The sequence below is a fragment of the Rhinolophus sinicus genome, linkage group LG13 (genome assembly GCF_036562045.2).
Source record: "Rhinolophus sinicus isolate RSC01 linkage group LG13, ASM3656204v1, whole genome shotgun sequence".
NCBI lineage: Eukaryota > Metazoa > Chordata > Mammalia > Chiroptera > Rhinolophidae > Rhinolophus > Rhinolophus sinicus.
In genome coordinates this window covers 49,925,161-50,177,753 of record NC_133762.1, presented here as the reverse complement: position 1 = coordinate 50,177,753, position 252,593 = coordinate 49,925,161, and the positions used below count along the sequence as shown (strand labels likewise).

The following is a 252,593-nucleotide window of genomic DNA, read 5'->3' as shown; positions in this document are numbered from 1 at the left end:
AGAATAAGGATGAAAATGAATATGTAGCTTTGTGGGATGAGGTCGGAATAAATAACTAAAAAAAAGATGAACAGAGAGTGAGGCCAACTCATAAGCATTTAGGTATAAGGTAGAAAAATTGAGTTGCTCTATATCAGGTCATGTACACATAATAATGTGAGTCTAACCAAAACTGAAAAATAATACAATCCAGACATTTCCAAATAACTGAATATTTGTGATATATGGAGAATGATATCAAAATATTAATAAGAAATTTTCTAAGCTTTGGTAAAGACAAGTGGAGAATCCCAGAGAGGTTTTGCTATTTATATATTCATGCTAGGTAAGTCTTTAATGAACTTTTTAAAGTAATTTATGTCTTACAAAAAGGCGTAACTATTAATAGCATGTACATGAAAATCAAACCCTTTTTTATTTTATCTTATGGCAAACAAAGTATTTTGCAGTGGGAAAATCCAAAATCAGGAAACAGGAACAGAAAATCGTTAAAAAATTGTTTAAAACCTTTCTGTAAATCATTGGTCAGGATAGAATTTGAACCATGGGTTCCCTGTACGTGAGTTGAAAACTGCATACCTTCCTGCTCTGAATATAGAAATCTCTATTGCAGGATAATAAGGGGAAAATGCACAATATATCACAGAACTTATAGAGCACTGTTGTTGCCTAACCCCAGACTTGGCTTTCTGTACAAGACAGAGCTGATTCAGTGAGCAAAATGTAAGAAGTTTCTGACTTGATCTGGACAAAGTCTTTGAGTCTTCAGACAGGCAAATCTAAAAATAATAGTAGTAAGTAAAGTGTGAACTTTCCCATTCATCTTAATGGGGTTGTCACCTATGATGTTTAATTATATCACTGGTAGCCATTTGATGGCAGTTACGGGACTCAGAGGCCAGCAATTAGTGGTGACTTCTAGCCCAATGAAGTGCCTCCAGTTTCTTGATTGTTGTAATGATTGTGCACTAAGCAGAAGGTCAGTTAAAGTCTTTTTGATCCCAGTCAATCGCTTTAGTTCCTGAGTCATTAGTTTCCTAATAACCAGCAAATCTGCTGCTCAGCTAGATCTGTCTTAGGTGTTTGGTCACTCTTACCAGATGAACCAAATAGTCTTACATTTCCCATTGTGACTTCATTAGGAAAACCACAAAATACAATTAAGAAATGGCCAGTGAACAAGTTAGGTTTCTTCTGTGTGACTGCCCTTTCTCTCCCTCCCTCCCTGGACTGGGGAACCCAGTCAGTTCATCAACCTGGTAAACACTCCATGAGGTTGAGTCACTATTGACAGGGGAAGCTCTCAGAAACACAGAGCACATGGCCCACTCATTCCTTTTGCTTGTCATCTAATAATTTCACAAAGTAGGTTTTCAACTCTATTATATGCCAGACAATGATGTAGAATAAGCTTGGCCAACAAGATTCTTGGAGCTTATAGTAAACAATTTAGAATTTACTTGTATAATTCCAGTATACAAATAAGTCATTTAGAATTCACTCATATAATTTTGATAAAGTGCTATGATGACAATAAAGCAGGCTGCTCAGGTTGGTGTGGGCATTACATTAGGTCAGCACCAAACAATAGAAATATTATGTAGTCCCAAATATACCGCACATGTCATTTTAAATTTCCTGGTAAGGAAAAATTTCACGTTAATTAAAGTAAAAAGAAACAAGCAAAATTAACTTAGTAACATACATTTAACTCAATATAGCCAAAATAAAATTTCAACATGTAGTCAAAATTATTAAAGAGATGTTTTACATTCTTTTTTTTTCATATAAGTTTTCAAAATCCAGTATATACTTTATATATATGGCACCTCTGAAGTGCTTAACTTGGCTACTATGGGTAGTGGCCACTATATTGGTCAGCACAGTTTTAGATGGTGGATGAAGAGGGACTTTCTATCACACAAATAATGAGAAAGAGCCAGCCATGTAGAGATATGCCTTGTAGATAAAGAGATGAGCAACTGCAAAGGCCCTGAGACAAGGTTAAGTTTTTAACCAAATTTGAATATAATTGGAAAGTAAGAAGACAAATATAGTTAGACATTCAATTTATAATAATTATATACAACCCTGCTACATTGTTTAAAACCAAATTATCCTTTCAAAATGCTCATGTAACACAACAAACCATCATTTCTTATGTGCCTAAATGAAATGATCTGTTCAACTCAGTTTAGCTTGGTTACAATAGAAATGACCTCAGTGCAAAACAAAACTTTTTCTTTTAGTAATGGCTAAGTGAATGCACCTTGAACATATATTTTTTTTTCCTTTTGCCTTCAAACATGCAAATTCATCACAGTCTGGTGTGTATTTTACTGACAAATACACTAATTGTAGATTCTAGGTTCTAATAGCATTATCTATCTTCAGGACAGGACTTTGTGAAAAATACATCTGGGTGCCATTGCTCGTGTTTCATCTTTGTCTGGAGGCAGGCCATGTTTGACCCCTCAGTTAGCCTAGCAACATAATGAATTAATTAGAAACAAAGGTATGCTATACATAGAAAATGAAAACTCACACAGAAAACACTTTAAAAGAATCATTAAATGCATTTTAAAATAAAACATCTGGGATATACTTTTCATGCCAAATAAGCATTCTCATATTCGTATGATACTAGTTTGATATATGTCTTCGTTTGGATTCCTCCAGAAGCCAACGCTGAGAAAAGGATATGAATGCAAGAAGTTTATTTGGGAGGTGATCCCAGAAAGCAGAAATAGGAGGGGGGCATGAGAACGGGAGGGAAGGAAGCCAATACAAGGTGCATTAGCAAGCCAGTCACCATAGTAGGCAACTGGAGCCTACTTTAACTGGAGGTAAGGCACTCTGGGATTTGCATAGATCCTGCTTTAGACTTCTCCACCTAAGGAGCAAGGGATTTATTCCTCTGTCAGTCACAGGTTGGGCTACTCCTGGGCTGGGGAGAAGGATGTTAATATCCTCGCACTTGTGACATGATTCCCACATGGGTGGAGAAGACTCCAGAGAAAAACCTCAGACAAAGGGATATAGGTGTTGGCAGTTGGAAGTTGGATGGTGTGGACAGGAATGGGAAAGGCCAAGTAAATCTATGTAAGTCACTAACAGTAGCTGCATGATGTGTATAATAGAAATTCATCCAGAAGCTTACCTTCAGCACTTATTAAGTTGGTGCAAAAGTAATTGCAGTTTTTGCAATTGTTTTTCACCTTTTAAGCTGCAATTATATTTGCAGCAACCTAATAATAATTTAAGTGTACCTTACATTGATGAGCACATCATTGTTTACAAAGGACATTCATTTATGTTCTCTTACTCAGTTCTTACAAGGACCATGAGGAGTGAGTGGAGTAGTTTTTACTATTCATATGTTACAGAGGAGGGATCTGAGGTTCATGGGCATGCATGCTCATAGATGGTAAAGAAGCAATTCAGGGATCTGGTTCTAGTGGAAATTGTGATGGCCTCTTTCAGTACCCCTATCCATTCTCTATCCCCCACCATACAACTATGCACTTTGCACTTTACGTGGAACTGATCCCAATCCCAGCTATAAGGATGGGCCTTGATTGGCTAAAGCCAATCAAATCTTTGTGTTCTTATTGACACAGTGACTGGTTCAGTCAGAGCAAAGTGAGGATTGCACACTAAATGTCTGGGATAATAGAAAGATATTTCTTTATCTCTGTTTTTTTTTATTTTTTATTTCAAATGTGTGTGAAAACATAGTTGTTGGCAGCCATCATGTGAGCATGAGGCAACCCAGACTTTGGATGAAGCTGATGTCATAGATGTCAGAAAAGACAGATTAAAAAACAAAAACAAAAACAGGGTCCTTAGTGACATTGGTGACTCACTGGATAAAACTCTGCTGAAACCAAGAAACTCCTTTTTTTTTTTAATTAAAGATTTTTTTTAAAAATTTATTTTTTTTTTGGGAATATTGGGTAACAATGTGTTTCTCTAGGGCCCGTCAGCTCCAAGTCATTGTCCTTCAATCTAGTTGTGGAGGGTGCAGCTCAGCTCCAAGTCCACTTGCCGTTTTCAATCTTGGTTGCAGGTTGCAGGGGTGCAGCTCACCATCCCATGAGGGAATTGAACCGGCAACCTTGTTGAGAGCTCACGCTCTAACCAACTGAGCCATCTGGCCATCCCTCCTTTTGTTGTTTAAGAAAGCTGTTCAAAGTTAGATTTCAAACACTTGCAGGTGAGAACATTCTATGTGACTCCTAACTTGCTGCTCTATACCAAATGCCCCAAGTTATCTTAGAATAAAATATCTTAAACCTCTTGTATACAAAACCTAGAGGGATTTTTTTGCATAGTATGTTCACCTAACTTTGAAGTTTTTCACTTTCACTTGAATTGTATTCATAATCCATGGAAGCATAAATACAGTCCAGGTTATAGCTTGGAGACCAGCGCTGTGTTAGAGATTGAAGTGCACAAATGTTTAGTAGATGTAGAAGAAAGTCTTGTTTCAGTCTTAAATGAATTTGTGGCTCATATGGAGAATATTCAATAAAAACTTTTTTTGAGAAATCATAAGTTCAGATAAAGGAAGAAACAGCAAAACTAATGGTAGCTAGAAAATCAGATTTTCTGTTTTTATTTAGATATGCAATAGTAGCCATTATGGGGTGTTGGTGTACCTTCTTTTTTCTCACCTACCTCAATAATATAGATTGGGAAAGTAAAATACTAATTTTCCTAGCCTATCTTGCAGCTACAGGTGGTTATCTGATACAGTTCTGACCAAAGAGATGTAAACTGTTGTCTTTTGAGGGAATTTCAAGGAAAGCTTTTGCTTTCTTGGTAAAGTGAAACATGTGAGGTTGGACAATTAAGTTTGTGAACTCATCCTAGAAAAAGTACTACATACCTCATTGCTGAATATCACTACGATCACCTTCAAAGTACTCCCTTTGGGAAGCTAAGCACTGATGCCAACACCTAGTCTACCCGTCAAAGCAATTTTGGAACTCTTTTTCTGGAATGGCCATCATAGATATCGTTGTATTACCCCTGATGTCCTGAATGTCATCAAATGTCTTCTTTCAATATTTCCTTTATCTTCAGGTAAAGGAAGAAGTCACTGGGGGGCAGATCAGGTGAGTAGGGAGGGTATTCCAATACAGTTATTGGTTTACTGGCTAAAAACTCTCTCACAGACAGTGCCTTGTGAGCTGGTGCATTGTGGTGATGCAAGAGCCATGAATTGTAGGCGAAAAGTTCAGGTCATCTTTTTCTTTCTTTTCTTTTTAAATTTTTAAAAATTATTATTATTGTTGGGGAATATTGGGAAAGAGCATGTTTTTCCAGGACCCATCAGCTCTAAGTCAATTTGTTGTTTTCAATCTAGTTGTGGAGGGTGCAGTTCACTGGCCTATGTGGGAATTGAACCAGGGACCTTGGTGTTATGAGCACTGCGCTCTAACCAACTGAGCCAACTGGCTGCCTGTCATCTAACTTTTTCACACAGCCTTATCAGCACTTCCAAATGGTAAACTTGGTTAACTGTTAGTCCAGTTGGCACAAATTCATAATGAATAATCCCTCTGATATCCAAAAAAGGTTAGCAACATTGTTGCAACAAGTTCGCGAACTTAATCGTCAGATCTCGTATACCACCAGCATTTCTTTTTCCTCCCCTTTATCTACCTTGAATGATGATATGAAGCCCAGAACTATAGTAGCCATTTTGTGATACTGAAGCGACAAATATGAGGACAAAAGTGAAGAAAAGTGGAATGAAAAGGCAGAAAGAGTCTAGCCTCCTGATGGCACTGTTGAGCAGCAGAACCCATGCCAGAAACTGCTCTCTCTGGCATTTCTCTTAGGTGAGAAATCTAAACTTCTGTTGGTTTAAGACAGTGTTTATTGGGTATTATTTTACTTAAAGCCTAATGCATTCCTAAGTGGTACATGCAACCACTTTAACAACTCTTTGAATACCTAGGATTATTTCAGATTTTTATTGTATGTGTTTTATTTTTTTATGTTTTGATGGATGTAATTTAAATCAAGAGGTATTCACCTATCAAATTTGTTAGTGACTGAGTCCTTTAAAAAATAAATATAATAAACACCCAATTGATCTAGTTAAGCAGAAAGAGGCTTTACAGTGAACTCAGATCATGTTGGGAGCATAGCTGGGCTCTTCTGCTTAATTGGTGTATTTAGACAATCCACATTTAAAATGATTATTTCCCAGGCAAGAAAAAGCTGAAGGATTTCATCACCACCAAACAAGTATTACATAAAATGAAGCACAAGGAGAATAAAGAACATAAATATGAATAATAAAATGGCACTAACAACATACCTATGAATAATCACTTTAAATGTAAGTGGCTTAAATGCTCTAGTCAAAAGACACAGGATAGCTGAGTGGATAAGAAACAAGACCCATATGTGCTGTCTACAAGAAATCGAAAGATACACACAGGCTGAAAGTAAAGGGATGGAAAAAGATATTTCATACAAATGGAAATGAAAAAAAAACACACAAAAAAACCTGGGGTAGCAATGCTTATATTAGAAAAAATAGACTTTTAAAAAAAAGCTATACTAAGAAACAAAGAAGGACATTTCATAATGATAAAGGGATCAAGGGATATAAGCCTTGTGAACATTTATGCACCCTACATAGGAGCACCTAATATATAAAATACCACATGTTAGGCCACAAAGCAAGTCTCAATAAATTTAAGAAGACTGAAATCATATCAAGCATCTTCTCTGACCATCGTGGTATGAAACTAGAAACAAGAAAAAAGCAGAAAAACACACAAACACATAAAGACTAAATAGCATGCTACTAAACAATGAATGAGTTAATAATGAGATAATGGAAGAAATCAAAAGATACCATGAGATAAATGAAAATGAAAAGACAACAACCTGAACTCTTTGGGACAGAGCAAAAATAGTACTAATAGAGAAATTCATAGCAATACAGGCCAACCTCAAGAAACCAGAAAAATATCAAATAAGCAATCTAAATTTACACCTAAAGGAACTAAAAAAAGAAAGAACAAACAAAGCTCAAAGTGAGTATAAGTAAGTAAATAATAAAGATCAGAGAGGAAATAAATGAAATAGAGTCTAAAAATACAAAAAATTAATGAAACCAAGTGCTGGTTCTTTGAAAAGATAAACAAAATTGATAAACCCTTAACCAGACTTGTCAAGAAAAAAAGACAGAGGACCCAAATAAATAAAATCAGAAATGAAAGAAGAGAAGTGACAAATGACACCACAAAAATACAAATAATTATAACAAAATACTACAAACAAGTAGATGCCAACAAGTTGGAAAATCTGGAAGAAATAGGTAAGTTTCTAGAAACATACAGTCTTCCAAGACTAAATAAAGAAGAAACAGAAAATCTGAACCAACTGATTACTACTAATGAAATAAAATCAGAAATAAAAAAATCCCCCAAAAATCCTGGACTGGACATCTTCACAGGTGAATTTTACCAAATATTCAAAAAAAATTAACAGTGATACTTTTCGAACTATTCAAAAAAGTTCAAGAGGAGGGAAGTCTCCCAAACTCATTTTATGAGGCCAGTATTCCAAAACCCTAATTCCAAAACCAGATATAGGCATCATAGAAAAAGAAAATTATAGGCTGATATCTCTGATGAATATAGAAAGCAAAAATATTCAACAAAATATAAATAAACCCAATTTATCAATATATTAAAAAATCATACAACATGATTAAGTGCGATTTATTCCTGGAATGCAAGGTTGGTTCAATATCTACAAATCACTTAACAAGATGCATCACATAAACAAAATGAAAAATAAAAATAATGTGATCCTATCAATAGATGCAGAAAAAGCATTGGATACAATGCTTTATAGCCAAAATCATTGGATACAAAATGGATACAAAATCCAGTATCCATTTTGAATAAAAACACTCAGAAGAGGGGGAATAGAGGAAACAAACCTCAACGTAAAGGCCATATATGACAAATCCACAACTAACATCCTACTCAATGGTGAAAAGCTAAAAGCATTCTCCTTAAAACCAGGAACAAGGCACGATTGTCCACTTTCATTATTTTTATTCAACATAGTATTGGAAGTTCTATCCACAGCAATCAGACAAGAAAAAAACACAACAGGCATCCAAATTGGAAAGTAAAACTGTCATTGTTTGCTGATGACATGATGCTATACACAGAGGACACTAAAGATTCCACTAAAAAACTATTAGAACTGATAAGTTAATTCAGTAAAATAGCAGGATACAAAATTAATATTTGGAAATCTGTTGCATTTATACAAAAATAACAAAATATCAGAAAGTGAAATTAAGAAAATAATTCCATTTACAATTGCAGCAAAACAAACAAACAAAAAACAACCTAGGGATAAATTTAACCAAGGAAATGAAAGACATGTACTCAGAAAATTATAAGACATTGAAGAAAGAAACTGAAGAAGATATTAACAAATGGAAGCATATATTGTGCTCATGATAGGAAGAATTAACACCACTAAAACATCCATACTACCCAAAGCAATCTACAGATTTAATGCAAATTTAATGAAAATACCAATGGATTATTTTCAGAGAACTGGAAAAAATAATTCTAAAATTTACATCGAATCACAAAAGACTCCAAAGAGCCACAGCAATCTTTAGAAAGAAGAATAAAATTGGAAGTATCATGCTACCAGATATCAAACTATTCTACAAGTCTATAGCAATCAAAATGGCATAGTACTGGCATAAAATCAGACACAGATAAGTGAAACAGAATTGAGAGCCCAGAAATAAATTGAGAGCCCAGAAATAGCTTGGTCAATCAAGCTATGACAAAGAGGCAATAAGATACAACACGATAAAGACAGTCTATTCAATAAATGGTGCTGGGAAAACTGGACAGATACATGCATAAAAAAATGAAACTGGATCATCTTCTTATACCATATGCAAGAATAAACTAAAAATGGATTGAAGACTTAAAAGTAAGGCCCGAAACCAGAAAACTCCTAGGAGAAAACATAGTCAGTAACCTCTCTGACATTATATATACATGTATATATATACATATACATACATATATATATACTCGTATATATATACACTCACATATATATATACTCATACATACACACACACACACACACAAACACACATATATATATATATATATATATATGCACACTTTTTATTTTGATGTAGTCCCATTTGTTTATTTTTTTCTTTTGTTGCCCTTGCCCAAGGAGTTACAAAAATAAACAAATGGGACTACATCAAAATAAAAAGTGTTCTCATAGCAAAGAAAATCATCAACAAAATGAAAAGACAGCCTACTGATAGGAGAATATATTTGCCAATGATGTGTCTGATAAGAGGTTAGTATCCAAAATTTATAAAGAACTCATAAAGCTTAACACCAAAAACAAAACAAAACAAAATAAAAACAATGCAATTAAAAATGGGCAGAGGACCTGAATAGATATTTCTTCAAAAAGGACATACAGATGATCAACAGTCATATGAAAAAATGCTCAATGTCACTAATCATCAGAGAAATGCAAATTAAAACAACAATGAGTTATCACCTTAAACTTGTCAGAATGGCTATCATCAGTAAGTCAACAAGCAACAAATATTGACAAGGATGTGAAGTAAGTGGAACTTTTGTGTACCGTGGGTGGGATTGCAAATTAGTGCAGCCACTGTGGAAAACAGTTTGGAGGTTCCTTAAAAACTAGAACTACTTTATACCCAGCAATTCTACTTCTGGGTATTTATCCAAATAAATCCAAAACACTAACTCAAAGAGATATATGCACCCCTATGTTCATTGCAGCATTATTTACAATAACCAAAATATGGGAGCAACCTAAGTGCCCATCAATAGATGATTGGATAAAGAAGAGGTGGTAGATACATACAGTAGAATATTACTCAACCATAAAAAGAATAAAATCTTAACATTTGTGACAACATGGATGGACCTAGAGAGTATTATGCTAAGTGAAATAAGTCAGACAGAGAAAGACAAATACCGTATGGTTTCACTTATACCGTGGAATCTAAAGAACAAAATAAAGGAACCAACAAAATAGAAAACAGAAACAGAGTCATAGATACAGAGAACAAACTGATGGTTGCCAGATAGAAGTGGGGTTGGGAGGATGCGTGAAAAAGGTGAAGAGGTTAAGAAGTATAAAATGGTAGTTACAAAATAGTCATGGGATGTAAAGTATAGCACAGGGAATATAGTCAATACTATTGTAATAACTATGTATGTTGGCGGTCACTTTGTAAATTATATAAATGTCTAACCTCTATGGTGTACATTTGAAACTAATATAGAATAATGTTGAATTTCAACTATAATTGAAGAATAAAAATTAATTAAAAATTTAAGTGATTATTGATATGATTGGATTAATATCTGTCATGTTTGAACTGTTTTCTTTTTGTTGTAATGTTCTTTTCCTCTTTTCCTCGCTTTTTTTCCCCCTTTATTCTCTGGTTTTAACTGAACATCTTTATATGATTGATTTCATTTTATCTCCTCAGCATATTGAGTATACTTAAAAATTTTTTAGCGGTTTCCTTAGAGTGTAATATACACCTCTTATTTTTTTTTTTTTTAATTTTTAAAAGCTAATCTAAGTCCACCTTCAAATAACACTATAACACTTCACATGAAGTCCAGGTACCTTTTAGCAGAATGTTGCCAATTCATCTCTCCCTTTCCTGTGATATTGCTGTCATTTATATCATTTATCCATATACTATCCTCCCTGCAATACATTTTACTATTATTACTTTTTAAAAGTTATTTTAACTAATTTAAGAATAATAAGAATGAAACATTTTATTTTACCTCCACTTATTCCTTCTCTGACACTCTTCTGGTGTTCATGTAGATCCAAGTTTCTGACCTATATTATTTTCCTTCTACTTGAAGAACTTCTTTTAATATTTCTTGCAGAGTAGGTCTACCAGCGATGAATTATCTGTTTTTGTTTGTCAGAGAAAGTCTTTATTTCTTTCATTTCTGAAAGATAATTTCACTGAACATAGAATTCTAGGTTGGTTGTGTTTTTTTCTTTCAATGCTTCAAATATTTCACTTCACTCTTCTTTTGCTTGCATGGTTTTTGATGATAAGTCCACTGTAATCCTTATTCTTGTTCTTCTACTGGTAAGGTGTTTTTTTCCCCCTCTGGCTTCTTTAAGATTTTCTCTTTGTCTTTTTCTGTAGTTTTAATATTATATGCCGAGGGTTTTTTTTTTTTTTTTTTAAATCCTTTTAGTGTTCTCTGAGCTTCCTGGATCTGTGTTGTTTTTGTGTCCGTCATTATCTTTGGAAAGTTCTCAGCCATTATTACTTCAAGTATTTCGTTTCCTTCATCATTTCTTTCTTCTCCTTGTAGTCCAATTACTCACATGTTGTACTTTTCAAAATTGTCCTTTGATTTTTGGATGTTCTGCTATATTGACCTATCTTCCAACTCACTGATTCTTTCCTTAGTCATGTCAAGTCTACGGATGGACCCATCGAAGGCATTCTTTGTGTTACAGTGTTTTTTTAAAATTTCTAAATAAAATCATGTTTGTCACATCTGAATCTAGTTATGGTGATTGCTTTGTTTCTTTAGACTGTGTTTTTTATTGTGAATGTTTTATTGGGTAATAGGAACAAAGGTAAATAAGCCTTTAGTGTGAAGTTGCATGTTTGACCAGTTAGGAGTTTGACTTTTTTTAAGGTTTCCTATAGCTATAGGTGCAAGACGTTTAGGATTCCTCTACCGTCCTTGTTTTTGTTTTGACTTTGGGCTTCCCTAAGTGTTCCTTCTCAGGGAGATTCTATTTTGACTTTCAGCTGTAACCCAGTGTGATTATACTGGAGCCTTACTAATGTGGTGATACATTTGGGAGGGAAAGTGTTTTATAGTTTTTCAATTAAATCTCATTGCTTTAGTCAGCCTGTGTCTTTAGGCTGTAACCTTCACAAGTGTTTTACTAGCAATATAGCTATTTATCCCTCTGGTCCCTTCTTCCTTCCCTAGCTGCAGCATTCCCAATCTAGTTCCTTGGCATCTTGTCCATTATTGACTATATCTTCCCTGCATCATTAGATAAAACAAGAAGGCTAGAGGGGTCTGGTGTGGAGGAAATGTCCCTTCCCCAGATGGTGTAGGCACCATCCCCCCTAGAGAGTAGATTTTTGTTAAGAAAAATGTTCTGCGCACATTTTTACAAGTATTATTCTTCCCCTCCCTACCAGAGCCAGGAGGATCTTTTTGGGATCTTCATTGTGAGAACCTGGTGGGGTTCTAGGAGGTAAGCCCCATGAAAGTCTAGACCCTTCCCTCTAAGACTGGGGCTCACACAAGGCTCTCACTTTCATTCTAGTCCACAATCCATCTCCAGCAATTCATTAAAATTAGCATGACTTCCTACTACATTATGGCACCAGCATCTTCTACCCCTGTCTGTCCAGATTTCAGAGTGGCCATTTGCCCTGCCACCTCAGTTCTCTGATGGGTCAGTTTGTTCAGCTATTTCTTTGTAAGGATGGGAGTAACAACTTCTAAGCTATTTATATGTTAGCTGAACTGTAAGTCCCTTTACCTCCCATTTGAATCTCACATTTTTTTGGGTATTTTTTAAAAAATTCATTGGGGTGACAATTGTAAGTAAAATTACATAGATTTCAGGTGTACAATTCTGTATTACATCATATGCAAATCTCATTGTGTGTTCAACACCCAGAGTCAGTTCTCCTTCCATCACCATATATTTGATCTCCCTTACCGTCATCTCTCACCCCCCACTCCCCTTACCCTCTGGTAACCACCAAACTATTGTCTGTGTCTATGAGTTTTTGTTTCTCATTTCTTTGTCTAGTTCTTTTGTTGTTTTTCTTTATATACCACATATCAGTGAAATCACATGGTTCTCTGCTTTTTCTGTCTGACTTATTTCGCTTAGCATCATACTCTCAAGATCCATCCATGTTGTCACAAATGTTCCGATATCATCTTTTCTTACTGCCGAATAGTATTCCATTGTGTATATATACCACAACTTCTTTATCCATTCATCTATTGAAGGACATTTTGGTTGTTTCCATGTCTTGGTCACCGTAAACAAAGCTGCAATGAACATTGGCGCACACGTGTCTTTATGGATAAATGTTTTCAGATTTTTTGGGTAGATACCCAGGAGAGGGATTGCTGGGACATATGGTAATTCTATTCGTAATTTTTTGAGGAAACTCCACACTGCCTTCCATAATGGCTGCACCAGTCTGCATCCCCACCAACAGTGTATGAGGGTTCCTTTTTCTCCACAGCCTCTCCAACACTTGTTACTATTTGTCTTGTTGATGATAGCCATTCTGACTGGGGTGAGGTGATATCTCACTGTGGTTTTTATTTGCATTTCTCTGATGATTCGTGATGTTGAGCATTTTTTCATATGTCTATTTGCCATTTGTATGTCCTCTTTGGAGAAATGTCTCTTCAGGTGCTCTGCCCATTTTTCAATTGGGTTGTTGTTTTCTTGTTGTTGAGTTTCATGAGTTCCTTCTATATTTTGGATATTAGTCCCTTATCGGAGGCACTGTTTGCAAAAATGTTCTCCCATTCAGTTGGTTGCCTCTTTATTTTGTCGATGGTTTCTTTTGCTGTGCAGAAGCTTTAAAGTTTCATATAGTCCCATTCGTTTATTTTCGCTTTTACTTCCATTGCCTTTGAAGTCAAATTCATAAAATGCTCTTGAACCCAAGGTCCATAGGTTTAGTACCTATGTTTTCTTCTATGCAGTTTATTGTGTCGGGTCTTATGCTTAAGTCTTTGATCCATTTTGAATTAATTTTGGTACTTGGTGACAGATAGCAGCCCAGTTTCATACTTTTGCACATGGCTAACCAATTCTCCCAGCACCATTTATTGAAGAGGCTGTCTTTCCTCCATTGTATGTTTTTAGCTTCTTTGTCAAAAATTATCTGTCCATATTTATGTGGTTTTATTCCTGGGTTCTCAATTCTATTCCATTGGTCTATGTGTCTGTTTTTCTGCTGATACCATGCTGTTTTGATGATTGTATCCCTGTAGTACAAGCTAAAGTCAGGGAGTGTGATACCTCCAGTATTATTCTTTTTTCTGAAGATTGCTTTGGCTATTCGTGGTCTTTTGTGGTTCCAAACAAATCTGATGATTTTTTGTTCTATTTCTTTAAAAAATGCCATTGGGATATTGATGGGGATTGCATTAAATCTGTATATTGCTTTGGGTAATATGTCCATTTTAAGTATGTTGATTCTTCCAGTCCATGAGCATGGAATGTCTTTCCATTTCTTTGTGTCTTCTTCAATTTCTTTAAAATGTCTTATAGTTTCCAGCATATAGGTCTTTCACATCCTTGGTTAAGTTTATTCCTAGGTATTTTATTCTTTTTACTGCAATTGCAAAAGGAATTGTTTTTTGTATTTCTTTTTCTGAGATTTCATTGTTAGTATATAGGAATGCAATGGACTTTTGTATGTTGATTTTGTAGCCAACAACTTTACTGTATTCGTTGATTGTTTCTAACAGCTTTCTGGTGGAGTCTTTAGGGTTTTCTATATATAGCATCATGTCGTCTGCAAAGAGTGAAAATTTAACTTCTTCATTCCCAATTTGGATGCCTTTTATTACTTTCTCTTGCCTGATTGCTCTGGCAAGGACTTCCAACACTATGTTGAAAAGCAGAGGTGATAGGGGACAGCCCTGTCGTGTTCCTAAACGTAGAGCAAAGGGCTTCAGTTTTTCACCATTAATTATGAGATTAGCTGAAGGCTTGTCATATATGGCCTTTATTATGTTAAGGTTTTTTCCTTCTATACCTATTTTATTAAGTGTTTTAATCACAAATGGATGTTGTATCTTGTCAAATGTTTTTCCTGCATCAATTGATATAATCATATGATTTTTGTCCTTTATTTTGTTTATGTGATGTATCACATTGATGGATTTGAGGATGTTGAACCATCCTTGTGCCCCGGGGATGAACCCCACTTGGTCGTGATGAATAATCTTTTTAATGCATTGTTGTATTCGATTTGCTAGAATTTTGTTTAGGATTTTTGCATCTGTATTCATCAGAGATATTGGTCTGTAGTTTTCTTTTTTTGTGTTGTCCTTACCAGGTTTTGGTATCAGGGTAATGTTGGCCTCATAAAATGAGTTAGGGAGTACTGTCTCTTCTTCAATTTTTTGGAAGAGTTTGAGCAGGATTGATATTAGATCCTCTTTGAAGGTTTGGTAGAATTCACTAGTGAAGCCATCTGGTCCCGGACTTTTGTTTTTGGGAAGGTTTTGGATGACTGATTCAATTTCCTTACTGGTGATCGGTCTGTTTAGATTTTCCAGTTTCATGGTTCAGCCTTGCAAGGCTATATGTTTCTAAGAACTTGTCCATTTCTCCTAGGTTATTGAATTTGGTGGCATAGAGTCCTTTATAGTATTCTTGGATGATCCTTTGTATTTCTGTGGTGATAACTTCCCCTTTTTCGTTTCTGATTTTGTTAATTAGTGTCTTCTCTCCTTTTATCTTAGTGAGTCTAGACAAGGGTTTGTCAATTTTGTTAATCTTTTCAAAGAACCAGCTCTTTGTCACATTAACTTTTTCTACTGTCTTTTTGTTCTCTATTTCATTTAGTTCTGCTCTGATTTTTGTTATTTCCTTTCTTCTGCTGAACGTGGGTTTCACTTGTTCTTCTTTTTCTAGTTCTTTCAGGTGTAAGATGAGGTTATTTATTTGGGATTTTTCTTGTTTCTTGAGATAGGCCTGTAATGATATAAATTTCCCTCTTAAAACTGCTTTCGCTGCATCCCAAAAATGTTGGAAGGATGTATTTTCATTGTCATTTGTTTCTATGTATCTTTTGATCTCTCCTCTAATTTCTTCTTTGACCCAGTTGTTCTTTAAAAGTATGTTGTTTAATCTCCATGTATTTGTGTTTTTCCTGCTTTCTTTTTGCAGTTGATATCCAATTTCAAAGCCTTGTGATCAGAGAATATGCTTGGTATGATTTCAATCTTCTTAAATTTGCTGAGGCTGATTTTATGTCCCAATATGTGGTCTATCCTTGAGAATGTTCCATGTACACTAGAAAAGAATGTATAGTCTGATGTTTTAGGATGAAGTGCTCTATAAATGTCAATTATGTCCATTTCATCTAATGTGTCATTTAGGGCTGCTATTTCATTATTTATTTTCTGTTTGGATGATCTATCCATAGCTGTCAATGATGTATTTAAGTCCCCTAGTATAATTGTGTTTTGGTCAATTTCTCCCTTTAGTTCTTTTAGTAGTTGCTTGGTATATTTCAGTGCTCCCTGATGGGGGGTATATATATTGATGACTGTTATGTCTTCTTGTTTTATAGTCCCCTTTACCATTATGAAATGTCCTTCTTTGTCTCTTGTTATCTTTTTCACCCTGAAGTCTGTTTCATCTGATATCATTATGGCTACACCTGATTTTCTCTGGGTACCATTTGCTTGGAGTGTCAATTTCCACCCTTTCACTTTGAGTCCATGCTTGTCCTTATAGCTGAGATGTGTCTCTTGGAGACAGCATATGGGTGGGTTTAGTTTTTTGAATCAATCTTCTCCTCTGTGCCTTTTTATTGGTGAGTTCAGTCCATTTACATTTAGGGTGATTATTGATATGTGAGGATTTCCTGTCATTCTATCTTTAGTTTTCTGGTAAGGCTGTGTTTCCATTGTTTCTTTTCCTTTTTGTTGTTGTCTATTATTTCTGTGTGGTGGTATTCTATGATGTTTCCCTCTGTTTCTGCTTTTATTACAGTATATATTTCAGTTCTGGATTTTTTTGAGTGGTTACCCTTAAGTTTATGTAAAAGAAAGTTTGATATTTAGAGTATTCCATTGTTTTCAGCAAGCTTACTTTCTCCATTCCCATATTCTGGTTCAGGCCTTTTCTCTCCCCATTTTTATTGTTTGGTTGCCACAAACTGTCCCTGTTGATGGTGGTCAAATAGACTCCTTTAGTATTTCTTGTAGTGCAGGTCATGTATTAGAAAATTCCTTCAGCTTCTGTATGTCTGGAAAGGTCTTCATTCCTCCTTCATATCTAAAAGATATCTTTGCTGGATATATTATTCTTGGCTCATAATTTCTCTCTTTCAATTGTTTGAATATTTGGTTCCACTCCCTCCTGGCTTGTAGAGTTTCTGCTGAAAAATCTGATGATAATCTAATGGGCTTTCCTTTGTAGGTTACCGTCTTCTTTTCCCTGGCTGCCTTGAGGATTCTTTCTTTGTCATTGATTTTAGACAGCTTCAATACAATGTGCCTTGGAGAAGGCCTGTTGGGATTGAGGTAATTAGGTGTTCTATTTGCTTCTTGGATTCGAGGATCCAGTTCTGTCCACAAGTTTGGGAAGTTCTCATCGACAATTTGTTTGAATATATTCTCTGTTCCCTTCTCTCTTTCTTCTCCTTCTGGTATGCCCATTATTCTTATATTGCTCTTTCTGATGGAGTCAGAAAGTTCTTGTAGAGTTCTTTCATTTCTTTTATGTCTCAAGTCTCTTTCTTCTTCCATCTGTGTCATTTCCAGGTTTCTATCTTCGATGTCACTGATTCTTTCCTCCATCTGGTCAACTCTACTACCTAAGCTGGTTATTTCATTCTTAATTTCTTCTATTGAGTTCTTAATCTCCAGAAGTTCTATTTGGTTCTTTTTTAAAATTTCAATCTCTTTCATAAAATGCTCATGTTGTTCTTTGATTGTGTTTCTTAGTTCATTAAACTGTCTTCCTGTGTTTTCTTGCATTAAGTTGAGTTTTTTCAGAGCTGCAATCTTGAATACTCTGTCATTTAAGTCACATATTTCCATATCTTTAAGATCTTTTTCTGGAGACTTTTCACTTTCTTTCTGGGCTGTCTTGTTGCCTTGGTTATTCATGGCAATTAATGATTTATTATTTCTCTTCCTAGACATCTACAGGAGTGGCTTGTGCAACACGTTGATAGGAAGAAGTCTTTCTTTTGTTTTCCAGTACTTGTTGGTAGAATGTTTTATTTTCTCTCTGACTGCAGCCTTTTTTTCTCTCTCACATGGTAGTGCTATGTTTTCTCTGCACTATTCCAGCTTCTCACATAATGGGGGGTGTCGTGCAGGGAGGCCTGCGGGGTCTCTGCTCCTACTCCCCACACAAGAATGCAGGATATGGTTAGGCCAAAAAGGAACACCCACGGAGCCATAGGTAGGGGAGTCATACCACTATATTCTCTCTGGTGGCACTATACTCTCACTGGAGGCTGGATCCACACTGTCCGCAAACAGCCATCCATGCTTGCCAGCTCAGCCGCCATCTTCTTGCTAGCCCCCATTTTTCTCTCTCTGCTAGCGTAGCCACAGCAGTTATATTAGTGGCCAATGGCTCACTGGTTACAGCTGACAGCCAACTAGCCACAGCTGATGGCCATGCAATCACAGTTGATGGCCATTTACTACCTGAGCCAGGCACCTGTCTATGTGAGGCCGAGAGCCTGGAAACTTCCTTCTGGGGCTCTGCCCCCACACTTCACCCCTACAGGCTCTCACCTCACAATCTACGCGACAAGCATCTTCCGTGAGGGGACCTGTGCGAGGAGCCTGGAGGTGAACGCAACATCCTGGACACAGCCAGGCTCTCTGGACACAGCCAGAGTTTCTCAGGGCACCACCAGTACTTCTAGACACAACCAGACTTCCTGGACTTCTTAGGGTACCACCTGTCTTCCCGGACACAGCCAGGGTTTCTCAGGGCACTGCCACTCTCTCTGGGAACAGCCCGACTTCCTGGGCACAGCCAGGGCATCTTCAGGGCACAGCCAGACTTCCTGGACTCAGCCAGGGTTTCTCAGGGCACTGCCACTTTTCTCTGGAAACAGCCCGACTTCCTGGGCACAGCCAGGGCATCTCAGGGCTCAGCCAGACTTCCTGGACTCAGCCAGGGCTCTCAGGGCACTGCCACTCTCTGTGGGCACAGCCACACTTCCTGGACACAGCCAGGGCACTCAGGGCACTGCCACTCTCTCTGGGCCTCTCAGGGTACCCTGCTGGAACAACAGCGACTCAAAATCAAGGTGCTTACATATTCTCAATGGTAGCCAGTCAAGACACAAAAGCAAATATCCCCCAGTTCCACTACATGGTGCTATGTTCCCAAATAGTCAAGCTGTCCATTAAATTAGGGATGGAAGGCAATTCTCCATAGTCCATAATCATTTACCAGGGCTGTCCTGGGGGTGAGGGATGACTTTGACCTCACCCTCATCTCCCATGGAGCACCCAGCAAGCGTTCCTCCTGGGACTACAAGTCCTGCATCCGGGCTGCCTGAGCAGGAACTTCCCTGGCCCACAGGGCTGCAACGACCTTTGCTTTCTCCGGCCTGTGCTGGTTGGGGAACTGTCCACATCTTTGCACCTCTCCACAGGGCTCCATCTCTCCAGCAGCTGCATAGCTTTTCCTGTGCTGGTGGGAGAACCGTCCACGTCCTCCCACCCCTCCACGGGGATCCAACTCTCCGGCAGCTATTCCTCCTGGTCTTCCAGAGACTGAGTGTTCATACACACAAACTGCTCCACCGCTCTTGGAAGAGCCTTGGCCGGCACCATACCCTGCTCGCTGCGCCATTTGTCATGTTGGAGACCCTGCTCGCTGCGCCATTTGTCGTGCGGGGAGGCCTGCGAGGTCTCTGGTCCCGCTCCCCACATAACGCAGGATATGGTGAGGCCAAAAAGGAACACCCACGGAGCCATAGGTAGGGGAGTCATACCACTTTATTCTCTCTGGTGGCACTATACTCTCACTGGAGGCTGGATCCACACTGTCCGCAAACCGCCATCCATGCTTGCCAGCCCATCCGCCATCTTCTTGCTATCCCCCATTTTTCTCTCTCTGCTAGCGTAGCCACAGCAGTTATATTAGTGGCTAGTGGCTCACTGGTTACAGCTTACGGCCAACTAGCCACAGCTGATGGCCATGCAATCACAGTTGATGGCCATTTACTACCTGAGCCAGGCACCTGTCTATGTGAGGCCGAGAGCCTGGAAACTTCTTTCTGGGGCTCTGCCTCCACAGGGGGGTTCCCTGGGAGATGGGCTTCCCCTCTGTTAATAGTTCACTTGGGTCACAGGGCGCAGTGTCCGTGTGGGTATGTGTAGAGGTTTTGAAGTTCCAAAGCTCTTCCTGCACCAGATTCAGAGCCCGTATGTTTCAGCAGTTCTGTTTACTCCTGCAGGGATCTGCCCAGATAGGTGGGGACAGTGGTGGGGTGAGTTGTGAGAGGTGGCCCAGAGCAATGGTGGTGACCACCACCACAGCTGGTCCTGCTTCCACAGCTCCCTCCCCTTTGCTGGAACTAGTTGGGCTGCAAATCTGTGTCTGTGGTCCACAGTTCTCAGAACAGCAAATATTTTGTTCTTTTGATCTGACACTGCTACTGTTCCCCTTCTAGCACCAGGCAGGTGGGGGCGTTGCAAGCTCTGGGAGGGTAGGGAGGGGGCGGCTAGTCTCAGTGCCTAAGGCTTCCATTCTCTGCTCGGCAGTGAGGGCTTAAACCACAGTTTTCAACCTTCTTCCCTCAGTCTTTTCTCCGAGGTCTCTGCCGTGAGCGTTGAGTTCAGCCATGTTATATGCTGCCCCCTCAGCCCTGTGGGCCATAAGCAGAGCCCTAGCAGTCCTAGTTCTTCCCTCTCCAGCAGCTGCGGTAGTTCCGGGATGCAGCGAGCTCGGAGCACTGAGCTAGGTCTGCGTCCTGCGCTGCGCGGCTCCATCTCCGCACTTCTCCCTTCCCCCCTCCCCTGCTCGTGTGATTTGCCCACCTTTAGGTGAATTCAGTAGTGGGCCTCTTTGTCTTGACTGTCTGCTGTGCAGGGAGTCCTTTGTGGAGTTATTGTTGTTTGATTTGTTGTAAATTCCAGGGGAGCTTTACAGAGGCTCACCTCACACCGCCATTTTGATGATGTTGAATCTCACTTTTTTAATCTATAAAAATGAGTTCATTTATAGGTACCATGATTTTATGAGATAATAATCTATGAGAAAGTAACATAAGACCCTTAGCAAGTGGTCAATAAAATGGCATTTTGTACTTAAATTGTAGAGGGATTTCCATTGTCATAAAGAAACAAAGTGGAGTTGAACCACACATATATTTAAGTTATATGAAATTAACTAGTTATGCTTAAATCAAAAATTAACAAATGGAGAAAAATAATTTAAATAATGTGGACAATTCTGCCTGTTAATACGTAGTACATATACTTGTGTCAACTAAGAGAAAGGAGCAGGGAAGAGATGGGTTTGGGGGCAAAGAAGAGGAGGAAGGAAAAGTTCCAGGCGTGAAGAACAATGTATGGGAGATGCCTGAGGCAGGCAGAAAGTAAGAACGTTTAAGAAATATGGCAGTGGAGCTGGAGAGAGGTGGGACATAATGCTGGAGGGGAGGCTTAGTGAGCCCTGCGGAGTACTTGAACTCTGTTTTAAGAGCAATGGACTAGTTTGTCCAAAACTCAATCTATGTCATTCACATATTTAATAAGTAAAAAATTGGAAATGGTGCCTTATTACACATTTATTTTGTATTTATTTTTATTGCTCCGCAACTTCAGTATTTTCAAATGTATTTGTGTGAAATTATTCTTATGTTTTTGTATTTATTGGTTCTTTGTGATATTACTTTTTACATAAATTCATTGTACATCATATTTTTTTAATCTTTCATATTTGAAGAAAAAATGTTCCCCAGTCTTTTGTATTTCTTTCATTTTAGTTATTACCATTTAATTATTTAAGATGTATAGCTCTTCCCACCTGTTGGTTTGACAATTCAGTGGCTTATGATGATGAACATTTATTTCTCACTCGAATCTGTGGGTTAGCTAATATTCAGCTGATCTAGACTGAACATTTTCTGTATAGTTGGTGGTTTCTTTGGCATGGTGGTCTGATGGAAAGGTTAATGTTTGTTTTTTTGGAGAAGGTTTACAACAATGTCATAGTTGACTGGACAAGTTATTGTGATTCCAATAAGACACTACAGGCCTTAAGATTACATATTTTGGGTGAAAGGGAAAGAGGTGCCTTTATGCATGAGTTCACTCAAAGGCAGACCCAGGGACAAGGATTTGGGTGACAGTAGTATATTTGGGCAATGATTCCAGAAGCATGGCAAAAGAGTGGGGAAGGAAGACAGGGAAGAGAAGACAGCCAATAAAGAGTTTTTTGGTGAGCAGGCTACCTCTGTGGGCAGCTAGAGCTCTATCCTACTGAGAACACTCTGAAAGCCTGTATAGGACATACTTTCAAATTATGCTCCTGTATGACAAATAAGTTGAAAGACTTATCTGCCAACAGTGATACTGTACTCAAATATTGTAAGAAGCAAACAAATTAGCAGATGTTTAGTGGCTTCTCTAGAATTTCTATAATAGGGGAACATAGAGCAAATAGCAGTCTAGGTGGGAGGGAAAGAGGGGCTGGATACTTTGCAGAAGTTTGAGAACACATCTTCTATTGAGGAAATGCTCTTGAGTATAATGGAGGAGCCAAAGAAGCCTTTCCAAACACCCACTTGGCACTGCTACTGTATCTGTTAGGTAACTAGACTAGGGCTTGGCAGGCTACAGCATTAAATCTAATGTAGATGCTATTATCAGGCTTTTATGCATAAGATTTCTGTGCTTGGATATGTTGTTTTGCTGATAGCATATTGATAGTGTTTGTTATCCTATGAAATGTAATGTTTATTTCAATATAATCATGTGACTCCCAAAACAGAAACTTACAGTCCAAGGCAGAATGTATCTTTGAAATCATTAATTTTCCCCAAGATTTCTCTCTTGTGAGTATGTAGGTTCTCGTGAATGACTGTCAACACCTTGAATCAGGATTCAGAACGGGGTGAAGAACACAATGCAAAGCCTGGATGAGTGATGACTACAGAGAAGGTCAGGTTTTCTACCCTGACCATGAAGAATGGCCAGTAGTGTCCCCACAGAGCACAGACTCTGCAGCATAGGGGAACTTGGTGTGTGGTGGTGATGGTGAAATCAACAAGTTCATCCCATAAGACAGAGTGGGGTCCCGGCATGCCAGTATCCTCACCATGCTTGTTGCCAGGCAGTTAGTTGGCTGGGTGTTCTGAAAATCTTGTATCAAGCTCTTCTGAGTGGATGCTTTAAGGAATAAGGGACATGGTGGCCAGAGGTCCCTGAACAATTCAGATGTTGACACTGAGTGATTAAACATTCAATCTGAGATCCAGATTTCACTCTGAATGGATCATAAGACTTCTCAAGAGGGCTCTCCACTCTTGTCTCTCACTGCAAAACCACAGCTTATAAGCAACTTTGATCACTATCTTTAGGACTCAGCACCCAGCCAGTAGGAACTTCAAGTCAAGACAGAACTAAGGAAGAGTTGTTAATCCAAAAGTAATGTTATGTTCTGAATTAGTCAAGTATGCGGTAATTTTTTCCTCTAAATTATGTTTATTTTATTGTTTAACTGTGGAAGGATTTACACACGCGCGCACACACACACACACACACACACACACTTTTCCATAGAAAATTGGGTATTGTCTTCTAGATAGTTTTTATGAATTTGTATAAATGCATGTTTTAAATATTTAATTAGTTTTATAAAAATAGTTGTACTTTCAATACCAATAGATGTATTTTTACAGTATTATTTAACCTGAATTAATTAAACTTAAAAAAATCTTAAAATAAACTAAAGTCTTAAAAAATAAGACATACTAAAATTAAACACATCTTCTATTTATAGACAGTTATATTATTTCCAATATTTAAATTTTATAAACAATACTCTGATCCTTGTTGCTAAACCTTTGTGATATTCTTAATTTATTCTTAAGCTCTTTTTCATATATATATATATATATATATATATATATATATATATATATATATATTTATCTTGTTATCTCTGTGGGCTATACTCTGAATAATTTTCTTTCTTACAGTTTACTAATTTTCTCCTAAGATGTGTCTAAGCTGCTGCTATTTAACCCATCTTTTGACCTTTTATTTTTAATGGTCATATATTAATACTTCTAAAAGTTGTGTTTTCCAAATCTGTCCCCTTTCTCATATTCTCTGTTCCTTTTTATGTCTTTAATCATTTAAACATGATGTGTGTGTGTGTGTGTGTGTGTGTGTGTGTTTATCCAAAGGTGTCTATTGTCATTGTTTCTGATATTAACTTCTAGAATTAGCTATTGCTCATAGAGAATTATTTCCCCATGAGTTTTATAATTTTGGACTGTGAACTCATCTTCTGTGGGACCTCAGAGCATGGTGGTGTAAGAATACGCCCCTTCAGAGAATATTACTGGTTTTTTCTTCCAGGCACACAGTGGATATTATCAGGTTAGAATACATTTTATGCTAATTTCTTGACATGGGAATTCTCATGTAAATGTGAATGCCAAACCCATGAGGCCAGTTCTATGTATATTCTCAGAGTAGACTAATGTTTTTCTCCATCTAGACTCTAGACAGAAAACATTATTGTCATCTCTCTCTGCCTTTAGGTAGATTTTTCTCACTCACCTAAGTTCTTATCCACAGGACCCATAGGACCCATAGGACCACCAAAGTTTTGGCTCAGCTCTTTCACATTAAGATTTCACATTCCTTTGTGTTTGTCATCCCTGGGATTTCCCTAACTGTCTTGCAGGCCAGGCTCTGCATTTAAAAGGATCCTAGATTTTCTCTAGTATTTTCACTTTGCAATGAGAGATTTCTGGTTATTTAGACCATAATGTTGCCAGCAACTAAAGTTCTTAAAAGTGTTTCTTTAGTGAAAATTCTCAGAGGAGGAATTTTAAGTTTAAGAGACGTGTGCATTTTTAATATATCTCATGCATTCAAATTTGATTACTAATAAACAATGTTGAGGGCGGTTTGCCCTCACTGGAATATCTTATGAGTATAATTCAAGGGCACACTAATGAAAACAGGACAATTGTAAAAATTTCTTAGCACTTTAGTTAATTAAATCTGTGTTCAACTTGCCTGTCTCTCATTTTAAGCATCTTTTTATTAAAACTTTTTATTTTTTCCAGAAGCAAAATAAGCAAGTTTCAAAGTGTGAAGCTCACAGTTCGACTTTTGTTTTTGGTACTTTTTCCTTTTAAAAGAACATCTGTCTCATCATGAACTTTGGAAGTATAAGTCCAAAAGACCGGGACATGAATGTTTGTGGAATTCTAATGAACAAGAGTTTTCTAAAACCATGTCCCTAAATTCTTACTTTTGCAAAGTGAGGATCTTCACTTTGCAAAAGTAAGAATACACACACACACACACACACACACACACACACATATACACATATATACATATGATCTATTTTCACATCATTCACATATATTCATGTTTAGTGAATGGTGAATGGTGAAAATGAAGGAAACTACTACATGGGGATGAAGCAGGAATGAATTGCTGTGCATGGTGTTATTTTCAGTGGCTACCTCTCCTAGTTCTTAAACAGTCACTGAAGACTAGCTTTGAACAAGCTTCAAAACCCTGAAAGGTCATAACCCTGGACTCCAGGAACGTGCACCAGGGAAGATGCAGATGGATAAACAAGCCATAAAGTGCACCATATTTTCTCTTTTCCAGCATTTCACTGAAGAGTTGACCCCAGGCTATTACCCTGTGAAAGTGGTTTTTAAAAGAGCCAACCCCAAATAAACCTATACTAATCCCCAGTTGGCTGGCTTTCCCCATCACTAATGAAACACAGGAGGGTCCCAATGTGAGGTGTGATAATTTGAGAGGCAGAGTGAAGATCACAGAGGCGAGAAACCTATCACCTCTCTTTATATCCTGAGGAGCATATGGGCCAGTCTTAGCATGTCCAAAGTTCTTGTTGGCCAAGACAGAGTTCCCACTGCTTCAAGCTGCACGTAGATGGACACCCACCTCTGTGGTGCCTCCTCCTCCAGTCTGGCCCAGCCAAGACTTTTCACAGATGTCTTGGCTAAGAGCATTCAGATCTGACGGCCACCTTGCACATATCTTTTCTGAGGAACTAGGTGAATGCTTCCACATGAGATGAAGTGATGAGAATGAGCTATGGAATAAGTGACTAGTATGACCTGCTGACCAGTCAGCTGTGGAGTTATAACTCTGGACTCTGTAACTGGAGTATGGATAGAGCTTATAGGGTTTCCTCTATCTGATGGGAGTAAATAGGGTTGGTATTGGAGCAGTGTTGGGGGAGGAGCTCTAGAGACTGAGATATCAGGGTATTATCTATAGCAATTCTGCTTATAAGTCTTTGGATACTTACTTTGGATCGTGGAATCAGGGCCTGCCATCCTCCTTAGAATGTGTCCAAAGAGTCAGAGTTGTCAATCATCAGACAGGAAAAAGAGGTGGGCCTCTTCCACACTCACTGTTCCTTTCTTACAGGTTGAAATCTACAGTCACAACATGAAATGGCAAAGTCCTAAGGTTTGTTGGAGGTCCAGGTGGGAAAAGAGCCTGGGTCTTGAAATGCCATGTAGGGGAGGGTGCTTGCCAACCACAGACATTAATTTTGACTTCTATATGAGCAAAAAACAGCCCATCACATTTTGTTATGAAAGTTTAATCTACTTTAATTAATAAATTATCATTCTTGGATTTATTTTCATTGTACTCCTGGAGTAATTGTTCTCCATTCTGGATGCTATGTCTTTCTTTTGTTTAGATGTGTTTACTGGGGTATTGGTCAAGTAATTGTTTTTAAAGAAAGGGTACTGAGGAAATAGACTTTCTGAACCTTTCATGTAATAAAAAAATGTCCCAATTTCACCCTCCTTTGATTAGCTAGATTTTTCTGGGTATAAGATTTTAGATTCAAAACTAGTTTCCCTCTGAATTTGAAGGCATTGCTTAATTGTCTTCTAGCATCCAGTAATGCTAATGAGACATCCATGATAGAAAAAAATGGCAGGGGATACAAACAAAAAATATGCCAAAGACCAATACAACAGCCAATACACACATTAAAAAATATATATCACTAGTAAATGGGAATAAGACAGTAATGAAAACCCATTTTCTTTTCTATCAGACCAACAAAGATTATAAAAATAGTAATACTAAGCATTGGCACAGATTGGGGAAATGAGTATTTTTATACACTGCTGATGGGTTTGAACATTGGAATGAACTTGATGGAGGACATGTTTGTAATATTCAGAAATAAAGTCTGTTACTTTTACCTTTATAGCTGAGATATTCCCCCCACCCCGCCCCCAGGACACATTTTAGCTCTTTTTATCCCTGGTGTAACAAAGTTCCACGAAGACGCCTTTAGGTGAAAATTTTTAAGGTGAAGGGATTAAACAGTACAGCTTGGCAGTTACAAAATAGTCATGGGGATGCATAGTACAGCATAGGGAATATAGTCAATAGTATTGTAATAATTATATGTGGTGCCAGCTTGGTACTAGATTAATCAGGGGGATCACTTCGTAAGTTATATCAATGTCTAACCACTATGCTGTACACCTGAAACTAACATAATATTGAATGTCAACTGCAATTGAAAAATAAAAAATAATTTAAAAAAGAATGTTTTTTTTTTTTTTTTTTTTGATCAGCTCCTCACTGGGCTATTTCCACCTTCTGTTTTGTTTCAGCCTCAGAGAAATAATTCTTCTATTATTTCTTTGATTTTTTTCCTGCATGCAGTTTTCCTGATTCCTTCTTTCTCATCTTTTTATTAGATGAATATTGGTCCTCCTGTATGTATCTCGCCATATTTAAAAAATTTTCTCTCATTTTTTATCTTTCTTGTCATTTGCTTTATATTTTAAGAAATTTTCTTCTTTGCTTTCTATTGTTTTATTTTCATTAAACATTTAAATATTAAATATTTTAAATTTTTTATGAACTTTTGTTCCTTTTCATATCAACTTATTCTGTGGCTGTGATATCTTCATATGATCAAGTTGACCAATAAGGGTACTACTTAGAATATTTAAAAAGTTCTCTTTTCTATGATTGTCTATTTCTGTTGGTGAAAGTTTTTCTCTTTTTAAATTTTGGCCACTTATTTGGGTCTTGCTGGTTTTCCTCAAATATCTGGTAATCACTGATCTTCTATTCTTATTCACGATTGAGGTCCATGTTGATTAATTTGAATAGCTGGCATGTTTCTTCTCGATTTGGATTTATAAATAATAAGTTCACAGTAAAAAAATGTAATTTTCAAAAGAGTGTTCATCTTATTGGCTTTGAACCCACTTTAATAAAATATTTTAATTTTTCTTCATAATGTACCTGTAACATTAACTGTCTGTAGGACTTATAGACATATCTATATAGGAAATCTTTAACATTTGTTTGACCCCACTTAGAGTTGTCTTATTAATAAAATATCTTAAAAATACATACTTTGAAGTTTTATGTAAGAATATTTTGAGTTAAAAACTTTTATAAATACTTAGTTGAAAAACTTTTAGGGGAACTGAATTATATTTTTTAATATTGACACTATTTTATAGATAAAGGAAGACCCATTTTGTCATAGGTGTTTATAATTTGTGACCATGATTTATTGATGCCTTATGTGTGCAGAGACTTTAAAAAAAACTGGAAAAAGTATATGAAGTTGGTATGGACACTATTAAAATAGTTGCATGACTTAACTATAATTATTTATGGAATAGATTCATTATGGGGAAATCATGTATTGTTGGCAAAAGAGATTGTTTTTCCCTTTTAAAAAACTCATAGACTGATTGGCTACATCAGCCTGGTGAAAATTTTTCATTCAAAAGATGCCAAGATCTTTTTCCATGATCTCACATTGCTGCTCATTCATTTTTCACACACAGAGCCTTATTCATCCTGGGGACCACAGTCTGATTGAAGGCTAGATTGATCTCATCACAGCGAAGCCATTACACTTCTTTTGGTCTTCCTTATACATTTGCTCCATGCATGCTTCAAATCTGGAAAAAAAACATACTTATGGGCTGGAGAAACAAAGAAGCAGCAATTTCCTTGCCTTATTCCTTGGACGATGATGAAGTAGAGAGCATAATGTGGTGATTGGAGCCAGACCTAACCCTGGCCATGGGCATTGCAGCCGACCCAAACCTAATTAAGTAAGATCCTGAATAAACTTGGGTGAAAGCCAAAATCATTAGCTCCTTCAATCAATATTTTTGATATAAAAATTAGCATCTGGGCTGAATAAAAGGGAGCACTGTTTCATGCCACAGGGAAAAAAAAAAAAAAAATCCCCTCTTGCTTCTATTCTGACCTCCTGATGTTGTATATTTTGTATATTTTATCGATTTGTGTCTGTGATAACTTTTTAGAGCAGGTGGATTGCAACCATCAGATTTAAGCCTTTCATTTGAACCAATGGATGCAATGAGAATGAGAGTGACAAGTTCTAACTTAAATTCTAACTGTTACAGGTATCAGCCTTTTCTCAACAGGTAAACTGGACTCACTTGTTCTCGAATTCTAGCTGCTTGAATTACCCTTGCTAATATATAAAATGTAGCTGAAATAACTTGAAGAAATTTAATTTGATAAGGAAGAGGGCATTCTCAGAGAAAAGCAGTGGCCTGTCAGAGTCTTGAAAGTCCTCTTTATGCTCTACTAATCCCCTGACAACATCAACACTGATGCCTTCCAAGATGAGTCCATTATCTCTAGAAAATAGAGTATGTCAGAGTTCTTAGTATAGTGTCTGGCACATAATAAGAGTCCAAAATGATTGATTTATTATCTTTCAAGACACCATGTACCTGCTTTAGAAATAATTCCTAATCTTGATCTAGGAAATTCACATGCAGGGTATGAGGTAAAGAAAGAAAAGGTTAACATTTGATTCATTTTGATGCCTTTATTAGACTGGAGATTTATTTTTTAATGATGTTGAAACAAATTAAAGAACGAGCTAAGACATCGTAATCTTTTTGAGAGATTCAGTGAAATATTTACTGAAGAAATCATCTGATTTATGGGGTTTGCTTCAAAGTACTCTGGTGGGAGTGGGAGTGAAGTGGTGAGGGAGATATGAAAAAGACTGGCCATGAATTGATAATATTTGAAGCTGATGATAAATGCATGTGGGTTCATTATACTATTCTCTATTCTCTATTTTATGTATATTTAAAATTTTCCATTGTAAAACTTTCTTTAAGTGTATGGATCACAAATAAATCTTTTTAAGTGGTTGAGCTGCTGTCAGCTCAAAGCTGAGTTCCTCCCCAAGAAATGCCTTCAGCTGAATAGTCTTGCCCAAGGTAATGCCCTTTCTCACACTTGTGCCCTGGTAGCTTGCATCCCATGACTAGTTGATTGTGGAGAGGACATGAAGGCTCCCTTACCTCATTTTGTGCTAAGTCTAAAGGACAATCTCAGTTGCATAGCTCCCCATGGGATTTAATAAGGCCTTTGTTCTGATGACATCACAGTTCAACCTCCTCCTTTTCCAATCTTGTTCCCTCACTTTAACCTAGATATTGTATTATTGTATGTGGTCTCAGTGGTGCGCTGGTAAATGTTTAACAACTGGCTCTCTAGATCCTTAATTTGTAGTGTTTGCCAATTTCCATGGTGTAACTACTTCCAACGAGCCAATTTTAAATTACCAGTGTAATGTCACTGAACGCAGAATTGAGAAGAGATGAGCACAATTGGTTCTTGTGACTCAGTGCAAGCCAGTGGCAGCCATTCTTGCCAATTTTCTTCAATGAAATTCTTAAATGCAAATCTCTACTTTGATCTTTTTTAGGATAACCCAAACTAAATCAACACAAAACCACCCATTATTTTTAATAGCATCAATTTTGGTGATTTGTTTATTAAAGAAATTAACATTTCACAGGCAGAATGAAATGAAATTGGTCACACCTCAAACATTTCAGTGAAACACACACACACACACACACACACACACACACACACACCACAATACCATAAGACAATGCCCCACAATAAGTGCTTAGAAACATTTAAAATACAGACTCCTTTTAATTTCCTAAACATTACACAGCTGCATAAGGCATTCTGAGAAAACAGACTTCAAATATCCTGTTCTAACTGAGACCAGGAAAAATTGCCAAAAAATCACCAGATAAGTTCAAAATACAATTGTTATTATTGCTGTAAATCAAAAAATATATTTGAGAGTTAAGGTTTCATTATCAAAGCTTTTAGGTCAGAGCAATCTACTTACATTTGCTATCGCTAAAGAAAAATACAGAGGAACATTACATGTTTGAAGAGCTGTTAAGATTTTCACCCTATTCAAAAGCTGTTATTGGAATAAATAAATAATCAGAGGTTGAAGATATTTTTAAGGGGTAGAAAGAAAATAAAGAAACAAGATACCACATTCAGTGGAACAAGGTGTTACAAGGAAAAGGAATATCTTGTAGGAAATGATACAGAGGAGAACCAGAGAAGGGATAATTTATCCACATGAATGGTGGTTATTCTTCAATGTTGGATTCATTTCTGTAGAAAGAGAAAGTACTTGAAAAATGGGAACAAAATGTCCTATTGAGTAGAAAAGGTTGAAATAATTCACTTTAATTTAGTAGTATAAGCACCTTTAACTATCAGTAGAAAATTAGAACAAAGTTTCTGTTATGTTATTGAGCCAATGGGTCTTTCAAAACAAAAGCTCCAATAATGGGTCTCAAATTATGACATGGATTAGAATCCCCTGGGAAGCTGGTGAAAATGTAGATTCCGGGCACTACAGCTATTCTGATTCAGAGGAGATCTAGTGTGGGACCCAGAGATCCGCATTTTAAAAAGTTTCCTAGTAAATTTTGAAGCCAATGTTCTTTTCTAGACCAAAACATGCTGAAAGGCAATATAACAAACATCCACAATACTGCAGTTCCATGACAAGATTAGAAATGTGTTTATGCCATTTAAATATGCAAATGCATCCTTCCTACAAATATCAGTCTGGATCCTTTATTTTCTGCTTTCCTGAAGATGATTTTTAGAACACCTTCCATCTGTCTATCAACCAATCAGATTCTCCTCTCTCTACCTTTATACTCTCACTTTCTCTGTAAAGGAAAGTGTGTGTGTGTGTATATGTGTGTGTGTGTGTGTGTGTGTGTGTGTGTCTTTGTGTTTGCAAATAGAAAATTTGGGGTACATAAAGTTATAGTTCTTTTAGAAAACTATCTTTCCCAATAAAACCAACCTAAAAGACATTTTTGGCTCTGTTATAGTTATTGAAATTTAGTAATCCCTATTGAATTGAAATCATGGTCTTAACCTAGCAATAGAAGACTTTTTCTTATAAAAATTAAAAATTATCAGGATTCATAATCACCCTCTTAACCAACCTCATGCTCTATGACATATAATATATACTCATATTACCAGCCCAATGGGACCTGGGTCCCTCCTACTGTGCTCAGGAAGCATTCCACTTAGATTACAGTTGTTCTCATAAGTGTATATTCAACACAGACTCTTGAACAGAGATAAGTGTTTTATCTTGTGCATGAGAAAGTAATAAATTGCCCAGAACTCTTGGATCTCGGTGAAGAGAGAGTAGCCTCCTCCCTGCCTCCCATGCTAGGTGGCTAAGTGATTAGTTTCCTATCACAAGTTAGACTCAAGATACTCCATGAAAGGAACAATGATAGATTCCTGCTCCCAAAGACACCCCTCTTGAGGCTTAAAACTCAAAGGGCAAGTGTGAAGATCACAGATATTAAGAATGGAAGGGGATGGTTATTGCCTGCTGTACTTTAGGGAAGGCCCAGATGTTCTGCTGCCCTCTTTGTCTCCTATTTCTTTTACGGGACTGAAGACATGCATTTTGGACAATTAACGAGGGTAAATTTCAATTAAATGCACATTTTCAAGAGAAAAGACCTACATGTCTTCCTTTTCTTTGGACACTTATACAACATATGTTTTCTTTGCAAAAGTAGTGCTGTACCAGATCATTGAGAAGAATTAGAATTTAGTTAGCAAAATCAGTCATGGCATGGGACAAACGCATTTTCAGAATCCATTTTCTCTCCTGTCTGCTAATAGTACATGAAAACATTCATGAGGAAATTTATGGTATTTAAAAACATTCATAATCCATTTTTAAACTGTTGTACCACTTTTAAACTGTAAACTGGGGGTTATAATTTCCCCATCAAAACTTTCCACGCAGATCACCTTTACCTTTGATAAGCTTTGAGTATCAGGGCATATTGCTCCATCCAACACTAGTGCTTTGGATTGAGTTTCTATCTCAGTGCACAGCATGAAAGCTTGGGTCCATCTGTGTCACACCAAGTCAAACCTCTCTTGAAGTGATTTGTTTATAGTGTCATTTGATGGAGTGGAATGTTCTGTAACTCATTCAAACTATTACAGAAGCTTTGCTAAAAGGTCACCACTACTCTGTAGAGTTTCCAAATCTGTGCACCATCTGGGAGCTTGTTAAAGATAAGGTTTTCCACTGGCTTTTTCCATACCAACTAGATCCAATTAGCAAAGGGGTACTATTCCAGAGAAGTATGTGTTCACATTGAGAGAGAGAGAGAGAGAGAGAGAGAGAGAGAGAGAGAGAGAGAGAGAGATGAAGTAAATTAGTTGCCAATAGTGTGCAAGCCCATTTTGCATCAAATTGAAGCACATATGCCAGATGACAGTACTATTTAATATTCATAGGTCTAAATGGGGGTGTCAGTCTTGAAAAAAGTTGAATAGAATTTGCTTTCAAATGTTGTTTTTGAATCAAAACATTCTTCAAGTGTAGTCTCGGGAGTCAAGTGTAAAGGAAATTGAATCTCACTATTTACTCAAAATTCAGTAGGAAAATGACAACTCATTCCTTAAGTCATAAAGGCTACGCACGCTAAACATTCATTCACTCCCCATGACACCAAAAATGTTCAAGTTGTTATAACTTTACGGTTTTAGTCTGGGCCTAAAATTGGCTTGTGATTGCCGTCTGCCCCCTTCCTTATGAAACAAACGTCTTGAGTTTTCCAAACCTCAAAAGCTCAGCTGTAAAACTGTAGGAGACCAGCAAGAGGAAAAGGAAAGTTTCCTTTAAAGACGTCTCTAGTTGCTGCTGGCCAGTTCTGCTCTCTCCCTTGAAACATTAACTATGGCTTTTGACACTTGTCCTTGGACAAAGTCCAAATGTGGCAAATGGTAGAAGCAACATTTCTTTACATTCCTGCCTGGAACTTCCCATGATACCAATGAGTTCTAGCTGGTGCTTTCATGCATGGAACAAGGAGGTCGGCTACTGCCCACCACCCTTACCCGCGTTTGCAGATGGAATAAGTAAACAGGGAGTGAGATCTACCAAATTAAAAATCAAAACCCTCCCCTTAGGTTGGAACTCTTGATAGAGTATGGACCAAAGAGGCTGCATGGTAGCAGCTAAAACACAGGCTCATTGTCATTAATAATATTCTAAGAAGTGTATCTGTGTGTTTGTAGCAGGATACTTGGGAGAGGAGAAACAAAATCTGAATCCACATTTTTGTCTCTGCAGTCCTGAGTTGGAGGCCTAAAAAACACATCTCCCTCAGTTCAATTAAGCTGGTATGGAATCCAAAATTATCCTTAGAAAGGGAGAGAAATCCATTTATATTCCTTTTGAGGCAAGGAAAGAGGTCTTTCTGGCAAAGTCTTTAGGTTCCATTCAGGATCAGGAAACTTAATCGTCAAGTTCAAAGATTGTCTCGTCATAGAGTTCAGGGCGCACTGACTTCCTGTGCCGGGAATATTTCAGTTGCAGGAGATCACCCATCTCATCCAGGGCTTCCAAAACCTGTAAAGAGTTTGCCTTCCATCAGTTATCTTTAAAACCCTAAGTAGCTCTGCTTTCCAGCATCTCACGGAAAACTATAGTCTTCTTTTGCCAAATTCTTTAATTTTAAAGAAAAGGAGAAAGATCCAAATCATTAAGGTATAGCTTATAAACTAGCCCTTGATGAATGTTAGATGCTAATTGCTTTTACCTCATATTCTTTAGTAGTCTAATTCCACATTATGAATGTTTAACTTATTTTGGGGGTGTGAGAAGAGGAATAAAAACATCTGAGTGATGTTTATCCTTTACCTTTATTTTAAAGTTTAATGACTTATAGATAGCCTCATGGAAGAAAAATATAAAGTTGTGGATTACAGTTGGGTTACATCTTCATGACACAGCAGATCAACCTGGCCAGAACAAAATGGAACATTACAGGAGGTGATTTGCATCCTCCTCTCTCTCCCATGCTTGCCCTGCTCTCCCCACTTGCCATCCCCTCCCAGTTTTGAATACTCTCTATGCTCCATAGAATAATAGATTTTAAAACCAGAGAGGACCAAGAACTCATCTGTTTCAATTCTCCTAAGTCAGGCAGGTAAATGTATCCCCAATTTTACAAATGAAACAACTAAGATCCAGAATACACAAAATGTAATTTTTACATCTGGTATATGACTAATCCTATGATATTGGACATAACTTTTTGACCTCTTTTGAGGTTGTTCTTCTTAACCTGTCAAATGAGGAGGAAGACGATATTAGAATCCAATGCTTTGAAAAGGTGAAGTGAGAGTCATTAACATTAGAATGAATGATCAATGGGGCTCATGGACTTTCCCCTTTGAAAAGTCATTCCGACCTTCATATATAATAACTTATTCATATATAATAAAGGAACTTATATAATTTCATGTATAATAATTCATTCCCATCTTCATGTTCCCACAGTTGCTGTATTTCTTTTTCAAGGTGAATTTATTCTGTCTGGTATTATCATTTTTTGCTTATTTCTTAGTATCTCCTCTTAGTCTTTTTGCCCCAACGTTTTGCATATGGTAGACACTCAATAGTGTTTGCTAAACTTCATTTACATTTTGAGAAACTTGCATCAAGCCCAAACTGATTGAGATGGCTAAATTCTCTGATATTACTCATTCACATAAAGATTTAAATCAAAGGGCAATGAAATGTGGGTTTTAAATCATTTATACCTCATGTAAATGGCTAATAGGATAGATCTGTCTTTGTTATGGGTTTTCCAACATGTTGTCTGGTTGGATCATATTTTATTATGATGGATTTGGTGCCTATGAAAAATGTCGGTATACAGGCAGTTGATGCTGAAATAGCATGTTAGATTACGTTTTGCTCTTAAGAACTAGTAAATAGCACAACATTTGGCTACTCAGTCAGTTTTTCTATGAAACTAAAACACTAACTTGACTCAAGTCTTCACTAAACTGATTTTCTTCTTTATCTACTTACTTGATCACATTGTTGGGCAGTGTTGGCATACTCTTGCTTTTTAGCAGTGAGTTTTATTAGTGTTGTTTTCCTAAACCTCCCAAGAGATATCCAGGAAACCCTAAGCCAGCTCAATAAAAGAATGTGCTCAGAATCCAAGGCACCAGCATTGGAGTTTCCATTGGCCTGTGCTGTACTCACTGTGTCTAACATCTCCCGGGTATGTGCTGCTGAAACACAGAACCGTGCCCGAGCTTCTGCGAGGGGAGTAGCTGGAAATCCAACGACCACCACCCCGATTTTTCTGTTTAATAGATGCCTTGCAAAAGCCCTAAAGGAAAGACAAAAAAAGAGGTAAACTGAGAGATGACAAAATTATACTGCAAAAATAGAAATATGGCTAATTGACTTTCTCTTGTTTTGGTAACAATAAGTAGAAGATGATTTAAATTATTAAACTTCTGTCAAATACAGTTGACAAGGAAAAGGGGCAGTCAGTCACTTGATGGCACCTGTAACTGAGTATATATTATGGGTCCTAGCACACTCATTAAACAATCTTGAGGACTGAGTCTCTGACATTAAGCAGAAAATTATGATGTATGTGACCTTGGCTTAACAAGTCGGCATTGATGTTCAATCCTTTGTCTGTAGGGCTCCTAGGAATAAAAACCAAACGGCTAGCACAATGCAATTACATAAAGAGAGAATATATCACAGGCAAACTTATATGTTTTAAAAACTTAATACTGATAAGATAGTGTGGGATTTTCAAGAAGCCTATATTTAGTGATTATAATTTGAGGACCAGGATCAGAGGGTCAGCAGGAGCCACCCCCAAGCCATATTCATGCTCCAGAGTCAAAGATTTTATTTTCCAATAAACTAGAGATAGGAAATAGCAAGGGTCTCCTTATTTTTTTAAATATGTGAATGAACACATCGAGATATGTTCAGGGATAATAAATCCATTGGTTGGTTAAAAGGGGAATGCGGCAGGAGGGAGACAGGGAAAAAAATGCACACACACAGGGAGGCTGGCAGGTAGATGAAGCCAGTAGGATATGTCATGTAACTATAAAGTTCTTTGATGCAGGGTAAAACTTTTTAAAACTATGATTGCTTCCCTTTAACTGCTTCTAGCCACTTTCTGTTCCAGAGCTAATCTCAGTAACAATTCTAGAATATCAAGCTCTCAAAGTCTGTAAATTTCTTGTGCCAAGAGCCAGTGTCAGATAAAGAGATGTGTCCCCAAGTGAATCTTTCTCCCTTGTGTTCTGTTGCTCTTTGCAGGAAACTTTAATTACTGATTGGCTCTGCCCACAAGTGAGGTAAATGCCTCAGCTCTGTTTTTAGCATTAAGAGGTTGCTGGTGTCTCATTTTAGACTGGAAGCTGACCCCACCACAGACACCTTCTAGTCATAACTCAGGAAAAATTATTGAACAAGATGTGGAGAGCAAGCCTGCTCATTCATTAATTCCTCTCACCCTTTAGCTGTCTGTCTTTTGGTTGCCTCATATAGAATGCAGGTTATCAAATGATGTGATAGAGATTGTAAGAGCTACCGAACACACGCCTCTCTGACCCCCTTCTCTTGAGTAAGGCAAGATTCGCACTTTGATTTGTACTGGGAAAGTTTCAAGGAGATGAAGCTTTCTAACTGAGAAAGCTTGAAAACAGAGGCTGTTCTTTCTCTTTCTTGATCAGCCCACAGAACTACACAGGATGGGAGCTCATAATTGTCTAAGAAACAAGTCAAGTGCTTTTATTGCTAGAGTACAAACCACCTGACCCACCATCTCAGGCCAGTGCTTGGGACTCCCAAAGGGGCATTTTCACTGTCTACACATTTTTCTTTGTACCAGAGGAAGCAAATTTTGCCAAAGAATGTAGAGCAAAATATACGACTGTTGATTCATTAGGCTAATATGAGGCCTCCCTGGAGCACTTTTGAGATTAAAACTTACACTACTACACCTAGCCTCCTTCAGTTAATGCATATAATTGCCCTGAACATTATATAATGAGACTCTGAGTTTGTACTCCCCAAAGGAAATTAGAGCTGGCGTAGGTTGAAAGAAACTAAATTATGTGAATCATCATCATCATCATCGTCATCATCATCATCGTCATCATCACCATTAGCACTGTGCTGCAGCGTCACTGCATTTTGTGTCCCATAATCTTCTAAATATGTGATGAGAACTATGAAAGGAAAATCTAAGCCCTGTACCAAATAATACACACAATACAGTCTGGATTATTTAAGTGCATGTCTTATGTGTGAGATCACATTATACCGAACTCCATAGAAGATCCAGTGATAGTTTCAGCAGGACTTTTCTCAAAAGTTCAACTGCCTAGAAGTTATACTTTCATTTGGTGGTAGGCAGAAATGTGGAGAAATCACAGTTCTTTAATGAAATCAAAGGTTTTTAAACGAGCCAAATGAAAGAAGTGCGTATACACTGGCTAATACAATTAATAGTCTGTCTTAAAAGCTTCTTTGCATATAAACTATTCATTGAAGAAATATCAGAGCAGGAAAGAAGGCCAGGGGGCAGGACAAGCTCTTTTCAGCAACTCCTGCCAATAATAGATGATATGACCTTTTGTAACTAACCTGTTCTAAGTTTCCTGAGACAACCCAAACAATCAGATACTTTTTCCATTGTAGTGACTGATGCCTTTGGATTCACCAAAGATGACATTAATGAGGGTTAAACTTATGCCCGTGTTGCTTTAATGAGGTATGCGTTTCTTTCCCCTCTGGACTAAAACCTGAGAGGCTGTGCTGTTCACTGAAAAGAGCTCTGGTTTAGGAGGCAAATGGAACTGGCTTTGAATTCTGGGCTCTACTACCTACAATCTGAGTGATGCTTAGAAAGCAGTTTGACTTTTGTGGGTTTCGGTTTCCTCATCTGTAAACGAGGGCAAAGTGTCCTACACTCAATGGATGATCACTGGGTCTAAGAGCCTTAAGTAGTGTATAATCAGTATTCAGCAATGTTAGCTCCTCATTAAAAATCATCTTAAATTGGAAGACACTAGATAGTTTGACATATCCTCTAGTGTCCAATATATCATAATTGATGCAGAGTATAGTAGGATATTTACCTACTATTTTCCTGGAAGTTCTATTTTTATTAATGAAAGTAAAGATTGCAACAATTATTTTGGAGAGCTATGCAACCATGGTGACTCAATCTTGGATTCAGTTGACAATAATAAAAGTAATCATAGTACTAGAAGTAGAAGTAGTAGTAAAAATAAAGACTACTACTGATTGAGTGCTTATAATATACCAAACATTATATTAAGTGCTTTATACACGTTATTAATACTATTAGTAATAACAGCTAACACCATATGGCTCCTATATAAGAGGCAACATGCCAAATGCTAATAGACATCATCTTGTTTAATCTTTACAGTGACCTTATGAAATAGATATTATTATAACCCATTTTAAAAATGCAAAAACTGAGGCTTCAGAAGGTTGGGTAACTTGCCCAATGTCCCCCAGCTAGGAAGAGGCAGAGTCAAAATTCTTATTCATTCCAAACATTTCACTCTACCATAGAAAAACTTTCCCATGAAGCTCCCTCTAAGTTCTATTTTCATTTTTCTCATCAGCTATTGTCCAATCAGGGCTCCAGGCATATAAAGGAGCAGGGGAAATCCCTCTCTCATTCTGTTGTTGCATAGTTGAATACTTGAATTTATTTAAAAACATTTTTTTTTTCATTTACAGTTGACATACAATATTATCTTAGTTTTAAGTGTATAACACAGTGATAAGATATTCGTATAACTTATGAAATAATCACTGCGAGAAATTCATTACTCATCTGACTCCATATATAGTTATTATAATACTACGGACTATATTCTCCATGCTATACTCTGTACCCCCATGACTATTTTGTAACTACCAATTTGTACCTCTGAAGTCCCTCCTTCACTTCGCCTGCCTCCAGCAACTATCAAAATGCTCTCTGTATCTATGAGCTTGTTTCTGTTTTGTTTATTTATCCTGTTATCTAGATTCCACCTACAAGTGAGATCATATGACATTTGTCTTTCTGTCTGACTTATTCCATTCAGCACAATACCCTCTAGGTCCACCCATATTATTGCAAATGGCAAGATTCCATTCTTGCCTGAGTAATAGTTCTTTCATGGCTGAGTAATATTCTATTGTATATAGGTACCAATTCTTTATTCATTCATCCATTGATGGACACCCAGGTTGCCTCATGTCTTGGCTATTGTAAATAATGCTGCAATGAATATATGAATGCACATGTCCCTTCAGAGTAGTAGTTTGAGTTCCTTTGGATAAATCCTCAGAAGTGGAATTATTGGGTCCTTCTTTGTCTCTTGTTATAGCCTTGGTCTTAAAATCTATTTTCTCTGGTATAAGTATTGCTACCCCAACTTTTTTTGTTTCCATTTTTATGAAATATCTTTTCCCATCCCTTTAATTTTAGTCACTGTGTGTCTTTCAATCTGAAGTGTATCTCTTTTAGGCAGCACATATAAGGGTATTGTTTTCTTATCCACCCTATGTCTTTTGATTGGAGAATTTAATCCATTCGCATTGAAAGTAATTGTTGATCGATATGTTATTTTCATTTTATTATTTGTATTTTTTTTCTTTTTTTTTTCTTCATCTTCTTAAAGAAGACCCTTTAACATTTTTTGTAACACTGGTTTGGTGGTGATGAACTCCTTTAGCTGTTTCTTGTCTGGGAAACTCTTTGTCTGCCCTTCGATTCTAAATGATAGCTTTGCTGGGTAGAGTAATCTTGGTTGTAGGTCCTTGCTTTTTATCACTATGAACATTTCATGTTGATCCCTTCGGGCCTGCAAAGTTCCTGTTCAGAAATCAGCTGACAGTCTTATAGGAACTCCCTAGTAGGTAACTAACTACTTTTCTCCTCCTGCTTTATAGATTCTCTCTGGGTCTGTAACCTTTGGCATTTTAATTATAATGCATGAGTGGGTCTTTTTGTATTTATCTTGTTCAGGACTCTCTGCACTTCCTGGCCTTATATGTCTGTTTCCTTCACCAGAAACTTAGGGAAGTTTGCCATCATTATTTCTTCAAATGGGTTTTCAATTCCGTGCTCTTGCTCTTTTCCTTCTGGTATCCCTATTATGAGAATGTTAGTACATTTGATGTTGTCCCAGAGGCCCCTTAAACCATCCTCATGTTTTGGGATTTTTTTTTTCTTTTTTCTCTTCTGATTGGGTGTTTTCTGGCTCCTTATCTTCCAAATTGCTGATTAGATTCTCTCCTTCATCTAATCTACTGTTGATTCCCTCTAATGTAGTCTTCATTTCAGTTATCATATACTTCACTTCTGACTGTTTCTTTTTTATAGTTTCTATCTTCATTTTTATGTTTCCTATCTCTCTGTTGAAGTTCTTCCTGAGATCACTGGCATCCTTATAACAAGTGTTTTGAACTCTGCACCTGTTAGATTACTTGTCCCCATTTTTGTTTGTTTTAGTTCTTTTTCTGGAACTTTACTCTCTTATTTTATTTGGGACATGATTTTCCTCCATTTTGGCTGCCTCCCTGTGCTTGTTTTTATGTATTAGGTAGAGTTGCTATGTATCCCAGTCTTAGGAGAGTGACCTTATGTAGCAGGTGTTCAGTGGGGCCCAGTGGTGCAGTCTCCCTTGTTACCTGAGTGGATGCTCCAGGTGTGTCCCTTGTGTGTGTTCTGTGTCCCCTCCTATTTTAGTTGTACCTCGGTTGCTGTTTGTATGCCAATGGGAGGGATTGACGCTCAGGCTGATTGGTTGTAAGGACTGGCCGTGACTACAGTGGAGAAGCTGTATTGCAGTGGCTGACTCTATGAAGCAGGATTTGCTTTAGCAGGGCTTTGGTGCTTGCCAAGTCTGCCAGTTGTGTGTGTCTTCTTATAAAGGTTGCTGGGTGGTGCTCTGGTGTGGTCTGAAGCAGAACATCAGGTGTATTGGTTCTGGGGCCTCTTGGGAGGAGCTGCATTGCAGGCCAAAGTCAGTTGCTGCTTGTGCCCTGTCCAGGGCCACTTGGTATGAACTACAAAGTGATCTTCAGATGGTCTTCACTAGTGCCTGACTTGAGGCTGCTTAGCAGGAGGTACAGGACATAACAAGGCCAGATGTTGCTTGTTTGGGGTTTGTGAACCTTTGCAAAATTTTTGGAAAGTCGGCAACATGAGCCACAATAGGCCATTTGTAGGAAAAAGCCACTGGAAGTGGCTTGCATTGGCCTGCAAGTTGGTCAGATGGGGTCTCAGTGAATCACCAGGGCATGCAAACATGTTAGCCTGTTTGACGGAGACTCAGATATGATGGCCACCTACATCTGCATGCTGGTGAAGCGGTGAGCTCAACAAAGGAACAATGGCTTCTGCCAGCACTTCTGTTTGGGTGAAATCTGCTCCTCCTGCCCTTGCCCTGTAGCCAGACAATTCAGTTCCTCTCTGTATGTCCCTGGAGACTTTTGAACTGCTGTCCCCACTCTGGAGCTCAGAACCAGTGAGACCATCAGTGAGTAAGTCTGTGCATGGGCCCTTTAAGAAGAATGCCTGGGATCCCCGCCATCCTCCATCTGACTCAGCCACAATCCCTGCTCATTTTCACAGCCAGAAGTTATAAAGACATTTTTCCTAGCTCTGGAACCCTGGGTAGGAAGCCTGGCGTGGGGCTGGGACCCCTTGCTTCTCAGAGGAGACCTCCACAGCCGAGATATCCCTCTCAACTTTTAAACACCACATATGGATGTGGGACCAGGCCATTCTGCGTCACTGCCCCTTCTACCAGTTTTGACGTGGCTTCTTCTGTATACCCTTAGTTGTAGGACTTTTGTTCAGCTAGACTTCAGGAAATTCTCAATGATGGTTGTTTTGTAGTTTAGTTGTAATTTTGATGTGGTCATGGGAGGAAGCAAGCACAGTGTTGACCTACTCTGCCATCTTGACTGGAACTCGAAGTCTTTAATTTAAATGGTTTTGTTTTTACTCTTCATAGAATCTTCTTATTGTATTGATCCATTTTTCTGACCTGTTGAGATTCTAATTCTAGCTTGCATTATCAAATTCAAAACTATCCAGTACTCCCCCTACTGCCACCTGCCAGTGTTGTGCACCTCGCACTCTCAAAATTAAAGCAAGTTGATATTTGATGTCTTCATTTGAGCTAATGCTAAAACATTAAATTGACGTTAGCTAATTGTGGAATCTTTCTTTCAAAACACACCATTTCTCCAACTACTCTGAATAAATGTAGGTTCTCTTTTATGCCTTCCAAAATCAAATGGTAAAGGTTTTTGGATTATCTGCCAATTTGAATCACCATTGTCACCTCTCTTAGCACAGAGCAGTATCCCTTGTGATGTTTCTGTAGGACACAGTCTTTTTTGCCACTCTAGGCATTCATATTCTGATGCAGATCTGTGAATGAAGGGCTGAGTGGTGGTGAAGCTTTGGCACACTAAACAACTCACATGTGTGTTTTAACTGTTTGGGGTTTTACTGTGGTAGAAAGACACAAGAATGTACTTTGAAGAACCAATGTTTTGGGAGCTTATAACTCACTCTTACCCATCATGAATTCTAAACTACTAACCTTGGAACATCTTTTCTATACTTTCAATACTCTGGCTAACTACTTAGACTCTTAGAGAGCCAGACAGAAAGTTCCCACAATGGGGTTATGTTAAAAGAGTCAGGACCTCTAGAATCTGATAAAAATACAAGTATGTTGAATATTACTTTCTACCATGCACCTGGTCACACACACAAATAAACATTTTACATTTCTAAAGGATTTTAATTAATTTCCTTTAGAGGTGACTAGTCTCCACCAGGTTGGAGAATGGTTTATATATAAAATTGTCTATGACATACTGAGAAAAAACTTTTTCCCCCTCTTTATGCAGTTGCTACCAATGCTCAATTTCAGAGCTGTGGTCAAAGGAAAACAACCCCAAATAAGCTCACATTAAAATTTGGTGTTAAGAGTATGAGCTCTGGAGCAAGTGTGGGTTTGGTTTGGCCTCTTGGTTTTACTACTGCTTGACAAAAAGGACTTTGCGCAAGTTATTTAACTGCTCTCAGCCTCAGTTTCCTCACACTTAAAGTGATGCTGTCTTCTTCTGAGGATGGCCATGAGAGTTCAATGGGAGAAAGTATACAGCCTGGTAATGTTGCTTTTTAATATGTGGCGAAATGGTCTCCAGACGTTCTCCCTGAGAAAGATCTTAAGGAAGGAGGAAGTGCAAGATCATCCTTTACAGTTGAGGCTTAGGGTGGTAAGTGACTCCTCTAAATTCACAGAGCTTGAAAATGGTGGGCCTCAGTACCTGGTCATCTTCCTATAAGACCTGTGAAAAGCCCTGGCCAGTGGGTTGGCAGGGGTTTGTAGAAGCCGTACAAGTGAATTCTGCACTCAGCACCCCGTCCAAAGTACATGATCAATGCCTATGCTGAAAGGTCCTCATAGTGTAAAAAGCACCATCTTAGTCAGGTAACCTTGGGACTTAGGCTTCATTCTGAGAGTCCATTGGATACTCACGCTACTTTACCAGGCATATAAAGGAGCAGGGGAACAACGGGAGATTCCTCATTGCCATAGATAATGAATCCCATTTCATTCAGTTTCTGTCTGAAGTATCTTGTGTTTTTTGCAAGTTGCCGTACTCTCTGCAACCCTGAAAGGAGACAGGCATGAAATCCATCAATTCCCACCAGAAAGATGGAAGCAAAGGTCAGATTGACTTGGCAAACATTCTTAAGTCTTTCTGCAGACTTGCATCATTAACTGGGACAAGATGGCTGTAGGGCGGGGAAATTTCTCCTGGTGAGCAGGTATGGACAGTGATGCTTGGGGACTTCCCTGAGCCTAGAAGGCAGGACCTAGGGGGGATGGTGTTGCCATGTACTGCTAGCAAATACAGGCAGGCTAGACTGCAGGACCACAGTGGGGTGTGGTGGTGGGGAGGATGTCTAGCAAGAAGGAAGGAGATGAATTATCATTTACTAGGTACCTATTATGTATGGACTCTGCATTAACTGCTTTAAAAACAACTCAGGAGAAGGGAGTGACACAAGAAGTCTCTCTCTCTCTCTCTCTCTCTCTCTCTCTCTCTCTCTCACACACACACACACACACACACACACACACACACACACACCATACCATGCTAGTTGTTGGTAGAGGCTTTTTAACCAAGCTGAGCTTGCCCATCAAATTGCCCCTCATCTAAGTCTCTATAATTAAAGAACATATCATCCAGCCAGAATTTGAAAGGGTAGCATATCCCTGGACAAGTTAGGTCCAGCTGAGACCAAAACTATTTTGTGAAGTATTTGGTGGTGGTAGAATAACAGAAAAGAGAAGAGGGGGTCCTCTGCTTTCCCCAAGCAGAAAAATATGACCCAAAACAGAAGGTCAAGCCAAGGTACATGTGTCCATTTCCAGGTTATTGATGCTTCAGCTCAAAAGCTTATCCTCTGTTCTCAGCATATGTTTCAGGGTGGGGGTGTGGGTTACACATGTGAGATGACAAATGGATTTAAAGAGCAGAAAGAGTTCTGAAGACACCTGTATACTCCAGTCCTGCCTCTAATAAAGGAAGTGAGTAAATCAACCATAACTATAGAGTGTTTGCTAAATAAGGAAGGTTGAATATGATAAGGTGTTTAAGTTGCCTAGAAATCAGTCCATGTTTGCGTTTGATGCAAAGTTGCTATTCAGCAGGATGGTGCTGCTACCACTGACCTCCATTCTGATTGATCAGATGTCCATTCAAACCTATCAGAGACCTTGATCTACCAGTTATTTAATATTTTGAACATCACTTCTGCTTGTCTGTAACTTTGTAAATGAAAAATGAGTAAAAATGTCAGTAAACATGTCCTCTAGTTCCTTTTTGGAGAAATGGCCCGATTTTGGGTTAACTTGTGGGCATCTCCTGATCAACATCCTTCCTCCAGGGGACCATGATGTTCAGGTAGAGTTCACCTCACCTTTCCTCTTTGCTACAAGAGTGGTATGTGACCAAGTCCTGGCCAGTTGGAATACTCCATCCCCCTGACTATTGGTTCAATGATGGAACATAGCCTGGGCCTATCAGAGTCTTTCAGATCTACTGAGGAGAAAGTATAAGAATAAGGTCATTCTCCAGCTACATCTTTGTCACCATAGGGAGGAAAACTGCTTGAGAATAATGTTGACCCAGAAGAAAGCCAAGGCACAAGACAGCAAGAGTCCTGATGACATCATTGGAACCCTCGGGTCTAGCCATGCCTGAGTCCATCCTTTCGACTGGTGTGAACCAATACATTTATTTTTCTTACTGCATTTCTACCACCTATAACTAAATATGTAATACAGGTGGCCACTAATTAAATGAGGTTACCTCTAAAGGACAACAATAATACCAACAACAATAATAATTGTAGCTCACAAATATGTAGTGTCACTAGTATTATAAGCACTTGACATTTAATAATTTATTTAGCCCTTATAACAACTATATTGATGTAGATGTTTAATCTTATGTTACACATGAATAGGAGCCAAGTTCACATATTTGGTAGTTGGCAGAGTCAGAATTTGAAACCAGGTAATTGGATTCTAGATTCTGTGTTGTTACCCCTATGTGATGGTACTCTGCCCAATAACAGCAATGGATGATGTCTGCCCAGATAATGGATGGTGGCTATCTCTTCTGAAGCTCAATAAAATTTATCTCTGCCAACTGTTAGGATCATTGTTATACCAAAATTTTCTTGTAGAGACAGCTGGGAGGTTGAGGGCTTAGCAAACTTTAGGCAGACTCATGTTGTAAGGGATGGGGCAGGACATCAAGGACTAGCGTCTGAAGCTTGCCCCAGGGAAAGACTGATGATAAGCATTACTGAACCCCCTTTACTTTGGGTGGGGAACCTAAAGGGTTATTCCTCAGAAGTAAGGGCACATCAGAAGTCGATCCCCCCCCAAAGGGCGCTTTCTTTATTCAAACATCTGACATTTTAAACTAGACTCTATTACTCTCAACATACTTCATATCATCCTTTGAAATTTTTTTTTTTCTCATCAGACCCAAATCTACTTGACTTCTGTGACATTTTATATATGTTAACAATATATGCCAAGGAATGGCGATTTAGTTGAGTGGAACACTAACCAAGGAGACAGATGTTGAATGCTGCAGTTGTCCCTACTGGTTTTCTGTTATTACCCTTCACCCAATCCCAGTTCTCAAGAATGATCCCTCCCCAGGTCTGCCAGCTTAGCAAGCAGGTTTTGATGGAAAAGCATCTGGCTTATTGTACTTTCTCAGGAAAGCTGAACTCTTACTCCCACATTGCTGGTCACAGCTAATGGGTATAAGACACCCTTGACCCAAGGGTAGTCCATTTTGATGTTGGCCAAGGAGCCATAAATTGGTCTATCACAGGAACTTTGCCAAAGAGATAATAAGTATGAATTAAACCTATAAGATCTTCTTACAGATAAAGTGTGAATGTGAAAAATTAAGAGGGAACACACAATTGGTATTAAGATTAAATATTGAGAGCCATAGAAAGAAAAGCTTATTATCAGAATCTGTAAGACAGAAGAAGCCACTGAATAGTAGAAGCTATAGTAACCCATGAAGAAGAGAAGTGGGCAGGGCAAGGTTTATCAGTAGAAACAGGAAGAGAAGAAATATAAAGGGGGAAGATCTTATAGTGCAGTGGGGGAGATAGACATTAATCAAATAATCACATAAATGGATATAAAATTGAAACTCTGGTAAGTGGTATAAAGAATGCAATATGGTATTATGACAGCCCATATTAGATAGGACTAAGTCTGAGTAAGTCAATAAGTGATACATGAGCTGAGGTCTGAAAGATGAACAAATGTTAATCTGGCAAAAAACCAGAGAGGAGCATTCCAGGCACAGAAAACAAAATATGTGCAATGGTCCTGTGGTTTGTAAAACAGAGTGGTTAAGAACCTGGCAAGATGTGGTTGAGTGTGGAGCATTATGAGGCTGAAACAATGGGTAGATCATTAAAACAAAACAAAACAAAACAAGAAAACGAAAAATACAGGGATTGAAGAACCCAACATTTAATGTTTGGGAAGAGGAGGCTGAACTTAAAAAGGTGACAAACACAATCAGGGAAGGAGAATATAAATCAGAAGATGAAATAGTGTTGACTAGATTTATCAATATGGTCATCATTGATAACCTTTACATTTGGGTCCCTCTTGGGACTTTGGTTTTAAAAAAACAAGTAGTTGCAAGTATGATTTACTTTAATTCATATATGCTTTTATTTTCCCACTCACTTTCTTGTTTTTCAATAAAAAATATAAGCCTTTTTCCCCCAAATTCCAAATTTGCAACATGAATAAAAGTAACAGATTTGGAGAGGTATAGAGTCATTTGTATAAATTCCCTTTCATAGACACTGCTTCCTTGGTGCTTTAGAAAAACCTGTTTTGTAACATGCTGCAATGTCCCTTGAAAACTTGTATGTATACAGAAAGCAACCTATGTGAAGGACAGAACTAGAAATTAGGATGGAAAATATTTGTCTTTACTTTCAAAAATATTTCATCCATACATTGAAACTATGTTTAGGGTGATGAGAACATAAAGAGTAGGGGGAGATTGTGGACAGGAAAGGAAAAGAAAAGAGGGTGAAATAAGACTTGTTTTAAAGAAGGTGATTGAAATGAAGGCACAGATATACATCCCAGCCACCAAAATGTATTCCATATGGCCTGTCCCCTTGTGTGTTCAGCTTTTTTGTTGATTGTTAGTTGCATAATGAATAGATGACTTCATCAGACTGGGTCTGATGATTCCTAAATGATCCCCGTCAAAGACTAGAAGGATTTCCTGGCCTGGAAGTGCATGAATGACTTAAATTGCTTTTCCCAATGGCATTATCTTTGCACTTGCCCATAATGATTCATCTATCATTGGGCTGCCCAGCTACTTAATTAGCCCCGTCTGTCCCCTCTGCCTTGATTAACCCAAGTAACTGAATCATCAGCTAATGTCATCACTTTACTGCTTCTAGATCCTTTGGAGAGTTGACCAAACAGATCAGAATATCAATCCCAAGGGTAGCTAACTCTTAAGAACTGAACGTTTTATGCTTGCCCTGTCTTTCCTACCTTTGAACCACTTAGCACAGCATGGATTACAAGCCATTATGACACACTTTGTGGTCACCATGTTTTCTTATATAGGTCACTATAAATGCCTTTGAGGTCTTTTGAGTTGGCCAAGATACAGCTCCTTTCAATTACTCTATTGCTCACTCTTTAAAATTAGAAACATTCTCCTACTCTTGGAGGGCCTGGGGGCAGAGAGGAATTTGTACATATAAAACGCTACTCATCTAGACAGGATGTGGGTGATTTTATTAATTATGTTGTGCTTTGAGATCCTTGTTTGAAGAGGGTTTTTTAAAAGTAGAAGGAATTTTTAGCACTTGTCCTTTTGCGCAGGAACAGCCATGCCAGGCTGGCGTAGAGACTGGGCATTGCAGCCACATTCTCTTCACAACACTTGGAATCTATTGTCAGTTCTAATCCTCCTTCCACCCATTCCACAGAAGACAGGGAAGTGCAGATAAATAAGTGAATGAGCTGATCTTTTCTGTAGGGTTCTGATGAGTTTAAACAGGTGTTTATTTTGCTATATTCTGCATTCCCTGAGGAGGCTGTTGAGTGGAAAAGGATAGGCTTTGGAGTTCAATAGACTAGGACTCAAACTCTACCTGGGCAATGTAAGGCTATGCAATCTCGATTTACCTGTAAAATAGAGATACACAAGCTTATCTCATAGGAAAATTGGGAGAAATAAAGGGATTAATGAAGGGAAAGTGCTGAGTACTATGCCTGGCATGTGGCAGATTCTTGAAAGAGTATGAGAACTCCCCTAGGGAAACAGTTCTCAGCAGCCTGGGTGACACCTCAGAATTATCTAAAGAGCTTGGCAAAAATCCCATGCCAAGGCTGTACCCCAGACCATTTAAATGAGCATCTCTGGGGTTGGGACAAAGAATGAGTTTTAGTTTTCACAAGGCACACCCAAGAAGACTCAGATGTCTCAGAAACAGCTGCCGTTACCAGTCCAACTCCCAAGGCAATGCATGGTGGTGCTAGGTGCCTGATTGTGTCCTGGCTGAGTCACACTCCCTGGTTGGACATGGAAAGTAAAAAGTGGGCCTATGTCGTAGCCTCTTGTTTGTCATGATGACATCCCAGCAGTTACTGAGTGCTTGAGTTCTCAGTACGTATTGCTCCAAAATGCTCTCACAACTTGAGATCAACCCCAATGTCAACTTTAGCCCTCTCATGAGGGTGGATGGAATCAGGGATGAACTAACCTGGGCAGATGACCTGCATGTGGCCATTCGATCCATTCAGATTTCTAGCTCTGCCTACTTGAGAGATGGGCTAGGTTAATGGAGGCCACAAATACTTTAACCTTCTCTCCAATGCTGTTAAAACAAAAACAGCTGGGGCAGGGGAAGGAAAACAAATAAAACACAAAGCATCCCACTGCAAAGCCTTGCAGTCCCCTAATAAAAACAATCGTCTGTGGTCTTTCCAAAAATATGTTTGGGACAACTCAGTCTCCAGAGGGCCAGAAGGAATTGTGGACAGTGGAGACTCCCAGAATAACCTGTCAAAAGCTAAAGAAGGAAAATTTATTTTCTGTTGAACCATCAGCGTGCAAAAAAAGAGAGGCATTTCCCTCTGTGAGACTAAGTGAAAGAGGTGGATTTGACGAGCTCGTGAGCCAATACCAGTGCCTCTCTCTATTTTCTGCAGATTTTACAAGCTTACTTTCAAACAGAGGAAACATGAATATGCCCAGATGCCACAAGGTGACTGACTGTATTATTTTCAGGGCTTAAAAATGCACATGCAGAAATACATGTTGCTCTCCCCCCCTTAAATTATTTAGCATACCACCACTATCTGAATACAGACTGGACAAACTCAAACACACTTCTAGGCAGCATTGCTTGGAAAATGTGGTCCTTTTCTTTAGAGATGGGAAGAATCTTTCCATAAAACATGTCTCACGATTTAAGAAGTCAGTCTTACAGAAAAATCAAATTGATATTAAAGAATGCCTGCAGTGGTCTAAGAATGCCTAATCTCTCTGATTCTTCCTCCTTCTTTGACTGCCTGGTTAGCCTTCTTTCTCCCCTTGGCATAGGGAGGCAGTGGGGGTGTTGGGGAGAGACCTTGGAGTAAAGTTTCAATGTGGCAGCAGGAACCCAGCATCTGTTATTTTAAGTTCTGGACACTAGACAGAACATTTTGTTTCCAACACACTCAGGGGCAGAGAGATCTCAGTAAATATCTAGAGGCTACAGAGCAGCAAGCATCATGAGAATCACATTAGCAGTGACAAGCTTCCCACTAGGATGGAGAAAACAGTATTTGCAGTGGTTTGCTGAGAGGAACACATATTTTTATCAGGCACTGAAGCTCTCCGTTTGATGTCTGGATTCCAAGGTTACAGCAGGTTTTATAGTCATATACACATGTTCCAGGGACTCTTCCAGGCTGCTCAGTCCTACCCCTGTGGAATGCATGCAGTAGAAGGCCGACTGGACATCAAGGGTGGAAGAATGTCTGCATGGCCTGATTTCAAGGGTCCTGGGAAGATGCCACCGCCTTCACCTCCCCACCCACTGTTCATATACACCATCAGGGATTTGACCCACAAGGAGGGGTGAAAATGGACATCTCTCTGTACCTATTACGAGCCAGAAAGTGTTTTGGGGCTTCTTTCACAGATGAGGAAACTGAGGCTGGAAGATCATTAATGCGGTACGCAGCTGGCCCAGAAATCGGCTGTGCTTCGAGTCTATCAAAGTCTGCTCTTTGGAAAGAAGCTGGGAAACTCATTCCTGATGAGGTGTGAATTCCATGATTCATGGATTCATACATTTCACAAACAAAAAGCACTCACTATGTACAGGAGCTGGGCCAGCTGCCAAAGTGGAGTAGAAGATGAAAAAATCCTGAGACTGTTTGGATAGAAATGATTTACTAGTAGACAGGTTAGATATCAGATAATACACAATTGAGAAGAACCATAAGACAGATACAGACAAAATTAGCAGGCTTTTCACATACTAGTACTTCATGAGTACTTACAGAATGAATGATACAATTTAATGTTAATTTGTGTTTAAATAGAGAGTATTATCTTAGCAAGGCACTAATTATAGAATTTTACACATTAAAAGGGGTAATTTGGAAGATTAGGGGTCTTCTGGGTCCCCTAAATCAGTCATTCTTAAGCAGGAGAACAGAGAAGAGTCTTCTGGAATTTATTTTTTCTAGAATACACAGTAAGACCCACTCTAGAGATTCTGCTCCAGAAGGACTGTTGTGGATCTTTTAGAAAAATTCCCTGGGTAACTGTGGTGTGCACCTCCAGTAAAGAACCACTGCTCCAAGTCATAAATTATATTGTGGTGTTTTGATTGTACAAAGATAATAGGGCTGATACTAACTGGAGACATCCGAGAGCAATTTAGTTTCAAAGTATTTTGCCCTCAGTCAACAGATCTGTGTTTCAGGTTCCACCTGATTTTTTTTCTTTTTTCTATGAAGATGACCAAGTCACTCATCATCTCTGAGCCTCAATTTACCGATCTGTTAAATGGGGATGATAACAATAGCTGCTCCACCTATTTCCCAGGAGTTTGGTGAGGATGCTATTTAGTGGCTGTTGTGACAAGTAGAGGATTAAAAGATGAGTGTATCTACTATTTTCAAAAAGCGTATAGACTGAAAAATTCATGTAACTAGAGAGGAAGGTGGAAAATTGAATGTTCCATGGACAAAAAGCTCTGGGGGTTTGGAGCAAAGATGTAGAGATGATAAATTAGTATCTTGTGCACGTAAGTTCAGAGATTGGGGTCACCAGGGAAGTGGGTAACTCATTTGCCTAGAATACGCGGACTGCAGTCATGAGAAAGATGAGGGAAGTCAGACCATTGAGAGCTGCAAATTTCACCCTCAGAACCGGAAGTTTTGGTGAGTAACAGGGAGCCATGGCAGCCTTAGGAACAGGAAATGCCATGTTCTGAGGGGGTTTAGGAAGAGAAAGCTCATTGTATATAATGCATGGATTAGGATAGGGGAAAAACTGGAGGTGACAAGACAAGGTAGGAAGCCAGAGTGGCAGCAAATATCTGAAGTGGATGAGGAGATATGTGTCAGTAACTGTGCTGATTTGTGGCAAGAAGGAAAAGGAGGCATCAAAGGACAGGTCTTGGGCTGAACAACTGGGTTAACAGGGCCCCTGAAAGGGCTCTGAGAAATAATGCAAATAAGAGTGGCCACCAGGAAGCCCCATCCAAGGCAGCTGCCTACATGACTCAAACTTCTGGTTTTCAAATTGTTTGTTGGGAGCTGTCCTGAGGAAGCCTCAGGGAGGGTTGTGTGAGGGAACACTAAGAGAGAGGCTCAGCAAATGGGAGGTCAGACCAGCCTGCCCCCACTACAACAGCAGCATGAAGGCCAAATGCTCAAGGACTGTGAGCCCACCCAGTGTCTTGGGCTCAAAATCAGCCGGGTCATCTTGGACTAGGTACTCCATCTTTCTGTACCTCAGGTTATTCATCTATAAAATGGGACCAATGACAATGATAATAATAACGCCCATTGCATACTGATAATGAGGATTAAATATTAAGCACTTAGAAGAGTGGCACACAGTTAGCCCCTAGATGAGTGTTGTAAAATTTAAAAACTACATATGTTTTATAAAATGGACCTCCATGTACATTTCATTTGAAAAAAATTCTATGATTCAAAATTATTGAAAGCCACTCATTCGAACGAAAGACTAGACTGACTGACTTGGATTTTCCCTCAAAGGTTGGGCCACTGTGATTAATGGAAGTGACCTGTGGCATCTGCAGTCAATCTGGTGGTTCCTGGGCTCTCCTCAGTGTTTTTGGTGTCTGGGACAGGTCCTCAGATATCTTCTAATCTCCCAGAATTAAGTATTCACCAGAATAATTTTCATTCTAAATATTCAGTTTGAAGCATGCGATCACTGGAAATCGAACTATATAAAATCCTCCTATTTCACAAAGGCAAAAGAAAGAGATTCAAGAAGATAGAGGGGGATCCGATATGAGGGAGATTCTCCACTGCTGATTTTAAGGTGGATGGGGCCACATGGTGAGGGATTCAAGCAGTCGCTAGGAGCTGAGAGGGGTCAGGCTGACCACCAGCAAGGAAACAAGGACCTCTGTCCTGCAAACCCAAACAACTGGATTCTGCCACAACCTTGGAAAAGGAGCCCAAGATCCAGAAAAGAGGGCAGCTGCTGCCACTTTGATTTCAGCCTTGTGAGAACCCGAGCAGAGAACAAAACTGTGCCCGGACTCTGATCCAATGAGACTGACTGTGAGATAATAAATGGGCATTGTTTTAAGCGGCTTAGTTTTTGGTAATTTGTTATGCAGAAATAGAAAACGAATACATTCTCTCTAGCCTGAGCACACGCTGAGCTTCTCCAGGCACAAATCCACCTGCTTAATCCTCCCCAGCTGTGGCTGCTAGGGTAGCTTGGTTTTCTCCACACTTCTCTAGACAAGAGTGGGGCTGGGGCATGGCCCCCACTGCATTTGGGGTTTTTTCATTTTGCTGAAAATGAAGCCGTGATGGGAAAAATAAAGATCAATGCCAAACAGCAGCTCCCCTTCACCCGTAAAGATGCTACAGCTGGAATCCTGTCCTTTCCTTCTCCTGTTGTACTGAACCAACATGAAATTCCATGTGTGCTACATCACAACTCCCCCGTCTCAGAATGTGTCCACACAGAGGAAACAAAAGCGAAGAGGAAGCTTCTGTAGGACGCGTGGTGTAAAAGGATATCTTGTTTTTAGGATGGGTGGAAGGAAGTGGCCATACTATCCTTTTGCCCCAGTGCCATCTAAAAGACAAACAGATACTCTTTACACTCTTGCTAGGGAAATTTTTTAAGGCCTCAAAGCAAGTGCAGAATTTACTGAGTTGCATAAAATTCTACCCTTGGCTAACTCTTAAGGTGAAGTAAATAAAGGGACAGAAGGTTGTGGTACATTTTGCAAGCCATTTCTGCACAAACAGACAAACTTTCCCTCCTGGCTAGAGTTCAGTTTTTCTGGTTAATTCTGTGTTTATTGGATAAGCCCAAGTTTTCCTACAGGCACATAAGCAGCAATAGGGCAGAGAGGCAAGGCCTGTCACTTCACTTGCTAATCTCAACCTGAGGGCTGCACACACAAAAAGACCAGGTAGAACTTTTTTACCCCCCAGCACAGGTGATTAATCATGGACGGAGGCAGCCCCTCAGTTGAAAGCCAGCGGAGCGTAGCACCCACCATCTGTTTTGTATTAGCTATTGCTGAAATGCCAGTGGCCTGAAACCATTTAGACAACGCAGCTCTTCGTGCCCTGTGTCTCTTTCTCTGCCTCTCTCCATCTCCAGCTGGTAACCAAGTGACAAATATATTTAGGAAGCAGCAGCTAGTTCCTATCTCAACAATGCCAAGGGCCTCAGTGCCAGTGCCCTCAGATAGCACGTTCAGGTGGAATTCTCTGTGGACTCCTTTTGCATTCTTTGAAGGACTTCAGAGGGACAAAACTAACAATATTGCTGGGTTTGAGGGGAGAAAAGAAATTGTTGGAAGCCCATTTTGTATTTGTTGAACTCTCCACCAAGGTAGATGATGAGAAACATGAGAAGGCCTTTTAAAACCCCGTGTCTAATTATCATAGTTTTATCACCCCAATCACAGTCCATTTTAGTTTTCCCGGTGAAGATGTAAATTAGCAAGAACAGCCGCAAGGTAAGCATGATGGTACAGCTGGATAAGGGTAGTTTGCAGCCCCCAAGCAGCTTACACTGAAGAAAAGCAGTATCTTATGAAAGAAGTCTGTGAATGTATCTCATGTCAAATATAAACAGTAGGAAAGTGAGAAAATTCCACTCTTGAGAGCCAACTGCTGTCACCCAGTATACTCTTTTCTTCCCCGCTTCAAAGCCCTAAATCTTCCTAGTTAGGAACTCCTGTTTTTTAAACCTATCAAACTCAAGTGTAAAAATATGTGTGCCCTGTTTCAGGGACCACAGCAAAGGTCCAAGGTCACAGCTGGAAGGGGCTGGTGCCACTTTCTCCAAGTCCATGTCGGGTTAGAGGCAGGGTCAATACCTTACCTGCCAATCTCATGATAAAATTTCACAAATGATCAGGATGAATGAAATAATCCAGACGAGAAGATTTAAAAATGAGGCATGTTTATAATTTCCAGTACAAATGCATTCTAAGCCTCACTCCCCCCTCCCCCATTTATCTTATATTTCCTCTTCAGAGGACAAAGAAAAGAAAAATGATGGAGTTAGTTTCATAAATTAATGAAGTTACTTGAAAGACATTACCATTTTACACAACTCCTTTTCCTAATAGCTGAATAAACAACCGAAATTTAAGCCTTTGGGAAAAAAATTAAATCCTAGATATGGTACAGGATAAATGATCTGGAGTGCCCATGTGGACACAACAGAAGCACACAGTGTTAGTGCTTCCCAAAATAGAGGAAATGCTCAAAGTGATTTTGGACAGGATCATATTTTCATACGAATTCAATCTTGATATGGAATCACTAGTTTTATGTCTCTACTGGGGCCCACAATTCAGTCTTCTCTTGTGATCGGTTACCTTGACGAGTCAAGTGCTGGGTGCTGATGTGATGAACATCAGAGGTTCAATCCTTCTTCAAGTCTCTTAGCCTGTTTTTAGTCCATGGTCCCCAAAGAACCAAAGTATGCCTGAATGGGAGAGTTGGGGTGACTCAAAGTTAACCCATCCAATTCAGATAACTAGCTTAAATGTCCATGTTTTTAAATTGCATGTTTTAAAGTGCAATTACAATTTTCTGATAATGATGCAATTTATAATTTTCTGTCTCATCACATCCCCCTTCCAAAGAAAATGTCCTGAACATTGGAGAGTGCATTACTATTTCCAAAATATACATTCTCTCCTATTCTGGCCTGACTTCCAGAGCTCTTCCAATTTCATGTTATCTTAATTTCTTCTGGGGTAGCATTATGTCCAGGGTCCATTGTTTTCCTCCAAAAAGTGCACAGCATTGTGGAATTTAACAATGTAATAATGATAATGTTCTCAATTCCTGCCATGGCCTGGGACTAGATTCTGTGGAAAAGAAGCTGAAGTGGTTATAGTAAAAGCTCGACTAGAAGCCCTGAGAGTCCCTATAAAAGGAAAAAAAAGATTCATCTTCAGTCCTTTAGACTTTGTTTTTCTTTTTTCCTTAGCTACTTTTATTCCATTCCAGGTCAAGAGTTTATTTACTAAGTCAATAAAGAACGATTGGGAAACTGTCTAAAATATACAATGTCTCCCTACAGTATATGTCCATCAGAAAGTCTGGGGAAAGAATGTCCTGGACTGAGGTTAAATACTGTGGCAAAGACTGGATAGCTATTAACTGAACCCGTTTCCTTCTCCAGGCAGACATTTAACTTCATTTCCCAGGCTCCTTAGTAGTTAGGCGAGGTCATGCGACTGAGTTATGGCCAATAGAATTTTGGCAGAAATAAAATGTGCCTTTGTGGTTATGGCCCCTGCAAACATCATACACATGATCTTCTATGCTCCCTACCCCTTTTGTGGAGAATTTGGAAGCTGTTATGTTCAAGCTGAAGAGCCAGAAGAGGGAAGGAGGCTGGGTTCCGGTAAGAGGAATCTGACTGACAGAAACACCCATTTTGGACTTCTCATGAGTAAAAAATAAATTTTGATCATGTTAAGTCACTGACATATTGGGGTTTGTCAGTTACGACAACTAATTTACCTAAACTAATACCGGCCTTATAAAAAGAAGATACCAGACGTCATAGAAATGGCAGCATGAGGTGAGCCTCTTGAAATTTCCCCTGGAATTTACAACAAATTGAACAACTATAATTCCACAGAGGATTTCCTGTGCAACAGACAGGCAAGACTAAGAGATGCAAAACTGAAACCATCTAAAAGTGAGCAGATTGGGCGAGCGGGGAAGGAGGAAAGCAGGAAGGGCTCAGACACAACCCGCATTGGCGCAGGACGCAGATCAAAGCTCCAAGCTCTTTGCATTCTGGTGCTACCGCAGCCATGGGAGAGGGAAGAATTCAGACTGCTAGTGCTCCGCTTATGGCTTACAGTACTGCCGGAGAGATCAGCATATGATACGGCTGAACCCAACGCTCATGGCAGAGACCTCGGAGCAAAGACTGAAGAAAGAAGGGTGAAAACGGAGGTTTAAACCCTCACTGCCAAGCTGAGGATGGAAGGCTTAGGCACGGGGCCTACCTGCCCCCTCACCATCCTCACAGAGCTTGCCCCACCTCTCTCTCCCAGTGCTAGAAGCTGAACTGAAGCAGTGTTAGATAAAAAGAACAGAATATTTGCAGTTCTGAGAACTGTGGCCTGCAGCCACAGACTTGCAGCCCAACTAGTTCCTGCAAAGGGGAGAGAGCCCTGGGTGCAGTATGGGTTGTGGTGCTGGTCACTGCCATTGCTCTGGGCCACCTCTCACAACCCACCCCACCCCGCCCCCACCTATCTGGACAGATCCCTGCAGGGGTAAACAGAGCCGCTGAAACACACAGGCCCAGATGGTGCAGGAAGAGTTTTGGAACTTCAGAAGCTTTTCACATCCCCCAACGAAGGTGGGGCTCTGAGACCCAGGCAACATGCTCACAGAGGAGAAGCCCACCTTCCAGGGAATCTTCCCATTGTGTGAGAAACGGAGCAGTACAGAGAAAATATAACACAACAGCATGAGAGAGAATAAAAGGCTATAGTTGGAAAAAAAATAAAGCATTCTACCAACACCTACTGGGAAGCAAAGGAAAGACCTCCTCCTACCAACCTGTTGCAGAAGCCACTGCTATAGATGCTTAGGAAGAGAAATATTAATTCACTAATTGCCATGAATAACCAAAGTAACAAGGCAGCTCAGAAAGAAAATGAAAAGTCTCCAGAAAATGAACTTAAGGACATGGAAATATGTGACTTAAATGACAGAGAATTCAAGATTGTAGTTCTGAAAAAACTCAACGAGATGCAAGAAAACATAGACAGGCAGTTTAATGAATTTAGAAACACAATCAAAGAACAAAATGAACATTTTACCAAGGAGATTGAAATTTTGAAAAAGAATCAAATAGAATTTCTGGAGATTAAGAACTCAATAAAAGAAATGAAGAATAAAATAGCCAGCTTAGGTAATAGAACTGACCAGATGGAGGAAAGAATCAGTGACATCGAAGATAGAAATCTGGAAATGACACAGATCAAAGAAGGCAGAGACTTGAGAATTAAAAGAAATGAAAGAACTCTACAAGAACTTTCTGACTCTATCAAAAGAGCAGCATAAGAAAAATGGCCATACCAGAGGGAGAAGAAAGGGAGATGGGAATAGAGAGTATACTCAAACAAATAGTCGATGAGAACTTCCCAAACATGTGGAAAGAATTGAATCCTTGATTCCAAGAAGCAAATAGAACACCTAATTACCTCAATCCCAACAGGCCTTCTCCAAGGCACACTGTATTGAAGCTGTCAAAAATTAATGACAAAGAAAGAATCCTCAAGGCAGCCAGGGAAAAGAAGACGGTAACCTACAAAGGAAAGCCCATTAGGTTATCATCATATTTTTCAACAGAAACTCTACAAGCCAGGAGGGAGTTAACTCAAATATTCAAACTATTGAAAGAGAGAAATTATGAGCCAAGAATAATATATCTAGCAAAGATATCCTTTAGATATGAAAGAGGAATAAAGACCTTTCCAGACATACAGAAGCTGAGGGAATTTTCTAACACATGACCCGCACTACAAGAAATACTGAAGGAGGCTATTTGACCTACATAAATAGGGATAATTTGTGACAACAAAAACTTGCAAGGGGGGAGAGCAAAGGTCTGAACCAGCATAAGGGAATGGAGAAAATAAGCATGGTGAAGAAAACGGAACACTCTAAATACGAAACTTTCTTTTACACAAACTTAAGCTCTCAAGAAAAAAAAAAAATCCAGAACTGAAATACATAACATAACAAAAGAAGAAACAGAGGGGAAGATCATAGAATACAACCACACTGAAATAACAGACAGCAACAAAAAGGCAAAGAAAAAATGGAGACTCCATCCTACCAGAAAACCACAGATAAAAGGATAGGAAATACTCATATATCAATAATCACCCTAAATATAAATGGGCTGAACTCACCAATAAAAAGGCACAGAGTAGCAGATTGGATCAAAAAATTAAACCCAATCATATGCTGCCTCCAAGAGACACATCTTAGCTACAAGGACAAATACAGACTGAAAGTGAAAGGGTGGAAATTGACACTCCAAACAAATGGTAGCCAGAGAAAATCAGGTGTAGCCATACTGATATCAGATGGAACAGACTTCAGGATAAGAAAGGTAACAAGGGACAAATATGGACATTTCATAATGATAAAGGAGACTATACAGCAAGAAGACATAACAGTCATCAATATTTATGACCCTAATCAGGGAGCACAAAAATATAAGAAGCAACAATTAACAGAACTAAAGGGAGAAATTGACCAAAACACAATTATAGTAGGGGACCTAAATACATCACTGACAGCTATGGGTAGATCATGGATAGGTCATCCAAACAGAAAATAAAGAAAGAAATACCAGCCTTAAATGACACATTAGATGAAACGGACATAATTGACATTTATAGAGCACTTCATCCTAGAACATCAGACTATACTTTCTTTTCTAGTGCATATGAAACATTCTCAAGGATAGACCATATATTGAGACATAAAACTAGCCTCAGCAAATTTAAGAAGATTAAAATCATCCCAAGCATATTCTCTCATCATAAGGCTTTGAAATTGGATATCAACTGCAAAAAGAAAGCAGGAAAAAACCCACAAATATGTGGAGATTAAACAACATACTTTTAAAGAACAACTGGGTCAAAGAAGAAATAAGAGGAGACATCAAAAGATACATAGAAACAAATAAGAATGAAAATACATCCTGCCAAAATTTTTGGGATGCAGCTAAAGCAGTTTTAAGAGGGAAATTTATATCATTACAGTCCTATCCCAGATAAACAACCTCACGTTACACCTTGAAGAACTAGAAAAAGAAGAACAAATGAAACCCAAAGTCAGCAGAAGGACAGACATAATAAAAATTAGAGCAGAACTAAATGAAATAGAGAACAAAAGACAATAGAAAAATTAATGCGACATAGAGCTGGTTCTTTGAAAAGATTAATAAAATTGACAAACACTTGGCTAGACTCACTAAGATAAAAAGAGAAAAGACACTAATAAATCAGAATAATAAAATCACTAATAAAATCAGAAATGAAAGAGGGGAAGTTGTCACTAATGCCACAGAAATAGAAAGGATCATCCAAGAATACTATGAAGGATTATGCCACCAAATTCAATAACCTAGAAGAGATGGACAAGTTCTTAGAAACATATAGCCTTCCTAGGGTGAATCATGAACAATTGGAAAACCTAAATAGACTGATATAGAAGGAAGGAAACTGAATCAGTCATCCAAAACCTTCCCCAAAGCAAAAGTCTGGGACCAGATGGCTTCACTAGTGAATTCTACCAAACCTTCAACGAGGATCTAATACTTGTCGTAGTCAAACTGTTCCAAAAAATTGAAGAAGAGACAGTACTCCCTAACTCATTTTATGCAGCCAACATTACCCTGATACCAAAACCTGGTAAGGATAACGCAAAAAAAGAAAATTACAGATAAATACCTGTGATGAATACAAATGCAAAAATCCTAAGCAAAATTCTGGGAAATCGAATGCAATAATGCATTAAAGAGATTATACATCACAACCAAGTGGGGTTCATCTCAGGGGCAGAACAATGGTTCAACATATGCAAATCAATCAATATGATACACCACATAAACAAGATAAGGGCCAAAATCATATGATTATATCAATAAATGCTGAAAAAGCATTTGACAAGATATAACATCGATTTATGATTAAAACACTTAATAAAATGGATACAGAAGGAAAACACTTCAACATAATAAAGATCATATATGACGAACCTCAGCTACTATCATAATTATCAGTGAAAAACTGAAGCCCTTTGCTCTACATTCAGGAACATGACAGGGCTGTCCCCTATCACCTCTGCTTTTCAACATAGTATTGGAAGTCTTAGCCAGAGCATTAGGGAAGAGAAAGGAAGAAGAAAAACTGCATCTGAATTGGGAATAAGAAAGTTAAATTGTCACTTTTTGCAGATGACATGATGCTATATATAGAAAACCCTAAAGACTCCACCAAAAAGTTATTAGAAACAATAAAAGAATACAGTAAAGTTGCCGCCACAAAATCAATGTACTAAAGTCCATTGCATTCCTATGTACTAACAATGAAATCTCAGAAAAAGAAATAAAAAACCCCCAAAATTCCTTTTGCAATTGCAACAAAAAGAATAGCATATCTATGAATAAACTTAACCAAGGATGTGAAAGACTTATATTCTGAGAAGTATAAGACATTTTTAAAAGAAATTGAAGATACAAAGAAACGGAAAGGCATTCTGTATTCATGGATTGGAAGAATCAACATAATTAAAATGGCCATATTACCCAAAGCAATATACAGATTTAATTCAATCCCCATCAAAATTTCAATGGCATTTTTTAAAGAAATAGAATAAGAAATCATCAGATTTGTATGGAACCATAAAAGACCCCATAGCCAAAGCAATCCTAAGAAAAAAGAGCAATGCTGGAGGTATCACATTCTCTGATATCAGCTTGTACTCAAGGCAACAATAATCAAACAGCATGGTATTGGCAGAAAAACAGACACACAGACCAATGGAATAGAACTGAGAACCCAGAAATAAACCCACATAAATATGGACAGATAATTTGTGACAAAGAAGCCAAAAACATACAATGGAAAAAAGACAGCCTCCTCAATAAATGGTGCTGGGAGAATTGGAAAGCCATGTGCAAAAGAATGAAACTAGACTGCTGTCTGTCACCATGTAGCAAAATTAATTCAAAATGGATCAAAGACATAAACATAAAACCTGAAACAATAAACTGCATAGAAGAAAACATAGGTACTAAACTTATGGGTCTTGGGTTCAAAGAGTATTGTTTGAATTTGACTCCAAAGGCAAGGGAAGTAAAAGCTAAAATAAATGAATGGGACTATATCAAACTAAAAAGCTTGTGCATAACAAAACCATCGACAAAATAAAGAGGCAACCAACAAAATCGGAGAAGATTTTTGCAAACAATCCCTCCAATAAGAAGCTAATGTCCAAAATATATAAGGAACTCATACAACTCAACAACAACAAAACAAACAATCCAATTAAAAAATGAGCAGAGGACCTGAAGAGACATTTCTCTAAAGAGGACATACAAATGGCCAATAGACATATGAAAAAATGCTCAACATCACTAATCACCAGAGAAATGCAAATAAAAACCACAATAAGATATCACCTCACACCAGCTAGCATGGCTATCATCAACAAGACAAATAGTAACAAGTGTTGGAGAGGCTGTGGAGAAAAAGGAACCCTCATACACTATTGGTGGGAATGCAGATTGGTGCAGCCGCTATGGAAGGCAGTGTGGAGGTTCCTCAAAAAATTACGAATAGAATAACCATATGACCCAGAAATGCCTCTCCTGGCTATCTACCCAAAAAATCTGAAAACATTTATCCATAAAGACATATGTGCTCCAGTGTTCATTGCAGCTTTGTTTACGGTGGCCAAGACATGGAAACAAAGTGTCCTTTGATAGATGAATGGATAAAGAAGTTGTGGTATGTATACACAATGGAATACTATTCTGTCATAGGAAAAGGTGAAGTAATACCATCTGAGACCACATGGATGGATCTTGAGATCATAATGCTAAGCAAAATAAGTCAGTCAGAAAAAGTAGAGAAACATATGATTTCACCGATATGTGGTATATAAAACTGAAAACAAGAAAAGAACAAGACAAACAAATGAAGAAACAAAAACTCACAGACACAGGCAATGGTTTAGTTACCAGAGGTCAAGGGGGGAGGGAGGTGGTAGATGAGGGTAATGGGATCAAATATATGGTGATGGAAAGAGAACTGACTCTGGATGATGAACACACAATGTGATGTATAGTTGATGTATTACAGAATTGTACACCTAAAATTTATGTAACTTTACTAATAATTGTCACTGCAATAAGCTTAAATTAAAAAAATAAAGATACCATGAAAACCTTTTAAGTATTCAAAATCCTATGCCCTTCTAATTTTCATTGGTTGTATGACGTAAAGGAAAACTCAACTTTTTCTGTGGGAATTTTAGTTTGTCAACCTCTCATTACTTGTTGCCAAGTAATGTCATGAAAACATGAAGTTTCTTGATTGAAAAAGAGCCTATGTGCAAATCCTCATAAGGTGGGGAAGAGGAGGGAAGGAAGCTCCTCCAGCATACTCCGTGGAAATGCCATTTTGCTTACTTAAGTACGAACATACTCTCCTCTATTTTAGAAATATACTTCAACTTGGACAGAGGGGAATAGCTGGTGCCCAGTCTTTGCTGATTACTCTGTATAAAAAAGTCAAATGTACTTTTGAGCTTTGGATGGTGTCTCCGTAGGAAACCTTACGTGGGGGATTCAGTTAACTGCTTGGATAATTAAAGGAAAAACTCCATTTTTACTTCTGCTATTTGAGCATCATTGGCTTGAGTTATCCAGCTTACTCATTTCTATATTAGATGGTGTGTAGACAAAGCTTTAGTATATGTAATGGTGTAAAACCATTCATTTATCGAAGGAATAGAAAAATAACTCCAGATTTTGGCCTATGTATATACCCACCAAGGAAGTGATCATATAACTCCAGTATTTGAACCAAAATAATTCTATAGGTAACCTTTAAAGAAATGATATTGTAATTGTTTATAGTTGATGATTAAATTTGAAGCTTTGTCCAGGAAATCAGGACATTCAGTATTCATTCATCCACATAATTGATTCTTCAGGCACAATTAATCAGTACCTATTTGGAGGGCTAGAGTTAAGGGTGTGTAACTAACATAATAGGAGCAAAAGTTGCATGGAACTGAGAAGGAAAGAATTATTTTCTGACTGCAGCCATTGAAACAGGGCTTAGAAGGCTGAACAGGGGCTCAGAAGAGAAAGAGGTGTAGTGAGGAGTGGGGAGAACTAAGGGCCTTCCAGATAGAGGAAATACCAAGAGCATGCAAATACCAAGTACCAATAATGCCTTGTGAGTACTTGATGGGATATGGCCAGAGCTTACATAGAATGAGGTCATTCATTCAGTCAACATATACCGCTTGAGGTTGAGGACAGTCTCTGCCCTCATGGCACTTGTATTCTCCTGTGAGAGACAGACAATAACCAAGGAGACAAGTACATAATTTTAGGTGGTGATAAGTGCTATGAAGAAAAATGATGCAGAATAAGGGAGTAGATAGAGTAAGCCACAAGGGAGGGGGTGACAAGAGCTAAGAGGGTCACTACAGCATGAACTCCCATTCCATGCTGTTCAAGTTTAGATATCATCTGAGCCCCAAGTTTGAGTCTGGGCCTGTTCTGAAGGATGAACTCGAGTGATAGAATGCACAAGGGCATTTGTGTCTGGGGTCAGGAGCAAGGAAGGTCTGTGCAGTGGTCAAGGGGTCAAAAATGAGGGAAGGCAGTAAGCCACTGGAAAATCAGAGAAGGCCCCAACTCTTTGATTTTGTAGAGACATTCTTTCTTCTGTGGGATTAAGTAAAATTTTGTCAATGAAAGTTTTTGACTTATCTGTGTTTTTGAACATAATCTGAACTTCTTCAAGTAACAGAATGCATGCCCACTTTTCCATTGCTTGTTCCTTTTTGTATGGAAACCACAGTCATCTTTAGCCCCTCGGATGTTCTCAGTGAATAGAACCAGGGGTTTTGCCGTAAGGGACAGAATACTCAGTTTTACTTTCAGAACAAGCAATGATGCCATCAAATAGTAACATCATAATATAACCAAATGTGGATTTAAAAGACATCCCCTCCCCAGTTCAGAAATGGAGAATCTTCCTCCCAGAAGCCGATACTCAGAGGCAAAAAGAACAAAACAATTCCATTAGCTGAGAGCCTTCATTACGGAAACCTGCCAAAGGCAGCATGTGATTTGCAAACAGAGTTCTAGGGCTGAGGTAACAGCAACTTCACAGATGGAATGTTTTGAATACTTCTCAAGTCAGCAAGAAATAAAAGCTCAGAAAGATTTAGTGTGAGGAGGGCCTCTGTTGGGAAGTGTGTCTATTTAATACTTCCTCCTTAGATCTTGGGCCAATCACATTTTTAATTTTCTAACGGACAAAGGAAACTTGGCTTGAGGAAGAATTCTTTGTATTGGTACAATGGCTGGGGGTACTTAGTTCTAATTTTCAGACTCAGTTTTCTCATCCTTCTTTTATTGGCCTTCTTTCTAATGTTCACCAAAACCTGGGTTTCCATACTCTGAAAGGCTTATTACGCTTTTTCTTCAGATTGAAAGTTGAGAATTGAGGTAATTATCTGGATAATATCTAAGTTTAATTAATAATATCTAAGATGATTGAGGAATATGAAATTGAAAGTGTAACAAGAGTCTTCATAGCTGACATTCAATAGCAGCATTGAGTTGAGCAGACCATCTTTTCTGAGAAAAGTCCCAATACCATTTCAACACCATGTTATATAATTGTAACCATGACAGCAGCAAAATGAGTAGCCAACAGGAGGGTGATAATTACAGTGTGAAGTCATTCAGATCCCACGTGCTTATAGGAAAAGCCGTTCTTTCCAAGGTATGAATATGAAATACTTTCTCATAATTTGTTTTAACTGAAACTTGATTTGTCATAATTTAAACTCAGTGTGGCCCTTTGGGGATCTCTTTTCTCCCAAAATGGATTCCACCTGTTGAAGGTACACTGAAGAGATAAAGAATTTAATTATTATGGATAGTACCCTGTCCATCCTAAGACATGAGTTATTAGAGAAATGGCAGTATTTCTGCAAGATGCCTCTTATCACATCAAATAATATAATCAACGTTGTGACCATGAATTCTTAATGACTGTGCGTACTTCAAAAGGTTATATGACAGCACAGGTTTAAGGGGGAGCCTGTTGTGAACCACAGTACTTCATGAGGGTGTAAATCTCTTTGTTATTCCTGATATCAAAGTGGTCACAGGCACTGGGGAGGAACAGGCGAGGTGCTTGCAGTAACTGAGTGAACAGGGCTGAGGAATCAGAGGTGTTTAAAGAAGTAGATCAAAATGTGTCTCATGCTTTTCTTTTCTGTTTTTTTTTTTTTTTTTTTTAAATGTTTGTCTGTTCTTCCTCCTGCTTTTCTGCTAGACAGAACCCTCAGAGCTTCTGACTCAGGAATGTTTGTTGCAGTTCTCGTTAGCTCCCAGGTAAGGCTGCTGCTGCCGGTGCAGGGACCACACTTTGAGAACCACTGCAGCACAATGATTTGTGGTCATTTTCTCCCCAAAGTGATGACTGGGGACAGGTGGGCAACTTTTCTAGACATCAATGGCATTATAATTAGCATATAAATGTAATGGACAAACCTAGACATGGACATAGGCAAGAATTCCAAGGAAGAGGCAATCTCAGTGAACAAGTTCAGTTGCTAAGGTAGCTGATATTAAGATTTCACAGATTCTGCTGGGGCCTTCTGATGGAACGATGGCCCTGCACAGATATATTATCAGCATCTGAATCATGGCAAATGCACAATTGGGGCTTAGAATATTTTTAATTCGACTTGAAAATATGTATTGGAGGCCTATGTGACAGGTACTAAGCTGACTGCTGGTGATATAATGATGGTTTCTATCCTTAAAAAAATCCCTAATCCTTTGGTGCTGATGGGAGGGAGAGGCTGGTTATGAGGTCCTTCTACAGCAGTGGTTCTCAAAGTGTGGTTCCTGGACCAGCAGCATCAGCATCATTTGGGAGCTTATAAGAACTGCAACAAGCATTTCTGAATCAGAGGCTCTGGGGTAGGGTCAGAAATCTGTTTTCATCATCCCTCCAGATGACTCTGATGTATACTCTCTTGAGAAACATGTTTCTATATAAAGGACAGGAAATGGGGGGTATATTGTGCAGAGGGAAATAAAAAGAGAACAGAGGAGGAAATTCTGGTAAATGCAGGTAGGGAAGAGAGAAAACAAGAGGAAGACCAGACAGAAAAATACCCAAAAAACAGAAAAGTATCTCTACAACTAAGGGAAGACTTAATTTTCAAAGAGAGAGAATGAGGTTGAGGGGTCAGTCAAATCCAGCTGGAGAAGTGCCAGTAGGGTAGATGGGCAGGGGTGACCTTTGAGGGAGCAGAGTCCATGGAAATGGGCAGATGACAGGCCAAAGGTGCTAAACACTGAGTGGGGAGGTGGAGGGAAAAGAGGGCGGAATAGCCCATTCTTTCATGAGGATTTGCAGCAATGGAAAAGATGAGGCTTCATGGCTATTTGAAGAGGAACAAGGGGTAAAGAAGGCTTTTTACGTTAAATGAAATGAATAAGTTCATGGTTGAGAAAAGGGGCCAGTGCCTTTAGGTGGAAAGGGAGAGAATCAAGCACAGAAATGTGAAGGAGATAAGTCGTTTATTTGCTGAGTTAAGAGTGAAATAGAGAAGGATTGCAGCTTTCAACAAATATTTGTTCAGCATCTATAATTGCCAGGCACTGTTCTCAGCCTAATGGATAAAATAGACAAAATGCTTGTTTTCCTAGAGTTTACATCCTAGTGAGGGAAAAGAGAAAATAATTATATATGTGTATATATTATAATTATACATATTATGCATATAATTATGATTATATATATATATATATATATATATATATATATATATATATAATTATTTTCTCTTCATAGCATGTACAAGTGCCTGACAAATTATGTAATTTGTCAGGCACTTGTACATGCTATGAAGACTAAAGCAAGGTGAGGAGAATTCAAGGGACCAGGGGAGTATAAAATTTAGGATAGGGCTGCTTCCCTAATGAGGCTGATTCTGAGCAAAGAAGCTAGGGAAGTGAGGGAGTGGATCATGCGGATATTTGTCAGAAATGCTATTCTGCAGAGACTAGCAAGTATAAAGGCCCTTCTACAGGATCTGTTCGCTGCATTCTAGGGAAAGCCAAGATGCCATCTGCTTGGAGTGGACCAAGAAGAGAAAGAGTGCTGGAGAAATGGAAGACCATCATGAGAAGCCTTGAAGGCAGCAGTGTGGACTTTACACTGAGCAATATGGGAGGCAATGAAAAGTCCTGAGTATGGAGTGATATTGTCTAAGTTACATTAAAAAAATAATTTTGGCTTATGTATGGAGAATGAGTCATAAAAAAGCAAGAGCAGAAATGGGGAGGTTATTCAGGAGACTACTCCAATAATCCAGGTGAGACCTGATAGAGCGAGGGGTGGAGATGGTGAGAAGTGACCAGATTCTGGATATATGTCAAAGGAACTGCTGCAGGACATGCTGATGGAATAATTCTAAGATCTGAGAGAGAGGAGAATTTCAGGATGGGTCAAAACTATTGGCAAATTTGGAGAAGGAAGGAAAGAAACTAGATGAGTTAAAAATAATAGTAGCAACTTTTATTGTTTATTAATACTATGCATCAAGCATCATGCTATGCCAAGTTCATTATCTATATTACATCACTGAATCCTCCCTATAATCTCAATTTACAATGATGAACTGACTACTAAAGCACCTTACCAGCCATGGAGCAAATGGTGGGCCAGGGACTGGGACCTGTGCAGTCTGGCTGCAGACCACATACCCTTAATCCCCCACACGATACAATCTCTATTGTCTCTGAGAAGGGAAAGGTTACTCAGAGTTGGGGAAAAGGAGGGTAGGGAGGCAGGGCCAAGATTGGGAGTTCAAAAAGAATGTTGACCAATTACTCAAAAAATATGCATCAAAAATTTAAATGAATAATAAGACAACTGTTGAAAATGTTTTATTTAGGGCAGCTGTTGGTGTGATTTGGGGCACACCCTCCTGTGTCTGCTTGTGCCATGTCTATCTAGATGAAGAAAATGACTGAGCTGTAATTTTTCTGGACCTCCTTAAAAGTAATGTCAATCACTGAGGGCTCCCAATCACTGAGGGATCCTCTCAGCCGCCACAACTTGTATGGAGCTGATACCCAGTTCCCAGTCCTATGAGATAAACATCCCCTCGATCTTGTTTAGCATAAACACTGACACTGAAATCGAATAGGCTGGTGAGATGGAAGTTGAGTCATGGCATATTTATTAAGCTGAGCACTGGCTTTGACACTCAGAGGAACACCAAATTAATTCAAGACACATTTCTAGCCCTTAAGGGGCTTACAGCATTGGTTTGGCTGATGGACCACCCAATATCCATTAGGATGGAGAAACCAAATCTCCACTTTGGGTTCATTGTGTTGCACGGAGTGACAGGCCTGGAGATGAAAAGGGCCTTGGTGCACATGGAATGCATGCGTGGCAGGCCTGCAGCCCCTCAGCCTGCGAGCATTAACCCCATGAGCAGCCTGGCTGCAGAGTGAAGGTGGCTGTTTGTGCATAAACACTGTCATTTCACTGGGACTGTTATTGCATCTTTGAACCTTGGCTTCAAAGAACACTGACCATATTCCTGTACTTGCCTTTCTTTGAAGCGTGTGACTTTGCATTGCAGATTAAAGTGAAGACATTCATCAAGGAAGAGATCTGGCCAACTGCTCCCCTAACTCAACCCAAAACAAAGCCTTAAAACGCTCCAATCACAGTAGCAGTGGGGTGGGCTGAGGACAAAAGCTCAGAACCGGGCCCTCATTCTCAGATCCTGTAAGGCAGCTCTAGCATGACATAGTGCATCCCTTTGAGCTTTGGGCAACTTTACCCTGAGAGTTGGTCTATGTCAGCAGAGCAGGGTGAGTTAACACAATATTCCCAACCTGTCCTGTTCATTTTATTTAAAGCAGGTATTGTAGCAAATGAGGCCAGCACGATCACTCTGTGTGTGCCTTTGAATTCTTCAAGAGATGTGTCAGGCAGAACCATCTGAAACTTGGCTGATGATTCTGTCAATTTTCTTGTCTTCTACTTTCCTTTGTTCATTCCTTTGAAAAGAAACTGTCTTCTCTTTCTCCCTGATTCTCCTATACTGACTCTAAGAAACCAGACTGCCCACATAGCCTTCTGTTATTTATTTATTTGTTTACTTCCTCTCTTAAGATAGCAAGAGGAGTGAAGTGAGAAACTGTAACTAGGAGGTGACAAATAAAACCAAATAATTGTTAATTGTAAGGCTCAGAGGAAGAACTAAGGGAAATATCTCCCACCCCATTGGAAGAAAAATTGATGATAGATGTCTATCAAAGGAGAAATGATCACATCTTTAATATAACTTTTCTGCAGATCTTCACTGTGATCAGATACACAGAGTGAGTTCTGTCTGGGATGAAATGGTAAAGCAATCCAGAGGAAGGAAAGAAGGAAATGATTGTCAAGGTGGGTACCTGTAAATCATCTGATTCAGACAACGTATCTACTGCAGGGTTTAAGAAATTAGTAATCCTTATTTAGATATTGGCTAATTTTCAGAAAAACTTTTACCTAGTTATTCTTCTCTAAAGTAAGACAAAATGATAATTCTGGTCATTGTAAGACAATTCATCTAGGGTAAATTTATTTAGCTACATTTTAGCTTAAATCTCAAATTTTTGTTTTCCATGAAGAAATGCATGAAGTTCAAGAAGATGATTTTCATGGTTTCATGAGATACCAGTTGTTCTAGACCAGTTTTTTCCCCCCACACAAACTGACAGCTCATGTGTAAATACAGCTCTATGTCTAGTTTCAGTTTTAAAAGATTGAAAGACATCTGCTTATCCACATCATATTCATACCCCTTAATTTACTACACCCCCACATTTGAGTGCAGCCATGTGACTAGCTTTGGTCAAAGGACTGTAAGCAATGTGATACGTGTCACTTCTAGGCAGATGCTCTTTTTCTCTTTACCATGGTGACTATGGAAGCCATATTCTGAGATGGGCAAGCCTCAAGTTAGCAGCAGCTTAAGTCACTGCCACCATGGAGGGAAAGTGTGCAGAGAGTTGTCTGATTTGTATTAGACATGGTACAAACAAGAAATAAACCTTAGTTCTGTTAAACCACTGAGATTTTCAAGGTTTATTTGTTATGGTGGCATAATTTGACTTATCCTGACTAATCCAGGACCACGGAAGATATTTAGTCTTACCTCACTTCCATCATAAGAATCATTTCTACAGCAGCCCTGAGACATGGTCCAAATACATCTTGAACACCTCAGAAATCACAGCAAATAGCATAGCAAGCAGTTATATGATGCTTACTATATACTTGTTTTCAGACAAAATAAGTATTTTATATGTTTTAATTTGTCTAATTCTTATAAAAACCTTAACTCACCAATATTATTTTCTTCATTTTATAGCCAGAGCAACTGAAGCACACAGAAGTAACTTGCTCCAGGTTAAACAGACAAGTTAAATCACTTACCAAAGGCCACATAGCAAGTAAGTAGTATACCAGGAGTCAAATCCAAGAAGATGCTTTCAGTCTATGCCCTTAAACCACTGTACCACGCAGCTTCACTAGATTTGATTTTCATTTCATTTTCATGCAATCCATTCAATAGGTCACAGAATCATAAAACCCAAAAGACAAGGCTGGAAGGGACCTTAGAGATAAATCGTTGCTTTTTACACAGAGGAACAAAATCACCCTGTAAGCCATTTTCCTGCTATAGTGAAAAAGGTCTGTCTTGGGGGTTTTCAAAGCAGTGACTTGGGGAGCACTAGAGCTCACTACCAGGGTCTCAGGGGCTACCAGTTTGGAGATAGATGGAGATACTACTTCAACCAGACCAGCTCTGTTCTAATCTGGTTTCTATAGTAGGATTCTTGGTAAAATTTGTATGTGAATATTCTGTTGCTTCAATAAAACTGAACAATGATGGACTCTTCAGACTTCTATTGAAGTATTAGGCTTGTAAGTTTGCACTAAACACTGTATGGCTTCACATCCGCTGGGAGGAGAGGTGGGGCACATGGATTGTTTAGCTCAGGGGCAAGGATAATTTGCACTCACTAGACTGTCTGGCAGCAAGAACTGCCTTATTCATCACTGGATGTGCACTGAGATATGTAGTAGAAGCTCTACAAACAATATCTGAAAGTTAGGAGAGTTTCAAGACTCCTTGATAAAGCAATTTTTCAAAAAGAAGATTAAGCTGATTTGGATTGAGCAAAGTAGCATACCATGGCTGTGGTGACACAACATCAAAGAAATGGCTGGTAGTTACCATTGTGTGCGTTTTGTCCATATATCCCCAAATGGTAAGGTCAGTGGTGGATTTCTTCTCCCATTAAGTAAGTATGTAAGTAAGTAAGTAAGTAAGTAAGTAAGTAAGTAAGTAAGTAAACAAACAAACAAAGTAGTGGGTGGATAGATGAAAAACGAATATTAAATTGACTAGTTTGTTCTCAGGGAGACACAAGTGACAGCCCCAAGCAATCACAGGCAAACACACACCACTGTTTACTTCATTTTAACACAACTAATTACACAAAATTATCCAAATTTGCTGATCACCTTAAGAGGTGAATTGGAAAGTTTCCTTTACTTTCAAAAAGCATTCCTTTTTATGTATGCTGACAGCAGTTATATTAGGTACTATTTATGTACACATGATTTGATTTATAAATTGGGTTAAGTCAAAGGTGCATATTTGAGAAGGGGGAAATTGATGGGTTAGAAGGAGACGAAGAGAGATCTGGGAAAAAAGTTCATGGAGCTGTGCTCACTGCAGACACTCTTACCTTGCGTGGTCCCATCCAGTCCCATGATGAATTTCATTGATCTGATGATTTGCTCTGCTATTGGGGGGCTCATGGATGTAGCATAAGCAGCACTATGTGAGTGAACCCTCAAATAATCCACAAGGTCCTTTAATAAAGGAGGGAAATACAAAAAGAAGGAAAATAAATCTCAGTGTTGGTGGTGAGAATCACATCTTATCCCAGTCCCATCCATCATGGCCCAGGACATTTGATTCTTGAATGTGGTCCATTTTTCAATGGGCATCACCAAACTAATTTTTTTCTAACCCTCTTCATAGTGTTTCCCTCAAAAACTTAGAAGCTATATAGTAAAGGCTGCAAGTTTGGAGTTCAGTTCTGTAAGGCCAAACCAGATGTATAAAGGAAAAATGATTTCCCAAACATTTGATGAGTACTTAGTATGAGTACTGGCTTAGTATTAGGAGTATTTGGACTTAGAAGTGTCCAAAGAATACAGGATGTGGTTCTTGCCCTGGAGCATATTACACTAAATTGTGTCCATGGAAAAGTAATGGTAGAAAAAGTAACAAGACATGCAAACTAGTACATGCAACAGGGCTTCACGACTGCAGAGGAGGTATTGTTAGCTAGAGTTGATAGGGAAGGTTCCAGTGAGGAAGTGACGTTGATTAAGTCTTTAAGAATGAAGACAAACATAGAGCAAAAGAAAACGTGGGTGGGGGGATGGAGTGTTAGAGGGAGAGGTAGGAAAGTAAACCAGAGTGTAGACCAGATAAACTCTGGTTATGCCTTGGGCAATTGGGAACTACTGGAATTTTTGTGCCACACTATTTGGAGTGCTGACCCACTACAGAACGCTCGTCTTTAGTGATAGGAATTACTCTCCACCTGCATCCCTGACTCCTGAGGCCAAATGTAAGGTCCCAGGTGAGACTGCTGAGAGCCCAAAGACGCTCCAGTAACCTAATGCCACAGTCAGGAAGGCCTCAGAGCTGGTATCTGGAGGCGTTCAGCCCCAGCTAGGAAGATCATCTATCTGCCCACCTGTACTGGCTCATGGCCTCGGACCTTCAGGGTGTTCTGCAGAAAAGCTAATGAACTGATGATGGCTATCTGTGCTACCAGTGGGGTCTGTACAAAATCATCCACCTTTTCTTCTAGGATAACAAGACAGCTTAGAATTCCACTTAGGCATCTTCTCCGATTATTTCCTCTCGTGGGTGCACTGGGAGGAGCTTTGCTTTGAGCAGGGTCATCTCTTCCTAACCCCGTTTCATTGGTCACATCCATTTCTACCTCTGAGTCTGGGATTGTGCTCTGCCCTTCACTTTTCTATCTCTCTTGGGGTGTAGGTGGCATGGTTGTTCACTAGCATTTTAAACATTCATAGCTCATCTTCCTCAGTAAAGTGAGTGGCCTGCCTCACAACTCTGTTGGTGACATGATGCCTCTACCTGGCCCATGTGTGGAACCAGTGGCTCCATTCTGTCCTTCCTGCGTCCTTCAGTGTGTCCTTCACTTGAAATCCCCTCTCTCATGCATCCTTCTTCCCTGACTTCCTTTCTCCCTGTTCTCCTTCATTTCACTCTCTTCATTCCTTTTCTGTTTGTTTGTTTCTTCCTTTCATTTCCCATTCTTTCTATTGATTCCCTCCCTCCTTTTAATTTCAAAATCTCCACTTAAATTTTTTTCTCTATGTTTCTATTTCTTTCTTTCTTTCTTTCTTTCTTTCCTCCCTCCTTCCTTTTTTTCCTTTCTCTTTTTTCTCCCTGTGCCACCCCCCACTACCACCACCTTTATCCTTGAGCCCATCTTTCCTTCTACCAAGTCTGTACAAAGGCTTGTTCCAGGCTATGTTCTGGATATGGTGTTCCAAGAAAAGGAGAAGGATAGAAATCCTGGTCTTTGGCAGCTATTATCCACTTATATTGAAATTAATATTCAATTTCTGTCTATTCTTTTGTTTAGTGAATCTAAAAAAATGGTTGGATGGGTTTTTGCCATAGTTGAAGAGTATGTGCACGACGATGCCTAATGTAAAGCATTGGCCACACAGTATTAGGGAAGTGCACTTTCGAGGATGGCAGGGAGGGGGGTCAAAGAGAGAGGCAGGCTTTTTCCAGAGTAACTGAAGCTGGGCTGTCCTTCACAGCTTTATGTTCAGCGCTCCTCTTTGAGCAGTGGCAGAGGTTTTCTTTGTTGAGAGCTAGTGCCTCCCAAGAGGATGCTAAGAAAGCCAACTTGGAGATAGTAGGAGGGGTGCAGGAGATGGAATGATGGGGTCTCATGTAGACCTGAGTCAGGAAAGGGCTATTTCAGGGAGGTAACCTGGGCTTGAAGGATGGGTAGATTTGGTTAAATGCAGAGCAGGGGAGAGGCATGGACATGTGCCAAAATTAGGAATGAAGACGGCGTCTTAATCAGCAAAGAATGAAGGTGTTTTCAAGAAAGTTGATGAGCGGTTTTCTCCTTCAGAGTTATGGGACAGGCTCTGGAACCTGATTGCTTGGGTTTAAACCCTGGCTCTGCCATTTACTTATATATGACCATGGGCAAGTTACTAAACCTCTCAGTTCCCTACTTTTCTTCTTTGAAAAATGAGATAATGCCAACACTTACCTCAGAGTCATTATGAGGATTAAATGAGTTAATACATATATGGTGCTTAGAAGAGTGACTGGTACATAGTGAATACATGATACTGTTGGCAATTATTATTAATGAATTGCCAAATCAGAGGTTCTTAGAACTGGGTGGGACAAGGGGCTCAAAATATGAAAACTCCATGGAGTGTTTTTATTCTAACTCTCTCATTTTGTAGAGGCTAATGTTCTAAGGTTATGTAACAACACATGGGTAGACTCAGACATCAAGCCAGAAATTTTCAGCTCAGCACTTCCTCCATCTTTATTGGAATGCTAATGTTAGGAGTGAAAAGAAAAGAGGCATTTAATAAAAAGGAGTACCCAGACTTGATGACATGTTATCTGAAGAGATAACATAGCTGATATAGTCATTGATACATCTATAGCTGAAATTCATTGGCTCCTCGAGGCTCCATTTAAAAAACTTTACATATGTTAACTCATTTTAGCTTCACAATAACCCTATGAGGTAGGTACTATTTTTATCTCCATTTTATAGATGGGATTACTGAGTCACAGAAAGGATCACAAAAATATCCAACCAAAAAGTGGTTGAATAACAGGGATTTGGACCCAAACAGTCTGGCTCTAGGGTCCACACCCTTAGCACCACACTACATTATGTCTCCAGACCAGGAGTGGGGGACCAGGAGGATACAGACCACCTTCACGTCTACTTAACTCTGTGGTATTTTTCCTAATCCAAAGAGATTGCTCCTTTGTTTGAGGGGAAGAGGGGAGAATTCCTTATATACTCAAGTGTTTATAGTACTAAACCACAGATTGAATCGCATCTGTCTCACATGTTTTATGTCTATTAACCTTATTTCTCCAAAGAGACTGCAACCTCCTTGAGAACCAGAAACAGAGTTATATACTTCTCTGAAAATCCATAGTGGTGGGTACTTAGCAGGGGTCTGGTAAATGCTGATGGTCTAATGGAGAACAGGGGTATTTTAGGGATTGGAGAAGGATGGTGACGGTCCCTCAGGTATGTTAGGGGAATACTAAGCTGTATTCTTAGAAACAAATGTAGTAATATTGTCTTAGTCTTGGGGCATTGCTGACAAAGGTCAGACAAAGAAACAAAGCAAAGCTGGCTTTGATCCCTAAAGGGCATTTCTCAATGACTCTACTCCCAGTTTTCTTTCCCAAATGGAGAAATTTCATAAAGCCAAGATCACGTGCATTCTTAGTTTGAATAAATGCCTCATCAGTGCAATATCATTTTTGTTTAACATTAAGCATATCTTGCCCATAATTTTATTTCTTTTAGACTAAGTCCGCTTTCTATCAGAGTCTGAATGTATGGACAGGGGCTAATTTGCTTGTGTGGTTCAGAAAATGGGGTTCTTTGAGTAACTTCTGCAGAGCATCAAGGAGAGCCTTGTTTCTTGGTTTTTTATTCCCTCCTAGCATTCCCCCATTGGGCACCATGAGCCATGAATTAAGAGTTGGCTTTGGTCTTTTGCAAGGGGAGTCTGGGTTGTGTCTTCCTTCAGGATGGGTTAGAGGTCTCCTCAGACCGAGGTTTCCAAGTCCATTTGTAAGTTCAAACTCCTGATTATTTTCTCTACCCATAGGCCTGGAGTTCAAGGACAAGGGTGGCTTTTCTGAGAAAATCAGACAGGAGACACTTAGAATAAACATCTTGGCATTCATTCCATGACCCCCATTTACTTCAAAGGGCTGTTAAATACAGCCAGGGCTGAGCACACAGGGCAGAGCTGGCTTCTGTGAGGGGCCTGCCTTTGTCTGACACACAAACTTCTGGAGCTAATGCTCGCCCCAAACTTGGCTGCCCTGCCCCACTTCCCTTCTACAGAATTCCAGCCCTGCAGACTATCAATCATGAGGGCTACCTGTGCTTCATTCTTTTGCAAAGCTCTGGTCAGCCTGTGGAGGCTGTGAAAGCCAGTGGTTAGCAGCAGGCACGCAAGAGGACTCAGGATCCATGCTTGAGAAAAACCTATTGACCCATCTCCTCAGTAACTGGATCAATAAAAATAAAAAAATAAAAATAAGAAACCTAGTCTCATCAGTTCAGGAATTCTTTAAAGAAGCCATTCATGGCATGGAGCTCTGACAGGTGGAGAGAAGTAATTACCTGACATTTCACCTCAAAAATCTTAAAAGGAGAGAATGTTGCAAGTTGGGTTGTTAACATATCGTCTATAGCATCTCCAAACTAAGGAGAGAAAATAGCATAATCGACTCTTGAGAGACTGTTTTAGCTGTTTCGCTGAGGTGAGGAGAGAAGATGGAGTCCAGGGCAGTGAACTCCAATAAGCAGAGAAGAATTTGTAGGGCATTTTGTGACAGAAAGACTGAGATCAAGACAAAAATCTCTCCTCTCTGTGGGAATATCTTAGCACCAAACCAATTGTGTTCTCCATTTGATTGTTTACAAATATTTTTTTCTTACGTGATTCATCTGGTTGCTAATGTATGTATTTCTGACCCTGACCAACTTGAGAAAGATTTCTAGAGCCTTCTAGAAACTGTTATTGGGAATATAGTCCCTCTATGACTAACCCTAACATTGTATTTAAAAAGAGAGGTAAGAGCCAGTCAGTTTTATCTTTTTCTAGATTTTTGGACCCAAGTAATTATTTTAAAATTTCAAGATGTACTATGAATCCCATGAGCATAGTGAAATTAAAATTATTAGAGTTTCAGACAAACGTAAAATCCCAGTGTGTGCACGTTAACATTTTTTATAGTTAATTTTGTTGCTTTTGTACCCATTGGTTTAGAATCCTGAATATTTTGCAATGCCCCCCCCCCCAAATTGACATATATACTGCAAAATATCCAGGAAAAAATATGATGAAACCCTAAAAACTGTACTCTAATTTTTTAAATAGATAAATGGAATGATTTTTTTCAAACACAAATCTTCAGCACGTATCCAATCCTATGCTCTATCAGTTTAAAACAAACTTAAAGTGAAAATTCTTCCCAAAATTATTCAGTCTGGGAGAACAAAAACTGTGATTTAAATTGAAATTGCACATAATTTAGAATTAGCATTAAAAGTCCAGAGGAGCAGATACAAAAGTTCCATTTACTCATTAGGCAGCAAGGAAACCACAGTTTACCTGGATTTATTACAGGCTCACACAAACCATTTCACAGGTGTGTATCTGACTGATTTTTAAATCATCAGGGAATGAAACATACAGACACTTTCTCAAGTGGCCTCTAATCTACTCACCCTCCATGTCTTGAAAACTGCCCTATGTTTTCTAGGTTTTGCATTTTGCCATTTCAGGGCAGAAGGTCTCTGTATTGGTAAGTGGATCTCTGCCAAACACTCTCTTATTCTTGCTGCCATCTAGTGGTAAGTTCAGAAACTGCAGGGTAACATGAGGGAGAAGAGGGAATGGGAAGGAGGAGGGGGACGGAGCAGGAGGTGGAGGAATGATGCATCCCTCTGGATCCAAATATGCACAGAATGAGTATTTATTTATTTTTTTAATCTATTGGGGTGACAATTGTTAGTAAAATTCCATAGATTTCAGGTGTACAATTCTGTCAGAATGAGTATTTTAAAGAGTAAGAAAATGAACAGATCTGCATACTTTTTCTGTATCCTAATTAATGTAAATAATAATAATTTTCACAATTGCTCAGTATTTACCCCAAATGAACAGAATTTACATAGACAAGAGTGAACACACTTAAAATAGTCTAACTGACTTCAGGATGGAGAATAAGAGAAAACTGTGAACTGATCCTTACTTTGGGTTAGTCACGAACTTTTGTTTAAAGTGAATATCAAATGAAGGAACTCTAAGGAGAAAAATGTGACATCTACCAAATCTGACAATATTTCAAGGATCCGCTTGCTTCAGTTTATTCAGGTGCCTTTGGTTCAGGAAACAGAGTTACGCTTGGTTAAAATTTTTGTAGCGCAGCACTGCTGCTAAAGTAATCACCAAACCACAAGCACACAAAGCACTGTAGCCTGGAGAAGGAAGCCTCTACATCTGAGACTCTGATCCCACTGCTTTGACAGTCAAGGAACATTAAAAATTTTAACCAGATTTAGCTGAATTTTGTAGGATCCTGGGCATTACCTTTGTTTTTAGCATACCCAGCTAATTCCCACAGGATGAAAAACAATGCTTTGAGCTGGGAAGAAAGTAGTGCCTATTGACGGGTAAAGACCACTGAAAACTCTGAACATTTGAAACATTTTTGCATTTCATGGCAGGGCAAGTGGCCACAATGAAGTCTGTTGTTTTAAATCCCAGGCTTTCAATAACCAGACTGTTTTTGGCTGTACTTCCTGATTTGTCTAACTGGTTTACCAGGAGTCTGAACTCTGGTTCCTGCTGGTCACAATGAGTAAGCAATTGGGAATTTTAGGTAAGCTGTTGATGCCACCTGCAGGCACTGCACTGGTTTGGGGCCTGCTGTGCCCTCCTAGGCAGAGGCAACAGCACTGTCATGCAGGCTCTTAGGGACAGGTGTAGGTTTCTATGAGATAGCTAGCGAGATTTGCATAAAACTGTAATATAATGGAGCAGGCCATTGTCGCCTTTATTCCTTAAACCTAGGTTTCCATATTTCATTTTCTTTTTCTACTTCCCTCTTCTTCTAAATCTCTTGTCAACATTTATTGGTTTATATTGGCAACCCCCTTGGTGATATTGGCACTAGACTGACAGAGATAACACTCACTTAACAATCTAATCTCATCAAATCATGATTACTAAGGCATATAGATAAGGTAATAGAGGATGATAAGATTTGACCTATGGCTTATCCAAAATTGTGGAAGAGAATCATTTTGCAGAGAAAATCCCTTAAAAGGACATTTTTGATTTTGCTACTACTATTTTAATTAAAACTCTTAAAACCCACGACTTGTAGCACAGTGTCCACCCCCATCCTATCGGGTTTTGGCCCACTGTTGCTATTACCTGCTTTGTGTTTTCATGTTACAAAACCCAAATTACTTACAGTTCTGTAATATCCCCTTATTGTTTCTGTGATTTGGGATACAGAAATGTAATCCCCCCATCATTTGTCTACAAGGCGGACATTCATTCTAAGACTCCTTCCATACTGCCCTGCAAACTTAATCAATTCTCTCTTTGCACTAAATCTTTGCCTGTGTACATTGCCAGTGTTACCGTCCTATTATTATATATTGTGATTACTCTTCATTGGCTTCTCTGCACTGTCAGAGGGTGAGCTCCTTAATGTTAGGGGTTCTACTTAGCTGTGAACCCACTGAGGCTGCAGTGATCAGTTGAGGTGTGGTAAACTGAACTGAAGCTCTCATGGAGTCCAGGGAAGCCCTGCCGATTACATACCCAGAGCAGTCAGGTTTTAAATAGGCACCAGGAGTCCCCCTCTTACCTTCCTTCCAGCTATGTAACCTCCTGAGGCTCCAAAGCTTTTGGTGAATGTGCCCATCAGCACTTCGACATCTCGAGGGTCCATTCCAAAGAATTCCACTACACCCCGGCCTGTTGGACCCACGGACCCAATACTGTGAGCTTCATCTATGTAGAGGTAAGCCTTGTATTTCTTCTTTAGAGCCACGATCTGGGGCAGATGCACGATGGAACCTTCCATGCTAAGGCATAAGGAGAAATGCTCATCACTAGTGTGTATGCGCCTGGGAAGCTCTCTGTCAGTCTCCCTTTCAATTCTTTTCAGACAGCTTTTCCTGACATCATTCTGGGATGACAGGGACGTGCCAGTCCTTTCTTTTTAAGGCATATTTTATTTGGCTGAGGCAATCCTCTCAATCTTATAAGGCTAATCTGGCACTATTTTACGTGAAAAAAATAATTTACATTCAGTGGATTTAAGTACTTTGTGTTATAGCTAATTCCCAAGTAAACAATTAGCTCATGGCATTGTTGATCAATTTATTTGTAAAGCTGACTAGTGTAACTAGATGGAATATTATTGATTTGAGGTATTTTGCTAGTTTTAATTAAATTGCTCTATGGTGATCTATCTTTATTAGCCTGCCACTGTCTATTTGGCCAGTTCTGTCTGATGTAAACTCAGTGCTTAAATTGCCAAAGATTAAAAGAAGGAAATAAAAACACACAAACTAACTTTATTTAGGACAATAGTATTAATTAAGGTACAATAGAAAGCCCTTAGTATCTCTTGTTTAGTCATACTCTTATCCTCGGGAGATACATTCCGAGACCCCCAGTGGATGCCCAAAACTGAGGATAGTACCGAACCCTATATATGCTATGGTTTTTCCTATATATACATATGTATCTATGATAAATTTAATTTATAAATTAGCACAGTAATAGTTTAACAATAATAACTAATAATAAAATAGAACAATGATAACAATATACTGTAATAAAAGTTAGGTGAATATTCTCTCCCCTCCTCTGATAACTGATCTAATAACTAAGATGGTTACTAAGTGACTAACAGATGGGGAGTGTATTCACATCCTGGATGGGATGGAGAGGGACAGCATGAGATTTCATCATGCTACTCAGAATGGTGCACAATTTAAAACTTATGAATTGTTTATTTCTGGAATTTTCCATTTAATATTTTCAGACTGTATTCGACTGAAGGTAATTGAACTGGCAGAAAGCGAAGAAACCAAGACAAGGTGGGGGACTGCTGTACTCACTGGAAGTCAAGGTTTATTTGAGGCATCTGATGGTGCCCCTCTTTCTGTTCCTTTAAGGTAATAGTTCTCAATATCGAGGGATCATCAGAATTCCCTGAATGGTTTATTAAAGCACAGATTGCTGTACTCCCCTCCCAGATTTTCTAATTTAGTGGGTCTGGGATGGGCTGAGAATGTGCATTTCTACCGAGCTCACAGGAGGTGCCCATACTTTTGGTTGGGGACAATATTTAGAGAAATACTGCTATAGATAAACTGTTTTGTTTTAGCCCTAAGTGCTTAATTTTTCATGGCATTGTAAATTGCAAAAACACTTCAAGTTCTCCAGCAAAGATAAAAATATGAAGTAAATAAATAAGTAAAATTATAATCTATATTTACATGGCACCTCTGGAACTCAATGAATTTAAAAGAACTTTTGACTTTAATCAGTTCTCAGAACACTTTGTAAGTTGTGTCTACACCGCATACAGTTTTGACTGCACTGACAGGCGAGTTCTATGAAAACACACAGACTCACACCCTCACCACACAAAGGAGTCTGTCAAACAATTCAAGCAACCTGTCAATTTAGTTCAAGAACTAATCAACTGACGCAAACAGAGAGTTGAAGTTCTCCCTTCTTCCTAATTAGTTCATTTATTACATTTAATGTATTTTAAAAAATAAACTCAAGTGTTAGGTCAATTCAGTCAAAACAGTCCAGCTGGTTGTACAGTAGACCAACGGGTGTTGGTTTGGAGGGAGTATGAAGATTGAGTTGAAACGTGCACGTGTGTGTGTGTGTGTGCGTGTATGTGTGTGCGTGAGTATGTGTGTGTGTATTTGAAAGGATTATTTTTTAGAGCAGTTTTAAGTTCACATCAAAATTGAGCATAAGGTACAGTGATTTCCTATATATTCCATGCCCCACTCTGCATAGCCTCCCCCATTATCAACATCCCTCACCAGAGTGGTACATTTGTTACAATTAATGAGCCAACATTGACACCTCATCACTCAAAGTCCATAGATTACCTTAGGGTTCACTCTTAATTTTGTGCATTCTATGGGTTTGGACCAATGTATAATGATATGTATCCATCACTATAATATCATACAGACTATATTCATTGTCCTAAAAATCCACTGTGCTCTGCCTATTCATCCCTCTTGATACCCAACTCCTGGCAACCACTGATGTTTTTATTGTCTCCACAGTTTTGCCTTTTCCAGAATGTCATATAGTTGGTATCATACACTATGTAATCTTTCTAGATTAGCTTCTTTCACTTACTAATGTGCATTTATTTTTCCTCCATGTCATTTTATGGCCAGATAGCCTATTTCTTTTTGGTACTGAATAATATTCCATTGTCTGAATGTACCACAGTTTGTTTATCCATTCATAGACTGAAGGGCATTTTGGTTGCTTCCAAGTTTGGGCAAGTATAATAAGGATGCTAGAAAGATTTGTTTGCAGTGTTTTGTGTGGATGCATGTTTTTAATTCCTTTGGGTAAACACCAAGGAACATGATTACTGGATTGTATGTTTAATTTTGTAAGAAATATCAAACTGTCTTCCTAGGTGGCTGTATCATCTTGCATTCCCACCAGCAATGAATCAGAGTTCCTATCGAGGCACATCCTTGCCAGCATTTACTTTTGTCAGTGTTCCAGATTTTAGCTATTCTAATAGGTGTGTTTTGGTATTTTATTGCTTTAATTTGTGTTTCCCTGATTACATATGACATGGAGCATCTTTTCATATGTGCATTTCCATCTGTAGAAGAAGATTCTTTGGTGAAGTATCTGTTAAGGTCTTTGGCTCATTTTTTAATTTGGTTTTTGTTTTCTTACTGTTAAATTTTAAGAGTTCTTTTATATTTTAGATAACAATCCTTTATTAGATGTCCCATTGGCAAACATCTTCTCCCAGTCTGTGGCTTGTCTTCTAATTCTCTTGACACTGTCTTTTGCAATATAGTAAGTTCCCCTTATTACACTTTTCACAAGGTTATTCTGAATGACTGTGTTCAGATTTTAACGAAATGAAGACCAGATAGAGTCGTCTTCTCTTACATAAGTTTTGTGAGTGAATTCCAATATTTTCTTAGATTGTTTATTAAAGTTGTTTCCATTGAGGTTCAGGAGGTACAGCCATCTGATTGTTTAAACTTAGATGTAGCCATACTGCTTACTAATTGAGGATGTGGGCAACTTATATGATGTTCTGGACCTCCGTTTCTTCATATGTAAAATAAGCATGATGATGGGACCCTCCCTATATGGTCTTTATAAGGATAACTAGAAATAATGTCGGTAAAGCGTCTGACACATAACGAGCTCTCATTGGGTTGTTCTTATTCTTAGGAGAAGCCTAGGAGGAAATGATTGCAATGAGATCTAACTTGAGAAATAAGGACCTCTTGACAATGATCTGTGTTGCATCTTCTAGGGAAGAGGCATATGGGTGTCATACATAATAAATGGCTCTCTGCCCTCAAAATTCTAGAATTTTCTTCTCATCTTTAAAGTGTTTTAAGTTGGTAACACAAATATACTAAAAACCTGACATGTCACAAATAACCATTCTTTGTTCTGGAAGTGAATTTGGCAGGAGCTAGAGTTAATGTTGAACAGTTTGCAGACACTCAGGGCAGCTAATTAGCCATCCTTTGCTGGGGCTGGGCTAACTGATGTTAGGAGTCTACCCACCTGGTTTATATTTCTCCCTCTAAGATTAATGACTCTACGATACTGCTGATTTCTGGAGTTAATGCAGGGCACACATGAGTCTTAGGGAGAACTCAGCTTTTATAAAGAGTTATATTCGCTCACACTAAGTTTTCATTTTCTCATTGTGACCCAATTTGAATTGAACTTTTTGCTATAGTGAGATATTGAGTTTGGTGCATACATAAAAAGGGCTATCTATGCTATTCCTCGGAATTGCTGTTAAAACAATGTGTCAAAAACGATGTAGAAAATATAAACAGTGTTTTATTCTTTCTTCTTGAATGGAAGGTTGTGTTTTCTTTTGATTTCAACAGAAGAAAACAACTAAAATACAACTGTAAGTTAAGATAATTCTACCAGTTAATTTGAAGCTCTGTGCAGGGACTTGAATTATTCTTAAACCAGCAAGCCAGTGAATAATTTCTTTATATCTTTTCTATTACATAATGTATTAGCTAAGTGACAAGACTCCTTTTAGAAATCTCCCTCTCACCACCTTCTCCTCCACATATAAACCATATTATCCACTGGCAGGATTGGGAATTAAAGCACTGGTTTGCCAACTTACATGGTGGAAAAATCTCCTTGGTGGGCCCAAAGTATAACCCAAGAGAAGAAAAGAAGGTGGAAAGAGAACAAAAGGAGCTAAGACTAATTAAAAATAGAGCTAAGACTTATTCTTTTTATTTTTTTAAACCATAGAGATATAGGTTAAAGATTACCTCTGAAGTTCTCTGTCCTTAAACTTACATTGTTTTGAGAAGAATGGCTTATATTCTTAGAGAAACTGGCATTCTGAGACTTCAGCATTTGTTTATATATGCATTTTTTGAAGGGCTGGATATTATTTATTGGTTAATTTTATTTTAAAAGTTTGGGCCCCAGCCATGCCAGTTGATATCTCAGGCTATATGGGATGCCTCTCTCCATCTCTAGGATATTTTTGAATAATTTTGATATTATTCAACCACAATGAGTCAAAAACTAAACTTCTCTGAGACACAAAATTAGAAGAGTTGACTTTAAAACAATACTTAAAGGAAAATACAAATCAGAACAATAAAATAATAATACTGTAATTTGAAAGCAAAAATCATGGGGTCATGGAACTTTAGACTTCAAGTTTCAACCTCCCTATTTTATAGATAAAGAAACTGAGCCCTTTACCTAAACGTAAAAGTCAAATGGATGACCTTGTAGTTTCCATGTTTATTTTATTAGATGTTGAAACATGAGCTTGACTCTTCTGTTTACATTGGGCCTGTGTCCCAGGAGGGCCACCTGGTTTGAGCCCTAGCTCTGTTTCATCTCAGTTATCTACCAGGCCTTAGAGGCTCAGTGTCTTCCTCCTCACAATAATCTCAAGAGACCTGAAGAGGCTTACTCAAGATGGCACATGCAAAATATTTAGCAGGGGTAGACACGTGATAAATGTGAGTTCCTTCCACTGACACCCCTTCTCCAGGTGGGTGAAGAGCAGACAGCTTTACTATGTAGACAACTTGTTTTCCAGGTTGCAACTTCCTCACCTGAAAATAAATTTAATGAGGAAGGCAGCTATTCTTGATTGTGGTCTTACTATAGGCTGGGCTTCTGGCAAGAACTAGCTTACATGATCTCATTTAATACTACAAAAGAACCCTTTGAAAGGTACTCAGCTGTAAGCAGCAACACCAGGAGTCCCAGGCCTCCCTCCAAATCCTGACTCTTCTATATTTTATATGTAAACAATAATATCTAGATGATCTATGGATGGTGACATTATTATCATTGCTATTATTCTCATCATCACCGTCATCATCATCATCATCATCATCATCACTGCTTTTGTGGAGCTTTCTGACTTCTTGGCCATGGTATCTATCCCTTTTTACCTTGATACCTGCCTGAAATTCTGATTTGGCTGACTGCTCTTTTTTGGAGTCATGAAAAAATTGATTTATGTGAGCTTTCTGTGGTGGGAGGACTTTGCCCATGGTGGCAAACCACAAGCAAGAGATCAGAAAAAATCTGGGAGTGAAAATTCAAAGGAGGCTTCATATAAATAGAAACAAGGTATGTCTCTACAATATACCTCTAAAAAGGAGATGTGCATTTGTGAACTATTGATTTCACATTCTAACCCTGGCCCTTTGCAAAATCTTGTGGGAAATAATTTCCTTTTCTGGTGATAGCATCATATGAGAACAAGCATATGTTGCAGAACTCTAGGCTAGCTTTATTTTACAAATGAGGAAACTGAGGCCCCAGGGGGTACTGAGGCCTGCCAAGAAGGTACCCTGCTTCTTATGTATGAATGAAGCCATTTAGGTCATAGTCTCGTTTAAAGATAAGATTCTTGTGCAAGTGAGATAAAAGGAACCTCTCTATGAAGGCCAGTCCTTGGGAAGTGGACAGTCACTCTGTGTATATGCCAGGTTTACTGAGCCACTGGAATAGATTTCCGCCAAAGATGGCTGCCTGCAAGTCTTCCCAATCCTGTACACACAAGCCAATCCTCCCATCAAGAGATGGGTTCTATTGTCCTTCCTTTTGAATCTGGGCTGGCCTTGTGATGTGCTTTGACCAAGAGAGTGTGGCAGAAATGATGCCGTACCAGTTCTGGGCCTAACCCTTAAAAGGCTGGCAGCTTCTGCTTTGTTTCTCTTGGAAGCTAGCTGCCACGTTGGAAGGAAGCTCCGGCTATACTGCTGAATAAGAAGTGCCAAATACAGAGAAATCACCCCACGGAAGAGAAGAGAACCAGGGACTCAGTCGACAGCCAGTACCAAGACCCCAAATACGTGAGTGAGGTCATTTTGGATGTTCCAGATCCAGCTGAACTCCCAGTGGAATACAGCCCCATGAATGACCCTTAACCAACACCACGTGGAGCAGAAAAACTGCTCTGTTGGTCTAGATAGCTCACAGTAGCATGGGAAATAAAAACACATTGCTGCGTAAGTCATTATATTTGGGGGTGGGGGTTTTTATGCAGCAATAGATAACGAAACAATCACCATTACTAGTGAAGACTAAGTTGTGGCTTGGAGCCAGAAGCTCACACCTGGCTCTCCTGTCCTCCTGAGATCACAATAGGACATAAAGCCAGTGTAGCCATTAACAAGTCCTGCTGCTGGAGTGGTTTCTCTGTGTAAATGATGGGCATATATGAGAGTAAAATGCTGGTAGTCCACTTAATTTCAGCCATGATCAAAGTGCTTACAACATAACTTTCCTTTAGTGGAGCCAAGTTCTGTTTATTTGCAGTTGGGTTCTGTTTACTCTGGTTAAAGAAGATGCCCAGTCTGCTCTCCCTTAGCTGGTATGCCCTCCAGCTACTCCAGGCCTGAGTGACAGGTGTTTAGATAAGGGCTCCCTCCCAGGCTGGCAGCTGGCACAAATCACACAAGAAGAAAGATCCATGCTTGAGGTTATGACAGCCTAGAGACAATAGGACATTATTTCCTAAAAGTAGCAAGTTCAGGGCCAGTGAGTAGTTCAATTATTCTACAGCAAGGATTCCTAACTTCATCAAGGTTGACATTTGAGCCAGATAATTCTTCGTTGTAGGGGACTATTCTGTGCATTGTAAGATGTTTAGTAGCATCTCTGGCCTCTGTCCACTAGATGCCAATAGTGTTCTACTGCAGTTGTGACAAGTGACAATTGCCAAATGTGCCTGAGATGAGGGTGGAGAAATCACCCTAGTTAAGAATGCTGCTCGAAGGTGATCCCAGAGACTTCATAAACAGCACACAGTATCAGGCTGACCTGATGAGGTCCTGATACGTAATGCAGAAGGTGGGCTACTGGAAACTTGAAATGCCAACTTCATAACCCTGAAGTAGCACAGTGAACACCCAGAACACCAACAACTGGGGCAGTAAGTAAGTACCAGAGAAAAGAATAAAATGATACTAGGATGATTAAATTTGGGAGAAAGCACTTGTTTTTTTCCAAAAGGGATAGAGACACATTTCTTCTGCTGCTTGCTATGTATTCATGTAACAGAAACTTGTGCACTGTGGGTCCAATTGGATTAGCTGGATGAAACAAATACTACTTCTGTTCTCAAGTCTTCTTTGCAGCCATACTCCTCCTTGTTGGGAAGTTAAGCCCTCATTTCCTTCCTTTTCATATTTTTCACTTTTCTATAATTATCTCATAGAAAACATCTTCCTCAGTTCCTCTAATATTAGGATCATTTGAGAATTGACTTAGGAGTGAGTAACTCTGAGATAATATTTCCTTGACTAACAGACTAGGGCCTCCAATAGAAGAAAATCTTGGAGGAAATTTCCATTTCAGTAATGATAATCCATTCAGACAGAGAATGAAGCAAACTCAATCACAAGTCACAGTATGAAAGCGCAGCTCTAAATGGCTTAGTGGGCATTTTGTCTGCTCAGCTTAAAAGGGGTGGGAAAACTCAGGCTAGAGTATACCTTCAGATGCTAAGACCATCTCCCACACCCCAACACCCAAGCTCTCTATGGAGAATTGCACCCCAGGTTGAGGAAAATGAGCAGCCCTTTCATATTCTGATGCCAACTACTGGCCAAATTCAGCAAGAAACCACAAGTTGAGTGAAATGTCCAGTTAGGGGCATCTGGGCGCCCGTGAGCAACATCTATTAGAGATGTCAGGACAAGGAGCATTCTGATGTTGAATCACCCAGCCCCTAAAGGCCTTTCAAACTGTGGGGCAGCCAAAGGCACTGGAAAGAATCAATACAAGTTAGCAGTGTCCTGTGAGGATGTTGCTGAAGAAGCTTTCACAAGCCTGCCATCCTCCAAGGTGATCTGCCATATGTATAGACATTAAAAATATAGGTGACCCAAGACTTGACATCTCACATGGATAGCTCTAGCTCAGATTCCTCCATAATACCTACATCTAACTCATTTTCCCCTTTAGCTAGGAGAGGTCAGCCTTTCCCCATTTTTCAGCTTGCAGTGGGTCTCAGTGTGTTTAAATGTCTCTGATTATTTACATACCTGTAGATGCCCTCCACCAGGATGAGAATCTTTTTCCAAGCTCTGCGGGTTCGAGGCTGGCCATAGATTACAGCATCTCTCAGAAGCTTCTCTAGGCTTTGCATGTCTTTAAATAATACAAAAAAAAAAAAAAAAAAATGAGTCATGAAGGTGTTTTTTTTTTCCTCCCCCGGTTTTTTTTAGGGGAGGTGCCAGATCTTTTTAGGCTCAGGCTGAAACCTGAACTTTCAGAGAGCAAAACTGGAATCAGAGAACTTCTGGGGTGTGGGGGAAAAGGGGTCTATTTTTTAGTAAAATTGAATTCTGACAAGGTGACTAGTTAGACTTGTATGGCAGTCAGAATAAACCTCCACTGGAGGCACATGGTTTCGTAAACTCTTAAAAGTCTCTCCTCTCTCGCCTTAGCAGAGATTGAAGTTCTACATTAAATACATCTCTGAGGTATAAGCTTTATTGCTAGGTTAAAGTGAACTATGAGAGGTATAATTAACTAACACTTACTAATTGTTTAGACGTGAGCATGTTAGAATTTAGCTGAGTTTGCCGGGAGTGGCACATTGTTGGTAGTAGTCTCATCACCTATACTTGGGGACTTTACTTTTTTTTTTTTTTTAAATTAAATTTATTGGGGTGACAATTGTTAGTAAAATTACATAGATTTCAGGTGTACAATTCTGTATTACATCATCTATAAATCCCATTGTGTGTTCATCACCCAGAGTCAGTTCTCCTTCCATCACCATATATTCGATCCCCCTTACCCTCATCTCCCACCCCCCACCCCCCACCCTGGGGACTTTACTTTTGACATCCTCCAACTTCGGAGCTTTCAACACTTTAAGTCAGGGGGACAATTAGCATTTCTTCACAAAACATCTGGAGACTTCTGGATACCTTAATAATAACTTACAATTATTGAACCCTATCTGCATTCTTTCTAAGCACATTCTTTGTAATGACTCATTTAATCCTCTCAATGACCCTAAGGAGGAGGTATCTGTGTTTTATGATTCAGGAAACTGAGGCATAGAGAGGTCTGGTAAATCGTCTGAGGTCTATGATTATAAACAGCAGAGCCAGGATTTGAATCCATGTAGTCTCCTACCATGACCCATATATGTAACCGCTACCTGTTACTTTTGTGAATCATTGTCCTTTTTCCTCAATCTTCATAGCGATGTAGAACAGGAGAGGATGAATGCCTGCTATATTTTTCTTGGTAACTTTTGATGTCAGATATAATTAATAGTGACTTTTCATTTATATGCAATCAGATATAGATGACTGAGCTTTGGTTGAGAGACCCTTGGGAAAGATTTGCCTACCAATCCAGCTGTGTGTGTGTGTGTGTGTGTGTGTGTGTGTGTGTGTGTGTGTGTTTAACCTGCAAAGCTTAGAGAGAGAGACAGAGAAAAAGGCAGAGGTTTATGTGCATGTTTTCTCACTCATTATATGTCTAACACATTTCTTTGCACCCCTAAGCTGAAACTGAAGTCCTTTAGATCTAGAATCCAATCTTAATTTACAAACATGGAGATGCTACTGAACTGCTAACTTGACTTGACTTGTATAATGGTCTCTAGGCATTAGAGATCCCATTTAAAATGCTCATAGAGAAACCTAGCAAAAATAATGTTAAAACAGTGCAATCAATATTGTTTTTAGCCACTGTACACAAAAGTCTCAAGAGGCAGGTCTTCATTGGTTTATCACTGGTCTAGGTTCAAGTTAGCTGAGATTCTTGATCTCAATGTAGAGACCCTCAATTTTGTCTTTTAGTCCCCAGTCTGTGGTTGGATCTGTTTTCGGGCTTCTCCTAAAGCTGGATGAATGCATTGGTGGGTGCATTTCACTTTTCCACATCACAACCCTGCCACCCCCAATGAGGCCACAAAGTATTTCTTTGAAATACAATTGTGGAGGTATGGCTGGTGTATTTTAATTGATGAAGTACATTTGAGCAAACCACATACAGAACAGCACACAACTGAAAACTTACGAATTGTTTATTTCTGGAGTTTTCCATTTAATATTTCAGATCACGGTTGATCGAGGGTAACTGAAACTGAGGAAAGTGAAACTGTGGATAAGGGGGACTACTACAGTTACTTACCACAATCTCAAAAGGCCCTTCCTAATCTATCCTCTGCCTATTTTCCTGACATAGTCTCTCAGTGTTCCCCAGCACACAGCTTCCCAACTCTGTTATGCTTTTCCCCTCTTGTCTGTCTGGAGAACTCCCACTCATCCCTGAAGCCTCAACTCAAACTCTTCTGGCCAATGGTACAGAATTTCTTTCTTCTTGGTGTCCCTGATGACTCCTCTATTTTTTCTTAAACACTCATCATGTTTCCCATTATTTGATTTCATGTCTCTCCTCCACAGAAGGCAGGGACCTTATCTTGTCCTAGTGCCAAATCTATGTTTGGTAATTGAATCAGTTTTTTCGTGGAACAGAATCTAGACCAGGAAACAGGAAAGAGAATGAAAATTTTGGATCTAAGTAGGAACTATTAGATAAGCCTCATGTCTGCAATAATATTTCTTTAATTAACTATACTTTTTGCTTTTGCTTTGAAGAGTCTGCCTTCACAGCTGTAGTGTGTTTTATTGACACTATATCATTAACCAAGAGATGGCAGCCAAGGAAACAAAAAGCAGCTTCCTTGAGAATTCCAGGGATAATAACCTCCATTTGCATGGACATCTTGTTTTTGCTTTAGGGTGGGTTCCTAAGATGTTGAAGGAACTCATGTGATTGGGGGAAACCAGCTGCCTTTTCTATAATCTACCACAAGACTGTTAGTGTCTGAATGAAATAAAAAGATGATGAATATAAGTATTCCTGTTTATTGTTTTTTCTTCTGGGACTTGAAATTTATAAGTTTTTGTACAGAAATGAAACATGATGAGTATGTCCCAATGCCATATTAATAAAAACAAACCCAGATGAACTAAATTAGCAATCATTTAAAAATGAATATTCTAAGATTTAGAAAAATCTAGGATGCAGAGATTATTGTATTGTTTATGCAATCAAAAAAGTCAGACATATTATAGGCTTAGTTCAGGATTAAGTTAAAAGTGAATACCACTAAAGAGAAGAGGATTTTCTCTCCATTTTTAAAGTAACAAGCGGGGCCTGAAAACAAGCCTGCGAATGGCCATGATGTGCATTTTTATTTTATGCATTTTGCAGATGGAAGTGAGGAATCCTGTGGCAGGGAGCGCATTGTGTTCCATGTGAATGGAGATTTCTATGGGGAGAGGCTTTTGGTGGAACTTCACAAAACCCCTGGTGTCCACACGGTGGAGTCTCTGAGCAGAGGGAAAATCAATCAGCCATTTTTTCCCCTGAGTGGGGGCAAACTCACTGACCACTTAGAATCACAGAAACTAGACAGAGAAAGGGAAGGCTTCCCTCAGCATGGTATTCTGGACCCATGTTAGCATCTGCTTGTTTGTCTCTCATTCTCAGGGTCTTGCTTTATCATGCTACGCCATGTGGGTCACAGAACCATAGGGTTCAGGGGATTGTGGCTTATGTTCTGCAGGCCTAATGGGATTCTACTCTTTTAGCAAGCCACATGTTAACATCTGCAAGGGATTTTTAAATAATGATGTTTATTAAAGCACTTGTACTTGCATTATGTTAATCCTCATGACACCTCTGAGAAGTAAGGAAGAATGATTAGGTGATTGTTTTTTCAGATGAGCAAACTAATGCCAGAAGATTTGTAAAACCAACAACCGCAACCAAAAAAGGAGAAACATCCCAAATGCAAACAAGCTAGTTTCTTGTCAGTATATAAAGAAAATTCTGAAATATGGAAATTAAAAGGACAAATTTGAGACCATCAAGGCACACATACACCATGCAATTATAAAGTTATAATGACACACTATGGACTTGTAATTCTCACAAATTTGAGTATCAACAACGCCTTAGACATTATTTGCCACTACGTTCGGCTCACCAAGGCAGTTTCCTTTGGTTTGTAAAGGGCTGAGAATAGCAAGTTGGTGTGACAGGTGATGAACATTTAGCTATCAAAAATGCAAGCGTGGAAGCTGGTGGCTGGTACAAAGCAAATCCTGGTCGATCACAGGCATGGGTAACTGGATTACTGAATTACTAAATACCTAGAATAATCCAACGATGTGCCCAAAACTACAATCAGGTTTAGGTGACAAATACACTTTGAGAGCCTGTTCCTGGGCCTGTCCTTAAATTCAAAGCCCTGATAATATCAGCAAGCCTCTGGGATCTGGAGAATCCTCAGATGAGGTTCTGTGAAAAGAGGGTACAAGGAACCACGGAAGCCAGCCAAAATCTCACCAGGAAGATTGGGTGTAATTCAAAGAGTATCTTCCTGAAGACAAGAACTGGATATTTGACTTCATTCTTACTTTGCTGTATAAACTCCTTCCCCTTCTCTTATGCAACTGAGCTTTTGTTGAGACATGAAATTTCTCTTATTGCCCATCCCTTAACACCCTACCTTTGTCTGCATCCAGGGCCCGTGGTTGTGTTTGGGTTGAATGTCAGCTTCCATTTTCCATACGCTGCCCATTGTAATTGGTGGTTCATTCTTTGTCATTACATTTATATACTCATATGCTCTCTGGTTCTTTATTCATGGGCTGCTGGCCAGAAATATATTCATGTCTGCACATGATAAGCACTCAACAGCTATTGCTTAAATGAAAAGATGATTGGATGATGAAGAAATTCTACTTGTTATTCTAATTCCTTGCTCCTCATCTTTTCTCCCATTCCTCATTTCTGCAGAGATATCCAGTTTAATCCTTCAGTATTGAGCTCAAATGTGAAATGTTAAGCAATAAGTATTAAATAACTGTGGACAATGACAAAGAAATCATTTTTACTTTTAAGATGGGGGAGGGGACTGACTCCTTGTTTAGCCTTTAGGGGAAAACATAATCATAATGGCCAACTTCGGCAAGCAAAGCAAATTTTTCCTCAAAGTCACACTTATAGAGTCTCTTTTCCATATGATCAATTACAGCATTTCTGATGCATTGAAAATTTGGTGCTTTAAGCTTTCCAAAGCAATTTGGGCAAATAGTTTTTTTTCAGGTTTCCTTGATGGCTCAGTAAATATGCGGGCAGTTGGTAGATGGCCTTTGGTAGGTCAAAGAAGCAAATTATCTTCTTGGAAGAGTGCAAAAGGCAGCTGGGAGCAGAGGACCTGGGCTGGGTTTAAGAATGTGAGGCAGGTGCTAGGGCAGGGTCTGTGTACCTTAGGGAGGAGGTCATACCTGCAACTGCTGACTTTGGGGACATGGTATGAAGGACAGGCAGAGCCTGAAGCATGGGCGCAGAGTGTCCGATGTACTCAGGCTCTGGGCCCAATGCATCATGTAAGGCTTTGATCCTCAGAGAGGGGCCCGTAGAATTAGACCAAGTACTGAAATGGCATTCCTATGTGAGTGGGATCAATGCAGGAAGATGAGATGTGATTCAGGGAGCAAAATGAGAGCTCAGAGGTCAGTGCTGGGATCCTACACATCAGGTAAGGGTGTCAGCAAAGGCAACCAGAGTGAGTGCTGGCTGAATCCACTGGACCCAACTGCCCCAACTCAAGGAGAGTTGCTTTACTATTCAGGGGGAGGCAGGAGATGGAAAAGGCTGGGAAAGGAGGTAAAGTGCATTGTGCTTAAAAATGGGGGACTCTGGAGTCAGACCTCTTCGGTTTAAATCCCAGCTCTGCTTTTTTCTAGCTCTGTGTCTCTAAGCAAATCACTTTACCACTTTGTGCCTCCGTTTCTTCATCTATAAAAAGGGCATAATCATAGCAGGTGCCTCCTTGTGTAGTTGTGAGGCCAAAATAAGTTTGTGCATATAAAAGGCTCACTATAGCAAAGATTCAATATGTTAGTTATTGTTAAAAGATACAGAGGCAATAGCTGTATTTATTAAAGTAAATAACCTAGTTTGGGACCCCAAGTCATACCATGAGATCTAAAAGATCATGGCTTATAAAGTATTCTAAGTGCTGTTTATAGGTCTGACCTTCCACTCAAACAGCCCTCATGAGCCCTCGTTGCACAGACAAGGTGGGGCTCAGAGTTTTCCTCCAAACACTGCACTCGTTGTTCTTCCTCCTCTTGGCCTTTAAATGCCTCTAGGTAGAGTCTTGATTCATCTTCTCCACTTTTTGTTTCCAAACCAAATTCTTGGCCTGCCCAACCTGCTGACTTCATGGCAACTCCCCTAGCTGAAAAGACTGCTTCTCCTCTCCAAGGCTAACTCAAGAAACCCTTTGTGGCTCACTTGAGGACAGAGATGGCCTACAGCCTCGCTGATCTCTGTGTGGTCCTGTACCAACAGCATGGGCATCACCTGGAAACTTGTCAGAAATGCAGAAGCTCAGGCCCCTCCCCACATCTACAGAGTCTGCATTTTAATACGATCCCCAGTGACTCCTGTGTACATTCAAGTTTGAGAAACATTGTTCATATATATTTACCAGTAAAGCAAACAGATTCAGCAGAAAAATAACTCAGTCTTGATATATTCAAATCTCTAAATGAAGGTGTTAACTTTTCTGGAGAGTTAAAGCTTACCCAACGGTTTGGCATGATCATGGTGGTAATATAATCAGCCCAGGGGATGGGTTTACCAAAGGCAGAGAGGTGTCCCACGGTGCTCTGACCCATTTCCTCAAACACACCAAAATCCTAATGGAGATCAAACCTCTTGTTGTTCCCTGGTTGGTGCTGACGTCGTTCAATGGAGTGGAGAGCCTGTTTTGTGCCACCCAATGAGTCACAAAAACAAACTAAGGATTGGCTATTTCACTGAAGCTGCCCACAGTAGAATATTTCACTGAAGCTGCCCAAAGTAGAAAATACAAGGAAATATTCTTACAGAAGGACCCACAGCTCTCTGGGTCCTACATGTGGCCTGACAATAGGACTTAGTAGGTAAGAGTTAGCAAGTGCTGTACATGGCCTTCCTATATCCCTCAGCCCAGCTCCTTATTGCTAACACAGGCCATTCTTGGTCCAAGAGCCTGCTTTTTTTTTTTGGCTATGGGAGCAAACTCAGCCTCAGTAGGGAAAGCCCTACTGAGTGGGAATTGTTGGATAAGTACCCCATCTCACGTCTCATGTGGGATAACACTGAGGTATGTCTACACGGGCACCTAGTAGGATTGAGCTCCAGTTGCCTGTTGTGGTAACTTGCTTGACACACACCGTTATTGGCTGCCTTCCCTTCTCTGCCTCCATTCCCTGCTCACCTGCTGGTGCTTCTTGGGATCGCTTCCTATATAAGTGACTTGCACTCAAACCCTTGTCTCAGGGTCTGCTCCTGGGAGAAATGTACCAAGAAAAAAGCAACAGACTTGGGTTTCAATTTTGATTTTCATCATTTATCACCTATGTGACCTTGAGTGGATCATTTAATCATTTTGATGATTGGTTTTGTTTTAATAAATGAGGATAATGAAGACAACTATGAATTTGGGTTTTGTTAAAATTAAATGAACTAACTATGTAAAGGGCTTAATGTAGGGCCTGGCACTGGTGAATGATGAATAAATGATAGTTGTAATCTCAGTAATTGACCACACTCACTATCCAGAAAGAAGTAATCCATGGTGATAAAGGATTCTGGTACTCAGTTTCCTTGGAGAGTAGCCTTTGGGTGTTTAGATTTTGTTCTCTTTCAGAACTTTTTCTGTTTAATCTTGTCTGTTCCTTGTTCTGATTTTGTGGGAAACAGAGAAAGAGGAATGATGAATAGCTTGACATTTTGGTTAAGCCTGTTGGCAAAGGATTCAAAGTTTATTATGAGGGTCTGAATGCACCTTAGGTATATTTTCCCCATATAGAATTTTAAAATTCAATGGTTTAGAGTTTTGATTCCCTTATAGTTGCTCAAAATAACAAAGGGTGTCCTCGGGTAGTGATCTACAGAAATTAGAACTTCCTCTTCTCCAAAAGTCAGGGGAGTAAGGTGTAAACGGAGGATGTTAGGTGGATATAAATCCCCGGGAGCATAACATGTGCAGAGTTGTATGAAATACCATAATCCTGACGTTTAAGAACATTCTGGTTTAGGTGGCCATCCTCAAGAACCCAGCTCAAAAGTTATTAACTGCTGTCTGGGCTGGTTGCCTCGTACACACACAGGAAGGCAAATTTACATCTCTGCAGATCCTTACACAATCTCCACATTATCATTCCAATCTGCATGGATGCATATTAAGGATTAAAGCATCATTGTTTACTGAGGTATTTAGTATCCTGGGACTAGCAAAACAGGAAAGACAGCCAGCATGCTACAACTCCATTTAATTCTTTCCCCTCCATATACCTTCTCATTCTCTCACTTCTCAAGTAAGAAGTTTGTAGGTAAGAACCCTGGACGTATCCCTGCTCTCAAAGGTTGATGTTTTCATGACATAAATACTACAATAGAGAGAGTATGCTCATATATAAAAGTCATATTGAACACGTTGTTGAGTGGGAGCAGGCTTTGTGTATCTGAAGATGAAAGTATATTAGTATCCTATTGCTGCTGTTAAGAAATTAGCACAAACTTATTGGCTTAGAAACAACACAATTTTATTATAGTATAATTCTAGAGTCCAGATATCTGAAATGGGTCTTACTGAGCTAAAATCAAGGTGTTGGCAGGCCTGCTTTCTTTTCTGAAAGCTCTAGCAGAGAATCCATTTCCTTGTTTTTTCCAGCTTATAGAAGCTTCAGGCATTCTTTAGTGTGTGGCTTTCTTGTATTTTCAAAGCCAAAAATAGCCTTTAGTCTTTCTCACATCTCTCTGACACTCTTTTAAAATTTTTTTATTAAATTTATTGGGGTGACATTGGTTAATAAAATTATATTGGTTTCAAGTGTACAATTCTGTATAACACATTATATTTATATTGCATTGTGTGTTCACCACCCAGAGTCAAATTTCCTTCTGTCACCGTCACCATATATTTGACCCCCTTTACTCTTTTCTACCTCTCCCCACCCCCCTTTCCCTCTGGTAATCATACAATCACCACAAAGGAAATGGAATAGAGTGACTGTACAGAAGGCAAAGAAGGAACACATGACATATACTGTTGTCTGTATCTATGAGTTTTTGTTTGCTTGTTTGTCTGTTCACTTGTTACTTTCAGTTTTGTATCCCACAAATGAGTGAAATCATATGGTTCTTGACTTTTCCCATCTGACTGGTTTCACTCAGTATGATATTCTCAAGATTCATTTATGTTGCTGTAAATGGCAGTATTTCATCTTTTCTTATGGTTGAGTAATATTCCATTGCATGTACGAGTGTATATATATGTATATAGTATATATAATATATGTATACACTATATAGGAATATTATATACACATTATAGATATATGTTTACATATATAAACATATACACACACATTTTAAGAAAGGAAAAATCTGTATTAATTGTAATACTCAATATATATCGATAATGAAAGATGAATACAAGTCACGTTTGACTTCTGCAGTTACAAGAGATGCTCAGAGTGGTTACCATCAGCATCCAGACCCTTCTGATTACAGTGAACTACTGTTTGAGCATAGATAACATTTCTGAAAATGTGTATACATTTTTTTGGCACACGCAGTACATAGGAAATATATATATATATATATATATATATATATATATATATATCCAAAAATGTATACACATTTTAAGAAAGGAAAAAACTGTATTAAAATTATGCTGATGGTAATTACTTTGAGCACCTCTTGTAATTGCAGAAGTCAAACATGACTTGTATTCATCTTCTGTTATCGGTATATATAGAGTATTACAATTTTAATACAGTTTTTCCTTTCTTAAAATGTGTATACATTTTTATTGGCATCCTCTGCATATCACATCTTTATTCAATCATCTATCAAGGGACACTTAGGTTGTTTACATGTCTTGGCCACCATGATAAAGCTGCAATGAACATAGGGGTACATATATGTTTACAAATAAGTGTGTTCAGATTTTCTGGGTAGATACTCAGAAGAGGGATTGTTGGGTAGTATGGTAATTCTATTCTTCTTCTTCTTTTTTTTTTTGACGAATCTCCATACTGTTTTCCATAGTGGCTGTACCAATTTACATTCCCACCAGCAATGTATCAGGGTTCCTATTTCTCCACAACCTCTCCAATATTTGTTATTACTTGTTTTGTTGGTAATAGCCATTCTAACAGGTATGAGGTGGTGTCGTGGTTTTGACTTGCATTTCCCTAATAGCTAGTGGAGTTGAATATCTTTTCATATATCTGTTGGCTGTTTGTATGTCTTCTTGGGACAAGTGTCTGTTCAGATTTTCTACCCATTTTTTAAATTGGATTGTTTGCTTTTTGTTGTTGAATTTTGTGAGTTCTTTATATATTTTGAAAATTAGCCCCTTGTCAGAGGTGTTGTTTGCAAATATCTTCTCCCATTCGGTGGTTGCATCTTTGTTTTGTTGATGGTTTCTTTTTCTGTGCAGAAGCTTTTTAGTTTGATATAGTCCCAATTCCTTATTTTTGCTTTTATTTCCCTTGACTTTGAAATCAAATTCGTAAAATCCTCTTTAAGACCAAGGTCCATAAATATAATGCCTATGTTTTATTCTTTGTATTTGATTGTTTCAGGTCTTATATGTAGGTCTTTGATCCATTTTGAGTTAATTTTTATGTATGGTGACAAATCACAGTCTAGTTTCATTCTTTTGCATGTTGCATTCAAATTTTCTCAGCACAATTTGTTGAAGAGGACTTCTTTTCTCCATTGTATGTTTTTGGCTTCTTTGCTGAAAATTATTTGCCCATATATATGTGGATTTATGTCTGGACTCTCAGTTCTGTGTGTCTATTTTTCTACCACTACCATGCTGTTTTGATTATTTTTGCTTTGTAGAATATTTTGACCAAGGCCAGAAGTATCACACTCTCTGACACTCTTCCACTTCCCTTTTCCACAGGTAAGGACCCCTTTGATGATCCTGGACCCATGACGATAATCGCTTTATCTTAAAGTTAGCTGAGAACAACGTCAATTCCATCTGCCACCTTAATTTCCCTTTGCCACACAATATAATATATTCACAGGTTCCGGGGATTCATACATGGACATCTTTGTGGGGCCATCATTTTACCTACTAAGCAAAAGAGTAACAGCAGCTTATACATAATAGAAATGAGATGATGGACTTCTGACCCTTGCTGCACATAGTTCTTTATTATTGGGAAGGGCAGCATTTATACAGGTAGTTCCAGGTTTCACCACTGAGCAGTTGTAGAATCTTGGACAAATTGTTTAACACCTTTAAGCCTGAGTATCCTCATTTGTAAACTAGTACCTACCTCATGGGGTTATCCACAGGGCTAAATCAGTACATAAGAGAAGGCCATTAGCTCAGCTATCTGGCACAGAATACATTCTTAATAAGTGCTACTTGCTGGTAGCTATCACGAGTCATTAATCTGTCCATCCATCTTTGTGTATATATGTGTGTGTACACACATACACTCTGAATTTGGACTAAGTTGCATATATCCTGGCCCTTACTCCTAAACATTTTAGTGTTCTTCTCTAAGAATAAGGGCATTCTCTTCTAAGATTACAGCAAACTTTTCTGTACAGGGCCATATATAATATTTTAGACGTCTCTGTCACACATTCTTCTTTGTTTGTTCTACAACCCTTTAAAATGTAACAACTATTCTTCTGTAGTGTTATCTAACTTACTGCCCATATTCCAATTTTATAAATTGGCCCAGTAGTGTCCTTTATAACATTTCTCTGTCTCCTTCTGAAGCCAGTCTAGGATCAGGTACTGTACTTAGTAGTCATGGATTTTCAGTATCCTTTAATCTGGACCATCTCCTCAGCCTTTCTTTGTATTTTATGATATTAATATGTTCAGCAAATACATTCTTCTTTTATTTTTTAAAATAGGACATTCCTAATTTGGATTGTCTAATGATAAATTCAATGTTCTGATCTGAACACTATGTAAGTGATGTTAAGTCCTTCTCAGGGTATCAATATGGAGATACACAATGCTCATCTGCCCCTCACTGATGACGGTTTTTACCTCCAGATATTGTGTGATTTCTCTTGATATAGTTACTGTATTTTCCTTCGGGTGTAATTTTAATGGAATTGTTATCCTGAAATTGGAATCTGAAGGAGTGGATATGGAATAGCTGCATACGGTGGCATGTGCTGTACCAGCAGAAGCAGGTGGAACTGTTCTGTGTCCCTGGAACAATTACTGAGTAGCAGGAAGGAAGGGAAAGACTCATTCTGTGGCTGGACTGCATCACTTTATTTGAACATTTAAAACAAAGTTGTTTTGTAGGGCTCTGCTTAATTTTTTCCCCATTGCATGGATTTGGCTAAATCATTTATATTTTATATTTGTGTTTGAACAAAATTATTGAAATAACCTGCACTGATGTGTTCATGTTGTTGCATCCACTCCATATATCCATGGATAATAGCAGTATTTTTGATAACTGTTTGTGGAACTGAAATGTGAGTGATGATTCTCTCTTCTCTTCATATTTCAGCTGAGCCAATAGAAAAAGAATCACTTCTAACCACCTCTTCTCCACTACCCCAAAAGAAAAAATTGCTAACATGGTGGTTTAGGGCCTGACATTCCTTGGTCATGTTGGCCATGGGAAACAGTGTCTCAAGAAGCATTAGCTAAATAAACTGTTTCACTTCCTGGCCTATGTGCTACAGACGCTCAAGTTTCTTGTCTCCATGTAGACCAAGAATGGTTTGTCTTCCAACTTTTCCTATGTTGGCTTCTTTGCTAGTGACTGGGTGGGTAAAGTAGTTGGGTGAAAGAACTCAGGCTCTGCTGAGCCATTCACTTTAGAATGAGACATTCATCCTAGATTCAAGGGAGGATGTAGGAACTCACACTTGGGTGTCCAGCTTCTGCCCCAACAATGGAGGCCAGAGAAGCTATGGAGGCCAGAGGTATGACAATTAAGTTTGCGATCTCATCCTAGAAAATGTGCTATATACCTAATCACTGAATATCACTACGATCACCTTTGAAGTACTCCCCTTGGGAAGCTATGCACTGATGCCAGTGCCTAGTCCACCCCTCAAAGAAATTTTGGAACTCTTTTTCTGGAATGGCCGTCAGAGCTGTCATCATATTACCCTTAATGTCCTGAATGTGATCAAAATATCTTCCTTTCAATATTTCCTTTATCTTTGGGTAAAGAAAGAAGTCATTGGGGGCCAGATCAGGTAGGTAGGGAGGGTGTTCCAATATTCCAATACAGTTACTTTTTTTTACTGGCTGAAAACTCCCTCACAGTGCCGTGTGAGCTGGTGCATTGTCATGATGCAAGAGCCATGAATTGTTAGTGAAAAGTGCAGGCAGTCTAACTTTTTCACGCAGCCTATGAGCACTTCCGAAGAGTAAACTTGGTTAACTCTTTGTCTAGCTGGTACAAATTTGTAAAGAATAATCCCTCTGACATCAAAAAAAGTTAGCAACATTGTTTTGACTCTTGATTTGGACTGACAGAACTTTTTTGGTCGTGGAGAATTGGCTGACTTCCACTGTGCACTTTGATGCTTTGTTTCAGGGTCATATTGGTAAACCCATGTTTTATCACCAGTGATAATATGGCCCAAAACATCATCTTTGCCTGTTGCAAACTTCAACTCTCCTTTGCTTTTGTTCATTGGTGAGCTCCTTCGGGACCACTTTTGCACACATCTTTCTCATGCCAAGATTTTCAGTTAAGATTTTCCTAACTGTTTCTTTATCGAGGTTCACTTGGTCTGCTATGCTTCTCACAGTCAGCTGACAATTTTCATGCACAATTCGATGAATTTTTACAATGATTTCATTGGTTCTGCCCTGAACTCTCTTCATCAGTGATGCATTCTCTCCCCTCAGAAAAACGTTTAATCCTTTTGTACACTGCCGTTTTCTTCATGGCATTATCCCCATACACTTGGACTAACATGTCCCTGATTTCACTTCTACTCTTGTCAAGTTTAACAAGAAATTTAATGTTTGTTTATTGCTCTAATTCAAGCTCAGACATTCTTGCGACGCCACACAAAAATATGCAACAGCAATGAACTCCACTCAGGAAGACACTGCCACACGTCTACACGAACACAGCTGTGAGACACTGATATACCAAGGTTTTGACAACTTACTGAACTGCTTATACAGTGCTGCCAATGTAAGTGCACGGTGGCAAGTTTGCGGACTTAATTGTCAGACTTCGTATTAGTTATCTATTGGTATGTAACAAATTATCTGAAAATTCAGAGTTTTGAAACAACCAGCACTTATTATGTCACAGATCCTGCAGATCAGGACTATGGGAATCTTAGCTGGGTATTCTAGCTCAGGAAACTTGTGAGACTCAAGATGTTGGCTAGAGCCATAGTCATTTGAAGGCTTGAATGAGGCCGGAGGATCTGTCAAGACATCCTACTCTCATGATTGTTGGCAAGAGGCCTCAGTTCTCCACAGGCTGCATAAATCTTCATAAATTATCCGAAAGAGGAGAGGCAGAAGCCATAATGTCTTTAAAACCTAACCTTAAGAGTGATACATTATCTCTTCTGTATTCTTTTGATCATGCAAACCTGTCCTGAGACAATACAGGAGAGGACAACACAAGGACATAAATATTAGGAAGCAGGGGATCATTGGTAGCCAACTTGGAGGATTGCTACCTAAAAATCTTAAGCTGGAGAGTAGGGAATGCTTGGTTAGTGATTAAAAAAGCTTTTACTTAGTCTCCTTTTGGGTATATATGCATATACAAGGTATACAGTAAAAGATACAGTGAATGTTTAAATAAAAAAAATTGTTACAGTAAAAGACAGATTTCCATTAATCCCCCTCAAATTATTCCCCCTTGCTTCGAACACACTTATCCCATTGTTCTTGCCACTTTCTAAAGCAATTCTCGAACTCCTCTTTCGTGAATGTCTTTATTTCGTCCTGCATCTTGACAAAGTGCCATGTCAGACATCGTTCTGACAAAGCTGTGTCACATATCGCTCTGGTATGGCAACGTCTGTCAAATAAAAACCTTGCAGTGTATCCTCAGCCCTATCTTAGTCACCAGAGCTGGCACAGTGTGACTTCTCGCTTTTCCTCAAAGTTGAATGACCATAAAAGGAACACATGTTTGAATCAATTCAGGACATTGAGGCACCCATGACCGCACAACTAAAGGCACTCACAAAAGAGAACTTCCAAAACTGCTTCAGAAAGTGGCAAGAACGATGGGATAAGTGTGTTTGAAGTGAGGGGGAGTATTTTGAGGGGAATTAATGGCAATGTGTCTTTTACTGTAATATTTTTTTTAATTTAAACATTCACCGTATTTTTAAATCACTATTGTATATCTATCTATCTATCTATCTATCTATCTATCTATCTATCTATCTATCTATCATCTGTAGATATAGATAGATATAGATATCCGTCTCCCTATCTGTTATCTATTTTCTATTTTTCTGTTGATCTTTTTAGCAACATCTATCTATTTATAATTATCAACATCATATTTGTAGAACCTCCAAGGGGAGATCAGTGAATAATAGAATTTGGGCTGAATTTCAAACAATAACAAATGTGGGATAGAGAAGATGTAAGAGAACTGCTATGGTGACAGCTGATCTTCACAATCCGTAAGTAGGTGGTCTTTTCCATCTGTTGCTGTTTAAAGATTTAACTTAACTCAAAGCTTGTATCTCTATTTTTATTTCTGCTGGACATATGAAAAGGCTACCAAATGCTTTGAGCAAAGCCAATTCATCAGGGAACAACATGGCATAGAGCAGACTGCCAGGTACCTTTTGTTGCTTCTTCAAGTACATCTATCTTAGCTTTTTTATACATCTTAGCAGCTCTACATTAACTGGCCAAGGCCTTATTTTTCAGGCTCTTCTCCAGTAGTTCAGTCCCACAGTCAGGCCCACAGGAGGTCTTGCTGCTCTTTGCACACTCCAGATTATTTTTCTGTTTGAAATTTCCTTTCACTCATCCCTTCTTAGAATTCTCTTAATCCTTCAATGGCAAATACTATTATTTCATGCAGTCCTCAAAATGAAATGACCTTTGCATTCTTCTGAGTCACCATAATGTTTTCTACTGTTCCTTAGTGGTACTGGTGATGATGATGATGAGGATAGTAATAATCATAATAACATAACAGGCACAAACATTTCAGTAGTTTCCATTAACAGGCATGGTGCTAAGTGAGCACTTTATATGCCTCCTCCAACATATCACGAATCAGGTATTGTAATTATCCTCTTTTTGTTAATAAGTAAATTGTGATGCAAGAAGATTAAGTAATTTGACAGTGTGCTAATAAGCTATAGAACAAGAACACAAATGATTTTGTCAAAGCCTTATTTTTTTATTAATACCAAATAAATGTTTCATATATGCTGTATTATAACTGTATTTGTAGGAAAATTTATTTACAAGGAAATATACAGATCTTAAGTGTATAATTCAATGGATTTTAATAAAGCAAGCATCATCCCAATGAAAATATCAAATATTTCTATCATCCCAGAAAGTTTCTTTATGCCTCTTCTTACCAATTCCCTCCTCCACAATGAGAGGCAAGCATTTTTATAATTTCTATTGCCATAGCTTAGTTTTGTCTGTTTTTGAATTTGCTATAAACAAACTCATACAGTATGTACTCTTTTGTGTCTGGTTTATTTCATTATAAATAACATTTCTTGAGAGTCATCCATGTTGTATGTATTAGTAGTCCATTCCTTTTTTTATTATAGGGTCATATTATATTATATGAATAAGACACACTTTTCACCACTACCCCCATTCTACTATTTGGGTTGTTTCCACTTTGAGGTTATTATGAATAGAGCTGCTATGAACATTCTTGTACAAGTCTTTTTGTTAACATATGCTTTCATTTCACTTGGAAATTCCAAGGTATGAAATTTCTGGGTCATAGTACAGGGATATGTTTAGCTTTATAAGACTTTGCCAAAGAGTTTTCCATATAAATTGTACCATTTTACCTTCAAGCAATGGGCGAGAGTTCTAATTGCTCCATATTTTTGCCAACATTTGTTTTTTTCATCTTTTTGATTTTAGTTATTCTAATGGGTGCATGGGCCAAAGCCTCTATTCTTAGCCACTGCCTGATAGCACTGTGGCTTTTTTTTTCTTTAAACCATAATATATTTACTTTCATTGACATCTGCCTCTCTAAGTAGATTGTAAACTCTCACATAGCTAAGATATTACCTTATCATTTTTATAGTCCTCCAAAGGCCTAACACAGTGCCTGAATCAGAAGAGGTAGGTAGTCAATAAATGCTCAATAAATTTTGGCTTGAAAAACTTTCTCCACATTTTTGACTCTTTTTGCCAACGTTAGACCAGGAATGTAAAAGAGTGCTAGTTATGGTGAGAGGAAGAGTGACAGTAGTTAATCACCATATCTGGTGATATATCCAAGGGCACAGAGGCAAAATCCAGGGTCAGCCAAAACTAAAGCAGGTTACAAAATAAGATTATAGGGTTTATATTTCTTTTTTTTCTTTTTTTCTTTTTTATTAAATTTATTGGGGTGACAATTGTTAGTAAAATTACATAGATTTCAGGTGTACAATTCTGTATTACATCATCTATAAATCCCATTGTGTGTTCATCACCCAGAGTCAGTTCTCCTTCCATCACCATATATTCGATCTCCCTTACCCTCATCTCCCCCCCCACCCCCCACCCCCCCTTACCCTCTGGCAACCGGGTTTATATTTCTCACTGTGCATCAGTCATTTGGGGAGATCTGAAGAAATTTAGCTTCCTTGACCTCCACCCAGATATTTTGATTCTGTTGGTCTAGAGGTGGGTCCACTCATTGATCTTTCATAAATGTGCCATAGATACCTCTATTGTGCAACTAGGGTCATGAGCCACTGCCCTCAGTAGAACGAAGTAAAGAAATGAGAGGTCAATCTTGACTATGATCTGCTTCGTTTGTTCCATATAGGTAGCAACTTGAATACAGGTCTGCCAATTAAGTTTGAGAATTAATCCTAGAAAAAGTGCTACATACCTCATTGCTGAATATCACTATGGTCACCTTCAAAGTACTCCCCTTGGGAAGCTGTGCATTAATGCCAGTGCTTAGTCCACCCCTCAAAGAAATTTTGTAACTCTTTTTCTGGAATTAGAGCTGTTGTCGTATTACCCTTGATTTCCTGAATGTCATCAAAATGTCTTCCTTTCAATATTTAATTTATCTTCAGATAAAGAAAGAAGTCGTTGGGGGCCAGATCAGGTGAGTAGAGAGGGTGTTCCAATACAGTCATTTGTTTACTGGCTAAAAACTCCCTCACAGACAATGCTGTGAGAGCTTGTGCATTGTCGTGATACAAGAGCCATGAATTGTTGGTGAAAAGTTCAGTTTGTTTTTATCTAACTTTTTCATGCAGCCTTTTCAGCACTTCCAAAGAGTAAACTTGGTTAACTCTTTGTCCAGTTGGTACAAATTGATAATAAATAATCCCTCTGATATCAAAAAAGATTAGCAACACCATTTTGACTCTTGATTTGGACTGACAGAAATATTTGGACGTGGAGAATTGGCTGACTTCCATTGTGCACTTTGGCGCTTTGTTTCAGAGTCATATTGTTATGCACATGTTTCATCACCAGTGATAACATGGATCAAAACATAATCTTGCCTCTCCAAAAGGTCTTGGCAAACTTCGACTCTTCTTTGCTTTTGTTTATCGGTGAGCTCCTTCAGGACCATTTTTGCACACACCTTTCTCATGCCAAGATTTCAGTTACAATTTTCCTAACTGTTTCTCTATCAATATTAACTTGGTCTGCTATGCTTCTCACAGTCAGCTGATGACTTTGATGCACAATTCGATGAATTTGTGCAATGTTTTCGCCCATTCTGCTCATTACGGGCCACCCTGACCTCTCTTTATCAGTGACGCGTTCTTTCCCCTCAGAAAAAAACGTTTAATCCATTTGTACACTGCCATTTTCTTCATGGCATTATCCCCATAAACATGGATTAATATATCCCTGATTTCACTCCCACTTCTGCCAAGTTTAAAAAGAAATTAATGTTTGTTCATTGCTCTAATTCAAGCTCAGACATTCTCAGGACAGCACACAAAGCACGCAACAAGAATAATGAACGCCACTCAGCAAGACACTGCCACACATCGACATGAACACAGCTGTGAGACACTGATGTACCAAGTTTATGATACCTTATTGAGCTGTTTATACAGTTCTGCCAATGTAAGTGCATGGTGGGAAGTTCATGAACTTAATTGTCAGACCTCGTATGTCTCCCCCTGGGAATAAGATTATCTCATTTAATCATATCTATGGATGGAACTACAGTTGAATAATTGTCAGTCATATTCTTTATCCTTCCCCAAGTAGACAAAACTTTTGATCACCAATAACCTGTCAGGCCAAAGAATCAAAAGGGTGTAACATAATTGTGCCAATATCAAAGACATTTCCATGGTTTCTTAACAAACTCTCTTCTTGAAACTCTAAAAGATGTTTAACTCCAAATATGAATTCCCAACACTGTCAAAATAATTTGAGTCTAGATGTGACAATCAATGATAAATGAAACAGAACTGGAGAATATAATGTAACTTATCAGAGATTAGCCAAGATTGAGTGTTGGATGCAAAACTAAGAAATGGAGTCAACATATTTTGAATTAACTTTGAGCTAGATGTCATAGTTAACCTATAGATCTGAGGGACCTCAAGTGTTGCTCTTCCAGAAGCCCTGGTCCTGAACTTGACCCCAGAATATTTATCTTCACAAAGCTACTGAAGGTGGTTCAGTAAAGGCATAGCCAGACCTCATCCCACTTAGTGAGAGCAGGAGATTTTTCATTAGAACAACTCTACAAGTTAGCAATGAGATTCACTTCAGAACTTTCCCATGCATTTGCTTTCCTTCCCATGTGACAACTGTTCTTTGGTGTGAGATTTCTGTGAGGTAAATATTACAGAGGTGGAACAATTCTTCCTCAGTTCTCTGTCAGTTTTCTTCTTCTTACCTCCGTTTTTGTTGCTGTCTTGGAGGACAGAAGGAAGTGCCAATGAAGAGGAACAGGTAAAAGTAGAGAAGAAAGGAAAGCAAGAGAGAAAGGTGGTGAGAAGGAAGAGAGAGAAACTAACTGTATATGTGCATCTGTGTGTTCACATGTGCACACACAGAAAGAAGGTAGCGTTCTGATGACAATAATGAAGAATTAGAATCAGAAACTGAAGGAGGAGGATACTTACACGTCATATAGTTCATTACCATTATTTACAGATGAGAAAACTGAGTACAGAAAGGAACAAAGTGATGCAACAAATCAGGGCAGACCTGGATGATAGAACTCAGCTGTCCACCACTACCTCTTTCTAAGTATTTCCTAATATTTCCCATGCTGCCCTGTCAAGTCTCTAAGAAGAAATAGCCTCTGCCTCCTCTTCACCTAACCCAACCACACAACTCAGAGCCTGAAAGGGCATTTCAATGAAGTCAAATATACTGTTTTTGTATGTGTATGTGCTCACGCATGGGGGTGGGGGATGTCCGAACATGCGGTGGGTGGGGATAGTGAAAGGAAGCATTATGCTAAAGCAGAAGATGATCTTTTACCTGACCGTAACATAACATAAAACTTAAACAAGTCTTTAAACTTTCTGAAGGCAGAGTAATAGAAAAGGCAGAGTTATAACACTTCTGATAATTAAATGGTAGTCCTAAGAGATCCGTCGTGTCTTCAGAAGCTGCATTGGAAGACCACTAATTACAGTGACACTAATGTGTTTGGGTTACACTTAGCAATCTGAGTATTTAACGCACTTTAACCATTTGTTCTGGGTCAACACAGGTTTACAAGCCAGTAGTGAGTATAAACATAACTGTGTTTCGTTAGGCTAAGTTACCAGTTTGAAGAGCAAGAACAAAGCCTGATCAATCATTTTACTTCCTTCTAGAAACAAGCAGTACATGTTGGATAAATACATTGATACTCACTGTTGTGTTTGAAGATCCTTATGGTTGCACCTGAGAGTCGGGCCCCAAGCACAAGAGATGCATGATTTAACTCATCACTTAAAATGAGGCATCCCTGTTCAGAAAACAAGCACACCAAACACAGGTAATTAAATAAAAATAAGGAAAAACAACATGTGTGAACAGGAAAACACCTCAAGACTTAAAACACAGATTCCCAAAACCCACTTCGATTCTAAAAGGCCATGAGTTGAGCTTCACCTGGTGTCTATATGGATAAAACACTATAGAGCAATTAGCTGATAGAGATGGGAATTGTTCTAAGGGATTACATCTTTAATCATTTGCATAGAGTTTTCAGCAGAAAATGTCACTTAGGATCTTATTTAAGCACAAGCTAGCATCAAAAAGGATTGATGTTTAAAAGAAAAACTTTTGGGTGGATTGGGGGCTTTCTGGGGCTCTTCCACCCCATGCTGGATTATTTGGGACAGTTTTGGTGCACTTCTTCTGGAAGACAATGGTTTTTTCTGCATGACGTTTTAAAACTCTTGTTTTCCAAGTCTCATTCTCTACTGTATTGATATCCAAAAGCATTACTGCTTTACAGTGAAAACTTTGCATTTGGGAAAGAAGGAATGGCAATTCTGCCTGAGGCAAGTGGAAAAGGGAAATTTAATTTACTGCTTTTAAATTACGGTTTGTAAAAATATTTTTCTTTTATTAATTAAAAAATATATTTAAATTATGAAATTGCTCAACCATACCAAAAATGCAGAGACAAACTATGGTTGCCATTTGTCTTCTGTGGCCACCCACAATGTGTGAGTTTTTTCTTATAGTTTGGAAACTTCACACATGACATATTTTAAGTTTTTGATGCAGGAGCCAGCAAAATCCCCACTCTCCATACTCTATGAATAATTATTTTGGTGAACATTTGATATTTACTTGTGAACCTCATGATACCTCACCCTGAAGTTTTTCAGCATGTATTTATTAAGAACAAGGACTTTTTTTTTACAAAATCACAATGCAATTATCACATCAAAGAAATAAAACATCTATATAATACCATCATCTAATATACAACTCAAATTTATATTTCCCTAAATGTCCTAAGAATGTCTTTTAAAGATATTTTCTTTCCTTCTATTTTTTTAAAATGCAAAATCCAATCAAAGATCATACATTTAGTTGTCATGAGTCAGATTTTTAAAAAAACGTACGTATGGTTATGGCACTTGCTTTTACTTAAAATGAACCAACCAACTCCCCATTTTTCTCAGGAAGAATTTCAAACTTATAACATGATTTACACTGTGAGGCTCTTTATAATTTGGCACCTGCCTTCATCTCTGGTCTCATCCACACCCTATATTCTGGTTCTTCCAAACCTAGTGCACCATACATGCTGCTCCCTCTTCCTTGTCTTAGGAAAATAACTTCTCCGTCTTAACAGATAAGTAAAAGATTTAGTTCTCATGTCACACACTTTGCATGGGCATCCCAGCCTTTTTCAAGAAGAGTTTGTACATGGCTCTCTACGTATGTACATGCCTTTTCTGTGGTGGTTATCCTATTTTATTTGGTGTGTTTTTTCTTCTATTAGACTGTAAACTACATAAATTTACAAGGCACAGGTCTTGTTCATCTTTGTATGCCCTGTATCTTGCCTCATATGAGGACAGTAGATTCTCAATAAGTGATTTATTGATTGAATAAATGAATGAATGACATAAGCAAAATGTTTTGTTCAAATAAATGCTTAATAAGTATTGGCTACATTACAAGTGGTTACTTGGGACCCTAAAAATTTAATTAACTTTGTTAAACTACCATGGAAGATGAAATTTGACCCACATCTAGGGCTGCAATTCTATAAGTAGAATAATATCATGATGAAGAGATTTGCTGGACTAAGCTGGTACATTTATTCAAACAGCTGATATCCAATCAGCTTTTCCTAAGAAAAGGACCTTTTCTGCCATACTTAACAAACGACCTTCTCAGAGTTATAATTCTTAGGAATAATATAGCATTAGATAATTATGTTAAAAATTCTCACCTTTCCAACGAGTGCAGGGATATTCATTGAGTTAGTTGCAAATCCCATCCCAAAGACCATGGCTGCTTCTACATTCAGGAACTTAGCCACAAGGTCCTCCAACTCTTTATGCTTATCCAAGGTTCCTGTACATAAAATAATAAGATGAGTGAGTCTTCCCTTTTCAACAAGTCCAAAATTGAAAACTCAAACACACTGCCTTCCATAGAGGCTGCCATTCCTCAAAAAATTAAAAATAGAATTACCATATAACCCAGCAATCCCTCTCCTGGGTATCTACCCAAAAAATCTGAAAACATTTATCCATAAAGACATATATGCTCCAATGTTCATTGTAGCTTTATTTACCGTGGCCCAGACATGGAAACAACCAAAGTATCCTTCGATAGACAATTAAATAAAGAAGATATCATATATATACACAATGGAATACTATTCTGCCATAAGAAAAGATTAAATATGCATTTGCGACATAATGGATGGATCTTGAGATTATTATGCTATGCAAAATAAGTCACACAAAAAATGTCAAGAACCATATGATTTCACTGATATATTGGATATAAAAGTGAAAACAACAAAGGAACAAGACAAATAAATAAATAAAGAAAAACTCATAGACACAGACAATAGTTTAGTTTTTACCAGACGGTAAGGGGGCAGAGACGTGATAGATGAGGGTAAATGGGGTCAAGTATATGGTGATGGAAGGAGAACTGGCTCTGGGTGGTGAACACACAATGTGATCTATAGATGATGTACTACAGAATTGTACACTTGAAACCTATGTAACTTTACTAACCATTGTCACCCCAATAAATTTTAATTAAAAATAAAGAAAACTCAAATACAGTACATACCCATCACCAAAAGAAATGCATAACAGGCATATTTGCCATAGTCCCAATCTAGAAATAACCCAAATGTCTATTTACTATAGACTGGATAAATGCATTGTGGGGGTATTTGTATAGTGGAATTCAACACAGCAACGAGAAAGAACAAACTGCTGCCCCACACAACAACATGAAAAAAAACTTACAATTGTGTGATTGAGTGAAAGAAGTCAAATACTTACACACTAATACAGATTGTATGAATTTATTTACATGAAGTTTATAAACATTCAAAACTAACCTATATATAAATGAGATCATATGGTATTTGTCTTTCTCTGTCTGGCTTATTTCACTTAACATAATGTTCTTTAGGTCCATCCATATTGTTGCAAATGGTAAAATGTCATTCTTCTTTATGGCTGCGTAATACTCCATTGTATAAATGTACCACTGTTTCTTAATCCAGTCATCTACCTATGGGCATTTTGGTTGTTTCCATGTCTTGGCTATTGTGTAGATGCCTGATCACTGCACTGTACACCTGAAGCTGAAGCTGAACAATAATGAATGTCAACTACAATTGTATATATATGTATATATGTATATATATGTATATATATATATATATATATATATATATATATATATATATATTTAAAAGAAATGGAGTACAGCATTAGGAATAGAGACAGTGGAAATGTAATGGCTATGTGCAATGTCAGAGGGGTAGTAGATGGGGGAGGGGGGTTATCACTGTGTGAGGGATATAAATGATAAATGTCTAACTATTACATTGTTTTGTACACCTGAAACTAATAAAAAAATCAAAATTATGAATAATAAAATGGCAAAAAACAAACAAACAAAATTTAAGCTATAGTGTTAGAAGTCATGATAGTGGTTTCTTTGTTGGGAGCATGAGGAGAGCTTTGAAATTCTCTAAATGTTTTATTTCTAGATCTGGGCGCTTTTACAGGTATGTTTACTTTGTGAAAATCCATTGAGCTGTACACTTATGATTGGTGCACTTTCTATATAAATACTTTATAAGGCAATAAAATTTACAAAAAAGAAAAATGCCACAATTTCTCTCTTTCTTTACCCCACATCCCACAAGTAATTATTAAATTTTAACCCCTCAGAGGTTCCCCACACAAATGCAAACAGATCCCATGACTTCCATAGATAGTAATAACTCTAGTTATGGTTTATTTAATCTCTGGAATATGCTAGATTTCAAAACCCACTATTTAGGTTATCTCATTTAAATTTAGGAGCCCAATAATGCAGGTATTATTACTTTACAGATAAGAAAACTGAAGTATAAAGAGGTCACAGATAAAAAGCAACAGCGATAATCTAGTTTAACTCCAAAGTTCACATTTTTACCACTCTACTATCTTTTATATGCTTCCTCTCTGATCCCTTTTTATACACAATCCCCTTATGCCTTACTGAGAGCAAACCTTAATGCTCCCATATTTTTCTGTTTTCCAGCCTTGTAACTTCTAGATCTGCACTGTCTCATCTGGTAGTCACTAGGTACATGTGGTTACCGCAACAGAGAAACTGAATTTTAAATTTTATTTAACTTTAGTTAATTTAAATTTTAAAATGGAAACATTGTAATGTATTTCCCACTAAACACTTTATTATTTTGGTAGGGTCCATTCCACTGATTTCACTTTAACCAATGAAAATTTAGTGTTTGAATAGAGATGTGCTGTAGGGGTAAAATATACATCACTTTTAAGGGCTTAGTACAACAAGAAAATAATATAAAATAGCTCATTAATGTTTTTTATATTGATTACATGTTTAAGTAATGATATGTTGGATATAGTATTGGGTCAAAATGTATTATAAAATTGAGTATAACTTTTTTTAAACTTTTTAAAATGTGGCTACTAGAAAATTTTAAATTACACGTATCTTGCATTATATTTTTATTGGACAGTGCTGCTCTAGATGATACAATTAACAGAACAAAAAATGTACATGCAGACAGATGCTGTAATTTGCATCCTTGAAATATAAGAGCAGATTTAACTCAAATTTAAGGTATAGGAATATCATTAGCGTAGTCAGAAATATTATAAATATATTTCTTTCAACCTAATGATCGACATATGTTACTATACAAAGTGAGATATCAAAATTTTATTTAAATTGGTAAATTAGCCTGCTTACTGTGCTAAAATGGTGAGGGGTTAAACTTGAGAAGGCATTGAATGGTTAAAGTTTTATTTTGCATTTTATATGGAAGTGGGCGTTTGCTGGTTGAACTTTGCGTTTTCTGAGAAGACACACTGTCATGTAACAGATGGTTGGTGGCCTTTTTTCTCAAACCAGAATTCATTTATTCCTCAATTGTCAGAAACCATAGTAAAACAAAGTATTCCAGTAAACTCAGTTTTACTCAAGATTTGGGGGCAAAGTTAAAAATATAAATTGTAATTTAAAACATTTTTATTATCAAAGATATATTACAGAATTAAAAGAGAAACTTAAATTTAAAGGCAAAACGTGGTCACATAATCATTTCTCAGATTTATTTTTACCTAACAGCGACTGCATACTGAAGGGAATGGCCCCAGGAATAGGTAGTGAAAAGACCACTGGTCTGGGCATGAGGAATAGAGGGTTCTGGCTCCAGCTTTCCCATTAAACAGCTGTGTGGCCTCATAGTTTCCAGAGAGGTTGGGAGAGGTGCTGTTTTAGGCTTCCCTGATGTTGAGAGTGCTCTTTCCTCTACACAAAATGTTTTTTTTTTTTTTTTTTTTGCAGCTCCCACTCCATTCTCAGCTTCCCCAGGCAAACTTGTTTATTTTCTCTTCTGAGATGGCATGAGCTTCACAGCACGCATTAAGTTGAACTGAGGATGTTTGTGGGGCAATCTTCTCTATTACAGAATAGATATTTTTTTTCTATACATATATACATGTGGTGCAGATATTGTGTGTGAGATGTTCCTCTTACTACTACAGTTGTAGGTGCTTGTAAAAGAACTAATTAATATTTTGATTTTGATTATGCATATAATCAATATAATTGATTATTAGTATATTACATACTATGTAGGTGACACATAATAGGTGATTGTTGAATGGCATGTTATCTTTTGATAGAGAATGAAGACGGAGCTGAATCTAGAGTCAGGGATGGCACAGGGAAGAATGCCAAGAACCATGTGATGCCAGGGCAACAAGGCATTGAGCACCAGTTTGAAAATTCCTATATCTGAAGACCTCCAGCAATGATGGTGGGTGCTCAAACCTTGCCACCTTTGTAACTTTCCGCATGAGCTTTTCCTACCCATAAGGTCAGGGAACAACTGTGTCCTGTGCTCAGTCACCAGAAGTGCAATCGTAGAAGTTCACAATGAATCTATGTGTGATGTCTTCCATAAAAATCAGATTCAGGAAAATGTACCAATATTATGAGATTACACACTTCTGCTGGACCTTTGACATTGACTGGCTCATACGTTTAGTGGGAACATAAAGATTGCTGGCCTTTGCAAAGAGTGTGGGTGTTATGAACAATCCTGTTTCACAACCTCCAATTCGTCCTATGCAGCGTCCTATGGTGCCAAAACATGTGAGGACTGTTTTCCACATGTGACTGTAATCACTTTTTGTCCAGAATACACTGTTTGTAGAGTGTTCCTTAGACTTGACCTAGGAGCAGGCTGTTATTTATCATGGCAACTTGCCAGCTGACTCATCTGGCTGTTCTAGGTGCACAGATATCAGCTCACCTCTGAATCACTTTGCTTAAACTGGTGATTCCTGCATTAAAACCAGCATCAACCCTTCTACCTAAAGGATTCCACCTTTCAGTGCATCACCCAAAAGCTCTTAGAGTACCCTGCTTTCCTCCTTATTCTATTTGTGTCCAGTCTGGAGGGGGTTAGAGAGCTACAGTGCCTGTTGAGTAGCTTTGTTTTTTTGTGAAACATTCAGAAAAATCTGAAAGAAGTTTCACGTGGGGCCTAAAACGGGCCTTGAACACACTGGTATACTGAATATAGGCCACTGCTGCTTAGTCAAGAGAGTTTCCATCCTGATGAAATAAAAGAAACAACTTTTATCTGCCCTTCTACCCAGGCCTTCACTTTTGAAAAACCACTTGCCACCTCTTGGCAGGTTGAAGCATTAGCAGATAATTAGAATTTGATACTAAGTGAGGCATGAATATAATTATGACGAGCCTTCCGGTGACCAATACTCCTGGTAAGAGAATAATTTTTAAGTAGACCAAATGATAACCTCTAACCCATGTTCAATAAATTAAGGTTTTTACCCTTTTTTTAAAAAAATGTTTTATTGTGATGTAATTTCAGACCTTCATAAAAGTTGCAAGAATAGTATCAATAATTTCTAGATAGATTTCACCTAGATTTCTAGGTGTTAGAAATGTTAGAAATGTTACTATATTTCCTACATTTTGATGTACATATCATATACAAACCTACATATATATGTAATGTATATATATATATATATATATATATATATATATATATATATATATATATATAGTGAGCAACTTAGTAAATTGCAATTATGATGTCTTACTTATCCCTAAATATTTTAATACATATTTTCTAAAAACAAGAAATTCTCTTATGTAGTTACAGTAGTTATTGATACAATACTATAATCTACCACACAGAGCTAATTCAAATTCGATTCTCTTACTTTTAAAATCCACCTCTCAAACAAAACAGGTCAAAGAAAGTGGAATAAAGCAACTTATAAGGAGTGTCCACTAATGTACCATGATTAATTTAATCATCACACCTACACAACATCTACAAAATCTATTTCAATGAGGAAATAGATGCAGAAGTGATGTCACTTGCCTAAAGGAGACAGAGCTAATAAATGCAGGTCACCTACTTAATGACATGTTAACCGACCATGCAGAAACAAACATTTCAAGCTTTACTTCATTTAATTGTTATACAACTTTTTGAGGATAGTACTGCTATTATCCCAGTTTTACAGACAAGGACACTAACGCTTGGGAGTTCACTTGTCCAACGTTACACAGTAAGTCTAGAGCCAAGATTCAGATTCAGTAGGTCTGAATCTAGAGAAGGAACTCTTCACTATTCCATGGCACTTTCCAAAGCAGTAAAGTTTGGCAGCTGCTGGCCTAAGGGGTGCTAAGCATCCGTATGTTCTTGAAGATGCAAAGTTTTGTTATGAACATTTTAGGACAATTTGAATAAAAACTTATGCATGCTATCTTTAAATAGTTTTTTTCCCCCCCTTTTATGTTTAGTAGGTAGCCAGGCACTCTTTAGTCTTGTGTTTCTGGAGAGGACCATGATAATAGAGCCCAAAGTAGAAATGGCTTCCTTCTTATCTTTGGAAAAAACTTACACAAATTGAAGGGAGTATACTAGGTGTACTTAAAGGAGAGAAATCACGGTATTTGGGAGGCAGAAAGGATAAGGGGGATTTAATCAAGACTGAGGTCAGTGGATCCATGTACATCTCTTGGTGGTAGCTGCCTGGGGACAGATGCCAGGTGTACGAGAGTAGCTTGAATACTGGACACTGGGTTTTCTATCCACATCAGCCACTTCTGAACCCTCAGCATGAGGCAGAAATACCTTGCCCGTTGCACCACAGGGATTATTTTCACTAAAATAGTGAGCTTCTCAAAAGGGGAGCAAAGACCAGGGAGACATCACCAATATTTGGGAGCTGCATAATACCTTAGAACCCTTGCTCATCTCAATAAATGGAAGCCCCAACATGGACTAAAAATAGAACAGCTAGTTTGGGGTTTGGGAGTCAACATTAACTTATTTTTTTTTTAAAAGGATTTAGTCACTCACTCTTTACACACCTGAGTTTGTGATCCACATGGCCTTTTCTTACATTAGCTATGTGACCTTAGGAAAGTTATTGAGACCTTCTGGACTTCAGTATGTTCTTTTATAAAGGGAAGTTAGACTAAACACTAGGGACCTCTCAACGGTTCTGTGATTCAATTATCTTCTATGCATTTTACTTCCATGAAATGACAGAGAATTAAATCTGGAAATGGTGTATGATGAAATGGACGGTTTCTACCCTGTAGCATGGAGATTAATATATAGGCTCCTGTGTAGTCTTTCAGTTCCAGCCTTTCACTTGTTGAGTTTCTCCTACTCCTATCTTTGAATGTTTGGTAGGATTCATTGGTGAAGCCATCTGGTACTGAACTTTTGCTTTTGGGGAGGTTTTGGATGATTGCTTCAATTTCCTTACTGTTGATCGGTCTATTTAGATTTTGCAGTTCTTCATGATACAGCCTAGGTAGGTTAAATATTTCTAAGAACTTGTCCATTTCTCCTCGGATGTTGAATTTGGTGGTATATCATCCAAAGGATCATAGCATCCTTGTATGATCCTTTGTATTTCTGTGGTGTCCATTGTAACTTCTTTGCTCTCATTTCTGATTATGTTTATTTGTGTCTTTTCTCTTTTTTCCTTAGTGAGTCTAGCCAAGGGTTTGTCAATTTTATTAAGCTTTTGAAAGAACCAGCTCCTTGTTGCATTAATTTTTTTCTATTGTCTTTTTGTTCTCTGCTTCATTTAATTCTGCTCTAATTTTTATTAATTAGTAATTTATTATTAGTAGTAATTTTTATTAATTCCTTCTTTCTGTTGACTTTGGGTTTTATTTGTTCATTTTCTAGGTCTTTAAGACATAATGTGAGGTTAATTTCTCTCAAGCAGCATGTTTGCCATCCCAAGTGCTCTTGTTAATCACCTGAATGTGGGAAGTTAGGGGTAGATATGGATGATGTTTTTGGTCTTCCTCAAGTTGAAATTAGTGGCTTTAAAGGATATACATAGGTGCCTATGGTAATGAAAGTTAATCTGTATCCTTAGTATATTTGGATGGAACGAGTCTAAACGAGGTAAAGGAGACTAAAGTCTGATGCATGCTGATGTGCACTGGATTTAGAAATCTGGACAATTGGTATTAAATTTCCAGAATTTTTCTTCTCAAGTTGCTATGATGACAAATACTTGTTTATATTATCAATCAAACTTTTTATAGACGGACAGACAGAAAATATTTTGGGCTTTGGGGCTATGTGGTCTCTGTTGCACCAATTCAGCTCTACCATTATAAAGTAAAAGCAGTCATAGACAATACACAAAAAATGGGTGTGGCTGTGTCCCAATGAAACTTTATTTATGGATACTGAAATTTAAATTCCAGATAATTTCACATATTGCAAAATATCATTTTTTACTTTTTAAGCTACTTAAACTTGTAAAAAATTATTTGTAATGTGTGGGCAGTATAGAAACGGGACAGCTGAATTAGTTTGGTGACTCCTGATGTAGATGGTCTCTAGGTTTCACCATGAACAAATGGGATAGTGCAAACTGATCTTCCATGGGACTCAGGAGAACAACTAATGTCTAGTTTTTGATTTCTCAACCTACTGGCTATGTGAACATTGATTGGTAAGTCATTAAGAAATCTCTAGACTTTATACCTGATCTTATGATATTTGTATGGGTGGAGGGAAAGTGGTAGATGATCTATGTATTCTAAAATTCCATGAATTTCAACTTTGTTCAATTATCCCAAGTACTACCTTGCTGGCAAGTGTTATACTTGTGAAAACTACTGGCATATCTTCTTGAATTTTTATGTTTGCTTGGTTTTGCCAAACCTACAGAGACAAATTCTACACTTGCAGTAATATCCCTGCTAGTTGAAATTTGGCTGTGCTATAACGTCTATCACTGTCAAGAGAAGAGCAATTACCTTGTCAGAACTATAACAGGTATCAGGAAATTGCCGAAAGGCTTTCAGAAACCAAGATACACTTTTATTTTCGTACTCCCAACAATTCCTCTGAAAGCCCTGTTCCCCTTACAAATACCCTTAAAGGAAAATAAAAAGGCTTGAGAGAAAAGCAGTAAAATCTCAATCAGAATTTGCAATAATTTGGTCTGAAGGAATTGGCACTGTTTATGAAGAAGAGTTTTGCTGTGTATGTTAAAAAGGTGAAATTAATTGAAGTAGAGATGTTTATAGCCTACTTAATGAAGCCACTGCTTTAAAGCATGTTTATAGCATTGATTTGCATACAATTATCTTAATTAAAATTGCCTCTTTTTTAAGAAAGCAAGATCTCTACTTGGTAACAATTTCTCAGAAACTGCTCATTCCCATAAGAACTTGAAGGCCATAAGCTGATATATACTTGAAATATACTTTAATTTCGACATTTTGTAAATTCAGGCTGGCCCCTTATTCAGTAGTTTAGGTTAGCAAAACTGCATATTCCCTAGATGTAGCTACAAATTTTGAGAAAGAAACACAAGAAGAGCCTTGATAATTTGAATCAAATGATAGCAGAGAACTTGTCAGGAACATAAATAGGGAGACAAACCATCTGATGATTAAGGACAATGTTCTCAAACTATGAGAAATGGAAGAAAATTTCAGGAAATTTGCACATTACACCTAACATGAAAATCACAGCTGAAATTTGAGAATGGAAAAGAATTTCCTATTTTATTCAGTTGCATTGATTCCTAACTCAATGTGTCCTTTCTGATGTTTTTAAGATGAAAATATTTGAAAGCTATTTCTTGAAATTGCAATTATAATTTGAAGGAGTGTTTTAACTAAGCAGGTTTTAGGTAGGCATAGTGTTCAGGTTTCCCTGATTAGATGAATCATGCACAAGACTTTCCTTCTCAAAGCAATAAAAGTCTACAGTTAGAGATGAGCTCTCATTGACACAGAAATAGTCTTGAGGACTTCCATGAGTTTGTTTTCCTAGAAGTGAACTTCTGACTAACAGTTGCTGGGTGAAACTATGGCAGCACAAAGGGCATATAGAGTATGTATATTCAAATAATATACTATTCCTACATATGCACCACACACCCGTGTAGAATAAAAGTGAGGAAGGAAAGAAAGGAAACAAAAGCTTTTCTCTAGTTTGCCTGAGCTTAACTTTTCCTAGATTTGGAAACCTGGACCAGCAATGTGTGTTGGGCAGGCTATGTTTGGATATCAAAACCAACTTGCTTCACTGATTTTCTGGGGTATCTATTACCTACCTGTCAGTTTTTGTTGATAAATTCCATCTCCTAGGCATATGTGGTGTTCACTCCACACAGAGTAAAAGGCATTTTGAAAGATTTTAGACTAATTTGTTTGAGAAGGTTAGTCATGATAGCTAGTTTCCAGTGGTTCCCAAAGTGTGGTCCTCAAAGCAGCAGCAGCATTAACATCACCTGGGAACTCATTAGAAATACAAAATCTTGGGTCCTATTCCAGACCAGCTGAATTAGAAACTGTGTCGGGGAGTACAACAAACTGTGTTTTTCCATGTCCTGTAGGTAGGTGATTCTGATGTGAGGTAAAGTTTGAGAACTACTGGTTTAAGCTTGAAGAACAGAGTGAAGAAATAAAATGCAATAAAATTATTAAAATCAAGTAGGTTGAGGCATGAGGATACAATTGTATTTTTGTTTTAACTAGCGTGAGAAATTAAACTCTTGAACTTTCCAGTCCCGAGTCAGTCTGGATATATGTCAAACCTTCAGAAAACCCCCTGATAACCCTGAAGGACTAAGGAAAGAATGTTCATCTATTCAGACCACCTGACATCCACTGGTCATCATTACCATTTTGGATCAATCCAGAGGCTAAGATTCTTCTCAAGAATGTACTTTTTTCTCTAAGAACTCTTAGCTTGTCTTTCTTCTTGGGAACACTCTGAGTTTTGCCTAGTTGCCTTTCAGGCTTGCAAACCCTAAGACTCTTTAATAAATCTTTATCATTTATTTCTAGCCAAAGCCTCCAGACTGTTTTTGAGTTCATTGGACAAGCTACAGAATCCACATAGCCTGGGGCAGAGTCCCTCCAAGAAAGTGGAAACTATGGTCAGTCTGCTTCAGTGGCAACATCTTGGAAGTGCCAGAATTATTTTCATAAGTCTGTGCTTTGATTTTAGGCTCCCATTAGCTTTCAAGAAAATAATTAACCCAAGAAATAGGAGTTAATTGTGGATAAATTAGAAAATACTACAAAATAAAATATAACCAACTTTATCAATGCAGATATTCATGTAAAATGTGTTTTAAAAATTGGACTTATAATATACATACTGCTTTATAATTTGTTTTATTCTCTTAACAATGTATTTTCCATTTTACAAAGAAGAAAATTGAGGGCCAAGAATGTATATAGCTTACCTCAGGCCCTAGCAAGTAAAAAGGAGTAATTAGGATTTGAACTCAAGCAACCTAATCCCAGAGCCTTTGCTCTCAACCATGGTTCTAAGCAACTGCATGCTAATTTTGCATGAGTAAATAATAACGTAATTTCACATGGCTAGGTAATATAACAAACAAATCTGTTTAATCAATTTCCTATTTCTGGAAAAGCACTTATTTTCAATTTTTATTATTTTAAACACATTGCAATAATTATTCTTGATCATATATTTTTGATCACTTATTCAAAATTTTAAGGCAGAATTTCTCAAAATGTAACTGTTGAATTAAATGGTTTGCTGTTGATACATTTTCAGTTTACTAGGTCAACAGCATGGAAGGATACTCTTTTCTTCACTTCTTTGAACCTATGGGATACTATTATTTTTTAACTTCTGCCAATTAGGTGAAAAGTGTACAGTCAGGATAGTATGGGGAGAATATCTTACTTTATTTATGTATAAAGCACAGATATCCATGTGCTACATAAACAGATATACAGTATATCTGTGGTATTAAAATATCATGGGAGGGGGTGATAATGAAAAAAGGTTGAGAAACACCATACTATCCTGACTGTAGTTTTGCTTGTTTTGAACTTTGTCAAACTCTTGGCCCATTTGTTAAAAAGGAATGACCTTTTTCTTTGGATTTGTAAGAGTTTTTACATATTAAGAATTTCAACATTTTGTCATATATATCGGGAATAACTTTTTCTAATTTTGTTATTTGACTTTTAACGTTGTTGGCATTGTTTTTATGTACAGAAGTTTATATGTTTCCTTTTATTCAATCTTTTCCCTCAAGTTTTTCGGGAGTGCTTTCTCTGGTTCCCCAGAGCTTTTGGGCATAGAATCAAGCTTGAGAAATCTGAAGGGCAAACAGTTGTGGCTAGCAGATGGATTGGGAGCAAACTGGCTTTTCTCTAACAGGGAATAGTGCCTGTTTTCCATGGACCAGATTGGCCAGTGTGATATGGAGTCAGCTTGGAGGTCATTTAAAATGGATGCCTTCCACTTAAGAGGGCATTCTGCCAAGTGAGGTAAGTTCTGCTGGAAAAGATTGGAGGTCATCATGGGTTACAGAACTGAGGGGTGATCATAAATGACAAGCTAAAGAAGAGGCAGCTATTGTCTGAATGTTTGTGTCCTCCCCAAATTCATATATTGAAAACCTAATGCCCACAGTGATGGTATTAGGAGGTAGGGCCTTTGGGAGGTGAGTAGATCATGAAGGCCTCATCAATAGGTTAGTATCTTTATTAAAGAGGTCCCAGAGAGCTAATACATCTCCCTTCCACCACATGAGGATAAAATGAGAAGTTTACAACACAGAAGAGGGTCCTCACCCAATCATGCTGACACCTTGACTTGGACTTTCAGCCTTCAGAAGTGTGAGAAATAAACTTCTGTTGTTATAAGACACCCAGTCTGTGGTATTTTGTTATAGCAGCCCAAACAGACTAAGACAGAGGTGTTACTCACATCTAGGAAGCTACAGTCTGACATCTCCGGCAGGACACTTACCAAGGAACACACACAAGTGCATTCTGTATTTGAGTTGTTTGAATAGTTTGATTCTGTTCATTTCTTCATTCGTTCATCAATTTAGCTATTCATTCAATTTCAATTTTATTTATATAGTTATTTCTGGTGGTGGTTGTTTTTGTTTTTTATGTCTCAGTTCCAAATGAATTTGCAATTTACCTAGTGTAATGTATAAGTGTAATTTACCTAGATGTAAAGTGTGAGGCACAAATCTAACATATTAACTTATGTGATCATCCAGTTATCACAATACTAATTGTGGTAGTTTTCCAACTGATCTGAGATATTGTTATTATTATATACAAACAAGTGTGCCGCATTGTGTCTGCCTCTAGACTTTTAGTATAGACTCCCCTCCACCCTGTCCATTCATGTCATTGGGATTGTGTTCAATTTACATATTCATTTGGGGAAGTACTGATAGAATTACAGTATCAGTTCCCTTCTAGGCTATGGCATCTGTCTATTATAGTCTTAAGTCTTTTAAAAAGTTTTACAGTTAAACATTTTAAAAATAATTTTATTCCTTAGGTGTTTGCTATTTTTGTTTATATTTATTAATTAATATTATTTTCCCAAGTATGTCCTCTTACTGATTGTTGATTATTGACTTTACTACATGAATTAAAAAAGTTAGTGTTTATTGAATAGAGGTATTTATTTCTTTATTCAATATTTATTATTTCTAACAAATTTTTGATTGTCTACATATGCAAATGAAAGAAAGTGGACTAAAATGTTTCCTCCTGCTTAGCTCCCCTTCATCTCTATGGTGGCCCCAAGAAAGCCCCTTCAGAGGTCCGTTTGCTCCTCACTGATCACAGCTTGGAAATCAGAAAGGTGAACAGTCAGATCATCTACAAATAATGGTTAGTTTACCTCTTTTCTTATACATATACTTCTTATTTGGTCCCAACGTAGTCATTCAATAAATATTTACTGACTTAAAAAATAAAAAATGAATAATTATGTTGTCTAGTATGCTTCCAAAGGTTATTAAAAATAGTGGTGAAAAGACATCTTTATCTTTTTCCTGACTTTAAAGTGAAAGCCTTCAGTGTTTCATCATGAAGTGTACTATAGCCTTTTTATTTAAAGTAGATGTTTTTATACTATTTGGGAATCTCCTATTTTTATTCTATTAAAAATTTGATAAGGAATCAATATTGGATTTTATAAATGCTTTGGCAATGTCTATAAAGATAATCATATGTTTTCTTCTTGGATCACTCAGTGTTATAAATTCTTATTATTGAACTGACTAGAACTGCTTAATCATGATATCCTGTTATTTTAATATACTGCTGGATTTTCAATGCCAAATTTTTAAATATTTTTTCTAAGTAATATTGCCTATATTTTCCTTTTATTAAATGCCTGGGATCAGGGTTATGCTAGCTCAGTGGCTGTCAACTCTGGTTGCTCATCAAAATCACCTCTAGTGACTTAAAATACAGAAGCCTCAGCCCAATAGAAATTACTCTTCTGTTAGCCTATCACTATTTCACTTTTTTGATTTTTTTTTTTTTGCTTTTGTTTCAAATCAGCCTGTGGAATGTTAAATTGACCACCTGATTTTCAAAGTCTTCCATAGTCACTATTTACTAATTTCTAGCTGTATAGAAAAATAAACAGCCATATACAGAAGGTGCCCCAAAAATGTATATACATTTTAAGAAAGGAAAAAAAAAACTGTATTAAAATTGTAATTCTCAATATATACTGATAACACAAGATGAATACAAATCATGTGTGTACATTTTTTTGGCATCTTCGGTATATGTCTCTGCTGTGTGACTTGCTGCATAGAGGTTATAGGAGTAGTATCTATCTCCATTATGAGCCTTCCATATAATTTTTATAAGCTGAATCTCTTATTACATTTAGTGAATCATAATTTAAGTTTAACTTCTGCTTTCTTTTTTGTTCCCATTTGCACAACACATTTAGGTTGTTTGTTCATTTATTTTTAAAGTTTCAGCTTATTATTTACTTGAAGCTTAATTCATACGAATGAAGAATAAGCAATTATGTATTTACTTTGTCTCAGGGGTTGCTGCACTATGTCTTCCATTTTTAAACCAATATATTCAAACATCTTCAATATAGAGAAAAAAAATTAAATAGTTCTTTCAGATAAAGAAATCCAAAGATCAAATGTAGAAATATCTTGCATAATGGAGATATTACTGATTATTGTTTGACACTCAGACATTATGGACAATTTGTACATAATTCTCAATCCCAGTGCCGAAAATCTAAAGATCCATGTACTTTTAGAATCTGTTTGCAGTTATCCTAGTGACTTGCCAACTAAAAATAAGGAGGTAAGCCACCTTAAAAGGAGGATATTGAGTACCAGTCTCTTCAACTTTTGATAAGCTGTTCACTCTAGAGTTCACAAATCCACAACACAATATGACACACACACAACACAAAAATTTCTAATCTTTTACAGTACATTAACAAAGTTAATAGGAAAAACTACACTATAATTACCATGTCACATATGGCACACAATTTAAAGGAGACAGCCCAGATCAGGGAGTATTCGAAGAAAGAGCAACATGAGTATACAATATATGAATTTAAAAAGTGTTAGACATTATAATGCTTGATTAAGACTCCAAATTTTCATTTCACTCTGCTTCATATTTAGAATATAAGAAATGCTCAACCCCCACCCCCTCAGCCTATGGAATGTTAAACTGACCCGCAAGAGAATCAAAGCCTGTTTTAATTCTGTATTCCACTATTATTTAGTTGTACACAAAAATGAACAGCAGCAGACCATTTCACATCTTAAAAACAGCATTTGCAATTCTGTATATATCTGTCTAGAAATGTATCATTTCCAGCTATATTTTGGGCTTAGTGTGAACATTTACAGGTGCAGATTTGGCAAACGTTACTCTTGGATTCCGTCTTTGCTGCTCCTTGCTGTAAATTGACCTCCCTCTGAGGCACTGAAGTACTTTGGTGGTGGTTGCAGGAGGGAGGCGGTAACCAGGTGCCAGGCTGGGACCTATCTTTCTATTTTTATCCTTTGGAAGGACTTTATTTTTTGTTTTTAATTACAGCACCTAGTTGAGTCTAGGTTTTTGGCCCAAACTTAGTCCTTTTTTTTCAGAAAGCAAACAGAGGGTGTCAAAAAATGTATGTACATTTTGAAAAAGGAAAAAAAACTGTATTAAAATTACACTGATGGTAACCACTTTGAGCACCTCTTGTAATTGCAGAAGTCAAACATGACTTGTATTCATCTTTTATTATCAGTATTTATTGAGTATTATAATTTTAATAGTAATAGTTTTCTCCTTTCTTAAAATGTTTATACTTTTTTTTGGCACCCTCCATATGTTCTAGTTATATATTTTTGGTCAAAATAATATGTGTGGTCTTCAATCCTTTTATTATGTTTTAAACATTTCCTCTTGACTTTCTGTTTTGCTTAATTTTCTTATTTTGTAATATGATTTCTTTTTTCCCCCTAGTTTTTTTCCCCCTAGGACATTGGAAACTATTTTTACAACCTTTGGGAAGTATTTTTAAGTGACTAAGTGTTCTTAAACTTTTACTTTTAGTTTCTCAAGAAGCTATTTGGTTACTAAAAATTGTTAAGCCTCTATATTCTCCAATTTTCATTGTTAATCCACTGACTCTATTAAACATTGTCTTAATACTATGTAGCATATGTTTTCCAAAAGTTACTTGTGTTTCTTGAAACAAATGGCATTCAAAATTATGCTACTAATTCTTGTATATTATGTTCAGGTGATTATTTATGTTGAAGAACAGTTTTAAATGTACCCTGTTTACTTATTTATTTTTGATTGCTTATATCCTTGTTTTCAGTCCTTCTATTTGCCTAAAATTAGTGTGGGTGGCTTCTATTTTGCTTTCTGAATGTTTACTTGAAAACTGTTCAAATCGTCTTCCTAGAATTTGTGCTAGAGAGCTCAATGAAGCAGGTTAAGTATTAAATGCCCAACAATTCAGAAGAGTGAGTAGGTGGAGAAAGAACTTAGGCTGCAGGCAATCGAAACTGAGATCTTCACCTCAGCCTGGTTTTTCGAGATGTGTTGAGCCTGCAGAATTAGAGAATCATATTCCACATCTGGCTACCACTGGAGGCAAACCATTGCCTGTGTCAAGCTGTCTCCCTTCAGCTTCTGAGGGCTGTGATCAGGGAGTATTCTGTCTGAGTGAGTTAGGGGGTCCTCATCTTCGGGAACGTGGTTTCTGTCTGGTTCATTAACTGTCCTGGTGTTGGGTGTCACTAGCACCAGAGGAAACATCCCCAAAGGCTACAGATTCTATATCTTTAATGACTAAGAGCCATCTTTCTGTCTCTGCTCCATTTTCAAATGGGTCATTGTGGCTGACCCAGTTCTTCTAAGTGGAGTAGAATATTCTTTTCACACCCTGCTTATGCCTCTAGACCTCATGCCTCAAAATGAAGTTTAGTAAAATGTCTTCTTTAAAAATTTGGACAAACACTTATAAATTCCAGAGCTTTAGCTAAGTATTTACTGACTACATGGATAAAAATACTACTTTGTACAATCTGAGTTATTTATTGTGGAGTTCTGGATAATTACATGTTTTGAAGCCCTTCTGCTAACTGGTTATGTAAGAGGGACATATGACTCATTTTTCATTAATGATAAATCTTATTTTAGCAAATGTACCTCTGATTTTTAGACAGGCCTGAAACTGACCTGGTGGACCCTGCATATATTATCCTGGGTGGGAAACTGCTGTAGTAGAAATTGCTGAGCTATACTGGGAGTTAGTAGGTTAATAAGCCACCACGGGCACATTACTTAGTCACTGTGATCCTTAGTTTACTCTCACAGAAGATGGGAATAATGCCACCTGTGATGCCTACAACAGCAGAGGATTTTTGTGAGGAATAAGTGAGATATATACGAAAACAATGTACCAGGAATAGCAAAGAACTCTTATAGGAAGTCTGCATCACTGTTTCTCCCTGAAGAGAAGAGGAGTAGTAGTTTTGTGTAAAACAGTTTTGAGTAAAACAGATTTTACTCCCCTGAATAAGAGAGAATATTTCAGTTAAAAAAGAAATAAATAAGCAGTTTGTCCCACCCTGTCCATTCATTCATCATTCATTCATTCATTCATTCATTCATTCATTCAACACAGCAGTAAACAGGCCAATTCCTTCCTTCATGAAGCTTATGTTTTAGCAGCAGAGATGGGCAATACACAAATACAAAAGTGATATCAGTAATGGTCATCATTCAGAAAAGTGTAAGAAAGAGCCAAATCTAAATGAGAAGTTCTTATTCAATGGGTATAAAGTTTCAGTTATGCCAGATAAGTAAGTTTTAGAGATCCGCTGTACAACATAGTGCCTATTATTAATAATACTGTATAGTGCACTTTAAAAAATTGTTAAAAGGATAGATCTCATGTTAAGTGTTATTACCACAAAAATGCAGAGGCACAAAGAAACTTTCTAAGGTGATATATATGTTTATTACCTTGATTGTGGTGATGGTTTCATGGATGTATGCATATGTCCAAACTCATCAAATTATATACATTAAATATGTACAGTTTTTTTGAATATCAGTTATATCTCAATAAAGCTGTTTAAAAAAGAAAAAGGAAAGTGGGAGAAAGGACTCAGAAAAGCACCAGATGAAAGAGGCACAATAATTGTATTTTAGATAATAAAGGAAAGATCCATTTTTATTTATTCTGAAGAATTAAAATCTGCAATTAATAGAAAGCGTAGGTACTAAACATATGGACCTTGAGTTTAGAGAGGATTTTATGAATTTGACCTCAAAGACAAGGGAAATAATAGCAAAAATAAGTGAAAGGTACTATATCAAACTGAAAAGCTTCTGCACAGCAAAAGAAACCATCAACAGAACAAAGAGGCAAGCAACTGGATGCGAGAAGATATACGCAAACAACATCTCCAATAAGGGGCTAATGTCCAAAATATATAAAGAACTTGTACAACTCAATAACCAAAAAACTCGCAAATAATCCAATTAAAAAATGGGCCGAGGACCTGAACAGACAGTTCTCCCAAGAAGACATACAAACAGCCAATAGGCATACGAAAAAATGCTCAACTTCACTAGCTACCAGGGAAATGTGAGTCAAAACCACAATGAGATGCCACCTCACACCTGTTAGAATGGCTGTTATCAACAAGACAAGTAATAAAAAGTGTTGGAGAGGCTGTGGAGAAAAAGAAACCCACATACATTGCTGGTGGGAATGCAAATTGTCATAGCTGCTACAGAAAACAGTATGGAGGTTCCTCAAAAAATTAAGACTAGAATTACCATCTGACCCAACAATCCCTCTTCTGGGTATCTACCAAAAAATCTGAAAACACTTATCCATAAATATACATGTACCCCTATGTTTATTGCAGCATTATTCACAGTGGCCAAGACATGGAAGCAACCAAAGTTTCCTTCGATAGATGATTGGATAAAGAAGATGTGGTACATATATAAAATGGAATATTACCTGGCCATGAAAGATGAAATACTGTGATTTGCAACAACATGAATGGATCTTAAGATTATCATGCAAAGTGAAATAAGTCAGACAGAAAAGTTGAGAACTATATGACTTCATTCATATGAGCGATATAAAACTGAAAACAACAAACTAGTGGTTACCAGAGGGTAAAGGGTGGGGGTAGTAGAAGAGATAAAGGGGATCAAATATGTGGGTGGTGAACACATAATGCAATATATAGATGCATAGATGATGTATTATAGAATTGTACACTTGAAACCTATATAATTTTACTAACTAATGTCATCCCAGCAAATTTAATGATGATTTTAAAAAGTTAAAAGAACATATAACTTTCGAAATTTCTAAAAAAGACTTTCATATACCTTTTCCTTTTTCATTTTATAACAGCTTTTTGAGGTACACAGTCTAGATATGATCTCGATATGAGAAATAACCACGAGGAAGCTGAGACCCAACTGGATAAAATTTCAAAATAGTGAACATACATACCCATTTCATGTCTGGTACTGGCCACACCTACACCATATGCCTCTAAAACATCCTTCACTGTCCTCATAGATTCATCGTACCTGGCTGCCAGGCCAAGAAAGTTATAGGAGCCCAAGTTGATGACATCTTTGATGATTCTTCCAGTAAACCTGCAGAGAGAAGGGCAGGTGAGCATAAAGGGCTTTGTCATTGAATATCATCCTAGTACCCCATCTTGGGTTGGGCCCAAATCATATATTTCCTTTTTGACTTGCATTCTTGTCACCACAAAATGGTTTGCCCTTAGAGGAAAGTATCCCCATAGTGAAGCTGGACAGAGTATTGCAAAAAGGTATACTGAGTGATGGAATATTATTTAGACCTAATTTTCTTGGGTACTTGCTTTCATGACACCTGTGCTTTGGTTTACATTCCAGCAAGAACTTTCTAAATGAGAAAAAGCCACAGTCATCTCTGTCTCCTTCGGCAACAAATAGGAGGGTATAATTTGTCAAAAAAGCTGAAAAGAGCTCTTCCTGACTAGCTCTCTCTATAGTGTACCTTCTGACACAGGTCCCACCTAAATATAAATAGCCATCCTTGGCAACTTAATTATTGTGACTGCCCCCACTGGCATATGATGGCTTGCAAAAAGCTGAATAATGGATTACCAGTTGCTTCAGTGCTTTAGTTTTTCAGTTTGTAATCTGGTGCCCACACTAGGATTTCCTTGAAAGGATTTTCTTTCAACAAAGCCCCTCCAGGTGGCTGTCTTACCTAAATGTCCAGTTGTAGTCATCTGACACCCTCTCCATCACGTCGAACAGAGCCCCTGGAGCACTGCAAATGGGTCGGTTCCAGTTGTCTCTGATTCTCATGTAAAGGTTCCGTGTATAAAAATTCTCAAAGTTTTGATACAGCGGCACAAAATCCTGTGTGACAGAGGCAGGCGTTGGTTCCTTGCTTTTTATGTTTCATTTGCAATTGAAAGATAGGAGAAGACCTGAAAGAACCATGTAAATATTCCATCTACAAATATTTTTTGAGCAAAGATCTGTGGGTAAGGGGCCAGATGGGGTCCATAACTAAGTCTGTGAGGAGTTCATCTCTGAAGAATTTACATTTTAGTGGGGTAAGTAAAAAAATGTGGCAAATAAAAGTAACAAAAATGACAGCGCAATACAAGGCAAGTTCCAAATGAGTGGTGGAGACGAGGAATAGCTGCAGAATGGCATTTGAAGGGTAACAATAGGTGTTTATGTCCAAAGTAGTTTAGTTGGAAAAAATTGGTTGGGTGATAATTTGGTCTTAACTTTTTTGAACATGAATGTCCCTACTCATTGTGTTTTTAGAAATGTGGATTAACTTGAACTTTGGACCTGCTGGAAAAATTGTTGGCAGGTGTCACATAGCCAAGGACCTGGAAACTGAGTTGAGTTGGTGAAAGCGACTGGCTTATCTCATGGTTGAAATAACAGCACTGTTTTTCTGTATAAAATGTAATCCACGCCTGAGGGATTTGCAGTTCAGCTGAGGCTCGGTGTAAGACACATCTAATGTTGTCATCTAACTCCTAATAGTACACGGCAGAAAAATGCAAAACCTTGGCCTAAGCCAAATACTTGGGCATTTATAAGATTAGAGCCAGAGGCAGACATATCATACTGGAGGAATCAAGGTGGCTTTATGTAGGAGGGACACTGAAGGTAGAATGAGATTACTAGGGGCAGGGATGCTTAGAGAAGGCACTCAAGGTTAAGAGGTCTGTATGTTGGAAATGTAAGGTATATTTGAGAAGAATGAATAAGAACAAAACAGTTTCAGGACATTTGGTCATGTACCAAAATGTCCATGGAGACATTTGGTCCACACTAACCCATCTACCTTGCCCTATGTGCCATTACCAGCTAAGCTACTGAAGCAAGAAAAGTTATTATTGGTGATACAACATGATAGTACTTTTTATGTGTTAATTCTGTAAACCAAAAGTAGAAATAAATGTTACGGGCTGTTTGAACCTAGGGACATTTTCTAAGCATAGATGTTTTAGACAGGACCAAATATTAAGGACATTTGGCATGAATGAAATGTCTCCGAGGATCAACTGTCCATTAATTAAATAAAACATAAGGTGGATCTTGCTACTCTTTGCTCAGAACCTACAATGGCTCACACGCACTTGGAGTCAAAGCCAAGGTCTTGACTGGTCTAACTCCTTGTTACCTCTGATCCCATCCCTTACTATTTCCTGTGGTGTGGGTGAGGCTGTAATGTCAGCTGGGCACAGAAAGCAGGAGCCTTGTGTCCAAATGGCAATGAGGAGCCACTGAATAATTGGGAGTGAGCTTCCTTGTTCTCCTACCCATCCTCTTTGAATTCTTTGCTCTCCTTCCCCTGATGAAATGAGATGATTTTCTGAGAGAACAAGGAGAACCACGGGGAACAGTTTTGTGGAAACCTTTTGTGCTACTGGTTTGGCTCAGTCATCTCTTGAGCTGGTCTATTCCAGAGGAAAATATATAAAATCTGCAGATTTTGATAGCTGGTGACTACACCCAAGCCATAGTCTTTTCTGTTACTTTACTCTCTGTTTTTCAGGGATAATGGCATCATTTCTGGGGGGGGGGAATTATGATTCTTTATAAGAAAGAATGTTCATCATCACATACTGAGGCTATCTATTCATGCAAACTTGAAGGATGCTTTGGCTAGTCTACTGGTTACATTTGTAAGCTGAAAATTTCATACCAAGTGAGTTTGCTCTCAAATAGCTAACTATCCTGGTATAAGTTTTCTTATGATTTAAAGCTACCAGGTTATGATAGTAAATTATACCCTTTTATGTTCTAACAGAAAAATGGACATATTTTTGAGAGAAAAGGAGATTGTATAATTCCAGGAAAATAATTTCCAAACTCTTTTCTCTTTCATTTAATAACATTTTCAGACTGTTTACAGTCTACTCTATATCCCCAAACATTGTCTTTCTATTTTTATTTTTTTCTTATTTGAAATCATCATATACACTCATCCTATCAAGAGAAAAGAGACAAGTAGGTCCATAAGCAATATTTATGGACTCTGAGTGGAGTTATAATTTTAGATTTTATGAGAAATTTTACTCAAAATAAAGTTAACAGTTGGTTTAGAAGAGAACTTAATAGTTGATTTAGGAAAACAGTTGGTTTTAGGTAGAAAAGAACCAAACTACTATGTCTACAAAATTAAAACAAAATTATTTTCAGACATGGAACCACAACATGCACACATACCAGAGCAGAGGGGACATCAAAATCAGAGTTCAAATACCCCTTTGACATGTGAGGAAAATCAGACCCAGCAAAGTGAGTGATTTGAGCTCAGTTCAGCATCCTACTTCATCCACTCTCCCAGCAGTCACTTCAGAGTGACCTTAGGTTGGCACATGCCCTAGCTTGTCCAAGCTTCCCTCTAAAACACCAACAATGACAAAAAATATGAACAACAGTATTAAAAAGTAAGGCCAATAGATTGCCAGGCTATGGAGGAGTGTACACTCATCACAAGAAGCTTGGCATTGACTTGAGAAAACAACCTGGGGCTTCCCATCATTGGTGCCTCATAAAGATGTGCCCTCATGGCCCCCTGAAGGAAGGTGGGAAAATACTCCATCCTGTCCACTTTCTGGCTCCTGGCTCAGAGATCCAAAATTTTCACCTATGAGGAAATCAGTAGCTGGCTCTTAATTAAGATAAATGCTGTGAGGGCAAGATACCAGGATTCTAACCTATTCTGCAGGATCAGAGAATACTTTCTGCTAGGGAATGACTTTTGCATTCAAAAGACATTTTTAATTAGGTACTTGAAACTTCTCTGTCAAAGGGATGGGCCAGTATTTTTTTAATCACACAGAGCCTTTTCTTTGTAGATGGTGTGAGTGCTAACCTAGATCTGAAAATCAAGCTTGGTAGGCTACATGTTCCTGAGAGGGAAAATTGAGCTTGGAAACATACTTAGAATTCAAGATATGGTCTGAGGAAGAACTGCTTTGCTTTTGGGGCATTCTCCACCTCTTCCACTGCACCTATGAGGCTTCCTACCTTTGCATGGGTGTATTCTCACCCCACCCCATTCCTTTGAACATCAGTAAGGTTTCTTCAGGGGCAGCCAACACCTTATAAAGGTCAATGTCCTCTAGTGACAGGTAAACCTCCCACAGCATTTTAACTATACCAGAAAAATGAAACTGGACTAGATATTGCAAAAGCAGAAGCATTGCAATAAGACAGCATTGCAACAGCATTGCGCTATCTTTATCCACCTGTAGATTAACTTGTCACTTGACTCACTCACTCTTTTTTTTTTTTTTTTTTTTTTTTGTTCTTGACACAAATGACTAGATGTGGGAGTGACTCCCAGGCTATAAGGATACAATCATTTTAGGGGTAGAGTATAGGAGGGTTGAGCAAAACCTAAATATGTAGCTACAAAAATGGCTTGTTTCTTCTGCAATACGATTATCTTTCTTTTTCTACTTTTAAGCTTCTAGGGTACCTCATAATTTTCAGAGTGTTAGAGATATTTCTATCCAAGGTTTATAGAGAAATCAATGGGAAGGCAGAAAATTTGAGTGGACAAACTGGGAATTGTACTTCATTCTAAAACCAATGCTCTTTTCAATAAATCATACTGCATGGTTAGGTGTTTATGAGAAAGTGAGCATATCCATGGCCCATTGTAAAAAATACTACCAAATTTGGAAGCATGTCCCTTCTTATTTGATTTAACTATATGCCCATTCAGTGGCAAACAGAATCATGGATTTATATACAGAGAAAGAATGATTGTCAAATACCAGTTATTCATTAGTCCTTACATGACACTTCTGTTCACACCTAATATTTAATTTTTATGTCATTATTTCCTTTTGGGAAACAGCTCTTTCTCTTCTTACCAGGATTGATTCTAGAATAATAGTTAAATATGTTTGTGTTTTCTTTTCTGTTGTAAAATGTAATGGTACTATAATTAGTTCAATGAAATATGAGAAACACAAAGTAAAAATGGCTAAATTTAATTTTTCTTATTAAGAAATTAGAGGGAGATTGAATAAAGATGGAAAGATAGAGGACTCAGTGCTTGTATGCATTCTACCACTCACGTAAAAGTCTTGTGAAATGATAAAAAAACAAAAAACAAACAGAAATAGATGTTTAAAAATGAAATAAATTTGGCTTCCGGTCAAGATGACAGAATAGGTAAACACTGCACTGGCCTTGTCCTATGACCAAATAAAAATTACTACTAAACTACAGAACAACTTTCACTGAAAATAACAGGAAGTATAGCTGAACAGAAGTCCTATAAGTAAGGATACACAGAAGAAGCCACCTCGAGACTGGTAGGGGGGCAGAGATGCAGATTGAGCTGGTCCCACACCAGCATGTCATAGTTAAAAATTGGGAAGGAGGGGTCCCAGGTCCACACCAGGCTCTCAAGCCCAGGGTTACAGGACCAAGGAGAGAAGTCCCCATAACTTCTGGCTGTGGAAACCAGTTGATATTATGGTTGAGTAAAACAAAGGGTGGCTGGAATCCCAGGCCTTCTTCTTAAAGGTCCTGTGCACAGACTTACTTGCTGATGGACTCACCTGCTCTGAGCTCCAACTCTGGGGTGGCAGCTTGAAAGACACCAAGGATATACAGGAAAGCACTGAATTGTCTGACTTCAGAGTGAGGGCTGGAGGGGCAGCTTTCTCCCAGGCAGAAGTACTGGCAAAAGCCATTGTTCCTTTATTGAGCTCTCCCCCCTCCTAGCACACGCGTGCTGGCAGTTGCCAAATCTGAGTTACCTTCAATCTGGCTAACACATTTGCGCTGCCCTGGTGATTCCCTGAGACACCGTCCACCCAAAAATTGGCTGACCCAAGCCACTTCTAGTTGTTTTTTGATACAAATGCCAGTCTTGGCTAATGCTGCAGACTTTTGTAAAATATCTGAAAGGTTCGCAAGCCCCAAGCAAAGAGCATTTGGCCTCAATGTGCACCTTACCACTTGCTGAGCAGCCCTTAGCCCAACATTAATAGCAACCAGCCTCACTTCATAGTTTGACCTATCCCAGGCACCCCTAAGCCCAGCAAAAGTGGAAATGATCTGTATATCATTTTGTAGCTCATACTAAGTGGCCTGGGCAGGGCACAGGTAGCGGCTAAATTTGGTCTGCACCAGAGCCCCTCCCAAGAAACCCCAGAACCAACATACCCAGTGGCCAGCTTCAGATCACATTAGAGCACTACCTAACTACCTTCACAAATGACACATTGAAAGGGCAGACTTGGCAGGCACCAGAGTCCCACTAAAATGAGTCCTGCTCTATAGGATCAGCCCTGGCACAGTAGCTCCTCCACTATAGTCACAGACAGTCCTCACAAAAAATTAGCCTGAGGGTCAATAGTTCCCACTAACATGCCAAGAACAATCAAGTCTGAGTTACAACAGGGGAGCATACAAAATCCACACAAGGGACACACTGTACTTTACTCAGGTGACCAGGGAGACTGTGCCACTGGACCCATAGGGCACCTACTACATAAGGCTACTCTATGAAGACTGGGAGACATAACGGCTGCACCTTATGCATAGAAATAAACACAAGGAGGCAGCCAGAATGAAGAGACAAAGGAACATGTCCCAAATTAAAGATCAGAATAAAGCTCTAGAAAAAGAACTAAACAAAATGAAAACAAGCAACTTACCAGATGCAAAGTTCCAAACACTGGTTATAAGGATGTTCAGTGATCTCAGTGAGAACTTCAACAAAGACATAGGAACATAAAAATGGAGACAGAAAACAAACAAACAAAAAGAACAAGTCAGAAATTAGAATATAATAACTGAAATGAAGAATACATTAGAGGGAATCAGTAGCAGATTAGATGAAGCGGAGTACCTAACCAGAGATTTAGGTACCAGAGATAAGGTACCAGAAAACATCCAAGATAAGGTACCAGAAAACATCCAATCAGAACAGCAAAAAGAAAAAAATGAATCAAAAAATTAGGATAGTTTAAGTGGTCACTGGGAAAACATCGATTTTGGCAACATTCACATCATAAGGGTACTAGAAGGAGAAGAGAGAGAGCAAGGGATTGAAAACCTATTTAAAGAAATAATGACAGAAAACTTCCCTAACCCAGAAACAGACTTACAAGCTCAGAAAGTGCAGAGTGTTGCAAACAAGGTAAACCCAAACAGGCACCTACAACAAAACATACCATAATTACAACGTCAGAGCTTAAGAATAAAGAGAGAATATTAAAAGCAGCAGAAAATCAGTTATCTACAAGGGAGCTCCCTTAAGACCGTCAGTTGGCTTCTCAACAGGCCAGAAGGGATTGGCACAAAATATTCAAAGTGATGAAAAGCAAAAACCTACAATCAAGATTACTCTACCCAGCAAAGCCATCATTTATAATCAAAGGGCAGATGAAATTCTTCCCAGACAAGAAAAAATTAAAGGAGTTTGTCACCACCAAACCAGTACTATAAGAAATGTTAAAAGGCCTTCTTTAAAATGAAGAAGAAAAAGAAAAAATATGAATAATAAAATGGCAATAACTACATATCTATCAACAATTACTTAAAATGTAAATAGATTAAATGCTCCAATCAAAAGACATAGGGTGGCTGAATGGATAAGGAAATAATGTTGCCAGAAGAGACTCACTTCAGATCAAAAGACACACACAGACTAAAAGTAAAAGGATGCAACAAATTTCATAAAAATGGAAAAAGAAAAAACAAAACAAAACAAAAAAAACTAGGGTAGCAATATTTCTACCAAACACAACTGACATTAAAATAAAGCCTATAACAAGAGATAAAGAAAGATCCAGTAATTCCACTTCTGTGTATTTATCTGAAAAAACAAAACAAAAACAAACCCAAAACACTATCTCAAAGGGACATATACCTCCATATGTTCATTGCAATATTATTTCCAATAGCCAAAATATGGAGGCAACCTGGTTGTCCATCAATGGATGAATAGATACAGAAGAGGTAGTACGTATACAAAATGGAATATTACTTGGCCATAAAAATGAAATCCTGCCATCTGCAGCAACATGGAAGGACACAGAGGGTATTATGCTGAGTAGAGTAATTCAGAGAAAGATAAATGTGATATGATTTCACTTATATGTGGAATCTAAATACCAAAATAAACAAACCAACAAAACAGACACAAACTCACAGGTACAGAGAATATTTTGATGGTTGCCAGAGGGAAGGGGGGCTGGCAAATAGGTGAAAAAGGGGAAGGGATTAAAAAGTATAAATTGCTAGTTACAAAATAGTCATTGGGATGTAAAGCATAGCATAGAGAAAATAATCAATAATATTGTAATAACTGTGCATGGTGTCAGATTTATCAGAGTGTTCACTTAAATTATATAAATGTCTAATCACTATGTTGCACATCTGAAACTAGCATATTATTGTATGTGAACTGTAGAAAATTGCAATATAAAAATAAATTTATAAATGTCTAGAAAGACAATCAAGAGTATTATAGAGGAGTCAGAAATATTGAAGGATCACAAAAGATAGAACACAAATAAGATCTGACCAGTGGAGAAACAAGACCTCAGGAAATCACAGCTCTAAAACATTTGCAGAAGAATGGTGTGGACATAAACTATCTGTAGGGGAGCTTCAAGCTAAGAGTCAAAACCTGCAAGAGGTTGATACTCAGGGTGATAACTAGAAAGCTGGATCTCACTGTACTCCTTTTATTGGGTTAATAATTAAGAAGCAGCGCATTGTCCACAGGACACAGTGCAATGTCCACAGGACAACGCACTGTGGTGGGCAATAAGAGCTCAACAGAAAAGCAGTGCCTGAATGTAGAGAAGTGGAAAGCCCAAACAGCAAGCAGCTATTGGTCCTGGCAACTCATTCTATTTCCCTTCTACAGTCACTCAAGATCGGTGAATATGTGGGAAAATAAGGCTTCTTAAATACAAAAATGAACATAAAACAAAGTGTCACTACTATTTAAGGAAAACTAGCATAATAAGGCACCAAATTCAACATATAGAAGACGAAACGTTCAGTGAAAATACTTATTAGAGCAAACAGAAAAAAAAATCATATATATACCGGGGTTGCCAAAAAAATGTATATAAGTAGACACTGGTCAAAGTTGCTCAGGCAGTAGTTTGCTGTAATCAGAAGTGTCTGGATGCTGATGGTAACTGAGCACCTCTTGTAATTGCAGAAATCAAACGTGTTCATCTTCTGTTACTGGTAATATATTGAGAATTACAACTGTGGCACCCTCTGTGTGTGTGTGTGTGTGTGTGTATATAAAACCTTTAGAGGGATACAACAAAACAATGTATCATTTAAAAAGATAAAATGTATAAAAGTGCAATGAACACAGTTGAAAAGCAAATTAGTAAGCTAGAATAATAAATTTGACTAATTTTTCCAGGCCATAATGAGACAGGACAGGAAAAACACATTATGAAGAAAAAGAGATTTGAACGACAGATTCATAAGATCCAATCTTTTTCTAGTAGGAGTTGCAAGACTGAAAGAAGGAGGAGAAAGTGGAAGGAGAAAATTCCAGAGAGGAAGAAATGTTTGAATCCTAAAATTTAAATGAGCTATCAGGTACTGAATGGAGCAAATAAGTAAAAACTGATACCAGAGTACATCTTGGTTAAATTTTACATCTCTAAGGATAAGGGAGGAATCTCAAAAGTGTTCAGGAAAGGGGGAAAACAGTTTATATATAAGGGAATAAGGATTAGATTACTTCAGACTTTTCTTAGGTAACAGTAGTGGAAAACATTAGGAGGGAAAGTTATTTTGAACTTAAAATCCTGTACTCAGCCAAGCCAGCAATCAAATGAGGAGCCAAATAGAAACATTTTCATACATGAAAAGAGTGATAAGCTTAACTCCCACGGCTTTTTTTCTGTAATTGAGGGTACACCTCAAAAAAACAAATAGTAAAACAAAGGAGGAAGACAAGAGAGGCTAGAAAAAATAGTGAGTGAAGACTCTGATGGAATACGGTTTAGCCCAAGTAGGTTTATATAAGTAGTATAAAAAAACAGAAACTAAAAATAATAAATAAAGGACAACATGGAGAATGGGTATGTGGGAGAAAGAAAAGAAACTTTATTAAATTCTTCTCCTGGTCAGAGGAAGACTAGTTACTGAATAATGATATCTAAATACTAAGCATATTTGTTAAATATTCAATGAGAACCATTTAAAAATAGTAAGTGGAATACTATATAAAACTTCTTAATGGTGACACGAAGGAAAAATGCAGAACAAAGAAAATTCAGTCAAATGTACCAAAGGTATGAAATGATAGCCAAAATAATAAATAAATAAACAACAGAAAATATGAATGTAAAATATTAAGATTGCAGGAATAAGTTTAAATACATGAGTAATTAAAATATTAGGTTTAATCATGTGGAATTGCCAATGATTGACTATTTTTGACCCATAAAAACAACAATTTCATATAGTTCAAGTAACTGCTCATAAATTATTTCATATTATTAAAATACAGAAGCTTTCACATTTGTTTTAAAAATAAATTTATATGCTGTTTATAAGAAACATGTATTTCCTGAAAATACTAAAGACCGAAAATAAAGAAAAGGCTATTGACAAAAAAAAAAAAAAAAAAAAAAAAAGATATATAAATATTAGTATCAGGCAAAATAGAGTACAAGATAAAAGTATGATAAAATGAAAAATCCACCGAGAACTATAAAAGCCATGGACTTTTAAGTATCTGACAGTTACACTGAAATATATAAGAAAGAAAAAACTAAAAGCAAATCCACAATCACAGTGAAATGCACTAAAACACATTTCTCAGAAATTATGTTTGAGTAGGCAAACATTAAGTAAGCCTAGAGGATTCAAGTAATATAATTAACAAATTTGTTATAATACGTAGACCTTAAGAACAATGTATAGTTTTTCCTGGTACTTATGGAAAACTACAAGAAACTGCAACACAACTATGAGTATCTAAGAAGCTGTGACAACTGAAGAGAGGATTCATTAAGGTAATAACATTTGAAATTAATATGAAAATATCAATAGCTTTCCTACATGCCATCAATAATAATTAGAATATGGGAAAGGGAAAAAAGATAGTATTTAAATAACACTACCAGCAAAAAAATCATGCCCAAATAATAATCATAAGAGGAAATGGTAGAACTTTAGAATAAATAAAACTATAAAATGTTATTAAATAATGTAAGAAATATCTAAATAAATGGAGAGACATATTATGGTTTTGAATGGGAAGACTAAATATTAAGATGGGAAGACTGATACAGATTTTCCAAAGTTGACCTATACCTATAAATTTAATGTAGTGCTAATTAAAGTGGCAGCAGTTTCTTTTCTTAAAATTTGGTAACTGACAAGGTAATTTTAAAGTGTACACAGAGAGAAAATCTTTAAGAATTACTGGACTGGAATATAAAGATCTCCAGACATATAGTTAGGTGGAAAAAAAATAAGTCACACAATATGTATGATATGATCTCATCTAAGTTAAAGAAAGGACAGAGTAAGTACAAATGAACCTATGTGTAATTAAGTGCATGAAAAAGACAGAAAGGATGCACAAAGAGATTGCTTTTATTCGTTATTTACATAATAAAAAGGAAAGGGAAAAAAGATATGAGTTTCAGGAGAGGCTCTTCATAAGAGCTTGTCCTAACCACCTATTACTCACATTGGTACATGTGTTAGCAAAGCTCTAGCTTAACAAAATCAATCAACCCTACCTATTACTGTAGATTCCTTTTTTTGCTACAGAGAGCAGGGAGGTCTATACTATAAAATAATTTGAAAAATTATTTGACTAACATTTTAATGATACATCAGAAAATATGTGTGCATGTATGTATGAATATATATATGAGATGTGATTAAAAATATGGTGAATGTTTAAATTAGAAAAAATTATTACAGTAAAAGACACATTGCCATTAAGCCCCTTAAAATACTCCCCCTCACTTTGAACACACTTATCCCATTGTTCTTGCCACCTTTGGAAGCAGTTCTGGAAAATCCTCTTTCGTGAGTGTGTTTAGTTGTGCTGTCATGTCTACCTAGAGGCCTGCATCATTTTGACTTTGGGGAAGAGCCAGAAGTCACATGGTGCCAGATATGGTGAATACAGTGGGTGAGGACACACCGTAATGTCTTTATTTGACAGAAATTGCCATACCAGAGCGATGTGAGATACGGAACGTTGTTATATGGAGGATGAAGTAAAGACACTCATGAAAGAAGACTTCCAGAACTGCTTCAGAAAGTGGCAAGAATGATGGGATAATTGTTCAAAGCGAGGGGGAGTATTTTAAGGGGGATTAATGGCAATATGTCTTTTACTATTTTATATATATATATATATATATATATATATATATATATATATATATATATATTTTTTTTTTTTTAATTTAAACATTCACCATATTTTTTCAATCACACTATGTATGTGTATATATGCATGTATATATTTGGATATTTGGATTCCAAATAAATGTTCACCTGAGTATTTACTGTAGGGAGGCTGTGATCTGATTTTACTGGCTGTATTTTACAAAATATTCCTAGGACGTTGATTTTGGAGCTGTTTTCCCAACATATGGCACATGCTCCTGTGCTAGATGCAGTTGTGAAAAATATTCATCCCTAGTGAGAATGCATTGGCTTTTTAGAAGCAGTCAGAAGGTATTTGGAACTGAGCCTTGTTTGGGAGAGTGGGTATTTCTCTGGCCAGTTATTGCTGCTGCATTTAAATCTTTTGATTTCTTAATGATATTTAAGTCAAGGAAGTGAGTCATGCTGATACATGAGGGAGGATCATTTCAGGAAGAGGGGAAAGCAAGACAAATCCCTGAAGTAGGTATGTGTGAGGAATTGTTGAGAAAAAGTGAGGAGGTGCCAGTGTTTGAGGCAGAGGGAGAGAGCCGAGGAGCAGAGAAGATGGAGGCAGAGATGGAGGAGGGCACTGCCTACTGCAGGGTCTTGGCTAGCTCTGGCTCTTACTCTGAGTGAGAAGAGAAGGCTTTAAAGGGCTTTGCCCACAGATGCCATGTGACCTGACTTGGAATCATGTTGGTTGTTAGTTGAGAAGAGACTGTAGGGGTCAAGGGTGGAAGCAGGGTACATCTAGGGAAGAGAAATTGGCAGCAGAGGTGGTAAGGAATAGTTTAAAAACAAATATATTTTGAACATAGAACTGAGAGTATTTGTGGAAATAGTTGACTTGGGGTGCAAGAGAGAGAAGAGTCAGGGATGACTTTGAGGTTTTTGGCCAGAATTACCCAGACTGATGGAACTGACATTTACCAATCTGGGAAAGATTGAAACAGAAACAAGTTCAGAGGAGAAGCTCAAGTACACGGTTTTGGACATGTCAAGACTAAGTGATTGCTGATGAATGGGACCCAGTGTACAGGTGGAAGGCTTAGCCTGCATAGGAGCCCGGTCATCTACTTCATGGTCATGAGAGTTGGGGGAAGTCGGGAATGTGAGCACAGGTGCAAGTAAGTGTTGGCTGAGGAAGTATATGGAAGTTCTGACCTTTTTTATATTTCCTCAATGAAATAGGAAGCAAGATTATTAACTGAAAGTCAGGAGGGTGAAGAAGTATTGAAAGGAAAGGAAAAAGTTGAAATAATCATCTAGAGGAGCTGGCGACTAAATGCACTAAGGTGATATAATGTGATTGGCAGGTAACACTGAAGGCCACCTTGAGGTTAGTGATCCTGAATTTAAGTGGAAACCCATCAGCATGGTGGGTGAATCCAGTTGATGGTGTATCAAGGTCCATGAAATTTAAGCTGGATAAGAGGAAGAAAAAGCAGAATGGGGAGTATGAGAGAATGAAAGAGCTTAAAATCAAGGGATTACAGGCTCCAGGGACAGAGTGAAGTAAGAGATATTACCAATGAGATGATTTTGGGAAAGTACCTAAGAAGGAGACCCAACCGTGTGATTAGAGGGTTGGAAATTTCAGTCTTAACACTTAGCCTCCAGGGAGGGTAGAGAGGCTGAAGGTTGAATCAATTGACAATGGCCAAAGATTTAATCAATCATGACTATGTAATTAAGTGTCCATAAAACCCCAAAAGGATGGGGTTCAAAAAACTTCTGGCTTAGTGCACACATGAAGGTGCTGGGAGAGTGTCACACCAGAGAGGTCACGGAAGCTCTGCACCCCTTCCCACATACCTTGCTCTGTGCGTCTCTTCCATCTGTCTGCTCCTGAGTTATATCTTTTTATAATAACCTGGTGGTCTAGTAAATAAAATGTTTCTCTGAGTTCTGGGAGCTACTCTAGCAAATTAATCAAACACAACGAGGGGGTATGGGACGCTCTGATTTATAATCAGTCAGTCAGAAACACAGCTACCAACCTTGACTTGCAACTGGAGTCTGAAACCCAAGGAGAGGGTTGTTGGAACCCTCAATACATAGGCAGTCAGAAGCACAAGTTAAGCTGGTGTCTGGCGTCTTAAGTGTGAATGTGTGTGTATGTGTGTGTGTGTGTGTGTGTGTGTGTGTGTGTTTGTGTGTGTGTGTAGCAGTCTTGATTGCTAACTTACAGGATTTGAGGTTTTTCTCATTACATTGATATTCATGCCTCACCTATCTTCTTTGCTTAAATGTGTTTAAGGCTCTATCATGTCCAATGATCACTGCCCATACTCATAGTATTCCAAAGCAATTTTTAGGAAAAAGAGATTCATGGCATCATAAATCATTTGAACCAGTTTGGAAAATATGTTCACAAAATGCAGGCTCTTTGCATATCTCTGAATATTTTCCAGGTTATTCTGTTAGTTCTCTGTGAAAAGAGGATGATGTAGACTTTCATAGGTTAGCTATTGAACATAGATCAGTGGTTCTAAATTGGAAGTGCTTTTGTCGTCCATGAGACATTTGGCAATGTCTGGAGGCATTTTTGATCATCATAAGTGTGTGGAAAAGTGCTAATGACATCTATTGGGCAGAGGCCAGGGATGCTATTAAAAAGTTCCATGATATACAGGGCAGCCTCCCACACCAAAGACTTACTATCTAGTCGAAAATATCAATAGTACCAAAGTTGTGAGGCCCTGATCTAGGAGGCAAAAATCTCATACTTCATTCAGACATACTTTTCTATTCCAGGATAGAACATAAATAATACTCATCTTATAACTAGAAGACAAGAGTACAGTCCCATCCATGCATCTTGCTCCTATGTTATGATTTTTTAATCATTAAAATGGTATTTTGATATCTATCTCATGGGATTGTTATAAAAATTAAATATGGCAATGTATGAGAAAACCCTCAGTTCAGCATCTGGCAAATAGTAGTTACTCAATAAATATTTGCAGAAAACAAATCCTTGAATACACAGGGGATGGGGTCTAGAGGGTGAAGATGAATAGAATTTACCCCGAGTAGTTCCTAAGCTACTCACTCTTTTAAAAATTTGTACGTACACCACCATTTCTGCGAACATTTTAGAGGAGAATAGCATTGACAACGATTCAGGGAGATGCACATACGTACTTTTTGTTCTTCTCGCTCTACGGCTGCGTTGCATTTTTCTATTCCCCAGTTTCTCAAAAAGTCTCTGAGATAGCCAAATAGGGTTCCAATTCCATATCCCATATAAGTGAAAACCATAACGTGAAGAGGTGCTTCCTCAAAGGATTCAACAATTGGCTTATCATTAAAATGTGGTTTCCCATTTTGCTGAAAATACAAAAGAAAATCAAAGGTTAGTACTCTCCTATTACAATAAAGTATGATACTTAAAATTTTGGACTTTCAATCTTTTAAATTTCAAAGAACATATTTAAGATGTAAAATCTGCTTAGAGAAAATTGGAAATTGATCACTGAAGAGGGTAATCAGAAATGTACATTGGTTTTTCAACCCTCTAATGAAACAATTGATTCAGATAAAAATTCTTAAAAAATGCTAAAGTTTCCATTAAGTGAAAATTTAATGAGGAATGGGTTTTAGCAAGAAGCCAAAGTATCACCCATATATTACCACCTAATCACAAACCTGGTGTTTCTACCTTAACTAGGTGATCAAATTATATCACAGATATTGGAACAACTAGCTACTCTGTGCTATTATCTTGATGTAGTATTCAATGTACCAATGAAACATTTAAGCTGAATTTTGTCACGCTCTTATATCTAACTTTCATTTTATAAGAATTAGGATAGAGAAACATGGTAAATTACTTCATGAAGAAACAAATAATTCACAACGTGGAAATTTCTGCATGACAATTGACTTGGTCTTTAAAATAAAAAAAATAAATAAATCGGACTACATCAAACTAAAAAGCATCTGCACAGCAAAGGAAATAATCAACAACATTTAAAGACAAACTATGAATGGGAAAAATAGTTGCAAACTTTATATCTGATAATGGGTTAATATCCAAAATATATAAGAAACTCATAGAACTAAAAAAAACCCCCAAATAACCCAATCAAAAAATGGGCAAAGAACCTGAACAGGCAGACATTTTCCCAAAGAAGACATGCAAATGGCCAACAGTTATATGAAAAAATGCTCAACATTATTAATTATCAGGGAAATATAAATCAAAATTGCACTGAATAATGCAATTATGAATAAGAGATATCACCTCACACATGTTAGGATGGCTGTCATAAAAAACAAAAAACAAAAAAGAAACAAAAAGAAAAAACAAGCGATAACAAGAGTTGGGAAGGGTATGTAGAAAAGGGGACCCTTGTGTGCTATTGGTAGGAATATAAATTGGTACAACCATTATGGAAAACAGTATGGAGTTTCCTCAAAAAAAATTAAAAAATAGAAATCCCAATTCTGAGCATATATCCACAGGACGTTAAATAAGTATCTTGAAGAGCTATCTGCACTCATATGTTCATTGTAGCATCATTCACAATAGCCAAGATACAGAAACAATCTAAGTGTCCATTGATGGATGAATGAGTAAAGAAAATGTAACACACACACACACACACACACACACACAAATATTATTCAGCCATATAAAAGAAGGAAATTCTGACATTTGCAACAACATGGATGAAACACAAACAGAAAGACAGGTACTACATTATCTCATTTACATGTGGAATCTAGAAAAACTGACCTCACAGAAACAGAGAATAGAAAGGTGGTAGGGAAATGGTGAGAAGTTGGTCAAAATGTACAAAACTTCAGTTATAAGGTGAATAAGTTTTCACTATCTATGTACAGCATGGTGACTATAGTTAATGATACTGTATGAGTATTTGAAATTTGCTGAAAGAATAGATCTGAAGTGTTCTCACCACACACACACACACACACACACACACACACACACACAACAAAAAAATTTGGTAACTAGGTGAGGTAATGTATATGTCAATTAGTTTGATTCTGGTAATAATTTCACAACATAGACTGTATCAAATCCTGCTGTATATCTCAAATACATATAATTTTTATTTGTCAACTATACCTGAGTCAGGATAAAAAAAAAAAAAAAAAAAGACTAGGGGAGAAGACTGAAGAGACACAACCAAATGCAGTGTGCATTCTTTGTTTTTGTAAAAACAAAACAAAACAAAACAAAACAAAACAAAACAAAAAAACTAGTAAAAATACATATTTTGAAAAACTGTGGAAATTTAAATGTGGACTGGAACTATATCTTATTAAGGAATTATAGATTTTGTTAAGAGTGACAGTATTACAGTTATGTGTAAATGTTTTAATTTTTATAGATGCATGCTGAAGTATTAATAAGAGGGGTGGTAAAGTGTTATGAGAGCTGCAATTTTCTTTCAAACGGTCCATCAAAAATAAAATGTATACATGAAGCAATTCTGGGACAATGTTAATAATTGTTGCATCTAGGTGGAGGTTTTAGATGTTTGTTAAATAACTTTTTTACTTTTGTATATGTTTGAAAATTTTCAAATAAAAAGTTAAAATATTTCTCTCTTTTATTTTAGGTGTCAACATTCCAGTAGAAAGTAGACATTTAATATCAAACTATTCTGATTCCTGTTTAATTAATTTGCACATAATAGCTCCATGTTGGCTCAATGGATTAGTGAATAAATTATTCTTAATGCTACTACTAATTAAGTTTTTAGTTTTCAATAAGTATTTATACATTAATTCATTATTTCATTCAATAACACTTTGTATGGATCATTTCATTGGGAAATGGAGAATCTGTTTTTACTGCTTGGAATATATAACTTAGTGATTTACAGGAAATTGAAATCATCAAATGTCTACTGATACTCAATGTGCTAATTTATCTTACGTATATATTTAGAATGACACATTACATAAAATTATGTTAATTAGAAATACTGGTTTTACCACTCACATAGTCTTTGTCATCATTACAAGCACCAGTTAAATCCACCAACACAATTTTCTAGAGCTTAATTTAGTCACTGAGCCACAAAATATATGACAATCGGAAAAAAAAAAAAATGTCTATCTGGTAGATGAATGTTTTCTCTCTCCACATTACCTGTTTTTAAAACAATTTTTAAAAAGCCTTTTCATAATGATATCTAACACTTGAGTTAAATCAGAAACCCACAAAATATTACTAAATCTTATTAAAATTCCTTACCTCCTTATTTATCCATTATATCAAATAACATCTATAGACACCCCAAACTAACATTGATGAATGTTGCCTTTGTGTAATATGTCATCCCGAAATACTACCTGGTGGTTTGAAATAATACAAGTGAGAAAGCATTGCTTGAAATGAGATCTTGAATAAAAGGTGAATGAAAGGTTATAACAAATGCCTTACATTTGGGAAGATAGGGCAGTTATTGAGTGCCTATTATAAGCCAGCAATGAGCTATGTAGGTTCTGGGGTTTCAAAGATGACCAAGACATCACATAAACAAAATAAAGGACAAAAATCATATGATTACATCAATTGATGCAGAAAAAGCATTTGACAGGATATAACATCCACTTATGATTAAAACACTTAATAAAATAGGTGTAGAAGGAAAATACCTTAACATAATAAAGGCCATACATGACAAACCCTCTGCTAATCTCATAATTAATGGTGAAAAACTGAAGCCCTTTGCTCTACGTTTAGGAACACGACAGGGCTGTCCCCTATCACCTCTGCTTTTCAACATAGTGTTGGAAGTCCTTGCCAGAGCAATCAGGCAAGAGAAAGAAATAAAAGGCATCCAAATTGGGAATGAAGAAGTTAAATTATCACTCTTTGCAGATGACATGATGCTATATATAGAAAACCCTGAACACTCCACCAAAAAGCTATTGAAAACAATCAACGAATACAGTAAAGTTGCTGGCTATAAAATCAACGTACAAAAGTCATTTGCTTTCCTATATACTAACAGTGAAATCACAGAAAAAGAAATAGAAAAACAATTCCTTTTGCAATTGCAGCAAAAATAATAAAATACCTAGGAATAAACTTAACCAAGGATGTGAAAGACCTATATGCTGAAAACTATAAGACATTTTTGAAAGAAATTGAAGAAGACACAAAGAAATGGAAAGACATTCCATGCTCATGAATTGGAAGAATCAACATAGTTAAAATGGTCATATTACCCAAAGCAATATACACATTTAAGGAAATCCCCATCAAAATCCCAATGGCATTTTTTAAAGAAATAGAACAAAAAATCATCAGATTTGTTTGGAACCACAAAAGACCCCGAATAGCCAAAGCAATTTTAAGAAAAAAGAACAATAATGGAGGTATCACACTTCCTGACTTTAGCTTGTACTACAGAGCTACAATAATCAAAACAGCATGGTATTGGCAGAAAAACAGACACATAGACCAATGGAATAGAATTGAGAACCCAGAAATCAAACCACATAAATATGGACAGATAATTTTTGACAAAGAAGCTAAAAACATACAATGGAGGAAAGACAGGCTCTTCAATAAATGGTGCTGGGAGAATTGGATAACCACGTGCAAAAGAATGAAACTGGACTGCTATTTGTCACCATGCACCAAAATTAATTCAAAATGGATCAAAGACTTAAGCATAAGACCTGACACAATAAACTGCATAGAAGAAAACATAGGTACTAAACTTATGGACCTTGGGTTCAAAGAGCATTTTATGAATTTGACTCCAAAGGCAATGGAAGTAAAAGCTAAAATAAATGAATAGAACTATATGAAACTTAAAATCTTCTGCACAGCAAAAGGAATCATCGACAAAATAAAGAGGCAACCAACTGAATGGGAGAAGATTTTTTCAAACAGTGCCTCCGATAAGGGGCTAATATCCAAAATATACAAGGAATTCATGAAACTCAACAACAAAAAAACAAACAACCCAATTGAAAAATGGGCAGAGGACCTGAAGAGATATTTCTCCAAAGAGGACATACAAATGGCAAATAAACATACTAAAAAATGCTCAGCATTACTAATGATCAGAGAAATGCAAATAAAAACTACAATGAGATATCACCTCACCCCAGTCAGAATGGCTATCATCAACAAGACAAATAGCAACAAGTGTTGGAGAGGCTGTGGAGAAAAAGGAACCCTCATACACTGTTGGTGGGAATGCAGACTGGTGCAGCCGTTATGGAAGGCAGTGTGGAGGCTCCTCAAAAAATTACGAATAGAATTACCATATGATCCAGCAGTCCCTCTCTTGGGTATCTACCCAAAAAATCTGAAAACATTTATCCATAAAGACATGTGTGCTCCAATGTTCATTGCAGCTTTGTTTTACGGTGGCCAAGACATGGAAACACCCAAAATGTCCTTCGATAGATGAATGGATAAAGAAGTGGTATATATACACAATGGAATACTATTTGGCGGTAAGAAAAGATGATATAGGAACATTTGTGACAACATGGATGGATCTTGAGAGTATAATGGTAAGCGAAATAAGTCAGACAGAAAAAGCAGAGAACCATATGATTTCATTGATATGTGGTATATAAACCAAAAACAACAAAAGAACAGCACAAATGAGAAACAAAAACTTGTAGACACAGACAATAGTTTAGTGGTTACCAGAGGGTAAGGGGAGTGGGGGGTGGGAGATGACGGTAAGGAGGATCAAATATATGGTGATGGAAGGAGAACTGACTCTGGGTGGTGAACACACAATGGGATTTATAGATGATGTAATACAGAATTGTACACCTGAAATCTATGTAATTTTACTAACAATTGTCACCCCAATAAATTAAAACAAACAAATAAACAAACAAAGAAACAAACAATAAAAGATGACCAAGACAGACCTGATTCCTGCTCCTGACTTCTTGACCCCCCTCTTACTATGTACTCACATCAGTCTTGTATGCCTTATGGATGGCTGATCTTAATATGCTAGTGCCTTTGGCTTCCCTCCTTGGCTCTGTTCTATGCTTGACATTTCGACTGCATCGGTTGCCAGCATTCCAGGTGAGATCCACCTCCTGGTTCCTTCTACACCATGGGGACACACAGTTGGCTTCCTTCCTTTCTAGATTTGTCCCAGACTCTAGCAAAAGGGATGGAGATCCTCATGAAGGAAGATTTGATGAAATTTTGTGACTGGTTAGGTATAATGTCAAGGAAGAAGAAAATGAATAGTATCTGCAAGGAGCATTATGGTCTTGTTGATAAGGACGAGGGAATTAGTCGGGCTGCTTATGGGAGTAAGACTGTGAGTATGCATGGGACATGCTAATTTGGAGGTGGTGATTGCTCATAGAAGTGGGACTGTTTGCCAGGCAGTTAGGAACGCAAGAAAAGAGAAAGACCCTCGCTAAACTAGAGGATCTGGGAGTTCACTCTCTGAGGCACAGTTTAAGTCATTGTTGAAGGTGAATGTGATGAAGGACAAATAATAAAAAGAGAAGAGCGGTGGGCTTGACAGGATTTTGAGACCCACTGCTCTTACGGGCACCATAGAGGAAGGCACGTGAGTGAAGGGGACCCAGTGTTGGTGACTTTAGGAACCTATTTAACCTGCTCAAAAATTAACCTCTTAGGGTGACTTAGAGGATGGCTGAATTATGTGGGTGCATGTAAAGAGATAAACTACTAGGACATTCAAGGCCATCCTGTGTAGATCAGCAGGTTTTTCATTTTTTCTTTTCTGGCCCCGTATCCACTTCTGAGCTCCACATGTGGCCATAACAAGCAGAGCATTTCCCCTGAAATCCATGAGAACTTTCTGCTTAAATTGGTTCTGAGGCAAACCTGCACTGTACATAACAGATTGTCTAGTTAGGTGCATATAAAACCCTCAGTTGGGTGCACCAAATAAAACCCTCAGTTTAGTTAGTTATTTATTTGCCCCTGTGACTTTTTCTCTAAGATAGTTATAACACAAAGGAGAAATTTTCAACAATGTCCATCAGCCCAAACCAATATTTACTTTACTCTTTCTCATATAACTGTATTTCTTTTTCATTTATTTTAATGTAATTTTATTTGGCAGAGAGAAAATGAGATACGTTTATGGAGAACAAAGTTATCTGGAAATATACAGGTCTTTCTCAACAGATGGAAAGTGACTCATTTACTACATTCCTTTATTTAAAATTGAAGTTAGTCACACTTCATGGGAAGGATTTCTTAAACGGGGGTTGGATAATTATTTTGAAATATAACAATTTGCCCTATCAAAGTAAATGATGCATAACATTTTGTTCAATAAGTTTGCTAGCTAAGGCCAACCCAGCATAGTAATCAGTAATACACTTTCTTTCTTTCTTCTACCTTTTCTTTCACAGCCTTGAAAATGAATAGATCCTGAGCCACCTTGCCCAGAGTGCCTGGTCATTTGGGCAACTGTGACACCCTGGGGCTGGTTTACTTCCTGCATTTCTGTCACATCTGGAAATAAACAGGGTGTTGGGGCATGCTGGGAGGACCCACCTTTACAGACAATTACTCATCCATTCAAATTAGCTGATGTTTTACTGGCTTCCTTCCTTACTGTCCTAGGGTAATATGAAAAGGAATTTAAAATCAATAAATACAGTACCTTTATCCCAGAATCAATAGGGTAGTGGTTTATTGGGGTATGGCAGAGGAATGAGATTAAGGGTCATAACTTAGAACAAAAAGTAAATGTCATAAGGTGACACAAATGGAGGGACCATGTCACATTACGTGATCAGGACTGGCTTCTTGAAAAAAGTGGGACTTGAGCCCAGTCTTGATGGGAAGTAGAGCATAAACGTAGAGAGAACTTGCACAAGAGTGAGACTGCCTGTTCAAATCCAGACACTTTCACTTGCTGACTGCATGACCTTGCCTTGAAATGCCTCAAGTATAAAAAATAGAGCTAATAAGGGTTGTTTTGAAAATTAGTTGAAATATTATATACAAAGTACCTGCCAAAGAGTAAGCACTCATTAAAAGTTATGATTTTCATTAAATCTGAATAGAGACAATAGATGGTACTCTTAGAATGGATGATGCTGCTTTTAGAGAAATATTTGGGAAAGAATATATATAGAGCCTTGGCCAATGTTTATAAGGAGAAATGGGAAAATGGGCTACACTAGGAGACAGAAAGTTCCCTAAGAGGGGAGGAAGAAGTGGGAGGTTAAAGAGGGAAGAGTGATACTGTAAAGAGGGGTTGAGATACTGAAGTTGAGAAAGACCATTGTATATGGGGACTCTCACAAGAAAACTTCAGCAAGTGATGCTGCACCCTTTCTTCACAGCATACACAAAAATAAATCAAAATAAATCAAAGACATATATGTAAGATCTAAAACTGTAAAACTCTCTGAAGAAAATATAAGTAAATGTTCGTGACCTTGTATTAGGCAAAACATTCTTAGTTATGATACCAGAAGCACAAATGAAAAAAGAAAACAGATAACTTTTACTTCATCCAATTTGAGATTTTGTGCTTCAAAGGATACTATTAAGAAAGTGAAAAGACAACTCACAGAACTGTAGAAGATATTTGTAAGTTATATATCTGATAAGGATTTAATATCCAGAATATATAAAAAACACTTACAGCTCAATGATAAAAAGACAAATAATCCAATTAAAAATGGGCAAAGTATCAGAATAAACATTTGTCCAAATATATGTAAATGCCTAAAGAGCACATGAAAAGATGTGCACTATCATTAGCTATCAGAAAAATGCAAATTAAAATCATAATGATTAATTTTCTTGCTAGCTAATCATGGTGAATACACAATGTGATATATAGATGATGTATTACAAAATTGTATACTTGAAACCTATGTAACTTTACTAACCATTGTCACCCCAGTAAATTTTAATTAAAAAAAAATCATAATGAGATACCACTTTACACCCACTGGGTTGGATATAATAAAAAGGCAGATAATAACAAGTTCTATCAAAGATGTGAAAAAATTGTGATCCTCATACTGCATTTCCTCTAAAAGTTAAAAATAGAGTTGTCATATGACTCAGAAACTCTCTTAGGTATATAACCAAAGGAAATGAAAACACATGTCCACATAAAACCTGTACTCAAACATTCATAATAGTAGTATTCATAATACACGAAAAACGGAGACAACCCAGATAATCATTAACTGACGAATGGATAAATAAAATGTAATACAGCCACACAATGGATTATTGTTTGATAATAAAAATGGAGAATATACTAACAAATGCTCTAAAATGTACCCTGAAAACATTATACTAAGTGAATGATTCCATTTATATGAGATTTCCAGAATAGCACTGTTGTCCTTGAGGACATTGTTGGGTCACTGAATCAACCAATCCAGGAACCACCCAATTCTAGAATTTTCCCAACTCTAGACTTTTATTGTGTGAGAATAACAAAAATCTTATTTTTTAATCTACTTATATTTGAGTCTTCCATTACTTGCAGCTGAAAGGATACCAACAGATCAGTTCTCATCTCCAGTCAAGGGAGAAACAAGAATTGTAGACTAGATGAGAGGCTAGTGGAGGGGGCAGGACTGATGCTTATCTGGTATACATGACATAGTCATCTCAGATGTTCATGCCAGCATCCATTCTTCTGCTCTGCTTGGCAAATATACATTCCTTACTGTTAGCATATATTGTGAGAGCTGGAAGGGTAAGGGCAGTAGGAATGCAAAGAGAGAAAAATCCCCCAGATAGAATCGAGAGCATCAGGGGGAGATGCTCATTAACTTTTTTCCTGGACCACTGCAATCATCTCTTGGATAATCTCTTTATCCCATCCTGACTGCCCAAATCTGTAGTTGCTGGATAACTTTATCTCTAGGTCGAATATCCAAGTGTTACTTATAATAGCATCTCCACAGTACTTCCTAGAGATGGCCATCAACAAAAAGGATTTTGGAAATGCTACATACTCTGCATCTCTTGGATTTTCACAGAGTACAAAATCTAGAATGTGAGAGCCAGGGTAGACATCTTTCTTGTTCATCACTATATCCCATTGTCAACACACAGCTTTACTTGGTAAGTACTGAATAAATATTTGCTGATTGAATTAGCTTATTGAATGGTATTAAAATACTGATGTGAAAAACGACTTAACTTTGGGAAAATACATTTGGCACACGAATCAAATATATTCGTTACCTTTCATATAAATTTGCTTATGCCACAACAAAACTCTCTTACAGAAGTGTTGGCTATCAGCATAAAGTTAAGTTTCTTAGCACAGAAGACAATGACCTGCCTAAGTCCGCTGATGTTCTGCCTTTCATTTGTTACCTAAGCAACATCAAACTATTTTCATTTTGCACCCTGATTTTTGTTCCCTCCAAATCTTTTCTCATGCTGCTACTTTTCTGTAATTTCTTTGGTTTTCACTCCTTTTCCTAACTGTCTTCTCTTGCCACCTGTCCTTCACCTGCACTCCACATAGGTATATCCGTTGCCTGCCTAATATCCACTGTTTAGGACCCAGCTCTGGCTTCGCTTCCTAAAAAGATCAAGACTAGATGTTCTTACTGCATAACGCCATCATTACATGCACAATGTTGTATTAAAATAATATTTTAAAAAGACAATTCATTTAATAAAAGGACAGAAAATAAAGGCTCACTTGCAAAAAATAATAGTTTTCATTATCTCTCACTGAGGCCTTTCAAATATTTCAAATATTTTAACCCTGTTGTCCAGTGTGGCAAATAATGGGTTCACCAAACCCATTTTCCTTTCCTCTTTCTTACAGCTGGGCTACATTTCCCACATTCCTAGCAGACAAGTGTGGCCATGTGACTGAGTTCTGACCAATGTGAAATGAGTAGAAGTGAAATATACCATGTCCTTGCCTGGCCTATAAAAGCCTCTCTCATGATCTATCTCTTTCTCTCTTTCCCCTGTTGCCATTCATCTGAATGCTGATGGCTAACATGACCTTAGAAGCCACACATTAGAGACTGCAGCACTTTTGTCTGGTTTCCTAAATATCTCTGTGGATCAGAGTCCTCATGACTGACTCCTTGAACTTCCTATCATTGATAAGTAGACTTAACATGAGTGAGAAATAAACTTCTATTGGGTTATGCCTTTGAGATTTGGTGGCACATTTTTTTCTGACATCTAGTATTCCTTTAATGAGTACACATTAAAGGAATTTTGAGCTATAAGTTGCAAGAAATTTTGTTAAAATTCTTCTGTTTGTAATCCTCACTTAGAAGCATTTGAAATATAAGGTGTAATAAAAAAACATGGTGAATGTTGAAACAAAAAAAAAATAGATTGCAGTGAAAGACACATTGTCATTAATCCCCCTCAACATACTCCTCCTGGCTTTGAACACACTTATCTCATTGTTCTTGTCACTTTCTGAAGCAATTTTGGAAGTCCTCTTTCATGAGTGTCTTTAATTGTGCTGTCATGGCTGCCTCTATTTCCTAAATTGATTAAAAACGTTTACCTTTCATGGTCATTTTGACTTTGGGGAAGAGCCATAAGTTGCATGGTGCCATTGAATAGGTGGATGAAGACACATTGTAATGTTTTTACATTTGTATTTCCATAACAGAAGTGATGTATGACACGGAGCCTTTCTGTTGTGATCAACAAATATGGTGAATGCTGCTGCCGAGTGCCATCCTACGGAAAGGCAGGGATCTTCAATATGGGAAGTGGCTCATTGAATCTTAGTAACAGTGAGTGAAAAGTTTCAATTTGTTCGGTGCAGTCAGTTGGGTGTGAGCTACGTTTGAGAGAAGTTACGTTTTAAAGTGTGTCATAAATCATCCTCCATCATGACAATGTCCCATGTCACACCTCACTTCTCATATATGGCAATTTCTGTTAAATAAAAACATTATGGTGTGTCCTCATCCACCTTATTCACCAGATCTGGCACCGAGCGACTTCTGGTTCTTCCCTAAAATAACCATTAAAGCTAAATGTTTTGAATCAATTCAGGACATCATGGCAGCCACAACAGTGCAACTAAAGATACGAAAGAGTACTTCTAGAACTACTTTAGAAAGTGGCAAGAACAATAGGATAAGAAGGTATTTTGAGGGGATTAATGGCAACATGTATCTTACTGTAATAATTGTTTTAATATAAACATTCACTGTATTATTTGAAAATGTATGTATCAGGACCCATCTGGACTGACCAAAATTTAAATTTAAATCTGGAGAAGTTTATACCAGAAAATTAACTGAGTCAATTATTCAATTCTTGATTTATTGAGCATCTCTCTGTGTTAGGCAGTGCATGATGGAAAAAAGTACATTAAAGATTAGCTTCAGTCCATAGAAGTCAGAGAGAGAAAGAGAGAGAGGAAGAGAGAGAGAAAGATTATAAATATGGAATTCTCTGAGGGGACGAGTTCTTTATATATTAGCTACTCCAACCCTTTGTTTCTATTGATAAACAAGTTTATTTCTTGAGAGGTTAAGTTGGTTTCCCATTTTCTTGGCTTTCCCCTTTATCACCTGAAAAGTTAGCTAATAAGTCAGGGCAGCCCAGGAAGAGAGCCACAGGCTTCCACAAGTCACAGCCAGATTGGAAAGTAAAGGATTCACAGAAAGGGTAAGATTACTTGGAGGGGTCTAAGCAGAGCCCCTAGCAAAGTGCCCAACCTTCATTAGGATGCCACCTTATCAGAATTGCAGGAGGAGTGCAGGGCAGAAAGATTTGTAGAATCCTAGGATCCTACGTGAAATGACAGCTAGGGTGGAGTCTCTAAAGTCAACGGGACATAAATCAATTTTGGAACAAAGTGGCTGTCCTTCACCACCCTACAATGATTACATTCTTCTGATCTTACTTGCAACCAGCTGACTCACTTGAGAATCTTAGAGCTTGTATTAAGTTAACCTGAAAAACCAGAGAAAACAATATAGCAGTGGTTTCATGTCAGTGAGAATAACTACCACCTACTATCTTCTTGATCAGTTATAATGTGTCATGTGAAAACAGTGCTTACTTCTGAGATGCCCAAAGCTTTTGTGGCCATGATTTTATTTATTTACATAACTTTCCTAAGAGGTAGGTAATGAATAGCTGTAATAGAATTAGAATTATCTTCACTTAATAAAAGAGAGGAGGTGAGGGCCTAATAACAGGGCATTAAGCAACTTCCCCAAGGTTATAAAGCAGGAAAACACAGGACTAAGTTGAATTTCTCAACTCCGCAACACCAGGGTTAAAACAGAAAAACTTGAAGTTAGATCTTTGAGACATGACAGATGAGAACATATTTTAGAAATAAAATAGCCAGGGGACTGAATCTTTCTCCTTTCCAGGTGAGTACTGGTAGCAGCAAACGCTCTGTGGGAAGATTGACTACCATGCGTTTGAGTATGTACCTGTGCTGGGCACTGGAAGGATCATTCAGGTAGTCTCTCTTTAGCTCCCATCTTCATGGAGCTTATGGGCTAATGTGGAGATAAAATGTGCATACAAAAATACAACATTTTAGGACTAGAAGGCACAAAGTATCCAGTGGCAATATCTAATCAAGTGTATAGCAGTGATAAAAATTAAACAAGAAGTCTGATAAGTCATTCCATATTTACATTTGTGCATTTGTTCATTCAACATATTTTTAGTACCTCCTCTGTGCCAACTGCTGTGCTAGGTCCAGGTGACACCCTGACCTCATGACACTTGGTCTGTATGTATGTTTAATACAGAAATCATTAGCCACATATGGTTATTTACATTTAAACTTAAATAATTAAAATGAAATGAATTTAGAGATTTAGATCCTCAATTGCACTTAGGCACATTTCAAGTGCTCAATAACCATATGTGGCTGATGGCGACACGACTGGAAGGGACACATATATGGCATTTCCATTAATCATCACAAGAGGTTCTGTTTCCCTGAGGTCAGCAAATTGTGGCCCGCAGTCCAGATCTGGCCCATCACTTGCTTTTGTAAATAAAATTTTATGGGAACACGGATACATCCATTTTTGTGGATATTATCCGAGGCTGATTTTACACTATAATGGCAGAGTTGAGTAGCTGTGACAGAGACTGTATAGTGTACAGAGCTAGAAATATTTACTATCTTGTTCTTTCCAGAAAAAGTTTGCTAACCCCTGGACTAGATGGAAATATAGATGCAGGACAGATACTTACAGAAAAGGAAGTGATAAATAAGTAAATGTGCTGTGGAGTGGAGAGGATGGGGATCTGACTTTGTTCAGGAAAAGAGAAAGGTCTCCCTAAAGAACATGGTGTCAAAAATGAGATCAGAATAATCTGTAGGAATTTACCACGCACAGTGTTCCCAGCAGAAGGAAGAGCCTCAGGATCTGTGGGAAGTGGGTATGGGGTTTGGCTGGCAGGGATGGTGAGGGGACAGGCATGGCAGAATGTCAATTCCAGGGAGAACTCTCTCCATGCTATCCATTACTTGTACACCAGTGCCTGGAATGGCATCTGATACGTTGTAGGCATGGAATAAATATTTGATGAATGATTGAATAGGCTGGGAGGTTATGCAGAGCTCATACACTGAATTTAGGATTGTAGCCCTGATCCTAATATGGGATGCCGCTGATGAGTTTTCAGCAAATGGTGGCTTAAAAACCTGATCAGATATGTGTTTTCAAAAGGGCCCTTGCAAAGCTATGTGGTGAATGAGTCTTCTGGAAGCATTCACATTCAAAGATTTACAGGGATTCATGATTATGTGGTTGATGATTTAAAGTCAGTACCATATCCACTGTAGAAGATTTGATGAAGAAAACTCATTCAGTTGATCCTGAAATTTTTGAACCTATGATCAAAAATCAAAAGAAAAGAGTCTCCTAAACTGCATGAGAATGAACCAACAACAGGGGCATGCTTTGGCATTACAGTGAGGTGTGCACTGTGGCATTTCTTTCCCATGCCAGGCAGCCAGTGACTCATAGGTGAGTTATAACAAGGGTGGGGAGCTTGGAAGCACACAAAATGAGGTTCTGAGAGTCATTTGGCTGAGCTCAGTGGATTGAACTTGGGTTACAAACGATAATTTTTCTCTTTGAATCAAATTGAAACAATTTCTCCCTGCACCTCAATAATGCTGAATTACCATACTTTATCCCCACTCAAAATTTCCTGTCCCCTGAAGCTAGACCAAACAGTGTCTGCCGTTCAGCAACATGAGGCATAAAGCCTCCCTACTTAGAAAGAGAGAAACTGGTCAAGGATTCAGTTGTTCCTTCTCTGTGTGTGTATTCGGATTTGGCTCGTGGTTGCACATACCTATTCTCCTTGCTTCTCTTCCTCCTTTTTCTCTGCCTGTCACCCTGTAAAACCACAATTTTATGGATGTCAAGAGCAGCCTGGGACCCTATAACCTGGTTTATCTCTTGCTTGCCTTTCAAGATAGAATGGGTCCTTAAAGAGATAATGCTTAGTTGAATGTATATAAATTTAATAGCTAAAATCTTTTACTTTCATGGAGGGCAGCACATACCATTTTAATCATCTATTAAAAGCTTTTACTCCTTTCAAAAACTAAGCATTTTTTTCTCCAAATAACCAGTTCATCAAGAGTATAACATCACAACAATTTATATCTTTGCTTCCAAAAAATCTGAAATATTCATGCTCATAGTTATAATTATATGGTTAATTTTTCTTATCACGTGGTATATAATATAGAAAAAAAAGTAACTTCTCGCAGAGCAAGGCTAATAGATTTTACCTGTACTCCTGAATCAACCAGCTTAGTCAATCTAGGCATTTTTTTTTTTTTAGCCATAATAGTTTCTGACCTATTGTGCAAGACATGAGTCATCTGATTTGCATACAGACTGATACTATACTTAAAAGAAAACTATTTGAGACCTATTTATTTCAGTTTTTGAGTAATTTTCTTAGGTCACCATGTGAAGTACTTCTGTTTCTAAGTCTATAGGTACCTAATTCAGTGGTCCTGCTAAGAACCGATCAATGGGAAGCATGATCCCTTAGAGAAAATGCCAGCCCCTTTTGCATAACCAATTCATGAGGTATATACATGAATTGTGGGATTTTCCTACGTGTCCCAAATTATCTGCATGGGTTGGCAAAACACATCAGTGCCCAGGGCTCCTTTTTGATGTGAAAGGCAGTTGTACAGAGGTACCAGAAACTGGCAGTGGGCAGGTGTGTGTCTTGCCCTGGATTGGCCATTTTGAGATCTTGGCAAATGATGGCATCTATTTGAGTCTCACATGCCTATTGAGAAATGTGTTACGAAGATGTGAAAAATGAGATAACATGCTTCTCTGAGATCTGAGGTCAGTTCTACCATTGTTATTCAAGTGTGTGAGAAGATCTGGAGCCTCATCTCTTTAGGGCTATCATAGTGAGCGACTGACAAACACACCAAGTTGCAAGAACCCAAGAGTTTCTACCGTGTTATCAATGTCATTGCCTCCAGCAAGGTCAGCTAAGGAACCGAGAAGTGAATTGACTCATGTTCCCCTGCGGGGTCTGGAAGCAAGGAGTCATGATGTGATGTGTTTTAAAATGGAGTTGAAACTGATCAAAAGTTCAGAAAGTGATTCTGAGGAATGCTCATGCTATATAATATAAGCAAGACAAAGGTAAATGATTTTTAAAGAAAGATTTATAGAAAGTTATGCTCCCTGGTGTGCCATGTACAATCACTTTGCTATTTGGCTATGGAAATCTAAGAAATTAACCATTTTCAAGGCTTTTAGAACCTCATGGATTTTTACAAAATTCAGTAAGACTGACTACCAAAGCTGCTCTTCTGAGCAAGTGTAATAAACAAAACAGCACCTTTTCCCCCATGCTGTGAATTAAACTCCTGAGGAACAGAAATCCTGATTTTTTTTCACTTCCTACCTGTTCTGGTAAGGAGCAGTTGATGGGGTTGCATGCACTGAATAAGGGCTTGATAAATGTACTGCAGCCAGTCCTTTAAGAACATTCCTGAAGTGAGAGTCAGAATGTTTGGGATTGTTGCCCAGTTCTGTCCCCATCACCCCTGTGTCTTTGGCATCATTATTTTTCTGAATCCTGGTTTTTTGCATCCCTAAAATGGGTAAATAGCAGTTGTTCTGTCTACTTCACATCAATGCTGTGAGGATCCAATGAGATGTTGCATGTAAGGATCACTGTACAGATAAAAGGATCTTTGTAGTTAATGCTGTAAATTAAAGGGGCAAAGAAATGGTTAAATTTGAAAGAAATGATTGTTCTAATTTTTTTGTTCCCCAGAAGCAGATCCTAAATAAAAGATTCAAATGCAAATTGTCTATTTAGAAGGTGATACCAGGAAGCACTAGTAAAGGAAGGGGGATGAGGCAGATAAGGATAGGAAACCAGTGAAAGCTGTGTATTAAGCCATTTACTACTATGGGAAACTGGAGCTCACTTCTAGTGGGGACTCTGGGAAACAGTGTAGCACATGCTTCGGACTTATTCACCCGAGGAGTGAGGTAGTAGGAATGGTTATCCTCCCACTCGCATCATTCAGTGAATGAAGGCTACTCTTGGGGGTGTTGATTCTCTGGGACTTCTTGCTTGGTACACACTAGGGCAAAGCAGGTTTCAGGGGGCCAGAGAAAATCCTCAGGCAGAGGACATGGGAGATGGTTTTTGGAACTAAGGGTTTGTACACAGAAATAGTAAGAGCTGAAAGGGCAAGTGGACATGGCACCAACAGGATCTGTTGCTGTCACCATGATTTTATAACTGTACCACCTTTATACCTAACATTCACCTCTCCATATTATTATTTTCTGATATTCAGTTTCTTTTCAGTTGGAGACTCATTGGTCTTTTCTCAAGTATTTCTGTCACTGTGTGTTAAAGAGGATGAAAATAAGCAGTCCAATAAGCATCCTCTCCTTGTATTCTGGCACTGTTTCACCAAAAAAAAAAAAAAAAAAATAAAAAAATAAAAAAATAAAGCTAGGATTAGAAATAAGGCAATTCCCATGTGTGGTAGCAATCATTAACTCTAATATTTATATTTATTTTTCTAATTATTATTTTTCTAATATTTAGTTTCTAACATGGTGTTTTAAAATATGCAAAAAGGTAAGCTCTCTACATATGACTCTTCTTTTGAGAAACAGGAAAGGAGATGCCTTTACATGAGACACAGGCAATTTTGTGAAATCAATTTTGAAATTGAAGTTAACGAATTTGGAATAGCAGATACCAAATTGAGTCATCAAATATGTCGTCCCTGGCTCTTTGATTTAAGAACTTGAATGTTTCAAAAAAAAAAAAATATGCAACATCTCAAAAAGGGCCTTGGTCTGGGTAACAAGAGACTAGAGGGTGGTCTCACTTTGGTGTAACCGTGGAGGGAGTCACTTAGTTTTCCTGAGCCTCATTTCTCCATGGGTAAGAAGACAGGGGATGGAGTAGAAATGTAAGAAATTCTAAACTAAGTTTCCTTCCTACTAGCTGGATTCACTAAAGACAAAAAGGAAAATGCTTCTCAATCCCTTTGGAATTAAATGTGTAAAACAGGAGAATTTCTATAGTGAGTCAGCCTTCTGTTGAGCCGTTCCTTTACTTTATTAGACCAATTTACATATTCAGTTCTTTTGACCAGAGATTAAACTCTCCAAGTGAACAGTCTTATAACATCTTTCTACAGTCAAAACTATACTGTGAAACCCTTTCCAATAAGCACAATCAAAATGTTGTGTAGGTCAAAATTCATTTAATAGTATACTTATTATTTGTGCGTTTCATTATATGTAAATTTTGCCTCAAAAGAAGATAAAAAGTACTATAAACAAATATTGAATCTGGTTAATGATATGCATGGGAAAGAGTTTAGAGGTGAAGTGTTTTGATGATTCTACAAGTTTCTTTGAAACGCATAAAGCATATGAGTTGATGGATGGAGGGATGGATAAGTGGATAGACATGTGATAAAACAAATATAGTAAAATGTTAACTGTAGAATCCAGGTGGTAAGTATATGAAATATGCCTGGAACTCTTAATTTTTTTTGTAAGTTTGCAAATACAATAAGATGTTTGAGGAAATACATAATTTTTCTAGTGATGTAAACACAGACCCTAGGGACCAGCCTGCACTACTATGTAGAGGTTTAATCTCGGGCAAATTTACCTAACTTTTGTATAGTCTCTGCCTTATCTAAAATATGGGGATAGGAACAGTATTAACCTCATAAGGATGTTGTGAGAATCAAATAAGTTAGTATCTGTAAAGTTTTTAGCATATAGTGTGATGCAAATCTCATTAAATGAAATTTTAAAAATCATGTCATAATACAGTCATTGGTGGGAAAACAGATTGTAGTGACTTTTCTTGGACATTCAACCCCTGAGAATGCAGAATTTTATTAAAACTAGATGACAGGTCTATACACCCCAAGGTATTAGTCATTTTCTCTCTAATCCAGGCATATTTCATCTCCTGCTAAGTGGTAGCAGAATTATTAAGACAAATCAAGAATATTTAATTTCTATTTTCATTTTCTTTAAAAAACAGAATGACTTCACTTGCTTAATGTATGTTCCCTGAACCCAAGCTTAGAGAACATATAATATTTGAATATATTAGTGAATAGCTTAGTGAATATCAATATAAATCATTCACTCTTGGTTAGATTATAAATTGTGGCAGCCACTATAGAAAACAGTATTGAGATTCCTCAGAAAGATAAAAATAGAACTAATGTATGACCCAGCAATTTCACTTCTGGGTATTTATTCAAAGAAAACAAAAACAGTAATTCAAAAAGATATACTATGCTCATTGTAGCATTATTTACAACAGCCAAAAAAGATAAAAAGCATGAATCATAAAATGGCAAAACTACATGTCTATCAACAATTACTTTAAATGTAAGTGAGTTAAATGCTCTAATCAAAAGACATAGGTTGGCTGAATGGATAAGAAAACAAGACCCTTACATATGCTGCATATAAGAGACCCACTTCAGATCCAAAGACACATACAAATTGAAAGTAAAAGAATGGAAAAAGATATTTCATAAAAATGTAAACAAACAGAAAAGTGGAATTAGCAATACTTATAACAGACAAAATAGACTTTAAAACAAAGGTTATAACAAGAGACAAAGAAGGGCCCAGTGATTCTACTTCTGAGTATTTATCTGAAGAAACCCATAACACTACTTCAAAAGTATATGTGCATCCATATATTTATTGCAGCATCATTTACAATACCCAGTATTTTGAGGTCTCAAAATATTCCATTCATCCCTTAATGGATAAACGGCTAAAGAAAGGGTGTTACATATATACAATGGAATATTACTCACAAATAAATAAGAATGAAATCGTGCCATTTGCAATAACATGGATGGACCTAAAGGGCCTCATGTTAAGTGAAATAAGTGAGAAAAAGAAAAGCATGTAACTACCTGATCACACAAAATATTCTAGTGATTTTGTAATCTTTAAATAGAGGGCAGTGAATGTTCTCTAACAAAGGTTAGGAAATTGGTAAATTGAAGTCTACAAAGAAGCCTGTATATTATATGAGGGCGGCATTTTTAGTCTTTTAAAGAACTAGGCATATGCATAGCAAATGGCAATTTAAATAACAAACAAAACAAAGTGAAATGAGAGTTCTTACAAACAATAGATTAGTAAAAACAGGTGGTCATTATTTATCCCACAAATATTATTAAGCGCCTAGGAGTTGAGGATTCAGCAGTGGATAAGACAGAAATCCCTACCCAAGTGGAGCTCACATCCTTGAGGCAGTGGCAGACAACATATAGGAAATAAAGTGTGTGTGTGTGTGTGTGTGTGTGTGTGTGTGTGTAAATGGTGTTAAGTACTAAAGAAAACAAACATGAAAGGGAGTCAGGAAGTGAGGAGGTTGCAATTTTAGATACAGATTACCTCTCATAGAGAAGATAACATTTGAATTAGGCCTTGAGGGAAGGAGGGCACAGACATGTCTTGTTTTCCAGCCATCTGGGAAATGCAAAAGGGAGAAGAAGTGCGAATGTCCCCAGTTGATAGGATTCAGTAACTCACTCCAGTGTGACTGGAATATAGTTAGCACTGAGAAAAGGAGCACAGAATGAGTCAGAGAAGACCAAGCCATGGGGCCTTGTGGCTGTTGTAAGGAAATTTTAGCTTTTACTTTGAGTGAAATGGGTGCCATGAGAAGGATTTGAGCATAATAGTGACACCTTGATTTCATTTCAACAAGATCAGTTCATTCTGGCTGCTGTGTTGAGAACAGTCTTGGTGGTGGTGGTGGAGGGGAGGGAAGGGGTGGAAGCAGGGTGTGGTGGTTTAAAAATATGTCCATGAATTCTTTGATATTCTTCCCATTGAGAAGCGGGATGGTTCCTTCCCCTGGAACCTGGTGGGCTTGTTTGTGACCACTTCAACTTATAGAGTAGGGTGGAAGTGCAGCTGACCGCTGAGGCTAGGTTATAAAAGGCCACGAGGCTTCTACTTCACTTACTAAAAAACTCTTGGAATCTTCCCTGCTGGAGAGGACACATGTGGTGATCCAGTCCACAGTCCTGGCTTGTTCTGTTTTTCAGCCAGACCAGCCTGGATGCCAGACATGGGAATGAGGAAGCCATCTTGGAGACAGAGCCTTCTGGCCCCGCTTTTCCAGGTCCAGTTAATTGAGTCATCCCAGCTGAGCCCCCAGATATCATACAACAGGGAAGACCTGTCCCCACTGTGTCTACTTCTGAATTTCTGACAAGCTGAATCCATGAGCACAATAAAATTGCTGTTATTTAATGCCATCATATGTTAGGATGGTTTATTATGCAGCAATAGATAACTGGGACACAGGGAGATGAGATGAGACTCCTGCAACAATGCAGGTGAGAGACCATGGTGGCTGAGCCCAGAGTGGTTGCTGTGGGCGTGGTGAGGAGGGTCAGATTCTGGACACACTCTGAAAGTAGGATCATGAATTTGCTGACTGATTAAGTGTAGAATGAAAGAGAAAATTTATGAATGATGCCCGGGTTTTTGGTTTGAACCATTGGAAGGATAGAGTTGTTATTTACTGAGATGGGGAAAAACTATAAGGGGAGAAGGTTTGGAGACAGAGGGAGAGAGTATCAGGAGCTCACTTTTGGATATGATAGTATGCAATTCGAAAAGAGAAACGGTACAAGGACTGAGCCTTGGGTCTCTCCATTGTTTAAAGGCCAAGGAGATGAAGAGGAACCAGGAACAGAAACTGCAAAGGAAGAGCTAATGATATAGAAGTATCATATTCTGGAAGCCAAGAAAAGAAGGTACTTTAAAGAGAAAAGAGTGAATACTTGTGTCAAATGTTGCCAACAGGCCAAGTAAAATAAGAACCAAAAAGCCACCATTGGATGAGGGAAGTCAAGGATTTAAGATTATAATTTATTGAGCACCTATTATATGCTAGACATTGTACTTAACACTCTTATAATAGCAGTAGAGTAGAAAGAGATGACTGCTGGCTAATTTTAGTCAGTTACAGCTATTATTTATTATCTACTATATATCTGACAGTTATTGGGAGCCTTACATATTGGATCTTATTTCAGATTCATTGTTGCGTTGTGAGATATGGATCAGAGACATTAAGTTACCTGCCTAATGTGACACAGCTAGTAAGGGGCAGAGCTGGTTCAGCCAACACCCATCTGATGTTGAAGCAAGTGGTTTTCCTGCGATTGTTCTTCCTTAAGTGGCTTCTTGGGAAATCCTGAGGTGTGCTGGGGTGAGAAAAACCATCAGGAAAGAAATGTCTTTCTCAGAAGTTCATTTTTACTCAAGGTTTTAAGGGAGGACATAAAAGTAGTTTTATAGTAAAAGAAATATAATTATAGAATAGAATGCAAAATTATAATATAATTTTTTTTAAAAATGAATAATACATGTGCTTGTTGCCAGGTTATGTGTGGTTTTCTCTCCTTGCTGAATTAATTTATGAACATCTTACCCTAGCTTCTCTGGAGAGGTTGATTTGCAGGTTTTTCTGGTTAGGTTGAGAGAGCAAATGTAGTCTAATTAATAAAGGCATTCCAGAACTAAGGTTCATAACCTGGAAAACTAAGAATGTCAGGGAATATATGAACTCTACATGGAAAATTTTATGATTATGGACATAATTATTTTTCTAAAAAGTATCTGTCAGCTTCTCAAAGGATCCTTGACTTTCAAAAGGCTAAGACTTACATGGCAGAGAAAGAACAGTCAGGTATAACTTGTAGCTAACAGAATAATTATGATTCGCACATAGCCTTTTTCTTGGGCAACTTTTGAAGGCCTAGTTTATGCCATAGCTAGAGAACAATCATGGTTACCAAGCTTTATGAGTGCATTGTTTAACAAAAGTTTTGTGTCATTTCCTACAAAATCTGAGAGATGAAGTTTGACTAGTAGAATATTGTCAGTTCTATGACATTTCGATGAATATTTTGACACTTAGTATTTGAAATCAGGGCTAGTTAGGAAAATCTAGTATATGTTGTCTGTCATAATTGTTCCTCAGACTTGTACCTTCCAGGATCAAGTGTTCATATAACAATCCAGGAAAATGAATATGTAAGACTCATTTATTGCTGTTTAAAAATATGAAATAAGTTGAAATTAAGAGGAGACAAATTCCCTGAACTATTCTTCCTAAATGTGTATGAGAAAATAGCACTGTATTTATAGCTTCTTATTTTTCTCAACCTAATTACCTATAGTTCAGAGAGTACAGATTTGTGGATGGTAGCAATGTTTCCTTGAAATCTACACTATTTAAAAATTTAAAGATTAGATGTTAATACTTAAAAATCAGGAAATTCTCTTCCCTTCCCAACTCAGTTGGATTTCCATCTTCCTTTGAGAATCCTAAGACCTGTCAACACAGGATGAGTTCTCTCCCTCAAGGCAACAAAGAGCTTTGTTCAGGTACACCCATTCTTACTATTTCCTATTGTCCCACATCAGGCCCTGCCACCCTTCTAGGCATTTGCAATCTCAATATCTGCTATAATCAAATGACTTTCAATGTGGCACAACTATTGAGTGGAGCAAGATTCAGATGGCACTGTAATGGGTGAAAAAGATTGTGAAGAACAATTTTGAATACTTCCCTGAGTTAAGTTTATAGTGGTTTATTTCCAAATGTTTAATCTAAATTGTGAATTACCTGGCCAACGTCTTTGTTTTTAACACAGCACCAACAATTCCTTCTCACATGATTTACAGGTGGTATACTTTAGAATTCCAGTAAAACCATATTAGTTCAGGCCAACTGAGACAAAAGTGACAATATTTAGTAAAAAGATTAGATTCAGTGTATTTCAAAATAAATGTAGTGGATTCTTTTTGAGTATTTAGGTTAACATCAATCCACTTCTAACAGTGTTTCCAAAATGGACAAAAAAAATTCTAGGAAACTTTAGCAAATAAATAAAATTAATTTATAATGAACAGATATTAAATATACTGAAAACCATGCATTCTCTTAATTAAGAAAACATGTGCACCTAAGCACACTCTCTCCTGAGCCAGCTATTTCTTCATTGGTAATACAATCAATTACAGGCCTCCTCAAGGTTGAATAATTGCACCTCAGATTTGGCAGCATTCAAATGATTGTGCCTTTGTATTGGTGATATTTGAGTTCATTGTATTTGGCTGTACCATCCAGACACTCATTGTAAGCATTATAGTCTTTATGCCAAAACACAAAACAAAACAAAATAAAAGTGTACAGCTTAGGGGAAAGCATCTTTACCACAGATTGAAAGAAAATGGATGGCCACAGCAAACTGTAAATGCCAACAATGAGAATGGGTATGATGAGATTGCAGAATGACTTTTCCAGATATTTTAAAGAAATAGAATATCCACATGTTCATTTATTTATTACTGCTTAACAAACCACCACCACACTTAAACTAACAATCATTTGTTTGCCCAAGAATGTAATTTGGGCAGGGCTCAGCAGGGACAACTCATCCATACTTCATGAAGTGTTAATTAGAGCAGATAGACGCTGGGCTGCAGGATCCACTTGTAAGACATACCGTTTATAAGTTGATGCTGCATCTCAGCTAGGAGCACAGTAAGGATACTTGGTTTCTCTCTACTTGGGCTTCTTCTCCAGGCTATTTGGGCTTCCTTCAAGCATGGTGGCTCGGTTCTAAGAGTGAGTGTTCTAAGAGGACTGTGTTTAAGCTATAAAGCTTTCTATAACTTTAATCTCAGAAGTCCCAATTGTGCCTCTGTCACATTATATAGGCCAAGTGAGTTATTAGATCCAACCCAGATTCAAGGTAAAATAGATTTTACCTCTCAATGGGAAACATACCAAATAATTTTTAATTGTCTTTCATCTACTGCATCACATGTCTAAGCTATCACTATTATCAGGACATGTTTTGCTAAGTGAACTGTTTATTCAGGGTGGCCATGTGCTGTGAAGAAAGCTTCTGAAAGGCAGATTATCTCCAGAAGTTCATCTGGGGCTCAGTATAAGTCCACATGTTGGGGTTACATGGAGTTGATTTTCTCTAACTCAGAATTGCTTAAAGTGAAGAGCAGGAGCAGGCCAGTCCACTGAAGCAGTGTATCTATGAATGCACTATTTACACATTGAAGACTCTGGTATGTGACAGTTTGGTGTCATTTGTGATAATAAGTTCAAATCTTCCTTAAAAACAATAAAGCAAGCAAGCAAAACAACCCACAATACCTTTATCTCACAATGACTCTGCCCTTTAAGGCTGAATTCAGTTTGCCCCTTCTCTGTGGAAATAGGCAGTATGGATCTCACTTCTACTAACATCTTGTGTTTAGAGAGGCAGCATGGATTAAGAAATAAGAACATAGGTGTTAGAATTGAGCAAACCTGGCAAAACTAGTTTTGATGCTTCTGAGATGATGACCTTGATAACTTACTGAAGCTGTGCTTCCTCATTTCTAAAATAGGTCTAATAGTAATAATATCTACTTTGTAGGAATGTTGTGAAATGAATGTAAAGCAGTTAGAATGCCCATCACTCAGAAAGAATGCAATATATGTTAGGGATGATGCAATACATAATTATTATTTTGTTGATTACTTCTCAAACTTTTTAACTACAGGCTAAGATATATTAGGAGTTGGAGCATGATTTACTTGAGTATTTGTTGTCACAATGAAAGCATAAGCCCCTTTCTTATATGCTATTGATATCTTAGTCAACTGAAAATTTCAGTTCTTAAAATAAGAGTTTCTAGGCCTATTTTAAGGGAACTCAGATAATACCATTGGGCTCTGGTGCCAAAAAAGAAGTTAGGTTAAGGTGGATGGTCTAGAATTTATGTTCCAGTTTTCTTCTAGTTGGGTGATCTTGGAGAAGTTATTTATGTTCTCAGAGCCTCAATTTCCTCATTTTATACAGACATGGCTAATAATACTCATTTGGCAGTACTGTTAAGAGAATGAAATGAGGCAAATTTTATAAAAGGATCTAGCATGAAACAGCTACCAAAAACGTTATTTATTAGACTTTCTATTATTGTTGAACCGATCAAATGACTAGATTATTCTAAGTTTCAACTTAATTTTGTATTTTATAGGCAAAACCTGAGAAAATAGACTTTCCTTTCAGCTTCTCATGGAAACTGATTCTAGCTTATTCCTTTCCTTTCCTCACTTCCCTTCTTTTCCTACCCCCCACACCCCCCCTTTTTTTTACCTTTTGTATTTCTATTTATACTTCCTTCAATATTTTGCCTATTATTCTAACTTTGGTTTTGGGCATTTTCTGTGTTGGTTTTTAAAAGCTTCTTCTTCTTCTTCTTCTTTTTTTTTTAACATATTAAGACATTTTCATTTTGTGATGTGAATTGCAAATATTTCCTGGTCTGCATTTTGCCTTTTGACTATTTTAAGGTGTTATTTTTTGTTTGTTTTGTTTTGCCATGCAGCAAAAAATGTTTGATTTTTAGGTAGTCAAATTTTTAACCTCTTCTTTTATGTCTCCTGGGTATTAGATCATAGTTATAAAGACTTTCTCCATGCAAATATTATTTTAAAATTTATATTTTTGAGCACTTTTATGGATTAATTTAAACAATTAAATATAATATTTATCTGTCTATTCATGTGCTAATAAAAACCCACTCTAATTATTGTACTGTGTAACATGGTTTATTAGTTGGCAGTGCTAGTCACCCTTTATTATTACTCTTTTTCATATTTTTTCTGTTTGTTCTTACTTGTTAATTTTCCCACATTAATTTTAAAGTCATTTGTCTGCTTCAGAAAAATTATGTTGTTTTATTTACTGGACTCAAATGAACTTATGGATTAACTTTGGCAGAATTAACATGCATCTTGAGTTTTCCAATCGATGAGTATTGTATGCCTTTTCACTTATTCCAGTTTCTTTCATGTCCCTCAGTAGCACTTTAAGTCTTGAAGTTCATTTTCACTTTACTTCTTACATCTATTCCCAGATACTTCATGTTTCTGATGTTATTGTAAATGGGGTTTTTACTTCAATTACACTTTCTAACTGATTTCTATTCATCATTTTTTTGTGGTGTCTTTTGCCACACAGAGTTTTAGATTTTTTATGTAGACAAAATCAGCTAATTTTTTCTTCATGGTATCTGTTTTTTCACTTTGTTTGAGTGCAAAGGGAACACATCATGGCAATGATCTTACACCCTGACATACTCCTCATGCTTTCTTCAGTGCCAGACACAGTAGGTAGGCTCTGTTTATGTTGCTTAATGGCATAAACCAGTCTTCCATGATGATTATCCCATTACACCAGAGCTAATCCATACGCCATGCTCTAAAAATCACCAGAGATAAAACCCACATAGATTGAAAAAAATACATCTAATCATGCCGCTTCTCTTCCCAGACTTCTGTCACTTATAAACATATACTGTTGCAGACACCTTGGTGTCACAACCAGATCCCCTTGCATCCTGATGATTTCTTATTGAAAGTACCGGTATCTCAATTTGAAGCCTTTCTCTGATCATATACAGGCAGGCTAAAAGTGCTATGTGGTAATGTTCCTGGGATTGTCCCTCAACTAATGATGTGCCTTAGTTCAGACAACTTTGACACATACCCTATACCATCATCCAGATATCACAAAAATCTGAGTCCCAGTTGCCCACAGTGGACCTATCCATGAATATATTGGCTTCCTTCCCTCTGTGTCTCACTTTACCATTTCCCTACGTCCTGGGGTCACCTCTCAAATAAATTTCTTACACTCAAATCCTTATCTCTGGGTCTGTTTCTTGGGGAATGCAAAATAAGCAAAGGCCTTTTACAATCTTATCCCACCTGCTTTTATAGCCTCATTGCTTATTTCTCTCCATTAAGCATCCTAAACATAGTCTCATTAACTCAATCTTCAATGCCCAAACAGGTCATATTATGGTGTTTTGTATCTTGCTGAGAGCATTCCCCTCTGTTAGAATGTCTTTTCATCACCATGTACCTGGCTACTCTGTTTTTAAGACTGGGGTCAAATGTCATTCTGTCTACAGAAATACATTCTGTCTTTTTTTGCCTTATTAGCCTAGGTCAGATGCCCCCTCCTCTGTGCTCTCAAGTATTGTCCATACATCTCTGTTGTGATGGACTGTTCCCAAAGATGATCACAATAATCCCTCCAATCCCTCAAAACTTCCTATAATGTGACTTTGCAGCTCTTCCTATTAAGAAGCAGAGTCTATTTCTCCTACCTTTGCATCGGGGCTGGCCTTGTGACTGGCTTTGATGACAGAATGTGGCAGAAGTGAGCCTAAGTCTTAAGAGGACTTGCAGTTTCCATTTTCACTCTCTTGGAAGCCAGCCTGTATGTAAAGAAGCTTAGGCTACTCTGCACATAATGAGATACCACATGGAGAGGGTGTCCCTGTGAAGGAGACACAAGGTGCCCTGGACAGCAGCCAGCACCAAGGTCTCACATATGTGAGTGGGTCCATCTTGGATACACATCAAACACCATGTGGAACACAGACAAGCCATCTCTACCAAGCCCTACCTGAGTTATTGGCCTATAGAAATCATGAACAGTACAATCATTGTTTTAAGCTACTGAGTTTTTAGGTGGTTCTTACATAGCGATAGATAACTACAGCATCTATTATACAACTTGTTATTAAATACGACAAGCACTTGTTTACTGTTCTGTCTTTCACACTTGTGAGCTACTTATAAATGAAGGCAGAATATTTTCATCTTAGTAGCTACAGAAGCTGTCACATAGGAAAGCTTTACAATTATGAAACCATGAAAAAATGGGAGATCACAGAGAAACCTTGTCACATTGGAGATTTTATTTGTAAGGAAATGGGAACCAAAAAAAACAAAAGATACTAGACAATGAGAAAGTTGAGGGTGGGATGAAAATTTAGAATAATTAAAAAGGATCAATAATTGGTGAGATTATTGACCTCTATTTCAATCAGTGTGCAACCTAGATGAGCCCCACAGACACTAATGTTTACAAGGGCTTCTCAAGCAGTTACCACTGGATGCAATTAAACTACCACTTATGGGTCTCATTCTAGAAGACGTTTATGCCATAACAGAAAAGCAGATGTACCAGGACATTTCAGAAATATAGAAGATATAGAAATTTGTGGAGAACAGGAAGATTAGCTTCAATGGTTATAAAGTAGAAAGGATTTCCATGATAACTTGTTTTAGTGTTTCCCCTTCATCTAGCATCTACCGAGCATCATCTTAGCCATGGCCTTACCTCTCCCTCTCTAAGCTGAAGTCTCGCTGAATCAAGATAAATTTTTCAAATGCCCTGCAGTCTGTCATGCCTCCCAGAATTTGCACTCTCCCCCCTCATTCCTGGAATGCTTCATGACCTGTGCTTCCCAAGCTCTTTACCTAGCAATTCCTACAGACATCTCTGGAGCTCCTCTCCTTTCTTTTCCTCATTTTACTCCCAGAAATAAGTTCCCCATTTGTTCTGTCTTAGAAGGTGGTGGAAAGGGAACTGGATTTGGAGCAACATGTATTTGGGTTCAAATCCTGGCTATGTCACTTGTGGTTCTGCTCAAATTCCTTAATATCTTGTTTCCTCATCTATAAAATGGGCACAATGCTACCACTTCAGCGGGCTGTAATGAGGATACAGGAGACTGCTACATAATGTGCTTAGTTTGGTCCTGGTATGTAGTGCAATATTGATATGTTTTTTCTCTCCTCTCTGAACTTATTTAATACTTGGAGCACCAATTTGTCCTCAAATCATATCTGGTTTGTGATAACTCAGCTCTTGTCCTTGAACATCATATAACTTTAATTTATTGTTTAGTTTTAATATAAGCTTTCTCCTAGGGGCTAAATTACAAACTTTTTAATATATCTTTATATATCCCAAGGATAATAGATTTTTTAAAATATTGGTGCATGAGTGAATGAACAATAGAATGAAAAACTACCTCTTAGGTCTCGCTATGAGGTCAGACAATTAAGTTCATGTACTCATCCTATAAAAAGTGCTGCATACCTCATTGTTAAATATCACTACAGTCACCTTCGAAGTCCTCCCCTTGGGAAGCTATGCACCGATGCCAGTGCCTGGTCCACCCTTCAAAGCAATTTTGGAACTCTTTTTCTGGAATGACCATCAGCACTGTCATCTTATTACCTTGATATCCTGAATGTCATCAAAATGTCTTTCTGTCAATCTTTCATTTATCTTCACATAAAGAAATAAGTCACTGGGGGCCAGATCAGGAGAGTAAGGAGGGTGTTCCAATACAGTTATTTGTTTACTGGCTAAAAACCTCCACCACAGACAGTACCATGTGAGCTGGTGCATTGTCGTGATACAAGAGCCATGAATTGTTGGCGAAAAGTTCAGGTCATCTAACTTTTCATGCAGCCTTTTGAGCCCTTCTAAATAGTAAACATGGTTAACTGTTTGTCCAGTTGTTACAAATTAATAATTAATAATCCCTCTGATATCAAAAAAGGTTAGCAACATCATTGCAACAAGCTTGTGAACTTAATTGTCAGACCTTGTAAATGAAACTTTGTAATGTTACAACATTCAGAGTCAAGAACTCACTGAACAGAAAAATTCTAAGCCCAGTATATTTTTATTTTCTAGGAAAGGAATGTTTAAAGAAATGTTCAACCGTTTCCCTTCATCCAGTAGGATCAATTTAAAAGTAGAAAATGCAGACTCCATCCCATAAAAACATATCTCTGGGGAAATACTGTATTAAGAGCACTGAAAACACAAGGACTACCTTCATAGCTTCAGGTTTTCCTAGTAAAAATATATGGCCAGGTCAAAAGTAATGAGCGACGGTAAAGAGCAATTATGAAAATGATCATTCCAAATTAATTTTATGGGGATTAAGTTAATGAATTGGAAATTATGAGAACATCAAGTTTGGATTAAGATGCTAAGGGCTCTTCTGTCATGTGGATATGCTCATGAGGCGAAGAACAAATCCTTTAGAACAATAGTGTTCTGTTACTGACTGAGGTTCCATCTGTCAGAAACAAGAGGCAGGATGACATATTAGAAGTGAACAAAGAAATGGACTTAATCAGTGGTGAAAACCAATTATCAGTGCATCCTCAGGTCATATGAGGTTCAAAGAGAAAAACAACAACAACAAAACAAAACAAAAACCCAGGCACTACAGTCAAGTTCCAAAAAAGTTCCATAAAGGAACTGTAGAAGTTTTCCAAAATGGAAAGAATCTGGATCTCTTGCCAGTCCTGAGGTTGGGGAAGTAAGCCTGGACTCCAGGGCTAGAGTGTTGAAACCAGGCTACATTGGAACAAAGGAAAGGAGGGCTCTTGACAGATTCCCTAACCGTGATTTTCAGTTTTATTTATTTATTTACTTATTTTCTTATGTCTGAGAGCTCCATGTTAACAGAATCTTACAGGATCCCCAAATATATATGAAAAACAAATGTGTTGCTGAGTGGTTGCAAATAAGCTGGAAGATAAAGGGTGAGGGGATCTTCAGAGGCGCTAGTAGGTCTCTAGATGCTGCGTCATAGGACCCTAGGCCCGGCAGAACGTGTTTGGAAGACAGCTGGCCCAGTACATCTGTAAGCCTTTATGGAGAGCTTGTCAGCTATCAAGGTTTTTGGTCAAGACCCAGTTTGTTAAAGGACCCCAAGGCAAAATGGACTAAAACTAGTAACCGAGGACCATGATAGTGAAGACAACTTCACCCGCATCATGGAGGGGAAGTCAGGTCCTCGTCTGCTCTGCTACACCAAGATCTCAGCAGGGTTTATTCTTTCTGGAAAATGTTTTTAAAGCAATAATCAAGTCTGTCAGTGGTTGCCAATCCAACTTAGTAACACCTAAATATATCTGAGCCCAACACGTTCTGGATGGTCCTTCAGAAGGAGCCCTCGGAAAAGTTAACAGCAGCTTTGATAATTCCTGCTGCTCTCAGGGAAGCCTCAGTGTCCCAGGTACTTACAGTCTTGTAGGAGCACTTAGTAATGACCCTTTAAGATCCTGGCTTTTGTCCTTATTTAGGAACGGCTGTAACCACCTAGGTAAGTTTCTAACCTCAGACACTAGAAGGTGGTTATAAAACCAAGGTAAAGAGAGAAGAATGGCTTTAAGAGTGTCTCTGCCCAAGTGAGAGCCCTCAGGGTCAGAACGGTCCAGAGGGCAAGTAGGTGAGTGGCTAGTGTTCCAGGCATCTCAGGGATAAAGAGCATCTTGGGTGATAGTAGTCTGAATTGACACAGTGACAAATAGATGGTGCATATTATTATGGTTGCCCTCATGCTAATAGCAGGAGTTGAGTGTTTTCTCTTTACATTGCACTAGGTTTCAGATATTCAGCTGGGAGAGGCCAAGCCTGAGATTTCAGGTAGACACTTCTAAGACTGACGTAATGCCTGCTGTTAAGAGGGGGACACAGCCTATTCACACACAACCCAGGGTCCAGACTCTTCCCCACCTTGCCCCTCACTTCTTCCAACTATACTCAAAAATTTAATGTACTGAGTGGTGGACTGGCCCCTAGCCAGCCCAACCTGTTCTGTGATCTTAGAACAAGTTGTTCCCTGGGCGGATGCTGGTCTTCCAGGGAAGGATGAGTGATGGAGGACTGCATAGATACGCTTCCTAACTTTTCATTTCCCAACAGTGGAACCACCTGTTTTGCTATGCTGATGTGCTTCTGAAGCAGGTGAGCTCATCCCGACTACTCAGTGCAGACAGCCAGGGTATCACATGGGAAATGGGGAGCTGCCTTTTTACAAGTACCTCACAGAGCCCATCTCCCTCTTTGGATAAGCTGACAACATTTCTTGAGTTCCTCTTCCTCCTCAGTACATTCCTATGAAACATTCTGTTACAGCAAGAGCCAAAAAAAAAAAAAAAGTATCAAATGGGAAAACAATTAAAGGTCTGTTTGGTTCCTGTGTGCAGGGTGTTAACAATAAGCCACACTTTCTGAAGTGTCTTCGAAAGGAATGTCAAGTTTCAAAGAAAGACTCGGGACCAAAATCAAGCTGTAAGCTGTGACAATGCTCCACTAAACACTAAAAAGAATTCACCTTTCACCCAGAGAGGCATTTCTCACGCACTGGAGAAAAATGCTATCCGTACCACATAATCTCAGCAATTTTAAATTTACTTTCACTTTCTCTTTTTCTTATGAAACATGATGAATGTAACCTATTATGATTTTTTGATAGACTAAAATTTAGCTGAAAAGTTTGAGCCTTCACAAGTCTACCCCAGAATACTTGAGAGTAAACAAAGTCTAGTAGATATGTTTGTGTTTTCAGGGTTTAAAGCTCTTGAGACTATGTGTGTCCTCTCTTGTACAGAGAAGAAATTGTCTCCTTAACCCACAGCTAAACTGTTTGGTAGCCAAGCATTTGAAATTAGCTGAAGGGAAGAGTGAAAACACATAGCACGTCATAAAAAGGATTTTCAGTGAAGACAACTTCAAAGAGCTTTACAAAGAAATATTGAAATGTTCTGGTCATTCAGAGTCAGGGAGGGATGGCCTCTTACCTGGGCTTCTTTCACTATCCCATTCCTTGTGCAGTTTCCACTTTGCGAGCCGACACGTTGTTTTTTGTGATTGTGAAGATTCCCATTGCAAACAGCACCACCTCCAGAATGAACCATTGTGTGAAATGACGGAACCCAGCAGGTTTTCCTCCAGCGGTTCTTGGCAAGCTTCAGTTTTGAAGTTGGTGAGGGGCTGGGATAAAGCCCTTTGGGCTAAGACCAGGGAGGAATCCGACCAATCAGGCTTTTCCAGAAGAAGAGCAATAGTCTATCTTTTGAGCAGATCTTTGAAACTAAAAACAAACAGTTACCTTTCTACTCCTCACCCCAGAATGTGGCTTCCACGGCAGCAAACTAGCTCCTGAAACCATAAAGGAGATTGCCCATGCTGGCTCCTCTTGTGGACTGAGGAAATCAGGAGACTGCAAAACCCAGTGGCAAACTGCGAGGGGGCGGGCTGGGAGGAGGAAAATCTTTTAAAGACACACACACACACACACACACACACACACACACACAGCACACTCACACGGAATCTTCTGCTGAGGTACAGTTCCAAATTTACATCTATCCCCCACCCGGTCCCTCCTGCATCTAATTACATTTTTTTGGGTGTAAATGAAACTCAAAGTCAACATTTCCCTTTGCTGTAAAATAACATTCAGGAGTGGTTGCCAGGAACTAGAGGAAAGATAGAATGGGAAGTTACTGTTTAATGAGTTACTGTTGGAGAAGACGGAAAAAGTTTTGGCACTAGATGGTGGCGATGGTTACACAACAATGTGAATGTACTTAATGCCATTGAACTGTACACTTAAAAATGGTTAAAATAGAAATTTTATGTGAGCTGTATTTTACCATAATACAAAAATGGCAACAAAAAAAATTTAGAATCCACCTAATGTTTAACCTAATGTTAAAGCCAGTGATATAATGAGAGATACCAACTCATCAAGAATTGCTGTAAGGCAGAAGTCTGGGAGACAGAATATTTGATTTCTCATCATGGCTGCATTACCTGTCGCATGATCTTTGAGAATCTATTTTCTCTTTTTATGCCTGAGTTTCTCCACCTGTAAAATGAAATAAGACAAATTTTGGGGGCTAATGTATGATGGGGTGGTAGGAAAATAAAACCATGGCTTGGCTTTGTTACTGACACAGGTACTGTGAGTCAGATGGTGACTGCAGTGTCTCAGTCTCGAGCAGCTCTGGTTTACCTATTAACTCTGATTCTCTCAGTGCACCAGTCACCAAAGGCCTATCTTCTCCTGTCACCACCAAATGGCATTGTGCTGAAATGTATTGTTGGATAATCATTTACAGCCTGTGGCGTTCTCCCAAGCCCACCCTCATGGTTCTCCTGAACTGAGACTTCTTTAACATTAGGCACTTAGAAAAGAAAACCATTTAATGGGTCAATGGACAAAAACAAACAAAGAAAAAACAAAAACAAAAAGACAAGAATGGCTCCTGTTGTCAAAGCCTCGTTTCCTGGTTCTTGGGTTAGGACAGGGTTTGTGTCCCCTCCATCAAGAAGAGGCTTACAGAGGAAGTGATCATAATGCTTCTCCTAACCTTGATTTGCATGTGAGGGTTCCCATTTTTCCCATCCCGGGCAGAGCTGAAGGAATAAGATCTTGGGCTAAATAACAGGATGGAGTTAATGTCAACTATGCCCACCCTTTTGTGTCTCCAGCTCAGAATTTTATTGCATCTCTCCCAACCATTGTCATCAGAGCAGAACTAGATTTTTTTCACTGGTCTCTCTCTTCTGTAGCTTCTAACTGGGAGTTGGAAGCTAAACCAGTGTTGTTGGCTTATTTCCTTCTAGACTTATACAAAAGAGAGATGGAAAGGTACGTGGGAGCCCTGGTAACTGTTGGCCTGACTACCTCAGCTTACTTGGAAAGACAAGTTGAAGACATTGTTATTTTGACTGAACTCTAATGACCTGTAGAAAGTTATTTTTCAAAAGAGAATTTTGAGATAAAACTAAATTCTGAACATTAGCTATTTCTATCCCTCCTCCTTTTAGTCTCTTCTTCCTTCTTCCATTTCTTCTGTTGAATTCCCCCTTTCCCTTTCCTCCAATCTTCCCCCCTCCTCTTTTTCTTCCTGTTTTTCTTTATTTTCCTTTTACAAGGGGACAAAACCATATACAGAAAACAATCTCAAAAAGCAGTTGAAATTTGCTTCACTTTTTATTTTTCCCTAATCCCAATAGCCAAGGTTAAACAACTACACATAGACCTTCAGGAAATATCTACCACATGTTCTCACTCTTGAAACTTTTCTACTTTACTTGCCATATTGGAATATGTGAACTGCTGTGTGCACAAAATCTTAACACAACAACCATTCAGCATTAGATACTGTGGATATGCATGATCAATGGTGGCTCCTTGTTTTATATCATCTCCAGTGAAAATAAGTGTGGAGGTCATTTTGAGTGAGTGGGAGCTTTGAGTGTAAGGATATTGATCTCGTATAGTCTGAAAGTTTGTGTCACCCAAAATTCATAGGTTGAAATCCTAACTCTTAAGGTGATGGTATTAGGAGGTGGGGCTGTTGGGACGTAATCAGGTCAGGAAGGTAGAGCCCTCATGAAGGGATTAGTGCTTTATAATAGAAGCCCAGGAGGCTCCCTTGTCCCTTCAGCCAAGTGAGGTTATAGCAAAAAGACACCAGTCTAGGAAGTGGGTCTTTACCAAACACCAAATCGTTCCATACCTTGATCTTGGACTTCTCAGCCTTCAGAACTATGAGGACTACATTTCTGTTGTTTATGAGCTATTCAGTTTATGGTATTTTGTTATAGTAACCCAAAATGGCTAAAACATCGATCAACACTAAAACAGACTACAATTGAGCATGATTTGTTGGCTATGAATGACTAAATGTATTTCAGATCAACTAGTAAATCCAACAAATATTTGAACAACTATTATGTACTAGGCTATTTGCTAAGCCACACAATACAACAGTGAACAAGACACAGGCAGTCTTCACCCTCACAGAAAACTCAGAGTTAATAGCACCTACATATCTTCTACTCAAGATCTCTCATTATTGAAGGTAAACATAAACCTGTCTATTATTGTATTAAGGACAAAGACCAAATTAGTTAACGATGGCCTTGTGGTAGTCCCTGAAGGGACACTTTTGCCCAGATGTCAGCTTCTAGGGATAAATAAGAAAGGGGAGTTCAGAGCTTGGTAACGTATTGTGAAAAAGCTTGGAACCACTTGGAAACAGAAAATTGACAAAAAAGGGAGGAAATGAGCAAAATTAATTGTCAGATTGTACAGTGTCTAGAAATCTATTCAGTGAATCGATCTTTACTTATGTACTGGAGGGTAATGATGATGCAAAAACTAAAGTTCCAACAAGTTAAGTGACTTTTCCAAAGCCACAGAATATATGCCAGGAGTAGGTCATAAACTCTAGAATTTGAGTCCAGAGCAAGTCCTCTTTCCCTAGTACCATGATATCTCTCCTTCGGCTGTTGCCTTGGGAACATCAATCAAGAAGAAAAATAATAGAAGCTGTTATGATTTGGGAAATTTCTTTGAATTAGCCAAATAACAAGCAAAAATATTTTATTTTGCATTTCTGATCCTGTCATCTATTAAATACAAGCAAAGATCTAATGGCATCTCAAAATCTACTTGGATTTTATAGTCTGGGATACTTCTACAGATAAATATTTAAATTTTCTAAAAAATTCAGTCTGGAAAATTCTCAGTGTAAAAATAATTCAGTTCAAACAACTTTCTTATCAATAGGAGGCCAGATACTTACATTTCTGATGTCAGATAGGTTTTTTTCTTTTTTTCTAAACATGAGTTAAAAGTACAGCAATGCTATTTTAAGTTACAAAAGAAACCCAACAAAACACATTATTGATGACTACTACCTCAAGGCCAGCAACAGTGGAATATTTCTGCTTTGCTTCATGATATAATCTTCCAGGGAGTAGTGTCTCTGCAAGTCCTTGTAGTAGCAATTACCTTCAGAATGCCCCTGAGCAAAACACAGAGTTTCACCCTCCCTGCGGACGTCATAACTCTTTGCCTACGAAACTGAACATGTATTAAAAAAAAAAAAAAAAAAAGTTCAGGATTCAGACTCTCAAAATACAGAGCCAGGGACTTCTAAGAAGTATTCAAGAGCCACTATTATTACCTCACTGTTTCAGATACTTGGGGTTGAACTTCTTGAAGCCCCTATATTTCGAAGTCAAGCTACCTGATTTTGTTAATCCAAAAATATTTTTATTTCTGTCAAACTGACTTTTGTTTTTTTTTTGGAGGGGAGGAGGGTGTTTGTACAAAGCAATGATAATTTACCTAGGTGGGTTTTAAATTAATATTTGGCACATTAAATTACAAATTGACACCCTAGTTAAGTTCCATCTATAAATCTTGTTATAACTTCTGTACGAAATAAGAACAATTACTTTTGTGATTGTTAATAGATTGATATTTGATTAACATAAGATGAATAGGCTAAATTTTCCTTATAGAAAACATCACCATTTATGGACTTGGCTAATGTTTTGTCTTAAAACATTTAAAACTTAGCTAATTAAACATCTTCAAAATTTAAAACATAAAAACACTTGGATATATTTTCTTTCCTTTTAAGTACTTGAAATGGCTACTAAGGAAACTTGTAGCCTTAATAAGCAAAACTTTGCCAAGCATAAAACCAACCCATGTAATATATGGTAAATCAAATTCTTCTTAATATCTCAATACTGTCCATAAACTAGTTAATACTCTTACATATTTTAACTTAAATTACAAGACTGCTATGTGAAAGTATCATTAATATTATATAGATATTACAGTTCATTTGCACACATAGATTATTCCTAAACTTAATAAGCAAATATTGCTACTATGGGCTTGATTTTCTTTATCATCTCCCTATTAACTTTAGTATTGCTGGGATTGAAAATACAATCACCCAACTCTCAGGGACAGGTATATTCTTTAGGTGAGGCTGAGGTACTGATACATTGGTGTAGCCTATCTCTTACTTTGCTAGGCAGTTCTTTTGGACTGCTAAGTGTGACTGGGTCATTTTAAAACCCTGCTGGGCATCATATGGCTTTAAACCCTACTTAGTTCCAGACAAATGTAGAGTAAATCCATCCTGGAATGACTTGACTCTGGAGGTAAATCATGAGATGATGCCTTGGGATGGAGAAATTTTCTTTTTTCTTTAATTCAAGTTTATTGGTGTGACAATTGTTAGTAAAACTACATAGATTTCAGGTGTACAATTCTGTATTACATCATCTATAAATCCTATTGTATGTTCACCACTCCTTCCATCACCATATATTTGATCCCCTTTACCCTCATCTACTACCCCTCCTCCCCCCATACCCTCTGGTAACCACTAAACTATTGTCAGTGTCTATGAGTTTTTGTTTCTCATTTGTTTGTCTTGTTCTTTTGTTGTTTTTGGTTCATACACCACATATCAGTGAAATCATACGGTTCTCTGCTTTTTCTGTCTGACTTATTTCGCTTAGCATTATAATCTCAAGATCCATCCATGTTGTCACAAATGGTCCTATTTCATCTTTTCTTACCGCCGAATAGTATTCCATTGTGTATATTACCACAACTTCTTTATCCATTCATCTATCGAAGGACATTTTGGCTGTTTCCATGTCTTGGCCACCATAAATAAAGCTGCAATGAACATTGGATTTCACGTGTCTTTACGTATAAATGTTTTCCAATTTTTGGGGTAGATACCCAGGAGAGGGATTGCTGGGACATATGGTAATTCTATGCATAATTTTTGAGGGACCTCCACACTGCCTTCCATAATAGCTGCACCAGTCTGCATTCCCACTAACTGTGTATGAGGTTTCCTTTTTGTCCATAGCCTCTCCGACAGTTGTTACTATTTGTCTTGTTGATGATAGCCATTCTAACTGGGGTGAGGTGATATCTCATTGTGGTTTGTAATTGCATTTCTCTGATGACTAGTGATGTTGAGCATTTTTTCATATGTCTATTTGCCATTTGTATGTTCTCTTTGGAGAAATGTTTCTTCAGGTCCTCTGCCCATTTTTTAATTGGGTTGTTTGTTTTTTTCTTGTTGAGTTACATGAGTTCCCTGTATATTTTGGATATTAGTCCCTTATCGGAGGCACTGTTTGCAAAAATCTTCTACCATTCCGTTGGTTGCCTCTTTATTTTGTCGATGGTTTCTTTTGCTGTGCAGAAGCTTTTAAGTTTCATATAGTCCCATTCATTTATTTTAGCTTTAACTTCCCTAGCGTTTGGAGTCAAATTCATGAAATGCTCTTTGAACCCAAGGTCCATAAGTTTAGTATCTAAGTTTTCTTCTATGCAGTTGATTGTTTCAGGTCTTATGCTTAAGTCTTTGATCCATTTTGAATTAATTTTGGTACATGGTGACAGACAGCAGTCCTGTTTCATTCTTTTGCACGTGGCTTTCCAATTCTGCCAGTACCGTTTTTTGAAGAGGCTGTCTTTTCTCCATTGTATGTTCTGCTTCTTTGACAAAAATTATCTGTCCATATTTATGTGGCTTTATTTCTGAGTTCTCAATTCTATTCCATTGGTCTATGTGTCTGTTTTTCTGCCAATACTATGCTGTTTTGATTATTGTAGCCCTGTAGTACAAGCTGAAGTCAGGGAGTGTGATACCTCCAGTATTGTTCTTTTTTCTTAAGATTGCTTTGGCTATTCGGGGTCTTTTGCGGTTCCAAACAAATCTGGTGATTTTTTTTTTCTATTTCTTTAAAATATGTTATTGGTATTTTGATCGGGATTGCACTAAATCTGTATATTGCTTTGGGTAATATAGCCATTTTAACTATGTTGATTCTTCCAATCCATGAGCATGGAATGTCTTTCCATTTCCTTGTGTCTTCTTCAATTTCTTTTAAAAATGTCTTATAGTTTTCAGCAAATAGGTCTTTCACATCCTTGGTTAAGCTTATTCCTAGGAATTTTATTCTTTTTGCTGCAATTGCAAAAGGAATTTTTTTTTGTATTTCTTTTTCTGATATTTCATTGTTAATATATAAGAATGCAATGGACTTTTGTATGTTGATTTTGTAGCCAGCAACTTTACTGTATTCATTGATTGTTTCTAATAGCTTTTTGGTGGAGTTTTTAGGGTTTGCTATATGTAGCATCATGTCATCTGCAAAGAGTGACAATTTAACTTCTTCATTCCCAATTTGGATGCCTTTTATTTCTTTCTTTTCCTGATTGCTCTGGCGAGGACTTCCAACACTATGTTGAAAAGCAGAGGTGATAGGGGACAACCCTGTCGTGTTCTTGAACGTAGAGCAAAGAGCTTCAGTTTTTCACCATTAATTATGAGATTAGCAGAGGGTTTGTCATATATGGCCTTTATTATGTTAAGGTATTTTCCTTCTATACCTGTTTTATTAAATGTTTTAATCATAAATGGATGTTGTATCTTGTCAAACGCTTTTTCTGCATCAATTGACATAATCATATGATTTTTGTCCTTTATTTTGTTTATGGATGTATCACATTGATGGATTTGTGGATGTTGAGCCATCCTTGTGCCCCTGGGATGAACCCCACTTGGTCGTGATGAATAATCTTTTAATGCATTGCTGTATTCAATTTGCTAGAATTTTGTTTAGGATTTTTGCATCTGTATTCATCAGAAATATTGGTCTATAGTTTTCTTTTTTGTGTTATCCTTACCAGGTTTTGGTATCAGGGTAATGTTGGCCTCATAAAATGAGTAGGGAGTACTGTCTCTTCTTCAATTTTTTGGAAGAGTTTGAGCAGGATTAGTATTAGATCCTCTTTGAAGGTTTGATAGAATTCACTAGTGAAGCCACCTGGTCCCGGACTTTTGCTTTTAGGAAGGTTTTGGATAACTGATTCAATTTTGTTAATGGTGATCGGTCTGTTTAGATTTTCCAGTTCTTCAGGGTTCAGCATAGAAAGGCTATATGTTTCTAAGAATTTGTCCACTTCTAGGTTATTGAATTTGGAGGCATATAGTCCTTCATAGTATTCTTGCATGATAGTTTGTATTTCTGTGGCATCTGTTATAACTTCCCCTTTTTCATTTCTGATTTTGTTAATTAGTGTCTTCTCTCTTTTTATCTTAATGAGTCTAGCCAAGGGTTTGTCAATTTTGTTAATTTTCTCAAAGAACCAGCTCTTTGTCATATTAATTTTTTCTATTGTCTTTTTGTTCTCTATTTCATGTAGTTCAGCTCTGAGTTTTATTATTTCCTTTCTTCTGTTAACCTTGAGTTTCATTTGTTCTTATTTTTCTAGTTCTTTAAGGTGTAACATGAGGTTACTTATTTGGGATTTTTCTTATTTCTTGAGATAGGCCTGTAATGATATAAATTTCCCTCTTAAAACTGCCTTCACTGCATCCCCAAAATTTTGGTAGGATGTATTTTCATTGTCATTTGTTTCTATGTATCTTTTGATCTCTCCTCTAATTTCTTCTTTGACCAGGTCGTTCTTTAAGAGTATGTTGTTTAATCTCCAAGTATTTGTGTTTTTTCCTGCTTTCTTTTTGTAGTTGATATCCAATTTCAAAGCCTTGCGATCAGAGAATATGCTTGGTATGATTCCAATCTTCTTAAATTTACTGAGGCCAGTTTTATGTCCCAATATATGGTCTATCCTTGAGAATGTTCCGTGTACACTAGAAAAGAATGTATAGTCTGATCTTTTAGGATGGAGTGCTCTATAAATGTCAATCATGTCCACTTCATCTAATGTGTCATTTAGGGCTACTATTTCGTTATTTATTTTCTGTTTGGATGATCTATCCATAGCTGTCAATGATGTATTTAGGTCTCCTAGTATAATTGTATTTTGGTCAGTTTCTTCCTTTAGATCTCTTAGTAGTTGCTTGGTATATTTCTGTGCTCCCTGATTGGGGGCATAAATATTGATGACTGTTATGTCTTCTTGTTGTATAGTCCCCTTCACCATTATGAAATGTCCATCTTTGTCTCTTGTTATCTTTTTCACCCTGAAGTCTGTTTCATCTGATATCATTATGGCTACACCTGATTTTCTCTGGATACCATTTGCTTGGAGCGTCAATTTCCACCTTTTCACTTTGAGTCTATGCTTGTCCTGGTAGCTGAGATGTGTCTCTTGGAGACAGCATATGGTTGGGTTTAGTTTTTTGATCCAATATGCTACTCTCTGCTTTTTTATTGGTGAGTTCAGTCCATTTACATTTAGGGTGATTATTGATATGTGAGGATTTCCTATCATTCTGTCTTCAGTTTTCTTGTAAGATAGTGTCTCCATTGTTTCTTTGCCTTTTTTATTATTGTCTATAATTTCTGTTTGGTGGTATTCTATGATTTTTCCCTCTGTTTCTTCTTTTATTACAGTATATATTTCAGTACTGGATTTTTTTTTTTTTTTTTTTTGAGCAGTTACTGTTAAATTTATGTAAAAGAAAGTTTGATATTTAGAGTATTCCATTTTCTTCAGCACGCTTACTTTTTCCATTCCCATATTCCGGTTCAGGCCTTTACTCTTCCCCTTTTTATTGTTTGGTTGCCACAAACTGTCCCTGTTGATAGTGGTCGAATATTCTCCTTTAGTATTTCTTGTAGTGCAGGTAGTGTATTAGAAAATTCCCTCAGCTTCTGTATGTCTGGAAAGGTCTTTATTTCTCCTTCATATCTAAAGGATATCTTTGTTGGGTATATTATTCTTGGCTCATAATTTCTCTCTTTCAATAGTTTGAATATTTGGTTCCACTCCCTCCTGGCTTGTAGAGTTTCTGCTGAAAAATCTGATGATAATCTAATGGGCTTTCCTTTGTAGGTTGCTGTCTTCTTTTCCCTGGCTGCCTTGAAGATTCTTTCTTTGTCATTGATTTTTGAAATCTTCAATACAATGTGCCTTGGAGAAGGCCTGTTGGGATTGAGGTAATTAGGTGTTCTATTTGCTTCTTGGATTCGAGGATCCAGTTCTGTCCACAAGTTTGGGAAGTTCTCATCGACAATTTGTTTGAATATATTCTCTGTTCCCTTCTCTCTTTCTTCTCCTTCTGGTATGCCCATTATTCTTATATTGCTCTTTCTGATGGAGTCAGAAAGTTCTTGTAGAGTTCTTTCATTTCTTTTAAGTCTCAAGTCTCTTTCTTCTTCCATCCATGTCATTTCCAGGTTTCTATCTTCAATGTCACTGATTCTTTCCTCCATCTGGTCAACTCTACTACCTAAGCTGGCTATTTCATTCTTAATTTCTTCTATTGAGTTCTTAATCTCCAGAAATTCTATTTGGTTCTTTTTTAAAATTTCAATCTCTTTGGTAAAATGTTCATGTTGTTCTTTGATTTTGTTCTGAGTTCTTTAAACTTCCTTTCTGTGTTTTCTTGCATCTCATTGAGTTTTTCCAGAACTGCAATCTTGAATTCTCTGTCATTTAAGTGTCCTATTTCCATATCTTTAAGTTCCTTTTCTGGAGATTTCATTTTCTTTCTGAGCTGTCTGGTTGCCTTGGTTATTCATGGCAGTTAATGATTTATTATTTCTCTTCCTAGACATCTATAGGAGTGGCTTCTGCAACAGGTTGATAGGAAGAGGTCTTTCTTTTTTTTTCCATTACGTGCTGGTAGAAAGTTTTATTTTACCTCGGACTGCAGCCATTTTTTTCTCTCTCATACTGTAGTGTTTTGTTTTCTCTGCACTATTCTAACTTCTCACACAATGGGGAGATTCCCTGGAAGGCAGTCTTCTCCTCTGTTAATAGTTTGCCTAGGTCATAGGGCGAAGTGTCCGTGTGTGGATGTGGAGAGCTTTTGAATTTCCAAATCTCTTCCTGCACCAGATTCAGAGCCCATGTGTTTCAGCAGTTCTGTTTACTCCTGCAGGGATCCACCCAGATAGGTGGGGACAGGGACGGGGTGGGATGTGAGAGGTGGTCCTGCTTCCACAGCTCCCTCCCCTTTGCTGGAACTAGTTGGGCTGCGAATCTGTGTCTACGGATCACAGTTCTCCGAACTGCAAATGTTCTGTTCTTTTGATCTGACACTGCTTGTGTTCCACTTTTAGCACCAGGCAGGTGGGGACGTGGGAGCTCTGGGAGGGTAGGGAGGGTCAGCTAGCCTCAGTGCCTAAGGCTTCCATTCTCTGCTCGGCAGTGAGGGCTTAAAGCACAGTTTTCAGCATTCTTCCCTCAGTCTTTGCTCGGAGGTCTCTGCAGTGAGCGTTGGATTCAGCCGTGTTATATGCTGTCCCCTCAGCCCTGTGGGCCATAAGCGGAGCCCTAGCAGTCTGAGTTCTTCCCTCTCCCGCAGCTGCGGTAGTTCCAGGATGCAACGAGCTCAGAGAGCTGAGCTAGGTCTGCGTCCTATGCCCACGCGTCTCCGTCTCTGCACTTCTCCCTCCCCCCCTCCCCTGCTCTCACTATTTGCCCCCCTTTAGGTGAATTCAGTAGTGGGCCTCTTCGTCTTGCCTGTCTGCTGTGCTGGGAGTCCTTTGTGGAGTTATAGATGTTTGATTTGTTGTAAATTCCAGGGGAGATTTCCAGAGGCTCACCTCATGCCACTGTTTTGATGATGTCATCGAGAAATTTTCTAAGCTTCCAAAGGGCTGGTGACAGGGCCTTCATGATGTTCACAATAAGCGGTTTAGTATTGTGGATCCTAGCATTGGGTCTGCTGAGGGCTGAATCTCTCTCAACATATAATACATATAGCATTCATAAATTACACCCCACTTTTTCTTAGAACTTAATTTTGAAGAAACACTCCAACCCCGTTCTGTCAGGTGGTTGAGATAAACTCAGTCCAGTTTTCTAGTTAGGGTGAACTTTCATTAAATCAGGTTGCTATGGGGACAACAGGCTGGGAGAATGACAATATCTTTGATCACTGATATACACTATTGAATATCTTATCATTATGCCCCCTGCCTTTTTCTAATCTAGCGAATTTCTCTCTGCTTTCCCTGTTCCATGTGGGAAAACAAGGGAATCATCTGCTCCTTCCCTGACAGCCTAGGATTCAGAGATCCCTACAAGTCTGCCTATGACCCCATCCAATCAGACTCTCTCTGCAGCTGTTCTCTCTCAACGGGCTTCTCTCCTTTAAAGGGCAAGTCTCTTACTGCCACACACCTGTGCCTTCCCTTCTGATGGCTTTCTTCTGGACCTGGAAGCATCCTCTTCTACTCTCAGAGAACATCCCTTTCTCCTCAAACCTCTGGCTGTCACTAGTGCGAGTCTTTTGTGTTTTCCTAAGGTCTTCACTTTTGGAACACAAAAGTCAAGAGAAAGTTATTTGTATTCTGTTCTCCCTCCTGGTGCAATGAAAATAGAGTACTTTAACAGCTTGGAAGGTGTGCAGAAGAGAGTAGTAATACCCATCAGTTACTATATTAGAATAATATTCTACAACAGTACTCGTAATTCACCTACCTACCTCTGCATCCTTACAACACATAAACACATAAAACAGAGAGAAACAGATGTGTCATTCCATTATTTGAAATGAACGTGTGTGAGCTTAGGCATTTCAAATTGTTTCCATTCAGCTGCACATACACATACATATACACTGAGTTATACTGTTGATAATTTTCTAAGAAAAAAATTGTCCAAGACTTGGAAATGGGCAAGAGAAATTGTGAAGTGTCCTTTCAGTGGACTGAAGCACATAGTCTAGTGAACTCTCTGAGAATTGTCTGATTTTATAAGAGTGTGTGCTTTTTGACTGATTTTCTGTTGACCATTTTACAATTCTGTAGGGATAAAAATTAATATGTACAAAGTTGATAGTAATACTAACTATTCTTGTGGGTAGCAATGCAAATGAATTTTGACTGGTAGAGATAAAATTGATTTCTACCAATTTGAAAAGATAACCCCAAACATTATAGTGTCTTGCCTTGGAGGACACTATCCAGTTATATATACAGAAGGTGACAAAAAAATGTATTCACATTTTAAGAAAGGAAAAAACTGTATTAAAATTGTAATACTCAATATATACCAATAATAAATGATGAATACAGGTCATGTTTGACTTCTGCAATTATAAGAGGTGCTCAAAGTGGTTACCATCAGCATAATTTTAATACAGTCTTTTCCTTTCTTAAAATGTGTATACATTTTTTGGCACCCTCTATATGTTAGAAAAATTCATTTCTGCATTTCTGTATCTTATCTATCGATATCTATCTATATTTATCTGTTTTTCAAATTTTCCTTTAACCCTATGTTAATATGTTACTATTGATTAATTAATTAATAAGTTGAAAAAAGCTTTGATGTGTTCATTTTATATTTGTTTGAAAGCTTTTCTTTGTTTCTTGTTTTTTTCTTTTTGAAAATTATACTTTAGTCATTTGTAGTTTAAGCTGTTTCTTAGGCATCTAAACTGCCATTCTAATCCTTTTCTTGCTTCATTAATAATATTCCAAATAATTTCTCAGTGTGTTTCCACATTTCATTTAGTCTTCGTGATAATCTTCACAATAATAGGCAATAATATTTGCGTTTTATGTATTTATAACTGAGACTCAAAAATGATTTAATTAGAGGTCCCAGATAGTTAAAAAGTACTCTGTATTACAGATAAGTTTTCTTTCTTTCTTTAAAAAAAAAAATAACGGTTTTGGACTTCTTTTTATTTTATTTATTTATTTTTTTTTTTATTGGGGAAGGGGAACATGACTTTATTGGGGAACAGTGTGTACTTCCAGGACTTTTCCAAGTCAAGTTGTTGTCCTTTCAATCTTAGTTGTGGAGGGCACAGCTCAGCTTCAGGTTCTGTTGTTAGTTGCAGGGGGTGTAGCCCACCATCCCTTGCAGGAGTCGAGAAGTCGAAATAGCAACTCTGTGGTTGAGAGCCGGCTCTCCAACCAACTGAGCCATCTGGGAGCTCAGCAACAGCTCAGCTCAGGGTGCCATGTTCAATCTTAGTTGTGTGGGCGGGGGTGCAGCCCACCATCCCTTGAGGGAGTCAAGGAGTCGAACCAGCAACCTTGTGGTTGAGAGCCTGCTCTCCAACCAACTGAGCCATCTGGCCACCTGGGAGCCAAGCGGCAGCTCATTGACTTCATTTTAGTTGCGGAGGGCGCAGCTCGCTGGTCCATGTGGGAATTGAACAGGCAGCCCAGTTGCCCAGAGATTGCGCTGTAACCAATTGAGCCACCTGTCCACCCCTACAGATGAGATTTCAATAATTATTGAGTTTGCTTCAAACCCCTTTACCCTCTGTTACCCTGAACCATTTTGAAGTCAAAATTGCTCAGGACTGCATAGTACTCTTGTAAAATTAAAAGTATTGGAAAACTTGAAGATCCTCATGTTAAACCTTTTCAAGAAAAAGTAACCTGTTAACTTTGGAGGCTTAAATTCAAAGGAACATTTGGTAAGAAATCAAAACTGGCCAGCCTATTAACTTTCGAATCTCTATTTCATACACGGTGGCCTGTAGGATGTTGGATAATGGATATTGGATAATGATGTCAGTTGCATCAAGAAATATATGATATTTCAGAGAAATGCAAATCAAAACCACAATGAGATATCACCTCACCCCAGTCAGAATGGCTATCATCAACGAGACAAATAGTAACAAATGTTGGAGAGGCTGTGGAGAAAAAGGAACCCTCATACACTGTTGGTGGGAATGCAGACTGGTGCAGCCATTATGGAAGGCAGTGTGGAGGTTCCTCAAAGAATTACAAATAGAATTGCCGTATGACCCAGCAATCCCTCTCCTGGGTATCTACCCAAAAAATCTGAAAACATTTAGAGATAAAGACACGTGCGCCAATGTTCATTGCAGCTTTGTTTACGTGGCCAAGACATGGAAACAACCAAAATGTCCTTCGATAGATGAATGGATAAAGAAGTTGTGGTACATATACACAATGGAATACTATTCGCAGTGAGAAAAGATGATATAGGAACATTTGTGACAACATGGATGGATCTTGAGAGAGTAATGCTGAGCGAAACAAGTCAGACAGAAAAAGCAGAGAACCATGTGATTTCACTGATATGTGGTATATAAACCAAAAACAACAAAAGAACAAGACAAACAAATGAGAAACAGAAACTCATAGACACGGACAATAGTTTAGTGGTTGCCAGAGGGTAAGGGTGGGGGGAGGTGAGGGTAAGGGGGATCGAATATATGGTGATGGAAGAACTGACTCTGGGTGATGAACACACAATGGGATTTATAGATGATGTAATACAGAATTGTACACCTGAAATCTATGTAATTTTACTAACAATTGTCACCCCAATAAATTTAATTAAAAAAAAAAAGAAATATATGATATTTAAGTGGCTAGCATCAACAATCCAGTTGTGAAGGCAAAGCATGTACGTGTAAAATTTTTAAAAATCCCTAAGCTTAAAAAATCTAAGCAACGGTTTTTTTGTTTGTTTGTTTGTTTTTTTTTTTAGAAAAGAAATACATGAGACACCACAACACCACAATTAATTAGTAATTGGTGATCAAGTGAATTATTATTCTCCTTGGTGGAAAAAGAAAAGCATAAACAATAATGTTTTATACCAGCTTGGTACTCAGGTTCAAAATTCAGTTCCTCTTGATAATTTCCCTTTTTCTCCCTCTCCAAACCACAAGAAAGGTGTGATTCAGAGTTGACTGGTATCACTATTGGAGCACTTCTTACAATGCATATAAGAATTCTTGTTTTCTTCTTACTGGCTTTTCTTCATTGATTATGTTTTTCTGCCCTGAACTCATGATTTATGATATTTTGTGGTACTAATGTAAACATTTCTTCTTGAATTTTCAAACAGAGAAAATGTGTCAAATGAACAGACCTAACAGCAGGACTAGCTACTTAATTTGCAGGCCTGGTACAAAGCAAAAATGTAGACCCTTTGTTCAAAAAAGAAGCAGAACATTGCCAGCACACTAGAACCTTCCTCACGCCCCCTCCAGTCATAACTTTCCCAAGAATAACTGCTATTCTGACTTCTAACAGCACAGATTAGCTTGGCCTCTTTTTGACTTTATATTAGTGAAACCAGGTACAATGTACTTTTTGGTGGGTGTCCGGCTTATCTTGCTCAACATTACAATTGTGAGATTTTTTCCAAATCCTTGCATATAATTGTAATTTGTTTATTCTTATTGCTGGATAGCATCCATTGTATAGAATCTTAAAATTGTTACTACTAGTATCATAGTATATCATAGTAAGTTTAATTTCCCTCCAGGATTTTCCTCTGACATATGCACACAGACATGCACACAGAGACAGAGAGGCATACACACACACACACACACACACACACACACACACACACACACACACACACAGTGATGAATTCGGTCTATTTTGAATGGAGGTGAGAAAGCCAGGGTTGTATATTAACTGTTTTCTCTTTTTTTGTTTATTTTTTTCTTTTTCTTTTTGACCTTTCAATAGGGTGTCAGTTGCCCAGAAACCAGTAGTATTAAATCTCCAAAAGATATTGGTTGACGTTTTTAATCACATTGTCTTCTCTCCCAAATGCTTACTTTTTTCTTCCTGTGAGTAAGCTAGTGCAGAAAACTTGAGCTGGTAACATACCAAATCTGTCTATAATCAACCTGGTTTTCCAGTTCCAGAACCTGATAATTTTTCCTCATTCCGTTTCCATCTAGTTGGTTTCTAGTTTTTGCCACGTTAGTGTGATGATGAGCATGAAGAAATCACACATACACAATGACCTATGGAAAAATTCACAGGAACAGACCATAGGGAACCTTAGCTTGTTTTGAATGCAGAAGTATGCCATCAAATATTTTCTTCTGTTTTTGAAGTTTCCAAGACTGATCTGTATTATTTTTGTTTAACAGTGTTACTAATGTATAATTCACATACCATACAATTCACTCATTTAAAGGGTACAATTCAATAGTGTTCACAGAGTTGTGCAATCATCACCACAACCAATTTTAGACCATTTCATTACCCTTAAAGGAAAATACACACCCATTAGCAGTCACTTTCATTTTCCCCCAATTTCTCCCTCTCACCTCTCCCCATTTACCCTTAGTTAGGAAGCCACCAATCTACTTTTTGTCTCTATAGTTTTACCATTTTACATTTTTTGGATATTTTATATAAATGGAATCATACAGTTTATGTTCTTTTGTGAATGGTTTCTTTCACTACTTCATTCCTTTTTATGTGGCTGAATAATATTCCATTGTACAGATATACCACATTTTGTTTATCCATTCATTTGTTGGTGGAAATCTTGATTGCTTCTACTTTTTGATTATTATGAATAGTGATTCTATGAACATTTGTGTACATGTTTTTATGTGGAAATGTGTTTTTATTTATCTTGGATACGTACATAGGAATTGCTGGGCCATGTGTTGTTAACTTTATATTTCATATTTGAGGAACTGCCAGACTATTTAGTTTACAAAGTGGCTGCACCATTTTACATTATAACCAGCAATGTATGAGGGTTCTAGTTTCTGTACATCCTCATTAACATTGGAATTATCTATTTTTTTATTATAGTTATTTTAGTAGGTATGAGGTAGTAGCTCATTATAGTTTTGGTTTGTATTCTCCGATGGCTAATAATATTGAGCATCTTTTCACGAGCTTATTGATTATGTCTATGTCTAATTTGAAGAAATGTTTATTCAAATTCTTTGCCCATTTGTAAATTGCATTATTTGTCTTTTTATTAAGCTGTGGGAATTATTTATATATTCTAGATACAAGTATCTTATCTTATATATGATCTGCTAATATTTTCTCCTATTTTGTAGGTTGTCTTTTCACTTTCTTGACAGTATTCTTTGAAGTACAAAAGTTTTTAATTTTGGTGAAGTCTAATTTATCTGTTTTTCTTTTTTGTTTGTGTTTTTGGTGACATTGAACTTTATTACTTCATACGATTTCAAAGCATTTTTGAATTGTTAATGCTTAAAAATTCATTATATTCTTTTCCTGGAATTTGATATGTTTACCATCATTTTAGGGAAGAATTTCTAACGGCAAAATCAGTCAGTAATTTTCTATATGTTTTGGTATGTTGAAATTCCCAATCATTGTGTAGTGCTAGTCTGAATAAAAAATCTTAAACGGACTTTTTTTTGCTAACAACGGAAATAAGAGTGACCAGGAGATGAATGATCTTGGGATCAACCACAGGATAAGAATGTTTGGTGGCTGACTGGCGTCTGGTTATCGTGGCAACAAAGCCAAGAAGATCCTAAGGTAATCAGTTTAGTAGTACAGACTTACTGATTCTGGGCCCTAGGCTGATTTAAACATTGTGGGAGGCTGATAAAGCAGGACGAGCTCCGTTCTGTTTAGGATGTTATAAACTAAGTGGAAGATATATATCTAACACAGGAAACAATTTATAGACAATGTATATAATTCCAGATTATCTAGTTAATGCTCTTAAAGTGAGTCCTCAATCAATATTTATGTAACTGACTAAAATACAGAATCAGGTTCTAAATTAGGTAGTATGGACAATAATCATAGTCTGACCTTGGGCAAGTCACTTCACCTTTCTGAGCTTCTGTTTATTCATCTGTAAATGGAGACAATAATAATGCTTAGCTCAAAGGGCTGCAAGGAAGGGCAAATGAGACCCTGCCTATGTAAGTGTGCATGTAACTGTTCAGACTCATGATAGCTGTGAACGCAGGAACAGAAGCATCAGGGAGGGGTGGCTCAGACATGGGGTTTGTAAGTAAACAGACCTGGGTAAAATTTTAGTATTGTGTGCTCTTGGACACATCTATAAAACTTACTTCATGAGATTGTTGTGTGGAATAATTTAAATGAGATAATATATGCAAAGTTCTGAACATAGGAGGATCCTTTAGGCGAAGGAGACAATGGGTGCAAAGCATAAAAGTACATGCTTTTCCCAGCATGAGAGTATGTGTTGGGAGGTAACAAAAAAGTAGGGCTGGGAACACGTTAGGGAAGGACTAAAAACAGAATCAGAGCACTTAACCCAGCCTCCATGGGGGTCTGCTGAAGGACTCTCTAATCAACAGGTTTTTTTTGTCTGGTGCTTGTCTCAGGCTGGAAAGAAAGTGACCTGCTATGTTGGAAAAAGCCCTGTTATAGGAAACAGGAGGCCTGGGTTTGGCTGTAGCTTTGCCACTAGTTAGGTAGCTGTGTGCCTCAGACCAGTCATTTAACCTTCCTGGACTTTCCCACCAGGAAAGTTGGTCCAAGTTTGAGAAACAGTAAGCTCCAAGTCGATCGATCTGGTTTTCCTAACAGTGCCAGTGTTTGACTACTGCCAAAGTGTAGAAAACAAAGAATGTCTGGTCATCTGGGACTTTGGGCAATTTTCCAACACCCACAGACTTGATGTTTTGAAACATCTTTGAGGGTTTGTAGCAAAATATATGAGCATGTGTAGCTATCTAATACTAATCCAAAGTGGTGCTGGACAAAATGTTCCAGATTGTTCATGTGTCTCTCCGCAATGTGACAGACATTCCCATAATGCATTTCTTGAACATTTATTGATGTATAAACACACGTAGAGAAAAGTGCTGAACTCTTATTTTTCTCTCCTTGTTTTTACGAACTGAATTCATCTGACTAATCAGCACTCTAATCAAGAAACAGAATATGACCAGAACCACAGAAACCCACTTTCTCTTTTCTTCCAGTTATAACCTCACCCAAGGATAACCATTGTTTGTAATAACATTGACTAGTTTTTGAAATGCCAAAAAATTCATTAAAAATAAAGATTGCTTGGTCTTTATTTAGAGATCTTTAAATGTCATTTAGAAATCTAAGTGTGGTGTTCCTTGCTAGTGCCTGCATGAAAGGGTACTACATTTTCGGAAAATTATTTGGCATGACGTCTCAAGATCCGTTAACACATTTATTCTATTCTGTTCTTGGTGAGTTATCCAAGGAAAATTTGCTTTAAAAAGGATTATTTTATATTCAGGAATATTTTCTTTTCATGATTATCTGTAGTCATTAAACGAGAAAGTAACTCAGACATTCAACAATAGGTGAATCATTAAGTAGTATATAGACATTAACCATGAAATATTAAACACCTGTTAAATGGGAAGACTCCATAACAAAAGAGAAAACATTTATCTTGAAATGTCTAGTAAAAATTGAAAGTGCAAAATTGCTCTATGCTAGCACCATATCTTTATAAAACTCAAACGCATATGCACAAGAACTGGAAAATATTTATGGAGGAATGTTGGTTGTTTCTGTATCGGTTATGTTTTAAAACTGTTACTGTAAATAAAAATCTGATGGGCAAAATGAGAGCATGTAAGTTTTCTATTTAACATGAACATTTTGTAACAGTACATTTTGGACTTTTAGAGTACAAAGGAACAAAAAAATTACATTTTTTTTTTTAAATGTAAAAGTCACTGACAGCTATGAGAATGACAAAAATGTTAAAGTACAGCAACCTCCAATGTTGGCAATGGTTCAAGGAAATGGACATTTTCATACATTGATGGTGGTTTTAAAATTGCCACAATCTTTCAAAATAAGAAAAGCATTAATTGGTAAAATAAAAATTCATATGCCCTTTGACTCAAAAATCTTGCATAGGCTAGAATTTATCTTACTAAAAAACAGTACCAGAACTCAAAGTTACTTGTATCAAATGATATCAAGTTGTTCACGGCATTGTTTCTAGGTAATAAAACAAACACACAGCCACAGACTATCAAACAACCAACCTGGACACAGCATGACTGTGCATTAGCTGTGCAATGATTGTGCAATGTTTCTTTTGGAGCTATGATAAAGAATGACTTAGATCTTTATTGACTTGGAGGAACACTCATTAATGATTACTAAATGAGAAAAAGAGATTGAAGACTAACGTAAACAATACAAACTCATTTTGTATAAACTACAATATATCATACACACTTGTGGGAATAGAGAAATATGTGAAATTATTTTCTGGTTACCTTGGGAAATGAGGGGATGGATATTAACTTTTCTTGATGTATCTTTACATCAGTGAGTTTGAGTAGACACTGTTGTGTAATTTCTAAAAAGGAATTTAATTAAAAATGTATTTTTAAAAGTCAGTGATGTTCCCAATTGAATACTGATCAATAATTTCTCTGACATAACAAACAAGTATAGAATTATTACTAATGAGGTTATTTCATCTAATATCAAATAGCATATAAGGAGCTATAAATGATTCCTCTTGTGCAGTTTCATGAAGAATCCAAACCCTTCTAAAGTAAATGTAAAAGCAATTATTAATATTCATTTTAGAGAATGCTCATTTTTGGTGCTTATGAGGACTATTTTTTGTCTGCCTTTTTAAGTAGAATTATATAGCATCATTAACATTTTCACTAAATATAATGTTTTCTAAAAGAGTATCCAGGAACAACTTTGTGGGATAAAGTGAAGGAGTCAGAAGCCTCTCTTGATTTCTGACATCTACAAATATGCTAGTCTCACTTTCAGTTGGTAAATGTGGTCACCCCTCCCTTTGCTTATTTAGAATGGGACAGGGCAGAAAGGTGGGCCACCATCCAGTTTTAGCAGCTGTTCTCCAATTCTCAACCCTGTTCACATTCTCCAGACTTGTTTTATTGGAGGAGCAGGAGTCCCATCAGCCTTGTCCCCAGGAACCACCTGCTTCGTAGTGACATGTGGGATGAGATCTTAGTTCTCCAGCAAGTGTAGTGTTGGAGCCATGAAAAGAACAGAAGAAACACTTCTTGGATGCAATAAATGGGGTGTCTGGTCCCCAGTGTATATCACCTTAGGCAACGGTCCCAAGAGTCACATTTCTTCTGACCAAAAGATCATCTGATCAAGGACCTCATGCAGTCAGTCAGGGAGCTGACGGAGCATTGCTGATGTGACAGAGAAATCATTACCTATGGGCACAAACTTCCATAACTCATGACCTACATTTCTTTGTCAGTATTTACTAATTAGGTGAGAAGGCTCCAACATGATTTCTGCCTCTTTATTCTCCAAACCACAGGGCACAAACTTCTGTTGATTATTACACAGAGCTAGGAAGTTCCCTAATTACACAAAAAGGGGAGTTACTGCCTCAGACTTCAGGGAACATTTAACCTAAACCTCGTGTCTCATCAAATATCCTACACAGACTGTCCTTAACTAATGATAAGGCTTTGTTCCCAAAGTTTATTTATAATTTACTTGGGAACTCAGCTTTACAACACTTTAGGTTGTGAGAGGGAGTCATCCTAGAAGGTCTCATTACTTAACATTTGTTGTATTGTGGTAAGAACAGATGATATGATATCTACTCTCAACAAATTTTAAGTGTACAGTATCATGTTGTTCACTACAAGGACAATGTTGTACAGAAAATCTCTAGAACTTACTCATCTTGTATGACGGAAACTTTATTCCCATTGAACCTTCCCCACTTCCTACCTTCTCTCAGTCCCTGGCAATCACAATTCTACTTTCTGCTCCTTTAAGTTTCACTATCTTAGATTCCTCATAGAAGTGAAATCATGCAGTATTTTTCTTCAGCAATTGGCTTATTTCCCTTAGCATGTTGTTCTCAAGGTATCATCCATGTGGTTGTGTATGGCAGGATTTCCTTCTTTTTATGGCTGCATATTTCATTGTATGTATAGATCACATTTTCTTTATCCATTCATCCATCAATGGATGTTTACCTTGTTTCCATATCTTTGCTATTGTGAACAATGCCACAATGAACACAGGGAGGCATAAACCTTTTCGAGATCCTAATATCAATTATTTTGGATCAATACCCATACGTGAGATCATTGGATCATATAGTAACTCTATTTTTGCTTTTTTGAGGAAGCCTCATACTGTTTTCCACAGCGGTTTCACCATTTTGTATTCCAACCAATAGTGTACAAGGATTCCAATGTCTCCACATCCTCACCAACACTTATCTTCAAAAACTTTTTTTTGATGATTGCCATCTATCAGGTGTGCTGACCTTGAGTACTGTAACCTCTTAATATGATCTAGATTTTTCATAAAGATATTTTGGTGTGTATGTCACTGTGAAATCTTTTTCTGTGGGGGATTAAGGACTGAGACTTGCTATTGTACCATCTTACTGATGCTACTAATCAAGAATGATCTCACTTAAATGTTAAATGTTCTGGTCATCATTGCCCAAATTATCATTATCCTAGACGTGGCATGGAGCCCTGAGTGTTTTGGAGCAATCATTTGACTTCTTTGAACTGACTCATCTTTTTGACACCTGCTGTACTGAATCCTATGGAAGACACCAATAGACATTCAACAAATTTGTGCTGAATGAATGAATGAGCCTCAGTTTCTTCATCTGTGAAATGAGGAGGTTGGAGTAGCCTATTATGAGCTCTCATTCAAGTCAAACATTTGAAGATTCTTTCAAGTCTATACCATTGTAGTTGCTAGGGTACTGTGCCATATGTTGTATAAACAAGTGAGACAAGATCACGCCCTGCAAGTACTTTTCCACTTTAAGCAGAGGACATTGATGGGCACATATACTAAATGCCATGAAGACAAGTTCATTATATACAGACTGGGCTTCAGAATCAAAAGTTTCTTTTGAAAAGTAAACAGATTTTTCAGAAAATGCTTTAAGAAAAATAATAAAATATAATGTTTTTTTTTAAAGTCTCAAAGTGACCATAGAATAAATTCTTCCACCATATATTAAAAGCATCTACACAACTTTATCCAATCACCTTCAAAGAGAGCAGGCTGGAGTCTTGGAGTATTATTTATAAATTTTTAATGAGAAAATGTATACAAATGTATTAGGAAGGTAGTTCTGATTTGAGATGCCTGTACCTAATGTGGGACAAGTTACACAGCTTTGGAGGCAGACCAATATGTGCTTGTATTCTGGATCTGATCTGCTCCTTATTAACTCTGAGCCTTTTGCCTTTCTGAGACTCAATTTCTCCATCCATATTATGTACAGTGACTATACTACTTTTTCTGTGTTTCCAGACTTTTGGACACTTTATAGTGTATTTATGGTATTTTTCCCAAATAACAATTAAATTCATTGTTTTAAATCTAATGCCTATTATTTGACAATAAAACTGACATACTGTTTTAAAATAAGTTTATCCTATTGTTTCTGCATTTTCAGATATACTATAGATGCAAAGAATTTCAATTTATGGAACTGGAGTGCATGTTAATGGGAAATAAAATATTGTCCTTAAAGAGAGAACATAAACTGTAGAAACTAACCCAGAAACACTCTCAGAAACTATGAGTGTTCAATCTTTCCTAAACTAGAAAACAGGCCATTGAGAATAAAGTGCAAAAGGCCAAAGATAAACAGGATTAAAAAGGATTGGTGTGGAAGGAATATACCTGAAGCAATACTGTGAGCTCAAAACTACAATGTGCCATGGCCAGGTTGGAAAGCTCCTGATGTAGCCAAGGGGGAAAAGGCTCCTTACTTACTGAGTCTCCACCAGACCTGCCAAGACAGTACTGCTTTTCTCTACATGTGGTTGAGGAGTCTCATGATGTGCAGTGACAAATTAACAATCTGTACACAGAACTATGTCCTCAGTCTCCAACATCATCAGATCGCTAGTTACTGGGTTGGTTTTCCTTCTATTGTGATGACCTATTATAAGGATCCAGCAGCATAGAAATAGAAATCTCAATTTATCCTATCTCCTACCATATTTCCCACAAAATAAGACTGGGTCTTATATTCATTTTTGCTCCAAAAGATACATTAGGGCTTATTTTCAGGGGATGTCTTAATTTTTTCATGTACAACAATTTACATTTATTCATGTACAACAATCTACATTTATTCATTTATTCATGTACAAAAATCTACATTTATTCAAATACAGTCATGTCATCTTCTTCTGGAACATCGTCATAACTCTCCAAACCCCGAATTCCAACTTGAATTACTTGCGACTCCATTTCCTGTAAAACTATTGGCCCCAATTTCTCATGTCCAGCAATAGAGCTCTCCTTAAATGAGCAATGCTTGTCCATGTAGCCTACTCGTAAGTGCATTGGCAACACAGCTGTCACTTATTTTATTCCATGAATTCTTCACCCAAGTCATAACCTGTTGTAGGCTAGGCTTCACAAAGTTGCCACGCTGATTTCTCTCCATTCTATTTTCAGTGTAGTCATTGATCTCCATGCACAAATGGTCCTTGAGTGGCTTGTTTATTGCAATATCAAGAGTCTGGAGATAGGCAGTCATTCCTGCAGGAATCATTATTTGATCTATATTTCTCTCTGCAAGGAAGTTCTTCATGTCTTTAGCGCGGTGAGTGCCGGCTGAATCCCAAACTAGCAGACCTCTTTGGCCACCTCTCAAAACAAGTGGCAGCACCACTTCCTTATAACTGCTTGTGTGCACCAGGCTTTTTCGGTTTGAAGAATATAAATGCCTGAAACATGTTCAAACTTATCTTTCTTGCCCTTAGTGATGATTAGAGGTGGGGCTTTCTTTCCATCCAGATGAATTGCCAAAATACAGGTAACACGTGCACTTTTGTAACCAGTGGAGGGAATGTAGATTGAAGAGGCACGCCTCTGATCAATTGTTATTTGAGATCCTTGGCCCATAAACACTGCAGTTTCCTCCATAACAATCATGTTGGAGAGTTGGTGTTTAGAAAAACTGATGCCATCAACAAAGGGCTTGAATGCAAGTGCACGTTTAATAACTTCAGTATCTTCCAGCTTGAACAGTGTTGTCGATCTTAGAGACAGTTCATATTGCTGAAGGAAGCCATCCAGCCAGTGTTGTGATGCTTTGAATTCTCTGGGGATATTTCTAACTGTGGTGCCATTGCGAGGACAAATGCTTGAATATTAGCCCTGCGCACAACCAAAGCCTTTGTTCTGCTGTCAGCAATCCATTCACAGATGATGTCTTCCAGCTCAGGAAATAATGGTTGCCGACCTGATCCACACTTGGGCTTCTTAGCATTTCCCTCGTCTACCTGTTGACTGAGGTTATCATACTCTGCTCGCCATTTTTGGACCATTCAGAGATCCAACTTCTTCTCTTTGCAGAAGGCTATAAAATTCTTGCTCTGGGAGTCCGCTACGATTCCTTTCTTGTATTTGAAGGAATAGCTCTTTCTTTTTGCACTCATCTTGTCTGGGGGTCAAAATATTATTCCCTTTAAATCTACTATTAAGTCAAGAGTTAATTAAGACTTATGAGACAGGAGTGGCAACAAAAATGATGACAGTTAAGAATGTAGGTCCACACAAAAGCAACGAAAACTTGCAAGCACCAAAATTCGGAAAATGTTTCTTTATTTCACATGAGTCATTGAGTATGTCCATTACAACACACGATGTATTGAATTATGAAGATTCATATTAGACACAACCACGTCCATTCCTTATCAAGTGTGCACGTTCTGTGCATTGTGGCTGTACTCCAATTGGTCATTTGGCAATAAGTCTCGAGTTCATCTGTTTACGTAGGCATTTACCTCTTGTCCAAAGGCGCCCGCTTGGGAATTTACAAATACTTAATTATAATTTACATTATCATTTATTTTAAGTATTAATGTATTTAAGTATTAATGTGAACAACATTGTTTATTTATATTTAATTTCATATTAATATTACTATTTTATAATTCAATACATCCGTCGTGTGTTGCAATGGACATATTAAATGCGTCGGTCTGGCTGACCATCTTGACTGGGGCTTATTTTTGGGGTAGGGCTTATATTACAAGCATCCTGAAAAATCATGCTAGGGCTTACTTTCCTGTTATGTCTTATTTTAGGGGAAATATGGCACCTGTTTACATGAGTCAGTCCTGGGTAACTCAATTAGACTGCAATGATTCAATTTGACTCTTCCCAATTTGAATACAATGAGGGATCTTCCCAATTAGACTGCAATGAAGGATCTTAATTTTGATGTAGTAGAACCTTCTCCTTTTGCACCTTGGGAAACTGAGGCACAGAACAATTGTGTGACTTATGCAGGATGAGCACAACTGGCTAATCACAGAGCTTGGGTAAGAACCCATTTCTCTTGACCATAAGTCCATGCTCTTTGCACATGAATATGCCTATCATAGGTAACTCTGCAAAGAAGAATGGTTTAAATATTCACCATAGTCTTTTTTTTTTTTTTTGAATGACATTTATTTATTTATTTATTTTTTTAATTAAATTTATTGGGGTGACAATTGTTAGTAAAATTACATAGATTTCAGGTGTACAATTCTGTATTACATCATCTATAAATTCCATTGTGTGTTCACCACCCAGAGTCAGTTCTCCTTCCATCACCATATATTCGATCCCCCTTACCCTCATCTCCCACCCCCACCCCGTGCCCCCGTTACCCTCTGGCAACCACTAAACTATTGTCTGTGTCTATGAGTTTCTGTTTCTCATTTGTTTGTCTTGTTCTTTTGTTGTTTTTGGTTTATATACCACATATCAGTGAAATCACATGGTTCTCTGCTTTTTCTGTCTGACTTGTTTCGCTCAGCATTACTCTCTCAAGATCCATCCATGTTGTCACAAATGTTCCTATATCATCTTTTCTTATCGTTGAATAGTATTCCATTGTGTATATATACCACAACTTCTTTATCCATTCATCTATCGAAGGACATTTTGGTTGTTTCCATGTCTTGGCCACTGTAAACAAAGCTGCAATGAACATTGGAGCACACGTGTCTTTATCTCTAAATGTTTTCAGATTTTTTGGGTAGATACCCAGGAGAGGGATTGCTGGGTCATATGGCAATTCTATTCGTAATTCTTTGAGGAACCTCCACACTGCCTTCCATAACGGCTGTACCAGTCTGCATTCCCACCAACAGTGTATGAGGGTTCCTTTTTCTCCACAGCCTCTCCAACATTTGTTACTATTTGTCTTGTTGATGATAGCCATTCTGACTGGGGTGAGGTGATATCTCATTGTGGTTTTGATTTGCATTTCTCTGATGATTAGTGATGTTGAGCATTTTTCATATGTCTATTTGCCATTTGTATGTCCTCTTTGAGAGAAATGTCTCTTCAAGTCCTCTGCCCATTTTTCAATTGGGTTGTTTGTTTTTTTGTTGTTGAGTTGCATGAGTTCCTTGTATATTCTGGATACTAGCTCCTTATAGGAGGCACTGTTTGCAAAAATCTTCTCCCATTCAGTTGGTGGCCTCTTTATTTTGTCAATGGTTTCTTTTGCTGTGCAGAAGCTTTTAAGTTTCATATAGTCCCATTCGTTTATTTTAGCTTTTACTTCCATTGCCTTTGGAGTCAAGTTCATAAAATGCTCTTTGAACCCAAGGTCCATAAGTTTAGTACCTATGTTTTCTTCTATGCAGTTTATTGTGTCAGGTCTTATGCTTAAGTCTTTGATCCATTTTGAATTAACTTTGGTACATGGTGACAAATAGCAGTCCAGTTTCATTCTTTTGCACGTGGCTATCCAATTCTCCCAGCACCATTTATTGAAGAGGCTGTCTTTGCTCCATTGTATGTTTTAGCTTCTTTGTCAAAAATTATCTGTCCATATTTATGTGGTTTTATTTCTGGGTTCTCAATTCTATTCCATTGGTCTATGTGTCTGTTTTTCTGCCAATACCATGCTGTTTTGATTATTGTAGCCCTGTAGTACAAGCCAAAGTCAGGAAGTGTGATACCTCCATTATTGTTCGTTTTTCTTAAGATTGCTTTGGCTATTCGGGGTCTTTTGTGGTTCCAAACAAATCTGATGATGTTTTGTTCTATTTCTTTAAAATATGCCCTTGGGATTTTGATGGGGATTGCATTGAATCTGTATATTGCTTTGGGTAATATGGCCATTTTAACTATGTTGATTCTTCCAATCCATGAGCATGGAATGGCTTTCCATTTCTTTGTATCTTCTTCAATTTCTTTCAAAAATGTCTTATAGTTTTCAGCATATAGGTCTTTCACATCCTTGGTTAAGTTTATTCCTAGGTATTTTATTCTTTTTGCTGCAATTGCAAAAGGAATTGTTTTTTGTATTTCTTTTTCTGAGATTTCATTGTTAGTATATAGGAAGGCAATGGACTTTTGTGCGTTGATTTTGTAGCCAGCAATTTTACTGTATTCGTTGATTGTTTCTAATAGCTTTTTGGTGGAGTCTTTAGGGTTTTCTATATATAGCATCATGTCATCTGCAAAGAGTGATAATTTAACTTCTTCATTCCCAATTTGGATGCCTTTTATTTCTTTCTCTTGCCTGATTGCTCTGGCAAGGACTTCCAACACTATGTTGAAAAGCAGAGGTGATAGGGGACATCCCTGTCGTGTTCCTGAACGTAGAGCAAAGGGCTTCAGTTTTTCTCCATTAATTATGAGATTAGCAGAGGGCTTGTCATATATGGCCTTTATTATGTTAAGGTATTTTCCTTCTATACCCATTTTATTAAGTGTTTTAATCATAAATGGATGTTGTATCTTGTCAAATGCTTTTTCCGCATCAATTCATATAATCATATGATTTTTGTCCTTATTTTGTTTATGTGATGTATGACATTGATGGATTTGCGTATGTTGAACCATCCTTGTGCCCTGGGGATGAACCCCGCTTGGTCGTGATGAATAACTCTTTTAATGCATTGTTGTATTCGATTTGCTAGAATTTTATTTAGGATTTTTGCATCGGTATTCATTAGAGATATTGGTCTGTAGTTTTCTTTTTTTGTGCTGTCCTTACCAGGTTTTGGTATCAGGGTAATGTTGGCCTCATAAAATGAGTTAGGGAGTACTGTCTCTTCTTCAATTTTTTGGAAGAGTTTGTGCAGAATTGGTATTAGATCCTCTTTGAAGGTTTGGTAGAATTCACTAGTGAAGCCATCTGGTCCCGGACTTTTGCTTTTGGGAAGGTTTTGGATGACTGATTCAATTTCGTTACTGGTGATCGGTCTGTTTAGATTTTCCAGTTCTTCATGGTTCAGCCTTGGAAGGCTATATGTTTCTAAGAACTTGTCCATTTCTTCTAGGTTGTTGAATTTGGTGGCATATAGTCCTTCATAGTATTCTTGGATGATCCTTTGTATTTCTGTGGTGTCCGTGATAACTTCCCCTTTTACGTTTCTGATTTTGTTAATCAGTGTCTTCTCTCTTTTATCTTAGTAAGTCTAGCCAAGGGTTTGTCAATTTTGTTAATCTTTTCAAAGAACCAGCTCTTTGTCATATTAATTTTTTCTATTGTCTTTTTGTTCTCTATTTCATTTAGTTCTGCTCTAATTTTGTTATTTCCTTTCTTCTGCTGACCTTGGGTTTTACTTGTTCTTCTTTTTCTAGTTCTTTAAGGTGTAACATGAGGTTATTTATTTGGGAGTTTTCTTGTTTCTTGAGATAGGCCTGTAATGAGATAAATTTCCCTCTTAAAACTGCTTTCGCTGCATCCCAAAAATTTTGGTAGGATGTATTTTCATTGTCATTTGTTTCTATGTATCTTTTGATCTCTCCTCTAATTTCTTCTTTGACCCAGTCCTTCTTTAAAAGTATGTTGTTTAGTCTCCATGTATTTGTGTTTTTCCCCGCTTTCTTTTTGTAGTTGATATCGAATTTCAAAGCCTTGTGATCAGAGAATATGCATGGTATGATTTCAATCTTCTTAAATTTGTTGAGACTGATTTTATGTCCCAATATATGGTCTATCCTTGAGAACGTTCCGTGTACACTAGAAAAGAATGTATAGTCTGATGTTTTAGGATGAAGTGCTCTATAAATGTCAATTATGTCCATTTCATCTAATGTGTCATTTAGGGCTACTATTTCGTTATTTATTTTCTGTTTGGATGATCTATCCATAGCTGTCAATGATGTATTTAAGTCCCCTAGTATAATTGTGTTTTGGTCAATTTCTCCCTTTAGTTCTGTTAGTAGTTGCTTGGTGTATTTCGGTGCTCCCTGATTGGGGGCATAAATATTGATGACTGTTATGTCTTCTTGTTGTACAGTCCCCTTCACCATTATGAAATGTCCATCTTTGTCTCTTGTTATCTTTTTCACCTTGAAGTCTGTTTCATCTGATATCATTATGGCTACACCTGATTTTCTCTGGGTACCATTTGCTTGGAGTGTCAATTTCCACCCTTTCACTTTGAGTCTATGCTTGTCCTTGTAGCTGAGATGTGTCTCTTGGAGACAGCATATGGTTGGGTTTAGTTTTTTGATCCAATCTGCTACTCTGTGCCTTTTTATTGGTGAGTTCAGTCCATTTACATTTAGGGTGATTATTGATATGTGAGGATTTCCTGTCATTCTATCCTTAGTTTTCTGGTAAGGTTGTGTCTCCATTGTTTCTTTGCCTTTTTGTTGTTGTCTATTATTTCTGTGTGGTGGTATTCTATGATGTTTCCCTCTGTTTCTTCTTTTATTTCAGTATATATTTCAATTCTGGATTTATTTTGAGTGGTTACCCTTAAGTTTATGTAAAAGAAAGTTTGATATTTAGAGTATTCCATTTTCTTCAGCTTACTTTCTCCATTCCCATATTCGGTTCAGGCCTTTACTCTCCCCCTTTTTGAGTTTTGGTTGCCACAAATTGTCCCTGTTGATGGTGGTCGAATAGCCTCCTTTAGTATTTCTTGTAGTGCAGGTCGTGTATTAGAAAATTCCCTCAGCTTCTGTATGTCTGGAAAGGTCTTTATTCCTCCTTCATATCTAAAGGATATCTTTGCTGGATATATTATTCTTGGCTCATGGTTTCTCTCTTTCAATAGTTTGAATATTTGGTTCCACTCCTTCCTGGCTTGTAGAGTTTCTGCTGAAAAATCTGATGATAATCTAATGGGCTTTCCTTTGTAAGTTACCGTCTTCTTTTCCCTGGCTGCCTTGAGGATTCTTTCTTTGTCGTTGATTTTAGACAGCTTCAATACAATGTGCCTTGGAGAAGGTCTGTTGGGATTGAGGTAACTAGGTGTTCTATTTGCTTCTTGGATTCGAGGGTCCAGTTCTGTCCACAAATTTGGGAAGTTCTCATCGACAATTTGTTTGAATATATTCTCTGTTCACTTTTCTCTTTCTTCTCCTTCTGGTATGCCCATTATTCTTATATTGCTCTTTCTGATGGAGTCAGAAAGTTCTTGTAGAGTTCTTTCATTTCTTTGAAGTCTCAAGTCTCTTTCTTCTTCTGTGTCATTTCCAGGTTTCTATCTTCGATGTCACTGATTCTTTCCTCCATCTGGTCAACTCTACTACCTAAGCTGGTTATTTCATTCTTAATTTCTTCTATTGAGTTCTTAATCTCCAGAAATTCTATTTGGTTCTTTTTTAAGATTTCAATCTCTTTCGTAAAATGTTCATGCTGTTCTTTGATTGAGTTTCTGAGTTCCTTTAACTGCCTATCTGTGTTTTCTTGTATCTCGTTGAGTTTTTTCAGAACTGCAATCTTGAATTCTCTGTCATTTAAGTCACATATTTCTGTATCTTTAAGTGCCTTCTCTGGAGATTTTTCACTTTCTTTCTGAGCTATCTTGTTGCCTTGGTTATTCATGGCGATTACTGGTTTACTATTTCTCTTCCTAGACATCTACAGGAGTGACTTCTGCAACAGGTTGATAGGAAGCGGTCTTTCTTTTGTTTGCCAGTACTTGTTGGTAGAATGTTTTATTATTTCTCCAACTGCAACTTATTTTCTTCTCCCACACAGTAGTGCTATGTTTTCTCTGCACTATTCCAACTTCTCACACAATGGGGAATTCCCTGGGAGACGGGCTTCTCCTCTGTTAATAGTTCGTCTAGGTCACAGGGCGCAGTGTCCCGGTGGGTATGCGGAGAGCTTTTGATGTTCCAAAGCTCTTCCAGCTGCTGATTCAGAGCCCGTATATTTCAGCAGTTCTGTTTACTCCTGCAGGGATCCGCCCAGATAGGTGGGGTCAGGGCGGGGTGAGTTGTGAGAGGTGGCCCAGAGCAATGGCGGCGACCACCACCACAGCCGGTCCTGCTTCCACAGCTCTCTCCCTTTGCTGGAACTAGTTGGGCTGTGAATTTGTGTTTGCGGTCCACAGATCTCAAAACAGCAAATTTTCTGTTGTTTTGATCTGACACTGCTACTGTTTCGCTTCTAGCACCGGGCAGGTGGGGGCGGGGCGAGCTCTGGGAGGGGTGGGAGGGGGCGGCTAGTCTCAGTGCCTAAGGCTCCGTTCTCTGCTCGGCAGTGCGGGCTTAAACCACCGTTTTCAGCCTTTTTCCCTCAGTCTTTTCTCCGAGGTCTCTGCCGTGAGCGTTGGGTTCAGCCGTGTTATATGCTGTCCCCTCAGCCCTGTGGAGCCCTGGCGGAGCCCTAGCAGTCCGATCTCCCGCAGCTGCATTAGTTCCGGGAAGCCGCGAGCTCGGAGCACTGAGCGAGGTCTGCGTCCTGCGCCCGCGCGGCTCCGTCTCCGCGCACTTCTCCCTTTCCTCCTCCCTCCACTCGTGCGAATCTCCCACCTGTAGGTGATTTCAGTCGGTAGTGGGTCTCTTCGTCTTGTCTGTCTGCTGTGCAGGGAGTCCTTTGTGGAGTTTTTGTTGTTCGATTCTTTGTAATTTCCAGGGGAGCTTTACAGAGGCTCACCTCACTCCGCCATTTTTCCGGAAGTCCCCCATAGTCTTAATATATATATAAATTTTGTGAGTCTAGTAGCAATAACTGTTGGAGAGGTTCATCTATGGAAGGGCCGAGTGCTGAATGGCTGAGTACATGAAGTTGCAAGGAGAGGTTCAGTGCCACAGATAACAAAAATAAGAGTCTGCATGGTGAGGGCCCAGCTATGACTCTGTACTGGTTTTGGCATTAATTCAAGAAGCCATCTGAGTCAGAGCTAGCTCATTAGGGCTGGTCAGCAAGATAATTGCGGCTGAGATAAGATTTGTCCTAATGAAACCTTCTGGGGAGTGCCTTCTGCCACTTTCTGTGCTGTTTTTTTTTTTTTAAATTGTGCAAGCTGTAAACTATGCTAAATCCTTTGTTGTGACATAGTCAGGTGGATGCCACACATTCAGAATTCATCTTTACAAAAAATAAATAAATAAGTAAATAAAATAAAATAAAAAGAGAGAGGAAAAAAATGAGGACAAAGCTTAGTACTTTCAGGGGGAAGACTGAATCTCTTTTAAATTTTCTTTTATACTATTTTTCCTTTGGCTATAACATTCTCAGGCATGCAGCCAATAATCTCATTTCCTGATTCATATATAATTCAAATAGCTATATGGCAAAATAGCACTTATGTATGGGTGAATGAAGGTCTATTTCTCTGCTGTTTGATATGGTAGCCAATACAAACAGCTATTTAAATTTCTTTTTTTTCTTTTTTCTTTTTAAATTAAAATTTATTGTGGTGACAATGATTAGTAAAATACATAGGTTTCAAGTGTATAATTCTGTAATACATCATCTATATGTCACATTCAGAGTCAGTTCAGTTCTCCTTCCATCATCATATATTTGACCCCATTTACCCTCATCTATCACACCCCCCCCTTACCCTCTTGTAACCACTAAACTATTGTCTGTGAGTTTTTGTTTCTTTATTTGTTTGTCTTGTTCCTTTATTGCTTTCAGTTTCATATCCCACGTATCAGTTAAATAATATGGTTATCGACTTTCTGTGTGACTTATTTTGTTTAGCATGATAATCTCAAGATCCATCCATGTTGTCGCAAATGGCACTATTTCATCTTTTCTTATGGCAAAGTAGCATTCCATTGTCATTGAGTACGTCAGTATATCTACTGCATTTTCTTTATCTAATCATGTATTGAAGGACACTTCTGTTGTTTCCATGTCTTGGCCACCATAAATAAAGCTGCAGTGAACATTGGAACACATATATCTTTACAGATAAGTGCTTTCAGATTTTTTGGGCAGATACCCAGGAGAGGGATTGCTGGGTCATATGGTAATTCTATTCTTAATTTTTTGAGGAACCTCCACACTGCCTTGCATAGTGGCTGCACCAATCTACATTCCTACCAATTGTGTATGTTGCTTTTTCTCCAAAGCCTCTCCAACACGTTATTATTTGTCTTGTTGATGATAGCCATTCTAACTGGTGTGCAATGATATCTCATTATAGTTTTTATTCCTTGTATTACAGAGCAACAATAATTAAGACAGGATGGTATTGGCAGAAAAATAGACTCACAGACCAATGGAATAGAACTGAAACCCCAGAAATAAAACCACATAAATATGGACAGATAATTTTTGACCAAGCAGCCAAAAACATACAATGAAGAAAGAAAGCCTCTTCAATAAATGGTGCTGGTAGAATTGGAAAGCCACATGCAAAAGAATGAAACTAGACTGCTATCTGTCACCATGTACCAAAATTAATTCAAAATGGATCAAAGACCTAAACATAAGACCTGAAACAATAAACTGCATAGAAAAAAACATAGGTACTAAACTTATGAACCTTGGGTTCAAAGAGCATTTTATGAATTTGACTCCAAAGACAAAGGAAGTAAAAGCTGAAAATAAATGAATGGGACTACATCAAACTAAAAAGCTTCTTCACAGCAAAAGAAACCATCAACAAAATAAAGAGACAACCGACCAACTGGGAGAAGATACTTGCAAACAACACCTCTGATAAGTGGCTAATATCCAAACTATATAAGGAACTCTACAACTCAACCACAAAAAAACAAGCAATCTGATTATTTAAATTTCAAACAATTAAAATTAAGTGAAAATTAAAAATTCACATCTTTAATCACACGAATCACATTTCAACTACTTTGACAGCCACATGTGGCTAATGGCTTCCATATTGGCCAGTGAAAATATGAAACATTTCTATCATCACAGAAAAATCTATTGAGCAGCACTGGTCTATTTGGTAAAGATTAAAGAAGCGTGGTTTATAACTTGCCAGATTATATTAGGTAGGTTAAACGATCCTCCCAAATGAAAAAATGAAAATGTTAAAGGAAATATTTTTAAAAAATTAAGTACCTCAATAAACTGGTATTAAAAAAAAATACAAAGAAATATCTGCAGCCTTCAAATTGAAGTAAAAGCAAGAACCCTGTGAGTTAGATTAAGTGCCTCAGCTGGAACTTCTCCAGAAATTTCTAAGAAAGTTGGGGAACTTGAGCTCTCATTTGGCTTTATGAGATAGTACAGAGGCACATCTTAGGGCCTTGTCACAGTGGAAGTATGTTAGGATATCTCGTAATTCTGGGATTCTTAAGGACTACACTCTTGGAGGTAAGGTGAACTAGAAATAAACTTTACCCTGCGAAAGGGAATATCAATATAACTTGTCTTTTTTTTTTTTCACCCTTGGTACTGAATATAAAAAGAATAATAATTCTGTCTAAAATTATGTAATCATAAGCCAGATCTCATATGGGTTTTAGTCTATATTCACACTGCCTTTCTGTTCTGGGGAATTTCAATCAGATAATTTAAGTGATGACACCATTTTAATAATGCTCTGAGGCACCTGGCAGATGAAAATGTATATCCTTTCTATAAAACCTCAAATTCAAACTCACATTAAAACACTCTCTATGTAACTTTACTAACAATTGTCACCCCAATAAACTTTAATAAAAAAATTATAAGAAAATGAATGTTCAACAATAAAGGTATTATAGTATATGAAAACAAAAATAAAAATACCAGAAAACTCCCACAGACAAAATTTCAGATAGAATGAGTTGCCCACAGTGAAAAAATCACAGCACACAAGGATATTGTGCTCAAATTCATTGTAATAATAGAAATACAAATTAAAACCAAAACGAGACACCATTTGCATATTACCAGTTTGAGAAGATTTAAAATATTTGAGGATATCGAATGATCATTCAGATGTAGGAAATTAGAACATTCATTCTCTGTTGACTTGGGTGTAATGGTACAACTTTGGAAACCAGTTTAGCATCAAATATGGTTGGTATTGAACCTATGCACTTCTGTAATATGATAATTCATTTCAATTGTGCAGTCATGTAACAGAATGTGTGTACAAGAGTGTTCACAAACACCAAAGACAACCTAATTTTCATAAAGGAGACTGAATCAATAAATTGTGATATAGTCTAGCAGAGAAAGTAAATAAATGACAGCCACATGCCTTAACGTGGATGAACCTCAAAAACATAATGTTGAATGAAAGAAGCAAGCCTTAAAATAATATTTATAGCATAATTCTATTTATTTAAGTTCAAAACCAAGCAAAACAAAGCTATTTACATATGTAACATATATAATTACATATAAATGACATACATCTAATATAAGTACATTAGAGATACAAACATAGGTGGTAAAACTTAAAAAAAAAAAACAACTTAAAGAATGACTAGTGCAACTCAAGATCAGGAATGAGATGTGAAAGAGCCACACAGGGAAGCTTCTAGAATACTACATCTTTAATGTCTTAAACCGGGTGATGCAAACATACCTAGGATCATCTAGGTAATAAGTGGCACTGGTGGAATTGCAACCCATTTCTTTCTTCCTTTCTTTCCTTCCTTCCTTCCTTCCTTCCTTCCTTCCTTCCTTCCTTCCTTCCTTCCTTCCTATAATTCAAATGTAGTTTATTTATTTAACTCACTGAACGAGAACTCATAATACACTTGATGCCAGTTTCAAATTTTGTGTGTGTAGGCAAATAAAGAGTACATTTGGGGGACAAGTTCAAATAATTAAAAGGTTTTTTTTTAGATTAACTGATTATGCCTGCATACATAATCAAGTTACATTTTTTGATAATTTTTTAAAATTAAATTTATTGGGGTGACAATTGTTAGTAAAAATAGGTTTCATGTGTACAATTCTGTAATACACCATCTATATATTGCATTGTGTGTTCACCACACAGTCAGTTCTTCTTCCTTCACCATATATTTGATCCTCTTGTCCCTCTTCTACCGCTGCTCCTCCCCCCTTACCCTCTGGTAACCACTAAACTACTGTCTGTGTCTGTGAGTTTTTGTTTCTTTGTTTGTCTTGTTCCTTTGTTTCTTTCAGTTTTATATCCCACATATGAGTGAAGTCATGTGATTTTTGACTTTTTCTGTCTATTTTGTTTAGCATAATAATCTCAAGATCTATCCATTTAACGCAACACACACACATTTCTTTGCATGTATTCTAAGAAGCAGCTTTCCCTCCTCACTTCTTCCTCAGTCATCAGTAATCTTTAATATATTCTCTATCTTCCAGTTCTGTGGACATCTTTTGTCCTATAACTGTCATCTCACTGTGTGTTCTTTTAATTGCTTTAGGATGAATACAATCCCCTCCCCCCCACACACACACCATTTCAGGTACAAAGACAAAAAAAAGAATTTAAAGACACATACCAAATTAAGAAGCTATTGTATCCAAAAAGCAAGATATTGTATCCATAAAGCAAGGATGAGCATAAAGCATACACTAAGACAGGAACAAGATGAATAAAAGAATCCTTTTAATTAAAAGGGGGAAAATAAAAAAAATTCTCAAAATGTGGAGCAGCAAGAAAATGATATGGAATATTTTGGAGAAATAGTAAGAGACATACAGGATCTATCCAAGAAGTCCATGAGCCAGCAAGTAATAATGCCAGAAAGAGAACAGAGGAAATCGAGGGGTCTAAATGGTAAGGAACAATATGAGGGTCTTTTCCAGATTTGAAGGGGAACACTATTCTTTAAATAGGAAAGACTCGCATCTAGATCTGATTATGAGATGGCAGATTAGAAGAATACTAAGAGAATAAACAGAGAGTTTGGTAACAGATCATTGGAAACATTAGATACTAGAAAAATAAGGAAACAATGCCTTCACATTTCTGAAGAGAAATAATTTTGCTTCCTTTCTTTCCCTTTTCATCCATCCATCCACCCATCTGTCCATCCATCCATGTTAACTCATATTTCCTGAATTTTTTTATACTCCATGCATTTTCTAAGCTATTTCCTTAGAGCAGTTGCCATGTGCATTATAAACAGATCTGTCAAGTTTTTTGTCTTAAATCTGAACAATATTATTAACTCTTCTAGTATGGCATTTGCTGGCTTATTTTCCCATCTTATGTTGGGATTTAATTCCTTGTGATTTGTTTTTTACCAAAATGAATTCTTACAATACACTTTATTCTGAAACTTGCTTTTTTTCATTTAGCATATAAACGGTACACAATGTCAATGTGGATCTAATTCAGTTTACTTACTATCTGTCTAATACTACCTTGTGGAGATTTACCACTATGCATTCAACCACTTGCCCATTAAAAGTCATTCCATTTATTTCCAGTTACTGAAGTCTAATCTCTTAGAGTAGTAGAGGCCCAGAGAATTAACAATTGTCCAGACCAGGGAGTTGGGGAGACCAAAATTATTGTAGTGTATTTTAAGAATTTGCACTCTGTGTGCCACTCTCTACTCTGCATCTGATTTGTACACAGAAGTACCACCTACTTATCACTGGAAAATACATCTCCAGGTAAGCACTTATCTTTCCTTCTTGGGAGAGGCACATGGGTTGCACATGATTCAAGACTATATTTTTTTCCTAAGTGGACTTTTGACTACTCTTAACTCACTCTTGTTCCCCAAGCAAGGCACCAGAATGACAGATTCTACAGATTTCTATCTTGCTTTTGAACAGGAAATATAATTTCTGACTCCCCAAACAGGTAATCTTAAGTATACATTTCTTAGAGCTTATCTGGGTGAGAGATGATGGATAGTAACTTAATTTTGCTTCATAAACTAATTACATAAAGCTACATATAGTCTTTTTTACATGCGATCTATCACTCAATAGATAGAACACAATTCACTAAGCATTATACTAATTCTCAGTGTGAGAAATAAATGCAGCAAATCAGTTTTACTTTCAAAGCAAATTTAGGAACCATGAATTTAATTGAAAAAATATGCCTTAAAAAGAGTTGACAATGAATATTTTTAAATGTATAAATATGGTGTTTGAGTATAATACTGGCTTTTTCTGCAACAGGACTTTAGTCCTTTTAATTAACAGATTTGTTTAAACATACCACTGCTTTATCTTTTCTGACTTTTCAGAATTTGGCCATAATTTAGCATTTGAGGTATAAGCTATTAAAAAAAGCATTAATTTTACAGCATTCATTATCTCTTAGAAATGATTAATTTTAAAGAATCTAAGCATATTATTTTATCTTTAGGTTTTTATTGGTTTTATTGCTCATCTCTAGGCCTTTTTCAACCATTATTTCTGTCATTTTATTTTGATAGATTCCTCAGGTAATGTATTTGAGTATTTTAATTTGTAAGGTTTTGTTTTCAGGAAGGTTGAGGGGATGTTACATTTTCAGGGCCTAGAACTTTTTCAGCCAAGATATAATTAAGATACAAAATACAGAACTGTCACATGTGCGGATTGATGAGTTTTTGACAATTGTATGTGTAACTATCAAAGATAATATGCAGAATATTTACACCCTCCAGGAAGTTCCCTCGTCCACCTTTCAAGTCCATTCTCCATTTACTTCCTTCCCCCAACACCCATTACTTGATTTCTATTGCCATAGATTAACTTTCAGTAGTTCATTTTTTTTCGTTGTCATTAGCATCCCTTTATAGGAACATACTGCAATTTGTTTATCTAATTTTTTGTTAATAAATACTTGAGTTGCTTCCAGTTTTTCAATATTTTAAATAAGGATGCTGGAAATACCTTTATACAAGTCTTTTTGTGGACACATGTTTTAATTTCTCTTGGGTAGTACCTAGGGATAAAATTGCTGGGTCATGAGGTAAATTTAAACTTTATAAGAAATTGACAAACTCTGAAAAGTGATTTTCCTACTTTATAGTCCAGCCAGCACTGGACAAATGTTCCATTTGCTCCATATCCTTGGCGATATTTACTCTTATAATGCATTCCATGATAGCTGTAATAGTTACCTGGCTATTCTACCTTTTATTTTTACTTTTTCATTTTTTCCTGCTCTAATTGACCCTACACAGTGCTTCAAGGCTCAGTGTCCTAAGACTCAACTACAGTGAAATAATGCTCAGCTGAAATTCTTTCAATGGTGTCCCAGTCACAACCTTAGCTTGACACTAAAAGTTTTCGTGATCTGACCCTTACTTAAATATCTAAATTTATCTCCTAATCTCTGATACATAAATTCCATACAACTTACATTCCAGCCAAACTAGCTATAGCTGGCTGTTCCCCAAACCTGCTAGAAGATTTCTCACTTCTTTGCTTTTCTTTATGCTGTTCTCCACCCTCTAGTCTTTCTCTGACATCTTTCATCTCTATATCCTACCCATTCCCCAGGACTCAGTTCAAATTGTAACTTTCTATGACATCCACTCCCCCAAACATGAAATTGCACTTCAGAATCCCTTTGGAGTTTGATTTTTGTCTTTGTTCTAGGGTGTTTCACTTTCACCTTTTATTATACTCAATTTCCTGTATGCCTTTAGGTCCCTTCCTAGTTGCATTAGTACTGAAGGTGGGATATATTAAATTTCCTCTCTGTTCACTGTGGGATCTCAATAACTCTCCACTGAAGAAATGAACAAGCTGAGTGATAAGTGGAAATAGTGAGTGCTATTTATGACCAGTGGTGGCCACTCTTTTCAACTGAATTTTATCTTGGTGTCAGCTTATTTAAAACAAGTTATTCAGAGAGGTCATCAGACCCACTTACCAGATATTATTTTAAAAAAAGCAGCAGAATTGGTAAAAGTAAGGGCTTTGGGATCATACAGACTTGTGTTTATGTACCATTTACTAGCTCTAGGACTGTGAACAAATCACTAAATACATTGTGAACTTAAAATTTCTGCATTTATCAAGTAAGGATGATATCACTACATTGTCTTGTGATAATTAGATGAAATAAAGTATTCAAACCATGTTAGAGTTTTCTTCTTTTCTTGAATACAGTATACTGATCCACAAGTCAAACTTTAAATTATCATTAATAATTGTTTTCTATATAAATTTTTTAAATGTTGAGGAAGACATTCACCATGGCCCCATATTAGCAACAGTGAACCAAACCTAAGGACAAAGTTACTTACAAATCCATCTTTAAGAAGAGCTTCAGGGACTTCCGGAAAAATGGCGGAGTGAGGTGAGCCTCTGTAAAGCTCCCCTGGAAATTACAAAGAATCGAACAACAAAAACTCCACAAAGGACTCCCTGCACAGCAGACAGGCAACACGAAGAGACCCACTACCGACTGAAATCACCTACAGGTGGGAGATTCTCGCGAGTGAAGGGAGGAGGAAAGGGAGAAGTGCACGGAGACGGAGCCGCGCGGGCGCAGGACGCAGACCTAGCTCTGTGCGCCGAGCTCGCTGCTTCCCGGAACTACCGCAGCTGCGGGAGATCGGACTGCTAGGGCTCCGCCAGGGCTCCACAGGGCTGAGGGGACAGCATATAACACGGCTGAACCCAACGCTCACGGCAGAGACCTCGGAGAAAAGACTGAGGGAAAAAGGCTGAAAATGGTGGTTTAAGCCCGCACTGCTGAGCAGAGAACGGAACCTTAGGCACTGAGACTAGCCGCCCCCTCCCTCCCCTCCCAGAGCTCGCCCCGCCCCCACCTGCCCGGTGCTAGAAGCGAAACAGTAGCAGTGTCAGATCAAAACAACAGAAAATTTGCTGTTTTGAGATCTGTGGACCGCAAACACAAATTCACAGCCCAACTAGTTCCAGCAAAGGGGAGAGAGCTGTGGAAGCAGGACCGGCTGTGGTGGTGGTCGCCGCCATTGCTCTGGGCCACCTCTCACAACTCACCCTGCCCCTGACCCCACCTATCTGGGCGGATCCTGCAGGAGTAAACAGAACTGCTGAAATATACGGGCTCTGAATCAGCAGCTGGAAGAGCTTTCGAACATCAAAAGCTCTCCGCATACCCACCGGGACACTGCGCCCTGTGACCTAGACGAACTATTAACAGAGGAGAAGCCCGTCTCCCAGGGAATCCCCCCTTTGTGTGAGAAGTTGGAATAGTGCAGAGAAAACATAGCATTACTGTGTGGGAGAGGAAAATAAGTCGCAGTTGGAGAAATAATAAAACATTCTACCAACAAGTACTGGCAAACAAAAGAAAGACCGCTTTCTATCAACCTGTTGCAGAAGTCACTCCTGTAGATGTCTAGGAAGAGAAATAGTAAACCAGTAATCACCATGAATAACCAAGGCAACAAGATAGCTCAGAAAGAAAGTGAAAAATCTCCAGAGAAGGCACTTAAAGATACAGAAATATGTGACTTAAATGACAGAGAATTCAAGATTGCAGTTCTGAAAAAACTCAACGAGATACAAGAAAACACAGATAGGCAGTTAAAGGAACTCAGAAACTCAATCAAAGAACAGCATGAGCATTTTACGAAAGAGATTGAAATCTTAAAAAGAACCAAATAGAATTTCTGGAGATTAAGAACTCAATAGAAGAAATTAAGAATGAAATAACCAGCTTAGGTAGTAGAGTTGACCAGATGGAGCAAAGAATCAGTGACATCGAAGATAGAAACCTGGAAATGACACAAATTGAAGAAGAAAGAGACTTGAGACTTAAAAGAAATGAAAGAACTCTACAAGAACTTTCTGACTCCATCAGAAAGAGCAATATAAGAATAATGGGCATACCAGAAGGAGAAGAAAGAGAGAAGGAACAGAGAATATATTCAAACAAATTGTCGATGAGAACTTCCCAAATTTGTGGACAGAACTGGACCCTCGAATCCAAGAAGCAAATAGAACACCTAGTTACCTCAATCCCAACAGACCTTCTCCAAGGCACATTGTATTGAAGCTGTCTAAAATCAACGACAAAGAAAGAATCCTCAAGGCAGCCAGGGAAAAGAAGACGGTAACTTACAAAGGAAAGCCCATTAGATTATCATCAGATTTTTCAGCAGAAACTCTACAAGCCAGGAGGAGTGGAACCAAATATTCAAACTATTGAAAGAGAGAAACCATGAGCCAAGAATAATATATCCAGCAAAGATATCCTTTAGATATGAAGGAGGAATAAAGACCTTTCCAGACATACAGAAGCTGAGGGAATTTTCTAATACACGACCTGCACTACAAGAAATACTAAAGGAGGCTATTCGACCACCATCAACAGGGACAATTTGTGGCAACCACAACTCAAAAAGGGGAGAGTAAAGGCCTGAACCGGAATATGGGAATGGAGAAAGTAAGCGTGCTGAAGAAAATGGAATACTCTAAATATCAAACTTTCTTTTACATAAACTTAAGGGTAACCACTCAAAATAAATCCAGAATTGAAATATATACTGAAATAAAAGAAGAAACAGAGGGAAACATCATAGAATACCACCACTGAGAAATAATAGACAACAACAAAAAGGCAAAGAAACAATGGAGACACAGCCTTTCCAGAAAACTAAAGATAGAACGACAGGAAATCCTCACATATCAATAATCACCCTAAATGTAAATGGACTGAACTCACCAATAAAAAGGCACAGAGTAGCAGATTGGATCAAAAAACTAAACCCAACCATATGCTGTCTCCAAGAGACACATCTCAGCTACAAGGACAAGCATAGACTCAAAGTGAAAGGGTGGAAATTGACACTCCAAGCAAATGGTACCCAGAGAAAATCAGGTGTAGCCATAATGATATCAGATGAAACAGACTTCAAGGTGAAAAAGATAACAAGAGACAAAGATGGACATTTCATAATGGTGAAGGGGACTGTACAACAAGAAGACATAACAGTCATCAATATTTATGCCCCCAATCAGGGAGCACCAAATACACCAAGCAACTACTAACAGAACTAAAGGGAGAAATTGACCAAAACACAATTATACTAGGGGACTTAAATACATCATTGACAGCTATGGATAGATCATCCAAACAGAAAATAAATAACGAAATAGTAGCCCTAAATGACACATTAGATGAAATGGACATAATTGACATTTATAGAGCACTTCATCCTAAAACATCAGACTATACATTCTTTTCTAGTGTACATGGAACATTCTCAAGGATAGACCATATATTGGGACATAAAATCAGTCTCAACAAATTTAAGAAGATTGAAATCATACCATGCATATTCTCTGATCACAAGGCTTTGAAATTGGATATCAACTGTAAAAAGAAAGCGGCATAGGACACAAATACATGGAGATTAAATAACATACTTTTAAAGAAGGACTGGGTCAAAGAAGAAATTAGAGGAGAGATCAAAAGATACATAGAAACAAATGACAATGAAAATACATCCTACCAAAATTTTTGGGATGCAGCGAAAGCAGTTTTAAGAGGAAATTTATCTCATTACAGGCCTATCTCAAGAAACAAGAAAACTCCCAAATAAATAACCTCATGTTACACCTTAAAGAACTAGAAAAAGAAGAACAAGTAAAACCCAAGGTCAGCAGAAGAAAGGAAATAACAAAAATTAGAGCAGAACTAAATGAAATAGAGAACAAAAAGACAATAGAAAAAATTAATATGACAAAGAGCTGGTTCTTTGAAAAGATTAACAAAATTGACAAACCCTTGGCTAGACTTACTAAGATAAAAGAGAGAAGACACTGATTAACAAAATCAGAAACGTAAAAGGGGAAGTTATCACGGACACCACAGAAATACAAAGGATCATCCAAGAATACTATGAAGGACTATATGCCACCAAATTCAACAACCTAGAAGAAATGGACAAGTTCTTAGAAACATATAGCCTTCCAAGGCTGAACCATGAAGAACTGGAAAATCTAAACAGACCGATCACCAGTAACGAAATTGAATCAGTCATCCAAAACCTTCCCAAAAGCAAAAGTCCGGGACCAGATGGCTTCACTAGTGAATTCTACCAAACCTTCAAAGAGGATCTAATACCAATTCTGCACAAACTCTACCAAAATTTGAAGAAGAGACAGTACTCCCTAACTCATTCTATGAGGCCAACATTACCCTGATACCAAAACCTGGTAAGGATAGCACAAATAAAGAAACCTACAGACCAATATATCTAATGAATACCGATGCAAAAATCCTAAATAAAATTCTAGCAAATCGAATACAACAATGCATTAAAAAGATTATTCATCACGACCAAGTGGGGTTCATCCCCAGGGCACAAGGATGGTTCAACATCCGCAAATCCATCAATGTGATACATCACATAAACAAAATAAAGGACAAAAATCATATGATTATATCAATTGATGCAGAAAAAGCATTTGACAAGATACAACATCCATTTATGATTAAAACACTTAATAAAATGGGTATAGAAGGAAAATACCTTAACATAATAAAGGCCATATATGACAAGCCCTCTGCTAATCTCATAATTAATGGAGAAAAACTGAAGCCCTTTGCTCTACGTTCAGGAACACGACAGGGATGTCCCCTATCACCTCTGCTTTTCAACATAGTGTTGGAAGTCCTTGCCAGAGCAATCAGGCAAGAGAAAGAAATAAAAGGCATCCAAATTGGGAATGAAGAAGTTAAATTATCACTCTTTGCAGATGACATGATGCTATATATAGAAAACCCTAAAGACTCCACCAAAAAGCTATTAGAAACAATCAACGAATACAGTAAAGTTGCTGGCTACAAAATCAACGCACAAAAGTCCATTGCCTTCCTATATACTAACAATGAAATCTCAGAAAAAGAAATACAAAAAACAATTCCTTTTGCAATTGCAGCAAAAAGAATAAAATACCTAGGAATAAACTTAACCAAGGATGTGAAAGACCTATATGCTGAAAACTATAAGACATTTTTGAAAGAAATTGAAGAAGACACAAAGAAATGGAAAGACATTCCGTGCTCATGGATTGGAAGAATCAACATAGTTAAAATGGCCATATTACCCAAAGCAATATACAGATTCAATGCAATCCCCATCAAAATCCCAATGGCATATTTTAAAGAAATAGAACAAAAATCATCAGATTTGTTTGGAACCACAAAAGACCCCGAATAGCCAAAGCAATCTTAAGGAAAAAGAACAATAATGGAGGTATCACACTTCCTGACTTTGGCTTGTACTACAGGGCTACAATAATCAAAACAGCATGGTATTGGCAGAAAAACAGACACATAGACCAATGGAATAGAATTGAGAACCCAGAAATAAAACCACATAAATATGGACAGATAATTTTGACAAAGAAGCTAAAAACATACAATGGAGCAAAGACAGCCTCTTCAATAAATGGTGCTGGGAGAATTGGATAGCCACGTGCAAAAGAATGAAACTGGACTGCTATTTGTCACCATGTACCAAAGTTAATTCAAAATGGATCAAAGACTTAAGCATAAGACCTGACACAATAAACTGCATAGAAGAAAACATAGGTACTAAACTTATGGACCTTGGGTTCAAAGAGCATTTTATGAACTTGAGGTCAAAGGCAATGGAAGTAAAAGCTAAAATAAACAAATGGGACTATATGAAACTTAAAAGCTTCTGCACAGCAAAAGAAACCATTGACAAAATAAAGAGGCCACCAACTGAATGGGAGAAGATTTTTGCAAACAGTGCCTCCGATAAGGGCTAGTATCCAGAATATACAAGGAACTCATGCAACTCAACAACAAAAAAACAAACAACCCAATTGAAAAATGGGCAGAGGACTTGAAGAGACATTTCTCCAAAGAGGACATACAAATGGCAAATAGACATATGAAAAAATGCTCAACATCACTAATCATCAGAGAAATGCAAATCAAAACCACAATGAGATATCACCTCACCCCAGTCAGAATGGCTATCATCAACAAGACAAATAGTAACAAATGTTGGAGAGGCTGTGGAGAAAAAGGAACCCTCATACACTGTTGGTGGGAATGCAGACTGGTGCAGCCGTTATGGAAGGCAGTGTGGAGGTTTCTCAAAGAATTACGAATAGAATTGCCATATGACCCAGCAATCCCTCTTCTGGGTATCTACCCAAAAAATCTGAAAACATTTAGAGATAAAGACACGTGTGCTCCAATGTTCATTGCAGCTTTGTTTACGGTGGCCAAGACATGGAAACAACCAAAATGTCCTTCGATAGATGAATGGATAAAGAAGTTGTGGTATATATATACACCATGGAATACTATTCGGCTGTAAGAAAAGATGATATAGGAACATTTGTGACAACATGGATGGATCTTGAGAGAGTAATGCTGAGCAAAAGAAGTCAGACAGAAAAAGCAGAGAACCATGCGATTTCACTGATATGTGGTATATAAACCAAAAACAACAAAAGAACAAGACAAACAAATGAGAAACAGAAACTCATAGACACAGACAATAGTTTAGTGGTTGCCAGAGGGTAAGTGGGGCGGGGGGTGGGGGTGGGAGATGAGGGTAAGGGGGATTGAATATATGGTGATGGAAGGGGAACTGACTCTGGGTGATGAACACACAATGGGATTTATAGATGATGTAATACAGAATTGTACACCTGAAATCTATGTAATTTTACTAACAATTGTCACCCCAATAAATTTAATTAAAAAAAAAAAAAAAAAAAGAAGAGCTTCAAATAGCTGGGGTCAGGCCTTACCTCAGGCTTACCAAGAAAAGAAACATCATCCCTACTATCCATGAACGTCAGCTAGTGCCTCTTCCCAACTTATAAAATAAGCATTGAGAGAATTGGGGGATTCACAGAAAGTATAGGTGCCAGCCTGCATGGGTGTGAAGCAATTGTTCATGATAAAGATTCTTTCTCATTTCCAAAACCAGGTGATAGGATCTCTAAGAGAATCACTCAGAGAAGGGAAAGGCTAGATCGCTTTCCCAGATTTACTAGGCAAGCAGGCTTGCCCATCTGTCCCAGAACCTAAATGAAGCAGGAAAGAAAAGACAAGGAGGCAGGATAGAGAGCAAGGACCAATGATGGAAATGTTTTCACACCCACAACTTGAATGCAAAGAGTTTTCCAAGGCATTACAAAAAAACAACAAAAAAGCCAGTCTTGTGTGGTCTTGTCAATTCTGCACTGAAGATGGCTGTTTAACAGGTTAAGCTTGCCTACCAAGAATAAGTGTGTAGGGTTTTCCACTAGGAAAGGAAGAGAAGGGAAAGTAGAAAGAGATTGAAGTGAGCCACTACCTCAGTAAATTGTAGAGAGACCCCAATAAGGCCTTCAAAATATTTTATGCATGCAACCTGTAAGAGAGCCAGCCTTTGAATATCTCTTTCACTTAGAGGTTGTTGGTGACCAGTATGTGGTAACTCAGAAGTAGCAACCACCACAGAGAAATGATGACAAACTTGCCCAGTGAAAAGGCTTTTCACCATTTTCTCTGATCCCTTTATCTTCACCCACCAGCAGAGGACCTAGATGCTAGAAGAAAGAAGACCATGAAGGATTCCACAGATGAACTATGTCTTTCCATTGCCCAACTGCAAAGTGCCAGAGTAAAGAAAAGGCAAGAGTAGATCACAAACTCATCTATTCTGAATGTGGAACCTTTTTGAAGAGCGGGAGAGGTGAGATTTAAATAGATATTTAGATTAAGATTTTAAAATGAATAGAATGTTGGTAAATTGAAAATGACCAGAAAATTATAGAACATTTCCATGATGTCTCTAAGGGACTGGAGGAGGTCCAGTAGAGTTCCAAGGAAAGTAATAAAGTGGGGGAAAAAACACCATTTATTGTAACCCCACTACATTGAGACTTAATGAATTGGCCCAAAATGCATTCAAAATAGTAAAAGTTTGACAAATTATCCTTTCAGGTCATCAGTAGAGCTACACACAACTTAAAAGGTTTCACTCTGATAAGTTACTTGGACCCTATACATTTTTAATATTGATTTATGAGAATAGAGTGTATTCTCATATGGATTTTTGACAAGCTTTTTTTTTTTTTAATCAGTTTTTTCTCTTGTGAAACAGATTCTGCTAACTCTCTCCCCAATAGCCTTGATGATGGAGGCTCATTTTGTTGAAGTCATGTCAGGCCCCAGGGGATGGGTGAAACCAATCTAGAAGGTCTGACAACTACGGTTCGCGAACTTGTTGCACCAATGTTGCTAACCTTTTTTGTTATCAGAAGGATTATTCATTATGAATTTGTACCAACTGGACAAAGAGTTAACCAGGTTTAATATTTGGTAGTGCTGAAAAGGCTGTGTGAAAAAGTTAGACGACCTAAACTTTTCACTAACAATTCATGGCTCTTGCATCATAACAAGGTACTAGCTCACACGGCACTGTCTGTGAGGGAGTTTTTAACCAGGAAACAAATAACTGTACTGGAACACCCTCCTACTCACCTGATCTGCCCCCCACTGACTTCTTTCTTTACCCACAGATAAAGGAAATATTGAAAGGAAGATATTTTGATCACATTCAGGACATCGAGGTAATATGACGACAGCTATGATGGCCATTCCAAAAAACACAGAGTTCGAAAATTGCTTTGAGGGGTGGACTAGGCACTGGCATTGGTGCATAGCTTCCCAAGGAGAATACTTCCAAGGTGACCATAGTTATAGTCATCAACGAGGTATGTAGCATTTTTTCTAGGATGAGTTCATGAACTTAATTGTCAGACCTACCACGGCATCCCCATTCTTCTTGCTGGTGACCTTTCCAAGGACAGACTGGTCAGTGAGGTGTAAGCTTATATCTGTTGGGAGGTGTCTGGAAGAGGTGATTTATGCCCTCACAAGTATCCATGAGGAAAGAAAAGCAAACCCCTCCCCTTTTCTTTGTCTTCTTTGTTGTATGGTAATAATGTGATTCTTAGAGCTACTATAGGCATCTTGCACCCATGAGGTTCTGCTGACATATTGAGGAGAACAAGGTGCAAGTGGAAAGTAATTTTTATCCACAAAGTTATTGCCCAGCTACTGAGCCAGTCCTGGAGTTGCCTTCATGCACCTTGCCATATGCAGGTACATGGTGTCCTCTCTGAGTAGGTCAGGACACCGGTTTCCTGTCCTTGTACAAGAAATGCCAGTGTCCTCCCAGGCCTAGGAACAACAGTGGGAAGGAAAGGCAGCTCTTCTGGAGACTGTAAACTGCTGTTAGCAGAGGCCTCTTTGAAGTGATTAGAGCTCAAGGCAGTCGATTGTTATTTATTTAGTGCCCACAATCCAAAGATTATTCATCTGCTCAGAGCCATGAAGGCCAAGGGTCTCATCCATGAAGAGCTTCCAGGGCAACTGGCCACTGTGATCACTGTACAGGATTTTGAAGGTCTTGAGGATCTCAAGGTTCCTCCTGATTAGACAGAAAGAGGAAATACTCTGTGGTCCAGGAAAATGCCAACAAAACTAAGCTTGGGCTGACATCTTGTGGTTGGATATGAAATAGGTGTTCAACTAAGAAATGACTCCCAACAACTGGCAAATGGGTGGGAAGAGAGGTGCCCTGAAAATAGAAAATAATAAAGACCAATTCATTTTTTGATAGTATGGTGATATTCTTTAACTGCACTTAAAGGACATCTATGAGAAAAATAATATTTAGCTATGATACATTTTTGGCTAATCCAAATGTAACATGTAAAAGTTATACAAAAAATATGAGTAATTCTACATCCAATTAATTTCCAGTATATGGGAGATCCCCTTTCCTTTACTGTTTGGTGGTCCATAATCTGAGCAACCTGGGGATGCCATCAGGTATTTCTGAGAAATCTGAGGAGTGCTAGAATGTTCCTCAAGCCCATCTGGTCCCCTTGGCAGTTGTTGAATCCTCCCCAAAGGGCCAAATCTGAGACTGCATTGGTCAGATAAAGTCTGCGGGTGTGCACCACCTTAGTGACAACCTGGGTCCCTGTCCTGCACAGCTAGTGCTGCATTGCCAAGGGAGCTCTTAACACCAGGTCAACCAGCCCAGCCTGCATACCTAAGGAGGCTCAATGGCTGAGACTTATGGGCAGCCGACAGGTGGCAATAGTCCTAGGGGGCCCTGGGTCTTTTGCTAACCTGTCTCAGACCCAATACTGGTGGTAGCCAGCCTCACTTCACAGTGTGGCCACCCCCCCATTATTCCAGGTCCAGCACAGGCATCAACCAACAACATATAACTTTGTGGCTCCCACCAGGTAGTGGTGAGCCAGTCAGAGGGAAGCCTTATTGGCCTGCATGGGAACCCCTCCCGAGAGACACCAGAAACAACACACCTAGAGGCAAGTTTCATACCATACCAGAGCACTATCTGGTTAGCTTTACAAATGACACACCTAAAGGGGGGGGGTCTCAACAGGCACAAGAGCCTGTGGGGGCAAATCCTCCTCTGACGGGCCAACCCCCACTTTGCCCTTCATACACTGTGGGCATAACCAATTATCACAGTCAGTCAGCCTGGGAGTCAATCCCACCCACAGACACACCAAAGGAAATGAAGGCTCAACTACAACAGAAGAACACACACAAGACATTCAAGGGACACTCCTGGAGCACACACACAGGAGATCAGGAAGACTTTGCATTGGACCACACAGGACACATTCTATATAAGGCCACCAAACAAAGACAGAGACATAGGAGATCTATCTAATACACAGAAACAAACACAGAGAGGTAGCTAGAATGAAGAAACAAAGAAATGCGTCCCAAATGAAAGGACAGGAGAAACCTCCAGATATAGAACTAAATAAAATGAAGGCAACCAACCTTCCAGAGACAAAATTTAAAACACTTCTTATAAGAATGATTAAGGAACTTAGTGAGAATTTCAATAAAGAGATAGTAAGCATAAGAAGGACATAGAAACCATAAAAAAAGAGTCAGTCAGAAATAAAGAATACAATAATGAAATACAGTAGAAAGAACCAACAGTAGATTACACGAAACAGATGATTGAATCAATGATTTAGAAGACAAGGTAGTATAAAACACCCAGTAGGAAAAACAAGAAGAAAAAAAAATTAAAAAAAATAAAAAGATAGTTTAAGGGACTTGTGGGACAACATCAAGCATAACAACTTTCACATGATGTGAGTACCAGAAGGAGAATAGAGGGAACAAGGGATTTGAAAAAAACTAATGACTGAAAACATGCCAAACCTGGTGAAGGAAATAAACATACAAGCTCAGGTAGCACAGGGAGTCCCAAACAAGATGGATCCAAACAATCTTGCACCAAGACACATCATAATTAAAATGGCAAAGGTTAAAGACAAAGAGATAATCTTAAAAGGAGAAAAAAAAAAGACAACTAGTTACTTATAAGGGATCTTTCATAAGACTATCATTGGATTTCTTAAAAAACAAACAAACAAACAAACAAACAAACAAACAAACAAACTTTGCAGGCCAGAAGGGAATGACAGAAAATATTCAAAATAATGAAAAACAAAGGTCTAAAACCAAAACTACTCCACCAAGCAAGGCTATCATTTTAAATTGAAGGAGAGATAATGAGTTTCCCAGACAAGAAAAAGCTAAAGGAATTCATTACCATCAAACCAGTATTACAAAAAATGTTAAAAGGACTTCTTTAAGCAGAAGAAAAGAGAAAATGATCAAATAAATGAAGATTAAAAAATATGAATAATAAAAACTCAATAACTATGTACCTACGAGTATCAATAATCACTTCAAATGTAAATAGATTAAATGCTCCATTCAAAAGACACAGGGTAACTGGATGGATAAGAAAACAAGACCCATGCATATGCTGCTTACAAGAGACACATCCCAGACCAAAGACACACACAGACTGAAAGTAAACAGATGCAAAAATACATTTCATGCAAATGGAAAAGAGAAAAAAGCTGGGGTACTAATACTTATATCAGACAAAATAGACTTTAAAATAAAGACTATAATAAGTGACAAAGAAGGACATTATTTAATAATAAAGGAATCATCCAACAAGAGGACATCACCTTAGTAAACATTTATGCACCCACCCAACATAGGAGCACCTCAATATATAAAGCAAATATTGAGTAACATAAAGACAAAAATCAATAGTTCACAATCATAGTAGAGGAATTTAACACCCCACTGACACCAATGGACAGATATTCTAGGAAGAAAATCAACACGGACACAGAAGCCTGAAATGACATACTATACTGGATGGATTTAATTGATAATTTTACAGATTTCATGCCAAAGCAGAATATACATTCTTTTCAAGTGCACATGGAACATTTTCCAAGATAGACCATATGGTTACACCACAAAACAAGTCTCAATAAATTTAAGAAGATTGAAATCATATCAAGAGTCTTCTCTGACCACAATGGTATGAAACTAGAAATCAATTAGAGAAAACAAACAAACCTGAAAAGCACACAAGCACATGGAGACTAAATAACATGCTACTAAATAATAAATGGGTGAACAATGAAATCAAGAAGAAATCAAAAGATACCTTTTCATTTTCATGAAAACGAAAACACAATGACTACAAATCTATGGGACACAGCCAGAGCAGTCCTAAGAGGGAAATTCATAGCAATACAGGCCTACCTAAAGAAACAAGTACAATCTCAAATAAACAGTTTAAATAGAAATCTCAAATAACTTTACACTCAAGAGAACTGGAAAAAGAACAGCAAACAAAGCCCAGAGTGAATACAAAAAAAGGAATAATAAAGATCAGAGCAGAAATAAACAAAATAGAGACTGAAATACAAAGGACCAATGAATCCAAGAAGTAGTTTTTTGAAAAGACAAATAAAATTGACAAACCTTTAACCAGATGAATCAAGAAAAAAAGAGAGAGTACCCTGAAAAATAAAATCAGAAACGAAAGAGAAGTGATAACCAACACCAGAGGAAAAAAAAAAAAGAAAATACAACTATATATCAAGAAATTGGTCATTCTGAGAGAAATGGATAAATTCCTAGAAGCATGAAATTCTCCAAGCCTGAATCAAGAAGAAACAGAAAATATGAATAGACAGTACTACCAAAAAATTGAATCAGTAATCAACAAACTCTCAATAAAAAAAAGTGCTGGACCAAATGGCTTCACAGGTGAATTTTACCAAACATTCAAAGAAGAATTAACACCCATTCTCCTCAAACTATTCCAAAAAATCCCAAAGGAGGGAAATCTCCCAAGCTCATTTTATGAGACCACCATTACTCTGATTCCAAAAGCCAAACAGACAAAAAAGCAAAAGTTTGGTTGCAAACAAAAAACTATAGGCCAATATCCTTAATGAACATAGATGCAGAAATCCTCTACAAAATATTAGCAAACCGAATTCAGCAATGCATTGAAAAGATTACAACCCATGATCAAATGGGATTTGTTCCTGGTATGCAAGTTTTGTTCAATATCTACAAATCAATAAACATGATACACCACATAAACCAAATGAAAAATAAAAATCATATGGTCATATCAATAGAGGAAAAAAAACATTTCACAAAATCCAGCATCAATTTGTGATAAAAACCCTCAGCAAAGTGGGGAGTAGAGGGAACGCATCTCAACATAATAAAGGCCATATATTACAAACCCACAGATAATACCATACTCAATGGGGAAAAGTTAAAAGCATTTTCCTTAAGACCAGGAACAAGACAAGGATGCACAATTTCACCACTTTTATTCAACATAATACTGGAAGTTTTAGCCACAGCAATCAGACAAGAAAAAGAAATAAAATGGAATTCAAGAAAAAGAATCCAAATGGGAGAAGAAGTACAACTGTCATTTGCAGATGACATTATACTATATGTAGACAATCCTAAAGGTTCTACTATTAGAACTGACAAAAGAATTTAATAAAGTAACAGGATACAAAATTAATATTCAGAAATTGTTTGTATTTTTATACACCAAGAACAAACTATCAGAAAGAGAAATAAATTAAAAAATCTCATTTATAATTGCATTAACAAAATCCAAAATACTTAGGAATAAATTTAACCATGGAAGTAAAAGACCTGTACTCAGAAAATTTTATGACACTGAAGAGAGAAATTAAAGGAAATGCAAATAAATGGAAACATATACCATGCTCATGGATAGGAAGAATTAATAGTTAAAATGTCCATACTACCCAAAGCAATATATAGATTCAGTGCAATGCTTATCAAAATATCAATGGCATTTTTCCAATTAAAAAATGGATATGAACACACATATTTCCAAAGAGAACATACAGATGGTCAATAGACATACGACACTAATCATCAAAGAAATGCAAATAAAAATCACAATGAGATATCACCTCAGTCCTGTCAGAATGGCCATCACAACAAAAAACAAGTGTTGACGAGGATGTGGGAAAAAAGAACCCTTGTGCACTGTGGGATTGCAAATTGGTGCAACCACTATGGAAAACAGTATGGATGGTCCTCAAAAAATTAAAAATAGAACTATATTATGATCCAGCCATTCCACTCCTGAATATTTATGTAAAGAAATCCAAAACACTAATTATATATATATATATATATATATATATATATATATCCCTATGTTTACTGCAGTGCTATTCACAATAGTCAAATATGGAAACAACCAAAATGCCCATCAGTGGTACATGTATACAATGTAGTATTATCCTGCCATAAAAGTAATAACATCTTACCATTTGCACCAACATGGATGGACCTAGAGGATATTATGCTAAGCGAAATAAATCAGATTGAGAAAGAAAAATACCATATGATTTCACTTATATGTGGAATTTAAAGAACAGAATAAATGAACAAACAAAACAGAAATAGACTCATAGATACAGAGAACAAACTGATAGTTACTAGATAGGAAGGGGGTTGGGGGAATGGGTGAGAAAGTGAAGGAATTAGGCAGTACAACTCAGTAGCACAAAATAGTCATAGGAATCTGTACTACATTATGGAGAATATAGTCAATAATGTAAAAGCTATGTGTGGTGTCAGATGGGTACTAGACTTATGGGAGGATCACTTCATAAATTATATAAATGTATAACCACTGTGCTGTACACCTGAAACTAATATAAAATAATATTGAATGTCAGCTGTATATGTATATATATATATATATATATATATATATATATATATATATATACATATATACAGTCACAGCATGTAAAGTACAGCATAGGAAATATAGTCAATGGTATTGTAATAGTTATGTACAATGTCAGATGGATAGTAGATTTGTTGGGGTTATCACATTGTGAGGTGTATAAATGTCTAATCACTACGTTGTTTTGTACACCTGAAACCAATAAAAAAAGATGTATTTTAAAACAGAAGATTTTTGCTTATTTGTTTCTCCACATCACTGTATGCTGATGGCAAAGAGTTTAACCTCCTTGGGTCTCCAAAGGAGGACAGTAGTGCATACTTCATTTACTGAGGATAAAGTGAGACAATTTATGTGAGAGCATCTTATAAACCATAAAAATTTATATAAACGTAAATGTCTGTTAAGTGTTATTTTTCAAGTCTTCTTAACTCATTACTTTTGAAGCTAGTAAATTAGAGGTCTATAGTTATAATACATGGTACTGTGCTAATGCAAGGATTGGGGTAGGAAATGCTAAAATTACTCTTCATGTGTTTTACACTAATTCATGTATGTATGTTAGGATTAATATCTTGAAATATATGAATATTTTTTTCTATTTTATGTTTCTGTATATATGGCCTTAATCAGCCTGAAGTATCCTGTTGCCTTGGATAGATGCGTGATGTGAGGGGACTGGAATAGCAGGGAGAGCAACCAGGCAAGAGAAAAGAAATAAAAGGCACCCAAATTGGGAATGGAAGCTAAATTGTCACTTTTTGCAGATGACATGATTCATTACACAGAAAACCTTAAAGACTCAAGCTATTAGAAACAAATGGAAACAATTGTTTAGAAACAATTAACAAATACAGTAAACTTGCAGAATACAAAGTCAATGTACAAAAATGTATTGCATTCCTATGTACTAAGAATGAAATTTCAGAAAAAGGAAAAAACAACAACAATTTCTTTTGCAATTGCAGTAAAAAGAATAAAATACCTAGGAATAAACTTAACCAATGATGTGAAAGACCTATATGCTGAAAAGTATAAGACATTATTAAAAGAAATTGAAGAAGACACAAAGAAATGGAAAGATATTTTGTGTTCATGGATTGGAAAAATCAACATAGTTAAAATGGCCATATTACCCAAAACAATATACCGCTTTAATGCAATCTCCATCAAAATCCCAAAGGCATTTTTTAAAGAAATAAAACAAAAATCATAGCATTTGTATGCAATCACAAAAGACCCTGAATAGACAAAGCAATCCTAAGAGAAAAGAATAGTCTGGAAGTATCACACTCCCTGACCTCAATTTATACTATAAAGTGACAATAATAATAACAGCATGGTATTGGCAGAAGAACACTCACAGACCAATGGAATACTATTGAGCACTCAAAAATAAACCCACATATATATATATGGGGAGATAATTTTCGACAAAGACAGCCTCTTCAATAAATGGTGTTGGTAAAATTGGAAAGCCATGTGCAAAAAAATGAAATCAGATAGTTATCTGTCACCATATATCAAAATTAAATCAAAATGGATCAAAGACCTAAACATAAGACCTGAAATAGTAAACTGCGTAGAAGAAAGCATAAGTACTAAACTTATGGACCTTGGGTTCAGAGAGGATTTTATAAGTTTGACTTCAAAGGCAAGGGAAGTAAAGCTAAAATAAATGAATGGGACTATATCAAACTAAAAAGCTTCACAGCAAAAGAAACCATCTGCAAAACAAAGAGGAAAGCAATCAAATGGGAGAAGATACTTGCATACAAAATCTCTGGTAAGGGGCTAATATCCAAAATATATGAATAACTCAAAACAACAACAGCAGCAACTACACCAATAGCAAAACCCAAACAATCCAATTAGAAAAATGAGCAGAGGACCCGAACAGACACTTCTCTTAAGAAGACATGCAAACAGCCAACAGATGTATGAACAAAATGCTCAACTTCACCAGCTATTAGGGAAATGCAAATCAAAACCACAGTGAGATACCACCTCATACTTGTTAGAATGGCTATGATCAAGGTAAGCAATAACAAGGGTTGGGAAGGCTGTGGAGAGAAAGGAACACTCATATACTGCTGGTGGGAATGTAAACTGGTACAGCCACTGTGGAAAACAAGATGGAGGTTCCTCAAAAATTTGAGAATAAATTAGCATGCAACCCAGCAATCCCTTCTTTGGGTATCTACCCCAAAAAATCTAAAAACATTTGTTTGTAAAGATGTATGTATTCCAACGTACATTGTAGCATTATTCACAGTAGCTAAGATAAGACATGGAAACCACCAACATGTCCTTCGAAGATAAGATAAAGAAGCTGTGGTTCATAATGCACAACGGAATACTACTCTGCCATAAGGAAAGATGAAATACTACCATTTGCAACAACATGGATGGATCTTGAGATTATGATGGCAAGCAAAATAAGTCAGACAGAAAAAGGTGAGAACCATATGACTTCACTCATATGTGGGATATAAAACTGAAAGCAACAAACGAACAAGACAAACAAACAAAAACCATAGACACAGACGACAGTTTAGTGATTACCAGTGGCTAAGGGGGGATGGTAGAAGAGGGAAAAGGAGGTCAAATATATGGTGATAGAAGGAGAATTTGCTTTGGTTGGTGAACACACAATGCAATATATCGATGATGTATTATGGAATTGTACACTTGAAATCTATATAATTTTACTAACCAATATCACCCCAATAAATTTAATACAAATTTAAAAAAAGAATTGTTATAGCCAAAATTCAAAGACAGCAGAAGGTAACCTTCTGATATGTAAAATTATTGTTGCTATTGTTTTTTAACAAGAGTCTCTACAAGCTTAATTATGACAGAAAGGATCTCCTAAAACTCCTTTAGATCCCATTGAACAGATCAGGATTTGGACCTGAAGGCTCAAGTCATAGAGTTTGTTCTATGTTCCTTCCATCTATGCACTAGTAGGGTATAAATGGACATGAAGTGGAGAACACAAGAGTCCCATCAGAGGGTTAGTGTTATAGGATATAATATTGAAGAAAGCAAAGCCTGAAAATTACAGCTTTAAATAGTTAGAGTTTGCTTTAAGAAGAGGGAGGAAACAAGATGCAGCGGAAGGTACATATCAGTTGCTGAGTTCTTAACCTTAGTAACCTTAAACAGCCTTTTCCTAAATTTGTACTGATAGGTCTGGGATAGCCCAAGAGTGCTGAGGCTGTACCCTGGGTATACTGGATAGAATCTGTAGGCCTCTAAGAAAAAGCCTGCAATATGGTCACTTCCAACCTGGCAAAGGGGAATGGTACTCATGCAGGGGTGGAAGACTGACACACGGGAGATGGGAGATGAGATGTGTCTGAAATCCCTTTCCAGACCTAATTCTCATTTATGACTGGGAGAAGAAAACTTCACGGTGATGAAGGCAGTGAAATGTACTTATGCAGAAAGAGAGGGCTTCAAATTGGGTGTCCCTAAGCTGTTCTCAGTTCCTATGCATCATGGATGGGACACAGAAGCTGCCACATGCCCCTTAAGAGGACAAATACAGACAATTGGGAGCAGAGTAATTGCAGTGGACATAGACATGCTATCTTGGAACCATCTGGGCCAGGATCATGACTGCATAGGTGCTGATGGGGGCCCAGTCAGCAGTGACAGTGACTGGGCCCTGTTCTGCTATGTACTACCTGATTGACACAGATGCCAACAGCTGATGACAGCAGGAGAGCACTGACTCTTGTCCCAGAACCAGTGTGGATTCTGAATGCAGTTTTGAGACCCTCTGGCCTCCAAATCATGAGGACACTCTGCCCCACACTCTCTGTACTTAGATGCTCTTTTCCTGAGGACAGAGAAGAGAGAAAGGGGTGCGATCTGACAGATTGAGCATTTTATATAAAGGACAATTCCATGCACAGTTTATAGTATGGAATCAGAGTGAGGTTACCAGACTGGAATATATCAATTACTCCCCGTTCTAGATTTAATAACAGGGAGGTGGCATGGGGGGTGGTTCTGGGGTGCTGATAATGTTCTATTTTTTATCTGGGTACTCACTCCATAGCTGTGTTTACTTTGAGAAAACCTATGCAACTGTACACTTAAAATATTTGCAATTTGTTGTGTATTAACGTTATTCTTTAACACACAAGTTTGCTTGTAAATTCGAATGCCTCCAAACTTTCATGCTCATTCTCAAGGACTTGCACATACAAGCCAGCAGGTGGCGCTTTTGAGAAGTAAGAAGTAAATTTTAGAGAAGATGCCACCCTTCTGCATACATTTAAGTGCAGTGAGAGCAAAAGTGTGAATTCACTTCAGGTGCTTTTGCTAAAGAAAGTGGGTCAAAAATCCACATACGTGGATGACTCCCTAAAGACAATGGCAGTGGTGCCGTAAGAAAAAACTCAGGCTAGTTCTATATTTAATACTCTCTAGAGTAGTAAATGATCTAGAATTAATTTCAGGTGACAGAGATTAAAGAGAAGATTTAGTCATCATATCTTCATACTATCATTATAGATGTGTTAGTAGCTGAAACTCATTTCTTACATTTTATTGTTATTTTGATATAGTTTTAGAAATATCGTATGTGTCCCAATGTCCTTGGAAGTCTTAAATAAGCTTTCACTAAAAATTTCCCCAACTGACAGTGGCCTTATCATACAGCAAGGCATAGCAGATGGGAGAAAAGAGAGAAGAAAGAAAGTGGTCAACTGCATACCTCCTAGTAGTTTTAAGGTAACCCACATAATCTCTTAGGCGGCTTCCTCACCAGTGAGATGATCCTCGCATCTGACAACCCAAAGCCTTGTGAGAATAAAGGAGAGGCTGCATGTCAAAGTCCTCTCTACACTGAATTCACAGGATACCTCTTGATGATTGCAGATCTGTCTTGAGTAATGAAAGACAGAACATGCCTATGCTCTGTGATTCCCATGGTAGTTCCACATTTCCAGTGCTTTGGGACCTGTGTGCTGGAAGGTCTGGCAATGTTAGAATTAAATTAATCCGGAATAAATTCTGGATATTATCCTCTTATTAGATGTATCATTGACAAATATCTTCTCCCATTCAGTAGTCTGCCTTTTTGTTTCATGGATGGTTTCCTTTGCTGTGAAAAAACTTAAGTTTGATGTAATTCCATATGTTTATCTTTTCTTTTACTTCCCTTGCCTGAGGGATATATCAGTAAAAAGATTAATCAGGGTAATGTCTGCAAATTTAATCCCTACATTTTCTTCTAGGAGTTTTATGGTTTTGGGATCTCACTTATATATGCTATCTAAAGAACTGAATAAATGAGCAAAGTAAACAGAAATAGTCTCAGAGATATAGAAGAAAAAGTGATGGCTGCCAGAGGGGAGGGGGGTGGAGATGAGAAAGAAGGGGAAGGGATTAGACAGCATACATTGATAACTACAATATTGCCACGGGGACATGAAAGACAGTTTGGGGAATGTAATAAATAATGTTGTAAACATTTTGTAAGGTGTCAGATGGGCACTTGTCTTATTAAGGAGATCACTTCAGGGATGATGTAGATGCCTGATCACTGCACTGTACACCTGAAGCTGAAGCTGAACAATATTGTATGTCAACTATAATTTAATATGCATATATATATATATATATATATATATATATATATATATATATATATTGGATATGGAGTACAGCATAGGGAATAGAGTCAATGGAATTGTAATAGATATATATGATGTCAGAGGGGCAATGGATTGGGGGAAGGGGTTACCACTCTGTGAAGGGTGAAATGTCTAACTATTGCATTATTTTGTACACCTGAAACTAATAAAAAAAGTTAGTCCTGAATAATGGTGCTTAATAATCTGCCACACAAAGTGATCTTTCTATAAAATAGCTTGTGCCACATTGAAGTCAACTACTCTGTGGAGTATAATACAAACCAGGTATAGGATAATCCTTTCTTTATATTCAGCCCTGCACAATTGTAGGTGACATTGGTGGTGCCCACCCGATTCCCTCCCTCCTACCACTTCAGGGCATACCTACAGATTCAAACTACAGCCTATGTGTCATTGTGCTAAGGGGCTTTCTCTGGTGATTGAGGCTGGCTCTGCCTGCTCATGGAACGTGCTTGAAGTGTCAGAGAATTAATGTCCCTCAAAGCAGCACTCTATCAATATCTCAGCTCTCTTCCCTCTGTCAAGAGACTCCCATTTGCATGTCCTACAAATGGCCCATAGACATATGAAAAAATGCTCAACATCATAATCATCAGAGAAATGCAAATAAAAACCACAATGAGATATCACCTCACCCCAGTTAGAATGGCCATTATCAACAAGACAAATAATAACAAGTGTTGGAGAGGCTGTGGAGAAAAAGGAACCCTCATACACTGTTGGTGGGAATGCAGATTGATGCAGCTGCTATGGAAGGCAGTGTGGAGGTTCCTCAAAAATTTATGAATAGAATTACCATACGACCCAGCAATCCCTCTTCTGGTTGTCTACCCCCAAAATCTGAAAACATTTATCCAAAAAGACACGTGTGCTCCAATGTTCATTGCAGCTTTATTTACGGTGGCCAAGACATGGAAACAACCAAAATGTCCTTTGATAGATGAATGGATAAAGAAGTTGTGGTATATATACACAATGGAATAGTATTTGGCAGTAAGAAAAGATGAAATATGACCATTTGCGACAACATGGATCGATCTTGAGGTTATAATGCTAAGCGAAATAAGTCAGACAGAAAAAGCAGAGAACCATATGATTTCACTGATATGTGGTATATAAACCAAAAACAACAAAAGAACAAGACAAACAAATGAGAAACAAAAACTCATAGACACAGACAACAGTTTAGTTGTTACTAGAGGGCAAGGGGGGAAAGGGGTGGTAGATGAGGGTAAGGGGGATCAAGTATATGGTGATGGAAGGGGAACTGACTCTGGGTGATGAACACACAATGCGATTTATAGATGATGTAATACAGAATTATACTTCTGAAATCTATGTAACTTTATTAACAATTGTCACCCCGATAAACTTTAATTTAAAAAAAAAAGGAACATAAAAAAGGGACTCCCAGAACTCTCCAATGGGATAGAGCTTCAGTTACTCCAGTGCTAATTGGTCTGATATTACGGAGTGACTTCCCTTCTCTGTAACAATTCCTCACTGTCCTACTCATTTTCCCTTCACCTCTCAGATACACTATTTGCTTCAAACCTCTGTCTTAGCATCTGTGTTGGGGGGATTCCAAATTAAGACAATGACCTACAATTTTGGCTCCAATTTTTGATTCTTGAATGCATTGCCTCATTGTATTCCCCCCTCCCTCCTACTATCCATGCTCCAGACCATGGATCAAAGGTTTTGAAACTAAGTTAGGAATGGAGTATTTGTTGATTTTGGTAGATACATGCATATATTCACTAGCACACTTTATAAAATGAATCATTGTCATTTAGTATCATCTGGGTTGCTTCTCTTTAAAACACTGATGCTTTGCAGTTCAGTATAACCCCAAAGAAAAAACTTTAGACTGTTTTCAAGATAACAAAAGATGTATGTTTCCTTAAGGAAAACAGATTTCTGAATGTGCTGATTTATCAGGTGGGAATGAAATATTTTAATAGATGAGATTCATTCTACTGTGCAATTTTTCTGTCTTCCATCAATCCTTCTCCCCTTCCTCTCCCTTAATTTCATCTCTCCACATTCTTCCCCTAATCTTTTGTCTTTCCATGGGCCTCAACTTCCCACACAACTTTAAAAGAAAAAATATCAGATGACACCACCAGAAGCCTGTCACAGGACGAACACACTCACACAGATACAGGCATACCTTGCAAGATCTTTTTTCTTGGTACTAAGTTAATGTAAAAGACATTGGTTCTGAATACTTCATGAACTTAAAGTCTTGCTAATTACAATGTTCTTTAGTGAGATGGGGATCTCTGGGAGTTATGTATTATAGTCTGAGATCTCTGAGACCTTAGGATAGCTTAGCACAGATCTCCTAATGGAGAATAAATGCATCATGGCTTAATCAAGACACAGATGAAGAATAGTGTTTTCTTTTAAATAAACCACTTTTTTTAAAAAAAATTTGAATATCATGGCAGACTCCATCTACCTTCAAGTAGTTTCATAGTAGAATAAAGACTGGTTTATAATCACCAAATCAATTGGGAAACAAACCCTGCATAACCAAGAGTCCACTATGAAATATAGTTTATTTGTTCCAGGCAAGAGGAAGAGAAAACATTTCAACCCTGAGCTGAAGGGATTTGGCAAATAACAGTGAAACTGAACCCAGTCTTCTCTTTATAACTGCAATGCAAGCAAGATAAATAAATATTCCTATCATTTTTCTTACTAGATAACACAGGTAGATGTTTAAACAACTCAGAGACTTTTCAAAATGAGTGGGACTGAGAAACAAAAGAAGGAAACTTCTGTTGTTACTATTGATATTTTTCCTGGAATTACAGAATCAGAAGAGGTTGTTTATGGCCTCATAAAGCTTCTTCTGTGAAATTCAGTAGGGAATCATAATTTTCAGAGGTCTGAAATGCTCCTTTTGAGGATTAGGTGGTACCATTTTATAGCGGTGATAGTACGTCTAAGTTTTCTGTGAGGGAAGGAATTTGCCACATAAACGTAGGATGTGTGACTAACGTATAGTTTGTTTCGTTGCTGTGAGAATAACCGAACTTTTTACGGCCTGAATTTCATTTCTTTGCAAAACAACCCTTACACTTTTACTGAGTCAAGCGTGTTTGCATAGCTCCCTTACAGAAATGCTAGCGTTTCTGAAATCATTGAACATTGTGGGGCCCTTGATGAGGAGGGACTCAACAGTCCCTGCACTGAGAACTCCATTTCCCAGACTGTGGGAATTTTCCATTGGGTGAGATTTTAAGGTCTCTATGTGCTTAAAGTGTTAACATAAGTGTGTGTGGAAAATGGCATTTCCCACAACCTCCATGAGTTGGAAAGTTTTATTTTTGTCTGCTTTGACCGCAGTTTAAAGATCCTTAATCCCCTGTGTTTAAAATTTGGGTATATCTCTTCATCAAACTCACATAATACACATTCTTTCCTTTTGGAGGAGATGTAAGAAAAATTAATCAATTCTGGGAAAAAGAGAACATTTCAGGTTTAAAAAAAGGTACCAATTTTCTCTGTGCTATTTGAATCATTCACAACTAAAAAGAGGAGGTGGAGGTGTTTAGGACACATCATTCACTATAAAGTTATAATGTTCAAGCTGGGAAAGGATTGAATGTTAGAAATGAGACTTTTATATGTTCTGATTTTTAGTTCAGACTTTCTTTTTAATGTTCAATAAGCCTATGAGCATTGGGAAAACAAAGACTTTGTTGGTGTATGGTTCTACCCTTTGAACAGGTGTGTTCCCGACGATTTAGTAACATTTGACTCTCTTAGAGACATTTTTTTTAAATTAAAATTTATTGGGGTGACAATGGTTTGTAAAATTACATAGGTTTCGAGTGTAACATTTTGTAATACATCATCCATACACATATATCACATTGTGTGTTCACCACCCAGAGTCAGTTCTCCTTCCATCACCATATATTTGACCCTCTTGACCCTCTTCTACCACCTCCCTCCCCCCTTATCCTCTGGTAACCACTATACTATTGTCTGTGTCTATGAGTTTTTGTTTGTTTGTCTTATTTCTTTGTTGCTTTCAGTTTTATATCCCACATATCAGTGAAATCATACGGTTCTTGACTTTTACTGTGTGACTGATTTTGCTTAGCATCTTAGGGACATTTTACTGTGTTCTCAACTCCCAGGCTCTGTGATCTCCTTATTCATCCACACTCCTAAGACAGAATTTACTTTGATCGCTCTCTTTCTCATATAAGTTATTGACACAAATAATACATTAATATATATTATTTGTCTCTATAAAGATTTTTGAAACCCATTTTTTTTTTATTTTTTTTTAAAAGATTTTATTGGAGAAGGGGAACAGAACTTTATTGGGGAACAGTGTGTTCCCCAGGACTTTTTTTTCTTTTTCCAAGTCAAGTTGTTGTCCTTTCAATCTTAGTTGTGGAGGGTGCCATTCAGCTTCAAGTTGTTGTCCTTTCAGTCTTAGTTGTGGAAGGTGCAACTTATCTCCATGTCCAGTTGCTGTTGGTAGTTGCAGGGGGCGCAGCCCACCATCCCTTGTGGGAGTTGAACTGGCAACCTTGTGGTTGAGAGGATGCTCTGCAACCAACTGAGCCATTCGGGAGCTCAACAGCAGCTCAGCTCAAGGTGCCATGTTCAAGCTTAGTTGCAGGGGACGCTGCTCACCCTCCCTTGCAGGACTTGAGGAATTGAACTGGCAACCTTGTGGTTGAGAGCCTGGGCTCCAACCAACAACTGAGCCATCCGGGAGGCAGCTCAGCTCAAGGTGCCGTGTTCAATTTTAGTTGCAGGGGGTGGAGCCCACCATCCCTTGTGGGACTCGAGGAATTGAACTGGCAACCCTGTGGTTGAGAGCCCACTGTCCCATGTGGGAATCGAACCTGCAGCCTTCAGAGTTAGGAGCATGGAGCTTTAACCACCTGCACCACCGGGCCTGCCCTGAAACCCAATTTTAAAAGTATGACATTATTAAGTACTGCAAGAATATAGACCAATAAGAATGTGCATATATATGTAAAATTGAAAATTTGCATATCACATCACCCATTGACTGCTCCCTTATGTTTTCTATATCCATAAAAGGAAGATAATAATTTTCTACCTCATAGAGTTAATGTGAGCATAAAATAATTTAATATATATAAAATATTTAGAGGTGACATTTCCAGCTCTCAGTAAGTTGTAGATTTTATTTTTTAGTAGTAGTAGTATCAATGTTATTATTGGATATTACCCTAGATAAACTATTGCACATGTCTACAAGGAGACATGCATATCAGTGTTCACAAAAATATTGTTTGTGATAGCAAAAAAAAGTTTTTGAAGAGCCTAAATAATGAAAAATGCAATGGATAAAAATATCATGCTGTATTCATACAATGAAATATTACACAACAGCTGCATGTATTGTTAACCTAAAAATAAAAATATCCTTTTAAAGTGAGAAGAAAACAAGCATTTATTTGAGATCAATAAGAATAGCTATTCCAGAATCATTAATTCAGGCAGAAGTCCAACTAATGCTCTGGTTAGGAGACAAAAGCAATTGGTATTTATGAGAAATGGAAGGGGAACAATTACGTCAATGGAAGGAAAGCAGTTCTATTGGTGCAGATAACATAACATGGTGATGTTAATTCTAAACAATGTTTTTAATTTTCAGTCCAATGGTCATAATAACTGCTTTCTAGTTGTCTTTGCAAACAGTTATTTTACAAGGCACAAGGTTGCTCAGGCCCAGTCCAAAGTTTATTTTGCTCTGTTTTTAACATTTCGAGGTTTGAAGTATAAGATGTGCAAAGCAGTTCTCTGGCATGGGTGCTCTGGCTCCATTTTAAAGTGGCTCCATTTATATTATTATTTACATTATCAATGTAGATAAAACTCAAAAGTGTAACACTGATTGAAGTAAAATGATTTGTAAATAATACCTACATTATGATACCAGTTACATGTAACTTATAAGTGCGCAGACAATACTGTATATTTTGGGGGATGAATATATATGTAGAAAAGTATAAAGAAACACACGAAATAATCATCTCCTACATTTAGAGAGTTTTTAATGGGGAGAAAGAGTTCTGCGATCAGGGTTGAGACCACGAGGGGCTTTAGGTGGATTGAAAATGTTTCATTTGTCAAGTAATGAATATATCATTTTTTATGTCTTTCAGAAAAATACTAAATATTGCATGAGGAAAAAAAGTAACAAATAGCAAGAACAGAGAATAAGCAGCATATTCATGAACATGTTTTCATATATTTATTGGGGAAACATTATTTGTTAAGGTGGCCCTTTGACTTGAATATGTTGTATACGATGTTTTTATTCAATTTGAATCCCTGTGAAAGACTTGGAGACAAGTTCACATGTAATGTGA

General features: G+C 37.6%; 1 protein-coding gene and 1 long non-coding RNA gene across 3 annotated transcripts; one reads left to right on the top strand and one right to left on the bottom strand.

Annotated features, from left to right (window-relative positions):
- Window positions 1-28,903: 28,903 nt before the first annotated feature.
- SPTLC3 (serine palmitoyltransferase long chain base subunit 3) lies at window positions 28,904-184,054 on the bottom strand. Of its 2 annotated transcripts, none has more exons than XM_074318042.1 (12): window positions 183,616-184,053; window positions 149,739-149,924; window positions 134,905-135,059; window positions 134,149-134,297; window positions 114,472-114,596; window positions 112,425-112,518; window positions 91,342-91,447; window positions 82,380-82,599; window positions 74,380-74,506; window positions 44,907-45,042; window positions 36,532-36,661; window positions 28,904-29,050 (listed from the first exon to the last, which is right to left on the bottom strand). In XM_074318042.1, the coding sequence occupies exons 1-12, from the start codon at window positions 183,730-183,732 to the stop codon at window positions 29,045-29,047; spliced, it is 1,551 nt and encodes a 516-aa protein (XP_074174143.1). In that variant the 5' UTR covers window positions 183,733-184,053; the 3' UTR covers window positions 28,904-29,044. The 2 variants fall into 2 exon arrangements, with proteins under 2 accessions (XP_074174143.1, XP_019568953.2); XM_019713394.2 differs by lacking the exon at window positions 28,904-29,050 and adding an exon at window positions 31,072-34,881 and having other exon boundaries at window positions 183,616-184,054.
- On the top strand, window positions 83,583-127,980 carry LOC141568284 (uncharacterized). The gene is made up of 3 exons (XR_012491403.1): window positions 83,583-83,700; window positions 126,505-126,614; window positions 127,874-127,980. It is a non-coding gene; the product is annotated as an uncharacterized LOC141568284 (long non-coding RNA).
- Window positions 184,055-252,593: the final 68,539 nt, after the last annotated feature.

What these genes read in the sequence shown, in the direction of transcription:
- SPTLC3 (XM_019713394.2), bottom strand. Translation starts at nt 183,732, where the DNA reads ATGGTTCATTCTGGAGGTGGTGCTGTTTGCAATGGGAATCTTCACAAT. An exon ending in GGATAGTGAAAGAAGCCCAG is followed by an intron (nt 149,925 to 183,615) that starts GTAAGAGGCCAT and finishes TTGTATTTTCAG; the next exon opens with CAAAATGGGAAACCACATTT. An exon ending in CCCGGGAGATGTTAGACACA is followed by an intron (nt 34,882 to 36,531) that starts GTGAGTACAGCA and finishes AACTCTTTACAG; the next exon opens with GTTTTGGAAGCCCTGGATGA.